The sequence below is a fragment of the Ahaetulla prasina genome, chromosome 7, assembly GCF_028640845.1.
Source record: "Ahaetulla prasina isolate Xishuangbanna chromosome 7, ASM2864084v1, whole genome shotgun sequence".
NCBI lineage: Eukaryota > Metazoa > Chordata > Lepidosauria > Squamata > Colubridae > Ahaetulla > Ahaetulla prasina.
This window is the reverse complement of record NC_080545.1, coordinates 15,997,096-16,277,934: the sequence shown is the minus strand read 5'-3', so window position 1 is coordinate 16,277,934 and position 280,839 is coordinate 15,997,096. Positions and strand designations below refer to the sequence as shown.

Here is a 280,839-nt window from a genome sequence, read left to right as displayed (position 1 = left end):
CTGCCACCCATCTTAACAGAAGCACTTTTGTATATATTTCTGCATTTATTTTGTGTATATTTTTCTTTGGCTTTGTTCATGCAAATTTTGCCATCTGTTTTGGTAAGCATTTTGTCTTTTAGAATTGTTACGGAGGCATACATTTGTGAATGTGCTTTTCTCTTCATTCACCTGAGTGGACAGAGACCCAAAGTCTATTGGAGTGTCTCTGCTTTTTAGAAATGAGTTCCCTTCCAGGCAGAGTGCATAATGTACTCATTCTGCCAAACATATAAAGTAGCAATAATGCTATGGTGTTAACAGAAAATGGCTTTTCAATATATGCTTGTAGTCACTAATAAATGCTTTGCATGAATTGACTTCTCTGTGCCATTAGTAGCTTTTAAGATACACTCAGCCACTAGTTTTAATAATAATGTAAGTGCAAATAAGACACCGGCACCATTGACGATTCCCGCTGATAGAATGACAACCTGTATTTCAAACGATGACAACATGTATTTAGGGAAACACAGCACATCATAAATCACAAAGGCTTCTTAGCCTTTGGCACTCCTGTAGAAGAATGCTTTGGTTGTACCTTCCAGCACACAAATACAAAGTTTCCTTACTTTCAATTTTTTTTTGGACCCCTATGGTATTTTATCCCTATTTTACACATAAGAGATAGAATAGAACAGAATAACAGAGTTGGAAGGGACCTTGGAGGTCTTCTAGTCCAATCCCTTGCTTAGGCTGGAAGCCCTATATCATTTCAGACAAGTGGTTATCCAATCTCTTTTTAAAATCTTCCAGTGTTGGACAGTAGCGGGATTCAAATCCCGTCGCTACTGGTTCGCTCGTGGGCGCGCATGCACGCTTCTGCGCATGCTCAGAGAAATTCAGACGGGTAGGCAGAGCCTCCCGCCGCTACTGGTTCGCCCAATCCGGGACGAACCAGTAGCAACCCACCACTGGTGTCGGTGTATTCACAACTTCTGGAGGCAAATTGTCCCACTGGTTAATTGTTCTAACTGTCAGGAAATTTCTCTTTAGTTCTAAGGTTGCTTCTGTCCTTGATTAGTTTCTATCTAATGCTTCTTGTCTTGCCCTCAGGTGCTTTGGAGAATAGCTTGACTCCCTCTTCTTTGTGGCAACCCTTTAACTATTGGAATACTGCTATCATGTCACTCCGTTTGAGTCAGACAACTTAACAGATGACTGAAAGTCTTTCTTTTCATTAAACTGGACGTACTCAGTTCCAGCAACCATTCTTTAGAATAGAATAGAATAGAATAGAATTTTATTGGCCAAGTGTGATTGGACACACAAGGAATTTGTCTTGGTGCATATGCTCTCAGTGTACATAAAAGAAAAGATACGTTCATCAAGGTACAACATTTACAACACAATTGATGATCAATATATCAATATAAATCATAAGGATTGCCAGCAACAAGTTATAGTCATACAGTCATAAGTGGAAAGAGATTGGTGATGGGAACCATGAAACGATTAATAGTAGTGCAGATTCAGTAAATAGTCTGACAGTGTTGAGGGAATTATTTGTTTAGCAGAGTGATGGCCTTCGGGAAAAAACTGTTCTTGTGTCTAGTTGTTCTGGTGTGCAGTGCTCTATAGCGTCGTTTAGAGGGTAGGAGTTGAAACAGTTTATGTCCAGGATGCGAGGGATCTGCAAATATTTTCACGGCCCTCTTCTTGATTCGTGCAGTATACAGGTCCTCAATGGAAGGCAAGTTGGTAGCAATTATTTTCTGCAGTTCTAATTATCCTCTGAAGTCTGTGTTTTCTTGTTGGGTTGCAGAACCGAACCAGACAGTTATAGAGGTGTAACTGACAGACCCAAACATTCCTCAGTAGAATTGGATCAGCAGCTCCTTGGGCAGTTTGAGCTTACTGAGTTGGCGCAGAAAGAACATTCTTTGTTGTCCTTTTTAATGATGTTTTGATGTTAGCTGTCCATTTGAGATCTTGCGATATGATAGAACCCAGAAATTTGAAGGTTTCTACTGTTGATACTGTGTTGTCAAGTATTGTGAGAGGTGGAAGTATGGAAGGGTTTTCCTAAAGTCTGCCACCATTTCTACGGTTTTGAGTGTGTTCAGTTCCAGATTGTTTTGGTTGCACCACAAGGCTAGTCGTTCGACCTCTCGTCTATATGCGGATTCGTCATTGTCTCGAATGAGACCAATCACTGTTGTGTCATCTGCGAACTTCAGTAGCTTAACAAATGGATCATTGGAGATGCAGTCATTGGTATACAGAGAGAAGAGAAGTGGGGAGAGCACACAGCCTTGGGGGGCCCCTGTGCTAATTGTACAGGTATTTGATGTGATCTTGCTTAGCTTCACCTGCTGCTTCCTGTTTGTTAGGAAGCTTGTGATCCACTTACAAGTCTGTTCCGGTACCTGTAGCTGGTTTAGCTTAGTTAGAAGAATGTCTGGAATGATGGTATTGAATGCTGAACTAAAGTCTACAAAAAGGACCCTTGCATAGGTCTTTGGAGACTCAAGATTTATGTTGTAGATATTCCAAAGATACTTAAAACAAAGGTTCTAAGCACATACATGTGTGTTTGTTAGAAGGCAAAATTGTTTCCTTTCAAAAGATACATACGCTAATGGAATTACCGATATAATAACTAACCTTGCAACCCTATGCTTGCTTACTAAATCAGTTCTACTGTGTTCAGTGGTGGCTTCTTCCCTGGGAGATTGTCATGATCTTGGTGCTTAAATCAATGGTGCAACCAAGCACTGTTGAGGTCTGCCAGCAGCCTGCAGAGCTGGCAGCGGAGTCGGACAGCGATGAGGCTGAAGAAGAACATGGACCAGTCCTGGAGGCTGGGAAGGCTCTCTGTGTCAGACGCAGAGATAGAACCAAGGCTGTCCAACATTTCCCAGCCACTGGAGAGGCAACTGCCTTTGGGAGGCGGAGTGAGGAGGAAGAACAGCTGGGGCCTATTCCAGATGCCCATATGCGCAGAACAGTTAGGAGAGGTAAAGAACGAGAACAAGGAGTCGACTCGGGAAGCAAAGCACATGTGTTCGCTGAATGGCCCCTCCCTGGCTGGGGAATAAATAGAAGGAAAGGGGAGTGGTTGTCGTAGGAGACAACAGTTTGTGTTTCTGGAGATTTTGCTCATTGTGTTTTGTGCATCAAAGACTGCTTGCCAGAACTTAATTTGCAGCCTTTGGGCTAGGAGCTCACAGCCTTGCAATTATCGCAAGAAACTGATAAAGTCTGTTGCTGCAGTTAACTCCTTGCAGGACTCTTGCCTGGACTTTTTGGTGGGTGAATGCAATTAATTCACAAGAGGTAAATAAAGAAGGTTTTTTTGTGACAAGGACTCTGTTCCTTGCTTCTGCTAAGGTTGGGTCAAAACAGCTGGCAGAGAGTTGCAGGAGGCCATTGCAGCTGAAAATGGAGCTCGGGAGAGGCGAGCGCGGCCCTCCTGACCTCTGTTTTGGCTGGCATCACGGGCTAGTCCTTCACTGTTTCCAGGGCAGGCCCACATGCCAGATCTAAGCACCCCATGGGCCGGATCTGGCCCACGGACCTTTAGTTTGACACCCCTGTTCTAGTCCAACATCCTTACCCTGGGCAGGAATCATCAGACTGTCCTGAACCAAAAGTTGTCTAAACTGTGGTTTGAAAATTTTCTAACCATGGAGCCCCAAGACTCAGGGCGTGTACAGGCAAATAAAACAGATAAGACAATATTCTATAAAATGCAAGATTAAAAACTTATTATAATTTGCCTAAAATTTAAAATATATAGAAATTAAAACCCGTTTAAAATTAATAATAAAACTATAAAATCCATAAAATTTAAGCATCAGAAAGTTGCAGTGGTGATCTAAAGATGCTCTGAAAGACATTTCTTCAAGTCACCTGAAGATCTCATTGATTTTTATACCGCCTTCTCCCGAAGGACTCAGGGCGTGTACAGGCAAATAAAACAGATAAGACAATATTCTATAAAATGCAAGATTAAAAACTTATTATAATTTGCCTAAAAATTTAAAATATATAGAAATTAAAACCCCGTTTAAAATTAATAATAAAAACTATAAAATCCATAAAATTTAAGCCAGCCCCGCGCAAATAAAAAGACGTGTCTTCAGTTCGCGGCGAAAGGTCCGTCGGTCAGGTATTTGGCGTAAACCCGGGGGAAGTTCGTTCCAGAGTGGGGGAGCCCCCACAGAGAAGGACCTTCCCCTGGGGGCCGCCAGCCGACATTGCTTGGCGGACGGCACCCTGAGAAGTCCCTCTCTGTGAGAGCGTACGGGTCGGTGGGAGGCATATGGTAACAGTAGGCGGTCCCATAAGTACCCCGGCCCTAAGCCATGGAGCGCTTTAAAGGTCATAACCAAAACCTTAAAGTGCACCCGGAAAGCCACAGGAAGCCAGTGCAGTCTGCGCAGGAGGGGTGTTACATGGGAGGTACGCGACACTCCCTCTATCACCCGCGCAGCTGCATTCTGGACTAGCTGAAGCCCTCGAGTGCACCTCAAGGGGAGCCCCATGTAGAGAGCATTACAATAATCCAAGCGAGAGGTAACGAGTGAGTGACTGTGCACAAGGCATCCCGATCCAGGAAGGCGCAACTGCCGAACCAGGCGGACCTGGTGGAAGGCCCCTGGAGACGGCCGTCAAATGGTCTTCAAACGACAGCTCATCCAGGAGGACACCTAAGTTGCGCACCCTATCCTTTGGGGCCAATAACTGCCTCAACAGTCAGCTGCAGCTGCAGCTGACTGCATCCACAACCACTCCGTCTTGGAGGGATTGAGCTTGAGCCTGTTTCTCCCCATCCAGACCCGTGGCTGTGTGTCACAAAAATAAAGGCAATACGTAGACGAAGCAGATGACGAAGCAGAAGATGCAGCAGAAGACGCAGCTACCAACGTTGTTTTCCAGCAAAGCTCAAATGCCGGTGCTGGTCTGTTTTAAGCCTTATGGGAGGGGCCAATCATCTCTTGGCCCTACTCCCGAGTTGTCCTTTTCGCTTGAGTTGCTCTTCCCTTCTGGCAGCTTTTCTCATGCATGCACTAGGAACAGGCTCTTCCTGTTCCTCTGCCTCACTACTATCAGTCTCTGGAGGCTCTGGAGTCCGCACCTCACTTCCCAATGGCCCTCAGCCTCATCACCGTCTGACTCCGTTGCCAGCTCCGCAGGCTGCTGATGGACCAAAATACCCGTGTATTCCAAAACCCTTTTAGGAGATTGAAGAAAAATGCCATATGTATGGCATAGGGTTGGAAAATACTTTGGAAATCTTCTAGTCCAGGAGTGTCAAACTTGATTTCATTGAGGGTGCATCAGGGTTGTGTTTAACTTCAGGGGAGGGCGGGCATGGCTGGGGGTGTGTGTATGGCCAGCTCGACATCACTCATATCGGGGGCACCTGAGCTCAGGAGGGATGCAAACCACCTTCCCAAACTCCATTTACGCTGGTGTTGTGTCCTGCCAGCTGCCAGTGGAGCTGGTGGCAGACTCCGACAATGAGGAGGTTGGGGAGGAACTTGGGCCAGTTCTGGAGTCTGGGGAAGGCTCTCTGTGTCAGACGCAGAGATAGAGCCAGGGCCGTCCAACATTTCCCAACCACTGGAGAGGCAGCTGCCTTTGGAGGCTGATATGAGTGAGGAGGAAGAACAGCTGGGGCCTGTTCCAGATGCACCTATTCACAGGGCAGTTAGGAGAGGAGAACAACAGAGGACAAGGAGTCGACTTCGGAAGCAAAGCACACATGGATGCTGAAGGGCCCCTCCCTGGCTGGGGAATAAATAGAAGGAAAGGGGACTAGTTGTCGTGGGAGATAACAGTTCGTACTTCTGGAGATTTTGCTCAATGTGTTTCGTGCATCAAAGACTGCTTGCCAGAACTTAATTTGCAGCCTTTCGACTGGGAGCTCACGGCCTTGCAATTATCGCAAGGAACTGATAAGGTCTGATGCTGCCGTTAACTCCTTGCAGGACTCTTGCCTGGATTTTTCAGTGGGTGAATGCAATTAATTCACAAGAGGTAAATAAAGAGGTTTTTTTTTGTGTGTGACAAGGACTCTGTTCCTTGCTTCTGCTAAGGTTGGGTCAAAACAGCTGGCAGAGAGTTGCAGGAGGCCATTGCAGCTGAAAATGGAGCTCGGGAGAGGCGAGCGCGGCCCTCCTGACCTCTGTTTTGGCTGGCATCACGGGCTAGTCCTTCACTGTTTCCAGGGCAGGCCCACATGCCAGATCTAAGCACCCCATGGGCCGGATCTGGCCCACGGACCTTTAGTTTGACACCCCTGTTCTAGTCCAACATCCTTACCCTGGGCAGGAATCATCAGACTGTCCTGCACCAAAAGTTGTCTAAACTGTAGTTTGAAAATTTTCTAACCATGGAGCCCCAAGACTCCAGGTGGAAGGCTGTTTCCCAGCTTCACAGCTCTCCCAGTTGGGAAATTCCTCCTTATTTTGAGCTTGGATCTTCCTCTGAAAAGCTTTCGTGGCTCTTCTGCACAGTCCTGCTATCATTTTAATTTGCTGGAATTCTAACTCATCCTTCCTTCCCCCCAGGATCTCAAGGAGGGCTTAGAATGAATTCTTAAGTGCTGGTAAAACTTTGAACACTGAGATTCTTGCCGGTGTGAACATTCTGTGGTCCCAAAACTGCTTTATCTTTGGGATTTTATTGGACTTTACATGTCCTGTTTGTTTAAATTACAATTTCATATACCAGATGGCATTACACACACACACACACACACACACACACACACACACACACACACACCGATGCTAGTCTTCTTTTCCCTTTGTTTCCCAAGACAAATGGTGGATGTTTCCTCTGGATTCTGAGCAGTGGCTCCAAAGGTGGCCATTTCTTTCTTTTAGTCATATCTCTCAGCTCAGCTGCAGCACCACTGGTTATTTTCTTTGTGCCTGCTATCAATTTTTTTTAGTCCTAGGACACTAAGTCCTGTCACACAGCTGAACTTCTAGCATTATATCCAATTCTCTGAGGGTGACCCTCATGACTCATTGGCTCCTGCAACAAAAAAAGATTCTTCCTCAAAGGATTTGTTCCAAAGCCCCTTTTCTTTCTCCTGATGCATTTCAATACTGCATTTATCTCTTTCCATCAGAGTGATGTGGTGGCCTAGAGGTGGAGCTCTTGCCTTCGTCAGGGTTCTGATGGATGCCCTAATTAAATCATGAGCCTCGAGCCAAGCTTCAAAAGAAATCCAGTTATTTAATAGGAGCTCCATGTCGGCACCTTCCCAAATGAAGCCAACTCTGACCCCACATAATTAATGACCCTAATCACGACCCTGTTTCCCCCCTCCTCCCAGGGTGTGTCATCAATAACATTTGCCAATGGAGCAATTTCGCGGGTTATAGAGACCACTCCCCTCCGGCCGCTGTGGGTAACCCCGGGAGACAGCCTTGAGAAAGATATGTCTGGAATGCACTCCTGTTGTCGTTGGCTGCCGGCTGCTTCATCGGTTTCACATCCCCCTTGCCTATGACAACTCGAGAGCAGGCCAGGGATGCTTTGCGAGTTGACAGCCTCACAATCAAGAGGCTGTGAGTTCAATCCTAGGTAGAGGCAGATATTTCTCTCTCTGGGTACATTTAGAATATATCTGCTGAACAAAATTCTCCATTGGCGACAGGAAGGGCATCCGGCCATTAAAACACGTTGCTAGCTCCATTCAGTTGCCCAGACTCCATCCCGCAAGGGATGATGGGGTCGTTAAATGAGGATGATGATGAATTATCTCTTTTCATCCCGCTAGCCTGATTGATGTCCCCACCCTCCCCCCAAAGCTCACATGGAAGTCATTTCCTATTGCTTAGGGTCAACACACACAGAGGAAGAGTGAAAGAACCACCACTGTGCTTCTTGCAAAGAGTCAAGGGTTGGGAAGCGCTCTCAGGATAGACAGGAAATAAAATGTTTCCAGTTGCAAACCCCTCAAGGCCCATTAGTGGGCTGCAGCTCTCAGGTTCTAAGCCCTCTCATATATTTGCCACTGGAATACTGTCCTTAACATTATAATGACTTAATAAATTCGCTGTCTAAATTGGAGAAATTCTATCTGTGCAGCCAAAGCTCCTGAGATATGGTGTCCAGGCCTCTCAACACTTCCTTAAAAAGTGGCATCTTTTCCTGAGTATATAACCGGGTATGGTATGAGGTCGGGGGGAAAAAAAAGCTGTTTCTTTAAAAAGATGCTCACTCACTCCAAAACACTTTTTGGCTTTGGATCCAAAATATTATATAGTCATAATTTTTTAAAAAAAATATTATTTAGAACAATGGTGGACTTTCTTCTTTTTCGTAAGCTTGAGTTTGATCAGCTTGATACAGAATCATTTCTGCAGCACATCACCTGGCCGAAAGCGAGCCACGCTGCCCATTTTCGGCCTGTTTTTTGGCCCTTTTTCAGCCTGCTTTGGGCCAGTTTCTTGGCCATTATCGGCCCATTTTTGGCCCATTTTCGTCCCAGTTTCAGCCGGCAGAATGCTGAAGAGGCCATGGAGGGTGAAAGCTAGGTGCGGGCCCCCCGCATGCAGCCCATTTTAGCCGCCAGAGGCACCACGGGCCAGTCCCTTGATATTTCCAGGCTAGCCCCACGGCTTGGATTTAAGCACCCCGTGGGCCATATCTGGTCTGCGGGCCTTGAGTTTGACACCCCTGCACTATTGAGACTTAAAATGTATCCCTTAGGGCCATGATGGTGAACCTATGGCACGTGTGCCACAAGTGGCACCCGGAGCCATATCGGTGGGCATGCGAGCTCAGCTCCAGGGCGCATCGTCCAGCTAATTTTCGGGCCTTCTGGGCCCATTGGAAGTTAGCAAACGGGCCATTTCTGGGTGAGGAAGGCCGTTTTCACCCTCCCCAGGCTCCTAGAAAGGCTCTGGAGCCTTGGGAAAGCGAAAAACGTGCCATCACGTGCCAAAAGCAGGGGGAGCGCAGGGGAGTGGCATGCGCATGCACAGTAGGTGGAGCGCATAGAATTATGGGTGTGGGCACATGCTCATGCTCCTCCCACTTTTGGCACATGATGGCAAAAAGGTTAGCCATCACTGCCTTAGGGGATACATACAAAAGGGGAAGTGAGGTGAAATGAAGTGAAGAAAAAAAAAAGATGTGGAGACTCTAGAAAGAGTGCAGAGAAGAGCAACAAAGATGATTCGGGGACTGGAGGCTAAAACATATGAAGAACGGTTGCAGGAACTGGGTATGTCTAGTTTAATAAAAAGAAGGACTAAGGGAGACTAGCAGTCTTCCAACATCTCAGGGGCTGCCCCAAAGAAGAGGGAGTTGGGCTGTTCTCCAAAGCACCTGAGGATAGAACAAGAAGCAATGGGTGTAAACTGATCAAGGAAAGAAGCAACTTAGAACTAAGGAGAAATTTCCTGACAGTTCGAACAATTAATAAGTGGAACGACTTGCCTGCAGAAGTTGTGAATGCTCCAACACTGGAAATTTTTAAGAAAATGTTGGATAACCATCTGACTGAGATGGTGTAGGGTTTCCTGCCTGGGCAGGGGGTTGGACTAGAAGGCCTCCAAGGTCCCTTCCAACTCTGTTGTTGTTTGTTGTTATGTTGTTAAAAGATGAGGCACCACTCGACCTTGCTGGCATCTCGGTTTGTTTCTTTGCTTACCTCTAGGCTGGCTCATTCTGTCATGACAAAATGACAGAAAAACAACAACAAAGGGATTGCTACATAGAGTCGGGAAAAAACCCAACAACTATTCGGAAGCTCCAAACATCACTCAAGAGGTCCATCAGCCACCCTACCCTAATCCAAAACCTGGATGTACAGGTTTAAAGAACAGGGCGGGAGCCCAATGAGTCTTGGAGGAATAGTGTTCCCGAAACCAGGGAAGTGAAGGCCCATTTCCTGGATACACCAGATGACGAAAAAAACGTAATAAAATGTAGTCACACGAGTTCGGAACACAGCCAATAGCTCAACATGTGGTAATGGACCCCAGGGGAGGGGGAAGCATCAGAATAAGAGCTAAGTATCCCCAGGAAGGTCTGTCATAACTTTGAATGGTTGCTAAGTGACAGGTTGTGGGTTGAGGATTACCTGTGGTGTGCTCGGCATTGTGTGATTTCTTTTGGAAAAGCCGTTATAGAAGCAGACAGGAGAGCAGCTAAAGGGTTTTTGTGAGAAAATAGCTTTAAGGAGAGGGGTTGAAACACGGATTACGGTTTCAGAAACAATTCATTGTTTAGAAATAGTACAACAAATTATTTCAGAAAAAGTAACCCAAGCTAGGGTGCATCTGGTAGCTGAATTTTTAATCCACCATTTAAAAATAATAATTATTCAAAATTTAGCATTATTTTAAAAACAGTCTATAAAGACACTCTTTTTCCATCAGAGATTTACTCCTGTGGATTACATTATTTTACAGATTTTCTTACAGATTAACAGAGTTGGAAGGGACCTCGTAGGTTATCTAGCCCACCCCCCCCCCCCCCGAGCAGGAGACCCTACACCATTTCTGACAAATGGCAGTCCAATCTCTTCTTGAAAGCCTCCAGTGATGAAGCTCCCACAACTTCCGAAGGCAACTTCTGTTCCGTTGGTTGATTGCTCTCACTGTCAGAACATTTCTCCTTATTTCCAGCTTGAATCTCTCCTTGATCAGTTTCCATTCATTATTCCTTGTTTAATGGATGCAACCATGTTGTTTTGGCAACCATGCTTTGCCATTGCTTTCTTTCCCTTCCAGCATTTTTGTGTGATATCCAACCAAAGCTGGACTTTGCTTCGTTTTCCAAGTGCCATCCATTTGGGCACGATCTGTAATCCTTTAATTCTAGCTTATCCTAGGAAATGGGAGGCCAATTGAACAGAATGGTTGAAAGGGATCAAACTCATTCCTACAGCTAGAATAGAATAGAATAGAATAGAATAGAATAGAATAGAATAGAATAGAATAGAATAGAATAGAATAATTCTTTATTGGCCAAATGTGATTTGGACACACAAGGAATTTGCCTTGGTTCATACGCTCTCAGTGTACATAAGAAAAGATACATTCGTCAAGAATCATAAGGTACAACACTTAATGATAGTCATAGGGAAACAGTCAATATAAATCTTAAAGATACCAGCAAGAAGGTTACAGTCATACAGTCATAAGTGGGAGGAGATGGGTGATAGGAACGATGAGAAGATTAATAGTAATGTAGACTTAGTAACTAGTTTAGACACTGTTGAGGGAATTATTTGTTTAGCAGAGTGATGGCGTTCGGGAAAAAGTATTCTTGGGTCTAGTTGTTCTGGTGTGCAGTGCTCTATAGTGTCATTTTGAGGGTAGGAGTTGAAACAGTTTATGTCCAGGATGTGACAGTCCTCTTTTTGACTCATGCAGTATATAGGTCCTCAATGGAAGGCAGGTTGGTAGCAATTGTTTTTTCTGCAGTTCTAATTATCCTCTGAAGTCTGTGTCTGTCTTGTTGGGTTGCGAGAGTCGCAGCATCCTGGATCACCTTTTGCAATCTCTCTGACTGAGATGTTTTTTCAGGTTACTTGGGAAAGTAACTTGGGTTCAAGCTTCTCTTATCTGACTGACCCTTGTCTGGGTTGTGCTTCTGTCCTTCAAGGTCGTTCCCTCTACATGTCTCCTTTCAGCCTGTTCCCTAGTACTCCCTGAGAGCCTGACACTCATATCTAGTGTCTCTGCACTGGCAGCTTGATACAGACAATTAATTCTAAATTGCTATCTCTGACATTCTTGTGGGTTTGCTGTGAGAACAAATATGGCATTTAATGATGCTGCATTGGACGTCCTCAGTGACCTTTCTAGAAAGGAGCCATCAGGAGACGAAAGGAAGAATGCTCTGGTTTGTTCAAAGGCCTGGCAGCACCAGATTTTTGTCCAAGTGGGCCTTTGTTTCAATAGTGGCTCCTGTTGGTTCCTATTCACTGCTTCCCTGCCTTTTCATGGAGAGGAAGAAGAATCTTCAGGCCCCATCCCTTCTTTGCTTGTCCTGCTATCATTCTGCAGCCCATTTGATTGGCTTTTGCAGACTTTACAAGGTTGAAGTATGAAAACGATCATCCTAAATTGAAAGGACGTTTCACTGATCGACAGATTCAGATCTCGCCAGTGGTGGGATTCAAATAATTTAACAACCGGTTTTCTGCCCCAATGATTGGCTGGGTGGGCGTGGCCAGGGGGTATGACAGGCAGCACTTGGTCTCCTGCACCCCCTGGAAGCAAAAATGGGCTGTGGGGGGGGGCACTGTACCCCCCTGCCCTGTTTTGGGTCTAGTAGGCCTCCCTGCAGCCTCCTGGGAGCAGAAACGGGCCGCGGGGGGAGGGAGTCATGCTACACAGCACCATACCCTGTTTTGGGCCTAGCAGGCCTTCCTGCACTTACCTGGGAGCCAAAATGAGGCATGTGGGAAGGGACGGGGCAGGGCTAGCCAGCAATTTAACAACTGGTTCACCTGAACCGGCTGAATCCCACCACTGGATCTCACCTTGCAGAGGAATGAGCTGGCTTTCATCCTGTGTGGCCTGTCTTTCCTGCAGTCCCTCTCTTCCACCACTGATAGACATTTACAAAGCAAAGGTGTATTTGTTACTCTCCCTGCTCCCCCCTACTTTGTAATTCCTCATTACCATACCAGGACTGCGACAACCATAACCAGGTGGCGTCAAAGTGATATGGAAAACTATTGTGTTGCTGCCATCTAGTGGCTGTTCAGATTTTGGCAGCCCAGAAGCAGTAGTCCCAGGAGTGAATAATTCTAGGAACTTGGAGAGGGGAATTGTGGGTAAAATCTGGGGCCCAGAAAGCTAAGTAACATCCTTCATGGAGTGTGCAGAGGCATGGGATTTTTAAAAGCATTACTTATAAGGTCTATGCTTGCCTATGACTATAATAAAGATATACATGATTTAAAAGAGTGCTTCCCTCGTTTTTCTTCTCTTTCATTCTTCAAAAATGGTTTTGGGGTGAAGAAATAGCCCCAATCCTTCAGTTCCTTGGGCTTTTGACACAGGATTGCTGCACACAATCATCTTAATTCAAAATTAGTCTATGTTTGCACACAAAAATGGAAGTGGTTTTGTTAATTCATGACCAGAAGGAACTTAGATTTACTGGGGGATGAAATCTGTCGATGGGAATGAAGATACTGGAGCTATTTTGCTGTAGCCTATTGTTTTCCAGCAGAAGACTGATCTGGCATGATTTAACCTGGTGTCTTCTTCTAGTCCTGTGGGCCTGGCAATGAAAAATACTTCAGGATTGCCATCTTATCTCTTTTGTATTGTGGAAACCTCTGCAGTATATTGTCTTTTCTTCAGGGTTCCTTGTCGTACCATAGAGATTCCTTTATGACAGGGGTGTCAAACTCGATTTCATCGAGGGCCTCATCAAGATTGTGTTTGACTGCGCGGGGAGGGGGGGCATGGCCACTTGTGTCAGAGGCGCCTTTGGTGGCCTGAGCACTCTATCAACGAAAATGGACTCCCGAACTCCTTTCTCAGCTGCAATGGCCTCCTGCAACCCTCTGCCAGCAAAAACGGAAGCCAGGAGGGCTGCACGCAGCCCTTACAAACTCTGTTTTTCAGCTGCGATGGCCTTTTGCAACCCTCTGCCAGGAAAATGGAGTTTTGGAGAGCTGCACGTGGCCCTCGTGAGCTCTATTTTCGGCTGTGATCACTTTCTGCAGCCCTCTGCCAGTGAACATGGAGCTTGGGAGGGCCTTGTGCAGTGATCCAAAGCTCCATTTTCCCTGGCAGAGGGTTACAGGAGGCCATCACAGATTAAAACAGAGTTCACGAGGGCTGCGTGAGACCCTCCTGGCCTCCGTTTTCCCTGGCAGAGGCACCATGAGCCGATCCTTTGCTGTTCCCAGGGCGGCCCTGCGGGCCAGATCCAAGCACCCCATGGGCAGGATTCGGCCCCCGGACCTTGAGTTTGACACCCCTGTTTTATGCAATAGGCACATATTCAATAGGCATAGCCTTCCCTATTTTGCTTGGGTTTTTTCCCCAAGTATCATCTCTCAGGCACTTTTGTTTTAGAAGTATTCAATGATATTGTTCAACATAATATGAATGTGAGTTTACTGTAGAATGAGTGTACTGTAGAGCAGGGGCTGGCTGAGGGACTCTGGGAGTTGAAGTCCACAAGTCTTAAAGGGACCAAGGTTGGAGATCCCTGCTGTAGAGTTTTCTCCTTTCTAAAAAGAGAAAACACTTAAGTGTTTCAAATCCCTTTGGATGCATAGTGCACAATTATTTTTCTGCTGATATTTCATTACCTCATCTTTCTTTGTCCTTGTTTACAGTATTTTCCCCTTTTTAAAAATCTTTCTTTCTCATCTTCCCCAATGTCTTTTGTGAAAAAAAGTATAGTAAGAAGGAATCAGGTCCTTGTTGACATCAGCCCAAAGTAGAAGATTCGTTAAGTGAATGAAGTTCATTAACCTGGCTATCTTGGAAATCCGTCTGTGGAATCAAAATGTAATCATTTTCTTGGATGGTAAATAAATCACTTCCCTGACATGGCCTGGATACCCTCTGTGTAAAATTTCTGTTAGGCTTATTTTGCAGAATTATCTCTAATGGAGGTTCTTAGTATTAAATTGTGAGGCACAGGATGATTAAATAATGACATTATCATAGCATTCATCCAGCATAACTATGGCAGTGAGGCATTATTTAAACTAGGGGTCTCCAACCTTGGCACTTTAAGACCTGTGGACTTCAACTCCCAGAATTCCTCAGATAGTGTTACAGTTTTTACATTGTATGTTATAGATGACTCCTCTTTTTTCTTCTGGGGTTCCTGGGTCTTCTGGTTTCCTTAGGATGTTTTGAAGGGCTTTAGTTGGCTTGTGTTCTATACTGAATCCACATGGTTGTAATCAGCGATGGGATTCACTTACCTTTTCTACCGGTTCGCAAATGTGAGTGCACAAGGCCACCTTCCATGCATGCTCAGCCTTCCGTGCATGCTCTTTGCTCACACACCTCCTGCGCATGTGCATAGCCTCCAAAATGTGGCTAAATAGGATGGCATTACGTTCGGGCAGGTGGGTGGGGCTACTGCAGTCAGCGCTACCGGTTCGCCTGAACCGGACAGAAATGGCTGAATTCCACCACTAGTTGTAGTGTCTGAGATATTCTTGATTTGTGGCAATGTAATTCTTTTGGGGGTTTGTGTTGGTTGCGCTGTATAGTGCTGTACTAAACGATGGGCAAAATGAATACATTCCAGGTGACTAGAGAAAAGACATCATTATCAAGATACCCAAAAAGGGCTGTAACAATTGGAGAAGTATCACAATTCCTTCAGTCTCTGGAAAAATGCTATATACCAGTGTCGGCTATATACCAGTGTTGGCAAACTTATGGCACGCATGCCGGAAGCCGCATGTGAAACTATCCCATGAAGAATGTGTGGCCTCGCTGGCTCCTATTCTGTGTTCCTGTGATCACACGCGTGCTGGTCAACTGGCCGTTGCGTGCGCAGGAGCGGCGGAACTCGGAAGAGCGGCGTTCTGTCACGCATGCGCAGGCTGGCACCCAAACTTCTGGGTTGACATCGCACACATAAATGATGGTGAGCTGTTCGTCGGGCGTGCGTCCATGCTGGTATCTGGGTGTTTGGGTGCTGGCTCGTGCATGTGCGATGGACCGCCGCTCTTCTTGGTATCGGTGCTCCTGAGTGCACGAAGACCAGTGGGGCCACGCATACCTCACAGGATGGTTTCGTGTGCCACTTCCAGCACGCAGGCCGGCATGCGGTGACGTCAAAGGTTCGTCATCACTGCTATATACTGTCCTCCTTAAAAGACTCCAAAACAAGATCGAACAACATATGTGTGAAGAACAAGCTGGATTTAGAAAATGTTGCTATGCTGTGAACAGATCTGCTGCAAAATATCATAGAACAGAGCAAGGAATTCAAAAAAGGAGTGGTAATTAATCTTACTGATTTTAAAAAAGCATTTGACTCTAAGTATTTGACTCTGTCAATAGAGAATCATTATGGAACACGCTATAAACATGTGGTATCCCTAAGAGGTGTGTTAACATCTTTTAATAAACTGGACATAAACTGTTTCAACTCCTACCCTCAAAACGACGCTATAGAGCACTGCACACCAGAGCAACTAGACACAAGAACAGTTTTTTCCCGAAGGCCATCACTCTGCTAAACAAATAATTCCATCAACACTATCAAACTATGGACTGAATCTGCACTACTATTAATCTCCTCATAGTTCCCATCACCAATCTCTTTCCACTTATGACTGTATGACTGTAACTTTGTTGCTGGCAATCCTTATGATTTATATTGATATATTGACCATCATTTGTGTTGTAAATGTTGTACCTTGATGAAGGTATCTTTTCTTTTATGTACACTGAGAGTATATGCACCAAGACAAATTCCTTGTGTGTCCAATCACACTTGGCCAATAAAAATTCTATTCTATTCTAAAACATCTTTAAACAATACCAGGTGCTGTGTAAAAATTGAAAATGGCAGTATTGACTTCTTTGCGATTAATACCGGTGTAAGGCAGGATTGTTTTCCTATCTCCGTTTTTATTTCTTTGTCAGGGTTCCAACAGATGCCCTAATTAAATCATGAGCTTCAAGCCAAGCTTCAAAAGAAATCCAGTTATTTATTAGGAGCTTCATGCCGGCAAGGACCAGGTGGAGCCAACTCTGACCTTAGTTAATTTGTGCTTTACCTCTGACCTTGTTTCCCTCTCCCCCCAATATGTGTCATCAGTCACATTCCTCAAACGAAGCAATTTCAGGGGTTGTAAAAGTCACTCCCCTCCGGCCACTGTGGGTTTCCCTGGAGACGACCTCGGGTAATTGGTTGGAATGTGCCTTGTTTTGACTGAGATACCAGCTCCTTGATGCAGCTGTGAAGTTCGTTTCCCCATCCCTCTTGCCTATGACAACTCAAGAGCAGGTCAGGGATGCTTTGCGAGTTGACATTCTGATTATCATGAACTATACCATTTTATTTATTTATTTTATTTATTTTATTTGCATTTATATCCCGCCCTTCTCCGAAGACTCGGGGCGGCTTACATTGTGTTAAGCAACAGTCTTCATCCATTTGTATATTATATACAAGGTCAACTTTTATTGCCCCCAACAATCTGGGTCCTCATTTTACCTACCTTATAAAGGATGGAAGGCTGAGTCAACCCTGGTGACCCTGGTGGGACTTGAACTTGCAGTAATTGCAAGCAGCTGTGTTAATAACAGACTGCTTAGTCTGTTGAGCCACCAGAGGCCCATGAAAAGGTATAGTTAAAGTGGGCGTGCGTAAGTGCACTAACGTGCCTATTGTCCCTGTATTTTTATTCTTTTATTCTTGTTCTCGTTTTTATTTGACCAATTCTAATAAATAAATAAATAAATAATAAATAAATAGGCAATGAATAGTTTGGATTTCGGCATTCTGTGGAATAAACAAGGCAATTGGACTGACCTAGTTTTGTTGATGACATTGCTTTACTTGCAAACACTAAGACAAAATTGAAAGATATGACGCTACCCCTTGAAGCAGAGGCAAGTAACGTGGGCTTAAAAATTAGTGAAGACAAGGCCAAGCTGATGCAACTTGGCAATGTTCAAGACAACACTTCAATAACAGTAGGAGGCCAGGCCTTAAAATTAGTGGAACAATTTAACTACCTTGGTAGCATCATGGATACAGATGGGGGAACAGAAGTGAAATCCTGAATCGGTAAAGCAAGTGTCACACAATCTACCACTGGGGGTTGCAATATTGTGATTGGAGCTACACAACCCTTTTCACACACAGATGTCATGCCTGCTGCCAATGTGCACAACTGGATGTCCCTGCAGGCACTGGTAGTTGGGTTTGCCTGAAGATTTTATTGCTTCTACCAATAAACCATTTTTACATGTCCTCCTTCTTACTCTCAAAAACATTGATTTTTAAATGTCAAGATGGATGCCTTAATTTTAAACTCCTCCAAAGGAAGCAGCTGCTGTTTTCTGTCCACAGGACTCAAAATTACTAGAACCAAAGACTTTGCTGGAGAGCCGTGTTGGTTTATAGTAGTAAATTTTTTTTATATATATATGGTTATATTTGTCAGAATATATATATATATATATTTTCTGACAAATATAACCAAAGACCTACATATATATATATATAGATAGATAGACAGATAGATAGATAAAGAGAGAGAGAGAGAGAGAGAGAGAGAGAATTGAATTCTCTTTCTTCCTTCTCCACATTATCATCATTAGAATAGAATAGAATAGAATAGAATAGAATAGAATAGAATTTTTTATTGGCCAAGTGTGATTGGACACACAAGGAATTTGTCTTGGTGCATATGCTCTCAGTGTACATAAAAGAAAAGATACCTTCATCAAGGTACAACATTTACAACACAATTGATGGTCAATATATCAATATAAATCATAAGGATTGCCAGCAACAAAGTTACAGTCATACAGTCATAAGTGGAAGGAGATTGGTGATGGGAACTATGAGGATATTAATAGTAGTGCAGATTTAGTAAATAGTTTGACAGTGTTGAGGGAATTATTTGTTTAGCAGAGTGATGGCCTTCGGGAAAAAAACTGTTCTTGTGTCTAGTTGTTCTGGTGTGCAGTGCTCTATAGCGTCGTTTTGAGGGTAGGAGTTGAAACAGTTTATGTCCTGGATGTGAGGGATCTGTAAATATTTTCACGGCCCTCTTCTTGATTCGTGCAGTATACAGGTCCCCAAGGGAAGGCAGGTTGGTAGCAATTATTTTTTCTGCAGTTCTAATTATCCTCTGAAGTCTGTGTCTTTCTTGTTGGGTTGCAGAACCAAACCAGACAGTTATAGAGGTGCAAAGGACAGACTCAACAATTCCTCCGTAGAACTGAATCAGCAGCTCCTTGGGCATCCTTAATTAAGATGGTTTACTGATAAAACAAATGGGTGAAGGAGAAGGGGCTGAGAGAAGGAAGAGGGGCCAAGGGAAGATCTTTCCTTTAGGAAAGGAATGTATCAGAAAACCAGAAACTGCCTGAAGAACATGGGTGTGAGAAAAGCTAGTTGGAAGGTTTGCAGTGGTGAAAACTCTCTTGTCTGTCCCTCTAAAGCAGGCGTCTCCAACCTTGGTCCCTTTAAGACTTGTGGACTTCAACTCCCAGAGTTCCTCAGCCAGCAAAGCTGGCTGAGGAACTCTGGGAATTGTAGTTCACAAGTCTTAAAATGACCAAAGTTGGAGACCCCTGCTCTAAAGCACACATATGTGCATGCACAAGGGTGGGCTTCAAAAATTTTAGCAAGGGGTTCTCTGCCCGGTTGCTGGGTAGGCATGGCCATGGTGGGCGTAGCCTAGTTGGCCTCCTGCACCATGGCAGGGGAGGGCATTTTTGCCCTCCCCGGGCACTGGGGATTTTCCTTGAGGCTCCGAAAAGGGCGAAAATGGCCTTCCCAGGCTCTGGAGGCCCTCTGAAGGCCCTCTGGAGGCCGGAAATGGCCCCATTTCCGGCCTTCCCAAACTTCGAGTAGGCCCTGGCAGTTTTTTGCCCCCCTGAGCCTCCACGCACGCCCTGCACTTACCTGCATCCAAAACAGGCTACGTGGGGACTCCTGGGAGGGGAGGGGTGGATGGGGCTAGCCAGGAGTGGGATTTGGGGATACTCCGAATTGCACAGAATCTCAGCTAGAGGTTCTCCCAAACCCCTGCAAACCCCCCAGCAGCCCACCCCTGTGCCTATTTACAGACAGAAAAGAACAGGGAGTTTTTTTTAAAAAATCATAAGCCATGCACAAGAGCTGTGTTACTAGCACTGCTTGAAATGTGTATCAGATGTGAAAAATCATATTCATAATATGACCCACAACCGTTTTAGCTTTGTCATGCGAGTTTAACGCCTGTTTAGCTGTGTTAATTAGGGGCCTAAATGAAAAAAAAATACAGTGGTTTGATAAGTGAGTTAAATGAAGGCTGATAAACCTTGAAAAAAAGTGTTTTTGGAGTGTTTCTTCTCATGTAAGACGATAATCTCAAGAAATCAGCATTTGTGAATAGAAGTGCTTGGCCACTGATTAAAATTATTCTCAATCAAATGCTAAGTAGATTACTTGCAAAACATTTCAAGTACAGAAAGAAATTGTGCGTGGATCAAAACCGTATAACTCACATCTTTGTGGAATCCTTTTATTCCCATTTTTTTAAAAAATTGCACAACTGAAAGCATTTTAGCCTTATCCTTTAAGCCAAACTCCCTCTCTTCCAGAACAGTTTATGGAGGTTAACAATAATACTACGAAAATCCACTTTTGATTTGAGTAGTAGGTCATGATAAAATATAAAATGTCAAAAATATAATTACCGAATGCCGTTTGACTGCTAATTAATGTGTTTTGTTCCTCTGTTTTCCTGAGTCTTGGAGCTTGGAGAGTGCACTCAGTCACTTTTAATTCATCTCTTGTTATTTTATTGCTGCCTTTTTTTCCCCCTGAAATAACAAACTTGAAAGTTCTTTTTAAAAATTACAGCTGATGTGCAGCATGACAGCTCTTGGCGCAGAGTTTGCAGCAATCTGATCCCACTGAGGTCAGCAAGATAGTAGGGAGAAGCCCACCTACCATGCATTAAAGACAAACAGGATTTTCTGAAAATAGTCCAGCTAGAACCAAAGAGGCTTTTCTAACGTGAACACATATTCCTGGAAAAGCCATCACAATACTGCATTTGCCAGCTTCTCAGTTGATTTAGCTGAGCTTTTGGCAAATACTTTCATTTTTGAATCTGTAGAGATTTTCCCCTCATGCGAAGTGCAGATTGGACGTTTCGTTTATGTTTAGTGAAAGAACTGATAAACCTCACCCCTCAGGAATTTTATGTTTTTTCCTTTTAGCCCTGTTTAAAGAGCAAACGCTATTTTAAAAAAAGAACACATGGCTAAGAAAGAGGACTGTTTGGCCAAATTCTTGTTGTGGCCCGCTGGCGGCCAGTGGAGCTGGCAGCAGAGTCAAATAGTGGGGAGGTTGGGGAGGAACATGGGCTAGTCCTGGGGGCTGGGGAAAGCTCAGATGAGGGCTCTGCATTGGAGGCAGAGAGGGAGATAGACAGCAGTGAGGCAGAGGAACAGCTGGAGCCTGTTCCCAGTGTGCACATGCATAGAGCTGCCAGAAAACAAGAAAGCAGGGTTGACTTGGGAGTAAAACTACACCTTGGAGATGATTGGCCCCTCCCATAGGAAACAAAAGAGCAGCGTACGAGGAGGGGGCTTTTGCAGGAAACAATTTGTTCATTCGGTAGTTTCAAGAGTGAAAAGTTCTGTTCGTGACTCTAAGAGACAGTGCTTGACTCTGTGCCAAGTTTTGCCTTTCTCTGCATTTGGAAACAAGTTAGGTGGCAAGCGTGATAAGGTGTGTTGAGAAATATCCCTTTGAAAAACTGTTCGGACAAACCTTGCTGACTGTGAATGATGTAATTCACAGTCGTATAAATAAAAGAGGTTTTTATTCCTCTTCCTGCTTTTTAAGAGAGCCCAATTCTGTTGGGAGAATTGAGACTGGAAAAATCGAGAATTTTACCTCATGTGTCCACAGACCCTTTTCAACAACATCAGATGAACATAAGGAAAGGCGGCTGCTTAAATTACAGCTTCCTTAAGGGTGTTTTGCTTATGTAGCACAGAAGCTTCTGCCAATGTAAGTTTGTAGCAAAATGCCAGGATTTGGGCACATAAATCCAAGGGCCTTCACTCCAGCTCTATGCACATAGTATTGATGGGTATTTATATGGGTTTGTGTAAAATCAGGATTCAAACACTTGATCATGCTTGCCTGTTTGCATGTAAATGCTTAGAATTTTCCCTCCCCCCATCTGAACTGCCCAAGAAGCATTCATTATATTCTGTTGTTGGAAGAATTGGCCATTTGTTTCTGCTTCGGTAATCAGAAATTAGCAATCTATAAAAGGACTTGAAGGCTATTGCACTAAGCAAGGTGTTGGAGTACATGGCAAGATGGGAGAAGAGAGCAAAGAAGTGATTGATAGCAGGGAGAAAGCAGAATACAGAAAAGCAAAGTTGGAAGGGACTCTGGAGGTCTTCTAGTCCAACCCCTGTTCAAGCAAGAGACCCTATACCATTGTGGAGAAACGGCTGTCCATTCTCTACATCTGTCTTCTCACAAAAAGAAAAATATCTATTGACTTATCAAAAGCTGCACCGAAGGAGACAGGATAGGAATGCAAGTCAAAATAGGCAAGAGATTGGTAAGAAATTACTTTAGATAACTTCAAATCACCAGGTCCATATAGATTATATCTTAGGGCTCTGAAGGAACTGGCAGATGTGATCTCAAAATATTTTAGCGCTCTGACGATCAGGCAACTCAGCTGGGATCGCCAGAGCCTTTTAAAAGCATTTTTTTCTACAACCTCTTCTCTGAACCACCTGCTGCCATCACTACCGGATCGGGCGATCTGGTCCAAACTGGGAGCATTTCACAACTGGATCTTACTACTTTATACTGCACTAGTTAAGATCACATTTGAAACAGTACATCCAGCTCTGGTCACCGTGATACAAAAAAAGATGCTGATACCTTAGAAAGAGTACAGAAAATAGCAACAATTTTGATAAGGAGACTAAACCATGCAATGAACGATTGAGGGAACCAGATATGTTTAGCCCAACGAAGAGAAGGACTAGGAGTGAAATAATAGTATTCCAGCACTTAAGGGGCTATCATAGAGGGTTGAATTATTCTCCAAAGCAGGGGTCTCCAACCTTGATCCCTTTAAGACTTGTGGACTTCAATTACCAGAGTTCAACTCTGGGAGTTGAAGATCACAAGTCTTAAAGGGACCAAGGTTGGAGACCCCTGCTCCAAAGCACCTGTGGGCAGGACAAGAAGTAATGGGTAGAAGACAGTGATGAAATCTGAACCAGTTTACTTCCGGTTCGCAGGCTGCGCATGCACGCTGCGACCGCATGCGCAGTGCGCACCATGCACCAAATGCGAGGTGCACATGCATGCAGTGCACACCAAAAGGAGGCATGGGGTAAGTAGAACAGTGCACGTGTGTGTGTGTGTGTGTGTGTGTGTGATCAGCTGTGACACACGATCTTTTTTTTACTTTTAAAAGCATTTTTTTTTTTACAAACTATTCGGCCAACAGGTTGTAAAAAAATTCTTTCAAAAGTGAAAAAAAAAGGCTCTGACGATCGCGCAGCTCAGCTATGATTGTCAAAGCCTTTTTTTTACTTTTAAAAGCATTTTTTTACAACCTATTCGGAATAGGTTGTAAAAAAATGCTTTTAAAAGTAAAAAAAAAGGCTCTGACGATCCGGCAGCTCAGCTATGATCATCAGAGCCTCTTTTTTACCTTTTAAAAGCATTTTTTAAAAGAAGCAGTAAACGGGCAAGCGGGCGACTGAGTGGGCATGGGGGAGGGCAGAGATTTTTGTTACTGGTTCTCCGAAACCTCTGCCGCCATCGCTACTAGATGGGCCAATCCGGTCCGAACCGGGAGCATTTCACCCCGGAAGAAGATCATTAAAGAAAGACCTAACCTAGAACTAAGGAAAAATTTCCTGACAGTGAGAACACTCAATCAGTGGAATGGCTTGCCTCCAGAAATCGTTGGTAAAGGTTTTCAAGGAGAGATTGGACAACCACTTGTCCAGAATGAGATAGGGTCTCCTGCTCAAGTATGGAGCCATTCTCTATTCCCTGCTTTTCAATATTCTATGTTCTAGATCAAGGATCTCCAACCCTGGCAACTTTACGACTTGTGGACTTCAACTCCCAGAATTCCCAGCCAGCATGCACTGGCTGACGAATTCTGGGAGTTGAAGTCCACAAGTCATAAAGTTGCCAAGATTGGAGACCCCTGTTCTAGATGACCTTAAAGGAACCTTACACTCTATGACTATGTGATGATCTTGCTAAAGATCTCGGTCTTTGTTCGTTTTGAGGATGAACAAAGTTATAGTAGCCTAATATTGGTTGAAAGGTGCCATTCTGAGAAAAGATTGGCCTGTCATATCAGCCTATAAGAATTGACTTTGCAGAATACTTTCTCTTGGTTCCCAGAATGGTCTAGGGTGGTGAGGACAGTCATTTCCAGCATGGCCCAGGATATTTTCTAAAGCTGTTTCTTGTCAACCTGTTTTTCTCCAAGCTTCGTAATTCATAGTTCATGTCCCTGGCAGAAAACTGTCCTTATGATTAACAGGTAAAGGATATTTCTGTGAAGCTTTTCATTTTGCTGTGCATGGATAACTCTTGTTTCTTTGCTAGGGTCTGTTGCTGCTATATTGAATGTGTTTCCTAATATTTCTTGAGTTTGGAGGATCAAAATATATTCTGCCTGACTTCTACAATTTCACCTTTCTCCCATTTTCATAGGGATGGTGGTGGAATAATTTGAAAAGGCACTTCCAAATTGTTGGAAGAAATGTCCATCTGGGTTCAGTTCCAAGTGGGAAGAAAGACACTGGAAACATGGAAACTGCTTGGAAAGATGGTTCAATGGTGGACACGACCACATGGGGTTTTTGGGTCCAGGGCAAAAAAAGAGCACATGGAGTAGAGAGATGGATATATTTATACACGCTCTAGGTCATTGCCTTAGAGTTCCCTGTTCCTGTACAAGAAATGTATCCTACTAGCTGTCAGACTTCCAAGGGGTGGGGGTCTTAGCTAACTTTGTAGGCTGTCTGTGTCCCAGGCCTGGTTGAACCTTGATTGCTGGGTGATGATGTAATGAAGGGGCTTAGGGCAATTCCTATTATGGCTTAATGGTTTTGTCCTGGTTTGGATCTTGAATGAGGGCTACTCCTATTATGTCCTGAAGGTGAAGGTCTTTTGTGCTGTAGATAAGCTGACCCAGCCTTTTCTCTTGTAAATATCCAAAGTATCTGCTGGGGGCAGGGAGCTGGGGCTGAGTTTCTGTCTTAAGATTTCTATTTCTTTTTTAGGGGAAATATTTTGCCTTTTTAATATTTCCTAGAACAGTGATGGCTAACCTTTTTGCCATCGTGTGCCAAAAGCGGGGGGGACCCATAATTCAATGCGCCGCACACACACCCTGCACTCTCACTGTTTGGCACATGGTGGCATAGTGGGCCAGCTAGGCCTGTTTTTTGCCCTCCCCAGGCTCTCTAGGAGAGCAAAAGCGGCCTTTCCCAACCCCCCCCAGAGGCCGGAAATAGCTCATTTGCTGACTTCCGGTGGGATGGGTAGGCCCATTTTTCACTCTCCCCAGGCTCCAGAGACTTTCTAGGAGCCTGGGGAGGGCAAAAACGGCCTTCTCCATCTCTTCGGAGGCCGGAAACAGCCTGTTTTGGGACTTCTGGTGGGCCCAGAAGGCCCAAAAATCAGCTGGCCAGCATGCACATGTGTGCTGGAGCTGAGTTAGAGCAATGCTTGTGTGCCTACCGATATGGCTCCGCGTGCCACCTGTGGCACGCGTGCCATAGGTTCGCCATCACATTCCTAGAATATTTCATTCTTCTAGGAGGGGGTGGGTGCTAACTTCCTACAAAACTTAATAATAAATTGTGGAAGAGAGGAGATTCATGTCACAGAGGAATCTGCTGAAGAACCGAAGAGTATTCTTCATTTTAGAGAAAATGGAGAGGATGGAATTCTGGACTTCTACATTCATATAGAAAACATTTTGATGTACAGGATAGTATTTAATTTCATCTGGCTGCCTGCCCAGTAATTATCTTACCTTATCCTCCACTTAATTCATTTCTTCCAAAGGCAGAGGGAGTGCCACATACTCCTGTCGGAGTCACATTTAGCACTAAGGGTGTGCAAACATTTTTTATTCGGAACCATTTGTTGAGAGTGCAAAAGAGCTGTTTCGAATGAAATACTGTAGGTGGTTTTAAACATTCTGGAGGGGTTTCAAGGAAAATTACTGAAGCAACCTGCTGATGTCTTTCAATCTTGCAACAGGGTGCTCTGAATTCGGAACAGTTTCAAGTTGAAATATTCTGCATATCTTTCTTTGGCCCATACAGGTGGTAGGACTGGCTGTTTCTGAAACCTCCCTCTAAATGCAGGTCATCTGTCAGGAATGCCTGCTGGAAACTAAGAAAGTTTTCCTACTTTGTGATTTTCTAGGAATTAATAGGCAGAGGCCGCTTGAACATATTACAAAAAATAAGAGAGATGATTCCAGAGATAATCCTGTAAATTGTGTGTATTGTCTCAGGATTTCTGATGATTTAGAATGAATTTAAACAATTCCACATTCTTTCTCTGCTTCTATTTCATATGTAAATTGCTTGTAACAAGCCAGGTTTTACAATCCTGGCAGTCTTAGATATAAACAGTGGTAGGATTCAAGTAATTTAACAACCGGTTCTTTTGCTGTAATGATTTCTTCCAACAACCAGTTTGCCAAATGCTCAGAAAGTTAACAACCAGTTCTCCCGAAGTGGTGCGAACTGGCTGAATCCCACCACTGGATATAAAGTTCAGACACAATGAGTTTAAATTTCAGAAATAATCTTAGGGGAAAAAATCCAACTGTTATCTGAGATGGAGATGTGTGTTTGCGAACTTAAATGTTTTGCTTAAAGAAAGGTTTTTGTATAATAAGCCCAATTTGAATGGCACCACTGGAGACTTGTGTAAAATCAGGCAATTCCTATTCGGTAAAATACATCGGTCAAATCTGTGCATTCCTAACAACCACAAATGCTGTTTAACATTTTTGTTTGCTCTTATTTGTGCAGGAACGTAGCTAAATATTGACATTCTGTTCCTACTTTTTAATATTTTTTCAAGTGAAAATGATTATTTAAAATTTATTTCTGACACCTGAAAACTTTGTTTCTTAAAATAAATGTTCCAGGAAAGTGAGTTTATAGCCTATGTCCAGGACTGATCCATAAACGGCTTAAACAATGATAACTACAACCTTGTTTGGATTTCCTAGGAGTACCCATTTAAAGGTAGGTTAAATCTCTCTCTTATTTTAAACAGCTCCAGAATACGTTATGCATGCTAAAAGCGAGTCATCCAAGGAAAAAATAAGTGGAAACACTCTTTTGTTTCCGAAGTTGATTTCAACTGCACAGGAAATAAATAATCTGTATCAGCTACATCAGGGATGTTAAACTCAAGGCCCGGGGGCAGGATCCAGCCTGCAGGGTGCTTAGATCTGGCCTGTGGGACCGCCCTGGAAACAGCAAAGGACTGGCCTGCGGTGCTCTGCCAGCAAAAATGGAGCTCGTGAGGGCCACGGGTGGCCCTCCTGACAGTGGTGGGTTGCCTCTGGTTTGGACCAGTTCGCAAGAACCGGTAGTAAAACTGGCAGAAGGCTCCGCCCACTGACCCGGATGTCATCAGGAAACTTCTGCGCATGTGCATAAGTGTGCGCCCCCATTGCAAATCAGTAGTTAAGTTAAGTAGAACTCACCCCTGCCTCCTGAGCTCTAGTCTTGCTGGAAGAGGGCTGCAGGAGGCTATTGCAGGTGAAAACGGAGCTCGGGAGCCCATTCTCACTGGCAGAGCGCTCGGGCCCCCACAGGTGCCCTCGACATGAGTGAGGTTGATCTGGCCATGCCCTCCCCCAGCTCCCTGAGGTCAAACACAACCCTGATGCGGCCCTCAGTGAAATCGAGTTTGACACCCGTGAGCTACAGAGTTGGAGTTTGGAAAGTGAAAGTGCAGGCCAAGAGAGCTGTTGGACCACAGCTTCACCTTGAAAGTTCCCTAGTCTAGGAGACTTCCGGTGGCTCCGCTCTCTTCGAAGGACACCCTAAGGGCGCCCGCACTGGGATTCTGCAAAAAGCCAGCGAAAACAGCGAATATCAGCTGTTCGCCGGCTGAAAGTACTTTCCCCGGTAAAGGGGAAAGGAAAGAGCAGAGGAGGGATAGATAGAATTCTCTAGAGGCCCTGCTTTTTTGACTTGAAAGCGGGGAACTCGAAGGGGAAAGTTCCCTGGAAATCCCTCTGCAGCAGCTCCAGACCCAGCGTGTCTCTGCTTCAGCAGACAGAGAAGAGAGTGACCACATCTGCTTCAAGTGATTGTTATGGATTTTTATAAGCAGACGGAACAAACACAGGAGATCATTTAAATTGCAAGTATTAAATCTGACTTCTATTTTCATCTACAATCAACATAATGAAACAAAATGGTGTTTACTTGCTGAGAAAGTGAAAGTGAATGGAGACTTTATCTTATTATGCTACTGTAAGTAGAACAGAGGCTTTTTTAGGTTGGATTTTTACTTATTTTTAATTTTTATTTTTTTTTCTAACCTGGATTTAGGTGGACTGTTGGATTATTTTAGTTTGTTTAAGTATTTCATGAGGGGACTCTCAGCAAGAACTTTGCCATGAAGGTTCTTTCAGAAGAATGGATTTGTGATTTTATACAGGATTATACAGAAAAAATGTATTTAATTATTCAAAAATACGAATTGATAAAAAATGGGGACGTTTTGGATGAGAGCTTGGAGGAAATTAACCAGTGTAATCAGTACTTGGAAAATGGAATGGAGGAGATGCAAGCAAAAGTGGATAAAAATGAAGATATGATTGTGAATAAACAAGATAATGTAAATAGACTCTTTTTAAAAAGTTTGGATGAAATGCCTGAATCTGTGTTACAAGAGGCTGTCTCCCGAACCGAAAAAATTCACAGGGTTAATGCTTTACAAGAGTTCTCTTCCCGGACTGATGGAATATAGGGCAGTAACTTGTGGATTGTTGGACATCAGGAACTATTAGGAAATATTGTGATTGACTTTTCAAAAGGATGAAGTTCCCTAGTCTTATTCCAGCTGGTGATGGCAGCCTTGCCTACCGAGGTTTTTTTTTTTTTTTTGGTGGCTGGTTGGTGTACCAGATGGTCTCATTTTCTAAGATCAGACTATTTGTTGGAGCCCATCAGATAATCCCAGATATTATGGAATTTTAGGCACTAAGCACATAGCCAGTGGAATGTGAAAGTAGCTAATGATTGCAACAGCTTTGTCGAACAGAGCATGTCATTAGAAAGTTTGAAACGTCAGTGGGCGACTTGATATGTGTAATATCTTGATTTGCAATAGATGAATAGAAAACTGTCAAACCTTATAAAAACCCTATAAAATATGACTCATTTGGGTCCATTTTTTAGGGTTTGTATAGAAGCACCGTACAAGAATCCTTCAAGCTACTGTACAAGAATCCTTCAAGCTACTGTATACAAATAGGGAGCAAACCCCATACTCGTTAGCACTGATGATGTTACCTACTCAGGTAATGAAACATCTGCAACCAAACAGCCAAGCTCAGAGAACACTAGCAACATCAAATAATTAAAAAAAACAAAACTTCTCTGCTTTATTATTGGTTACTTGGACACAGCCATGGCCTATTTCCCTGGGCATTTTCATGATACAACATTGAAAACAAATCCTGGGAAAAAAACAGTAGCAAACCACTTCTGGAAGACTCCCCCCAAATTAGCATGGATACATCCAGGAAACCCTAAAGAGTTGAGCTTAACTTGAAAAAATTGTTAGTATGTTTTTATATCTGAGGCTTTATTTCAGGTGACCAATCTCCTGGCATAATAGAGATTGTGACCATGCCCCAGAAGAAGAATGGGAAGTGGGAGGATGACTTTTGTATTTTTAGAAAGAGATGAGAAGCAATTTCTTGAGCTCTCTTGAATGAGGGTAAATTGACAGCCGTTAAAGAATATTTAACAGACCCCCATTTTCTTGGGAACATCTCAGGGGTGGGATTCAGCCGGTTTGCCCAAACCGGTAGTTCTGACGATCAGCTGGCCCTGCCCACCTGCCCTTGCCCTATCCTGTCCTATATTTCCTTCTTTCTAGCTCAGCTGATTCACGCGCCACAGCTGATTTCCACGCCTCCGCTGTTCTACTTACCGGGGCTGCCTTTAGAAGGTAAGCAGCTGAGCTTCAAATTGCTGTATTTTGAATGCTGAGTGCAAATGCGTGAGGTGTGTGTGGGTGCGCAAAGCGCGTGCTCACTGGACCGTTTGTTAAACCGGTTGCATCCCACCACTAGAACATCTCACCAACTGAACTGCTTTCCTGGGCCTGTAGCTCGCTTGCTTATTTATGTGATTGATTGCCAGACTCCAAACAAAGAGTTGTGTGGAGTGGCTTATCATTTAAAAGCAAGAAACAGTAAAAACAAAACAAAACAGAAGTACAGACACGCACATCCAGAAGAGAACACAATACATAAAAACAAAAGAACAACCTACAGGGGTTGAACCACCATAAGTTTTGGAAGAACGGCTATATTTTTGGAAGTTTTGAAAGAATGGTGATACCCCTTTGAATCTTTTGGGATGATACAATTCTAGAGTGAAGGCATTGAAATAGAATAGAATAGAATTTTATTGGCCAAGTGTGATTGGACACCCAAGGAATTTGTCTTGGTGCATATGCTCTCAGTGTACATAAAAGAAAAGATACCTTCATCAAGGTACAACATTTACCACACAATTGATGGTCAATATATCAATATAAATCATAAGGATTGCCAGCAACAAGTTATAGTCATACAGTCATAAGTGGAAAGAGATTGGTGATGGGAACTATGAAACGATTAATAGTAGTGCTGATTCAGTAAATAGTCTGACAGTTTTTGATGGAATTATTTGTTTAGCAGAGTGATGGCCTTCGGAAAAAACTGTTCTTGTGTCTAGTTGTTCTGGTGTGCAGTGCTCTATAGCGTCGTTTTGAGGGTAGGAGTTGAAACAGTTTATGTCCAGGATGCGAGGGATCTGCAAATATTTTCACCGCCCTCTTCTTGATTCGTGCAGTATACAGGTCCTCAATGGAAGGCAGGTTGGTAGCAATTATTTTTTCTGCAGTTCTAATTAGAGAAGGTATTCTTGATCCCAGCAGATGACATGTTTTAATTGTGGGGACAGGGAGCGGACCAATTCTATCTATTCTTACTGGATAATATGCTCTGGATCCTTCAATGAACTTGTCTTGGATTTGTGTCTACTCTTAACTTCTGTGATCAGACTTCTGAAATATTGACCTTAGAATGGTTTACTAGAAAGGCTTCCTGGTACGGATGTAGGAATCTTGGCATATCAACTCTCTGAGGTTCAGCTCAATCCCTAAACCAAATTACAGGCCTAGCTTTTCTTTTGCCAACTTCCTGTCTTAACTGATGGCAATCTAGCAGCTGGAAGCAGGACGGCTCAACTTTGACTGATTTCTCCTAGCAAAGATAGGGAACCACTTTCATCATGGTGGCCAGATTGGGCTAGGCCTTGGGGCAAGAATGGAGGAGTCCTACTGAAACCCCAAGGCGTTCCTAGCCTCAGAAAACTGGTGCCTCCAATGAGGCAGATGGAGGAACGTGTGCCTTGTAAAAGTTTTAAGGACAATTGTTACTTTCTTCCCGTACTGCAATGGAACAGCAGAAAATGAGTAATTAAAAAGGTCAATTGCTGTGGCTGTTTAATGATGGCTCTGAGATAATTACTTGGTGATGTTAGACTGGCTTTTTAACATCATTAATTTGCAGACTTGTGGCAATAACAGTTTCCAGCTGAATTCTCTGACTTTTCCCAGCTCTTGCTGTCACCTTCATGATTTATCCCAGTTTTGCAGTGTACCTTTTCCTTAATTTAAAATCAGGGGCTCCTTGGTTTTATATATGTATGCACGAAGGGAAAGGAAGACACAACTGCTCTTTATGCTGGTTCCTGTTTTTAAGATTGGAAGTCATTCCGTAGCAAAAGAAAGCAGCTTTTCTTCATTGTGTTTGAAAATGCCTAATTGTGTGTTGTGGTGCTGTGTGCTGTATTTCTTACTTGTGCCAACTTCAGAGGGCCTGTTTTTTGTTCGTCTCCATTTGTGGGTGTGGACCCCCCCCTGCCAAATGCTCCGATTTGTTTGGACTCTGCTAATTCTGTTTTACAGATGCTGTGCTGTTTGGATCTCTGGAAAACGTAAAATAGATCTTGGTTTTTATAATCCAGGAGCAGGCAACCGAGTCAGATTTTTGTGCAAAAGGCGGTCTCTTCTTCCTGGTTCTGCTGGCAAGAGAGATCTGTTATTATTTGACATTTCTGTTGGCCGGGTCTCATCAATGCTATGGATGGAGGCTTCTCCAGGTTACACAGGGCCTGTTTCTGATCAGCAAATCCTGCCCCCCCCGGCCCACAATCTATACTAGATTAGATCTTACTCTAGTATAGAGTACTGCTAAATTGTGCACCAGTTTGTAAAATTTGAGGGACTGCTGATAAAAGATAAATAGATCCAACGAAAGCTCCGCTTATTTAACTATACTATGGTGTTTCTGTATAATCTGTATTTCTGTTTACGTCTTGTTGTTATTGCCTATTGGCACAGTATAATGTTTTATAATAGCACTAGCACTTAGACCTTCTGCTTTCCAGCCTTCTGCAGGAGCCTAGTGCTTTCCAGCCTTCTGCAGTTTACAGAGTCAGCCTATTGCCCCAAAAATCTGGGTCCTCATTCTGCTGACCTCAGAAGGATAGCAATAGCAATTAGACTTATATACCGCTTTACAGTGGTTTCCAGCCCTCTCTAAGTGGTTTACAGAGTCAGCCTATTGCCTTCAACAATTTGAGTCCTCATTTTACCCACCTTGGGAGGATGGAAGGCTGAGTCAACCTTGAGCCTGGTGAGATTTGAACTGCCAAATTGCAGACAGCCGACAGTCAGCAGAAGTAGCCTATAGTACTGCACTCTAACCACTGCACCACTGGGGCTCATATGAAGGTGACTCAACCTTGAACTGGTGAGAATCAAACTGCTGGCAGTCGGCAGAATTAGCCTGCAATACTGCGTTCTAACTACTATAGCACAACAGCTCTATATTATAAGAAGCTTAGAGTAATATTCACCCAATTTTTATATTTATGATAACATGCTTATAGTTCTATATAGTTTTAATATCGATGTCACTCACAATCTATTTGATAGCTTTTAAAATAGATTTAATTTTAAAGGATATTAGAATTTGGTTTTATAAATGCAATCTATTATCTTACTGATCTTTTTCATATGGAGATGGCAATGTTTGGAAGGATTTCCAGTGCTTGAAATAAAATACAGATAGTCCTTAACTTATGACCACAACTGAGCCCAAAATGTTATGTTGCTAAGTGAGAAATTTGTTAAGTGAGTTTTACCCCATTATATGACTTTTCTTGCCACATTTGTTAAGTGAATCACCGCAGTTATTAAATTAGTCACACGGTTTTTGAGTGAATCTGGCTTCCCCATTGACTTTGCTTGTCAGAAGGTCACAAAAGGGGTGTCAGGGTTCCAAGTAACACCCCCCAGGTGATACTGCAACCATCATAAATGTGAATCAGTTGTCAAACATCAGAATGTAAATCACACAACCATGGGGACGGTGCAATGGTCGTAAGTGTGAAAAATGGTCGTAAGTCACTTTTTTTCCAGTGCTGTTGTATCTTCGAATGGACACAAGGTGAACTGTTGTAAGTCGAGAACTACCTGTAAATCTGAATTGGGGAAAGTCTGCATGGATTAACGCTTTCCCAAATATATAAAATAGACCAACATCGAAATATCATTTTAAAAGGCAGTGTGTGAGCTAACAAAAATGATAACATGGTAATATTTTCTCGTCCCTAGCATGAGTTTTAGCAGAGTGTGTTTGTGCACGTGTATGTGGGGGGAATTAGGCCGAAACTCAGCCTTAGCAACTTTTAAGACGTATGAAGAATATATGCCCATAAATCACCTCCTGTTTGATGCGGTGGCTCAGGGGCTAAGATGCTGAGCTTGTCGATCGAAAGGTCGGCAGTTCAGCGGTTCAAATCCCTAGTGCTGCAGTGTAACCAGGTGAGCTCCTGTTACTTGTCCCAGCTTCTGCCAACCTAACAGTTCGAAAGCAGGTAAAAAATGCAAGTAAAAAATAGGGACCACCTTTGGTGGGAAGGTAACAGCGTTCCACGCGCCTTTGGCGTTTAGTCATGTCGGCCACATGACCACGGAGACATCTTCGGACAGTGCTGGCTTTGTAACAGAGATGAGCACCGCCCCCTAGAGTTGGGAACGACTAGCACGTAGGTGTGAGGGGAACCTTTACCTTTTGGGAGCTGGGTAAATTGCAGGTGTTAAACTGAAGTGAATAAAGCTTGCAATGCATTTTAGAAGAGAAGTGCTTCAGCACTGGCTGATGAAAGATTTCAATTTTGAGACATTATACTCATGATTCCCATCTATTTGCTATTTTAGAACCTATCCTCTTGAAGCTTAATGGACTGTCCACCACTGCCCTGCAATTGGAGAACATCCAACAAATGTGTGTAAAACTCCTTGACATTTGGGTTCTGATTCCGACCTTTTAGTGGTGCTTTTGATTGGTTTGGTTGATAATTATATTTGGCAAAAACAGGACAGCAAATGATGTGGAATGAAAATCCATGTTTGAAATGCAACACTAAACGTAAGGCCAACTTTCAGCTTATAAAGAGCAAATTAATTTTATTTTATTATCACCATAGGTAAACTGTTCTAATACAGTATGGGTTTTATTAACATATGCAAATATTGTAGGCAATATGAAAAATTTAGACAGTTATTATCTATCAAATATCAATCTATTCCTTGCAGAGAGTCAAAAAAACAACAACACATCAGTTACGACATACACAAACTAGAAGCATAAAACTGCTCATTAAAAACACACAATTCCCAAAGGGAAATAAACCCTTACAAAGTACAGTGAGTCATACAAACCATGATCTAATACAAATTCCTTCATAAACACAAGCTTTTCACAAAGGTCTCGGACAATGTTCACAATTAAAAGTAGATTGTTGGTTTATTTTAAACCTATAGTTTCTAAAGTGTTAATTTGGAAGAAAACCCAGTGGATATGTACAGAAAACAACTTGTTTCTATGAATATTTGCTAGATAAATTTTATTTGCTGAAAATGTTACTTAAGATTGAATTGTAATATTGTATTGCCCCACAAATCTGTCTCTGTAACATGATTAAACTTAACGGTCAGGTCCCTTATTCCTCACACTAAAATAAATCAAAATATATTCCAGGCAATTTTAATTCTGTGATTTGCACAATTTAAATAAACTCTTTGATTTGTTATTATTGTTTTACCCAATTTATGCTGATATTCCTGGTTGCGGGATATGTCTGTGACCTACACTCTATACATTCCTCTAACACAGGTCTCTTGATGTCATGTGCACCATTGGACATTATATAACTCATGTCATTTGTGTGATATTGTCATAATATGCCCATCCCTCACAATGCCTAGGGGTTCTACTATTTCAGCAGTTGCACTCAAACTACTCATTTCTCACGTTCTTAAATTTCTGCCTCCTGCAAAAACTATCAAGGAAATATAAGGAAACGTCCTATTTATGCCGCTGAATGGGGCAATAGGATTTGCAAGATTTGGCACACGGTATTCAGGCTGTCCCCCTTCCTGGATCACCGCCTTGTTGTGATGAAGGGTCCTGTGTAGCTCAAAGATATGAGGTTGTGCAGGGTCACCCAAGACAGACAAGTCATAGTGGAGATTTCTGTCAAAACCTGGTCCACTGGAGAAAGAAATGGCAACCCACGCCGGTATCCCTCGCCAAGAAAACCCCATGGACGGTATCAAAAGGCTAAAAGATAAGACGCCAGAAGATGAGTCCCTCAGGTTGAAAGGTATCCAATACGCTAGTGGGGAAGAGTAGAGGGCAATTACAAATAATTCCAGAAAGAATGAAGCAGCTGGGCCAATGCCGAAAGGACGTTTATCTATGGATATGTATGGTGGTGAAAAAGTAGTCCAATGCTGTAAAGAGCTATATTGCATAGGAACCTGGAATGTAAGATCTATCAATCAAGGTAAGTTGGATGTGGTCAAACATGAGATGGCCAAGATTGAACATTGACATCTTGGGAATCAGTGAACTTAGCTGGACAAGAATGGGCAAATTTAATTCAGATGACCATTATATCTGCTACTGTGGGCAAGGAACCCTTAGAAGAAATGGGAGGAACCCTCATAGACAGTAAAAGAGTTGGAAAAGTGGGACTGCGATACAATCTAAAAAAAAAAATAAAAAAAAATGAGAGAATGATTTCAGTTTGAATCCAAGGCAAACCGTTCAATATTACAGTAATCCAAATCTGTGCCCCAACCACTGATGTTGAACAGGTGAAGTTGACCTGTTCTATGATGACCTACACTTTCTAAAACTAACACCCCCACGCACAAAAAAAAAGAGATGTCCTTTTCATCATAGGTGATTGGAATGCTAAAGTAGGAATTCAAGAGGTAACCGGAATAGGAATAACTGGCTAGCTTGACCTTGGAGTAGAAAACGAAGCGTTGCAAAGACTAATGAAGTTTTTGTCAAGACACTATGCTGATCATAGCAAATACTCTTTTTCCAACAATCCAAGAGGCAATTCTACACATGAATATCACCAGATGGTCAATACAAAACCAGATTGATTATGTACTTTGCAGCCATATAGCAATGGCACTTAGACTTATAGTATACTACTTCACAGCACTTTACAACTCTCTCTAAGGGGTTTACAGAGTCAGCATATTTGACCCCAACAATCTGGGCCCTTATTTTACCAACCTCGGAAGGATGGAAGGCTGAGTCAACCTTGAGCCGGTTAGAATCGAACTACTGGCAGTGAACAGTGAGTTAGCCTGCAATACTGCATTCTAACCCCCGTACCATCACAGCTTATAGGATGGAGAAGCTCTATTTAATCAGTAAAAACAAGACTTGGAGCTGACTGAGGCTCAGATTATGAGCTTCTTATTGCAAAATTCAGGCTTAAATTGAAGACAGTAGAGAAAACTCACTAGGCCATTCAGATATAACCTAAATCATATCTCTTAGGAATATACAGTGGAGGTGATGGATAGATTTAAGGGATTAGATCTGGTAGACAGAGTGCCTGAACAGCTATGAGCAGAGATTCACAACATTGTACAGGAAGCAGCAAGAAAAACTATCTCCCCTCCCCAAAAAGAAATGCAAGATAGTGAAGTGGCTGTCTGATAAGGCCTTACAAATAGCTGAGGAGAGAAGGAAAGCGAAAGTCAACGGAGAAAGGGAAAGATATACCTAACTGTACGCAGATTTCCAGAGAATAGCAAGGGTGGATAAGAGGGTCTTCTTAAATGAACAAAGCAAAGAAATATAGGAAAACAACAGAATGGGAAAGACTAGAGAGCTCTTCGACAAAATTGGAGATATCAAGGGAATGTTTCATGCAAAGAACAAAAGAACAAAGGACAAAAATGATAGAGACCTAAAAGAAGCAGAAGAGATTAAGAAGAGGTGGCAAAAATACACAGAAGGATTAGACAAGAAAGATCTTAATGTCCCTGATAACCACAATGGTGGGATCACTGACTTCAAGCCAGACATCCTGCTGTGTGAAGTCCAGTGGGCCTTAGGAGCAATAGTGGATTGCAAAACTCATTGCTACTTGTTGTGCGTGCGCGCTCATGTGTGATGCTTCTGCGCATGCACAGAAGCATCCGGTGTGGGTGGGCAGAGCCTCCCACCACTGCTACCAGTTTGCCGATCCTGGTAGAACCGGTAGCAACCCACCACTGCTTAGAAGGCATTAACCAACCACAAAGCTAGCGAAGGTGACAGGATTCCAGCTGAGCTATTTGAAATCCCAGAAGATGATGCTGTTAAAATTCTGGACTCAATATGCCAGAAATTTGGAAAACAATGGTCACAGGATTGAAAAGGTCAGTTTACATTCCAATCCCAAAGAAGGGTAATGCCAAAGAATGTTCAAACTACTGTACAATTGAGTTCATTTCATACCCTAGCAAGGTCATGCTCAAAATCGTAGAAGCTAGGCTTCAGCAATATGTGAACAAGAACTACTAGAAGTACAAGTTGGATTTCGAAGAGGCAGAGGAACTTGAGATCAAATTGCTAACAATTGCCAGATTATGGAGAAAGCAAAGAAGTTTCAGGAAAAATAATAATAATTCTATTTCTGCTTCATGGATCACATTAAAGCCTTTGATTGTGTGGATCACAACAAATTGAGGCAACTTCTTAAAGAAATGAGAGTACCAGATCATCTTACCTGCCTCCTGATAAACCCACATGAGGGTCAGGAAGCAACACTGCACATGGAACAACTGACTGGTTCAAAATTGGGAAAGACAACAACAAGGGTGCATATTGTCTCCCTGTTTATTTAACTTATATGCAAAATGCCAGACTGGATGAATCACAAGTCGGAATTAAGATTGCTGAGAGAAATATCAACAACCTCAGATATGCAAGTGATACCACTCTAATGGGACAAAGCGAAGAGGAACTAAAGAGTCTTTTGATGTTGGTGAAAGAGGAGAGTGCAAAAGTTGGCTTGAAACTCAACATTAAAAAAACTAAGATCATGGCACCTGGTCCCATCACTTCCTGGCAAATAGAAGGGGAAGAAATGGAAGCAGTGACAGTTTTTATTTTCTTGGGCTCCAAGATCACTGTAGATAGTGACTGCAGCCATGAAATTAAGTGACAGTTGCTTCTTGGGAGGAAAGCTATGGCAAACCTAGATAGCATATTAAAAAGCAGAGATGTCACTTGCTAACAAAGGTCCATAAGGTAAAGGTAAAGGTTCCCCTTGCACATGCGTGCTAGTAGTTTCCAGCTCTAGGGGTGGTGATCATCTTTGTTTCTAAGCTGAAGAGCCAGCGCTGTCCGAAGACATCTCTGTGGTCATGTGGCCAGCATGACTGAACGCCACAGGTGCACGTAACACTGTTACCTTCCCACCAAAGGTGGTTCCTATTTTTCTACTTGCGTTTTTCACATGCTTTCGAACTGCTAGCTTGGCAGAAACTGGGACAAGTAATGAGAGCTCACCCCATTACGCAGCACTAGGGATTTGAACCGCTAAACTGCCAACCTTTCGATCGACAAGCTCAACATCTTAGGCACTGAGCCGCTGCATCCTCCTGACAGAGGTTCCATACTGAATGTCAAAGCTATGGTTTCCCCAATAGTAATGTATTGCTGTGAGAGTTGGACCATAAGGAAAGCTGAGCGCCAAAGAATTGATGCTTTTGAACTGTGGTGTTGGAGAAGACTTTTTGAGAGTCCCTTAGACTGCAAGAAGATCAAATCAATCCAAAAGGAAATCAATCCTGACTATTCTTCAGAAGAACAGATACTGAAGCTGAAGCTGAAATGAGAAGAAAGGACTCGTTGTAAAAGATCCTGATGCTGGGGAAAGATTGAAGGGAAAAGAAGAAGGGGACGGTAGAGGATGAGATGATTAGATCAGTGGTGGGTTTCAAATTTTTTTACTACCAGTTCTGTGGGCGTGGCTTAGTGGGCATGGCATGGCTTGGTGGGTGTGGCTTGATGGGCGTGGCAGGGGAAGGTTACTGCAAAATCCCCATCAGGGTGGGGCCAGTCAGAATTTTTACTACCAGTTCTCCGAACTACTCAAAATTTCCGCTACTGGTTCTCCAGAACTGGTCAGAACCTGCTGAAACCCACCTCTGGGCTAGATAGTGTCATTGACACAATGAACATGAATTTGGGCAAACTCCGGAAGACAGTGGAGAACAAAGTGGCCTAGCATGCTATGGTCCATGGGGTTGTGAAGAGTCGTACGTGTCTTAAGAGACTGAACAGCAACAACATTTCAGGCTGTCAACTCTGAAGTGCACGAGCTGGTTTAGAAATCTGTGGTGATATTTCTTCTTACATTCTTAAGTTGCTTAATTTTTAACCCTAAGTCAAATGATGGGAAATATTTGCAACTCCAAGCAAGACAAGTTGTTTAAGGTGATTTGCATCAGCGAAATGAATTCAAGAGGGTCACAAGTACAACTTTAAATCTATTTGAATGCTAAAGAAATGATATTAAGGGATAAATCCTAGTAACACAACCACAACGTGCAGGATCATCAGACTGTATAATCCAGGGGTCTCCAACCTTGGCAACTTTAAGACTTGTGGACTTGAATTCCCACACTTCAACTTGTGGAGTTGAAGTCCACAAGTCTTAAAGTTGCCAAAATTGGAGACCCCTGTTATAATCCATCAACCATATCCAAATCTCCACTTTTAAGTGGGTCTTCACTTGTCTTTCCTTTTGCTGCAAGTCCTTCGTTTCAGGGCATTTCTTTGCACATTTTCTTGAAAATGTGACCCCTGCATTTGGCCAATAAAGCATCCAGTGGCAGAAACCATCTTAGAAACCTGCCAAGTCTCCTTCTGGAGAGATAGAATACGTAGGAACACTGCTCATGCCTTGCTGCTACGAGAATTAAGAAATACGCAGTGCCTTGAGGACAGAAATGATTCTTCTCTAGTTATTTCAGGGTCCTTGCAAGGAACGGAGGACCAAGATAATCCAAACAAGCTGCTTCAGCAGGAAGGCAGGGCTGCTGCACGACAAGGAGCAGCGTAACATTCTAATGTTCACTTTTTGAAGAGGAGTGTGCAAGGCAAGATGTCTCTGTGAAAATAACTTTACATTCTTTTTTTACATTCTTTCTCGGAGCTACCCCAAAGTATACGATGTGTGTATGTGTGTCGTTCTGTTCTGCATTCCTTTTCCATCAGCTATTCTGAGGGAAAATGGTCAACGTTTTCAGCCCAAACGTCGAAGGATAAAAGGCTTATACGGATAGAAAAAAGTATTTCCAGGAAAAAAAACCAAACCTAACAATAATCCGCTAAACGGAACTGCTCTTCCGGTAGTTAAATTGCTCTATAGAAATGGTGGCGCCTAATGGTATTTTGTAACAACAAATCATCAGCTTATGCCAGGGGTCAGCAACCCGCGGCTCTGGAGCCACATGTAGCTCTTTCATCCCTCTGCGGCGGCTCCCTGTCACCGGTCGGCTCCACAATTGATAGGGCTTTCGGTTAGGACAAGTAGAGGAAAAAGGACGCTGCGCTAGGAGGAGACTCTATGGTGCGGGAACTGGATTTCCGGTTGGCAGAGGAAAAAGGATGCCGTGCTAGGAAGAGACTCTATGGTGGTGGTGGTGGTGGTGGGGGCAACAGGACTTCCGGTCGGCTCCAGAATTGAACTTCCGGATAGGACCTTTGTGGCTCTTTGAGTGTTTAAGGTTGCCGACCCCTGAGCTATGCTCTTTCTTCAGGTGATATTCCTGGTCTTGATCGAGTTATTTATTTCAGAATGCACAAAGCTTGCCCCCAATCCTGAACCTTAGCCAAGGAATCCCCATGGTTCTCTTAACAAGAACATCAGCAGGTTCGTGAGGGATGATTAATAAGTATTAAGATTAGCCAATAGGCAAAGGTTAGTTTACATGAACAAATGAGATAATGGCCTGATTGGACAGGTAGCAGCTGTTTTATTGCTTTCACTTATTACAAGTGTTTCCATTTTTCTTTGATTTTTTCCCCCCCCAATTGGGGCCAGGAAAAAGAGATGCTCTTCTCCCAATGCCCCATCTACACAAGTAAGAGAGGCCACTTTGGTGTGCTCAGAAACTGAAATGTGAGGTTGCTACTTTTTCGCCCATTAAAACGATACTTTCCTCATTTCAAATTATAGCTTTTTTTCCCCCTCATCTGTCTCCCAAAGGAGGAAAACCGTGAGGACAAAGAGATTAAGCCAATCCACATCTGGCCTATTGTGACAATATTCACTATTTGAGAGCTTTTCGGGAAAAGTCACATTCTTGTTTTGATCCGTACGTGGTGGCTCAAATGAGGTTTAATGAACAGGGAAGAAAAATAAGTTGGTGTTGTAGTATAGTTTCATCCTAGGTTGGATTTCCATGGGCATGGTCTTCCCTCAAATTCTCTCTTCTTTCAGGACGGATGTCAAAGTTATCATTTATGTACCATTGCCTCACCTTGATCTCTGGATATCATCACTTGCCATGGGGGAGATTCAAATAACCCATCTCCTTGGACTCATTTTCCTAATCGTTCAACAACTTTCCATTGTGCTTGTCAGATAAAGCTGTTGTCTCTGGGCTATAATGTTACCTCTTCCATCTTGAGGCACGTCAAAATGTTCTCTTTTCTGGAAAAAAGAGAACACACTGTAAGTCATCACTTGTGTCCTGGATGCTTAAAGAAATATTCTCTCCTTTTATTTCTAGACTTGTGGTTCCGATTTGCCACTAACAAAATATAACTACAGATGTGAATATTCCATATTTGCTCGTTCCCAATAACACACCACAGTTGCATACAGTGTTTCCCCGAAAATAAGACCCTGTCTTATAGTTTTTTGAACCCTGAAATAAGCACTTGGCCTTATTTTTGGGGAGGTCTGATTATTTTGGGGCACGAGGAGCAAGAAAGGGCTCCTCTTGCCATCTTACCTGATTTACAGCTCTGTCTCCCCAACCAGAAGAAATGGCAGGGTGCATGTGTTTAAATATTTTTGGGGAGGGCTTATTTTTTGGGGGGGCTTATTTTAGCGCATGTGCTCAAAAGCGCAATTGGGCTTATTATCAGGGGATGTCTTATTTTGGGGGAAACTGTATTTATTTACTTCCTTTCTTCACTTGGGAACAAGCCACATTGAATTTCAATTTGTCATTCTTTTTTTTATTAATTTTTAAACAATTTTTTTTATTAATTTTTAAACAAACAAAAAACCCCAAAAACATAAATACAGCAATACAAAAAAGAAAAATTTTGTGCAGAACTGTGACCATTTACATGACATATCACTACAAAATTTTTTATACTCTATACATTTTACTTCATCAAATTTTACTATGTCTTAGTCTGTTTTATTTTTCAATAAAAAGGTATTACGTATCATGGGAGAAATGGTACAAATGGATTGAAAACAGAAAAGGTTTGTTATTCTTCTGAGTGAAATTCTGGCAGAATTTAAATTTGAGCTATTCTTTTTAATCCACTTTAGCCTATTTTATCACTTCTCTCTCCTAGCTTTCTAACAGTATTAAAAACAGCTAGACATAATGCATGGAAGGTACAGCAAAATTAAAACTATTGGCCTACCTGCCTGTTGTTTTATGAACTTACTCTACATGGCTTACAGAATAGATTCAATTGAGGTTAAAATAAAGAGACAAGATTCAGTCAAGCACATGGTACCCAGTAGGGAAGGGTAGCTAACAAACACAGCCCTCACCAGCTACCAGTAAGGGCCAATTGATACTCTAGGCCCCAAGGTCTGTAATCTGTAAACCATGAGGGAAAATCTGGAAGAGGTTAGACTGGAAAATTAAAATCCATCCATCCACCCATCCATCCGGCAAAACGATTTCCATATTATAATTTTCCAAAGCTACATAGATGTATCTTTGAAGTTACCAGAAGTTTTCACTTGATGATTAACCAACCAGTTAACTATTTTATATGTTCTTCTCTGGAAAGTCATCTTAAGTAAAAATATGCAAACTGTAGAAGGATATACCCTGTTTTTTGGACTATAAGACACACCAGAGTATAAGATGCACCTTAGTTTTTGGGGAGGAAAATAAGAAAAAAGCTGATTGGGGGTAGATCGACCTCCTGGAATATCCCCAATCAGCTGTTCCCAGAGGTGGACTTTAACAACAGGTTTGTTGATTGTAAGCTCTGCGCCTTGCTTTTTTTCCAGCCTCTGAAACCTCCATTTGAGAGGCTTTTTTTTCAGCCTCTAAAATCTCCGTTTAAGAGGCTTTTTTTTCAGCCTCTGAAACCTCCGTATGAGAGGCTTTTTTTCCCAGTCTCTGAAACCTCCATTTGAGAGGCTTTTTTTTAGCCTCTGAAACCTCTGTTTCAGAGGCTGGGCGGGGCTACATTCAGTGTATAAGAGGCACCCAAATTTTCACCCTCTTTTAGGGGGGAAAAAGGTGCGTCTTTTACTCCGAAAAACACAGTATCTAATCTAATGAACAGAAGGGCTGGAGGTGACATGATAGCAGTGTTCTGATATTTGAGGAGCTTCCATAAAGAAGAGGGGGGTCAACTTCTTCTCCAAAGCACCTAAAAGCAGGACAAGAAGCAATGGATGAAAACTAATGATGAGAGAACCAACCTGGAAATAAGGAGAAATTTCCTAATGGAACAATTGATCATTGGAGATTTTTAAGAAAAGATTGCACAGCCATTTGTCTGAAATGATACAAGATCTCCTCTTTGACCCGGGAGTTGGACTAGAAGCTCTCCAAGCCTTTCCAACTGTTATTCTTTTAAGTATCTGTTTAGTGACTAAAACTTAACCACCTTTTTTTTCTGCCATAGTTGTTAAGTGAACCGCTCCATTTGTTAAGTGTATCAGGCAGTTGTTAATTGAATCTCCATTGGCTTTACTTGTAGGAAGTCAGCTGGGAAAGTCACAAATGGCCATCACATGACCCCAGGATGCAGCAATCTGTCACAAATACATGCCAGTTGCCAAGTGCCCAAATTTTAATCATGTGATTATGGGGATGCTGTGGCAGTTGTAAGTGTGAGAGCTGGTCATAAATACTTTTTTTCTGTGCTTTTGTAACATTGCATGGACACTAAACGAATGGTTGTAAGTCAAGGACTACTTGTTTTGTTTTTTTTTGTTTTTTTTTTCTCACTCGTTGGCATGTAGCATGCCACTAGATCTTTTTTTTTTTTTTTATTACTTTTTTTACAACAAACAAACAAAAAGAAAATACATTATTACACCCTTGTGCTATACATAAAAGGAAGATTTGGGTCTTCGGATATATCCTCATGATTGCCAAAATCCACGTTCTCGAGGTACAGGTACTGAAGCGTCCAATGTTCCAAGCGCAAAGTCCACAAATGGTTTCCAAGTCTTCCAGAAAATATCTTCTTTATACACACCACTTTTAATTTTAATATCACATGTCATTTTATCATTTAAAGCTAGTTTCCACATTTCAAAATTCCACTCTTCTATTCTAAAAATCACATCTAGTTTCCAATATCTAGCTATTATAATTCTACCTATTATAATCATAATTCTAATCAATTCTTTTTCATATTTTGTTAATTCTATTTCCTTAATTACCAACAATAATATAGTTTCCACTCTCAATGTTATTACTTTCCCATCATTTCAAATATCATTTTCTCCAATTGTTGCCAAAACTTTTTAACCTTATCACAATTATACCACATATGTTCATAAGTCCCCAATTCCATCTCACATCTCCAACATTTTTTACTAATTTTTTTATCCATTTGTGACAATCTTACTGGAGTCAAATACCATTTCCAAACAACTTTATAATTGTGCTCTTTAATCCTTATAGATAAAGTTCTCATAATTCTACTCTTCCAATTCACATTCCAATCTGACTCTGGTATTTCAATATTAAGATCTTTTTCCCAATTTGTCCTCATCACTCTTTGTAATTTTTCATCAGAATTTATAATCTTATAAACCCTACTAACGAGTCCCTTTAGCCCAATTTCATCTTTCATAATCCGAGATACTAAATATTCAAATTCAGTTTCACATCTATTTATCGAATAATTTTCCTTTAGTTTTTTTGTCCATTTTTCTATCTGTATTTTTCAAACCAACTTAACCCTAATTTTTCAATAATTTCTTTATTCCTCCTTTCATTTCCCATAACTTTTATCCAATCTCTAATAATTTCTATATTTTCCTCTTTAATCACTTCATTCGTTTTATATTATTTTAATCGGCCAAATTCCAATTGTCTCCCCCAAAAAGATTATATCCGGAATTAAAATTTTAACAAATTTGTTCCACATTTTACTTAATCCCTTTAACCAATAACTTCTACTTACACATTTTAAATTTGCTTTATCTAAAAACCACCTTGATCCAAATTTCTATATCCCTTAACTCTAAGTCTCTCCAATAGTTATCTTCACCTTTAAATATTTTTACCACTATCCGGATACCATACGCACAGTAATAATTAAATAATTTGGGGATTCCTAATCCACCTTCCTTTTGATTTTGATACCACATTTTCTTCACTAATCTAGGTCTTTACCACCGCTATAAAATTTATCCAGTTTTTCTGATATCCTACAATATCTTTCTCTGTCAAATTTAGTGGTAGCATCTCGAATAAAAAGTTGAACTTGGGAAGCAACATCATCTTACACATTGCAATTCTACCAAACCAAGACAACTTTAAAATTTTATATTTATCTATCTTCTTCTCAATTTCGTTAATCACCACATCATAATTAAGTTTTTTCAATTCTTTAACCTTAAGTGAAAGCACTATACCCAAATATTTCAATGTTTTTAATCCTTATCCCAAATTGCTCTTGCATATTCTCAGACTCATTACCATTACTATCCATCAATAATTCTGACTTTGACCAATTTACTTTCAATCCTGTCATTTCCTCAAATTCTATCAAGTGCTTATATATCTTTTTCAAATCTTTCTCTACATTTTTCAAAATAATTAAAGTATCATCCGCATACAAATTTATCTTATACCCCTTATATCCTTCTAATTCTTCATCTTTTTCTATCATTTTTGTCAATATCTCCATAGCCAATAAAAATAATGTTGGGGACAGGGGACATCCTTGTCTCGTACCAGCTTCTAATTTTATCTCTTCAGTTAATATTCCATTCACCTTCACTCTTGCACTGCTCTTTTGGTACAATTTTGAAATAACATGTATAAGGACTACTTGTAATGCTCCAAGGAATTAGTGGTAACTGCTTTCCTTGAGGGCCACATCATCTGATATTGATATCACAATATCAACGATATACTATAGGCCACCCAACCAAACAGAGGAAGTAGATGAACTTTTTGCTAGTCAGCTAACTAAGGTATGTAGGAAGCACATCACAGTAGTAATGGGGGATTTTAACTACCCTGACATCAACTGGGAAACAAACTCTGCACCAAGTGGAAGATCCAACAGGTTCCTAACAAACCTAGCAGACAACTTTATTTCCCAAAAAATAGAGAAGGCGACAAGGGGATCAGCCATACTGGACTTAATTCTCAGTAACAGAGATGAAATGATAGAAGGTGTTGAAGCTACAGAAACCTTGGGGGCAAGTGACCACACAATATTGGAATTCGACATTAAGCAAATACAAGTAGTAGAACAAAGCCAAACTAGAGTCTTGGACTTTAAGAGAGCTAATTTCAATAAACTTAGAGAGAGCTTGAGAAGGATTCAATGGATGAGAATCCTCAGGGGGAAAACGACTCAAGAAGCTTGGGAAATTTTGAAAAGTGAGATTATAAAAGCGCAGTCTAACACAATACCAATGAAGAAGAAAAATAATAGATCTCAAAAGAAACCAGCATGGATGCATAAAGAACTATCTGACAAATTGAAAGACAAAAGGACAAATATAAAAAGTGGAAAGAGGGGCAAATAACTAAGGCAGAATATCAGCAACAGCCCGAGCCTGTAAAGATGAAGTGAGGAAAGCTAAGGCTCACAATGAACAAAGGCTAGCGACAAAAGCAAAAATAACAAAAAGCTTCTTCCAACATGTTAAAAACAAGAAAAAGTCAAGGAAACAATTGGCCCATTGCTGGGAGAAAGTGGCAAGAAGATGACAAGCAACAGGAGAAAGCAGATCTACTTAACTCATATTTTGCATCTGTCTTTACACAAAAGGAAAAACAATCCAACCTATCAAAAACAGCACTACAAAAACAGATTAGAAAGACAAGTTAAAATAGGGAAGAAAATGGTAAGTGAACCCCTGTCTACCCTAGACGAGTTCAAATCACCAGGACCGGATGGATTACACCCCAAGGTTCTGAAGGAACTGGCAGACGTGATCTCAGAACCACTGAACTATATCTTTCAAAGATCCTGGAGCACAGGGAGCTGCCAGAGGACTGGAAAAGAGCTGATGTAGTTCCCATCTTCAAAAAGGAAAAAACAGATCCAGGAAACTACAGACCTATCAGTCTGACCTCAATACCGGGAAGATTCTGGAAAAGATAATCAAGCAACGAATCACCGAACACCTAGAAGCAAACAAAGTAATAACCAAAAGCCAACATGGGTTTGTCAAAACAGATCATGCCAGACTAATCTTATCGCATTCTTTGACAAAATGACAAAATTAGTAGACCAGAGGAATGCTGTTGATATAATTTACTTGGACTTCAGTAAAGCATTTGATAAAGTAGACCATAACCTACTACTAGATAAAGTAGAAAAATGTGGGTTAGACAGCACCACCACCAGATGGATTCGTAACTGGCTGACCAACCGCACTCAACGTGTAGTCCTCAACGGAACTACATCCACATGGAGGGAAGTATGCAGTGGAGTACCCCAAGGCTCTGTTTTAGGCCCAGTACTCTTCAACATCTTCATCAATGACTTGGACGAGGGGATAGATGGGGAACTCATCAAATTTGCAGATGACACCAAGCTGGCAGGAATAGCCAACACTCCAGAAGATAGGCTCAAGTTACAGAAAGATCTTGACAGACTTGAACATTGGGCGCTATCTAACAAAATGAAATTCAACAGTGAAAAAAGTAAGGTTCTACATTTAGGCCAAAAAAAACAAAATGCACCAGTACCGTATATGTGGTACCTTGCTCAATAGTAGTACCTGTGAGAGGGATCTTGGAGTCCTAGTGGATAACCATTTAGATATGAGCCAGCAGTGCAGCAGCTGAAAAAGCCAACACAGTTCTGGGCTGCATAAACAGAGGGATAGAATCAAGATCACGTGAAGTGTTAGTACCACTTTATAATGCCTTGGTAAGGCCACACTTGGAATATTGCATCCAGTTTTGGTCGCCACGATGTAAAAAAGATGTTGAGACTCTAGAAAGAGTGCAGAGAAGAGCAACAAAGATGATTAGGGGACTGGAGGCTAAAACATATGAAGAACGGTTGCAGGAACTGGGTATGTCTAGTTTAATAGGGGAGACATGATAGCTGTGTTCCAATATCTCAGGGGTTGCCACAAAGAAGAGGGAGTCGGGCTGTTCTCCAAAGCACCTGAGGGTAGAACAAGAAGCAATGGGTGGAAACTGATCAAAGAAAGAAGCAACTTAGAACTAAGGAGAAATTTCCTGACAGTTAGAACAATTAATAAGTGGAACGACTTGCCTGCAGAAGTTGTGAATGCTCCAACACTGGAAATTTTTAAGAAAATGTTGGATAACCATCTGACTGAGATGGTGTAGGGTTTCCTGCCTGGGCAGGGGGTTGGACTAGAAGGCCTCCAAGGTCCCTTCCAACTCTGTTGTTATGTTATGTTATCTGGTAAACATGATACCAATGGGAAAAGGTTCTAGGGCTGTGATGGCAAACCTATGGCACGCATGTCCGAGGTGACACGCAGAGCCATCTTTCCAGGCATGCGAGCTGTCATCCAACTCACCTGCAGCTGCGCATGCATGTGCGCCCCCCAGCTGGTGTTCAAGGCTCCAGTGTGCATGCGCGCAATTCGGGAGACCCAGCTGGTCTTCGGAGCTCTCTTGTGCATGCATGCATGCTTATGCATGCACATGAGTACCTACATGCAGTGTGCGCATGCGCAGATGTCGATCACTGTGTTCACAGCACACGGTGGAGCCGCGTGAAAGCTGCACGCATGCGCAGATGGTGCAGTCGTGAGCACAGTGAATGGGGGAACCGCTCATAAGTGAAGCGCGTACCTGTTTGGCATTCGACGAGTAAAAGGTTTGCCACCACTGCTCTAGGGCGATAAACAAACAAACCTAACTGTACTTTGACTAGACTTTTCCTAAGATGATATTAGTCTTGGGTCTCGAATTTGCAGAACAAAATACATGTTCATCCATAAAAACAGTGACATAGCCCAGAAGTATTTGTTAGATTGAGCTACACCGAGGCTATGGTCCCTTTATGTCACCAAATTATGTCACTCTGCTTAATTAAAAAGGGCATATTACAAAATGAATACCAACTGACCTCAAATTATCTGCTCATCTGAATGCAGAAAGAAGTATTCTTTTAGCATTTTTAGTAATTTTAATATAATTTTAAATATAAAGTGCACTCTGAAAAACTAATTAAACCAGAGCATTTTGGAAAAAGAACAGAGGCTTTAAGACCTAGGTTGTTTTGTGTGAAAAAGATGGATAAGTAAGGAGGTGCTTATTAATATATCAAATTGAGGCTTAAATGTTAATCAAGAGATTTGTTTTGAAGGGAAGGCTGTAACAATTACTTCATCTGTTTCCTTTTCTAACAGTATGGAAAGGGAAGGTCTTTTGTGAACTGCAGCTCAATTTATTGGATACATAGGTAGGTGATGGCGAACCTATGGCACATGTGCCAGAGGTGGCATGCAGCGCCTTCTCTGTGGGCACACAAGCTGTTGCCCCAGTTCAGCTCTGTCATGCATGTGCGCATGCCTTCTACCAGCCAGCTGGTCTTCGGGTCTCTCCTGCGCATGCTCGGGGCATGTGGGACCTGTGGGGGGGTGTACGTGCATGCGTGGGGAGGTGGGGTACTTTGGACACTTGGTCCGGAAAAGGTTAGCCATCACTGACCTATGCCATGCTATTTCTGCTGAAATGCGGGGTCTTCAAAAATTGTGAGAATGCTTGCATGATTTTTGGAGGCTCCAGAGCAGGACTTTGTTACACAACATCCAGAGCATCTGCAGGTTTCTCTGGACCCTCTGAAAGTCATGCAAGAGAGTCGTGCTCTTGCAGACCTCTGGAGCCTCCAAAAATTGCACTAGAACACGGGGCATCTTGTGTGACTTCCAGAGGATCCCAAGAAGAGAGTCTAGAGATGTCTCTTTTGTCTGGTGTTGTGTGTGTGTGTGTGTGTGTGTGTGTGTGTGTGTGTGAGAGAGAGAGAGAGAGTGAGAGAGAGACCAGCAAAGAAAAGATAGGTGTTTTCTGAATTGTTGACATGCTGAGCCCAAAAGGTTCACTATCACTAGTCTAGGCCCTCTCTGCCTATGCAAAATATTTTCAAATGCATTATTTTATTTATAAGTATTTTCAAATGCAAAGTAAATGTAGGGAGCATCCCCAGGGTCAGCCATAAAGATCTTAAATGCAAATACAGTACCAGGCCAGGGTTACTTCGGCGAAGGGTAAGAGCTCAGCCCAGTTGTCCTGCTGGTAATTCATGTAACAGTGGAGGTATTGCTTTACTATGCCATTTGTACATTCACAGCCTCCATTCGTCTTGGGGTGATGGGAGGAGCTTTGGCCCTGGGAGATGCCTAAGATGATCTTCAGAAACTCTTGCCAAAACTTCAATGTAAATTGGACGCCACAATCAGAAATTATGCACTCAAGTGCTACATGCAAATGATATACATTTTGCATGAATAGTTTTGCTAGAAATTATTTTCAAGCAAGGAGAGCCCAGGAAACTGCGTAAGTTTCCTTCTCCCAGATTGCCCAGTGCTCTTCTGCCTTGGAAACTTAGCACAAGGTGTATGCACAGGGTTGTAGCTTCCCTTGCAAGTTTGATTGGAGGAGCAGTGGCCCCACTACCACACTGCCACATCACTGGCGTCTGCCTGGATGACAAACAGTATGACATCACCAAAAGGGACAATTGCACTCAATAATTACAGACAGGTCCTACAGCTCTTTCCTCATCAGCTAATCAGTTGATGTTCTTCAGGTTTTCTGAAGGACTCCCTATGGAAAGTATAGGGCACCACAACCTGAATTTAGCTGCCCCATTGATGCCCAAGCAACTCCAGAATGATAAATCAACAAAAAACAAACAAACAGATTTTTCTCCCACTTGTGTCATTGACCACTTATATCTAAAGGACTGACTTTGGAAAGCAATTATTTTCACAACTTGAAGCAGTAGGAACTTACACCCAAAAGTATATAAAAAATGACCAGGCTGATTTGCACACTTCATTTGCATTTATATATTTAAATTAAGGATGGCCATCACCGGCTGCTTCCTCTTTTCATATGTAAAGTGAAAATGAAATTAACCAGTTCGGCTGTTTCCGAAGAGCTTTTGAAAGGCAAGGACCGAATGACTAATGTTCTCCTTTTGAAATTCAGTGGTTGTTGGGTGTCTCTGAAGATGGCTGGGCTGGTTTCCAGGTTTACTATCAAATTAAAGCGCAACAAAATAGAGCAAAGCAACAGCTTTTAAACAACTCACAGATTTATTATAATAGAACATCAGATGTTTAGGTGCCTCAAAAAATATAATGGAAATTGATGTATCGGCTACAGGGTGCTGAGAGCGCCTTTGAATTCCATGGAAAGGATTCTGCCCATTGGTTTGGCAGAATAGGAAATGATGTTTTAATTAGTCTTCATGAAATTTGTTATTGCCAGAGGCTGTCCTCTTCCCCACCCACAAATGCACATTTGTGCACTAAATCTGTTGTGCCAGAGGGTTTGCAAAAGGCATTTGCTGCGTGGATAATTTTTAGCTGGGAAGCTGCTGGTGTTAAAATGATTCTATTTTTTGGTATGACGGCTTTAGATTTACATGTTTAAACGAAGAGGAGATTCTCAGTTATACAACTTAAAAACGCAAAAAAAGTACTTCTCCAAAGAAATGCAAAGTGTCGCTTTAGAAGCTGTAGGTTTTCTGTCCACTACAGTCGTTGAATAAAACATACCAACTATGTGTTCTGAAATGCTCCTTTCCCAACTAACAAATGTAATTAAAAGGGATTAGCTTTTATTAAAAAGCTGCAAAAATGTACGCAGTTTATATCTAAGTTAGTGCTCCAGACGCCTCATTTTTTTATCACCATAGACACAACTTTCCTACAATAACTTTGACAATCTTTTAAACGCGCACAATCAAAGATGTGTGACTTATTTATTTATTAATTTTTTAAAATATTGCTCCTCTCCTGTACAAGGTGATTCTGGACTTATCCTATTCAACATTCTGAAATAAGTAAGATGGATTTTTCAGAACTTTCTATCTCTAATTAACCTCTAACAATCTGAAAACCTCTGGATGTAGATATGGTAACTCTAACTTCAGGCTGCAGCTTCATCATTATGAATGATGAACTATGCCTGGGCAGGGCAAATCCAGATGAAACTCTGGTGGAGGTCTATAGCGGTGCTCACGTGGAAACCGGTCGTTCGACCTGGGTATAGAGCAGTGGTGAAATCCAATTTTTTTTACTACCGGTTTTGTGGGCGTGGCTTGGTGGGCATGGTGTGGCTTGGTGGGTGTGGCAGGAGAAGGACACTGCAAAATCTCCATTCCCACCCCATTCCAGAGGAAGGATACAGCAAAATCTCCATTCCCATCCCACTCCAGGGGAAGGATACTGCAAAATCCCCATTCCCTCCCTACTCCTGGGGGAAGGAGATTGCAAAATCTCCATTCCCACCTTACTCTGGGGCCAGCCAGAGGTGGTATTTGCCAGTTCTCCGAACTACTCAAAATTTCCGCTACCAGTTCTCCAGAACCTGCTGGATTTCACCCCTGGTATAGGGGTGAAAGACTAATCAAGCCATCTAGTAGCGGGTTCCCTCCGAAGTTTCCCTCAGGATAGCTGGTGCATGTGGGCACAAGGCTACCACAGTTTTATCTGGTCACGTGAATGATTAGAGGTCTTGGGGCCGTAACGATCACCACCTATTCTCAAACTGTAAATGGGTAAGAAGCCCAGCTCGCTAGCATGGAGGCGGATGTGGAATGTAGATGGCTAGTGGGCTACTTTTGGTAAGCAGAACTGGTGCTGCGGGATGAACTGAACGCTGGGTTAAGGTGCCCGATGCCGATGCTCATTCTGAATGTAGGTCTTCTCAGGATAAGGTCTTCTTAAGCCATATTTACCGTAGATACATGGTGAAACGGTTAAGGCTTTTACCATCCACTTTCAAGCTAATAAATGCTTGTTTGATAAGATGAATGCTTTATTCCAGCGTTTCTCGAATTTGACAATTTTAAGATATATGTAGATTTTAACTCCCAGAATTCCTGAACCAGCATTGGCATGGATGGTGAAACTGACAGCTTGATTAAGGGGGGGAAAAATGATCAATTTTATTTCTACTTGGAAACCACTTTTGGATTTTTTGCAAGAAACTGAAAGAAATTAAAGATTTTGAGATTTAATTACTGGAATTATAGAAATAATGTAAACAAAAGTGAACCTTAGAATAAGAGTTTGCATTATTTTTTATTCATATCTGTACCAAAGAAAGCCAAAAGTTGTTCTTTTTTCTACTTCTATAGTTTTTCCTCTTTTTTTTGCACTTGTTCTTTCTTGATTTTTTTTCTTTTTAAAAAACCTTTTCTTATCTAATTTTTAAATTTCTGTTTTGAAAATCAATAGTTATCAAAAAGGAAAAATACTGATTTATACTACTGTCAATACTGATTGAAGTAAAACAAATCTGGGTCTGGATTGTTGAATACAAAGCAGAGGTGGGTTTCAGCAGATTCTGACCAGTTCTGGAGAAGCAGTAGTGGAAATTTTGAGTAGTTCGGAGAACCGGTAGTAAAAATTCTGACTGGCTCTGCCCCATATTTATTCTCTGCCTCCCGAGTACCAGCTGATCAGGAGGAAATGGGGATTTTGCAGTATCCTTCTCCTGCCACACCCACCAAGCCATGCCGTGCCCACTCAGCTGCGCCCACAGAACCAGTAGTAAAAAATTTTGAAACCCGCCACGGATAAAGCTAATCTTTTAGCACTTCTCAACTATGGCATCTATTTTATAAAAACTCTGTTTACATTATAATTAAAACTTACCCAGAGATAGGGAAAGCTATTGGTTGTGGGATCAAGATGGAACCATGAAAACAAAGGCATGACAACCTCAATTCAAACACAATATATGCCTTTGCATCTGGTATCACGCCGTAAATCCATAATTGGGGAATCTGCGAGAGGATGTCATTATCAAGACAAAATTATCTGCAACTATTTTGCATATCACTTAACCATCACAACTGAGCATGCCCCATCCTTTAGCAGGGCATAGGATCCTCGCCCATGGCTGCCAAGTGTTTTGATTGGCAAGAATGAAGAAAGACGCATCTCATATCTTATGCGTTTTGTGGAAGCTGATGATTGACAGCTCCCTTACAGAGAGAGCCAAACTTTTATTGAGTCCAGTGCTAACTCCAGTGTTCCATAACTGGCACTGGAACACGCTGCAATATGACCAACAGTTGGGGGAGAGAGAGGAAAATGTGTCTGGGAGAGATTCGGTGGCAATTCTTTCTCTGGGAAAATGGCTCTGCTAATAGGTGATCATTAATGAATTTTTTTAAAAGTTCTGTAGGAAGTTAGCGCCCACCCCTCTCCTAGAAAAATGAAACATTCTAGGAAATATTAAAAAGGCAGAATATTATATTTCCCTGGATGAGAAACGTGTTTTAAAGACAAGCAGGTCTCTACAGCTCCCTCCCCCGCTTCAGCTCCAGAGTGATGGGATTAAGACATGGCCCTGAGGACCATCCAGCAACAGAACTCACCACATGGCACCTGGGAAGACCCTCTACCCATCCAGCAACAGAACTCACCACATGGCACCTGGGGAGACCGCATCACCCAGCAAGGCTCAACTGAGCCTGGAACTAAAAAGACAACCTACAAAGTTAGCCCCGCATGGCCCCATGGGAGTCTGACAACCAATCAGAATACAACCTCAAATTCAAAGCCCAACAGAGGGTATAAATCTCTCTCTCTCACCCATGTGCTTTTTTTGCCCAGGTTCTCAAACCATGTGGTCCTGCTTCACCATTAAACCAACTTTCCAAGCAACTTTCATATTTCCAGTGTCTGGAATCTACCGTATTTTTCAGAGTATAAGACACACCTTAGTTTTTTGGGAGGAAAATAGAAGGGAAAAAATTCTGCCTACTAGGTATTCATCTGGCTAGCATCCTTAGGCTAGTCAGCTTCAGCACATTAGTTCACTTATTGGTTTTGAGGTTGGGGCTGGTTGGGGCTAAAACACAGCTTCTAAAACACAGCTGATCGTTGGAGGGAGCAGCAATTAGAAAAGCAGGCAAAGCATGGAAGATCGCTTCACTCGTGTTGGGACTGAAAAACAGCTTTGAAAGTACAGCTGATCATCGGAGGGAGCTCAGTGACTAAAGCAGGCGAAGCGCGGAAGGGGTAAGAAAAGGCAGCAGCTGTTCCGGGTAGCCATTTTGGGCACTGCGCATCATGTTTTCAGCCTCCAAACATGTCATGTTTTTGGGCAGTGATCAGCGGCGATGTGCTTTGGCAATCCCCACAGCCTTGAAGGGCTCTCAAATGGAGCATTTGGAGGCTGAAAACATGATGCATAGAACCCCAAAACACAAGCCATTGTCGGTGGCAATCTCTGCAGCCAGGAAGAGGATGCGCGGAGGCCGAAAGGTGGGGACCAGTGGGTAGGCGGGGTTACATACAGAGTATAAGACACACCCACATTTTCAGCCTCTGTTAGGAGGTAAAAAAGTGTGTCTTATACTCCAAAATATAGGGTATGTTCTTGCACAGGAACAAGGAGTTCAAGTGCAAAGCCCAAAGAAGGTATTAATGCCCCCACTCTCAACTCCATTTTTTCAGTTGTCCAGAATCACATGTGGTTCTGCTCCATTATTGAAACATCTTTCCAATCAGCCTCCATATTTGCAGTGTCTTTCTCCCAGCTTGGAACTGAACCAGATGGATATTTCTTCTCACACCAGTAACAAAAGTTGAATCTCCCCCCCCCTCTCTCTCACACACACGCACACCCCTCCATGCAATAATACTGAATGGAAAGTGTAATTAATGTTCTTGCAAGGTATAATGGGTCTATCAACCATGGAACGAGTCAGCAAGGGGTAGTTTGGAAGCTATGCCTGGTTGGATTTGAATAAAGAACATAGGCTGAACTGGCCAGTTCCAAGGATATTTATGCAATGAAGTCACAGCAATCCATAACTCTCGGCTTTGCCAGAAAAACACAGGGGCTTTGGAGTCAAGAGGGGCCCAGTTTGGCTTGAGTGGAGATGCCTGTGCATCTTTCAAGTGGGTAGAAAACAGAGGTGAAATCCTCTCGGTTCTGACCGGGTCGTCCAATCCGGTAGCGATTTTGGCTGGTGGTTCGGAGAACTGGTAGCAATTGCGGTGCAAGGCTCTGCCCACCTGCCCGACTGTCATAACTTCCTGGTTTTAACCAAGAAGTAACATTTTTTGTACCCTTTGCGTATGTGCAGAGGGGTGTGCGTGCACATGTGATGCACATGGGCGAGTGAAGTGATCGCACACGCGCAGCGCGTACACTTCCCAACCAGTAAGGATGGTAAGTAGATTTCACCCCTGGTAGAAAGCAAGAAGAAAGGTGGGATTCATGAAGGGGAAGATCTTCTCGATGTGAGCCACACTTTTGGCTTTAAGAGCACTAGAATGGAACCCATTCCCCCTTCTGAATTCATTTTGGATGTGCATAAATGCTTCCCATACAAGCAGTTCCATGATCAAAAAAGAGGAAGCAGGATTATCGGGTCTGGTGATGGTTCCGCCCACGTTATGCATTTGTAAGTATCACAGGTGTTAACTTAAAAATGCAAAACTCTGCACTGAAGTAGAGCCAATTTTGGAAATAGAAATCGAGACCCAAAATGGGAAATATCAGGTTCAATACCCCACTGATGCAGAAACACTAAGTGCTTGTTCATTTCGAAATCCATATTCCTTTTGGGTGAAGACAAAATAAGCAGTCATTGATATGTTTATGCAGTGATTTTTCTAAGGCTTGGTGTGGTTCTTTTAAATGTGTTTTTCAACCTCTCTTTTTTTCCATAAAGTAGGAAATGTGTTCCTTACGCAGTAGGGAGATGGGGAACACATCCTTTATGAACTCTGGTGCTTTGGAGTAATGTAACGAGAGCAGTGGTGGGCTGCTGCCAGTTCGGACAAACCAGTAGTTGCGACCTGTGGCGCTATGCCGTCCTATTTAGCCACGATTTTTTTAAGCTGCATACAAGCATTTTCAGTGCTGGGAGAACCGGTTGTTAATTTATGTGCCACCAACCTCTGCACTGGAGTAAATGAACCTCAAAAACAGATAGGAAAAAAAAAAGAATAAACTAAAACATATGGAAATTGTAGCAAGTGGACTTTTTTTGTGGGGAGGGCGGTTTGAAGTGTCTCAGTGATTATCCAAGTAGCTTCTTCAGTCTCATTTCTCACCTAATCTGAATAGGCTATTTAGGTGGGGAGGCAGAGTTGTTAAATATAATTGCTTCTAAATCCTTCTCTTAGATGGCTCATTAAGTGTGACCTTTCTGGGGAACCTGTGATGTGGTCTTGATCTTCCTGGGAACTGTTGCAGGAGCAGCACAAAAACTGGGGGAAACCACACTCCTCACTCTAAGGGTACAGATAGTCCTCGACTTACAACAGTTTGTTTAGTGACTGGTCCAAGTTTCAAGGGCACTGAAAAATGTGACTTATGACCGTTTTCCACACTTACGACCGTTGCAGCATCCCTATGATCACGTGACCAAAACTCAGATGCTTGGCAACTGGCTCATATTTAGGGGGGTCATGTGATCACCTAGTGTGATCTTCTCACAAGCAAAATCAATGGGGAAGCCAGGTTCATTTAACAACTGGGTTGCTAATTTATCAACTGCAGTGATTCACTTAACAACAATGGCAAGAAAGGTTGTAAAATGGGGGCAAAACTCACTTAACCAACCAATTCAGATGATGATGATGATGATGATGATTTTATTTACACAAAATGACAGTATACATAGCAAACGAGATAACTATGATGGATTTCGTATCACAAATCACTAGTTGAACACTTCCCAAGCGTTTAGGACTGCGTGATGTATCGGCGAATTATGCGAACAGATCCCAGTAAGGTGGCCTTCTGCAGCTGACCAATGGTGATCTTGTCAGCTCCAATTGCTTTTAAGTGCTTGCCTAGGTCTTTAAGCACAGCTCCCAGTGTGCCGAGTACCACTGGAACCACCTGCACTGGTTTATGCCAGAGTCTCTGCAATTCGATTCTCAAATCTTGATATCTGGTGACTTTTTCAAGTTGTTTCTGGTCGATTCTGCTGTCACCAGGTATAGCAACATCGATTATCCACACTTTTTTCTTTTCCACAATTGTGATATCCAGGGTATTGTGTTGTTGCTGTTTAGGGTTGTTGTTGTTATCATTATTATTATTTACTTTATTCATTAAAGATGAAACTCAGTCAACTGAACATTCAAAAATGCACCACAAATACCATTGACTGGTGCTGATGGTTGATACGGATTGCTGCCAGCATCCTAGGTATCAACCAAATATCTTCTTAAGATGTATGATGTTCCAAGTAGCACAGTTTTTTGCAGTTCTGCTGGTATTATTGTAGGAAGCTGCAATTTGTTTATGTATCTTATAAAATTCTTGGACATGGTACTAAGTGCCCCAATGATAATGGGTATCACTGTTACATGTTTCATCCATAGCCGTGTAGTTTCTATGGTCAGGTTGCGATATTTCATGATTTTTTCCAGTTCTTTTGCTTCAACTCTGGCATCTCCTGGTACCACAATGTCAATAAATTGTACCTTTTGGTTTTTGACAACGGTGATATGTGTTGTGTTGTGTTCCAAGTGACGATCCATCTGTATTCGAAAGTCCCACAAGATCTTCACCTTCTCATTTTCTATAACTTTTTCCACTTTATGTTCCCATGACTTTTTGGGTACAGGTTAAGTCGTACTTTTTACATAATGACCGGTGGATTAATTTAGCAACTCGATCTTGTCTAGCTTTGTAATCAGTTTGTGTGATTTTGCTGCATTCACATATTAAATGTGAAATAGTTTCAACTTTGTTGTTGCAAAGTCGACAGCTTGGATTGTCAGTGGATTTTTGTATCTTTGCTTTCATGGCATTAGTTTGTAGTGCTTGTTCTTGAGCAGCGAGTATTAAACCTTCCGTTTCTTTCTTGATGGTTCCCATCTTAAGCCATGCCCATGCAAAGTTGATTATCATCATCATCACCAGAGACCAGAAAAAATAAAAACATTCAGTAAACATATAATTAAAAATTCTAGTATAAAATAATAAATAGCAATTAAAATCTATGATAAAATCCAGTCTGTCAATTATACATGGTCTAACTATACTAACATTGCAATCCATAAACTATGTGGCCCATTGTCAGTTTAATACTAAAAGGGAATAAGCAATGCAAAGGGTTTGCCACCTTTGTTGTATAAAATAGCGATGGTGGATTAGACACGTGTTTCCAATGTCTCCCCAGTGCTGCTGCGTAGATTCTAACCATCTGTGCTGTACTCTTTTGAGGACAATAATCTTCACATTTTGGACAGGTTTGAGAAAGGAGCTAAGGAATCCATTTATGCTAAAGTAGAAAAACTTTCCCTCAAGTAGAGGTGGAGTATTCAGATACAACCTGTCCCCACACTTAAAAATGACCCTTAACGATTATTTGCCTAGAGACTATTCATATTAGGTGAGAAATGAAGTCACCCTGAAGGCAGTGGTGAAATTAAAAAAAAAAATTCCTACCGGTTCTGTGGCGGTGGCTAGGTGGGTGGGTGGGTAGGGTCATGTGACTGATGGGCGTGGCCAACTTTGTTTTACTAAAAAGTTTTTTAAAAAGTTCCGATGATCAGCTGTGACAATCAGCTGTGCCTGTGATTGTCAGAACCTTTTTTAAAACCTTTTTAAAATCATTTTTTTACTACCGGTTTGGGCGAACTGGCCTGAACCGGTAGCATTTCACCTCTGCCTGAAGGACATATGTGGGGTCCCCCAACCAATTTGGCTCCGTCTGAAGAAGCTGCTTGGATAAGCAGTGAAATGTTTCAAACCAAATAGAAAAGAAATGTCCAGTTGGCATGACTCAACTTCCAGACAACTCTACCTGGATGACTGACAATCTTAATTGAAATAAAGTGAAATGTTGTCATAGAAAATGGGAATCTATCATCAAAACCACAGAAAAGTTTAGCTTAGGGTTAATAACAGGATTTGGTAATGCAATAAACTGAATCTCTTGAGCAAAACCTGGACTGTGAAGATGTTTTGTATTTTATGACAAAGTCAGCTAGCAGGATGGTTTTTATTTTCTGTGTCTTTTCAACAAGCAGGTATCCAAGCTGTGAATTTTCTTATGGTGGGAACACAGCTATAAACTTCTTAGCAGAAAACATACTGTCCTCTTTCTTCCAGGAATAATATGATCAGTTCCCATGATCCCAGGCTGCAAGTTGCTTTATTCGATCCTCTCCTCTCTCAGCACCAAATTTTTAGCTTTCCACTCTGTTGTGGCTTTGAAATAAATCACATTTATATTCGCCCACAATGGAGAGTTACAGCCCTTCAGTCACAACTGTTGAGCATCCAACTCCTGGGTTATAAATGTTTGAAGTGGCTTCACCAGAAGGCTTAATTCACTTAGATTCCTCAAATTCTTGCTAGGCTCCATGACCAGTGGAGGTATTCAAATAATTTAACAACTGGTTCTCTGCCTTAATGACCGGCTGGGTGGGCGTGGCCATGATGGATGTGGCCAGGGGGTGTGATAGGTAGCACTCAGCCTCCTGTATCCCCTGGGAGAAAAAAATGGGTCACGGGGGGGACGCACCGCCCCCGTGCCCCATTTTGGGCCTAGGAGGCCTCCCTGCACTTACCTGGGAGCCAAAGTGCGGTGCATGGGGACTCCTGGAAGGGGCGGGGCAGGGCCCGCCAGCAATTTAGCAACCGGTTCGCTCGAACTGGCCTGAACCAGTTGAATCCCACCACTGTACATGACTAAGGTTAGGTTATCCAGTAGGACAAAGTTATCTAGTGAGATGTAGCGGTGAAAAACTTGAAGGATTGGGGACCCCAGAGTCACATTTACCCTCAGCTGTGGAGATTCACTCAGTGACTAAGCCAGTCACTCTTTCTCTGTCCAACACACCTTAAAGGAATATTGTTGTGGACCTAAAATGGGTCTAGGACTTTTCGCCTCAAACTCTTGGCGGTGCCTGTTTCTCCACCAGGTTTTTGCCTCCATGTTATTACACACCGGCACTTTGGGCCACAACCCCTCCATCCCAGCCCCTTCGCCGCGGCCCATTCACCGCAGTAGAGTTTGCATCGGGCTTTTAGGCACACAGGACAGTTCGAAGCTCCAAACTGACAGAGCCTCCCTCTGAACTGCAGCCCCTGCTCTACTCCCAAAGCCCCTGAGCCCCTGCACCGATTGGCTGGCTTTGAACTGCCCTGTGCGCCCAAAAGTCTGATGTGAACTGCACTGCGACAAATGGGCCACGGCAAAGGGACTGGGACGAAGGGCCATGGCCCAAAGTGCCGAGGATTAATAATGCGGAGGCGAAACCCTGGTGGAGAAACAGGCAGCGCCAAGAGTTTGAGGCGAAAAGTCCCATTCCGACCTAAAACATAGGATGATCCCCATGGGAACCACCTTTAGGTCTAGGAGGAAAGGTAGGCTCAATAAACTGATAAATAACCATTACGGCTCTGCAAATCTTTTGAAGAGCACTCCACTTTGAAGGTCTGAGCAAGCACAACGCTCAAAGCTGCTCGCCATCTCATTTCTAAGAGCAAAGCAGAGACATCATTTTGTTTGGCTCTGCTCCACAGCCCTGAAAACTTCTAGCCAAGCTTTGGCAAATGAGGCCTTAGAAGGCCCTGCTCTCCTCTTCCGGCCAGCCTGCCAAAAGAAGCTGGAAAAGTTGCCCTGCTCACCTCTAAAGTGACTTTAGCATTGAAACAAAGAACATTAAATATTCAACACTATATTTGCCACCTCTCTATAGGCTAAGCTCTGAAATTGTTGCATCTCTTTACAAAATTGACTTCAACCTTCAAACCTTCAAGAGCCACGGTGGCACACTGGTTAGAGTGCAGTACTGCAGGCTACTTCTGCTGCCTACTGGCTGCCTGCAGTTTGGCAGATCGAATCTCACCAGGCTCAAGGTTGACTCAACCTTCCATCCTTCCGAGATGGATAAAATGAGGACCCAAATTGTTGGGGGCAATAGGCTGACTCTTTAAACCGCTTAGAGAGGGCTGTAAAACACTGTAAAGCGGTATATAAGTCTGCTGTTGCTATTGCTTTCTGAAGAGATGATTTCAAGCTGGCTTCTCTATGTACTTAAACTTGATGACTAGCAGATGCCGATGCCAATATCATGTGCTTGGATCTGCGTGTTGGAAAGGGTGAAATGTGAGCAATGAAAGCCTCGGATCCAGAGGTAGGTTTCAGCAGGTTCTGACTAGTTCTGGAGAACCGGTAGCGGAAATTTTGAGTAGTTCGGAGAACTGGTAAATTCCACCTCTTACTGGCCCCACCCCATCTATTCTCTGCCTCCTGAGTCCCGGCTGATCGGGAGGAAATGGGGATTTTGCAGTAGCCTTCCCCTGCCACGCCCACCAAGCCACACCTACCAAGCCATGCCACACCCACTAAGCCACACCCACAGAACCGGTAGTAAAAAAATTTGAAACCCACCACTGTTCGGATCATATGGAAGCTCCTTATCGAAACTGAGGCTGTTAATTAATGAATTAATCTTGTGACTTTCATGATGGTAGCAAAGAACGAAAGAAATGATGGATTACATATGGGCCAATGTGTAACATGGACAAGACAACAACTGACTGAAAAGTATTTATATTGGAAAGTTAAAAAAAGAGACAAAAAATTGACATATTATATAGAAGCAGGGACATCCCAAGGCTGTGTTACAGAAAACTCAATGTGGTGGCAGCCACTACATGATTAAAGATCCATGTCTTTTTTACACGCAGTGCATCTTGACCGTCTTAGAACATAGAATAATAGGTTTGGCAGGGACCTTGGAGGTCTTCTAGTCTTACCCCCTGCCCTTGCAGGAGATCCTATATTGCTTCAGACAATTGGCTGTCCAGTCTTGTCATGAGAACCTCCAGAGATGAAGCAGCCTCCCTTCCAGAGGGAGGCTTCTCTGCTTAATTATTCTGCCAGAAAATTTTCTTTAGATCTCTCTAATGATCTTCCACCTTCTTGTCTTTAGTTGTTTTTAGATTGGAATCATATCAGCTCTTTTCCAGTTCTCTGGTAGTTCCCTTGTGCCCTAGGAACTCTGAAAGATTATGTTTAGTGGTTCTGAGATCGTGTCTGTCAACTCCTTCAGAACTATGGGATGTACTATCTGGTCCTGGCAATTTGCACTCGTCTAGAGTGTATGGATTGCAGGGATGCTATTCAGCAGGTTCTGGAGTGGGGTGGGAATGGCGATTTTGCAATATCCTTCTCCCAGGAGTGGGAGGGAATGGGGATTTTGTAGTATCCTTCCCCTGAGGTGGGGTGGGAATGGGGATTTTGCAGTATCCTTCCCCTGGAGTGGGGTCAGAATGGGGATTTTGCAGTATCCTTCCCCTGGAGAGGGGTGGGAATGGGGATTTTGCAGTATCCTTCCCCTGGAGTGGGGTGGGAATGGGGATTTTGCAGTATCCTTCCCCTGCCACGCCCACCACACCACGCCCACAGAACCGGTAGTGAAAAAAATTGAATTCCACCATTGATGGATTGATGTTCATTTACCATGTTTTTGCCTATTTTGGCTTGCATTTCTATTCTGTCTCCTATGGTACTCGTGTGTGTGTGTGTGTTTGAAGATAGATGCAATGAATGAATGAAGTAGTTCTATTTTCTCCCTGCTACTCATCATCTCTTTACCATCTTCTCCCATTAACGGACCGATTGCTTCCTTGACATTTTTCCTTGTTTCTTATATGTTGAAAGAAACATTTAAAATTATTTTTGGCATTTGTTCATTCAGTTCATTCTGAGGCTTTGCTTTCCTGACTTCACCCTTTTGGTCTATTTGCTGGTATTCTGTTTTGGTTATCTGTCTTTCTTTCTATTTTTTTATATGGAGATTTTTATATATTCCATTTTTTATATTTTTTCTCTCTCAGTTTGCCGGGTTTTTTTAATGCAACCTTGCTGGCTTTGTCAGGGGTCACTTGTTTTTCTTTCTCTGTGGCATTAGGTTAAATTGTGCTTGTATAATCACATTTTTCAGAGTTTCCCAAGCATCTAGAGTGGTTTTCCCCTTTAGGATTTTTATCCATATAATCCTTCCTAAACTCTTTCTTGTTGAAATCAGCTCTCTTAAACCTAAGAAAGTAGTTTGTTCTATTACTTGTGCCTGTATTATGGTGAATTCCAGTGTGACGTGGTCATTCTCCCCAAACTTCAATCCCTTTTATCATTTCATCTCCGTCAGTAAGAATTCAGTCCAGTGTAGCTGACTGTCTAGTTCCCTCCTCTATCTTTTGTATGACAAAGTTGTCACCTAGGTTCATCAGGAACTTGTTGGAGCTCCCATCTGGTACAGTTTGTCTTGCAATTGATATCAGGATACTTAAAAATCCCCCAATACTACTGTGGTGTGTTCCTGGCATTAGCTAACTGATTAGCAAAAATCAGTTCATCTATTTCCTCTGTTTGTTCGGTGTCCTGTAGCATACCGTGTTTCCCCGAAAATAAGACAGGGTTTTATTTTATTTTGACCCCCTGAAATAAGCGTTTGGCCTTATTTTCAGGGAGGTCTTATTACTTTTGAGGTGCAGGAGGCAGCGAACGTGGTCACCTCATGGCTTCTGCTACTCATCAGCTGTTTGCCCCTGAGGCTGTGCACACGCTTCCAGCCATGCTTCCCAGGACTCTGTGCCATGCCATCGGCGCAGCCACACGGCTGCAACCGGATGTCCTGTCGCTGCTGTTGCCTCCCTGTTCTTTGCTAATGGCTTTTGTGGCGGACATTAGTGTGCCAGAAGGGGCGTGGTGGCTAGGGTTGCGGGAGCGGCCGTTAGGTAAGGGCATGTGGGGTGCGTGGGGCTTGTCCCTCCTCCCTATCCCTCTTCCGGCCTTGCCTCCTCACCTTGTGTTGTTTGCGCAGCAAGCAAAAGAGGAAATGGCGGGGATCGGCTGCGCACGCGTTTAAATATTTTTGGGGGAGGGCTTATTTTTGCACATGCGCTCAAAAGCCTGATTGGGCTTATTATCCGGAAAGGTCTTATTTTCAGGGAAACGGGTATATCCATTGGTGGGATTCAGCTGGTTTGCACCTATTCGGGAGAACCAGTTGTTAATTTTCTAAACAGTTCAGAGAACTGGTTGTTGGAAAAAATCTTATTTTGTTTTTTTCCACTTTACAGGGCTAATCCTGTAAGGAAGGCAGGAAGGAAACATTCTGGTGTTGTTTGTAGCCTAATCTTTATTGCCCTGCTTATAGAAACTGCCTCTCTGGTTAATCCTTATTACATTGTAACAGCTAAGGCGGAGCGCCCATTGACGTGAGTGATGTTGAGTTGGCCACACCCACACGGTCACATGACCACTGAGCCATGCCTATCTAGCTGGTCTTTTGGGCAGAGAACCGGTTGTTAAATTATTTGAATCCCACCACTGGGTACATCTATTGCAATGTCATTCTTTTTTCCTTTTATATTAAGGCATATGCATTCAAAGAGGCTTTCCTCCTTGGTTTTACATATTTTTTTCTGTAGAGGTATAATGATTTCTTACTATCCATTAGCAGCCTGGGGAGCTGTCAGCGGAATCGGACTGCGATGAGCCTGTTCCTAATGCCCGCATGTGACGAGCTGCCAGAAGGCAGGAGCAGCTCAAGCAGAGAGGTCACCTCGGGAGTAGGGCCAAGAGATAATTGGCCCCTCCCATAAGGTTTAAAAGGAGATCAGCACCGGTATCTCAGTTTGCCGTTGCAGCTGCGCTCTTTGCTCTGTTCTCTGCTCTTGATGTTTATCAGAAAAGACCTTGGCAGTTATCCAGATTGAACCAGGCTTGAGATAACCAAAGACTGTTTGTGAAGCCTTTGTTTCATTTTGAGTTACCCGGCGCTAGGAATGGATTAATTCCCAGCTGTTTGAATAAAGTGTATTTTTACTAAGGACTGCATTTGTTGCTACCTGCTCGAGTCTGGGTCACAACACTTGCATATAAAGCAGCTTCACCTCCTCTTTCGTTAGGGTGGAGTTTTATTTGAACAATTATATCCTTCCAGGAGTACATTCCAATCATGAGCTTCATCCCATCAAGTTTTGATAATGGCAATTATGTCATGTCTGCCCTCATATACTGTTACTTCAAGTTTGTTCCTCAAACATATAGACATCTTGAGTTCTTTATGGAAGACCCTGGCTTTGTTTCCTAAATCTCCTGTTTTATTCTTGAGACACTCCAAAAGTGTCTCCATACGGGAGCCCAAACTATTACGAAAGAATGTTTCTATTCTGACAACAAATGGTCAGCTGAGGAAAACACACTCTGGAGGCTTATCCTAAAGGTGTATTTTGGTGATCTGCCATTTAATCGCTGCAAGTTGGCATCTGAGAATCTCTTTAAAGTTCATCTTCTACCCCAGTGATTTTATCAGGATTAATGAGACTTCTCCACAAAAGCTGATTTTCATCTTGCAATCTACAAAGAAAGCAAAAATAAAACCTTTCACGTGTCTTGACCGGCCAGGAGAATGCGTACAACATCTACAGATGGCTACTGTGGAAATCTCTCTCTCTCTCTCTCTCTCTCTTTTAGTGGTGGTTTTTAAGCAGATTGTTTCCCTTACAGAATCTATTCCTCTAGAGCTGAGATGGAAGAGGCATAAAAAAAAAAATCTTCCTAAAATAGGAGACCTTGTTACCAGCCCACCTTGTCAACACTTTCCCCTGTGTGGGAACGGACAAATTAAGCGATTGGTGCGATCTCCCTCACATGGGCAGAGGGTTTTAAGCCACCTGAAGTGAATATGGCTTGAAACACCTCTTAGCAAAGAGAAAAGGCAGCCATTAATTCTCTTAATGATAGCCCCCATGTATCAAATGCTTGCTGCCTGCGAGGGTCTCCTCATGGGAATCCTCTTTCCAACAGAAAATTGGCGGCAAAGGTCTCAGGCAAAAGTCCCGTACAGAGTTTCCTGTTACCCAAGTTCTGCCAACTCTAGGTTCTTTTCAGTCAATAAGTGGGTTTCACAATATCACTATATTTATCATATTTTTCGGAGTATAAGACGCACCTTAGTTTTGGGAGAGGAAAATAAGAAAAAAAAAATCTGCCTCTGCCTACCAGCATCCATCGGTATTCATCTGGCTAGCGTCCTTAGCAAACAACCTGGTCAGCTTCAGCACATTAGCCTGATTCAGCGGGAGCAGCTGATTGGCGGGTGGATCGCCTCCTGGAATACCCCCAATCAGCTGTTCCCAGAGGTGAACCTTAGCGACAGGTTTGCTGGTTGTTGGGGCAGATACACAGCTTCAAAAATGCAGCCGATCACTCCTGTGAGTGCAGCAGGGGGAGTGCGGAACCGGTCCGACAAGGCAGCCATTTTGGCCTTTGCGCCTAGCTTTTTCACCCTCCGAAAGCTCTGTTTGAAAGTGTTCTGTTTCCCTCCCCCCAATACTCCCAGCAAAGAGTCAGTCAAAGGCCTTCTTTTCTAATTTATTTACATAGATAAATGTCCTGGCCACGTCTACCCATGGGCCTGCCAAGTTTCTGGAGATAACGAGGAAATTATAGATAAGGTCAGAATTACTCACGAATATATTCTTCCCTCCATTGATACAGTTTGCCTGCGCAAATTCATTGCTTTGTCCAAGACAAAAAACCAGGAAGTCCCGCCTTCTATTTATAGTCTCTGCAGATGTCACTGCATGACAATCATTCCTTGGCTTTATCCCAACGCTGCTTCTGCTGCGCACGCCAGTCACGCCTGCGCAGCCTTGCATCACTCCAAAACTGTTCTTGGGGCGTTGCCAAATCAGAAGAAGGCTCAAGAGAATCAGGCCTTGCCGGCCCCTCCTCCTCCCTTTGAGTGGGTGCCAGGGAGGGAGAGGGCCCAAGAGAAGCAGGGCTTGCCAGGTCTTCTCCCTCACTTTCTGAATCATCCGAGTCCAGGAGTCCGGGTCCAGGAACCTGGGTCACAACAGAGAGGCTGCCTTTGCAGTCTCCAAAAGCTCCGTTTGAGAGTCTGTCTTTGCAGTCTCCAAAAGCTCCGTTTGAGAGGCTGCCTTTGGAAAGGGAAGCTCCTTTGCAAATGGAGCTTTTGGAGGCTGCAAAGGCAACCTCTCAAATGGAGCTTTTGGAGGCTGTTTGAGAGGCTCTCAGTTGAGAGGCTGCTTTTGCAGCCTCCGAAAGCTCCATTTGAGAGGACGCGTGGAGGCCAAAGGGTGGGGGCCGGCGGGTGGGCGGGGCTACATTTGGTGTATAAGACGCACCCAAATTTTCACCCTCTTTTAGGGGGGCAAAAAGTGCATCTTATACTCAGAAAAATACGGTATTTTGTTTATCTTTCATATTTCTAAACTTTCTATCTCCCTCAGAGAGAGACTCTATATGCATCCATGGCATCTATGTACCTGCTAGAAGCCACCCTCCCAATGAGGAAGGAGCCAGGACAACTCCCTCCTTCCACCTCAATTTAAATTATAGTCAATTAAATTACATGTAAATATTCCATTTATAAATTTAATTGATTCATTCGCCTGCCTTTACCGGTCATTCTCTTTTACACGCATGCTACTCTTACCATAGAAACACCTCAATTGCCTAGTGGAGATGACCATATCCCTTTAACAAACAAATAATAAATCAATACCCTCCTTTTAACAACCTCCCCAAAACAAACAAAATGAACAAGATTGAAATGGAGGATGCAAGGCTTGGGTCTCTGAAGATTAGTTTGAAGATGAGCTGCTGGTTGGGGTGGCTGTCTGCCTGGTTGATTTAACCCTTTAGGTAATGCCTTCTCAGGCCACTTAGTTTTTCCCTATTTTTATTCTTTTTCTCCCCTTCTCAGCTGGATAAATTAACCAGGCAAATACATGACATCTGTAGCCTCTAGTATTTTGTGCCAATTCCTTAATTTTTGAGAGCTTCTAAGATGATCCCCAAATTCACAGGGGGTGTGTGGGGGAACAAGTAAGGCCGGTGAATAGCGCAGGCTGGTAAAAGCCTGTTATTAAGAACACAAAGCCTGCAATTACTGCAGGTTCGAGCCCGGCCCAAGGTTGACTCAGCCTTCCATCCTTTATAAGGTAGGTAAAATGAGGACCCAGATTGTTGGGGGGGCAATAAGTTGACTTTGTAAAAAAAAAATATACAAATAGAATGAGACTATTGCCTTATACACTGTAAGCCGCCCTGAGTCTTCGGAGAAGGGCGGGGTATAAATGTAAACCAAAAAAAAAAAAAAAAAAAAAGGATGGTTGCATTACATGCAGCTTGGATAAAAATGATTGCCAGAGACTTGGCATCTATTAGCTCTGGCCTTCATTTGCAGGGCCATTTGCATGTTAGTCTCAGACCTGAAAGCTCCTGGAGAAGCAGATGTTGGGAGAGAACATTAAGACTTCCTCAAAAGAAAGCTGTCCTCAGTTTTGTCTGTGACAATTCTAGTTCTTGGCTCTGCTGGTTTATTATCTACAATGGTACAGAAATTGAACTTAACTTTCAGAAATTTGCTCTCTTTATGCTTCAGCCATTGGTGGGACTGGGTGATTTTAAGGTTTAGCAGATGCTTAGAGGAGAAATCACCATAGAGCAAGACATGGATCAGAGGTGAGATTCACTTACCTTCCCTACTGGTTTGCAAATGTGAGCGGCCGCGTGCTCCAGAGGTGGGTTTCAGCAGGTTCTGACCAGTTCTGGACAACCGGCAGCGAAAATTTTGAGTAGTTCGGAGAACCGGTAGTAAAAATTCTGACTGGCCCCTCCCCCATCAATTCTCTGCCTCCCAAGTCCCAGCTGATTGGGAGGAAATGGGGATTTTGCAGTAACCTTCCCCTGGATTGGGGAGGGAATGGAGATTTTACAGTATCCTTCCCCTGCCACGCCCACGAAGCCATGCCATGCCCACCAAGCCATGCCCACAGAACCGGTAGTAAAAAAAATCGAAACCCACCACTGGTGTGCTCGCTTCTCTCGTACGTGCCTCCCCTGAGCACAACCTTCCGTGCATGCTGTTTTTTTGTGCATTATGTCCGGGTGGGTGGGCAGAGCCTCCCACAGTCATCACTACCGGTTTGTCTGAACCGGACAGAACCGGCCGAATCCCACCTCTGACATGGATGCTTTATTCTGAGACTAGAAGCTAAGTGTATTGATATTTGATTTTACGTTGTGGAAAGTTACCTAACAGAATCTTGTTTCATATCACACGGCTCTCAAATGGTTTCCAAACTGGAGAGAAAGAAATGCTATAATTAGCAACTCTACTTACTGCTGGAATTATGCTACAGCTTCAAAGTCAAAATTATGGTTGTTGAACTTAATTATTCTTCCTTCTTCCACTGTAAAACGTTAGTACCAAGGAACCAGGAACACATGATACATGCCAGAATTCCCAGCTGGAATAATATTTTGATTATAGATATTTTTCCTGCAAATAAATACAATGGCCTGCTCCAAACAAAAATAATCTTAGCAATTCCAGACACCTTTGTTTTTGGAGCTTCTTGGGCAAGAGCAGCCCATAATGTACTTGCAGATGAAATGAAAGATGAAAACTATTTGCAAACATGAACTGCAAAAGACTTCCTGCTTTAAGTGAGTTTCCGCTAGGAATCTAAAACCTACAATGACAGAAATTCAATTACATTTAGATAAGCTTTTCATCTTCATTGCAAAAAAAAGTTAGCAGGCCCAAGCCTCTCAAGGTAATTTCATATCTGCAAAAATAAACTTAAGCTTGGAAGTATTTAGTCTGTAATAGGAAGTAAAATGTGGATATTGTATCGAAAGTCCTTAACTTATGACCACAATTGACCCCAACATTTCTGCTGCTAAATGAATTTTGTCCCATTTCATGATTTTTCTTCTCATATTTGTTAAGGTAACCACCACAGTTAAATTAGTAACACAGTTGTTAAGTGAATCTCCCCATTGACTTTGACTTTGAGATTGAACAGCCAAGAAGCAGATGACAGAGATAAAGATCCAAGAGAGGAATATGGGAGGCAAGCAAAAAAAAAAAAAAAGCATAGCAATTAAAGTATTGATGTGGGCAAGAGATGATGGATAGATGATTTCTTTGTTGTTGTTCTGGCTTGCTTCTCCTTTTCTCCTTCTTTTCTTTCTTTAAGTAGGTGACATGCTTAGAAGTTAGGTAGGATAGAAAGAAAATGTCTTTTAATATAGGGTGACATAATTAAAAGTTAGAATAAGAGATAGAAATAAGAGAAGGAGGAATATTAGCGCATACACTTTTATATAATAAAATAAAACAATAAAAAGAAAGCATGGAATAATTGAATAATGACAGATTGTAACTTAATATGACTGTGTATCCTTATTAGAAATATATAAGTTGATTGAATGTAATAACTATGATTAATTTTATTGGTTTTATTTGTATTAAAATGTGCCACACTGTTCACGCATGTTTGTTAAAAATTAAAAAAAAACTTTAAAAAAAATTCAATTACATTTATATACGCTTTTCATCTTCATTGCAATAAATGTTAGCAGGCTCAGGCCAACAGAATCTCAAAGGTAATTTCATATCTGCAAAAATAAACTTAAGCTTGGAAGTATTTAGTCTGTAATAGGAAGTAAAATGTGGATATGTATGACTGTAACTTTGTTGCTGGCAATCCTTATGATTTATATTGATATATTGACCATCAATTGTGTTGTAAATGTTGTACCTTGATGAACGTATCTTTTCTTTTATGTACACTGAGAGCATGTGCACCAAGACAAATTCCTTGTATGTCCAATCACAATTGTCCAATAAAGAATTCTATTCTATTCTATTCTATTCTATTCTATTCTATTCTATTCTATTCTATTCTATTCTATTCTATTCTATTCTATCATGTAATTTCTGCTTATTTACTCACATTTTCCATGAAAGGGGAATTATGCATAAATGACAGGCAGTGACCACTTAAAAAATACCATGTTTTCCCCAAAATAAGACCCTGTCTTATATTTTCTTGAACTCCGAAATAAGCGCTTCGCCTTATTTTCAGGGAGGTCTTATTATTTTGGGGCGTGTGGAGCAAGATGGGGCTCCTCTTGCCATCTTACTTGATTTCCAGCTCTGTGTTTACATATTTTCGGGGAGGGCTTATTTTCGGGGGGAGGCTTATTTTAGCGCATGCGCTCAAAAGCCTGATTAGGCTTATTATCAGGGGATGTCTTATTTTCGGGGAAACAGGGTAATTATAGGGCAAGTATAGCCACTGGCATTAGATATAGTCAAGCCCTTAGTAGAGATGGGGAAAATGGCCACTTCCTAAGAGATTTCTGTCTAAGCTTGAAAAAAAGATTGCAGAATAAATAGACTTCAAACACATAATCTCCCCTTCACATTCTTTAAATGTATTTAGTAGATAGATGAAAATCCATACTTGCTGTATATTATTTTCATCTAATCCAAAGACAAATGGTCAAGGGAACTGGGAATGTTTTCATTAGGAAGGTTTCTTTCTTTCTTTTTTTATTCAAAAAGTTTTACAAAATTTCCCCCCCCCCTTTCCCCCCAACCCTCCTCCCTTCACTAATACCCTCCCCCCTCCCCCCTGACTTCCCGGAACAAGCACAAGGTATAGTTAAAAATAAAACAAACATATGCTAAGAAAATTTTTCCCCAAAACTATTATACCAATTTTCCTTCTCTAGCTCTGACTTCCTTCTAACATAACCAAAATCCTTAAAAAAAAAGAAAAAAAATTAACAATTAACAGTAATAAAATATATAAATCAATAGAACAAATTAATCCTAAAGTATTTAAAACCAGCTAAAGCATAAAAATCCAATCCAATTCAGAGAATATCTCCCTTATAGCTTCTATAACCATATAATTTCCCCCCAGGTCTTTCTTACATAAGCTCTTTCGAGGAAGGTTTCTTATGAGAGTTATAAATGCTGTTTTTTAAATTAAAAAGTAATTTCCTGACCATTTTTTTCTGTAAATTGGATCGAACAGAATAGAACAGAACAGAACAGAACAGAACAGAACAGAACAGAACAGAACAGAACAGAACAGAACAGAACAACAGAGTTGGAAGGGACCTTGAAAGTCTTGTAGTCCAATCCCCTGCTCAAGCATGAGACCAGTCAGCGTGGATTACCATACCACCTATTATTGTAGCTCAGGATTGGGGAAAAACAAAAAGAATTGAATTCCTATGGCCTGAACTCCCAAGGTAGCTTGACTTTTGTTCTCACTAAATGCAGCCCATTCTGAACATCCAATGAAACATTCTGAGAGGGGCTGCTTTCTTCCAAGTCTCATTTCTTGTGGATCAAAAACACTAGATTTTGCCATTGTGCGGGGATCAATTTAGACTCTCCAGCTAAGCGTGTGGGGCGGGAGGGGGAAATCACACAAGATTCTCCCAAGCACTTTGAGGACCAGCAAACGTGTTTGTGAATACTGCATCCAGTCCTGGCCAACTGGAAAAAGTGCAGAGAAGAGCAACAAGATAGATTAGGGGGCTGGAGGCTAAAACATACGAAGAATGGTTACAGGTATTGGGTATGTCTAGTCTAATGAAAAGAAGGACTAGGGGCTACATGATAGCAGCGTTCCAATATCTCAGGAGCTGCCACAAAGAAGAGGGAGCCAAGCTATTTTCCAAAGCACCAAAAAGCAAGACAGGAAACAAAGAATGGAAAGTAATCAAGGAGAGAAGCAATCTAGAACTAAGGGGAGAATTCGTAACGGTGAGAGCAATCAACCAGTGGAATAGCTTGCCTTCAGAAGTTGTGGGTGATCCATCCCTGGAGGCTTTCAATAACAGACTGGAGCAACCATTTTTCTGAAATGGTATAGAATCTGGAGGTTGGACTAGAAGACCTCCAAAGTCCCTTCCCACTCAATTACTGTATGTTTCTATGAAGTTATTGTCATACAAATTAACCAATGTGTCTCAGGTTGAGGAGCAGCCAAGTTGAAACTAAAAAAAAAAAAAAAGCTTAAAAAAATATTCAGAGCAGTTTCAAAAGCAATTTGGGATACCTTTTGGAAGAAAATATTGACAGAATGCACACATTTTGCAGGCCTACGAAGAGCCTGCAAAACTCATTAAAACTTGGACTTTGTTTAGGCATGTTTTGAAGCCTTTAGGGTGTTCATGCTGGCTTAGAGTCCTTTTATAGTTTCAAGGCTCTTCTCATCAGGCTGTGGAAAAAGTCCATTGCTATGTTGACCACTGAATCCTTGTCTGGCAAGAAGCAGTCCGTTTCTAAAATTTGCATAAACTAATTTAGGATATTTTATTACTGTGGGTAGGGGAAAATCAAGCAAACGAGAATCAGAAACAATGTTATGACATAAGAGAGGGCTGCCAATGAAAATACATTCTACTAGCCTTTGAAATTGAGAGTATAATTTGTTTACTCAAAAAAAAATAAAAATTGGCAATATCTTGATTGAAATATGCATTTTCTGGGCTTCCAGAACATTTTGTATTGGGTTGCAGTTGGTTATGAGTGGCGCATGATTAGAAGCCCCCTAGACTATCTACCTGCAGGGACGTAGTGTGCCTCTGTTCCTAATTAAAGCAACCCCACTTTTTTCAACTGTCTACCACAGGGGTCTCCAACCTTGGCAACTTTAAGACTTGTGGACTTCAACTCTGGGAGTTGAACTCTGGGAGTTGAAGTCCACAAGTCTTAAAGTTGCCATGGTTGGAGACCCTTGGTCCACCAAGTCTGAAAAGAGATCCTGCTGCTTTAAACACTCTTTAAAACAACTCCTCAAGGAGGCTCCAGTGACGTCACCGCTCCTGCTGGGTGCTCTAACAGAGCTGTGTTGCTTGAAATAGATTCGGAAAAGGATTTGGTAAAGGATTGTATGATAAAATGGGCACAGAATATTCAGGAACCAATAATGTTGGAAACATGGGAGAAAATTTGGGTTAGAAATGTTAAGTTTACACAAGCACAGAATTTAAGGGAAAATTTTTATAAGATGTTTTATAGATGGCACTTAGATCCCAAAAAATTATCATGTATGTATCCTAATATCCAAGCGAAATGTTGGAGGTGTGATTGTGATGACGCTACATATTTTCATATTTGGTGGACTTGGAAGAAAATTAAGGTCTTTTGGATAAGAATTTGGTGGATTATTCAAAATGTACTGAAGAAGAAGATAAAGTTCCTGCCACAATTTTTCCTTTTGGGAATTATAACGGATTGTACAGGGATTGAGACTAAATTGATTCTGAATTTAATAACAGCAGCAAGACTGTTGATTGGACAATACTGGAAGAAAGAAGAGATACCTACAATAGAAGAATGGATATTGAAAGTTATTAATTTGGCTGAGATGGCTAAAATCTCAGGGTTTTTAAAAGACAATACGCAGGAAAAATATTTAATTGAATGGAAAAAATGGATTGATTATCTACAAAATAGATATCAGATTAAGAAATATCAGATTGCCTTTGAATAATTAGAAAGTTATTTTATGTAATGGGGAGGGGGTTGGGAGATGAAAAGCTTTGGATGTGGTTATTTGGATTGGAAGGGAAAATTTTATTCTATGTTTGGTTTATGTATAACAATACCTTGTGATTGACCCGGGAAGCCGGGGAGGAGGGGAAGGGGTTTTTGGGAGGAGGGGAAAAAGGGGAAAAATGTTTTGTTTTAAAACTCTTTCAATAATAAAAAAAAAAAAACAACTCCTCAAGCACTGTTGGCTTTCTTCTACTTAGAACAAAGTGCTTGAAGGGAAGAGATGGCCTTTAGGGGAGTTCCGAATGTTTCTTCCAAATCATTTTTGAAGCAGGAGCAGCTCGGTTCTGTGCCAAGCGTGCTAAAAGAGAACTTTGATTCAACAAAAACAACAACAACAAAATAATTTTCTCTTCTTTCCTTACTTCACAGAATCAGCTGTTGAAAAGGCTTTGTAATCAACTTCTTCAATAGCGAGAGCAAACCTCACTTGTCTCCATTCAATACTGGTTCATTCCATTTCATTTGCGGAAATGCATACAATGAAGAACCAACTCCCCTCCAGATCTCCAATCACATTATAGAAATTCGATGTTTAAAGCCATTTAATAGTAAAATTCCATGCTGATGTTTTATATATTAATTAAAAGCCATTTGAAAACTTAACAGCTGACTGGATTTACCTTCACAGATTTCATTACTTCCCCCTGGCCTACGCCAAGTGCCTGATCTTCGGACCTTTCACCGTGAGCTAAAAACATACTTATTTATTCAAGCGGGACTGGCTTAATAGTTTTATTAAATTTTAATTGGGGTTTATCGTTTTAGGGTTTTTAAATTTTTAAATCTTTAAATTTTTAAATTTTTAATGTCGGCCTTTTGCAATATGCTCTGTTTTAAAATTTTGTTTTTAATTGTATATATATTGAGTTTTTATCTTTTTGGCTGTACACTGCCCTGAGTCCTTCGGGAGAAGGGCGGTATAAAAATCTAAATAAATAAATAAATAAATAAATAAATTAGAGTAGGCTTAAATAATATAATTCTACAGTAGTGGCCAAAATTGTGGAAACCTTTTGGAAAAAGTGTGTTTTCTAAAACTAGATCATAACATCACTTTTTTTTTTGAAGTAGTGCCATAAAATTATATATCAATGGAAAAATAATATAATCAAGAATGTAATGCAATAACTTTTATGAAGGATTTGCTATTAGAATAGCAGTTACAGTGTAAAGAAGAAAAGTGAAACACGTAGAAAAAAAATGAGATATACAAAAATTATCACCATAGAAAAAACGAGATATACAAAAATGACCACCATGTCAATTAATACTTAGTTAAGTCTTTTAGTTCGACAGCTGTTATAGTGTGAAACGAAGACTGAATAATTGCTTCTATTAACTGGGTTTTATTGCTGGGTCGCTTCTGACTAACAAGTTTCTTTAGTCGGCTCCATAGATTTTCAATTGGGTTAAGGTCTGGGCTATTTCCTGGCCATTCCAGTAGTGGAATATGATTATCTTGAAACTCCAAAAATGCTATCAAACCTCAAAAATACACTTTTCCCAAAAGGTTTCCACAATTTTGGCCATTACTGTATACCGGCCTATAAATAGATCCCGCTGTATTGCTTCCGGGTCAGGAGTACTTGAATCTCTGTTTCTAAAAAAAAGCAAGGTGGTATTCCCCCGCCATGCAACTGAAACTTTGTCCCTTTTGGTCTGTCGTGTCATAAATCATATCTAGAAGAGGTAAGCAGTTTCAAGGAGTGTGCAAAAAAAGATGTGAAGCTCAAAATGTTCTGACCTTAATTTTGAAAAAAAGAGTTCTCTCCCTGGGTTGTGCTGTCATTTCTACTACTTCAGAAACCCGGAATGGCTGTTTAGAATTTTCTGGAATGATTGCAACATTTCCAGGTAGGTAGGTAGGAACCACCAGAGCCAAATTAAAACAACATATTTATATTTAAAATATTTGCAGAAAATATGACTTCTGTAACAGAGTTATCAGTGCTTGGAACACATTACCTGACTCTGTGGTCTCTTCCCCAAATCCCCAAAGCTTTAACCAAAGACTACCTACTATTGACCTCACCCCATTCCTAAGAGGTCTATAAGGGGCGTGCATAAGAGCACAAACGTGCCTACCGTTCCTGTCCTATTTCTTTTCTTATGTATATATTTTATTTATTTATTTATTTTATTTTATTTATTTATTTTGTCACAACATCATACAAAAAGATTACATAGTATATAAACATATATATGAGTAAATGTTAGGAGGTATAAGCATATATATATATATAGGAAGAAGAAAAGAAAAACAATAGGACAGGAACGGTAGGCACGTTTGTGCGCTTATGCACGCCCCTTATGGTCCTCTTAGGAATGGGGTGAGGTCCATAGTTGAAAGTTTTTGGTTAAAACTTTTAGGATTATGGGAAGAGACCACAGAGTCAGGTAAAGTATTCCAAGCACTGATGATTCTGTTACAGAAGCCATATTTTCTACAATCTAGATTAAAGCGGTTAACATTAAGTTTAAATCTATTGGTTGCTCTTGTATTATTGCAATTAAAGCTGAAGTAGTCTTTGACAGGAAGGACATTACAATAGATGATTCTGTGAGTTAAGCTTAGGTCTTGTCGAAGGCGATGGAGTTCCAAGTTTTCTAAGCCTAGGATTTCAAGTCTGGTGGGATAAGGTATTTTGTTGTTTTCAGAGGAATGGAGAACTCTTCTTGTAAAATATTTCTGGACATATGCTTATACTTCCTTATATCTCCTCATATATATGTTTATATTATAGAATAGAATAGAATAGAATAGAATAGAATAGAATTTATTGGCCAAGTGTGATTGGACACACAAGGAATTTGTCTTGGTGCATATGCTCTCAGTGTATGATTATACATGATTATATAATCATTCTGTGTGATGCTTGTGTATAGTGTTGTGACAAAAATAAATAAATAAATAAAAATAAAACAATGCAACAGAGCTGGAAATCAGGTAGGCAAAGAAATGCTTGGGGGAAACAAAGGCATCTGGGCGGTGGTGGATGGAGCAAGCTCCATGGCACTGCAATGGAGAAATGGGTAACGGAGCGGCTGGCGCGAGAGAAAGAGGAGACCGCTTCCCCTTTTTCTTCTCCCTGCTCCTCCTCCTTCCCTCGTGCTGGCCGCTCCATTTCCCATTTCTCCATTGCAATGCCGCAACCAGGATCTACTTTGATGGGGGGAGGTAATCAAAGTATAGTGGGGTAATTTAACAACTGGTTCGCCCAGGTCAGGTTGGCCATCGCGGGAGGCTTGTCCTGCATGTGTGGCGGAGCTGGAGGACAGGGTTGGGCCACACCTTCCACGATGGCCCACCTGACCCTGGTTGTTTAATTATTTGAATCCCATCGTTGTGTATATTTATGTATGTCATACACACATGCACACACACACACAGAGACACATATACACTAGAACCTCTGGTCACAACCATAATTCGTTCCATAACTTTGGGTGCAACCCGATTTGGTTGGGACCTGAACCTAATTTTTGAAATTTGGCGCTTATGAAAAACTGGTGCAGAAGGGGAAATTGGTGAAAAAAGAAGTTAATTTTTTGTGTGTGTATGTATGTATATATGTGTGTGTGTGTGTGTGTGTGTGTGTGTGTGTGTGTATATAGAGAGAGAGAGAGAGGGAGGGAGAGAGAGGGGGGGAGGGAGGGGGAAGTAAAGGGGAACACAAAGGAAATACATGTACGGAAACTTTTCTTGCACAAAAAAGGAGGGCACCTGGGGAAGGAAACCAGCGGGGTTGAAGGCCCCATCACAGATATAACTGGAAGTATATAATCTGTGTGGGGTATGCTCACCTGATCCTAACATACGTTCCTTGTTTAATACTTCAGAAAGCAAATTAAAAACAAACACAAAAAATAAAGTTAATAACATAATAGTTCTTGACCCTAATCGTAACCGTAACTCAAGAATTACTGGGGTGACCTTCATGCTAACCCTAATCTCAGAAGTAAACCTTAAACCAGGGGTCTCCAACCTTGGCAACTTTAAGCCTGGAGGACTTCAACTCCCAGAATCCCCCAGCCAGCAAAGCTGGCTGGAGAATTCTGGGAGTTGAAGTCCACCAGGCTTAAAGTTGCCAAGGTTGGAGACCCCTGCCTTAGACCAGATGTTAGCTCCAAGGTAATTCCAGAAACTGAAAAGTAAACCTGTATAGATTTCCTTTGCATTACTTATCTTATTCCATGATAGAAAAGCAGAAAATGGAAAACTGCATGGAGATGTATTTTACTGTAAACATTCTGGTTTTGGCATCACCAAGAAACCTTGTTTGACTCTATAAAATCAGACTAGTATTATAGTATTAAGTTAAAATAACTTTCAATACGACGACCACATTCTTTTTCAAATAATAATTCCAGTGGTGGGTTTCAAATTTTTTTACTACCGGTTCTGTGGACGTGGCTTGGTGGGCATGGCATGGTGTGGCGAGCGTGGCTTGGTGGGCCTGGCAGGGGAAGGATACTAAAATCTCCATTCCCACCCCACTCCAGGGGAAGGTTGCTGCAAAATCCCCATTTCCTCCCAATCAGCTGGGACTCGGAAGGCAGAGAATAGATGGGGTGGGGCCGCTCAGAATTTTTACTACCACTTCTCCAAACTACTTAAAATTTCCGCTATCGGTTCTCCAGAACTGGTCAGAACCCGCTGAAACCCACCTCTGAATAATTCCTATTAAACTTTAAAAATACAAAGATACAAAATTAATACAAACTATATAAAAATATAAAAAATAAAACGAGCAAATAGAAAAAAGGTAGGGGAAGGAAAAATATATAAAGATGTATAAAGAAGTGATTTCCCTCTTTATCAAGACAACTACAGAAGTTTCACTAATTTATCACCTTTTCTAACATTTCTACTAAAGTCCTCTTCATTCCACCTCTCTCTCTCTCTCTCTCTCTCTCTCTCTCCCCCCACATACCTATATTAAACAAATAAATCAATTTCATATTTCTTTACAACAAAAAATCTCTTCTTCCCATAATTTATGTCTATAAACAAAAGTATCATCATTGAAACTTAAATCAAGAAAAATCCATTTAAGAACTACCAGAAACAACATATTAAATATCTTGACCTTTAATTTCTTCAAATAATGTCCCGTAAATTATCATTTTTTCTTCATCTCCTCTCATAAACTCCTTAGCAAATTTAACATTCTCCTTCAGTTATAACACCATATCTTACCACTTTCTCTAAAAATGGAACAAAAATATATCTTCTTCCCATACCCTATCTATAAACAAATCTTTAAAGGCTTGTCATTCAGTTCTAGTCAAGAATTTTTCTTTAGTGCTTGCTTCGGCAGCACATATACTAAAATTGGAACGATACAGAGAAGATTAGCATGGCCCCTGCGCAAGGATGACACGCAAATTCGTGAAGCGTTCCATATTTTTGTGTGGATGTAACTTAAATGATTATTTGTTTTAATTGATACGTTTATAGACAGTAAAAGTTACGAAGTTAAGTTGGAAATATTGTATATCTGAGAGACTTTATTTGTAATGATATTTGACTGATGGAGAAATATTGAAAGATCGGACATTAAATGTTATGACAATGGAAGAAATATATAAGTGATGAAAATTTGAGCTCGAGAAGATGGACTGTAATTTAAGAAATGGACTTATGAAATTTGAAGGAATATGCAAGTGGAAAAAATTCGAATTTGAGAAGATGGACTGATTTTAAAAATGGACTGTAAGAAGAAGCAATATGTGAAGGGAAGATTGTATTGGTATTGTTCCTTTTCTTTTTTCTTTTTTCTTATTCTTTCTTATCTCTTTATTTTTATTGTGAGGGGATTTAAAGTTTTATATTGGGATGGGAGTTTATGTATATTTTGTATATTTTAGCTTGTGATTGTTGGTCATAATACCCAGTGTTTGCTCTGGGAAGTCTGGGGGGGGAGGGGGGGAGGGGGGAGGAGGGGGGAAAGGGGGGGAAAATGATACATGGATTGGTTATTAATGTACAGTAATGATTGAAGATATGAAATTAAAATTTGAAATGATATTGGGGCTGCCCGACTGCCATTTCAGAAAGAAAGGGAGAGAGGAGTAGAAGGAGGGAAGAAAGTAGGTAGGAAAGAGTTGAGAAGGAGGAGGGGAATAAGAAGGTTAGAGAGGGTGGAAGAAGAGAGGAGTGGAGAAGGAGGAGAGGAAGTAGTAAAGTGAAGGAGATGAAGGAGGGGAAAGTAGTAGAAGGTAGAGGGAGGTTGTGAAGAAAGGAAGTGGCAGTCAGGCAGGCCTGAATCAGCAATAAATAAAAATTAATGATTAATGATGGATAATAGATTGTACATAAATATGATGTTGGAAAATGGAAATAAAAAAAAAATTATATATATAAAAAGAATTTTTCTTTAAAAGTTACTAGAAAAAAACCCCCACATATATATTTTAATGTTGATTGAATAAACCAACTTTATATTCCTTTTTTTTTTGCTTTTAAAACTCCTTTTAAGTGATGTCCTAAAGGTTTATTTCTTTTCATTTTCTTTGCATGTTTTATTAGGATACTCTTCATAATAAAACAACGCTATTTTGTAAGTCCAAGATAAGAAAGTTGTCCACGGCACTTTTCTGAGCTGATAGCCATACACCCAACTCACTTTTCTGACTTATTATTTGTGTGTTTCTTTTAACTATTAAAACTTCAGCCACTTTCATTTGTATACATCTGTCTTCAGGCAAACAGAAGATGGAAGACAGATTACAACCAAATTTTTATTTTAACTTTTTAGAACTGACCTCTGGAAACCATCATCGTATTTATCAGAAAACAATGAAAGGAAGGCAGCTCAATTTTTTTTAATTTGCATTTATATCCCGCGGCTTATACTATGTTAGCAATAGTCTTCATCCTATTTGTATATTTATATACAAAGTCAACTTATTGCCCCGAACAATCTGGGTCCTCATTTTACCTACCTTATAAAGGATGGAAGGCTGAGTCAACCTTGGGCCTGGTGGGACTAGAACCTGCAGTAATTGCAAGCAGCTGTGTTAATAACAGACTGTCTTAGCAGTCTGAGCCACCAGAGGCCCTTCTGTGAACAGAAGGTGAACTGGTGAATTGGTGAACAGGCATTCATTACACTCAAGAGTAATACACACACACACACACACACACACACACACACACACACACACTAGCTGGATTCCCGTGGTTCCCTACGAAACTATGTGATCGGGCTTGATAAATTGACACTTACAGCTTGAATCCTCCCCTATCCTATCCCTTTCTCTCCCTCAGCCTTGCAAATACAAACACTAAGTACATGCTTGATGGACATTATCTTACAGATGACCCCCACCCTGTCAAAGACCTTGGAGTTTTCATATCTAATGATCTAAGAGCCAAAGCCCACTGCAACTACATAGCAAAAAAGGCTCTTAAGAGTTGTTAACCTAATCTTATTTAGCTTCTTTTCTAAAAACACCACACTACTGACCAGAGCATATAAAACATTTGCTAGGCCAATTCTTGATTACAGCTCGCCTGTCTGGAACCCATACCACATTTCTGACATCAATACAGTTGAGCGTGTCCAGAGGTATTTTACGAGAAGAGTTCTCCACTCCTCTGTAACCAACAAAATACCTTATCCCACCAGACTTGAAATCCTGGGTTTAGAAAACTTGGAACTCCGTCGCCTTCGACAGGACCTGGGTTTAGCTCATAGAATCATCCATTGTAATGTCCTTCCTGTTAATGACTACTTCAGTTTCAACTGCAATAATACAAGAGCTACCAATAGATTTAAACTTAATGTCAACCGCTCCAATTTGGATTGCAGAAAATATGATTTCTGTAACAGAATTGTCTGTGCTTGGAATGCATTACCCGACTCCGTGGTCTCTTCTCATAACCCCAAAAGCTTTAACCAAAATCTATCCACTGTTAACCTCACCCCATTCCTAAGAGGACTTTAAGGGGCATGCATAAGAGCTCAAAAGTGCCTACCGTTCCTGTCCTATTGTTTCTTTCTCTCTCTATATATATATATGCTTATACTTCTTTGTTTCTCATCATATATATGTTTACATATTATATAATCTTTTTGTGTGATGCTTGTATATATTGTTATGACAAAATTAAATAAATAAATAAATAAATAAAAATAAAATAAAATAAAATAAGCAATCAAATCATACTAGGAAACAGTCCGTATAAATCGTAAGGATACCAGCAACAAGGTTACAGTCATACAGTTATAAGTGGGAGGAGATGGGTGATAGGAACAATGAGAAGATTAATAGTAATATATTAATAGTAATATATACATATATATATATCACATAATGATTATTTTTTTTAACTCTATGTATGCAAATATAAATATTCTATTCCCCCATCTTTGTAGGCCTGAAAAAGAGAAGGTGAAAGGAGGTTATGGTTCACTTTTATCAAAATCAAAAGGTTTTATTTCAGAAGCAGTAATTCAGGATGGAAATCTATATCAAATACCGACACACGGATGCACTTTCCAATGCCACTTTTTTCCTTCTGGGTGTGTTTTGAGTGAACAACAGTCAATGTAAGACCTGAAATTTATGTTGCTTCTGGCTAAAGAGGCAAAACACATCCATTCTTGTAAAGCTTCTGCTGTAAAACGTTTTGTTTAATTTGAAGAAAGCTTCACACCAAAACCCGACCGTCTCTTTCCTGACATTATTTCCCCGCTTATGTTTTCCTGTGAGTGTCTACAAGACAGTCAAAACAGCCAAGATGGCATCCATAGCCAGATGATTAAAGCCTTTCTTTTTGTGTGTTATGACTGCCCTCTTGACCTGCCATCTTGGCTTTTCTGATTTCCATCTTGGTTTTTCTAACTACCTCCGTATGTTTCCAATTCGCATTTATATTTCCTCATGCAAATATATTTCCTCTGAATCAAAGTGACTCTCTGCTTGGTTTAGAATAGAATAGAATTTTTTATTGGCCAAGTGTGATTGGACACACAAGGAATTTGTCTTGGTGCATATGCTCTCATGTACATAAAAGAAAAGATACGTTCATCAAGGTACAACATTTACAACGGGTCTGGATGGGGAGAAACAGACTCAAGCTCAATCCCTCCAAGACGGAGTGGCTGTGGATGCCGGCACCCCGGTACAGTCAGCTGCACCCACAGCTGACTGTTGGGGGCGGGTTATTGGCCCCAAGGGAGGTGGTACGCAACTTGGGCATCCTCCTGGATGGACGGCTGTCCTTTGATGAACACCTGGCGGCCGTCTCCAGGAGGGCCTTCTACCAAGTTCGCTTGGTTCGACAGTTGCGTCCATTCCTTGACCGGGATGCCTTATGCACGGTCACTCACGCTCCGGTCACTTCTCGGTTGGATTATTGCAATGCTTTCTACATGGAGCTGCCCTTGAGGTGCACTCAGAGGCTGCAGTTAGTCCAGAATGCGGCTGCGCGAGTAGTAACGGGAGCCACCCGTGGCTCCCACGTAACATCACTGCTACGCAGTCTGCACTGGCTTCCTGTGGTCTTTTGGGTGCGCTTCAAGATTTTGGTTACCACCTTTAAAGCGCTCCATAGCTTAGGACCCGGGTACTTACGAGACCGCCTGCTGTTACCTTATGCCTCCCACCGACCCGTACGCTCTCACAGAGAGGGTCTTCTCAGGGTGCCGTCCGCCAAACAATGTCGGCTGGCGGCCCCCAGGAGCAGGGCCTTCTCTGTCGGAGCTCCGACGCTCTGGAACGAACTTCCCCCTGGCTTACGCCAAGTGCCTGATCTTCGGACCTTTCGCCGTGAGCTAAAAACACACTTATTTATTCAAGCGGGACTGGCTTAATAGTTTTATTAAATTTTAAATTGGGTTTTTATTGTTTTAGGGTTTTAAATTTTCAAATTTTTAATGTCGGCCTTTTTTGTAATTTGCTCTGTTTTAAATTTTGGTTTTAATTGTATATATATTGAGTTTTTATCCTTGGCTGTACACCGCCCTGAGTCCTTCGGGAAAAGGGCGGTATAAAAATCTAATAAATAAATAATAATAATAATAAAAATGATGGTCAATATATCAATATAAATCATAAGGATTGCCAGCAACAAAGTTACAGTCATACAGTCATAAGTGGAAAGAGATTGGTGATGGGAACGATGAGAAGATTAATAGTAGTGCAGATTTAGTAAATAGTTTGACAGTGTTGAGGGAATTATTTGTTTAGCAGAGTGATGGCCTTTGGGAAAAAACTGTTCTTGTGTCTAGTTGTTCTGGTGTGCAGTGCTTTGTAGCATCGTTTTGAGGGTAGGAGTTGAAACAATTTATGTCCTGGATGTGAGGGATCTGTAAATATTTTCACAGCCCTCTTCTTGATTTGTGCAGTATTACAGGTCCTCAATGGAAGGCAGGTTGGTAGCAATTATTTTTTCTGCAGTTCTAATTATCCTCTGAAGTTTGTGTCTTGCTTGTTGGGTTGCAGAACCGAACCAGACAGTTATAGAGGTGCAAATGACAGACTCAATAATTCCTCTGTAGAACTGAATCAGCAGCTCCTTGGGCAGTTTGAGCTTTCTGAGTTGGCGCAGAAAGAACTTTCTTTGTTGTCCTTTTTTGTTTCATTACACAACTTCCTTTAGATTTTTTTCCTAGGGGATTCACATAACTTCAGATTTCAATAGCTCATTAGATCAGGTCCCAACGTGAACTGGAAAACGGTAACACCTTCTGAGTTGAGTTGAGTTCAGCTCAACGTGTGGTGATTTCATGGATACACACAGGTAGTTTCTTAAGAGAATGGAAGAACTTTGTCATGACCTTCAACTGCTAACCAGCTGCTAAAATTGCTGAAGTTGAATCACACTGGGTTAGGTTCTGCTAGCTGCTTGTGTAGCTCATATTTTTGATGGCAATAGTACAGAAATATTGCGTTTGATGTGATAGCTAATGTTGAAAAAAGCTGTCATGCCCCTGTTGGAGTCTGAATCCGAAGGCGAAGAGGAACGGCTGACACAGAGTGAGAGAGTGGATCCACTGGCTGTGGAAAAAACTGGGGAAGAGCAAAGTCAGGCTGGGCAGAGCAGGGGAGAGGGAGAAAGAGGGAGAGGGGGTTCAGATGAAGGCCCACCCCCTCCACATCCTAGGCAGCACAGGGAGGAATGGAGAAGAGAGCAATGTGGGTTGCGTGGCTTTTGAGGGAGGAAAGGGACCCGATCCTCTTTACAAGACACAGGTGCTGCTGGAGTTTAAAAGGAGAGGCAAATGGGAGGGGCAGACGCGGAGTTGATCTGGTGTTTATTTGAATTCTGGCATCCTCCGAACAGGTTTGATTTACTGCCGTGCTACTTTACTTGTGGAATTCCTTATTTTGCTTGCCCTGCCGGATTAATTACCTTGTCTTGCCTTTGGAATTTTTGTTAGACGTTTTCTGCTTACAACGTTTGGGACTGAAGTATGGCTAGCCAAAGACTATTACAGGTTGGTGGAAAAGCTCTCTCTCCAGGCCGGAGAGTTGAAAAGGACATTGGGGGCACAGTTGGTGATAATAAAGGGACTCATATCGGTTCTCTAGCTGTGTTGCCTTTGTGTCACACCCCGGGTCATCACAAAAGCAAGAAGACCGGATTCTAGTCTACCTTTTGTCACAGAAGCTCACATGTCATTTAGGGTCTCTCTCTGTCTCAGTCGAATCTGAGGCCTGTAAGCTACTGGCTCCTCTAGTAGATGAATCAGAGGAGGAGGCATGGGAGTCAGGGTCAACACCAGGGCAACCTGGGAGCTCTGAGGGGGAAGATGGAATGGAGCTGTCAGATAGAGAGACAGAGGCGGAGCCTGGCCCGTCCACCACCCCTCAGACGGAGAGTCAACAGCCTCCAGGTCTGGAGGTGGCTGATGAGGAAGAGGCATAACAGCTGGGTCCAGTACCTGACACATGGATGCGCAGAGGAGAGGAGAACAGTGGAAAGCCATGGGCTGATCCTGTGGAAGGAAGAGCCACCGCTGCTAGTGAAGCCCCACCCTAGCTCTGGGGATAAAAGGCAGGGGGCAGAGATGAATAGATTTGGCAGATGACTATTCGTCTTCCGGCTGGAGGGATTTGTTAGCCTGCAAGAGAAACTTTTTGCTAGGGCTGCCGGCACTCCTAATAAAGAAATATTTTGAGTTCACGTCAGAGGGTTTGTCGTGTTTGGGGAGCTGGGTTAGAACACTATCTCACAGGTGGTTGTGAGGGGAAATAGATCTTCTCCTGCATTTAGAAAGAATGGCACACCAGAAAAAAAATTCTATTTGCTACCATCTTCTTAGCCTAATGGTAACCGTAGCCCTAACCGTAGGTAAAATCCCACTGAGTTACAACGTGGATTTCATTTATGGTTTATTCCTTCTGTTGTCTCCAAGACCTTTTCCAATACATAAAACATCAATGCATAAACAATTTTATTAGAAATAATACACTATAGCCAGGTGGTCACTCATGCACGAAGCACTGTACAGGTACTCCTCGACTTACAACAGTTCATTTAGTGACCATTCAAAGATACAGCGGCACAGAGAAAAGTGACTTAAGACCATTTTTCACACTTACCACTGTTGTGGTATCCCCGTGGTCACGTGATCAAAATTCAGATGCTTGGCAACTGACTCACATTTATGACAGTTGCAGTGTCCCGGGGTCATGTGCTCACTTTTTGTAACTTTCTGACAAGCAAAGTCAATGGGGAAACCAGATTCACTTAACAACCGCTGTTACTAACTTAAGAACTGACGCAATCCCCTTAACAACTGTGACAAGAAAGGTCCTGAAATGGGGCAAAACTCACTTAACAAATGTCTGATTTAGCCACATTATTATTATTTTATTTTATTATTTTATTAAATTTCTATACCGCCCTTCTCCCGAAGGACTCAGGGCGGTGTACAGCCAAAATAAAACACGGAATATATACAATTAAAAGAATTTAAAAAGAACTATTACTATGTGGCCGATTATTAAAACATTTAAAAATTTAAAATATTATTAAAACCCCAATTTAAAACAGCTATTTATGCCAGTCCTGCTTGAATGAATAAATATGTTTTAAGCTCACGACGAAAGGTCCGAAGATCAGGCACTTGACGTAAGCCAGGGGGGAGTTCGTTCCAGAGTGTTGGTGCTCCCACAGAAGGCCCTACTCCTGGGGCCGCCAGCCGACATTGTTTGGCGGACGGCACCCTGAGAAGGCCCTCTCTGTGAGCGTCTGGTCGGTGGGAGGCATAAGGTAGCAGCAGGCGGTCTCGTAAGTACCGGGTCCTAAGCCATGGGCGCTTTAAAGGTGGTAACCAGAATCTTGAGCGCACCGAAAGACCACAGGAAGCCAGTGCAGACTACGGAGCAGTGGTGTTACATGGGAGCCACGAGCGGCTCCCGTTACCACTCGCGCAGCCGCATTCTGGACTAACTGTAGCCTCTGGGTGCACCTCAAGGGCAGCCCCATGTAGAGAGCATTGCAGTAATCCAGCCGAGGCGTAACCAGGCGTGAGTGACCGTGCATAAGGCATCCCGGTCAAGGAAGGGCGCAACTGGCGAACCAAGCGAACTTGGTAAAGGCCCTCCTGGTGACGGCCGCCAGATGTTCATCAAAGGACAGCCGACCATCCAGGAGGACACCCAAGTTGCGAACCACCTCCTTTGGGGCCACTAACTGCGCCCCAACAGTCAGCTGCGGGTGCAGCTGACTGTACCGGGGTGCCGGCATCCACAGCCACTCCGTCTTGGAGGGATTGAGCTTGAGTCTGTTTCTCCCCATCCAGACCCGTACGGCTTCCAGGCACCGGGACAGCACTTCGACCGCTTCGTTGGGGTGGTCCGGGGTGGAAAAGTACAGCTGAGTATCATCAGCGTACAGATGATAACTCACCCCGAAACCACTGATGACCTCACCCAGCGGCTTCATATAGATGTTGAACAGGGTAGGCGAGAGAATCGACCCCTGCGGTACCGCACAAGTGAGGCACCTCGAGGGCGACCTCTGCCCCCTGTCAACACCGTCTGCGACCGGTCGGAGAGATAGGAGGAGAACCACCGATAAGCGGTGCCTCCACTCCCAACCCCTCAACGGCGCAGCAAGATACCATGGTCGATGGTATCAAAAGCCGCTGAGAGGTCTAATAGGACCAAGGCAGAGGAACAACCCCTGTCCCTGGCCCTCCAGAGGTCATCTACCAACGCGACCAAAGCCGTCTCCGTGCTGTAACCGGGTCGGAAGCCGGACTGGAGCAGGTCTAGATAGACAGCTTCCTCCAGGTGCGGGAAGCTGCCATGCAACCACACTCTCTACAACCTTCGCTAAAAGCGAAGGTTGGAACTGGGCGATAATTACCCAAAATAGCTGGGTCCAGGAAGGCTTCTTCAGGAGGTCTCACCACCGCCTCCTTCAAGGCGGTGGGGAAAACCCCTTCAACCAAAGAAGCATTTATAATCCCCTGGAGCCAGCCTCGTGTCACTTCCTGAGCAGCCAGTACTAACCAGGAAGGGCACGGGTCCAGTAAACACGTAGTTGCATTCAACCTCCCCAGCAACCTGTCCACGTCCTCGAGAGCCACAGACTCAAACTCATCCCAAATAACCTCAACAAGACGAGTCTCTGCCGCCTCGGCTGAATCATCGCAATCATGATCCAAACCATCACGAAGCTGAGCGATTTTATCGTATAGATAACCGTTAAACTCCTCAGCTCGTCCCTGCAGGGGTCATCCGTCCCTCCTGTTGAAGGAGGGAACGGTCACCAAACAGGGCGGCGGGCGGTTATCTGCCGATGCAATGAGGGTGGAAACGAGGAACGTTCGCCTCCCTCATTGCCACTAGGTAGGTCCTAGTAAAGGACCTCACTAGTGTCGATCAGCCTCGGGCAGCTGGACCTCCAAACACTCTCTAGGCGTCTTCTCCGGCGTTTCATCTCTCTCAGCTCCCCGGAGAACCAGGGAGCCAATTGAGATCTGCGCCGGGTCAGAGGCCGCAAAGGCGCGACACGGTCCAAAGCCCCAGCCGCGGCCCGTTCCCAAGCCGCAACTAGTTCTTCAGTCGTGCCGTGGGTAAGATCCTCAGGAAACGGCCCAAGCTCCGTCAGGAACCTCTCCGGGTCCATCAGGCGCCTGGGACGGAACCAACGCATCGGCTCCGTCTCCCTGCGGTGGTGAGCAGCGGTTCGAAAGTCTAGGCGAAGGAGAAAATGATCTGACCATGACAACGGTTCTTTCACTATATCTCCTAAATCCAGATCATTTACCCACTGACCAGAGATAAAAATCAAATCTAGCGCGCCTCCCCCGATGTGTGTAGGGCCATCAGTTACTTGAATCAGGTCCAAGGCCGTCATGGAGGCCTGGAACTCCTGAACCACTGTTGATGACAAGCCGGCCGATGGCAAGTTGAAATCTCCCAAGACTGTTACTGGGAATCTCAACCGCCACGCCAGCAAGCACCTCCAGTAGTTTAGGTAGGGCTGTGGCCACGCAGCAAGGAGCCAGGTACGTGATCAACAACCCCATCTGATTTCGATGGCCCCACTTCACAAGGAGGGATTCACAGCCAGCTATCTGAGGAACAGTGGACTCCCTCGGCTCCAGACTTTCCCTAATCACAACCGCCACCCCCCCACCCCTACCCTGGGTCCTCGGCTGATGGAATGCACGGAAACCCGTGGGCACAGTTCAACCAGGGTACACCCCTTCTGTGCCCAGCCAGGTCTCCGTAATGCCCATAAAGTCCGGACTCCCTCTGAATCAGGTCACAAATCAGGGGCCTTATTAACCACGGACCGGGCATTGCAGAGCATCAGCCGTGACCCAGGCTCTGAGGATCCTGACCATCCAGGGAGCAGTAAGGACTGGGGGCGGAGCACGTGATCGCCTTTAAACAACGCCCACGTGCCCCCAACGAACGATACGGCCCCCTGCCTCCGCCATGTCTGCCCCTCCCACTTACCGTACAGATGGAATAATGTTCTTTGCTCTGTTCAGACCCCTCCCCCCTGTCTTCGGACCAGCTAAAATAGTGTCGTGAGCACGCGCTAGGACTGGACATACCCTCCCCGACGGGTTTCCCCCAACACCCGCCCTTGCCCTCCCCCCCTTTAAAAATTCCCTCTCTAAAAATCCCCACAGGCTCTTTCTCTTCGCATGCCACCTCTGTGGGTCCCAAAACCCGTCATGGAGGCCGGCCCTTGGTAACAAAACGGGCCATTCCTGCGAGGCGGGGGCACCTCGCAGGCGCAAGAGTTCATGTGCTGAGTAACGCATAGAAACATAAATTTGCTGTGGTCGTAAGTTGAGGACTACCTGTATTAAACCAGGGATATTGGATATTGATAGTGTGTGTGGTCATAAAATCGAACACAAAAACATGGCTAACTGGAATCCTGCAGATTTACTCAGCATATACTTGAGGTTGCCATTGTGCATATATGCACACAAGCACACACACATAAAAATTCACGAAGAGGCATCAATGAGCTACCCAGAACTTATGCAGATGGAAGAAAAAGGAGAAGACAACAAATAGGGAAATAGGAAAAAGAGGAAGAGGATTGTCAACTGATCGATGTTTCATTATCTCATCTGAGAGTCTGTAGAGATTCTCAATCATCCAGGTCAGAGTTGTCCCAAAGGTGCTTTTTCAGGAGGCAACCGTCCTGTCAGAGCTGAAGAACCTTCTTGAATGAGAAGCAAAACGTCTTCAAACAAACAAACAAAAAAAAAAAAGAAAGTCCAGTTGCCTCCTGAAAAAGCACCTTTGGGATTATCTCATCTGGTTTCTGTCAGAGTTTGTTGCAGAAATCAAATCCAGAAAGCCCACAAAGGTAATGTTGGATGGAGACCCCAGAGGTAGCAGGATATTAATCCCTTATGGGAAGAGCCATGCTGGAGTAAAATATGGACTCCCTCAATGATCTTGCCTCCTGACCTTGGATCTCTGCACACTTTTCCCTTTGGGCCACGCTGCTTGTTTGCTGAGTTTGGGGAAGGAGGGGGGGATTCCCCTGAAACTGTCTCCGGGCCTTTTGTCCTTGGAACAATGATTGGGCTTGTGGGAGCCCTGGAGAGCAGACATGCAACCTTATTTATTCTCTCATGATGTTTGAAGCCAGGTGGCTTGAAATTTCTACACTTATTCTAGCAGTGGTGGGATCCTGCCGGTTTAACAACCGGTTCGCTGATGGCGTGTTTCGCTATATGCACATGCACAATTTTAGCCTTCCACGTTACTTCCGGGGAGCAACACAGCTGAGGCGTGGCAATCCGCTCTTCCGCGCAAATCAGCTGAGAGGTAAGTAAAGCATAGGGGCGAGTGGGCCCACCTGATCGTCGGAGCGAACTGGTTCACTCCCAGCTGATCGTCGGAGCCACTGATTCGTCCGAACCGGCTGAATCCCACCCATTTCTAGTCAATCTACCAGCTCTTTGTTAAAACCTGCTTTGCTGGGGTTTTTTTTGGGAAATGCAGAGAATTATTATCTACTGCTTTCTTCTAGAACAGGGGTCTCCAACCTTGGTCCCTTTAAGACTTGTGGACTTCAACTCCCAGAGTTCCTCAGCTAGCTTTGCTGGCTGAGGGACTCTGGGAGTTGAAGTCCACAAGTCTTAAAGGGACCAAGGTTGGAGACCCCTGTTCTAGAAAGTTGTTTGATTTCCCAGTCTGCCTTGCCATCTTGATATGCCCTGTGGTTGTTCCATCCATCCATCCAAATACAGAGCTTATTTTCTCACACTAAGGAAACAGGCATCAAACGAGCATGGTCATCTCTGGAAGCTTCACTTCCAGAGAGACACGAGAACCATTGAAATAAAATCACATTGCTCTGACAAGGTACCTGATAAGAACTATCTATCAGATAAAAGATTAGGGTATGAAAAAAAAGAGAAGACGCCTTGAAAAACTTACCAGGCAGTTGAGCTTGGGAAAGACATCAGTGGTGGAGTTAAAGCTTCTCCTTTTAAGGTGTGGACAGCCTGGGATGGTTGAGAGGCAGGCTGAGAATGCGTCTGAGTCTCTACTTGCCTTGAGTCCTGAGTTGGTTTAATCCACCGGCTTGTTTCCGGTTTCATCCATTTCCCCTGGATTCCCCATCTTGCCATGTAAACTTTGCAAATGTCGTAGTTCATGGAGGAGTAATATAAAAGGTCCAGAACCAGCAAGACTACAACGAAAAACCCATAGACCCAAACTCCTAACAGTGCACTGTAATTGCTGTAGAAAGAGAAGAGAAAGCTGGAGTTAGGAAGGGACTGTTAACGCATTGCTTCCTGCTCTTCTAATTAGGCACTTAAAGCTATGAAATATACAGTTATTATGATCCGTGTTTCTATCTCTGCTTCTGCTTCTTTTCTTCCCAAAAGTGAAACCAATGTGTTCAAGACTCCTACGTGGCCTCCTGCAACATTGCTCAAACCTTGCCTAGCCCCAACAAGAGGATGGGACATCTGCCTATGAGAGATAGTACATCCTGATGTATTGTGTGATGTGTTGTGGTGGCACAGTGGTTAGAATGCAGTATTGCGGGCTACTTCTGCTGACTGCCTGCAAATTTGGCAGTTCGATTCTCACCGGCTCAAGGTTGACTCAGGCTTCCATCCTTCCAAGGTGAGTAAAATGAGGACCCAGATTGTTGGAGGCAATAGGCTGACTCTGTAAACCACTTACAGAGGGCTGTAAAGCACTGTGAAGTGGCCTCTAAGTCTAAGTGCTATTGCTATTGATGCCCATCAGTAAGGGAATCAAACACCCACTCTCGCAAAATCTTGAATGGATAAACTAGTGATGGCTAACCTTTCTGCCGTCGCGTGCCAAAAGCAGGAGGAGCATGAGGGGTCGCATACGCAGATGCCCACACCCATAATTCAATGCACCCTCCCCTGCGCATGTGCACACGACCCCCTCACGCTCCCTCCACTTTTGGCACACAATGGCCCGATTGGCCCAGTAGGCCCGTTTTTCACTTTCCCCAGGCTCCAGAGGCTTTCTTGGAGCCTGGGGAGGGTGAAAACAGCCTTCCCACCCTCTCCGGAGGCCCTCCGGAGGCCGGAAACAGAGATTAACTCACTGCCGTGACGGGAACAGGGGAAATTTGGACTCTGTGACACCTGAAAACCTTTGAAATGGAATGGTCTAAACCAGGGGTCTCCAACCTTGACAACTTTAAGACTTATGGACTTCAACTCCCAGAGTTCCTCAGCCAGCAAAGCTGGCTGAGGAATTCTGGGAGTTGAAGTCCACAAGTCTTAAAGTTGCCAAGGTTGGAGACCCCTGGTCTAAACTAGTGTTTCTCAATGTCAGCCAATTTAAGATGTGTGGACTTGAGTTCCTAAAATTCTGCAGTCAGCATAGGGAATTCTGGAAGTTGACATTCACAATATCTTCAAGATGCTGAGGTTGAAAAACATGGCATAGATGAAGTTTCTGGAAGTTTTTCTGTCCCATGGCTTCTTTGAAAAGGCAAATAACTGGGAGCAGAGAGCTTCTTTTGCACCACAATGCCTAAAGAATGCAGTTCGGAAATCCTATGCTTCCTTGCCATCCATTGAAAAGAATAATTTGGTGGGGAAAAGACTAAAGAAACTAGTACAAACATTAAAGGAAACTTTCTCCCTTTTCTTTATCCATTTTTTTTTGTTTTGAGACATTCAAGCTGTGACAGTTCAGCCTGAGTAAAAATTACTCAATATGATTTTGCCAATTGCAGAGTTTGGCCTACGAAAAACACAGGATTGCCAAGTGGCTCCCTTAGTTTTGCATTCCAATATGTTCTTTTTTTTTTAAACCCAGCATTCTGCTTCTAGCAATGCTTTTTAAAATGTATTACATTATGCTACTAATTAGATTCACAGCCTCCTTCATTTCTGTCCTACATTTCTTCTGTATACGCTCTCCAGAAAGATATTTACAATCGGATAGGGATGACCCCAAGGGTGGGAGCGAAAGCATTTTTACGTACATAGTATTGGTTCAATGAATAGAGAAATGTAGAAGCGAAAAGCTCTCGGGACAAATCGTTTTTTTAAGAGTTTTCCTCTTTCAACTAGGATCGATTTTCTTTTCAGAAGCTGCCTTATCGCTAACTCAGTTTTAAAAACCCAACACATTTCTATTTACAGGAATCTTTTCACTTCCACCATTGGAGGGCTTTCTATAAAAGTTTTATATTACCCAAGTACCAGGGGTGAAATGCTCCCGGTTCGGACTGGATCGCACGATCTGGTAGTGATGGGGGCGGGTAGTTCGGAGAACCGGTAGCAAAAATCCCTGCCCCACACCACCACCCATACTCGCTGTTCCTCTTCTCTGTCCCTGAAGCTCTCGATGGTGATATAGCTGCAAACGGCTTAAATGACTGGCCGGGAGCTTCAAAGGGCCACAATACAGCTGATCAGCACTGTAGGCGGCTAGTAGACCGGTGCCTCTATTTTTAAAGAAGTTAGACTGGTGCGCTCCCAAAAAAGGGCAATTAATAGACTGGTGCCTCTATTTTTAAAGAAGGTAGATTGGTGTGGCTCCCAAGTTTTGTATATTTTGTTTATTATTTTTATTATTTATTATTATTGGCCATGCCCATTCAGTCACCTGGCCACCAAGCCGTGCCCACCAGGGGTGGTGGTCACCTGACCACCAAGCCACGCCCACCAATTAAGCCACGCCCACAAAACCGGTAGGGAATTTTTTTAGATTTCACCCCTGCCAAGTACAATCAATCAAAGGAAAACATTTTCCAGTTGAATAGTTAACTCTTCTACTAAGTTGAGTTAGAGAGGAGGAACAGAATCAGCTCAAAGATTCCAAGCAGTGGTGCTATTCAGCCAGTTCTATCCGGTTTGGGTAAACCGGTAGCGGCGGCTACAGGAGGCTCTGCCCACCCTCCCGGACGTCATCATGTCCTGTTTTGATGCTCTGCGCATGCACGGAGGTGGCACGTGCGCGCTCACATTTGCGAACTGGTAGCGAAGGTAAGTGAATACCACTCCTGGTTCCAAGTCTACTAAGTTTGTGGTCAAGCAGGAGAAACATCAGTATAACAAAGATGTAGGATTCTCAGAATAACACATGGCATTTTTCCATACGAATTTGAAATATCTGCTGGTTGGTATCAGACTAAAACAATGAAAAGTCCCATGGATCTTAGTGTGAATCTTTAGCAGATAATCAGCATTTAAGAAACCTGGCATGATCTAGATTAAGAAATCTAATTTAATATTTGGAGGGGAGATTTGATCCCTCTATATTTTCTAGCAGGACTACCAGATTCTGCAGCAGCTTTGTTCCCTAGGCCAGGGGTCTCCAACCTTGGCAACTTGAAGCTTGGTGGACTTCAACTCCCAGAATTCCCCAGCCAGCAATTCTGGGAGTTAAAGTCCGCCAGGCTTCAAGTTGCCAAGGTTGCAGACCCTTGCCCTAGGCCATCTGTCTGGTAAACTCGCAAGAGTCATTTTCCTTGCCATGTACATGTATACATCTGAATTAGACTGTGTTGTTTCTCTGTGTCATATATGTGGGTATATGCATTTTATTTATTTATTTGTCATGTTTATGTAGTATATATCGGAAGTGGTGACCCCTTGAGAGCTGTATGCAACAAAATTTCATTTTAATGTATGCCGATTAGTGTACATTTAAAGTGTCAATAAAGTTATTCTAAGTCTTTCTCTGGTGTATTTAAGTTACTGAGGCTTTTAGAATGAGAATAGAATAAAATAGAATAGAATTTTTATTGGCCAAGTGTAATTAGACACCCAAGGAATTTGTCTTGGTGCATATGCTCTCAGTGTACATAAAAGAAAAGATACGTTCATCAAGCTACAATATTTACAACACAAATGATGGTCAATATATCAATATAAATCATAAGGATTGCCAGCAACAAAGTTACAGTCATACAGTCATAAGTGGAAAGACATTGGTGGTGGGAATGATGAGAAGATTAATAGTAGTGCAGATTTAGTAAATAGTTCGACAGTGTTGAGGGAATTATTTGTTTAGCAAAGTGATGGCCTTTGGGGAAAAATTGTTCTTGTGTCTAGTTGTTCTGTTGTGCAGTGCTCTATAGCGTCGTTTTGAGGGTAGGAGTTGAAACAGTTTATGTCCTGGATGTGAGGGATCTGTAAATATTTTCACGGCCCTCTTCTTGATTCGTGCAGTATACAGGTCCTCAATGGAAGGCAGCAATTATTTTTTCTGCTTTTTTAAAATGTTTTTTAACTGACATTTTATGTAACTGAAGCTCCTTTCTTCTTGTTTTACTTATAGCCATAAAACGTTTTGGATATCACAAGCTAATTTCTATATGTCCTTCAATTTTATCCTTCTATCTTTTCCTCCCCTCTTTTCTAATGTTGTTTCATTACACCCTCAGTATTATTGTTTCTCTCCCTTTCCCCTTAAGAATTCAAGCTGGGCATCAACCAAGAGCCACCTTTCTCTGGCCACAAGCTTATATTTTTAAAAATCCTTCCTGTTTCCACCCTTCAAGACTTTTGTTAAGTGCCAGTGGTGGGATTCAAATAAATTAAGAACCGGTTCTCTGCCCTAATGACCGACTGGGTGGGCGTGGCCGTGGTGGGCATGGCCAGGGGATGTGTCAGGCAGCACTCGGCCTCCTCCACCCCCCTGGGAGCAAAAATGGGCCAAGGGGGTGGGGGGGATGGATGCGCCACCCACCCTCTGCGCCCCGTTTTGGGTCTAGGAGGCCTCCCTGAAGCCTCCTGGGAAGCAAAAAAGGGCCTAGGAGCCTCCCTGAAGCCACACACACACACACACAAACACTAAATAAAAGGTTAGATAATACCAGGAAATAGTAGCACAGAAGACAAGGAATTAGAGAAGTTGACAAAATATCAAGATCTAAAAATTGAAATTGAAAGGTTACGGCATAAACCAGTCACGATGATCCCAATCATTATCAGCGCATACCAAAACACTTGGATGACACTTAGAAAATCTGTGCATTGACAAAATTTCCATCTGTCAATTACAAAAGATCAGAACAAAACAAAATAACAAGAGTTGGAAGAGACCTTGGAGGTCTTCTAGTCCAACCCCCTGCTCAGGCAGAAGACCCTACACTATCTCTCTTTTTTTATTTTGTCACAACAGTATATATAAGCATATGCATGAAATAATTATACAATATATAAGCATATATATAAGCATAAGTATGTAATAACTATATTAATTGGATATAATGAAAGGGAGCAATAGGACAGGAACGGTAGGCACGTTTGTGCTCTTATGCACGCCCCTTATAGACCTCTTAGGAATGGGGTGAGGTCAATAGTAGACAGTTTTTGGTTAAAGCTTTTGGGATTTTGGGAAGAGACCACAGAGTCTGGTAGTGTGTTTCAAGCATTAACAACTCTGTTACTGAAGTCATATTTTCTGCAATCAAGATTGGAGCGGTTCACATTAAGTATAAATCTATTGTGTGCTCTTGTATTGTTGTGATTGAAGCTTCAGCAGGAAGGACATTGTAATGGATGATTCTATGAATTAAACTCAGGTCATGTCAAAGGTGGCGGAGTTCTAAGTTTTCTAAACCCAGGATTTCAAGTCTGATGGCATAAGGTATTTTGTTGTATTCAGAGGAGTGGAGAACTCTTCTTGTAAAGTATTTCTGGACACGTTCAATTGTATTGATGTCTGAAATGTGGTATGGGTTCCAGACAGATGAGCTGTATTCAAGAATTGGTCTAGCAAATGTTTTATATGCTCTGGTTAGTAGTGTAGTGTTTCTGGAGAAGAAGCTATGCAAGATTAGGTTTACAACTCTTAAAGCCTTTTTTGCGATGTAGTTGCAGTGGGCTTTGGCACTTAGATCATTTGATATGAAAACTCCAAGGTCTTTAACAGGGTGGGGGTCATCTGTAAGGTAATGTCCATCGAGCTTGTATTTAGTGTTTAGATTCTTTTTTCCAATGTGTAAGACAGAGCATTTGCTGGTTGAGATTTGGAGTTGCCAAGTTTTTGACCATTCTGACACAAAGTCAAGGTCTTTTTGAAGGGTAGCTGTATTATTGGTGGTGTTAAATATTTTGACATCATCAGCAAAGAGAACACAATTACTTATAATATGGTCACAGAGATCATTAATTTATAATATGAAGGGTGTTGGTCCAAGAATGCTGCCTTGGGGAACGCTGCTATTGACAGGAACAGGATTTGATAGAACACTGCCAATTTTGACCATTTGTTGTTTGTTTGACAGGAACACTGTTATCCAATTGTGGAGGGGTCCTGAGATGCCATAGGATTTTAGTTTTAGGAGAAGTTTATCATGTACCACTGAGTCAAAAGCTTTGCAGAAGTCTATGTAAATTGCATCTATTGCTTTGCCTTGATCAAGATTTGTAGTCCATATGTTTTTGCAGTGAAGAAGTTGTAAATTACATGATAAATTTTTTCTGAAACCAAATTGTTTGTTAGAGAGTAGGTTGTTTCTTTCTAGGTAGAGGGTAATGGATTGGTTGATGATAGATTCCATAACTTTACAGGTGACGCAGCATAGAGAGATTGGTCTGTAATTTTCAACTAGGTTGGAATCTCCTTTTTTGAAGACAAGGATGACTGTGGCTAGTGACCAAAGTTTAGGAAGGGAACTGGTCATGAAAGCTTTTTCAAAGATTATGCTAAGGGGTTCTGCTATATTAGTGGAAAGCTTTTTTAAGAAATATGCACATTGTCCATCAGGTCCAATAGATAGGGATGGTTTCAGTTTGCGAAGAGCTTTTTCAATGTTATCTTCTGTGAAATCTATATGTGTTAGGTCGTTGTACTCATTGTTGGTATGATTGGGGAATGTTGGGTATGAGCCGTTACTGTTAACAAAGACAAACTTCTTGGTGGATAAAATCCAGTGTAAACATCTGGCTAGTTGCACGTCAAACCATCATAACAACATATAACAAACAAGAGCAAATATCACCTTTGTGGTAAAGAAGAATGAAACAATATATTTGATTAGTGGTTGCAGCAAAATTTCACAAACTATGAGCAGCTATATGAGTGAGTTGAGAAAGGTTGGGAAACTGAGTGAGTTAAGATCTTATGGGTCTTAAAGATCCAAACAGACAGGCCTTTTGTTCATAACATGCCAGATACAACAGTTATTGAAAAGAAGAAAGTCTGGTTCATTGATTTTGCTATCTTAGGAGGCGCTAGGATTGAGGAAAAACAATTGGTACTGGGGCTTGCAGATTGAAGTTGAGCACTTACAAAAAAATAAATCCTTTCTTATAGTGATCCCGACTGGAGCAATCAGAGATATACTTAAAGGTGGAATGGGACAACTGGCGGGCCAATTCGCCATAGCAAACTTACTACAGGACAGTGCACCATGGCCAAGTCACTGCAGGATAACTCACCCCACGGGACAATTCAACAATTCAACTTCATTATTTAAAATAATTAAATTTTTTTGAAAAATTTTTTCATTTAATTTCATTTTGTCCCTCTTTTTTTGCATCCTTTTTTTAATGATTCTATTCCATTTCTTCGATATTAGTGTAATTCCTGTCCCACAGCAAATTTTCCCATAGCGAGTTGGCCATAGCCAGTTGGCCACAGGAAGTTGACTGTGGTGAGTTGTCCTAGACCTGGGGTGTCAAACTCAAGGCCCGGGGGCTGGATCAGGCCTGCGGGGTGCTTAGATCTGGCCTGCTGGACCGCTATGGAAATAGCGAAGGACCGGCCCACATTGCCAATGAAAACAGAACTTGGGAGGGCTACGTGCAGGTCTCCTGAGCTCCATTTTCAGTGGCAAAGGGTTGTAAGAGGCCATTGCAGCTGACAACAGAGCTCGGGAGCCCGTTTTCTCTGGCAGAGACCCATGGCCTCCACAGGTGCCCCTGACATGAGTGACATCGAGCTGGCCACGCCCGCCCCAGCCCCCCAAGGTCAAACACAACCCTGATGTGCCCCTCAATGAAATTGTGTCCTAGACCCAGTTAAAGGACTTCCTCAATATCTGGAAATATTGAATTTATCAGACCTCAGCACGCTAATTTACAAAACACCACTCTGCTTGGAACTGCCTATATTCTTCGATGCTACCTTAATAATTCTTAGGTCCTTGGTCAGGACATGAATTATTAAGTTTCCACCAGTTTTAGACTGCGAATCCAGCTGTAGATTGCCCACACATAATAATAATGTGATACTTTGCTTCAAACTTTAGCCCCGTTCAAAGCAGTGTAGTTCATGTAGTTCACAATCCTGGTAAACATTTGCTCCTCTGAAGATTTAGCACCGGACACAAATATTTGCAAAATGATAGAAACAAAGATGCTTCTCATGAAAAAAAAAAAAAGAAGAGAACAAAAGTCATAAAAGCAGTGCTTGCAAATGATGAAACCATTATTATTTCTCTGTTGGAGCTCCTACGCTTTGGAATGAACTTCCCCCTGGTTTACGTCAAGTGCCTGATCTTCGGACTTTTCGCCGTGAGCTGAAAACGCACCTATTTATTCAAGCGGGACTGGATTGAAATTTTTTATTGGGGTTATTTATATTTTAAGATTTTAAATTGTTTTAAATTTTCGGCCACACTATAATATGTTTCTTTTTTAATCTCTTTTAATGTTTATATAGTGGATTTTTTACTTGGCTGTACACCGCCCTGAGTCCTTCGGGAGAAGGGTGGTATAAAAATCGAAATAAATAAATAAATAAATATTTCAGCGCTCTTAGAAAAGTAACTTTTCTGGTGGTTTTTCCCCCCCCCAAAATGAGCCAGGAGTATTGTATGTATTGTATGTTGGCTTGCAAACAGTTCAGAGACCCTACAGTGAAAGGGGAGCTGCATTTTGTAGGGCTTCCCAGGATTTATTTACTTTAAAACCCGGAAAGTAAAATGTCTCCGTGAGATAATAAAAAATGATTCTTCCTTTTTCCTGCTAATTCACAGCTCAGTCACTGAAATCCCACAGTACAATATGGTGGACTTCCAACTGCTGCAACAACCATAATCCCCAACATCTTGTGGTGGTTGGTGCAGAGTTTGGATCTGGTTATTTTTCTTCATCTGATTTGTTCGGCGAGTTGTTCTCAATATCCAATTTTATAGTGTCCGTGCAACTTTTCCATCAGTAGGGGCCGGTTTAGCTCACGCTGGTAAAAGCCTGTTATTAAGAACACAATAGCCTGCAATTACTGCAGGTTCGAGCCCGGCCCAAGGTTGACTCAGCCTTCCATCCTTTATAAGGTAGGTAAAATGAGGACCCAGATTGTTGGGGGGGCAATAAGTTGACTTTGTAAAAATATACAAATAGAATGAGACTATTGCCTTATACACTGTAAGCCGCCCTGAGTCTTCGGAGAAGGGCGGGGTATAAATGTAAACAAAAAAAAAAAAAGTTTCACATTCGTTTTCTTGTCCATATACTCTTCTTACAAAAAATTAAATTGCTGGAGATGGTTCCTCTGGAGTCTTATCTTTAGTGGAACAGCCTGGAGGAATGGAGTCCCTGCTCTTCACCTCATTCCAATTTTACATTGGGGGGGGGGAATACTGCAGAACGGCTGTTATCTGAATTGAAATAATGACAATGGGTTATTTACATAAAGAATCTCTTTGGATTTTTACTTGGTGGGCAGAAAAAGACTGGGGGGAAATGATTAAATGCATGACTTGTTTTTGAGCATTTCAGGTGATCGAAAGAGGGCAAATAAACCACAAGAAAGCTGGGGGTTGTTCATGAAATTACCTGTTTTGGCTTACAAGCTACTGTATGACTCTGAAATACACAGAAGGGAATACAAGCAACCCTCGAGTTTGTTGTTGTTAGTTGCGAAGTTGTGTCCGACCCATCGCGACCCCATGAACAACGTTCCTCCAGGCCTTCCTGTCCTCTACCATCCTCTGGAGCAGTGGTGGGTTGCTACCGGTTCGCCCCGCATTGGGCGAACCCGTAGCAGCGGTGGGAGGCTCCGCCCACCCACCCAGATGTCTCTATCGATGTGCAGAAGCTCCTGCGCCCGCAAGCACGCACACACCCACAAGCAATATAGTAGCGATGGGATTTGAATCCCACTGCTGCTCTGGTTGCCGACAGGTTACGGGTGCATGAATTTTTCTTGAAGCAGGAGCAGTGATGCCTCTAAATTTGCAGTGGGACACTGCCCTGGAGAAAGAGGAGCCAACAGCATGCTTTCTTGTAGTAATTCAAGTCCTGAAAGCGGGGATGTGTGTGATTTTAGGGTGGGGTACCTATAGCACAATGGTGAAATGTAAGATTTGTTACTACCGGTTCTGTGGGCATGGCTTGGTGGGGGGTAATGTGACTGGGTGAGTGTGGCAAACTTTTTTTTTTTTTTACTTTTAAAAGCATTTTTTCTACAACCTCTTTGGTCAAATTGCCTGATCGTCAGAACCAGCTGAGTTGCCTGATTGTTAGAACCTTTTAAAAGCATTTTTACAGCCTCTTTGGCCGAAGAGGTTGTAGAAAAAATGCTTTAAAAAGGCTCTGACGATCCCAGCTGAGCTGCGCGATCATCAGAGGTTTTTTTATTTATTTTTAAAAGCATTTTTTTGGCTGAAGAAAAAATGCTTTTAAAAGTAAAAAAAAAAACCCTCTGATGATTGCGTGGCTCAGCTGGGCATGGGCTGAGGGGGCAGGTTTTTTTGCTACCGATTCTCCAAACTACCTGCTGCCATCGGTACTGGATTGGGCGATCCGGTCCAAACCGGGAGCATTTTACCCCGCTATAGCAGATTAAATCTTCAGAGGCTTTTGTTGTTGTTAGTTGCGAAGTCATGTCCGACCCATCGCAGCTTCAGTGACTCCATCCAGCCACCTCGTTCTCTGTCGTCCCCTTCTTCTTTTGCCCTCAATTGTTCCCAGCATTAGGCTCTTCTCCTGTGACTCCTTCCTTCTCATTAGGTGGCCAAAGCATTTGAGTTTCATCTTCAGGAACCTTCTAAAGAGCCTTCTAACTGCCTTCTAAAGAGCAGTCAGGGTTGATCTCCTCTAGGACTGACCGGTTTGATTGCCTTGCAATCCAAGCAAAGTTATGATAGCAGAGGGGGAAAAAAAAACCTACAAATTTGTCTGTCTTTGGGTTTATGACCATCACGCTGTCCCTGCAGTCATACGATAAAAATTTGGTGCCTGGCATTTGCATGTATTTACAACAGATGCAGTATCCTGGGTCTCATTTGCAACCTTCTCAGTTGGCTTCCGCCAAACAAAGTCAATGGAAAAAGCCAGATTCACTTGATGAGCGTGGCAGAATGGTTGTAAAAATGAGGCACAACTTGCTTAATGACCACTCCGCTTAGACATGGAAGTTCTGATCCCAACTGGTGTTGTAAGGACTAGCTGTATTCACTCCTGACTTGTTAGAAGTCACTTGTAGACGCACAAGGGTCCCAAGTGGGAAATCAGCTCTTCTCAGAACTGAACTGTCTCTCTGCTTACCACTTGTCCATAAAGTGCTTTCTTTGGTTCATTAAAAATTATGTACTGAAAAGTGAACACTCAATTTTAAAATAGCAGTTTGTTCAATGAGGCCATTATGTGGGCTCTCCATCTGTTCCTTAAAAACAACATCTGCTTGGGTAAGTTTAAATACAAAAATGTATTTTATTTGAATTTAAATATAACACATTTTTTTGTTAAAAAAAAAGTATTTGATCACAAGACAAAATGTCTGCATTTTAGATGCTGTTAACTCTGATAATGTCTGCCTTTAATCTCTTGAACTAAGCACTTGTGCGGTCAATATCTTGTCTTATCAGTATTAAATGGGTACTGATAAGGCACCATTCCTGTTTATAAAAAGGTAAAGGTTCCCCTCGTACATATGTGCTAGCCGTTCCTGACTCTAGGGGGCGGTGCTCATCTCTGTTTCAAAGCCAAAGAGCCAGCGCTGTCCGAAGACGTCTCCGTGGTCATGTGGCCGGCATGACTAAACGCCAAAGACACAAGGAACGCTGTTACCTTCCCACCAAAGGTGGTCCCTATTTTTCTACTTGCATTTTTTACAGGCTCTCGAACTGTTAGGTTGGCAGAAGCTGGGACAAGTAACGGGAGCTCACCCTGCTATGCAGCACTAAGGATTCAAACCGCTGAACTGCCAACCTTTTCATCGACAAGCTCAGCGTCTTAGCCCCTGAGTCACCGCGTCCCTTTCCTGTTTATATATATAGCAAATAAGTCTTTTGCTTTAAAAGATAGGAGTTTATCCTGAGGAGGGGGTATAAAAGAGTCAAGATGACAGCTGCACCCATGTGACTGAAGCCCTGTGTCTTTTTTATTTGTGTTGCAACCAAGTTTTTTTTTTTATTCTACCTGAAACAGGTCATTTTGGCTACTTGCTGGATTTCAGCTGCTTTCAATTTCTTTGCTGTTTACGAAGAAATGTTCTGCAATCGCTCTGTGAAATATCTGGAGATACTCCACTGATAAACATAATCAATGGGGCAGCCAGATTCTCTTAATAACCTTAATTATTATTCTCTTAATAATAGAATAATTCTATTCTATTCTATTCTATTCTATTCTATTCTATTCTATTCTATTCTATTCTATTCTATTCTATTCTATTTTAACTATTCTATTCTCTATTTCGTTCTCTATTCCTAATTAGAGTTTCTAATTTGATTGCTGTAGTGGTTCACTTAACAACTGTGGCAAGAAAGATCTCAAAATGGGGCAAAACCCACTTAACAAATGTCTCACTTAACCATAGAAATTTTGGGCTCAATTGTTATCCTAAGTTGAACTACCTGTGCTGAATAGATTATAACAATTCATCAGTTTTTATTAATAATAAAACATTCATAATCATTGAACACCTTCATGTTATATTATTAATGATTTAGTATTATTAAATTTCCCCTAATTTCATATAATTAAATCCTTATTTAAGAAGAACTGCATAAAAAGAAAGCTCTTAATATCTTTCCTGAGGGCAACTGTAAGACTAGCTATTTGACAGATTTTGCAAGTCGGAGAATGGCTGAAATATCAGAAATATCAAATAATAAATATTTTTAATTTAATTTTTAATTTATTTATAAATAAATAAATAAATAATAAATTTTAAAAAAAAGAAAAATCAGAGCTCACTGCAACTACATAGCAAAAAAGGCTCTAAGAGTTGTAAACCTAATCTTGTGTATCTTCTTTTCCAAAAACACTACACTACGAACCAGAGCATATAAAACATTTGCTAGGCCAATCCTTGAATACAGCTTGCCTGTCTGGAACCCTCACCACATTTCTGACATCAATACAATTGAACGTGTCCAGAAATATTTTACAAGAAGAGTTCTCCACTCCTCTGAAAACAACAAAATACCTTATGCCACCAGACTTGAAATCCTAGGCTTAGAAAACTTAGAACTCCGTCGCCTTCGACAAGACCTAAGTTTAACTCATAGAATCATCTATTGTAATGTCCTTCCTGTTAAAGACTACTTCAGCTTCAATTACAATAATACAAGAGCAACCAATAGATTTAAACTTAATGTTAACCGCTTCAATCTAGATTGCAGAAAATGTGACTTCTTTTAACAGATTTATCAGTGCTTGGAACACATTACCTGACTCTGTGGTCTCTTCCCATAATCCCAAAAGCTTTAACCAAAAACTTTCTACTATTGACCTCACCCCATTCCTAAAAGGATTATAAGGGACGTGCATAAGAGCACAAATGTGCCTACCGTTCCTGTCCTATTGTTTTTTATTCTTATACATATATGCTTATACTTCCTCATATTTCCTCATGTATATGTTTATATACTATATAACCATTTTGTGTGATGCTTATGTATATTGTTGTGACAAATAAATAAATAAATAAAAATATCTTAAAATTTTGGCAAGTTCATCATGAGTCAGGGAATCCCTCAGTTATGCAAGATATAAACCTTCTTGGGGCTTTAGAGGTTAACTAGCTCCTGCTTTATATATAAAATGTTTGTTGTATTAAGCAAATTACTTCTGGTCCAAATCACTTTTTCCTCTGGTGTACTTTCGCACCATTTAACTCTACTTATAGTATCAAAACAATGAAGCAAGAATTGGGAGGGATTCTTCTCACCCTATCATTAGCTCCTTCACGATCAAGAAATAGCTTAATGCAGTGACCCCAGGGAGCTATCGCCATGGGGCGCCGCGGAATATCTGCGCCCGCTGGGTCTGGCGCTGATGCGCCATTTCTGGGGCGTCTGGTGCGCATGCGCAGTTGCAGGTCGGATTTCCGGGGGAGCCGCGGGCGAAAAAGATTGGGAACCTCTGGCTTAATGCAAGCAAGCTACACAATCAATCTCAGCTGGGGGTGGGTGGGTGGGGGTCAATGAGTTGGAAACAAGATTCAACCAGGTGAACTTCAGGACCAACCTGAAACTGCTCTCTGGTTTCAGTTCAACCATGAAACTACTATTCCTGGCTTTGCTGATGCCCACAGAGGCGGAGAGCAAAGAAGAGACAATAGTGCAGAAAGCCAACTGCCAGTATAGAAAAAATCATCACCTATTTTCCACACAGGGTGGCTTTGTCTTGAAGAATTTTGATCGAGACAGACCTAGCTGAGAAAATAGAGAACATTACAGAATTTCTACGTTCATTCTCAGTCATCCAGGTAATGGTTGTTCCATGGTTGTTTTCAGGAGGCAACTGGACTTTCCTGTTTTTTCTTTTGAAGATTTTATTTTTATTTATTTATTTATTTGTCACAACAGTATATATAAGGATAAGCATGAAATAACTATACGATGTATAAGCATATATATAAGCATAAGTATGTAATAACTATATTAATTGGATATAATGAAAGGAAACAATAGGACAGGAACGGTAGGCACGCCAGTGCTCTTATGCACGCCCCTTACAGACTTCTTAAGAATGGGGTAAGGTCAATAGTAGACAGTTTTTGGTTAAAGCTTTGGGGATTTTGGGAAGAGACCACAGAGTCAGGTGGTGTATTCCAAGCATTAACAACTCTGTTACTGAAGTCATATTTTCTCCAATCAAGATTGGAGCGGTTAACATTAAGCTTAAATCTATTGTGTGCTCTTGTATTATTTATTTATTTATTTTATTTAATCATATTTTTATACCGCCCTATCTCCCAAGGGACTCAGGGCGGTTTACAGCCAAGTAAAACATAAATATAAATACAAGTTAAAACCCCAATTTAAAAAACTTATTCAATACGGCCAAATATTAAAACCACAATAAAATAGTAAAACCCCATTAAAACCAAATTTAAAATTTAAAATTCTAGTCCAGTCCTGCGCAGATAAATAGATTTTGTTGTGATTGAAGCTGAAATAGTCTTCGACAGGAAGGACATTGCAATAGATAATTCTATGAATTAAACTCAGGTCATGTCGAAGGCGGCGGAGTTCTAAGTTCTCTAAACCCAGGATTTCAAGTCTGGTGGCATAAGGTATTTTGTTGTAATCAGAGGGGTGGAGAACTCTTCTTGTAAAAGAAGAGTTTTGCCCTTTTGTTTTGAGAACAAAACATTCTTTTGTTCAAAACAAAAGAATGTTTTGTTCTCATCCAAGAAGCTTCTTCAGCTCTGACAGGATAGTGGGGAGTGGAAGGATTTATATTCCTTGCAGACAACTGGTCATTTGCATCCTTTCTGAGGATTATTGAAGCACTTGGAGGTTTATCTGTGTCCTCAGGGTCCCCTGAGTGGTTCCTATAATCTGCATCCCCACATCCCCAAAAATCTATTTCTACTCTCACACCATTCAAAGGGTGTTCATCCCAAATTGTATAGCTAACAGTCTGTAGAGATTCTCAGTCATCCAGGTCATGGTTGTTCCCAAGGTGCTTTTTTTCCAAGAGACTTTCTGGTTTTTCTTTGAAGACGTTTCGCTTCTCATCCAAGAAGCTTCTTCAGCTCTGAATGAATGGGAGAATCCTTCCATTCCTCATCATCCAGCCAGAGCTGAAGAAGCTTCTTGGATGAGAAGTGAAATGTCTTTAAAAAAAAACCAGACAGTCCAGTTGCCTCTTGAAAAAAGCACCTTTAGGATTACAGAATTTCCTAAACTATTTCTATTCGTCACATACCATATACAGTGAGAATTGGAAAAGACACCTTAATGCAGGGGTCTCTAACCTTGGCAACTTTAAGCCTGGTGGACTTCAACCCCCAGAATCCCCCAGCCAGCAAAAGCTGGCTGGGAGATTCTGGACATCGAAGTCCACCAGGCTTAAAGTTGCTGTCGTGTCCCACTCCTCCTCTGACGGCCGGGTCTGGGAAGTCTGTATCAAGCGTGGCCACGAAGCCTCTGCAGCTTTGCCAAATTCCTGTCAGAGTTCTCAGGGCAGGCAGGAATCCAAGGTGTGACTTCAGCAACCAGATGAGACTTTGCCTGACTCAAGGAATGCCAAGAAGCAGATCCTTTATATAGGCCATGGGGTGTGGCTCCATGACTCAGCACTTATCCAGGCCTGCCCCTCCCTTCCTTTTGCTGACGTCGCCTCTCCATTCTCCGGAAGCGGGGATCTGTCCACCCTCCAGCTGCTGGCAATTCTAGCTCGTGACTGGCTTCGTAGGAGGGAGGTTTGTTTGCACAGTCTGTCCGGGCATGGTGCCAGGGCTGGGGGCTGGAGGCATGCCAGGCCATTCTTCTTCACTATCAGTCTCTGGCTCAGATAGCAGGAGATGGGAGGGACCTGGCTGAGGAGAGGGGGGCGGGCGAGGCACAACAGTTGCCAAGCTTGGAGACCCCTGTCTTGATGGTCATCTGGTCTCACCCTCTGCTTTCTCCCTCTATATTGTTCAGTCACCTTGAACTGCAAGATGGACGGTAAATAAATTTGATAATAAATAACTAAATACATCAATAAATACAAATAGTCCTTAATTTATGACCTCAATGGAGCTCAAAATTTATGTTGCTAAGTGAGAAATTTGTTCTGAGTTTTGCTCCATTTTGCAACTTTTCTTGACGGGTTTGTTAACCGAATCACGGCAGTTGTTAAATTAGTAACACGGTTGTTAAGTGAATCTGGCTTCCCCATTGACTTTGTTTGTCAGAAGGTCGCAAAAGCTGATCACATGACCTGGGACACTGCAACCGTCATAAATGTGAACCAGCTGTCAAGCATCCGAACGTAAATCACGTGACCATGGGGATGCTGCAGCACTTCATACTGTCAAAAAGGGTCATAAGTCACTTTTTTCCAGGGCCGTTGTAACTTTGAATGGTCACTAAATGAGCTGTTGCAAGTCAAGGACTTACCTGTAAAACCCCCTACCGATGGCCATTCAGCCTCTGCTTGAAGACCTGTCATTACTTCAACTGGCAGCTGCTTCACTGGCCAACAATTTGCATAATTGGGAAGTTTTTCCTGAAGTTAAAGTTGAGCCAATTTCTTTGCTTCCTCTTGTATGGTTTTTTTTTGGATCTCCAAGCTTCCCCAAATCATCATCTTCGTTTAACGACCCCATAAACCCTTGCGGGGTGGAGTCTGGGCAACTGAATGGAGCTGAGGGTTTACTGGCCGGATGCCCTTTCTGTTGCCAATGTGGAGTTATATTCAGCAGATACATTCTCATCGTGCCCAGAGAGAGAGAAATATCCCCCTCTACCTAGGATCGAATCCACAGCCTCCTGATTGTGAGGCGAGAGCTCCACCTCTAGGCCACGGTACCACTCATCCAAGCTTCCTCAAGTAACCGAAGAAAACAAAAAAAACCCTCTGTTCCTGGTGCCGATGAGGGAATCTGAGGAAAGCTACATCGCATTTTACCGGCTTCTGGTTTTTAAAATCAATCTCTCTTTCTCTCCACGCACAGACACAGATAGAAAAACCAGGATGGATGTAAGGGGATGCCCTGGCCAACATCGTAACGTATTATCTTTATTTTTAATTGCACGGCTTCCCAAGCAGGAAGTTTTGGCTACTAAACCAAGTAGGGCAAAGGACATGGGATGGAGACAGAGAATGGTGGCCTCTGGTTGGATTCACACATGACCAACCCAGCCACCCAGCTTGAAATCTTTTAAAGCAGGAGTCCCCAACCCTTCGGACCTCAGGGAGCACTAACTTCAAATTTTAAATCCTGCGGACCACTAATATGATCTGCCTAATGACCCACTGGGTGGGTGTGTCTAGGTAGTCATGTGACTGGGTGGTTGTGGTCAACTCAATGTCACTCCCATCAAGGGGTGCCTCGCCGGCCTCTACTCACCCCTCCCCTCCTAGCTACTCCTCGCCTCCCCAGCTGGCCTCCTTAGGGCCCCAACAGGAAACAGTTGCTGGAGCCAAGCAGCCACCATGAGAAAGACTTGGCAAAACAGCTCAGTTCAAATTGGATCTGGCCAGGAAGGAGGCTCAGTAGAAGCACCTCACTGAGGACTAGGAGCATAGGCTTTCCAAGTAGAGGGAAGACCAGTGGAAGTGCAAGGCCAGGTACCAGCGCCTGGAGGCTCAGCGGGCTGAGATGATCAGCCAGTTCCAGGCCATAATGCAGTCCCACTGGAACGAGGCCCTGCGGCTCTTTGCCACTACCAGCTCTTCCCTTCAGCCTTCGCCCAAAGCCCCACACCAGTAGGCTGAAGCAGACCCCAAGTCAGAATTTCTGCCCCCCTCTGACCCACACAAAAAGACCCCGAAGGGGAAGAATCTCCATAGCAACACAAACGTTCATTGCACGTATCCTGCTCAGGGCTGGTAGTTTGAAGACCTCTGGTTTAGTGCAATATAAAAAATGCAAATAATTTTTCTGCGGATCACCAAAATTTTCTCGCAGACCACCAGTGGTCCATGGACCACCAGTTGGTGACCGCTGTTTTAAAGCTCAGTGATGGCATTTGAAGAGTCTGACGTGCACGTGTGTGCACACACTCACACCCATCTCAGTGACAGGGAGGGGAAGACCCGAGGGTCCAACTTTCTCCATTTAGATCTCAGCAATTGGTAGGAGGCAATTTGCAATGGCAATTTGTTTGATAATTAACTGCTCTGGTGCATTTAAATCATCCACCTACCAAGTGGGCACCCTGCTGCTTCTCTGCCCCTCTTAGTGAGCTTCCAACGGTGGGGAGCATTTTGTTAGGAGTAACTCACATTCACATTCTTAAATAAGACTGGAAGAAAGCAATTTTCTGGATGTCTGTATGATTCAGCAGGATTCCAACTTCTTTCTTGCTGGAAGTCATGCTCAGAATAGTAACTCACTCAGAAGTTTCCTAAGGTGGGTTTTACATTATGTTACTACCAGTTCACCACGCGTGTGCGCCTGGTTCGCATGCGCGCCTGCCTTTCGCACATGCACCTGGCCTTCTGCGCATGCGCCCGGCCTCAAAAACATGTCTAAATAGGATGGCATAGAGCAGGGGCGGATGGCCAATGACACCTACGATTTCCGCTACAGGTTTGGGCAAACCAGTCCGAACCAGCTGGATACCACTTCTGGTGTGGGTCTTAACTGTTCCTGCATAACTCTAGCAGGAGGCATAGAAGATGGCAGAAAATCAATCCAGAAGACTTATTTTTGCTACAGTGATTTAACTTGGGTACTAGGACGCGGTGGCTCCGGGGCTAGGACATCGAGCTTGTCGATCGAAAGGTCGGCAGCTCAGCGGTTAGAATCCCTGGTGCTGCCGTGTAACGGGGTGAGCTCCCGTTACTTGTCCCAGCTTCTGGCAACCTAGCAGTTTTGAAAGCACCTAAAAATGCAAGTAGAAATATATGGACCACCTTTGGTGGGAAGGTAACAGCGTTCCGTGCGCCTTTGGCGTTGAGTCATGCCGGCCACATGACTACGGAGACATCTTCGGACAGCGCTGGCTCTTCGGCTTTGAAACGGAGATGAGCACTGCCCCCTAGAGTCAGCAACGACTAGCACGTATGTGCGAGGGGAACCTTTATCTTGACCTTTACTAGAAAGTGACCCCAAGCCCCCAAATGAAGTTCAGCTAGCTTCCTTTCTAGATCAGATGGTAACAAGAACAATACAAAAAAAAACCCCACAACAAAACAAAAAAAAATGTCCTCAAACCCTGGCAACACTATAGTGGCACCAAGAAAATTCCAGGAGTTTCCATGAAGTCACTAAAAGAATTTCCTTCTGATTTCCTCTCAAGATGGCTGCTGTTAAGGTCTTATTTTTTCCCCTTTACCAACGATCTTCTGATTTCGCTGCCAAAGCTGGTTCTTTGGCAGTGCCTGCTCCCTGATTTTGAAGGGGAACATTCAGGAATGACCCAAGACGACTTTTGGAAGTGAATCACATAAATCTTCCTGTCAGCACTTTTGTTATCTTAAGCATGCTGAGTTTTAACTTCCACTTCTGAATGTATTGTTTATTTTGCTTCTGGCTTCGGAAAGTTGACTGTTGGCTGAATGCTGATTTATTTCAACTCCTTGCTGGACTCTAATTGCTTTTTCTTTTTTCTTCTTTTTGATATATGTTGTTCTGGATAATTTCTCCTTTTCCGGTATAGAAGCACACCAGGCATCGGGGTGGGGGTGGGGCAGGGGTAAAATCTACTTACCTTCCCTACCCGTTCGGAAGTGCATGCGTGTCACATGCGCGTCATGTACGCACTTGGACCCTCAGGAAGTAACGTCCGGGTGGGTGGGAGGAGCCTCACGCTGCCGTTGCTACTGGTTCTCCGAACCACCCACTGCCATCACTACTGGTTCGGCCGAACTGGTCTGAACCGGTAGAATTTCACCCCTGGGGTGGGGGGGGTAAAGAGTCTTTTTTTTTTTAGACTGGTACCACTGGATTTCTGTACTTTTTGAATTTGCAAAATGTTTGGAGTTTATTTCTACTTCTATTGATTTTTTAAATATAATTTTGGATTGAAATATAGAAGAAAAAAAATCTTTGTTCCCCAATTACCGTATTTTTTGGAGTATAAGATGCACCTTTTTCCCTCCTAAAAGAGGGTGAAAATTTGAGTGCATCTTATACTCTGAATGTAGCTTTTTCGAAGCTTTTTTCAGCCCTAAGGAGGCGCGAGCGAATGAAGTGATCTCCGTGCTAAGCTTTTTTTGAGGGAAGAGATCTTCTTGCTTTGCCTGCTCCCTCCGACTTTCAGCTGTGAAGTTTTTTTTTTCAGCCCTAAGGAGGCACTAGCTTCTCAAACAGAGGTTTCAGAGACTGAAAAAATCATCAGAAACGAAGCTTCAGAAACGAAGCCCCCAAACAGAGCTTCAGAAAAGAAGCCCCCAAACAGAGCTTCAGAGGCTTTTTTTCTGAAGCTCTGTTTTGGAGGCTTTCAGAGGCAGAAAAAAAAGCAAAAAAAAAAAAAAAAAAAGCAAGGCACAGAGCTCAAATCAAGGAACCTGTTGCTAAAATTCACCTCTTATTTTCCTCCCCAAAAACTAAGGTGCATCTTATACGCCGAAAAATACGGTAGCTTGACTCCCTCTTCTTTGTGGCAGCTTCGAAGATATTGGAAAAAGAACTGCTATCATGTCTCCCCAGTCTTTCTCTTCATCAAACTAGACATACCCAGTTCCTGCAACCGTTCTTCATATGTTTTAGCCTCCAGTCCCCTAATCACCTTTGTTACTATTCTCTGCACTCTTTCTAGAGTCTCAACATCTTTTTTACATCGTGGCGACCAAAACTGAATGAAGTATTTCCAAGTTGTTGAGATTGAATTTATTATATTTAATTAAGGAAGAAACGTGGATTATTTGATCCAGGATGAATTATTTATAATTTTTGAGATGACTTGGAATAGATAAGAGCCCATGATATACTTTCTATGAGTGGATTACAATAACAGTTTGTTAACAGAGAGTTTCTGAAACTTTACTTTGGTTCTGTTTTAGTGCTATTATTTTCCTGTTAACCACATTGTTACTGAAATAATTTATAGAAGACAGGTCGACAATTTGTAAATAGATTTAGTACATTAAAATTTTTGGGAGGGCCTGTTTTGTAAGGGGTAGGAACTAATGTTGTAGTAATTTATTAATCACTATTCAGCTAGAAGGACTATAATGTGTATATGTGGGTTTTTTAATGCACTTTTTTCTTTTTAATTGTTTTGAGGTTTGGTCCCTTCTCTTTCTTTTGAATTCTTTTTTTTTGGGGGGGGGTATTTCTATATTTTGTATTTTAATCTTGTTTCGAATAAAATAAAAATATTTTTTAAAAAGAGATATTTCCTTTTATTTGGGGTGTGTGGGCTTTACACAAACTTTCATGGCCTATTTAAAACATCTCCTCTCAGAATGATCAAAATGCTTGTTAGGCTTAAGTTTTTTTTGGTTTTTTTTTGCATTTATATCCCGCCCTTCTCCGAAGACTCAGGGCGGCTTACACTATGTCAAGCAATAGTCTTCATCCATTTGTATACTATATACAAAGTCAACGTATTGGTGACCAAGTCCAGATTGAGATTTTGCCATGTAGTGACCTTGTAACATCCAATCAGAATTGTTTTTTTATTTTTTATTTTGTCACAACAGTATACACAAGCATCAACATACAAAAAAAACCAACACATCATATAAGCATATTTTTGAGCAAAAGTATGCAATAACTATATTAATTTGATATAATGAAAGGAAACAATAGGACAGGAACGGTAGGCACGTTTGTGCTCTTACACACGCCCCTTATAGTCCTCTTAGGAATGGGGTGAGGTCAATAGTAGAACGTTTTTGGTTAAAGCTTTTGGGATTATGGGAAGAGACCACAGAGTCAGGTAATGTGTTCCAAGCACTGATAACTCTGTTACAGAAGTCGTATTTTCTGCAATCTAGATTGAAGCGGTTAACATTAAGTTTAAATCTATTGGTTGCTCTTGTATTATTGCGATTGAAGCTGAAGTAGTCTTTAACAGGAATTTGTGACCTTTAACAGAAATTGTGACCTTGTTCCATTTTCCTGGGGGTGCTGAAAAATGCCACCTCTTCAGAAACGTTTGTGGGAGGGAGGCTAAAACACCCAAGATAGTGACTGCAACTCTGAGACAGATGCCCTGCCTCCTTTTAAAGTTCTTTGAAGCATATTCTAAAATGCTTCAGTCTTATGGCCATAGCTATAACTAGACTTATATATATATATATATATGTTTTCTGAGGTTTTCGCGGGTGTTTGTATGTAGGTCTTTGGTTATTCGGGCTTTCTCCCGCGTAAAATTGGAAGTGTCTTGGCGACGTTTCGACGAAGTCTCATTCGTCATCTTCAGGCTTCAGCTTCCTGCTTCTGGGAGCAATGTGTGACTGCAATTGTTTCTTCCTTTTTAACTGCTAGTGGGGGTTTGAACTGATTGGGTGGGAGCTTGGCTGTGCTCTGATTGGATGGGGTTTTTTTTGTGCTCTGATTGGCTGGGGGTGTGTCCTGTTTGGGTGGGGGCTTGGTTGTGCTCAGATTAGTCTGAGTTGCAGGGAGATTTGAGCTGGTGAGCTGCATTGCTGTTGTTTGGCTTCGTGGTCGTGGTCGTGCTACATCTTCAAGATGACGAATGAGACTTCATCGAAAAGTTGCCAAGACACTTCCAATTTTACGCGGGAGAAAACCCGAATAACCAAAGACCTACACACACACACACACACACACACACACACACACACACACACATTTAACTATATATATATATAACTATTTATATATATAACTAACTATATAACTATATATATATATGTAGGTCTTTGGTTATTCGGGTTTTCTCCCACGTAAAATTGGAAGTGTCTTGGCAATGTTTCGACGAAGTCTCATTCGTCATCTTCAGGCTTCAGCTTCGTGCTTCTGGGAGCAATGTGTGATTGCAGCTGTTTCTTCCTTTTTAACTGCTTAACTCTTCCTTTTTAACTGCTTTTTAACTGCTAGCAGTTAAAAAGGAAGAAACAGCTGCAATCACACATTGCTCCCAGAAGCACGAAGCCTGAAGATGACGAATGAGACTTCATCGAAAAGTTGCCAAGACACTTCCAATTTTACATGGAGAAAACCGAATAACCAAAGACCTACACACACACACACATTTAACTATATATATATATATATATATATATATGTATATATATATATATATATATATGTTTTCATATATATATATGTTTTCTGAAGTTTTCGCAGTGTTTGTATGTAGGTCTTTGGTTATACGGGTTTTCTCCTGCGTAAAATTGGAAGTGTCTTGGCGACGTTTCGACGAAGTCTCATTCGTCATCTTCAGGTTTCAGCTTCGTGCTTCTGGGAGCAATGTGTGATTGCAGCTGTTTCTTCCTTTTTAACTGTCCAACACATACTTCATCTATAACGGACAAAATACAAACAAATAGAAGGAGCACCCATGGGATCACCCCTCTCACCTGTCATTGCCAACCTCTACATGGAACACTTTGAATCTCAAGTACTAGAAAAATCTGATCACAAACCCAAACTCTGGCTCAGATACGTAGACGACACTTTCATAATCTGGCCACACGGGAAAGAAAAACTTGACAACTTCCTCACACACCTCAATAGCCTACACCCCAAAATACAGTTCACCATGGAAACAGAAGTTAACAACCAACTAGATGTCTTAGTCTACAGGAAACCCAATGGCTCCCTAGGACATACCATCTACCAGAAGAAAACACACACAAACCGCTATCTGCACGCACTCTCACACCACCACCCAGCACAGATCAACTCCGTAGCCAAGACACTCATCTCTAGAACAAAACGCTTAGCTGACGAACAACACCTAAAAACCGAACTACACACTCTCACAAACGTACTAACATCCAATGGATTCCAGAGAAATAAGATTACCAAACTAATCCAAAAAGAACCCCCCACTAAAATCCAAGACAGAGAACAAGAAAACGGCATAGGCCTCCTCCCATATATAAAAATAATAATAATAAAAAAAATAATAATAATAATAATAATAATAATAATAATAATAATAATAATAATAATAATAATAATATTTTAATTTGTATACCGCCCTTCTCCCGAAGGACTCAGGGCGGTGAACAGGCAGATAAAATATAAATACACACAATAATTAAAAACATCCCTTAAAAAACTAATTTAAATGCCCAAAATGTTAAAAAACATACTCCCCCATAAAATCACAAAATTTAAAAAACCCATCCAATAAAAATAAAAATCAGGCTAGTCCAGCCATACAAAATAAATAGGTTTTAAGTTCGCGGCGAAAGGTCCTAAGGTCAGGTAGTTGTCGAAGTCCCAGGGGAAGTTCGTTCCACAGGGTCGGAGCCCCCACAGAGAAGGTCCTCCCCCTGGGGGCCACCAGTTGACACTGTTTGGCTGACGGCACCCTGAGGAGTCCCTCTGTGGGAACGCATCGGACGATGGGAGATAGAAGCCGGCAGTAGGCGGTCCCGTAGATAGCCGGTCCTAAGCCATGGGCGCTTTAAAGGTGGTAACCAATACCTTGAAGCGCACCGGAAAACAACAGGTAGCCAGTGCAGTCTGCGCGGGATAGGTGTTATGTGGGAGCTCGAGCGCTCCCTCAATAACCCGCGCAGCCGCGTTCTGAACTAGCTGAAGTCTCCGGGTGCTCTTCAAGGGAGCCCATGTAGAGAGCATTGCAGTAGTCAGGCGAGAGGTAACGAGAGCATGAGTGACTGTGCATAAGGCATCCCGGTCCAGGAAGGGCGCAACTGGCGGATCAGGCGAACCTGATAAAATGCTCTCCTGGAGACGGTCGCCAAATGGTCTTCAAGGACAACCGACCATCCAGGAGCACGCCCAAGTTGCGTACCTTCTCCATCGGGGCCAATGATTCACCCCGACAGACAGCCGCATCTGCAGCTGACTGTACCGAGTGCCGGCATCCACAGCCACTCCGTCTTGGAGGATTAAGTTTGAGCCTGTTCCTCCCCATCCAGACCCGTATGGCTTCCAGACACCGGGACAGCACTTGACAGCTTCACTGGGGTGGCCGGGGTGGAAAAGTACAGCTGGGTATCATCAGCGTACAGTTGGTATCTCACCCCAAAGCCACTGATGATCTCACCCAGCGGCTTCATATAGATGTTGAACAGGAGGGTGAGAGAATCGACCCCTGCGGCACCCACATGAGGCACCTTGGAGTCGATCTCTGCCCCCTGTCAACACCGTCGTCCGATCAGAGAGGTAGGAGGAGAACCACCGATAAACGGTGCCTCCCACTCCCAACCCTCCAACCGCAGCAGGATACCATGGAAACAGAAGTTAACAACCAACTAGATGTCTTAGTCTACAGGAAACCCAATGGCTCCCTAGGACATACCATCTACCAGAAGAAAACACACACAAACCGCTATCTGCACGCACTCTCACACCACCACCCAGCACAGATCAACTCCGTAGCCAAGACACTCATCTCTAGAACAAAACGCTTAGCTGACGAACAACACCTAAAAACCGAACTACACACTCTCACAAACGTACTAACATCCAATGGATTCCAGAGAAATAAGATTACCAAACTAATCCAAAAAGAACCCCCCACTAAAATCCAAGACAGAGAACAAGAAAACGGCATAGCCCTCCTCCCATATATAATAATAATAATAATAATAATAATAATAATAATAATAATAATAATAATAATAATAATAATAATAATAATAATAATAATATTTTAATTTGTATACCGCCCTTCTCCCGAAGGACTCAGGGCGGTGAACAGGCAGATAAAATATAAATACACACAATAATTAAAAACATCCCTTAAAAAACTAATTTAAATGCCCAAAATGTTAAAAAACATACTCCCCCATAAAATCACAAAATTTAAAAAACCCATCCAATAAAAATAAAAATCAGGCTAGTCCAGCCATACAAAATAAATAAGTTTTAAGTTCGCGGCGAAAGGTCCTAAGGTCAGGTAATTGTCGAAGTCCCAGGGGAAGTTCGTTCCACAGGGTCGGAGCCCCCACAGAGAAGGCCCTCCCCCTGGGGGCCGCCAGTCGACACTGTTTGGCTGACGGCACCCTGAGGAACGTACCGGACGATGGGAGATAGAAGCCGGCAGTAGACGGTCCCGTAGATAGCCCGGTCCTAAGCCATGGAGCGCTTTAAAGGTGGTAACCAATACCTTGAAGCGCACCTGGAAAACAACAGGTAGCCAGTGCAGTCTGCGCAGGATAGGTGTTATGTGGGAGCTCCGAGCTGCTCCCTCAATAACCCGCGCAGCCGCGTTCTGAACTAGCTGAAGTCTCCGGGTGCTCTTCAAGGGGAGCCCCATGTAGAGAGCATTGCAGTAGTCCAGGCGAGAGGTAATGAGAGCATGAGTGACTGTGCATAAGGCATCCCGGTCCAAGAAGGGACACAACTGGCGGATCAGGCGAACCTGATAAAATGCTCTCCTGGAGACGGTCGCCAAATGGTCTTCAAAGGACAACCGACCATCCAGGAGCACGCCCAAGTTGCGTACCTTCTCCATCGGGGCCAATGATTCACCCCCGACAGACAGCCGCATCTGCAGCTGACTGTACCGAGGTGCCGGCATCCACAGCCACTCCGTCTTGGAGGGATTAAGTTTGAGCCTGTTCCTCCCCATCCAGACCCGTATGGCTTCCAGACACCGGGACAGCACTTCGACAGCTTCACTGGGGTGGCCCGGGGTGGAAAAGTACAGCTGGGTATCATCAGCGTACAGTTGGTATCTCACCCCAAAGCCACTGATGATCTCACCCAGCGGCTTCATATAGATGTTGAACAGGAGGGTGAGAGAATCGACCCTGCGGCACCCACATGAGGCACCTTGGGTCGATCTCTGCCCCCTGTCAACACCGTCTGCGTCCGATCAGAGAGGTAGGAGGAGAACCACCGATAAGCGGTGCCTCCACTCCCAACCCTCCAACCGGCGCAGCAGGATACCATGGTCGATGGTATCAAAAGCCGCTGAGAGGTCTAATAGGACCAGGGCAGAGGGTAACCCCTATACCTGGCCCTCCAGAGATCATCCACCAGTGCGACCAAAGCTGTCTCCGTACTGTATCCGGGCCGGAAGCCGGACTGGAACGGGTCTAGATAGACAGCTTCATCCAGGTACTGGGGTAGCTGACATGCCACCACACTCTCTACAACCTTCGCCGTGGGCGAGATTGGAGACTGGCCGGTAGTTCCCTAAAACAGCTGGGTCCAGGGAAGGCTTCTTGAGGAGGGGTCTCACCACCGCCTCTTTCAAGGCTGCGGGAAAGACCCCCTCCCGCAAAGAAGCATTTGTAATCCCCTGGAGCCAGCCTCGTGTCACCTCCTGAGTAGCCAGTACTAACCAGGAGGGGCACGGATCCAGTAAACATGTGGTGGCGTTCAGCCTACCCAGCAACCTGTCCATGTCCTCGGGAGTCACAGGATCAAAGTCATCCCAAACCACCTCAACAAGACGGGCCTCAGAACCCTCGCCTGGATCTACCCAATTTTGATCCAATCCGTCCGAGCTGAATGATTTTGTCGATAGATAACCGTTAAACTCCTCGGCACGCCTGTAGGGGTCCTCCGCCCCTCCTGTTGAAGGAGCGGGTCACCCAAACAGGGCGGCCGGGCGGTTATCTGCCGGCGCAATGAGGAGGAACGAGGAACGCCAAGAACCTCATTGCCACTAGGTAGGTCCTACTATAGGACCTAACTAGTGTCCGGTCAGCCTCAGAGCGGCTGGATCTCCAGGCACTCTCTAAGCGTCTTCTCCGGCGCTTCATCTCCCTCAGCTCCTCGGAGAACCAAGGAGCTGGTTGAGACCGACGCCGGGTCAGAGGCCGCAAAGGCACAACATGGTCCAAAGCTCCAGCCGCGGCCCGTTCCCAGGCCGCAACTAGTTCTTCAGTCGAGTCGTGGGCCAGGTGCTCGGGAAATGGCCCAAGCTCCGTCAGGAACCTCTCCGGGTCCATCAGGCGCCTGGGACGGAACCAGCGCATTGGTTCCGTCTCCCTGCGGTGGTGGGTAGCGGTCAGAAAGTCTAGACGAAGGAGAAAATGATCTGACCATGACAAAGGTTCAACAACTAAATCATTTAAAACCAGATCATTAGACCACTGGCCAGAGATAAAAATCAGGTCTAGGGTGCCTCCCCCGACGTGGGTAGGGCCGTCAATTAACTGAATCAGGTCCATGGCCGTCATGGAAGCCATGAACTCCTGAGCTGCCGAAGATGCTACGCCGGCTGATGGCAAATTGAAATCCCCCATGACCAACAGTCTGGGGGTTTCAACTGCCAACCCGGCCAGCAACTCCAACAGCTCAGGCAGGGCTGTAGTCACGCAGCAAGGAGCCAGGCACGTGATCAACAGGCCCACCTGACAGAATCAGCAAGATCCTCCACAAACACAACATCAAGACAGCATTCTGCACAAACCGAAAAATATCCACCATCCTAAGAAACCCCAAAGACAAAATTGAGTTAGAAAATCAAGGAGTATATGAAATCCCATGCACCGCCTGCCCCACCACATACATTGGACAAACCAACAGAAGAATAAGTGCACGCATTGAAGAACACAAGAACTCATTCAAAAAAGAGGAACCAACTTCTTCCCTGGTCCAAGCCACCTTAAAGCCACAGGACACGATATTGACTTTAAAAAGACCAGAACTATCGCCAAAACTGAACACTTTAACAACAGAATAATCAGAGAAGCCATCGAGATAGAAAAGCACCCACACAGCATAAACAAACGAGATGATACCTCCCGCCTACCAGCCATTTGGAAACCCGCCCTTATTGACAAACGAGTCCCTAACATGAGGAATGACACCAGACCCACACTCACGAGGTCCACACAGGATGTCACCACCACACATCCACCCAGAAAGCAGACCCAAACCCACACTGATCATGAAGCACGACCAAGGACCAGAAGCCAGACCACAGCTGCAACATTAGCCATTTCAAACCCCTCCAATCCATACATGCAGCAGACAGACACCCACTATGAAGATGTAGCACGACCAAAGACACGAAGCCAAACAGCAGCAATGCAGCTCACCAGCTCAAATCTCCCTGCAACTCAGACTAATCTGAGCACAACCAAGCCCCCACTCAAACAGGACACACCCCCAGCCAATCAGAGCACAAAAAAACCCCCATCTAATCAGAGCATAGCCAAGCTCCCACCCAATCAGTTCAAACCCCCACTAGCAGTTAAAAGGAAGAAACAGCTGCGATCACACATTGCTCCCAGAAGCACGAAGCTGAAGCCTGAAGATGACAAATGAGACTTCGTCGAAACGTCGCCAAGACACTTCCAATTTTACGCGGGAGAAAACCCATATAACCAAAGACCTACATATATATATATATATCTCCACTTCGGGAGAACTGGTTGTTAACTTTCTGAGCAGTCTGGCAAACTGGTTGTTGGAAGAAATCATTAGGGTAGAGAACTGGTTGTTAAATTACTTGAATCCCACCACTGTATATCTCCTCTGAGGATGGCCCACAGCTGTTCCAATCAATTAGCACCAATGAAGTGAAACAAGTATTACAAAAGGATGGAAGGTGATAAGTGAAAACAGGACGAGTTTATGTCCTGTGAAAATGAGAAAAAAAGTAGGTATAGGCTCTTCAGTTTGTACTTTAACAGAAACTTTCTCCTTTGCTACTTCCCAAATGCAGAAGCACAGAAAAAGAACATAAAACGTGCAGTTTAAACACTAATCAGAGCATACAAAAGTGGAGATTAAAATGTGAATAAACTGGGCCCCAAAATAAATAAAAATAATGATCCAAAAGATCTATTCGTTCACAACATGTATTGCTATTATTTTTAAATAAATCCAAAGACAGTTGCAATACAATTCAATAAAATGCATTATATTAAGGAAAGGGCACCTGGAAAATGCACACACTCAAATATTAGAAGAAATGATTATGGGAATGCATATAAATCTTCTACAATTCAGCAGCAAAAAAAAGATCAGTTTCACTCAAGGACTTCAATTCACCTCTTGGTGATTTGCTCATCGGTCTTTAATGATGATTTATTGCAGCATTAATACTTGAAATGTACTGACTGAGAGAACATCTGTGACACTTTTCATTATTTCAAAAGGCAATCATTTCACCTGCTCTTATTTGTTTTATTTTTATTTTTATTTTTTTATTTTTGTCACAACACTCTACACAAGCATCACACAAAATGATTATATAGTGTATAAACATATATATGAGGAAATATATATATATATATATATATATATATATATATATATATATATATATATATATATATATATATATATATATATATATATATATATATATATATATATATATATATATATATATATATATATATATATATATATATATATATATATATATTTAGGTCCTTGTCTATTCGGGTTCTCTCCCGCGTAAAATTGGAAGTGTCTTGGCAACGTTTCGACGAAGTCTCATTCATCATCTTCAGGCTTCAGCTTCGTGCTTCTGGGAGCAATGTGTGATTGCAGCTGTTTCTTCCTTTTTAACTGCTAGTGGGGGTTTGAACTGATTGGATGGGAGCTTGGCTGTGCTCTGATTGGATGGGTTTTTTTGGTGCTCTGATTGGCTGGGGGTGTGTCGTGTGGGGGGGGGGGCTTGTTTGTGCTCAGATTAGTGTGAGTTGCAGGGGGATTTGAGCTGGTGAGCTGCATTGCTGTTGTTTGGCTTCGTGTTTGTGGTCGTGCTACATCTTCACAGTGGGTGTCTGTCTGCTGTATGTATGGATTGGAGGGGTTTGAAATGGCTAATGTTGCAGCTGTGGTCTGGCTTCTGGTCCTTGGTCGTGCTTCATGATCAGCGTGGGCCTGGGTCTGCTCTCTGGGTGGATGTGTGGTGGTGACATCCGGTGTGGACCTCGTGAGTGTGGGTCTGGTGTCATTCCTCGTGTTAGGGACTCGTTTGTCAATAAGGGCGGGTTTCCAAATGGCTGGTAGGCGGGAGGCATCATCTCGCTTGTTCATGCTGTGTGGGCGTTTTTCTATCTTTTTCTATTTCTTATATATATAAGAGAAAAAAGAACAATAGGACAGGAACAAAAGACACGTTTGTGCTCTTATGCACGCCCCTTATAGTCCTTTTAGGAATGGGGTGAGGTGAATAGTAGAAAGTTTTTGATTAAAGCTTTTGGGATTATGAAAAGAGACCACAGAGTCAGGTAATGTGTTCCAAGCACTGATAAATCTGTTAGAGAAGTCATATTTTCTGCAATCTAGATTGAAGCGGTTAACATTAAATTTAAATCTATTGGTTGCTCTTGTATTATTGCAATTGAAGCTGAAGTAGTCTTTAACAGGAAGGACATTACAATAGATGAATCTATGAGTTAAACTTAGGTCTTGTCGAAGGCGGCGGAGTTCATTTAAGGTAGGTAGAAGAGCTCATTCCGTAGATAGCATGCGTAATATAAGTAAGTTCAACCCCAATTTGCACGCACAATAATAGTAGGAGGAACTATATCCTTGAGAATTGCATCTCAATTTAAATCATTTTCTTACCGAGGTCTGCAAATAGGCTTTGAAAGCAATTCTTTCCCTACTGTTTTCAAACAGTTTCCTACTGTTTGATGAGAATTTAGCAAGGATTCCTTAAAGAGGGGGAAAGGTTTAATCCAGCGTTTCTCAACTGTGGCAACTTTAAGATGGGTATGGACTGCAACTCCAGACAACAAAACCCATGATTTATTGGTGCCTGTCGTGGTTTTATACATTTTTTCTATTAAGGCAAGTTTCCATAAAATCTATAAAAAGGTAAACACCAATACTGAAAGGAATAAAATGGTAAAATCCCAAGATTAACTAAAAATGGAAGATTCAGCGAAATGCCAAGCCAACCTGATTTTCTAAGAAACAGAGAAGTGAGGAGGAGCTAACAAACAATTCCCCCCTTCACAGATTTAGTAAAGTTCTTTTGCATGTCAGCAATGGCGTAAGGAAGGGTTGTCAAACTCAAGGCCCGAGGGCCGGATCTGGCCTGTGGGAGGCTTAGACCTGGCCCGTTGGGCCACCCTGGAAACAGCGGACTGGCCCACGGTGACTCTGCTAGCAAAACACATGGGCCGCCACAGGTGCCCCTGACATTTATTTATTTATTTATTTATTTATTTATTTATTTATTTATTTATTTATTTATTTGATTTTTATACCGCCCTTCTCCCGAAGGACTCAGGGCGGTGTACAGGCAACAATAAAATACAAAACACCACAATATACAATTTAAAATACGAATTAAAAAACTTATTATAATTAGCCTAGAACCTTAAAATTTATAAAACCAAACCCCATTTAAAATTAATAGAAAATTTAAAATCGATAAAATTTAACATGAGTAAAGTCAAGCTGGCCACGCCCACTGTTGTGTCCCACTCCTCCGCTGATGGCCGGGTCAGGGAAATCCGAATCAGGCGTGCCTCTGCAGCTCTGCCAAAGTCCTAGCAAAGTTCTCAAGGCAGGCAGGAGACCAGAAAGTGACTTCAGCAAGATATGTTAGACTTTGCCTGACTCAGAGAATGCCAGAAAGCAGATCCTTTATATAGGCCATGGGGTGTGGCTCCATGACTCAGCACTTATCCAGGCCTGCCCCTCCCTTCCTTCTGTTGCCGCCACCTATCAATTCTCCTGAAGCGAGGGTCACTCCAGTCTGCAGCTGTTGGTAATTGACCTTCCTCAGGCTCACATGCTGTGGGGGAGGGGTCTAGTTGCTCTGTTTGCCTGGGCATGGAGCCAGAGCTGGGGGCTGGAGGCACTTCTTCCTCCTCGGCCTGTCTGGGCATGGAGCCAGGGCTGGGGCCGGGAGGCATGCTAGGACATTCCTCAGCGTTCGGAAGCAGATAAGATGGGCCCGGCTGCGGGGAAAGCGGACGAGGCACAACACCCACCCCGGTCCCCCAAGGTCAAACACAACCCTGATGCAGCCCTCAATGAAACCAACTTTGACACCCCTGACATAAAGGTAGAACTATTCAAAGAGCTTCTCTTGCAGTTAAAGGGCAGGTTGGAGTCCTGTGTGGTCATGTGGACAGCTGGATCTTCTAAACCAGTGGCCTCCAACCTTTTGCGCACCAGGGACCGTTTCCACAGAGAAAGATTTTTTTCCATGGATCGGAGGAGGCACGGTTTCACGTGGTGCCTGCGTCCCCATACTTCGTTTATAGTTATATTTTTCTCTTTCTGTACTTCTATCCCTATTCTCTTTTTATTCTTTCTCTTTCCTCTTGTTTGTGTGGTTTTATGTTTTGTTCTTTGAAAAATATAATAAAATTATTTGAGAGTAAAAAAAAAGAAAAAAGGAAAGGCTCCACCAGATTCTAATTTTTTGCAACATGGAATCATAGGGCTGGGTGGGGGGGGAACTTGGAGGTCTTTAGTCCAACCCCTGCCCAAGGCAGGAGACCTTATATCACCCAAGACACATAATTGTCCAATCTTTTCTTGAAAACCTCTAGTGATGGAGCACTCACAATTCTGGGAGGCCAGCTGTTCCATTGATTAATCTTTCTCACTGAGATGTTCTGTTGATTAATAGAAAGACGTCTCGACTTTTTAAGTAAGTGTGTGCTTATATGAAAACCTAAAAAGAGATGCATGGATCTTGACAACATACACTTATCCTGACTCCAACATATCCTGAGAGATTAGAGGTTAAATAAAATCTATCATTGGGGTTTTTCCTTCCAGTACTGAAAAAAAGGACAAAGCTTTTTAAGTGCACAGCAATTATCATGGATGCTCAAGTGGACACCAGAAATATAAACTATACATAATTTATATGACATGGAAAATGTTTCTCCTACCTCCTCCTTCAATCCAGTTCAAAAAGATACAAAAGTAAGGTTCTACATTTAGGAAAGAAAAACAAAATGCACAGGCATAGCATATGTGGTACTTTGCTCAATTGTAGTAACTGGGAGAGGGATCTTGGAGTTTTAGTGGACAGTCATTTAAATATGAGCCAGCAGTGTGCTGCAGCTGCCAAAAAAGCCAACACACTTCTAGGCTGCATAAACATAGAATCAAGATCACGTGAAGGGTTAATACCACTTTATAATGCCTTGGTAAGGCCACACTTGGAATTCTGCATTTCAGTTTTGGTCGCCACGATATAAAAAAGATGTGGAGACTCTAGAAAGAGTGCAGAGAAGAGCAACAAAGATGATTAGGGGACTGGAAGTTAAAACATATAAAGAACAGTTGCTGGAATTGGGTATGTCTAGTTTAATGAAAAGAAGGAGTAGAGGAGACATGATAGCAGTGTTCCGCTATTTCAGAGGCTGCCACAAAGAAGCGGGAGTCAAGCTATTCTCCAAAGCACTGGAGGGCAGGACAAGAAGCAATGGGTGGAAACTAATTCAGGAGAGAAGCAACCTAGAAATAAGGAGAAATTTCCTGACAGTTAGAACAATTAATCAGTGGAACAACTTGCCTCCAGAAGTTGTGAATGCTCCAACACTGGAAGTTTTAAAGAAGAGGTTGGATAACCATTTGTCTGAAGTAGTGTAGGGTTTCCTGCCTGTGCAGGGGGTTGGACTAGAAGACCTCCAAGGTCCCTTCCAACTCTGTTATTCTATTCTATTCTATTCTATTCTATTCTATTCTATTCTATTCTATTCTATTTTATTCTAACTACTTTGCTGTTTCTACTGTAGGCACTAAGAAGAAAATTTGGAATCTAGGCTGTGGTGAAAACTGCTTCATGTACAAGCCTGCTGTGAAATTCAATTGCTTTCTTCATCGGCTTTCAATCAGAGTGTTTCAAAGGGATTTCCAAAAATAAAAGGGAATACAAGGAAGGAGGGAAGCAATAAAAAAATAAAAAGGCCACGGGATTTAAAATAAAAATATAAAAAGAAAATTTACGAAGAGGCTACGCTCAAGGGATTGTACAATCAAGTGCACCTCACTGTTTAAGCGCAAATGATTAGAAGTAATTAATATGCAAAGCCTGCACAAGTTTAAAATAGCAATTAGCCAAGTATAACACTTCTGCTCTGCAGAAAAATGGCAATTCCCTCTCCTCTTCGTTTTCCAGCGTTATTTACTTCTTTTATTTTTAGCTGCACACGCAATTAAACACATTTCTGCTACCTGCTTTTATGACTCAGTAAAACTTTGAATAAGGAAAAATCAAATTTTGATTACAGAAAAAAAAAAGAGGTAACTTCAGCGGATGATATGTACTTACTTATGCATGTATCCATCTGCACTGCCCGTTAGGTTCATCTGCATAACAGTCTGAAACTCTGTTTCATTACAGCAATATTTAAACACGGTGTTGTTGTGGTGACAGCAAAAGATGTAAGATTTATTGTCCGACAGTCGAGGACAGTGGAATCCAAAGTGGGAACGACCTTTGTAATCGGTATATGGCTCACAGACTCGAAAATGTGCAGAGAAAGCTGTAAGAGAAGGTGTAAATCTCTCTGTAACTCATTGGCAACCGAAAAGGAGAATAATTACCTTTTATGTAGCACCGCCAAGCATTTTTGTAAGGGCATATATAGCTTATGACCTTGAGGGATGAGGGGAAGCCATGCTACCTAGGAAACTACAGGTAGTCTTCAACTTACAACAGTTCATTTAGTGACCATTCAAAGTTACAATGGCAGCAGTGGTGGATTTTGCTATCGGTTCGCTTCTGCGCATGTGCAGAAGGTATCTTGCTGCCGCTACTGGTTCGGGCAAACCGGTAGTAACCCACCACTGAATGGCACTGAAAAAAAGTGACTTTTGACCATTTTTCACACTTACGGCAGCATCTGCATGGTCATGTGATTTATATTTGGATGCTTGACAACTGACTCACATTTATGACGGTTGCAGTGTCCCGGGGGGGGGGGTCACACGATCCCCTTTTGCGACCTGCTGACAAGCAAAGTCAATGGGGAAACCCAGATTCACTCAACAACTGTGTTACCGATTCGAGAACGGCAACGATTCGCGCAACAAATGTGGTGAGAAAAGTTGTAAAACGGGGCAAAACTCACTTAAGAAATGTCTCATTTAGCGACGTAGGTTTTGGGCTCAATTGTGGCCGTAAGTTGAAGACTACCTGCATTAGAGAAAGTGGCAGGAGTTCCTAGTGGCTTTAGCAGTCAGAAAAAGAAACTTTAGGAAACCTGCAGGATGCATGTCAGCCCTCCCAGATAAACCAGACAGGAAACACAATTAGATGAATTAATTCTACTTAATTGAATTGAACTGAACTGAACTTGGCCAAGTGTGATTCAACACACAAGGAATCTGTCTCCAGTACAGAAGCACTCAGCGTAGTGGTGAAATTCAAAATTTTTACTACTGGTTCTGTGGGCGTGGCTTGATGGACATGGTGTGGCTTGGTGGGTGTGGCTTAGTGGGCATGGCAGGGGAAGGATACTGCAAAATCTCCATTCCCATCCCACTCCAAGGGAAGGATACTGCAAAATCCCTATTCCCTCCACACTCCTGGGGGAAGAACATTGCAAAATCTCCATTCCCACCCCACTCTGGGGTCAGCCAGAGGTGGCATTTGCCGGTTCTCCAAACTACTCAAAATTTCCGCTACCGGTTCTCCACAACTGCTGGATTTCATCCCTGACTACATGCAAATAATCAAAATAATAATAACTGTAAGATTACATTAACTGAATCTGGCAAATCTGCCAAGTATAAACTTCCCGTTGCCTACTTGATCCATTATGGCACATGCTTCCCAAGTTTCTTTCTCTGACTGTTAAAAGTGATTGGGGTGGTGGTCAGCTGCTCTTTTCTAATGATTCCCCAGGCAGCATATTTTCCAAATCTATTCCCTTCATCATATGCACACACACCTCTGTAATCTCAGGTAGATCTTGGGTTTTCTTAATGCCCACAGCTGTGAATGTGGGGGCAAAAAAATAATAATAATCCCCGAACTGTTGCAATAGGATTATAGCTTAGTTTCGATCAAAGAGCTGCCATGTTTTTTTCTTCTCATCAGAACGGACATTGACTGAATTCCATTTTTAACATTTTACAGCACAATCCAGTGCTTTTCAACCTTGGCCACTTTAATACGTGTGGACTTCAGTTCCCAGAATTCCCAGTCAGTATGTTGGGTTCCATACCGCCCACTTCTGCTGGCTGCTTATTGGTTGAAACTTGCCGTCTAGGGAATTCTGGAGGCTGAAAAACCCACACATCTTAAAGTGGTCAAGGTTGAAAAACACGGGTGGAATCCTATATCGCCCTCTCAGCTGGAAGCATCTTAATTTCATAGGTCTGCGGCTTAATGCTTTTCTTCCAACCAAAGACATGGTTTCATTTTTTTTTTCACCAAAGCTCCAGCCTCACGTGTGAAATGAGATTCTCCATTTCACGGACTGATTAGGCTTTAATGGTTAAGTCCCATTGATTTTTCCGGTAAACAAAGCCCTCTAATTTCCCTGTCGAAATCAATACAGTAAAGGAGTAGTCTGAGACCAAGCACCCTGCTGACTGTCTGCAGCTAATGATGCATCAAATACATACAAAAGTGTCCGTGACATTCAAGAGAAGAAAAAGATTATAAAAAACAAAACAAAACCCCAAACATCTATTGCAATCTGCCCTCGATCAATACAGCCTTGTGAGAGTCCTGTAGGAGTCTGTGGTTGTAGAGGCTGCGGTTCATATGAGGGACAATTAAATCAAAATCCACCTTTGTGGAGGTAAAAATGGCGGCTTCTTTTAGCTAAGGTGGGAGACACATCTAGATCAGAGGTCTCCAACCTTAGCAACTTTAAGCCTGGCGGACTTCAACTCCCAGAATCCCCCAGCCAGCAAAGCCGGGGTGAATGCGGCCTGGTCATTGTGGCTGACTGGATGGGTGTGGTCAGACCCAGGGTGGCAGGGGCCAGTCTCTTGCCATCTCCAAGTTGGTCCGTGGACCAACTTCACAGCCTATCGCGGGCCAACTCTGCGGCCTATCACAGGCAGGATCTGGCCTGTGGGCCGCGTGTTTGACACCCCTGTGGTAGACAATTGCTACCGCCATCTTGACCTTTCTGACTCCCCCCCCAATTGTCTCATAGTCCTAGTTCTAATCACAAAGTCCATGTCAACCTGGAAATGCCATTGTTCTTCTATACCACCTTATCTGAGTTGCAGATCAATCCCTTCATAAAAACTCTTATCACTCTTTTTCCCCCTGCTTTTTAAAGATCTTCCTATTGAAGGTATAGAGAGATCTTGAAATACCTAAAGGTAAAGGTAAAGGTTCCCCTCGCACATACGTGCTAGTCGTTGTCGACTCTAGGGGGCTGCGCTCATCTCCGTTTCAAAGCTGAAGAGCCAGTGCTCTCTGAAGACGTCTCCGTGGTCATGTGGCTGGTATGACTCAATGCCAAAGGCGCACAGAATGCTGTTACCTTCCCACCAAAGGTGGTCCCTATTTTTTCTACTTGCATTTTTACGTGCTTTCTAAACTGCTAAGTTGGCAGAAGCTGGGACAAGTAACGGGAGCTCACCCCGTTACACGGCAACACTAGGGATTCGAACCGCTGAGCTGCTGACCTTTCGATCAACAAGCTCAACGTCCTAGCCCCTGAGCCACCGTCCCCTTTACCTACCTATAGGTTATTTTTACTGGTGTTGCTCTATTACAACCAGCGAGCAACAGGAAATAATATGCACATATATGAAATAAATAAACTATTTCTAGGATGGTTGACTTGCCTTTCCCAAGACATATCAGCTCTATTGTTGATTAAAAACAAACAGCAACCAAAAAACCAGATGGCAAAAGGAGCTTTTGTAAGAAAAACCAAATGTCACTTTCTTCTATTGTCTTTTATTAACTCTGGGCTGACCCGTGAAAAGCTCACACAAAAAAAGATGTTATTTTAGTTTTCCTTAGCAACTAGAGCTTAAGCACAACAAATACTTCAGGGATTTGGAATCAAAATAAAAGCCGCCGATAAATTAAAAGGTCAGACTTACCTGCTGACAAGAGCGAACAGAATACAATAATCAGTGTATGTAAGGATTGCCGACCACAACTTGTCATTGTTTTCTTTTCATTGAGCTGTTTGAGAATTACCTAATGAACCAGACAAAATAGTGAAGTTAGAAGAGGGGGACATACGGTATATATACACTGATACAGCAACATGAAATCAGCATAGCACACACATCAACTAAAGCCCGTCACAACATCCTAAGCAGACCAAAACACCCAACAACCCCAGAAATAAAAACAGGAGTCGCCTACAACATACAATTTAAGGACTGCAACAACCTCTATGTAGGACAAACAGGCAGGAGACTGGCAGAATGATTCACAAACATCAACTAGCAGTCAGAAGACATGATGAAAAAAAATGTTTTTAATTTTATTTTGTCACAACAGTATACACAAACATTGATATAAAACAACAACACATCATAAAAACATATATATAAGTAAAAGTATGCAACAACTATATAGAATAGAATAGAATTTTTATTGGCCAAGTGTGATTGGACACACAAGGAATTTGTCTTGGTGCATATGCTCTCAGTGTACATAAAAGAAAAGATACTAATTTGATATAATGAAAGGGAACAATAGGATAGGAACGGTAGGCACTTTTGTGCTCTTATGCACGCCCCTTATAGTCCTCTTAGGAACGGGGTGAGGTCAATAGTAGACAGTTTTTGGTTGAAGTTTTTGGGATTTTGAGAAGAGACCACAGAGTCAGGTAGTGCGTTCCAAGTGTTAACAACTCTGTTACAGAAGTCATATTTTCTGCAATCAAGATTGAAGCGGTTAACATTAAGTTTGAATCTATTGTTTGCTCTTGTATTATTGCGATTGAAGCTGAAGTAGTCTTTAACAGGAAGGACATTGCAATAGATGATTCTGTGTGTTAAACACAGATCTTGTCAGAGTCGGCGGAGTTCTAAATTTTCTAATCCCAGAATTTCAAATCTGATGGCATAAGGTATTTTGTTGTTTACGGAGGAGCGAAGAACTCTTCTTGTAAAATATTTCTGGATGCGTTCAATTGTATTAATGTCAGATATGTGGTATAGGTTCCAGACAGGTGAGACGTATAAATTTTTTAATTTCACAATATTTAACCATAATTGGGAAACTGTGACCATCCTAGACCAGGTCAAGTCCAAAAATGCCAGGGAATATTTTTTTAGAAGCCCGGCACTCTGCCAAATTAGCCACCAATAGACACATAGACATTAACAACAGCTACAGACTGTGCAAAAGAGACAATCATCCAGCCCAAAAAAAGAACAAAGAGCAAGAACTGTTGAAATGCATACTGATCTAAGATGATGAAATGAATGAGGCAATGTAATTAACGTAAAATTTAGAACGTTTTATACGAAATGAGGGAAGAAAACACTTACAGTTGAATAAATGATTAATTGACCAAAATACTTGGATATATATTAGATTGGTAAAATGTAAAATTAGATAAATCATTATGTTATGAATATGGTGAAATTGCACAAAAGATTTGTAATCAACCAATCGACACGCTATTTGTATTTGTGTTGAAGATGTTTTTATGTATGTTTGTCAAAAAAATAAAATAAAAAAAGAACAACAAAAAAAAAAAGAACAAAAAGAGCCAAGCACTTCTCCATCAGCAATCAGCACCCAGATCAGAATAGAATAGGATAGGATAGGATGGGATGGGATGGGATGGGATGGGATGGGATGGGATGGAATAGAATAGAATAGAATAGAATAGAATAGAATAGAATAGAATAGAATAGAATTTTTTATTGGCCAGGTTTGATTGGACACACAAGGAATTTGTCTTTGGTGCATATGCCCTCAGCGTACATAAAAGAAAAGATACCTTCATCAAGAATCATAAGGTACAACACTTAAGGATAGTCATAGGGTACAAATAAGCAATTAGGAAACAATATCAATATAAATCATAAATCATAAATCAGCATAGATTAACTCCAAGGTTAACATCAGATCGACAAGGAAGTAAATAATACCCCAATCAAGAAACTTGACAAACAGCCAACAATAAACAGCCCAACCGAATAATCTCTAAAATCACCCCACCTAACCTCCAGAATATAAACTGACAGCAAACTGCATTCCTTCCTAGCATTGATGATGTTACCTAATAATGTAACATCTGCAAGGAAACAAGTAAGCTCAGAGAGCAGCAAGGACCCCTCATACATTGATCTATTTAACTAACCAAAGTCTTAAAAACTTCGTCTTCAACATGTAATGTTAAGGGGGCGGGGGGGGGGGAATGAAGCTTTAAGGCTCTGCAGCCGGTATGATCCTTCTGGCTTTTCAAGACTGAAGTCTATGCAACCAAAGTACCCAGAACCTCTGACAGTATAACTTTTTTTTGCTTTGCAGTTCATAAACTGGAGCCTCTGGTGGCTCAGCAGACTAAGTCTGTCTGTTATTAACACAGCTGCTTGCAATTACTGCAAGTTCAAGTCCCACCAGGCCCAAGGTTGACTCAGCCTTCCATCCTTTATAAGGTAGGTAAAATGAGGACCCAGATTGTTGGGGGCAATAAAAGTTGACTTTGTATATAATATACAAATGGATGAAGACTATTGTTTAACACAGTGTAAGCCGCCCTGAGTCTTCGGAGAAGGGCAGGATATAAATTCAAATTAAAAAAAAAATACTACGAAGAAGTGGTAAACGAATGTGCAATTTCCACAGAGTTTGTAAGTGCATCAAACCTTTTAGAAAAAAATTCAACTAAAGTTTGCATGTTGCTAGCCAGACTCTCTGTTCCCCCTTGAGCAGGGGTCTCCAACCTTAGCAACTTTAAGACTTGTGGACTTCAACTCCCAGAGTACCTGGCAAAGCTGGCTGAGGTACTCTGGGAGTTGAAGTCCACAAGTCTTAAAGTTGCCAAGGTTGGAGACCCCTGCCCTGGAGGGTCAGCCTCCTCTCTATGATCCTATATGATGTTACTCAAAGCAGGGAGCAGCAAGCAAAGAAGATAGAGAAAATATTTTCTGACAATTTCAATCCAAAAAGGTTTTGCGGGTTAATAAAATACAAATCCAGAATCAGGTGCTGTGTTTCCCTACAGAAAGCAGAAATTCATAAGAGCAGTCAAATAAAAAAATAAAGCAAAGAAGAGAGTAGAAAGAATCCAGCAGGGGTTGAAATAAATCAGCATTCAGCCAGCCAATTAACCTTTAAAGATTAAAAAAAAAAAAAAAGCAAAAGTTCAAAAAGTGAACTTAAAAATCCCAGGCATGCTTACGATAATGTTCTGCCAGAAGATGGAAATGTAACAGTAACAGTGTTGGAAGGGACCTTGGAGGACATCTAGTCCAACCCCTTGCTGACGCAGGAGACCTGTACTAGGGATTCGAACCACCAAACTGCTGACCTTTCTGATCGACAAGCTCAGTGTCTTAGCCACTGAGCCACCTAGTCAAGCCTATTGACTTTTCCACTGCTTCCACAAGAAGCTACAATATTCCCCCTCCCAGCCGGATCCACATCTGTCCAAAAGTTGTCTCGGGTCATTCCTAAGTGCCCCCATTCAAATCCAGGGGGCAAGGCTGGCAAAGAACCAGTTCTGGCAGCAAACACAGCAGAGTGTAAGAGAAAGCAGGCCTCTCACTCCACAGCAGCCCTCTTGTGGAGGCATCCAAACCTTGTCACTTTTTTGCATGTGCTACATGCTACATGTACAGTTGTCACCACCATGTTGACTCTTTGACCCACACTGCAGGCCCACCAACTCAAAGCCAGATCATATCAAATGATCTAAGTGCCAAAGCCCACTATAACTACATCACAAAAAAGGCTTTAAGAGTTGTAAACCTAATCTTGCGTAGCTTCTTCTCCAGAAACACTACTCTACTAACCAGGGCATATAAAACATTTGCTAGACCAATTCTTGAATACAGCTCAACTGCTTGGAACCCATACCACATTTCTGACATCAATACAATTGAATATGTCCAGAAATATTTTACAAGAAGAGTACTCCACTCCTCCGAATACAACAAAATATCTTATGCCACCAGACTTGAAATCCTGGGTTTAGAAAATTTAGAACTCCGCCACCTTCAACATGACCTGAGTTTAACTCATAGAATCATCTATTACAATGTCCTTCCTGTCAAAGACTACTTCAGCTTCGATTGCAACAATACACGAGCACACAATAGATTTAAGCTTAATGTTAACCGCTCCAAACTTGATTGCAGAAAATATGACTTCAGTAACAGAGTTGTTAATGCCTGGAATACACTACCTGACTCTGTGGTCTCTTCCCAAAATCCCCAAAGCTTCAACCAAAAACTATCTACCATTAACCTCACCCCATTCCTAAGAGGTCTGTAAGGGGCGTGCATAAGAGCACAAATGTGCCTACCGTTCCTGTCCTATTGTTTTCCTTCGTTATATCCAATTAATATAGTTATTACATACTCATACTCATATATATGATTATGTGTTGTATAGTTGTTTCATGCTTATGCTTATATATACTGTACGACAAAAATAAATAAATAAATAAATAAATAAATAAATAAAAGGGTATTTGGACAACCCAATCAAACACTAATGAAGGTCATCCTTGCTTAGCTTTTAGGAGTAAGTCAAAGTGAATGAAGTTCTGGGCACAGAGAACAGTAAAGCAAAACTTTGGAAATGAAAATGGCTTAACCAGAAAGTATTAAAACAGAAGCAGTCATGTTCAAAGGCCTTTGGCTGCTATTAGGCACGACAGGTTTTTAAAACATGTAAGAAAATATCAAAGGGAGCTCTTGGCCAGCTCACAAAGCTTCTGATGTAAGGCCTACACTCATTCAGTCACCCCCAAGTCTAATCTATCTATCTATCTATCTATCTATCTATCTATCTATCTATCTATCTATCTATCTATCTGTTTTGTCAAACACCTACTAAACAATATATATAAGTATAAGCATGAAATAAACACACAAAATGAATACAACCAAAGGAAACATTAGGACAGGAACGGTAGGCACGCTGGTGCTCTTATGCACGTCCCTTACAGACCTCCTAGGAATGGGGTGAGGTCAACAGTAGACAGTCTTAGATTAAAGTTTTGGGGATTTTGGGATGAGACCACAGAGTCTAGTAGCTTCATTTTCTATAAACATTGGACAAGAAATCTGCTCTCTTGGGAAATTAATTATCCTTAAAAGCTTACTGGAAAACAGGGGATGGCTCTCCGTTTCTAACATACTCAAATTTTAAAATTACAGAGTAATTGGTTTCCTAATAATCCATAAAATGGACTCATAATTATGTATACAAATAGAAAATAAACATAGTACTAAGCATCTATTTCTAACAATAGAAATAAGTACCTATCGTTAACTCAATAACCCTTGCAGTGGTGCCCCAACTACAGTTGCCATCCTAGTGCCCACAAAATTGGAAATCAAGCCTCTCCAAACTTACATCTCCAAACTGTTGATATTTCAGGATACAATCCAACAAATAATCAAGTGCCACACTGGTGAAGCTGTTACTTTTTGGCAGAGCCGTGTGGGCAGAGCTACGTGGGCAGAGGAAAATTCACAGCTCAAGTCGGCCATGAAAATTCATGGGGAACTTTCAGTCAGTCCATCCTCCCCTTTGCTAGTCTACCTCAGTGGATGAGTAGGTGAATAAAAGAATTATCAAAGAGATAATTGTGCAGAGCCTCTTGAAAACAAGAAGCAAGGAGTAGAATAGAAATATAATCAGTACCAGCTTATGATTATTAGGCTGCTTAACACAGGCTGCTTAATAGAAACCACCACAGTAGAAAGGACAATTTCTACATTACAGAAAATACCCCTTTCCAGAGGTGGGTTTCAGCAGGTTCTGACCAGTTCTGGAGAACCGGTAGGGGAAATTTTGAGTAGTTCAGAGAACTGGTAATAAAATTCTGACTGGCCCTACCCACATCTATTCTCTGCCTCCCGAGTCTCACTGATCGGGAGGAAAAGGGGATTTTGCAGTATCCTTCCCCCAGCAGTGAGGTGGGAAGGGAGATTTTATAGTAACCTTCCCCTGCCACGCCCACCAAGCCACGCCCACCAAACCATGCCACACGCACCAAGCCACACCCACAGATGTGGGTAGTAAAAAAATTTGAAACCCACCACTGTCCCTTTCCCCTTTGTTCTATATGTGCTGGCTGGGGAATTCTTTGGAGTTGAAGTCCACACATCTTAAAAGTTGCCGAGGTTCAGAGGAAAGCAGCAAGGATGATGGAAGGAGGAGCTACAAAAGATTGGAAGGCTAGATATGGTTCATTTTAAGGAAAGCCGGTAGGTAGAGGAACGTGATAGCACTTTGTTTCCCAAAGAAACAAATGAGTTTCTTGAAATAGCACTTTACAGGGATGGGCTTCAAAATTTTTAGCAAGCGGTTCTCCGCCTGGTGGGCGTGGCCATGGTGGGTGTGGCCTAGTCGGCCTCCTGTACCACAGTGGGTGGGGCATTTTTGCCCTCCCCAGGCTCCAGAGGCTTTTCTTAAGCCTCCGGGAGAGCAAAAATGGCCTTCCCAGGCTCCGGAGGCCCTCTGGATGCTTCCAGCCTTCCCGAACTTCTGGCAGGCCCATTTTTCGCCCGCCCTGAGCCTCTGCGCATGCCCTGCACTTACCTGCATCCAAAACAGGCCGCATGGGGACTCCTGGGAGGGTGGGGCATGATGCGCGGGGCCGGAGTGAGATTTGGGGATTCTCCAAACTGCACAGAATCTTAGCTAGAGGTTCTCCCAAACCCCTGTGAACCCCCAGAAGCCCAGCCCTGGCACTTTAAGATGGATTCAAAGAACCCAGAACAGGTCTGGAGAAGAGGAGCCGGGATGATCAGGTTGCTAAGTCTTACACAGAGGCTTAGGCTGTCAACGCGAAAACGCCAGACCTTTTCTTGATCATTTCAGAGCTCTGGATAAGGAATAATGAACCAAAGAGAGAGGAAAGAAGATTCCAATGGAATACTTTAGCTACCAATAACCAGAGAAGTTGTGGGCTCCTTTTCCCTGGAGGTATTCAAGCAGAGGGGTTAACAGCCACCAGTCAGGGATATTTTAATGAGAATGCCTGCATTGATCAGAAGGCTGGATTAGAGACCCACAAGGCTCACAACCAACTCTATGGTTGTAGGAACAAGCTTCCAAATCCTTGGAAAATCAGAAAATCATTGTGGAGATGGTGAGGGAACATGTAGCATTTTTGATGAAAAAACAAAAATGGGGGTGAGCTGTCCCCTATTTTAGGACTGATATGAATGGGGACACTGCAGGAGGAGAGCCATGTTAATTCAGGATCACAAGGGATCCAGTTCAGGGGTGGGCTTCAAAATTTTTAGCAAGAGGTTCTCTGCCTGGTTGCTGGGTGAGTGTCGCCATGATGTGCGTGGCCTACTCTGCCTCCTGTACCACGGTGGGGGAAGGCGTTTTTGCCTTCCCCGGGCTCTAGAGTCTTTCCTCAAGTCTCCAGAAGGGCGAAAACAGCCTACCCAGGTTCTGGAGGCCCTCTGGAGGCCGACTTACAGTAGGCTTATTTTTCTCCTCCCCTGAGCCTCCGTGCGCACCCTGCACTTACCTGCATCCAAAACAGGCCGCATGGGGACTCCTGGGAGGGGTGGGGTGGGGTTGGTGGGGCCAGCCAGGAGTGGGATTTGGGGGGTTCTCTGAACTGCACTGAACCTTAGCTAGAGGTTCTCCTGAACCCCTGCAAACCCCCAGCAGCCCACCCCTGATCTGGTTGCACTTTTTCTGATTAATACGTTTTATGAAAAGGCAGATGCAGAGACTAGACTCAAGTAGGACTTTGATGCATCCAATGAATTGAGCCATAGCTCAAGAAAGTGTATGTCTTTTCATAAAAGCTTTTAAGCCTGAAACGGTGTTGGCTGGATCCTTCTGATAGGAACTGAGAACCTTGGACAGCTTTCACTGCAGCAGTAATTAATGTAACTGCAGATCATTCAACTAAGGTTCTTTGAAGTTTTAAAGGGAGGGATTGAACTGAAAGAGACCCGAGCTTAATAACCCTGAAATGAATCTCCCAATCAAGGTGATTCAAAGTGTTGAATTAAGTCCAATATCTCAAAGATGAAACTTGAGGACTTGTGGACATTGGGATATTTCCATGCTTTTTAAGTGTGAAATACTACTGAAGTTCTCCTTCCAAAGCTGGAATCCCACAAAGAGAAACCAGCCTTTTGATCACTTCTGTAGCAATCACCCTGCCTGTCAAGACTGCTTCTCTCTTGCTTTGGAGAGGGACACAAGTTCTGTGTTTGGGCTTCACCCTCTTTCTTTAATTCTATCCACAAGCCACAACTCCAAGACTTTAATTTTTCAGGAGTTCTGAATTGACCTGCAGAATGTAGTCAATTAATTATTAACAATAATTAATTATTATTATTAATTACTTAATAATTAATTAACACAGCCAAGAAATTAAAAGGCACTTCTTTCTGGGGAGGAAAGCTATGGCCAATCTAGACAGCATACTAACAAGCAGAGACATCACCCTGCCAACAAAAGTGCATATAGTCAATGCTATGGTTTTCCCAGTTGCAATGTATGGCTGTGAAAGTTGGATCATGAGAAAGGCTGAGTGCCAAAGAATTGAGACCTTTGAACTCTGGTGCTGGAGAAGACTCCTGCAAGTCCCTTGGACTGAAGGCGATCAAACTGGTCAGTCCTCGAGGAGACCAACCCTGACTGCTCTTTAGAAGGCCAGATCCTGAAGATGAAACTGAAATACTTTGGCCACCTAATGAAAAGGAAGGACTCACTCACTGGAGAAGAGCCTAATGCTGGGAACGATTGAGGGCAAAAGAAGAAGGGGACGGCAGAGAATGAGGTGACTGGATGGAGTCACTGAAGCAGTAGGCGTGAGCTTAAATGGACTCAAGGATGGTAGAGAACAGGAAGGCCTGGAGGAATGTTGTCCATAGGGTCACGATGGGTCGGACACAATTTCACAACTAACAACAACAAATGTAGGGGGGAAAAAGGTGAAGATGCCCCAGTGGTACAATCAAAGCTTTGCTTGGTTTTTATGTGCACAGATTTCAATCATGATCCAAGACCTTGAGAATGTATATTACACTAGATTTGCAAATAGATGTCCTGCATTATTCCCCTAAGAGGTTGGCTTGCCAAGAAGAAAGAAATCGTGCCAGGCTTGGCTGCCAAGAAAGGAAATGATCAAAGGGATGAAGACTAGACATTTGTATTTAAAGATCTTGATTTTGAAACCCCCCGGAGTTCCAAGATGCAAGAAGTTGTTACTTGGCAGACTTCTGAATCTTCCCCCAAAGAGGAATGGTTGTCAACAAGACTAGAAAATCCAGGGCTCAGAAAGTAATGGTCCCTTTGATCTTTAAACAGAGCTCACTTTTTAACCATTGTTTAAAGAGGGTTTATTTTTAAGTGGGATAGGATGCTTTTTTCAAAGGTTCCGCACAACCTCTCTGAAGTTCCGCTACTGTAAAATAGGGAGCCTGCTGAGTTGTGTTGTGTTGTGCTCACCCCTGCTATTTTTGCCTTTAAAAGAAGCCCAATGGGATTTTTCAAAAATTTCTTGCAGTGAATCCTTTGGCGATTCAGCTGAAAATTTGCAGCCTTCTTCTCTTAACTGCATCCCATTCTGTGCACAACAATGAAGTAACTGCAGACATTTTTGATGTTTCCCCATTAAATCCCAGGATTGAATCTTGATGCTTTTGAATCACCACTTTTAAACTCTGAACCCCCAGCTTTCAATTGCACATTCAAATTGATTGTTCTCTAATTTTCATTCTTCATCGAATCTTGGTTGGTTGATATCAACTTTTTCAGGGAGCAGTGCAGGGGCGAAATGCTACCGGTTCGCACTGGTTTGGGCGAACCGGTAGTTAAAAAAAGCTACAGGTTCATCAGAACCGGTATTTCTGACGATCAGCTATGCCACGTGATTTATATTCACTAAAAAGCAGGAAATCCTGCTTTCTAGCCAATCTAAATTGCGCGGCACAGCTGACACCCCCACTCAGTGTTCTACTTACCTTCTTAAGCCTCCTTTTTCCACATGCAGCGTGCGTTTGCCATGCACCGCACATGTGCAGGCAGCAAACCAGTGGCAAACCCCGGAGGATTTCATCACTGGAGCAGTGCTGTTACCAAATGACAGATATTCACAGTAACAGTTCACATGAATTAGCCAAGGTAGGAACAACGTATGTTCCTCTTGGCTTCTAGGTGCTCGCTAAGAAAGGATTTTCCGAAATGACACCATATTATTAGCATTTCATATACAGAATTATATTCACACACTCTGATGCTAAACGGAGTTCTACTCCCCCTCCCCATCTGAAAGGAACTCTGTCCCAACTGCCAGTTGCCTTATATTAACAAACTCTTCTGCTACCCCTTCACTAAACCGGGTATGGGCATGGCCAGCGCGTGATTCATCCAGGCTGCAGGCTGGGACATTCTACTCCCCCTCCCTCTCCGTTGTAACTGCCAGTTGCATTATATTAACATGCTCTGATGCTATGGAGTTACACATTTTACATTAAGTTTCAGGCTTTAAGTGTCAATTTATCATGCATCACATAGTTTTGCAGTGAAGCATGGACGTCCAGCTAGTTCTTCATAAAGTTGGAACTCTCAGGTCATAGGAACTGCCTTGAGATCTGCCTTGCCCATTAAGTACATGTTTTGCCCCTATTATCTGCTTGCCTTGAAAAACTTTCCGGATGCAGGATTTAGCTTGAAGGAAGAACTATGTAACATTGGGTTTGAAGTTTGAACTTCTACATGCAAAACATTCAGAAGCAAATAGTGAGGCTGATTCGACAACAGGGAGTCACCACCAATGCAGGACACAAAGATGGAAGAAAAATTGAATGTCTTTTTCTGGAACGCTGGCATGTGAAAGGTGAAAAGAGCATATCCTCTCCATTCATGTACAGATATTACGGATACCCATTCATTGCTGAAAATAATGATTGGCACCTGTCCATTAAAATAAAAATAAAAAAAATGTTGCATTCCACAGAAAGGTTCAAACCTGGATTCTGATGTTCATAAATGTGCACCCATAATTTCCACAAAAAGTATACTGGAGAAAACCTAGGGAGGATTATTGAATTTGCTAATTATTCAACATGACAAATTCCAGAAAGCAGAAAACGTATTAGGAGCTGCGACAAAATGCAAACCACTGATGAAAGTTTATTACAGCAGAATGCATGATACTCAGCTACTTAGATCTAAAAATTTCTCAGCCTCACATCCTGAGCATGCTTAAGGTGAATATTTTATACCAGTGGATACTTTTTTTGGACACACCCCTCTGCTCTAGACATCTTCTTCCCTTATCTATGAAAACAGAAAAGATCAGAGCAAATACAAAGTTCCTCAATTAATGTAAAGTCAAGCGACAGACATAGCATGGTAAAATGTAGCTTGGCTGTGAAAAAAAGACATTGGAATGCCAAGTTATTGATTACAAGCCAGGATTGGGATGAAATGCATGCAATTTTGGGCTACATCAAAATGAACCTAGTTTCCTTTTTTTTTAAATTTTATTTTATTGAAAAGACAGTGCCATGTCAGGATAACAATGTAAATGAAGCAAAGCCAGGGAGAACTCAATGATAAATCTTAACATACATGCTAAATACTGTAACTGTATTATGTTAACAGTAATTGCAACAATACAACCAAAAAAAACAAACAAACAAAAGGAAATAAAACTTCAACTAAGTTTCTACTTACATTAGCTTATTTACAGATTTTTCTATATTATATCCATAGTTTTACACATCTTTGTTGTACTGACATTCATAAACTTCCCTCTCATTTCTACCTCTTGTCTCTAACCACATAAAATGTATTCCATGTCCTGTAATATTTTGAGTCTTCTTTAACTTTAATTTTTAAAGTTAATCTGTCCGTTTCTGCACAGTCCCAAATTTTCCTAATTATGTCATCATCCAGTGGGGTATTCACATTTTCCCAATATTTAGCATATGTAATTCTAGCTGCCGTCAATATATGTAACACTAAGAAGACGGTTGCTTTGTCATAACTTTCCGACAATATACCTAAGAGGCACTTTTCTGGTTTGAACTCAATATGTTGCTCAGTTATCATTTCTAGCCATTTATGAATTTTCTCCCAGTAACTCCTTGCTCTCTTACATGTCCACCACATGTGGTAGTATGATCCTGGAGTCTGGTTGCATTTCCAACAATTGGCGGGGGAGTTCTTATATGTTTTGGCCAATCTTGCTGGCGGAAAGGAACCTAGTTTCCAAATCATTCCACTAGGTTCTGCTGTGGTCAACCCTGACTACATAATATACTGGGCTTAATTCTCAAGCATAATCCTCAAAGGTTCCAGAAGACCTTCAGAGAATGGCAGCATGGATGATTGGGGGCAGGTTTCTTTCTCTCTTCATCATTTCTCAGGAATTCCTTCATATTTATAATACATCTCTTAAGAGAAACCCAAAGAATAATGTCCAAGTCACTTTTCTGGGTTAAAACCCACATAATCTAAGTCAGGGGTCTCCAACCTTATTTATTTAATTTATTTATTTATTTATTCAATTTTCATACCGCCCTTCTCCCGAAGGACTCAGGGCGGTTTACAGCCAAATAAAACAACATAAACATAGACAAAAATTAAAAACTGATTATAAAATGGCCTAATAGAATTAAAACTAAGATAAAACCATCATAAAACCCCACTTAAAAATTTCATCAGGCTAGCCCCGCATGGTGGAATAAAAAGGTCTTGAGTTCGCGTTTAAAAGCCCGGAGGTCAGGGAGTTGACGCAACCCCAGAGGCAACTCATTCCAAAGGGCAGGAGCCCCCACAGAGAAGGGGGCCACCAGTTGACATTGTTTGACTGACGGCACCCTGAGGAGGCCCTCCCTATGGGAGTGCATAGGCCGATGGGAGGCTATAGGTGGCAGTAGGCGGTCCCGTAAATAACCCAGTCCTGTACCATGCTTTGCTGGCTGGGGCTTTCTGGGAGTTGAAGTCCGCCAGGCTTAAAGTTGCCAAGGTTGGAGACCCCTGATCTAAGTCACTCTTCAGGTTTATTGGTATTTGTATGTCATTTAAATGTCAGTTCGTTGATTTGTAGTAACTGTATAACAACTTTGCCAGTACCATTCTTGTTTTCTGTCAGTTTTTAAATCTATATCAGAAAAAACCTGACATATTTGTATTCAAAAGCCTGATTTTCAATCGTATCATCTTCTATTTCTTCTTTTAAGCACATTTTTATGATAACATATAGTCTAAAGCAGGTGTGTCAAATTCAAGGCTGGGGGCCAGATCTGATCTGCAGGGTGCTTAGATCTGGCCCGTGGGGCTGCCTTGGAAACAGCAAAGGACCGTCCCGCAGTGCCTCTGCCAGTAAAAACAGAGCTTGGGCGGGCTGCGTGCGGCCCTCCCGAGCTCTATTTTCACTGGCAGAGGGTTGTAGGAGGCCGTCGCAGCCAAAAATGGAGCTTGGGAGCCCATTTTCATTGGCAGAGCACTCAAGCCACTACAGGTGCCCCCAACATGAGTAATGCCGAGCTGGTTGGCCACGCCCACCACAGCCCCCAAGGTCAAACACAACCCCGATGCGGCCCTCAGTGAAATCGAGTTTGACATCCCTAGTCTGAAGAGAAAGTTCTGGGTTTGCTGTTGCCAAAATCCTTGAATCTTTCCAGAATTAAAATAGTTTTCTACATGTATTAGTGGGCCTTTTACTTTAATTATAACCTTTCTTTTTGATTGTCTCTAGCAACAAGCCTTCAAGGTCTCCCTCGATCACATTTTTCTCTCATCCAGAATATTTTCCTAGGACAAACCATTTATATTTAAAATCTTTGTAATAAGATTTTTTTTAAAGTACAGGAAGTATTCATGTAAGAATTTCAAAATCTTATTTCCCGACAGCCTCTGATTGTTTTACCCATTTAAAGGCTTTCTAAAACCAGCATTCTTTTTTTTAAAGTGTTATACTTTTTATTTTTTAAAAAAACAACAAGACATAACAAACACTAACATAAAACATATACTCCTTCTTTACATCAGCTTCGTATCGGTAATCCTCTATTATTTACATTTCCCCCTCTCGTTTTAATTATACTTCTTTTTTGTCCCATTATCCCTTACTTCTATATATATTCCATCATACCTGTCATTATAACAGTACATTATCTTTCGTGCGCTACCTTTTTTTTGGGTAACCTTTTCTCCTTTTTCGTCATTTACCATTTCTAATTTCTATCCAATTATACAATTTATTCCATACTATATAATATTCTGTATCTTCCTTTTCTTTTACCTCCTTTGTTAATTTATCCATCTCAGCACAGTCCAGAATTTTCCTTATCACTTCCTCCTCTGATGGTATGTTCTCATTTTTCCAGTTCTGTGCATAAGATATTCTTGCGGCTGTTATTATGTGTAGAATTAGATACCTTATTTTCTTTACTATATTTCCTATTGAGTATTCTCAGCAAAAAGGTCTCTGGTTTCCATTCTAATCACAATTTTACTGCTTATTTCCAAAATAAATTAAAAAAAAAAAGTTTTAAACTTATATAAAACGTCTTCACGGTGGAGTGAACAAAAATCATCCGGTATAATAAAACTTGTCCTTCTGAAGGTTCTTAATATCCAAAAAGCAAATATACAAAGCCATTTCCAGTAAAAGTAATTAAGAAAGGAAGTGGATCAACCCAATGTCCCATGGTTTTGGCAAAGCTAACGCTCCTCTCTTCCAAAGCTCTGAAACTCAGCAAAAATTGCTGCTTTGCAATCTTGTCATGGGGAACATCTGTATGGAGCCCTGTGGATGATCCCAAGTCCTTTCCTTCACCCAGAGAGGAGTTCAGGTACCGATTCGTTCTCTACCCTCTTTGCCACTGTCATTCGCTCCCCTTCTCGTGAAGTTATCTTTAGTTTGCCATGGCTTCCTTGGAAGTCAAGAAACACTGCTTTAAAGCCTTCCATGGCGAAGGGACATAATAATAATAATAATAATAATAATAATAATAATAATAATAATAATAATAATAATAATAATAATAATAATAATAATAATAATAGAATAGGTAGAATTAGTGGGACATAATAGTAGAGTCAGAATTGGTTTGACTTGCTGTTTTGCCTCTGCAAAGAATTGCTTTGCTAAGAATTGGAATTGCCTCTGCCATTTGCTTCTACCAGTGATCTAACTCCTGTTATCTTGTTTTTGTGTACGACTCAGTGCCTGGTGTGCGGTATGTTATGGTTTGGCAGGGTTACATCAGGCAAATACCTGTGTTGCTAAGCACCCAGCCCCTCTGTTGCTAAGCACTCAGTCCCCCTGTTCCTTGCTGCACTGCCAAAGGAAGACATGGGCCAGAGGGCCAGAATTGAGTACTAAGCTGATGTCTCTGAAGGTATAAAAGGACGCTATACCTTCCCCAAGATGTGGCCTTTCACTGCACGCTCTTTGTCTGTATGTTGTGGTATGTTCTACCCCAGAGGTCTCCAACCTTGGCAACTTTAAGACTTGTGGACTTCAATTCCCAATTGTGGAATTGAAGTCCACAAGTCTTAAAGTTGCCAAGGTTGGAGACCCCTGGTCTACCCAGTTCTTCTTTATACAAAAAATTAAAGCTGATATTTTTTCCAAGCCTCTTCTTGGGTCTCCCTCTTTGGCATTCTGGTGACTCAAGTATGTTTGGGGACCTTACAATGGTTAGCAGTAGGTCAGATTGAGAACTGGAATCAGCTCAAGTCACATGATCTTTCCTGGGGATACAGCTTATGACAAGGGCTGGTTTTTTTCCGATCTTCTGTAATTCGGTTGGCTTGCTTTCTCCCTGTCTTCCTCAAACAGCTTAAAACTGTTTGAGATTTGCTCCTGTTTATTCTTATTTTATAATTCTATTCTTAAATTTTCCATTTTTTAAAAAACAAAAACAAAAACTATGGAGGTTTACATTGCCATGTAACCGCTGAGACTCCTTAATTGAATTACAGCAGGATATAAATGTAATAAACAAATAATAAAACTCAAAGGATGAACCCATGAAATTACCAGATGTTAAGTCGATTCAACCTTTTAAAAAAAACCCCAACCAATATGGTTTATCCTTGGGGACAATAAACCCTATAAGAAATGCATCCAAAAACTAAACTTAATTTGGATTTAACCTTCTGGCAGTTGTATTTCAGTTGCAATCCACCCCTTCAATTTGATTTAAATTAAACCTATTTTGCAAATAATGTGGCCTTGATGTTCTTAGGCATAAACTGCTATCATAATAGTTTTTGACAGAAAATAAATCGGGGTGGGGGCACAGAAATACCTGAGCTTCTCTTTTGGCTGAAGCTTTCTTGCCTTGATGGCTACAGGCTGTCCATTGGGGCAGCAGCTATTATTAAGTTACAGCCAAAAAAAGACCCGGACATTTTAGTCTTGAAAACTGTGTAATCCTGAGCTGAACATTTAAATGGAAGCGTTTCATGTTCAATACTGAACTTCCCATCATAAAATGTGCCTCATAAAGCCCAGATAAAGAGAAGCTGAGAGGAATTGAAATGGAACAACAAACTAATGAATTGCAAATGTCATGGTGAAAATTACCCTTGAACTGACAACATCAGTTTATGTTGCAAAAAAGAAAAAAAAACATTCTTTAGAATTAAAGACCTTTTTTCCCCCCTCCTTATATCCTGAATCCTATTACATTTCCCTATATTCATCTCGGCTGACAGTAAGCATCTTAGGACTTGCAAATGGGAGCATGGGATGAATCACCCGTCACTCATAAAGTAAATATGACCCAGGCATGAATTTTATTCTCTTCAATTATTGTGCACGGTGAACTGCTGCTTCAAAGAGAAAGAAAGCCTATGGATGGGTATATCTTGTTTTATTTTGGGGGTGCTTTCGGGTCGGTGTTGACTCATAGAAACAGACAGTCTTGGGCAAGTTGTTGCAGTTTTCTTGGCAAGATTTTTTTTTAGAAATTGTCTGCCACTGCCTCCTTTCAGGGCTAAGAGACTGGCCCAAGGTCATCCAACTGACTTCATGTGAGACTAGAATTCACTGTCTCCCAGTTTCTAGCCTGATACCACAACACCAGGGGTGTCAAATTCAAGGCCTGCGGGCGGGATGTGGCCTGAGGAGTGCTTAGACCTGGCCTGCGGGGCCGTCCTGGAAACAGTGAAGGAATGGTTGTGGTGCCTCTGTCAGTGAAAATGGAGCTCGGGGAGGTCGCGCGTGGTCCCCGAGCTCCATTTTCACTGGCAGAGGGCTGCAGGAGGCTGTTGCAGGAGAAAACAGAGCTCGGGAGCCCGTTTTCGCTGGCAAAGTGTTCGGGCCACCACAGGGCTTCTCCAACACGAGTGACTTCAAGCTGCCCATGCCCACCCTGGCCACACACACAGTGGCCCCCGAGGTCAAACACAACCCTGATGCGGCCCTCAATCAAATCGAGTTTGAAACCTCTGCACTACACCAGACTAGCTTTGGGTGAACTAGTTAATAAAAGAAATGTAATTTCAGAATTTTCAGAAATGTAAGAAGAGACCACCAGGGGCCCCTGTAAGGGCCCTTCTTCTTGTCTATCTTGCCAGAAATGTTGAAAAAGCAAACATTGCCTAATGGTTAAAGTGCTGGACAAGTACCCTATTTCAGTTCCCTATTTAATTCCAGAGTTCCCTATTTAATACCCAGAACTTTAGGTCGGTTATATGCTCTACCTTGCAGGATTGTTGTGAGTAGAGGCACTCATATGTGAGTGCCTTTTTTCTCCGAATATAGCAAAATATTGTTTTGGTAAAATACATTTTAAGAAGTAGCCTTGACAAGGAAAAAAAGCCCCCATCTCATTAAGCTTCTAACCTCACGCACAAATAAATAAATACAATTATAAAAGGCTGGAGCATTTTAGGGGAGGATTAGAGAATCATAGTCTAGCCAATTTGCATCTATAGCGTGATTTATTTATACCACAAACCAGGGGTGAAATGCTACCGGTTAGGACCAGTTCGCCTGAACCGGTAGTAATAAAAGCTACCAGTTTGGGCGAACTAGTAGTAAAAAAATGCTACCATTTTGGCCGAACCGATATTTCTGATGATCAGCTGTACTGCGCGATTTATATTTGCTAGAAAGCAGGAAATCCTGATTCTGACTGGTTCAAGGTTGACTCAGCCTTCCATCTTTCCAAGGTCAGTAAAATGAGGACCCAGATTGTTGGGGGCAATATGCTGACTCCGTAAACTGCTTAGAGAGGGTTGTAAAGTATTGTGAAGCGGTGTATAAGTGCTACCCTTATGACTGTAATGGAGGCTGTCCATTATGGTTGTAAGCTGTGATGGTCTTAAAGTGGGTCACCCATGTGGCTGATCCGATTTTGTTGCAGAAGTTGTTAAGTGAACACTTCAGTTGTTAAGCAAACCCGTTGTTCCTTATGGATTCTTTCTGCCCAAAACCAGAAGTAAATGCCATCAAAAGAAATTTATCTCTGGGATACACAAGACTTTAAATCTGGTGATTTGCATTTCTTTGCCTCAAATTTTTTTAAAAAATAAATAAATTAAATCATCTGGTGTGGACATAGCACAGAGCATGGTAAAAATCCCTAAAGCGTCACTAAGGATGAAACAAGATCAGGAGAGAAAGCCTTTGAAAAGCTACACCAAGGGGTAAAGTTATGCCTTGAGTTAAACGTGAAGTTTCCAATCTGGCTTATTTTATTTTTTTCCCGTTCTGACTTCAGAACCAAGAAAAAGGAAAAGGGAAAAAAAAAAAGTACTGCATGCCATTGGAAAAGCAGATACCATGAATTGAAACTTGTGTTTCTCTGTCAAACAAGACAAAGCAGAACTTCTGTGTAATGACAGATGGGAAGTTTGTAAATGAACCTAAAACTATAAGGGGGGCGAAAATCATAGGAAAGAAAAAAAAAAGAACATTCTGTCAAGACAAGTCTGAAGAACAGAAGCGGTGGTGAAATCCATTTTTTTTTACTACTGGTTAGAATAGAATAGAATAGAATAGAATAGAATAGAATAGAATAGAATAGAATAGAATAGAATTTTTTATTGGCCAAGTGTGATTGGACACACAAGGAATTTGTCTTGGTGCATACGCTCTCAGTGCACATAAAAGAAAAGATACCTTCATCAAGGTACAACATTTATTTATTTATTTATTTATTTATTTATTTATTTATTTATTTATTTATTTATTTATTTATTTATTTATTTATTAATCGTATTTATATACCGCCCTATCTCCCGAAGGACTCAGGGCGGTTCACAGGCAAATAAAAACACATAAATACAGATTAAAATAACAATTAAAAAACTTATTCTAAAAGGCCGAATGTTTAAAAACAATATAAAAAATAAAACCCATTTAAAACCAATAAATTTAAAATCTAATCCAGTCCTGCGCAGATGAATAAGTGTGTTTTAAGCTCGCGACGGAAGGTTCGCGTTTACAACACTGGTCAATATATCAATATAAATCATAAGGATTGCCAGCAACAAAGTTACAGTCATACAGTCATAAGTGGAAAGAGATTGGTGAGGGGAACGATGAGAAGATTAAAAGTAGTGCAGATTTAATAAATAGTTTGACAGTGTTGAGGGAATTAATTGTTTAGCAGAGTGATGGCCTTCGGGAAAAAAACTGTTCTTGTGTCTAGTTGTTCTGGTGTGCAGTGCTCTATAGTGTCTTTTTGAGGGTAGGAGTTGAAACAGTTTATGTCCAGGATGCGAGGGATCTGTAAATATTTTCACGGCCTTCTTCTTGATTCGTGCAGTATACAGGTCCTCAATGGAAGGCAAGTTGGTAGCAATTATTTTTTCTGCAGTTCTAATTATCCTCTGAAGTCTGTGTCTGTCTTGTTGGGTTGCAGAACCGAACCAGACAGTTATAGAGGTGCAAATGGTTCTGTGGGCGTGGCTTGGTGGGCGTGGCAGGGGAAGGATACTACAAAATCCCCATTCCCACCCCACTCCAGGGGAAGGATACTGCAAAATCCCCATTCCCTCCCCACTCCTGGGTGAAGGATATTGCAAAATCTCCATTCCCAACCCACTCCAGGAGAAGGATACTGCAAAATCTCCATTCCCACCCACTCCAGGGGAAGGATACTGCAAAATCTCCATTCCCTCCCCACTCCTGGCTGAAGGATATTACAAAATCTCCATTCCCACCCCACACTGGGGCCAGCCAGAGGTTGTATTTGCAGGTTCTCCGAACTACTCAAAATTTCTGCTACTGGTTCTCCAGAACCTGTCAGGACCTGCTGGATTTCACCCCTGAACAGAAGTAATGTAGCATCACAAAGGACTGGCAAGGGATATACAGAAAATGGAATGATTCTTTATGAGGACCTGTCTCAAAATCCGCAAAATAGTAGGGACAGCATTGTAAACTCTCATGCCACAATCCAAAGCAAAAAAACCCAGTGTTTCCCAACCTCATCAACTTTTAAGACATGTGGACTTCAAGTCCCAGAATCCCCAGCTTGACAATGAATCATGTCCTTTACCCTCACAATGAAGTTGACACTCTACATCAATGTAGCTGATTTGTTGCTAAAAGCCTATGCATAGGAATCTTTTCAACTAAGAGTTAGCACCAGGGTGGGTATGATTTAAATTATAATTTTTGAAGAGCAACTGCCATCTCTGACCCGCTGTTGGCTCACCGACAGACCCAGTATTGTAGAATATACAGCCTCATGCTATACACCCAAGCTCCAGTTCATGCTGAATAAACTAAATTATTAATGTATCTTAAATAGAAAACTACCTTTAGATAGATTTTTTTACTCCAAAAGCGTTTTATTAAAATAAATTTGATAAAAATAAAAAAAATCCGATTTAAATTTAAAAAATTCCTATTTTTTAAACTTTTTTTAAAAATTGATTTTTATCCACCTTGGTTAACACCTGGTTATACAGGTAGTCCTTGACGTAACAGTTAATTTAGTGTCGTTCAAAGTTACAACACACTGAAAAAAGTAACTTATAACTGTTCTGTCTCCTTCCCCACTTCGGAGTAACGAGCTGGCCTTCAGCCAGTGGATTCACGGCTCTTATCAGTCCTGGCAGAGAAATTGCAGCTGCCTGCCAAAGTTCAAACAAATGACTCATGTAGCAAGACTTTCAGCTCTTTTCGAAACGGTTCAGCTAAACTTGCTTCCCATGGAGTGAGAGCAGTCCCAGAGCTCCTTATATATCCTGTGGTGTGGGGCTCCTGCCCCACCCTTCCTTTTGATGACGCTGCCTCTCTAATCTTCCGAAGCGCGGGTCAAGCCAAGCTTGATTATTATCATCAGCTGGGTCTGAAGGCGTAAACCTAGGGAAGGGAGGAATCAGGGGATGACGGCCTCATTACGTCCTCTGACTGGTCTGGTTCTGGCTCCTGGAGCCGAGCCAAAGGCATCGGTGCTCCCGGGGTAAGCCTTACCGGCCCTTCCCCCTCACTCTCTAGAGTCACTTTTGGGCATGGGGCCAGGTTCGGGGGCTGGAGTCACAACAATAACCGCTTTTCTAAGTTACCACCTTTTGCAGCATCCCCATGCTCATGTGATCAAAATTCAGATGCTTGGCAACTGCTTCACACTTACGACCGTTGCTGTGTCCCAAGGTCATGCGATCACCTTCTGACAAGCAAAATCAATGGGGGAACCAGATTCATTTAACAACTGCATTACTAACTCATCAACTGCAGTGATTCACTTAACAAGTACAGCAAGAAAGGACGTAAAATGGGGCAAAACTCACGTAACAAATGTCTCACAGAAACGTTGGGCTCAATTGTGGTCATAAGTGGAGGACTATCTGTAGTCAGATAAGAGTCAATTGGTAATCAAGGGAGATTGGACTTAGTTCACTTGTAGTTACTTAATTCTAGGATGCTGTCTCTTTTTACTCCTGCCTAGCTCTGTCAGGCCTTCTCCTACATGACCGCAGTTATGGCTTCAAGAGGTCAGTCCTACAGTTAAAATAAAAATTGCTTGTAATCTATCTCGGACCACAATCCGTTTGAGTTTCTTGCAATCAGCACTGAATTGCTCTCTGATTTAAATGATTATTTTTAGGCTCATAAGAGAGCACCATATGGGGGACTCGCATGAATGCTGGAGAATCCAGTTATATTGGAAGGGGGGGGGCATGTTCCCATTTACAAGCTTGGGAAGAGTCTCAGGAAGCGGTGATCAATTGGGATGGGGGGTGTGCAGGAATAAAATATGCCCCTTGCTGAAAGCAATGGAACTGAGTTCTGGGTACTGTGCAGTGGTAAATATTTGGCCGGTTCTACCCAGTTCGGGCAAACCAGTAGCGGCGGCTGTGGGTAGCTCCGACCACCCGCCCAGACATACTCACATCCCATTTATCCACATTTTCGATGCTCTGTGCATGCGAATTGGTAGCGAAGGTGAGTGAATACCACCCCTAGCAGGGATGGGCTTCAAAAATTTTAGCAAGGGGTTCTCTGCCCAGTTGCTGGGTGGGCGTGGCCAAGTCAGCCTCCTGCACCACGGTGGGGACGGGGGCAATTTTGCCCTCACTGGGCTCCAGAGGCTTTCTTCGCGCCTCCGGGAGGGCAAAAATGGCCTCCCCAGGCTCCAGAAGCCCTATGGAGGCCGGAAACGGTCCACATTTCCGGCCTTCCAAAACTTCTGGTAGGCTTGTTTTTTGTCTTCCCCAAGCCTCTGCATGCGCCCTGCACTTACTTACCTGCATCCAAAATGGGCCACGTGGGGACTCCTTGGAGGGGCGGGGTGGGATGGGAGGGGCCAGCCAGGAGTGGGATTTTGGGGTTCTCAAAATGTCTCAAATCTTAGCTAGAGGTTCTCCCGAACCCTTGCGAACCCCCAGCAGCCCACCCCTGACTCCTAGTACTATGTTAGAAGCAAAGACAGGAGACCTTTCTGAAACAAAGAAAAGACCTTTCCTATATTAACACAGCAAGATGTCTGCTCATCTTCACTATCTAGACTGCCTTGTTCATCCACAAGCAAGATAAGGAATTCCTATTTGCACAAAAGTTGTTTTTCCTCCATTCTGTGCTGATCAGGTTGCTCGCCAATCAGTCTTTCTAAGTACCCTTCGGCTGGGAATCTGCTCGGTGGGCTACCAACCTGTCTTCCATTGAGGACCTGTATACTGCACGAATCAAGAAGAGAGCCGTGAAAATATTTACAGATCCCTCACATCCTGGACATAAACTGTTTCAACTCCTACCCTCAAAATGATTCTATAGAGCACTGCACATCAGAACAACTAGACACAAGAACAGTTTTTTCCCGAAGGCCATCACTCTGCTAAACAAATAATTCCATCAACACTGTCAAACTATTTACTGAATCTGCACTACTATTAATCGTCTCATAGTTCCCATCACCAATCTCTTTCCACTTATGACTGTATGACTGTAACTTGTTGCTGGCAATCCTTATGATTTATATTGATATATTGACCATCAATTGTGTTGTAAATGTTGTACCTTGATGAACGTATCTTTTTCTTTTATGTACACTGAGAGCATATGCACCAAGACAAATTCCTTGTGTGTCCAATCACACTTGGCCAATAAAAAATTCTATTCTATTCTATTCTATTCTATTCTATTCTATTCTATTCTATTCTATTCTATTCTATTCTATTCTATTCTTAAAAAACTGAAGCCTGAAGCTTTTGACTCCCCCTTCCCATCCCAATGTGGTCGGTGACTCAGGTTTAAAAGGGCAAGTTGGAGAGGAAATTAAGAAATCAAGAGTTCGTGAAAAAGAATTTGGAAAGAGAGACAGCTTGGCCTGTTTCGTTAAGCTGATCCAGGGGCTCTGGAGAAATTGTCCCCACTTTCCATAAGCTTCTTTTTAGTTCTCCTGCCAATTCTATTGCAAATCAAAACACAAACCCTTGATATGAAAAGCTTGCCAGGTTAGCCTCTGCCTTAGAGCCATAAATCAGTCTTGAGGGCCATTGGTCTCAATAGAAACTCGCAACACAAAGAATTCTGAATCTGGGGTGATTCTGAAGCAGAGACTGGAGTCTACAGGTGTCTTCCCAGGAAAGAAACAAGTCTTGTTTTCTACTGTTAAAATTGCAGATTAACAATAGGAGATGCAACCTGTGGAAGAAGATTCCTTTATGCTGCTAGCCCCGTGATGGCGAACCTATGGCGTGTGTGCCACAGCTGGCCCGCAGAGCCCTCTCTGTAGCCCAGCTCAGCTCCACCACACATGTGCACACACCTCCCGCCAGGCAGCTGATATTTGGGATTGCGGGGGCGGAGTGCACGCGGGAGACGCGCATACATGTGCAAGGAGGTTGCATGCATGTGTGGGGGTGGAGCGCAGGGGGCGTGCAGCGTGCCCCCCCCCACAGCTAGTTTTTGGGTCTAGGAGGCTGCAGGGAGGCCTGCTAGGCCCAAAACAGGACGTGTGTGTGTGGGGGATGCAGCCTGCCCGCCCATGGCCTGTTTTTGGGCCCAGGCGGCTGCAGGGAGGCAGGCCAAAAATGGGGGCGGGGGGGCTCGCATGCGCATACATGGGGGGCCAGGGGAGCTTCGCTGGCTGAGGAATTCTAGGAGTTGAAGTCCACAAGTCTTAAAGTTGCCAAGGTTGGAGACCCCTGCTCTAGACAACACGTCAAGAAACAATGACTTAGAAGATAGGTAACAGTTGGGATAACAAGAGTTTCTTAATGTTCAACTATGGGAAGTGGTGAGTTTGATGGCCATCCAGCTGTAATCATAGAGTGGGTAGGGAGTTGGATTAGGTGAGCTCCAAATGCATCTCTGATTCTTGAACGATCTCTCAAGAGAAGGCAATAGCGAAATTACTTGAGAGACTATATTAGTATTGTGTTTCTCAAACTTAGCCACTTCAAGATGTATGGACAACCAAGGCTGGCTGGGGAATTCTAGGAGTTGAAGTCCACATATCTTGGTTTTTATATTCTGACATGTAAGGGGCCCAGCCTGGGCGTATAATCATTTCCATCACTAGATAAAAAAAAAATGTGTATTTGCCAATGGCTCTGACTCAGGGGGGAAATCCGGCAGGTTCTGGAGAACCGATAGCGGAAACGTTTGAGTAGTTCAGAGAACTGGCAAATACCACTTCTGGCTGGCCCCAGAGTGGGATGGGAATGGAGATTTTGCAATATCCTTCCCTCAGGAGTGGGGAGGGAATGGAGAGTTTGCAGTATCCTTCCCCTGCCACACCCACTAAGCCACATCACGCCCACCAAGCCACGCCCACAGAACCAGTAATAAAAAAAATTGAATTTCACCACTGCTCTTGGTGAAATTCAATTTTTTGTATACCCTGTTTTGTCTGCACACATGCTCAGCCACCAGAAAATCGTTCGTTGGTTTGCAAGAAGTAAAAAAACCAATGCTTTTTTTTTTTTGCAAACCATTCAACTTTCAAACTTGAAAGACAGCCAACTGAAGAAGCCGTCACATATTTTGGCACTATGAGGGGGAGCCTAGCCCTAAAGCCGTCAAGGGAGCCACAAGTAAGTTACTACCCTTGGCCAGTGATGTTATTAGTGTTGTTCTTGCCTTTGTGAAAAGGATTGGCACGTCTCCAAACAACGGTTCAGTTGTAAAATATTATCAGAGGAAGCCCTTCAAATGAAAACAAGTAGGAGTTGTGTTCTGACAGACAGACAAGCCTGGATGATTTCTGAGCTTCAACTGACTTCAGGAAGGAAACATCTCCCATTTGTACCTTCCTAGTCATATTCCCTGGACGATTGTAGTACATGATTCTCATTCCACAGTGCCCCAAAAACCAAGCTGGAAACTTTTCAGAGACCATTTTGATGTGCAATGCAGAGACAGCAGACGAGGGTGTATTGTCTGTTGCTGATGAAAACAAACAGATCCCACAGCTGCAATAGACTCCGAGGCAACAGACATCCACAGGAGGATAAAATGTGCAAGACATCAAAGCAGCAACTTTTAAACTCTTCCTACGACATGCAATTGGTCAGAAAAATAAAATTCCCGTTGTTATTGTTGTTTCCCCCCCTCTAAGGATCTCCTGAAAGGCTCAACTTCTCAGGCTCAAATTGTCAGCTTAATGGAAAGTCTGAAAGACTCCAGGGATGGCATTGCAATAAAAACCTTGCTCCTTTTGCAGATGTGTACGATGCACATCTTGCAGGACACACTGTGTCCGCCATCTTGCAGTTTCTGACTTTCCCGAATGTCACGTGACGTTTCGCAATGTTTTTCCCCATTCACGAAGCTGGGGTGGGCGTGGCCTGCGCAGGACACATCCGGCCCGCAGACCACCAGTTTGACACCCCCTGCAGGTTAAGCAGACTGATCAAGCCCAGACATCTACATCAGCCTCCATCTACATCAGGGCTCTCCAACCTTGGCAACTTTAAGACTCATGAACTTCAACTCCCAGAATTCCTCAGCCAGCATACCTGGTTGGAGACCCCTGATCTACATTGTTATTAACTCGTCAGTTGATTGCAGAGAGAGGGAAATTCATGTGAAAGCGAACCTTTAATCAAGTGTTTAATTCTTCCCGCTTTAAAATTAAGAAAAAAGACCATCAAGGATGCCTTTTTCAAAGAAAGACATTCGTTACTGGCTGAGTGTTATTGCATTTCTAGTCACTTCTCTTAGTGGCCATTTCAGCAGGGGGAGTTTTTTATGGCCTACTAACTGGAGGGTGGTTATTATCTGGAAGGGAGACCACCAGGAAATACCACAGTCATTGGCTAGACTGGGCATCAGAGGTGCTATTCAGCAAGTTCTGACCAGTTCTGGAGAACCGGTAGCAGAAATTTTGAGTAGTTTGGAGAACCGGTAAATACCACATCTGACTGGTTCTGCCCCCATCTATTCTCTGCCTCCTGAGTCCCAGCTGATCGGGAGGAAATGGGGATTTTGCAGTAACCTTCCCCTGCCACGCCCACCAAGCCACGCCCACAGAACCGGTAGTAAAAGATTTTGAATCCCACCACTGCTGGGCATTGTAACAGACATAAAATCCCAGAGGAAGACAAGAGCAAAGTCGTAGTGCCTTAGTTGATCTCAAAAAGCTAAAGCGGGGTTGGGCTTAATTGATACTTGGATGGGAGACCATCAAGAAATTTGACAGCTCAGATTGAGAAGTAAAAAAAAAAAAAAAATCCTGAAAAATTCAGCAGCAATCTACTTTGCCATGAAATATCTATTGCCAGGAAAACTCTATTATGGGGACAGAAGGCTATCAGGGGCCATGAAGAAAGCTTTACTTCTGTACCTTTTACTTCCCAACATCCTCTGCAGGATTTTACCGATGCATTTCCCGTGTGAAAAGGTAGCTTCCATAAACTTATTATTTGAGGAATGCACTAAGGATTTATGCCCAAAAAATTCCAAGCCGTATGATCTATTTGAACATTCAACAAGCTACAATTTTAAATAAGGATCGAATACAGTTTTGAAGTAAAGTACATTTTAAAATAAAGTACATTTTAAGTGACAAAAACATATAAAGAAAATTGCCAGTAGCTTGAAGCACATATTTGACAGCGCCTGGGCTCAGCTGTATGTCCCTGACCTTTTTTTTAAAATGTTAGTTTCTTATTGGCAAGATTCTGCAAGACAAATGCATCTGACCAAATAAATCTTCCTTTTGTGGTAAACAGAATTTTCTAGCTTTGTAGGAAAAAGGCTTGCCTTGTAAAATGGCTCTCTAACAGAAACAAGGAAAGCTAATCTGGAGCTAAAAGCAATATAGAACATCATGTTATTAGAAATCCATGCTTGCAATTAAAAGTATTTAGTTAAGATTTAAGATATCAAAATTATCGGGACAGAATTGCAAACCATTCTTCTAAAAAACTTAGGAAATAAACAACTCCCATTAAATAGTGTCCTTCTGCAATAGAATAGAATAGAATAGAATAGAACTTTTATTGGCCAAGTGTGATTGGACACACAAGGAATTTGTCTTGGTGCATATGCTCTCAGTGTACATAAAAGAAAAGATACGTTCATCAAGGTACAACATTTACAACACAATTGATGGTCAATATGTCAATATAAATCATAAGGATTGCCAGCAATAAGTTATAGTCATACAGTCATAAATGGAAAGAGATTGGTGATGGGAAGTATGAGAAGATTAATAGTAGTGCAGATTCAGTAAATAGCCAAGACATATAATGGGATTAAACACAACACTGTGTTTCTTACGGAATTTATGCTAAATAACCACAGACACTTCATATAACTATCCATAACATTGCAAATAAAGACATGAAAACACATGCAAAGTTGGAGTCTTTTCCACCACAAAATTTGGATTAATAAGGAGCCTGAAAAAAAGAAGCAATAGCTTGTATGCCATTATCTCTGCTGGACTCCACAAAAATAGTCAATTATGAACACAAACAGAACAAATTATGAAATCTCCGTCTCTTCCATTTTCTCTTACAAAAGAAACTCTAAGCAAAACTTGGTCTCGTAGCCTGTTTATGGTTCATTAAATCCAACTGATGAGCTACTGCCTGTCTTTTTCAAGAAACTACCTGTATTTCAAAGACTGAAATACAGGTAGTCCTTGATTTATGACCAGTTGCTTAGAGACCATCCCAACTTCCAACTGACTTCCCAGAAAGATAAGCTTGGATTCGACGTTCCCACAGAACTTCAAATCCACCACCACTGCAGTTGGTAATTGGTCCATGCTTACAGTCATTTTTCAGCATCCCACAGTCATGTGACTGCAATTTATGATGTGCTTTTTTGCCGGAAACTAGCGTTTACTTACGGTTTCTGGCAAAAAAATAAATCCTGTTATAGACAATGGGTTTGCTTAACAAGTACAGCATTCACTTAATGACCATGGTAGTAATAATAATAATAATAATAATAATAATAATAACAACAACAACAACAACAACAAAGTTGGAAGGGACCTTTGAGGTCTTCTAGTCCAACCCCCTGCCCAGACAGGAAACCCTATATCACTTCAGACAAATGGCTATCCAACATTTTCTTAAAAATTTCCAGTGTTGGAGCATTCACAACTTCTGCAGGCAAGTCGTTCCACTTATTAATTGTTCTAACAGTCAGGAAATTTCTCCTTAGTTCTAAGTTGCTTCTCTCCTTGATTAGTTTCCACCCGTTGCTTCCTGTTCTACCATCAGGTGCTTTGGAGAATAGTTTGACTCCCTCTTCTTTGTGGCAGCCCCTGAGATGATGATGATGGTGATTTATTTAACAACCGCTGCAAAAGAAAAGTCATACGATTAGAACTAACAATCTAATCGTATGACTTTTCTTTTGCAGCGGTTGTTAGTTTTGATACCCTGCATTTTGTTCTGGGAAGTTGGGGGGGGGGTAAGGGGGAGGGGAACTGTGGGGGGGATGAGGGTAGAGGATGGAGCAATGGTTAGTGTACAGGGATTATTGAAGATGTATAAATATAATTAATGTAGGGTCAGGTCTGCCCAGCTACCATTTTAGAATGGTGGGGAGGGAGAAAGGAGGAGAGAGTAGGAGGTAGGAAAGAGGAGAAGAGGGGTAGAAGAGGGAGGAGGAAGGTGTAGAGTGGAGGGAGGAGAGGATGTAGATAAGAGAAGGGGAGGAAGGTCTGGAAAGTAGAAGAAGGTAGAAGAGGGAAGAGAGTTAAAAGGAGGGAGTAGTGACCGGGCAAGCCCAACTAATTGTATATTTTATTTATTTTATTTTTATTTTATTTGCATTTATATCCTGCCCTTCTCCGAAGACTCAGGGCGGCTTACACTATGTTAAGCAATAGTCTTCATCCTATTTGTACATTTATATACAAAGTCAACTTATTGCCCCCCCAACAATCTGGGTCCTCATTTTACCTACCTTATAAAGGATGGAAGGCTGAGTCAACCTTGGGCCTGGTGGGACTTGAAATTGCAGTAATTGCAAGCAGCTGTGTTAATAACAGACTGTCTTAGCAGTATGAGCCACCAGAAGCCCATATAGGTATATGTCTGTACATTGGATGAGTTGTTGGATATGAATGTAAAAATAAAACTTTTTTATAAAAAAAAAAAAAAGTCATACGATTAGGTCAGTTACATGACTTGCTTAATAACTGGCATGACTCACAACTTATAACGCCTTGAAGTAATCGGAGAAAAGCTGAAAAACTAAGTACAACCTGATTAGGAAAATGGGCAAGAACAGGCTGGGGAGCAGAAGCAATCATAGTATACTCCAGCGGTTCTCAACCTGTGGGTTGCGACCCTGTTGGGGGTTGAATGACGATTTTCCAGGGGTCGCCTAAAACCATCGGAAATGTGGGAAGTATACTTGCGAGTCGAAGACTCGCGCTCCAATGGTTGACTCCATAAGCCAGCTGCAGGCTCTTCAAATCGCTAGCCGAATTCGGCTTCAGGCAGGATGAATTAAAAAAAGAGAGAAATCTTTGCTCTGATGTCTCCCTCTCAAGCCAGCTGCAATCACTCCCAATAGCTAGCCTAATCTTCAGGCTTCAGGCGCGATAAACTTAATAGGGGAGGAGTCTCCGCTTTAATGCCTCCGTCCTCAAGGCAATCGCAAGCAGTTCAGTTCGCTAGCCAGTACGGCTTCAGGTGCGATAAATTCAAAAAAAGAGTTTGCCGCGTTTTTCCCCCTTCTGCGGTTGGGGTCGCCACATCGTAGGGAATTGTATTAAAGGGGTCGCAGCACTATAAAGGTTGAGAACCACTGGTATACTCTGTTGCCGAATACTTTGCACCTGTATAGTGAAGAAGTTGTCATACCAGCAAGATTGATGTTCACCTTAATGTCACAATAAGACTAGTATTTGAAACCCTTAAATGCACACTGCTCACACAGTTTCATGTTCTTTCTAACATTGCCCTTCCTGATCTCAGGCAACAACTGATAGTCCGAAACATGCCATTAACTTCTAGAGAACTTTCTTTTCTTCTTTTTTTAAAAATATATATTTTTGTTATTTTTTTTTTGATACACAATCTGACAAACACACAACATATAACCTATAAATATTTCCTATTTCTAAACAGCGTTTCTTAGTGGTCTTCTTTCACTTTTATACCTTTTCCCCCGATATCACATTTGCTATTTTATTTTCTTTCTTGTCTCCTTTTCTTTATTTACATTAAATTATCTAATACTAATAGCTTTACTTTTCTAGATTCTTATATATTTATTATTTACATGTTGTACATTTCTAATACATTCTGTTGATTCTAATTTCTCCCTTTTATTTTTTCCTTTATTTCTAGACTCAAGCCATTCATACCATTTATTCCAGATTATATAATAATGTGTCTCTTCTTTCTCTTTTCTTTTCTTTTGTTAACTTGTCCATTTCGGCACACTCTAAAACTTCCCCTATCACTTCTTCATCTGTTGGTATCCTTTCCTGTTTCCAATTTTGTGCATATGTTATTTTAGAGATCTTTCAATACATAAATTATTAGACTCTCTTCCTCTCACCAGGTTTAAATGTAGGAAACCAATTCCTAGTATTGGAATTGGTAAAATACTGTAAAATAGTATTTTACAGCCCTCTCTAAGCACAGAGTCAGCCTATGGCCCCCAACAATCTGGGTCCTCATTTTACCCACCTCGGAAGGATGGAAGGCTGAGTCAACCTTGAGCCGGTCACGAACGAACTGCTGACAGTCGGCAGAATTAGCCTGCAATACTGCATTCTAACCCACTACCACAGTCTTATGATCTAGATGGAGAATGGCTAATAAAATGGGCGATTTTTAATAACCACAACCAAACTGATGAGGCAGATCCACAAAACCACTTCCAGGAATGGAGTTGCCCTGTAAAATATGGAGCCACCTGAATAAAATCAGGACAAGGCATGCCAGAACTAAGGCAAAGTTCTTTAAGTAGGGAGTGGCTGAGAGTCCACAATGTGAGTGTGGTGCTCCGGAACAAACTATAACATATATAATTCAAAAATGTCTCAAGAAATTTCAAGGCACCTGGGATGATCTAATTGCAGCCACATCAGATGCAGTTAGATGGTTAGCTTTTTTAGCTACTGAATTATAACATCCATCCCATTGCACTTCTATGGCTCGATATTATCGTGATTTTATTATAGTTTCACCTATGATATTGATATATAGATAGATAGATGGATGGATGGATGGATCAATCGATCGATCGACAGGCAGGCAGGCAGACAGTCAGACAGACAGACAGATAGATAAAGGTAAAAGTTCCCCTCGCACATATGTGCTAGTCGTTCCCAACTCTAGGGGGCAATGCTCATCTCCATTTCAAAGCTGAAGAGCCAGCGCTGTCCGAAGACATCTTGGTGGTCATGTGGCCAGCATGACTAAATGCCAAAGGTGCATGGACCACTTTTACCTTCCCACCAAAGGTGATCCCTATTTTTCTACTTGCATTTTTTACGTGCTTTCAAACTGCTCGGTTGGCAGAAGCTGGGACAAGTAACGGGAGCTCAACCCGTTACGCAGCACTAGGGATTCGAACTGCTGAACTGCCGACCTTTTGATCGGCAAGCTCAGTGTCTTAGCCACTGAGCCACTGCATCCCTAGATAGATAGATAGATAGATAGATACATAGATACATAGATAGATAGATGGTACATCAGTGATTGCATAATCTCTGTAGATGCCACACGCTGAATCAAAAAAATTAAACTTGCAACTGTAATTTCAGGTTCAATTATAGTTATAAGTTGAGGACTATCTTTAATGATTGAAACAGTGCCTATGCACCCATGTGTGGATATAGGCAGAGTGGCCGGCGTTGCTACCAAATACTTCTCCAATCTGGGAACAAGATTTATTTGCCATAGATCTATTGCACACTGTGTTACAATTTTTTTGTTTTTTGGTTACTGGAATGTAGATGGTATTGATAGAGAACCAGAGAAATTATGGAATGACCTTCAAAGGGTCATTAAAGATAAATATGAAAAGAAACGAAATCCAATGGCCACTGTAACTGTATGTCATTTTCCAGATTCACTGGCATAGCTTGGTTGGAACCTTGACGGAGTTTTATTTTGTTGCTTGCCACACTTCTGTGGGCGCTCCATCAGTCCCTGTAGCCTTCCAGCTTGATGATGACCAGAATGCTGATGAAACCTTATCTTCTAGTCCTAGAGACTTTTATAAGTAAAAAAAAAAATCTTCTAAAGGTATCTTGGATGTTGACATCTCTACATCTCTATTTTCAAAATACTCCTTCTATCTTCCTTAGATCTCTTTTGAATTGTTTATAATCCGCCTGTTGATGTCCTTGAACATAACAATTCAAGATTGGAATCTCATTTTGAGTTTAGAGATCTTTTGAAAGACTTCCCTTGGTTTTTCATTTCATCTGTTTCCATCCTCGATGTCTTTACAGAAGTTGTAGTACCGCTTCTTGTCTCTTCTAACAGCTCTTTGAAACTCTTTGTTAAGTTATTTTCTGAGATTTTTGTCTTTAGTGCAATTGGCTTCTTTTAAGTTCTTGGCAGTATCCAGTGACGTCCACTTTGTTTTCTTCTCTTTCTTCATTTTTGGCAGTTCCTTTCCATATTGATGAACCCTTTAAGTTCATTCCACAATTTCTCTGGTTCCCTTATCAATAGGGTTTGAAGCAATTCTTGATGCTCCCCTTAAAACAGGTGGGTACGTGTTCAAGATCATAGCTGTCTGGCTTTCTTCTTCTGCTTAATTTGGAACTTGGATGTGAGCAGTTCTTGATCTGTTCCACAATCATCACTATGTCTTTGATGCTGTAATTACAGAGTAACAGAATTGGAAGGGACCTTGGAGGTCTTCTAGTCCAGGGTTCTCCAACCTTGGTCCCTTTAAGACTTGTGGACTTCAACTCCCAGAGTACCTCAGCCAGCAAAGCTTGGAGACCTCTATTCTAGTCCAACCCACTGCTCAGGCAGGAAACCCTATACCTATGGCACGCGTGCCCAAAGTGGCATGCGGAGCCATGTCACCTGGCAGACGCAGCGTTGCCTGTTCCTCTTCCAGGTTTCTGGCATGCATGTGCACGCAATGATCAGCTGGCCTTTTTGCGTGTGGCAGTGCTGGAAACTGGAAGAGCTGGTCTTCTGTTTTCCTGTGTGAGCATGCGCGCCGACCAAATGATTGTTGAGCATGCATGAGAGCCAGAAACTCAGAAGAGTAGCTGGCTGAAACCGGAAGTTCAGTAGCTGAAACCACAAGTTCATTTTCAGACGCACACATGCGCCCTGGGCAGCTCCTCTTCTGGGTTGCGGCCCAGATGTGTGCACGTTCCCTTTTCAGCACTCGGTCCCGAAAAGGTTCGCCATCATTGCCCTATACCAGGGATCTGCAAACTTGGGTCCTTTAAGACATGTGGACTTCAACTCCCAGAGTTCTTCAATTCTCAGAGTTGAAGTCCACAAGTCTTAAAGGAGCCAAGTTTGCAGACCCCTGCCCTATATCATTTCAGACAAATGGCTGTCCAACCTCTTTTTAATTTTAATTTATTTTATTTGTCACAACAGTATATATAAGCATAAGCATGAAATAACTATACGATATATAAGCATAAATATAATCATAAGTATGTAATAACTATATGAAATTGGATACAATCAAAGGGAACATTAGGACAGGAACGGTAGGCACGCTGGTGCTCTTATGCACGCCCCTTACAGACCTCTTAGGAATGGGGTGAGGTCAATAGTGGATAGTTTTTGGTTAAAGCTTTGGGGATTTTGGGAAGAGGCCACAGAGTCTGGTAGTGCATTCCAGGTATTAACAACTCTGTTACGGAAGTCATATTTTCTGCAATCAAGATTGGAGCAGTTCACATTAAGCTTAAATCTATTGTCTTCTTAAAATCTTAAAATCTATCTTCTTAAAAACTTCTAGTGTTGGAGAATTCACAACTTCTGGAGGCCAGTTGTTCCACTGGTTAATTGTTCTCACTGTCAGGAAATTTCTTCTTAGTTGAGATCTCTAATTGAGCCCCTCCCACCTCATCTTAGCAAATAACATAGCCCATCTGGTGATGTTCATGTGTGCAGGCACATTTTTGTTTGTATGAGGACTGTGTTAGCTATGAAGAAATCACAGGAGTGGCAGTGACTGACAAGCCAGTCTACTGTGTCATTTGGCTTTCTTAAGCCAGACAATCCAACTTCGTTTTCCTCTCGGTGGCACTGCAGCCTACAATGACAAGCAATACTTCAGGTTTCCATATTCTGCCGATTTCTAATTGGAACTGATCGTAAAATTCATCTTCTTTTGCATTAGTAGTTGCTTCTTAGGTTCCTTGCTCTTACTGTAATTTTGCCTTTGCATTTTCTTTCCCGTAGGATAAATCATTCTTGTATATATATTTTTTACCAAGAAAACTCCCGGTCCTGCCTTTTGTACCTTATAGGATGAAATGGACACATGGTTATAGTGGTGGATGATGGGCTACTGACGAAGAACTGAGAAGCTTTTGGAGTTCTAATAGTTTTTATACCATGGGTAGAATAAAGCCATGGGGACATCAAATTGCTGATCTTGCCATAGACACTAAGAATAAAGGTAAAGGTTCCTCTCGCATATATGTGCTAGTCGTTTCCGACTCTAGGGGGCAGTGCTCATCTCCGTTACAAAGCCAAAGAGCCAGCGCTGTCCGAAGACGTCTCCGTGGTCATGTGGCCAGCATGACTAAATGCCAAAGGCGCACGGAACGCTGATACCTTCCCACCAAAGGTGGTCCCTATTTTTCTACTTGCATTTTTTATGTACTTTTGAACTGCTAGGTTGGTAGAAGCTGGGATAAGTAACAGGAGCTCACCCCCATTACATGGGGTCGAAAGGTCGGCAGTTCAGCGGTTCGAATCCCTAGTGCTGCGTAACGGGGTGAACTCCTGTTACTTGTCTTAGATTTTGCCAACCTAGCAGTTCGAAAGCATTGGTGTTTAGTCATGCCGGCCACATTACCATGGAGACGTCTTCAGACAGCACTGGCTCTTTGGCTTTGAAACAGAGATGAGCACCGTCCCCTAGAGTCGAGAACGACTGGCACATATGTGCGAAGGGAACCTTTACCTTTACACTAAGCATAGGGAGTCCATAAATCCATTTCCTAAATGGAAGCAAAACTATCCACAAACCATTAAAACCACACAGGTTACTTATTCACATGCTTCATTACTTGCTCTCACAATGATTTATTCCTGCAATTTGGTCAGTTTGCTGAAATAAATGCTACTGGTTTTGCAAGCTAGATTGAATTCCATTTTCTGATTATCTGACCGGAGCAAAATAAATAAATCTTACCATCTATTAATCATAAGCTTCAGACAACCTATAATATTTATCTAGTCTTATAGAATCTTTTGGCTAAGAATCCTTTCAGGAGGAAAATTATCTCTTTTTCATCCATAGACAGCTATGAACAAACAGTTCTTACAAATTAATTAAAATGAATATATATATATATATATATAGCTATGAATTATTTGGTTCAGGAAAGAGTATCTAAAGGATGGCATTAGCAAGTAGGCATAACATTGACTGGACTTGGAAATCTAGCAAGGTCAGGTCTGGCCATAACATGGAAGGGAGACCACTAGGAAATTCCATCATGGTAAGTCAAAACAACACGCTAGAAGGCAGCGGTAAACTGCTCTCTAATGCTGCTAAGAAAAGAACAGGATGTGTTCAATCCCAAATAGCCTTGTAATAGGGGACGGTGCAGAAAATGAAACTTCAGAGTTAGTCTCGCCTATCCTGGACAGTGACAGAGATACGGACTTCAACTCCCAGAAATCCCTTCCTCATGTGGCCACTGCTGAGAATTCTGGGAGTTTAAACTGCACACAGCTTGGAAGGACTGAGTTAAGGAGGGCTGCTGTGAATCCACAAAGATGTTTTAAAAAGTGAAGTTGAAGATCATTCCAGTCAGCTCATACACTTAACAAGCATTGTGCCCTTTATTCTTTTGTGATTCCCCCCCCCCCAAATTCTTTCGCTTGATGGTTTCTTTCACTCTCTTTTGATATTTCAAATCTCACATCAGTATTTTATTTTTAAACGAAGGAAAAGAGTTGCCAGTTTTAGCCTTTCTACAAAAAAAGTCTCCCTATAATATTTGGTGTGCATGTGGTGTGTTATTCTTTAATTATCAACCGCAGCTTTTTTTTCCCCCCCTGCACTATCGGAACATAATCTAACACAAAGCTATTTCAGAAATATCAGCACACACTTGAAAAACACCGAATCTCTAGAGGCTGCCTGATTGGTTTGGTTTTTTTTAACAAAAAAACTGGGTGGTTGTTTTTTCTTTCTTTCTTTAATAAGACAAAAGAAAACCAATGGTATTGTAGTGGGAAATGAACTACTTGTAGGCATGAAAATTATGGGCAATTTGATCAGATTAAAAAGGGTTGGATGTCTGATGGCATCAGGATGAGTAGATTCAAGTGAGCCTGAAGTCGGGAACACTATCCTAGCAGTTTTAAAACTGCAGTTTGCAATCAGGGAATATTGCGGGATGAAAGAGATGATTTTGATTTAGAAGCTTAAAAGTTCTGGAGAGATGACGATCCTTCAAAACAGTCCCATTGTGCTGTTTGACATGATGCAGGTAGTCCTTGACTTACAACAGTTTGCTTAGTTACCGTTTGAAGCAGTGGTGGGTTTCAAAATTTTTCACTACCAGTTCTGTGGGTGTGGCTTGGTGGGCGTGGCATGGCTTGGTGGGTGTGGCTTGGTGGGCGTGGCTTGGTGGGCATGGCTTGGTGGGTGTGGCTTGGTGGGCATGGCATGGCTTGGTGAGTGTGGCTTGGTGGGCATGGCTTGGTGGGTGTGGCTTGGTGGGCATGGCATGGCTTGGTGGGTGTGGCTTGGTGGGCATGGCTTGGTGAGTGTGGCTTGGTGGGCATGGCATGGCTTGGTGGGTGTGGCTTGGTGGGCATGGCTTGGTGGGTGTGGCTTGGTGGGCAGGGCATGGCTTGGTGGGTGTGGCTTGGTGGACGTGGCATGGCTTGGTGGGCATGGCTTGATGGACATGGCTTGGTGGGCGTGGCAGGGGAAGGATACGGTAAAATCTCCATTCCCTCCCGATTAATAAGACTCGGGAGGCAGAGAATAGATGGGGGCGGGGCCAGTCAGAATTTTTACTACCGGTTCTATTTTTTAACTACTCAAAATTTCTGCTATCGGTTCTCCAGAACAGGTCAGAACGGGTCAGTACCTGCTGAAACCCACCTCTGGTTTGAAGTTACAACGGCACTGAAAAAAGTGACTTATGACCATTTTTCATACTTATGACCATTGCAGCATCCCCAGGGCCATGGGATTTATATTCAGATGCTCAACAACTGATTCATATTTATGACGGTTGCCGTGTCCCGGGGTCATGCGATCACCTTTTTGTGACCTTCTGACAAGCAAAGTCAATGGGGAAACGAGATTCGCTTAACCACCATGTTGCTAATTTAACAACTGCAGTGATTCACTTAACAAAAGGGGCAAGGCAAGTCGTAAAGTGGGGATCAATTAGCCACATAAATTTTGGGCTCAATTGTGGCCATATGTTTAGGACTACCTGTATGCCATTATGAAGCAACACAAGGATGATGCAGGCAGCAAGTATCACACGTAGGGGTCAAGAGGGCCTAAAAGGTCAAGGTTATGGCCAAACTATACCCCTGAAGCCTCATCCTTTGATTTCAGAATCATCCTGATATTTTTATTCCCCTGCCAATGTTCCTGACTATGCATCCTGACCAAATTTTTTTACTAAGGGTTCTGTGGGCGTGGCTTGGTAGGCAGGGTGTGGCTTGGTGGGCGTGGTAGGGGAAGGATACTGCAAAATCTCCATTCCCACCCCACTCCAGGGGAAGAATATTGAAAGATATCCAATCCCACCCCACTCTGGGGCCAACCAGAGGTGGTATTTGCCGGTTCTCCAAACTATTCAAAATTTCTGCCACCAGTTCTCCAAACTGCTCAAAATTTCCACTACTGGTTCTCCGAACTGGTCAAAATTTCTGCTACTGGTTCTCCAAAATGCTCAAAATTTCCTCTACTGGTTCTCCAGAATCTGTCAGAACCTGCTGGATTTCATCCCTGATCTTGACTGACCAATGGTTCTAGTTTTGTCAGCCCGCAGATTTGACATTTGGAATGGTCCATTCAACATATGAATGGAATCTTTCTGGACAAATTCTCCAGTTCAGGGGTCTCCAACCTTGGCAACTTTAAGATTTGTGGACTTCAATTCCCAGAAGCTTTGCTGGCTGAGGAATTCTGGGAGTTGAAGTCCAAAACTCTTAAAGGTTGCCAAGGTTGGAGACCCCCTGCTCTAGTTGACATGTGTTTGAGTATTAGTTCGGGTTGGTAGTTAAGCCATTGGTTCAAGCTCCCAGTTTGGCAATTTGGTTACGTTTCGTCACCATTCGAGGAGACATCGTCAGTGCGTTTTGAGTTGTGCTCGTCTGTCAGAACACAGGTCTTTAAATACCTTTTTATGAAATGCAAATTAGTCTAAATGTTGTTTGTTCAGGTATTTCTGAGTCGTGGTCTGATTTCAGTCTGTTTGATTGGCTGACTGTTGTTGCTGGGCTATAGTAAAGTATCATCTGTGTGATGCAGATTAGGATTAGAGTTGTTAATCTGGGTGCCTCTGGATCATGGTCTTGTTTGATAGTTTGAGTGGCTGGCTATTGTTACTTGAGACGTGGTCGGGTGCTTGTTTGTTCTTTTTAAATGCTACCTTCGGGATCGTGGTTGATGCAGTTCTTTCGTTCTCAGCAATTGGTAGACTGGGTCAATGTCAGTGTGTCTGTTTATTGACTTATTGGTGGAAAACAAGTTCTCTAGTAACAGGACTTGCCAACCTCCTTAAACATGAACATGCTGGATTACAGCTCCCAGAATTCTAAGCCAGCAATGGGTGGGGGGAAAACGCAACAGAATGGGAAGGAAAGAGAATGTCCTATTTATTGCTTGGCTGTCATAACTGAGACCTGCTTGTTGGTTGAAGCTGGAGTTAATATAAATTAACTCGTAAATATTTTTATTTGTACCTCACCAAAATTATGAAGTGGCTGAAAAGAAAACGTCTATCGTGAGATTTCATGAGTGTATTGGTTTGGAGGCCTGTGCAAATATTTCTCCTAAATCGATTAGACAACTTAAAACTTCGCCATCTTCGGTCTGACCTAAGCATAGTATATAAAATCATCTGCTACAATGTCCTACCAGCCAATGAATACTTCAGCTTCAACCAAAACAATACAAGAGCACACAATAGATACAAACTCATGGTAAACCGATCCAAACAAGACTGCAGAAAATACGACTTCAGTAATAGAGCTGTCAATGCCTGGAATGCACTATCTGACTCTGTGGTTTCTTCCCCAAATCCCCAAAACTTTTACCTTAGACCAGGGGTGTCCAAACTTGGCCCTTTGGAGAGTTGTGGACTTCAACTCCCAGAATTCTCCAACTAGCAACTTGCTTAAATTTATAGCTCATGCTGGCTGGGGAATTCTGGGAGTTGAAGTCCACCACTCTCCAAAGGGCCAAGTTTGGACACCCCTGCCTTAGACTGTCTACTGTAGATCTCACCCCATTCCTAAGAGGTCTGGTAGGGGTGTGCATAAGCGTGCTAGCATGCCTACCATCCCTGTCCTAATGTTTTCTTTTATTCATACAATTTAAAAAGGTAAAGGTTCCCCTCGTACATACATGCTAGTCTTTGCTGACTCTAGGGGGTGGTGCTCATCTCTGTTTCAAAGCCGAAGAGCCAGCGCTGTCCGAAGACGTCCCCGTGGTCATGTGGCCGGCATGACTCAACGCCAAAGGGGCACGGAACACTGTTACCTTCCCACGAAAGGTGGTCCCTATTTTTTCTACTTGCATTTTTACGTGCTTTCGAAACTGCTAGGTTGGCAGAAGCTGGGACAAGTAACGGGAGCTCACCCCTTTACATGGCAGCACTAGGGATTCTAACCGCCGAGCTGTCGACCTTTCGATCGACAAGCTCAACGTCCTAGCCCCTGAGCCACCGCGTCCCTTTCATACATGTATTTACATGTCTTTATAATTATGTTTACACTTGTATCTGTCATAAAATACATGCTTGATGAAAATAAATAAATAAATAAATAAATAAATAAATAAATAAATAAATAAATAAATTTTAAAAAATGGATTTAACCATTTTTGCTGTTTTCCAACAGGGTTGCTGAATAGGGAATGCAAAATCCTGTAATTAAACCCTGTATTTGCTATTGTTACCGATAGCGGCACGACATTTTAGGTTAAAAACATCCACGTTTTAAGCTGTACAGTAGAAATGGATTACTGCAAATCACACATACATACACACAGATAACTTCAATGAGTTTGCTTTCATTCTAATACCTAACCTAAATCTCCATTAACCCAGCTCTTCTTTCATACAATAGAATCACTGAAGAAAGTAAGTCACTGAATTGAGGGAGTCCTTGGCGCTCTCTAAGCTTGGTTGTTTTCTTGCAGAAGTGCAGTGACTAGCATTGATGACGTTCCCTGGTTTGGTTAACGAAACGTCCACAACAGGGTGGGCTGCTGGGGATTCGGGAGAACCTCTAGCTAAGATTCGGTGCAGTTCGGAGAACCCCCAAATCCCACTCCTGATTGGCCCTGCCCCACCCCTCCCAGGAGTCTCCACATGGCCTGTTTTGGATGCAGGTAAGTGCAGAGCGTGCAAGGAGACTTAGGGAGGGCGAAAAATGGTCCTACCAGAAGTTCGGGAAGGCCAGAAACAGGCCAGAGGGCCTCCTGAGCCTGGGGAGGCCATTTTTGCCCTCCCAGAGGCTTGAGGAAAGCCTCTGGAGCCTGTGGAGGGCAAAAATGTCCCCCCCCCATTGCAGTGCAGGTGAACTAGGCCATGCCCATCAGGGCCATACCCACCCAGCAACCGCGCACTAAAATTTTTGAAGCCCACCCGGTCCACAAGAAAACAACCAAATTCAGAAAGCAACAAGGAACGGTCATTTCAACCCTGAGTTACAAATATTCTCCTTTTGGGGGGGGGGGTTGTACCACACACTGTATGGGCTTCAAATTAAGGATTTATATATATATATATATTTATTTATTTATTTATTTATTTACCTGTTCTTATCAAGATGGTTGAACCTTTTGATTCATGGTACATGGAAAACCCATGATGCAACTTACAAACCAAACAAACCCAACTTTACAAGATGGAAAGCACATGTCTTCTTAGAGGAAGGTAATCCTGACTCACAGAGCTGGGCAATTTCTGCCAATGAATATCTGTAGAAACAAAGATGGCTGTATGGTTTATAATGGAGTTCTTCTCCCTGCAAAGAGCTCTTCCAGTATGGTGGAACAACTTGTTCTGAGCAGCAACTGGCAAATAAATATATAGGTCCTTTTTCTTCTGTTCTCCAGATCCCACTTTTGTCTAAAATGGCTACTTCAAAACTATACTTTGGATCAGGGGTCTCCAACCTTGTCAACTTTAAGACTTGTGGTCTTCAACTCGCAGAGTTCCTCAGCCATGAATTCTGCTTTGCTGGCTGAGGTACTCTGCGAGTTGAAGTCCACAAGTCTTAAAGTTGACAAGGTTGGAGAACCCTGCTTTGGATGATGTAAAAATCACATGCACATATATCTCGAGTGGTCCAGAAATCTACAACAGCTTTTGCCTAACATTTGGGTACAATCTTAGGCATGAAGAATTTCATTAAGACAAAACACCAGAAAAGCAAGACACGGTTTACAGTTCCCCAATTACAGCTGTTGTCAAAGTCATTTAAATAAAGATAATTACTCTTCAGTGACGAGAGTTTTCAACTTGCACTGAACGCAGCTGGATTCACTTCTCAATACGTAGGTTCATCTTGCAAGGAAATTTTGTACATGCCATAGAATTAGCATAGACCAGGGTTTCTCAACAGCTCTGCAACTGTAAAGATGTGTGGGCTTCAACTTCTAAAAATTTCCCAGCCATTTTGGATTACAATATGAACATGTTCATAATATTATTTATTATTTCATTATTTATTTGCAGATCCCTCGCATCCTGGACATAAACTGTTTCAACTCCTACCCTCAAAACGACGCTATAGAGCACTGCACACCAGAACAACTAGACACAAGAACAGTTTTTTCCCGAAGGCCATCACTCTGCTAAACAAATAATTCCATCAACACTGTCAAACTATTTACTGAATCTGCACTACTATTAATCGTCTCATCGTTCCCATCACCAATCTCTTTCCACTTATGACTGTATGACTATAACTTGTTGATGGCAATCCTTATGATTTATATTGATATATTGACCATCATTTGTGTTGTAAATGTTGTACCTTGATGAACGTATCTTTTCTTTTATGTACACTGAGAGCATATGCACCAAGACAAATTCCTTGTGTGTCCAATCACACTTGGCCAATAAAAAATTCTATTCTATTCTATTCTATTAAGAAGGCTTGTCCTTGCTTCACTGATTACAGCAAGGCCTTTGTGTAGATCATGTTTCAATGTGGCTTATATTAAGACTAACATTCATTCAGACCCAGCCATCATTCTTCGGGAGAATCTTTAGTGTAAAACAGGTACCCCAAGAATGGAATTGAAAAAAACAGAATAAAAGAATGAGGAAGATAGGCACATGGGTGCCAATGGTGGAATTCAATTTTTTTTACTACCGGTTCTGTGGGCATAGCAGGGGAAGGAAACTGCAAAATCTCCATTCCCTCCTCACTCCAGGTAAAGGATACTGCAAAATCTCCATTCCCACCCCAGTCCAGGCAAAGGGTACTGCAAAATCCCCATTCCCACCCCACTGCTGGGGGAAGTATACTGCAAAATCCCCATTCCCACCATATTCCAGGGGAAGGATACTGCAAAATCTCCATTTCCTCCCCACTCCAGGGAAAGGATACTGCAAAATCTCCATTCCCATCCCACTCCTGGGGGAAGGATACTGCAAAATCTCCATTCCCATCCCACTCCAGGGAAAGGATACTGCAAAATCTCCATTCCCTCCCCACTGCAGGGGAAGGATACTGCAAAATCTCCATTCCCACCCCAGTCCAGGAGAAGGATACTGCAAAATCTCCATTCCCACTCCACTCCAGGGAAAGGATACTGCTAAATCTCCATTCCCACCCCACTCCTGGGGGAAGTATTGCAAAATCTACATTCCCACTCCACTCTGGGGCCAGCCTGAGGTGGTATTTGCCGGTTCTCTGTACTCAAAATTTGCGCTACCGGTTGTCCAGAACCTGTCAGAACCTGCTGAATAGCACCCATGATGGGTTCCCACTGGAAACCACAACAACGTGATGTCATCATAGTAGCCTAATATGCGGCAAATGCTGCGTTTATGGAATCCGCATAACGTTCCGATTTTACAACATCGTAATTGCTTCCCTCTGTCCAGAGATCCCCAATAATGGATCTTTTTCGGTGTTAATTTATAGCTATTGTATTGTCAGGATGGAGGAGATGACACTTGGAACCAGAACTGGAGTTCAAAACAATTTATTTCATTAGCTGAAAATAAATTATAGAAGATTTAGAAGATCTCATTATAAAATAAAAATGGAAAAAAAAGAACAAAAAACACCAGGATTAATGTTAGAAGACAAAGGTGATGCCAATCAACATGCTTAGTGAATTTGAAGCTGACAATGAATAAGTGAAAAGAATGTACTTTTCTGGGGCTCAAGAATACATACAGATAAAGAGCACGATGGAGATTAATTCTAAGGAGGGAGGTACTGACAAAATGAGACCAGAGCATAAGGGATAATATATTTTTTTTGACAAGAAGGATCAGGCCAGATAAAAGTAATGTTGTTTTCTAGCAATAATGTACAGCTGTAAAAAAAAAAAAAGAACCTAAAGAAGATAAGTGTACTGAAATGATAGATTGGCACCATAAATTCAAAGAAGAAGTGATCAATCAATCCACAAGTCACCCTGAAGGCTAGCAACTCCCTGGTGGAGACGATCAGGAAACAGAAATACTCTTTTTTCCATTAAAATGGTCTGAACAGAGAGATGGGATCAAATGACCGCTAAATTATTCATGATTAAAGTGAAAAGAAACCATGGGCAAATGAAAATCCAAAAGCTTTCCCCAAAAGCAGGGCCCGTTGTTTATTTATTTTTATTATTTATTTATTTATTTGTCACAACAGTATATATAAGCATAAGCATGAAATATCTATACGATATATAAGCATAAATATAATCATAAGTATGTAATAACTATATGAAATTGGATACAACCAAAGGGAACATTAGGACTGGAACGTTGGTGCTCTTATGCACGCCCCTTACAGACCTCTTAGGAATGGGGTGAGGTCAAGAGTAGATCGTTTTTGGTTAAAGCTTTGGGGGTTTTGGGAAGAGACCACAGAGTCTGGTAGTGCATTCCAGGCATTAACAACTTTCTGCTGTTCATCTTCCTCTTTAACAGTTAATTTTACCTAGAGGTTGATAGAGGCAGGAAAAAGGAAGGTAAGTTGTCAAAGGAGTAAAAAAAATAAATAAGCAGACATAAACAGCTCAGCTGTCTCCAGGGAAACTTTCAAAATTTTCAAATGCTCACAGTGGAGGCTTCGGATTTTTCCATGCTTACAGGAGGCTAATGAGCTCCAAAGGTCTAATGCCTCCTGAGCAGGAAGTATCCTGTTGATCAAATGCTTAGGAGAACTAAAAGTCAGACCGGAAATCGCACCAATTGATTGTATAGAGGTGTTTAAAGGGAAGAGTCAAAACGCTGATTGCAATCACACAGTGACAGCCTTGGTCCTTTTTGTGATATGCATAGAACAGGGTTTGTTTGCGATTGTGGCTACCATCCAGGGGTGAGCTGCTGGGGGTTCGCAAGGGTTCGGGTCAGTGCCTTTTAAAAGCATTTTTTCTACAACCTCTTTGGCCGAAGAGGTTGTAGAAAAAAAGTTTTTAAAAGGCTCTGACGATCCCAGCTGAGCCGTGTGATCATCAGAGGCTTTTTTAAACTTTTAAAAGCATTTTTTTGGCTAAAGAAAAAATGCTTTTAAAAGTTAAAAAAACCACCTTTGATGATTGTCTGACTCAGCTGGACATGGGTGGGGGCAGGGATTTTTGCTACTGGTTCTCCGAACCACCCGCAGCCATCGCTACTGGATCGGGTGATTCGGTCTGAACCGGGAGTGTTTCACCCCTGGTTTGGGAGAACCTCAAGCTAAGATTCTGTGCAGTTCAGAGAACCCCCAAATCCCACTCCTGGCTGGCCCCGCCCCACCCACTCTGCCCCTCCCCAGGAGTCCCAATGCAACCTGTTTTGGATGCAGGTAAGTACAGAGCACGCGCAGAAGGTCAGGGAGGGCGAAAAACAGGCCTATCGGAAGTTCAAGAAAGCCGGAAACGGGCCTGTTTCTAGACTCCAGGAGGCCTCCAGAGCCTGGGGAGAGCAAAAACGCCCCCCCCCAAACTGTGGTGCAGGAGGCCGAGTAGGCCACGCCCATCATGGCCACGCCCACCCAGCAACCAGGCAGAGAACCCCTTGCTAAAATTTTTGAAGCCCACCCCTGCTCCCATCTTGACGTTTTTGAAGGGACAAATTTCTTTTGCAATATAGAAAAAGAGGCGGGTCTCCCAGAGCATCTGCCATCTTGCAGATGTGCTTTAAAATCACTTTTGTTTGGTTACCAAAAAAATAACCCAGATGTGTCTACAACCCCTTCATGAGTCAAGTTTAACAAATAACAACAACACTACTACTAACAACAACAACAACAACAGACAGGCGCCTGCCACGTAACGCCCAGACTTAACAATTGTCGATAAGAAAGACAGAAAAAGTCCGGATAGTGGATGTGGCATTGCCTGGACACAGTAGAAGAGAAGAGAAAGAACTGGAGAAGATAACAAAATACAAAGATCTACAAACAGAAATAGAATGACTGTGGCAAAGGCAAGCAAGGGTAGTACCAATAGTAATAGGCATCTTGGGTGCAATCCGAAAACAACTGGAGCACCATTTGGATACCATAGGCATTGACAAATTTGCCATCGGTCAATTGCAGAACAGCTTCCATGCTTCGCCGATATCTGTAACACTATCAAACATCCACATCTGCCTATCTCGGTTCCCTGATAAGGACTCGATAAGAAGACAAATATGCCAAATCCAGTCTGAACATCTGGCTGACTATGTGATGAAAATAAAAGAGTAGAGTAGAGTACAATAGAATAGAATAGAATAGAATAGAATAGAATAGAATAGAATAGAATAGAATAGAACAATAGGGCCGGGCTATTTACGGGACCGCCTACTGCTACCAAATACTTCTCACCGACCCGTGCGCTCTCACAGAGAGGGACTCCTCAGGGTGCCGTCAGCTAGGCAGTGCCGTCTGGCGACACCCAGGGGAAGGGCCTTCTCTGTGGGGGCTCCCACCCTCTGGAACGAACTCCCTCCAGGACTTCAACTTCCGGACCTCAGAACCTTGTCATGAGCTTAAAACACACTTATTTATCTGCGCGGGACTGGATTAGATTTTAAAGTTATGGGTTTTAAGGGGTTTTTATTATTTATACTATTTTAAATTTGGGCAATAGAATAAGTTTTTTAATTGTTGTTTTTTAATCTGTATTTATATGTATTTTAACTGCCTGTGAACCGCCCTGAGTCCTTAGGGAGATAGGGCGGTATATAAATTTGAAAAATAAATAAAATAAATAAAATAATCATTGCATCTTCACTTGGATTCTCATGCTACACCACAACACATAGGTCATTTGCTAATTTTGGGTTGAGCACAAAAACATCATTAAAAAAACAAACCCAATATTTAGGAGTAACAAAATAGCCTCTGCAATCAAGACTTCTTGTTGACCTACTGCCTGCTTCAGTAGCTTAGCAAGACCTGTACAGCAAAAATGGGGAAAATAACCCTAGAGTGTAAACTAAATAACTTGTAGTGAACCTGACCAAGGATAATTAGTGATATGGAATAGAATAGAATAGAACAATAATCATTGAATCTTTACTTGGATTCTCATGCTACACTACAACACATAGGTCATTTGCTAATTTTGGGTTGAGCACAAAGACAACATTAAAAAAAAACACCAATATTTAGGAGCAACTAAATAGTCTCTGCAATCAATATTTGTTGTTGACCTATTACCTGCTGCAGTAGCTTAGCAAGACATGTACAGCAAAAATGGGGAAAATAACCCCAGTGCTGAAGAGTTTTAGTTTTAGTGTAAACTAAATAACCTGTAGTGAACCTGACCAAGGATAATTACTCATATAGAATAGAATATTCTATTATTAATATTCTAATTATATTCTAATAGAATATAAATATAAAATAATATTCTAATTAATATTCTAATAGAATATTCTAAGGGGCGTGCATAAGAGCACAAGCGTGCCTACCATTCCTGTCCTATTGTTTCCTTTCATTATATCCAATTAATATAGTTATTACATACTCATACTTATATATATGCTTATATATTGTATAGTTATTACATGTTTATGCTTATATATACTGTGTGACAAAAATAAATAAATAAAAGAAATAAAAGAATAGAAGAGAATAGAAGAGAATAGAATAGAATTCTTTATTGGCCAAGTGTGATTGGACACACAAGGAATTTGTCTTGGTGCATATGCTTTCAGTGTACATAAAAGAAAAGATACCTTCATCAAGAATCATAAGGTACAACATTTAATGATAGTCATAGGGTACAAATAAGCAATCTTTGGTTTAATGTCAGAAAAGGAAATCCTAGGACAGTGATGACGAAACTTTTCAGCACCCAGTGCACGCACACTCGTCAGCGCCATGAACAGGAAGAGGAGCTGCCCAGGGGGCATGTGCGCGACAGGTGAGGTATTTCTGGTTTCTGGTGCATGCATGCATGCCCGCCAGAAGATTTTCCAGTTGCTATCATGCATGCACACACGCCGATCAGCTGTCTGGTGTGATGCTCACAGTGGAAAACGGAAGACCAGCTCTTCCCGTTTCCGGCACTGCCGCACGCACAAAGGCCAGCTGATTGTCACGTGCGCATGCGCTTCAGAAACCCAGAAGAGGAACGGGTGACACCACGCGTGCCAGGCGACATGGCTCCGTGTGCCACTTCGGGCACGTGTGCCCTTGGTTCGCCATCACGGTCCTAGGACATCCAGGGATTTCCAATGCCTCTTTCACTCTTCTAATTTAAAGCCAACCCTAACCTCTCTCTCCTGATTACAGGTAGTCCTCAATGACTACAATTGGGACCAGTTTCTGTTCCTAACCAAGGTGGCTAAATGAGTTGTGCCCACTTTTATGACCTTTTCTGTCACGTTTAAGCAAACCACTGCAGTTAAGTGAATGATGGCTTGCCTCATTGACTTTGCTTGTCAGAAGCCACCTGGGAACATTGTAAATGGCAATCACATTACCCTGGATGCTACAATTAGCGGTGGGATTCAGCCAGTTCGCACCTATTCGAGAGAACCGGTTGTTAACTTTCTAAGCAGTTCAGAGAACTGGTTGTTGGAAGAAATCTTTTGTTTTTCCCCACTTTACAGGGCTAATCCTGTAAGGAAGGCAGGAAGGAAACATTCTGGCAGTGTTTCTAGCCTAATCTTTATTGCCCTGCTTACAGAAACTGCCTCTCTGGTTAACCCTTATTACATTGTAACAGCTAAGACGAAGCGCCCATTGATGTGAGTGACGTTGAGTTGGCCACACCCACACAGTCACATGACCACCGAGCCACACCTACCCAGCTGGTCATTAGGGCAGAGAACCGGTTGTTAAATTATTTGAATCCCACCACTGGCTACAACCATTATAAATACATGCCATGTGCCCAAATTTTGATCATGTGATTGTGGGGATGCTACAACGGTCTCAAGTGTGAAGATCAATTGTAAGTCATTTTTCCCAGTGCTGTCATTAACTTCAAGCATTTACTAAACGAATAGTTTATAAGTCAAGGACTCCCTGTATTTTATTTTAAATTATGGGCTCTGAACAGTGGTGGAATTCAAATAATTTAACAACCGGTTCTCTGTCCTAATGACTGGCTGGGTGGGCGTGGCCATGGTAGGCGTGGCCAGGGGGTGTGACAGGCAGACCTCAGCTTCCTGCACCCCATTTTGGGCCTAGTAGGCCTCCTTGCAGCCTCCTGGGAGCAAAAACGGGCCATGGGTGGGCCCGCTGCACCCCCCCCATGCCCTGTTTTGGCCCTAGTACACCTCCTGCACTTACCTAGGAGCCAAAACGAGGTGCGTGGGGCTCCTGGAAGGGGCGGGTCGGAGCCAGACAGCAATTTAACAACCGGTTCACCCAAACCGGCTGAATCCCACCGCTGGCTCTGAACCGATGGTTTCATTCTAACTTTTCCTCACTAACCAAAGAAACCAAAGCTCCAGTGTTTTGGGTGGTATGGTCATCAAGGATTCATTTCAGAAGCTGAATTTTTGGAGCGCTTCCTGAGAAAAAAAGGAGAGTGGCACAGCTTTATCTAGACACATGAAATAGAATCATGGCTTCTCGTTACAACTGATCCTGGCCTGTATGAGAAGCGAGTGCTGGAAATACTATCATTTGAGAGTAAAGGTTCATTCTCTGAACTTGTAGCTTGGTTTCCAAATGTTTTGTTACCAGGCTAAGTAACCTCTTCAGCTGAAAAAAGGATGAAGAAGTTACCTAGCCCGATAATGAAATGTTCAGAAACCAACCTACAAGCTCAGAGAACGAACCTTCACCCTCCTCATCCTACAGATATTTGTCAGGATTGCAAATACGATCATTTATTTGGCTGAAACCTCTGAAAATCCTGGTTGAAATCAATTGATTTGAGATTTCTTTTTAAAAAATGGGGAATGCCTGAGAGAGAAGAGCAAAATGGCCCTGAAGCATTTTCAAGTACTTTCTGTCATGTATTCTATTTGTTGCATTGGCAGTTTTGGTTCAGCCGGACAAATGGGATTACTTCTCAAAACTAACCCTGCTGGCTGTTTTCACAGCAAGATCTCAAGGTTAAAGAACAGCCATCATGAGATTTACACAGAACAGGACATTGAAAAATACGTTCATTTCATGAACTCAGCCAATGCCTAATAATGCTCTTCCACAGAAAGCATTGATGAAATATATTGTCTATGTGCATATCTTTACAACTGTATTTATGAACAATACAATAAATATTTGCTATTTGTCTCAATCCTTCCGTGTCAGTCTAATCTGTCAACAGAAATCAATAAAGCCGAATTTAGCTTTTCTTTTGGCACTTTCAATTCTGGTTTCTGTTATTGAATATCTCTCTTCATAATAAATAAGTCAGATCTTCTTTTTCGTGGTAAGATATGATCATTTCTTCCTAGCGCTAATTCAGAAAGGCACTGATAGCTGGATGTTGTTACTCCGAAATGTAATTTGAAAAGGTGGTTAAATCATTATTTACTGCGTTGCCTACACTAATCTGCACATGAAGTTCAAGGAGTTATAATAAAGTAAATTACTGAGGCATATTATTCCGCAACTTTCTTATTAGAAATAGCCTTGGAAGAATTACATTTGTCTTGCTAATGGGATGACTTCCAAAAAATGTCACCAGGGAAATAATAAAATGTCACATCCTTTTAAATAACTGCATCACAAAGAGCTTTGATAAGTACCCCCCCACACTCATTTACATTAAGAATTAGGGAGTATTTTATCAATAGGTTACAAGGAAGACACAACTAAAATATGTTTACGAAGCAAGGGGACCTGCAGAGGGTGCCTATGCTAGTGCAATCATATGTGCCAGGGGTAGTCAACCTTTTTATACCTACTGCCCACTTTTGTATCTCTGTTAGTAGTAAAATTTTCTAACCGCCCACCAGTTCCAAAGTAATACGCCCTGTATCGTCGTCTGCGCATGCCTCTCGCACATCGTGGATTAGGGTGGGGCGCTGACTACCAGCTCTACTTGTCTGTTACAGCTGGGTGGTATGGGGGAAGATGCGCGAGCTATTCTGGGATGAGGCTCTTTTGTTTGCGGTCGCACTATAGCGCCATTTCGTTTCACTTGCGTAACGTGAACTAAACTTATGCGCGGGCGATACAAATAGCATATCTTCAGAAATTTAAATTGTCACGGGGAATTTTATGAAAACCTAATAAAAATGTTTTTAAATAATGCTATGAATTATTTTAAAAAAGTCAATTAAATTTTAAAAAAGGAAAGTGCTTCAGTATCGGATAAAACCCCTACCGCCCACCATGGAAGCTGGAACATCCACTAGTGGGCGTTAGGGAGCAGGTTGACTACCACTGATATGTGTCATATAGGAGTGAAACACTCACATATGAATAAACTGCAGCTTTGATTACACCATCTTGATTTTCTTCAACATTTTTTAAACACACCCTGCAGAAACTCCTGTGAAGTATACCCTTTAAATGGAAAAACTCCCCTCTTTAGTTATCAATATTTATTATACCATGATTCTCGGACAATTAAGGATTAAATGCATTCATATGATCAGATTACTAAAACGCACATGTTGCAGTATAAAGTCTGCAATCTTCTTGTTGCTTTTTCATTCCCTCCAGGATGCAAGCAGCCATACAACTGAGGACACCATGACTAGCCCTGCCAACTACTATAAATGAGATCCCAAGCAGCTCTTTATTAACTTCTATATACAGTTGCATACAAGGAGATTGTTGTGTCTGCGCCCCCCGAGCCGGGCCTCCTGCCAGAAAGTGACTTGGAAAGTGAGGGGGAAGGGCCGTCAGGACTTACCTTGGGAGGACCGGCTTCCCTGGCTCAGCTCCAGGAGCCAGAGGCAGGCCAGGTAGAAGACTCTTCCCCCCCCCAGGCCATGCCTCCAGACCCAGCTGATGACAATCAGGCCTGGCTGGACCCTAGGTTTCGTAGGCAGGAGAGGCGGGAACAACAGAAGCAGGGGTGGGGAAGGCCTAGGAAGTGCTGAGTCATGGAGCCACACCCCACAGGATATAAGGGCAGCAAGAGCTGCTGTGCCTCTTTGTAGCAGGCAAATCAACTGATTAACTAAGAGCTGAAATTTACTGCTTAACTAAGAGCTGAAGTACTGTTTGTTCCTGGGTGACTTATTGGCGTCGAGGGAGATAACAGAGACACTTGGCAGACACTCGCTAGTTTGCTGCCAGAGCTGATTGTGCCGGCTAATTAAGCCATCGCCCGGACAGAGGCGAAGGGGGACAGAACAGAGATGCTATGTTTAATTGTGGTTTCTTGAAATCTTCATCTTTTCGGACAAGACACTGGGGGTGTTTTAACAGGAGTCTTGGAACACAACTTCCTGCAGGGTCTAAAATGTGAATCACCACCAAACTGAAGCGACGAGCCAGTATTTTTCTTTCAAGTTGTCTACATCTCTACATGCCCTAAGCCCATGATGGTGAACCTATGGCATGTGTGCCACAGGTGACATGGAGAGCCCTCTCTGTGGACATGTGAGCTGTCAACCCCAGTTCAGCGTGCCTCCCACTGGCCAGCTAGTCATTGGGTCTCTACTGCACATGCGCGGGGGGCGGTGTGTGTGCAGGGATCAGTATATTCATGGGAAGCAGGGTGCATACAGGGGGTCTGAGTGCGCATGTGTGTGGGGCATGCGTGGGGCCGTGTGTGCATGCATGGGGATGGGGTGTGTGTGTGTGCATTGCATTTTGGGGTTTAGGGGCACTCGGTGAACTTTGGGCACTCGGTCCGGAAAAGGTTTGCCATTACGGCCGTAAGCCATGTGTGGTAACTGTCATTTTTGACACAAGTCACAAATGATTAATTCTAGACCAGGGATGTCAAACTCAAGGGCCATGGACCAGATATGGCCCACGGGATGCTTAGATCTGGCCCGCAGGGCTGCCCTGGAGACAGTGAAGGACCAGCCTGCAGCGCCTCTGCCAGAGAAAACAGAGCTCGGGAGGGTGGCACATGGCCCTCCCAGGCTCCGTTTTCGGCCACGACGACCTCCTACAGCCCTTGGGGGGGGGCACACAGAGCTGAAAATGGGGTCCAGGAGACTGTTTTTCCTGGCAGAGCGTTTGGGCCACCACAGGCGCCCCGATATGAGTGATGTCAAGCTGACCACACCCACCCCGACCACCCAAGATCCGACACAACCCTGATGTGGCCCTCAATGAAATCGAGTTTGACACCCCTGTTCTAGACAATTCAATACAGATTAGATATAAACAAGCCAAATGGCTCACAAATCACCACAGCCTCAACATTTCTTTCCTTGACTATCTGAATCTAACTTGAAAATTACTTAGCATCACAATGCCTCTTCTTGCGGTCCTCTATGCAACATATTAAATTATGCTGATAGTACAAATGTCAGATTTTCAAACTTTTTTTTGGGGGTGGGAGTAGAACCACCTGGTTAAAAGGACGCACGTATCTATTTCAGAACATACAGGTAGTCCTCGACTTATGACCACAATTGAGCCCAAAATTTATGTTGTTAAGAAGTTTGTTAAGTGAGTTTCACCCCAGTTTATGACCTTTCTTGCCACAGCTGTTAAGTGAATCACTGCAATTTTTCAATTAGTAACACAGTTGTTAAGTGAATCTGGTTTCCCCATTGACTTTACTTGTCGGAAAGTTGCATGAAGGGAATCACATAATCCCCAGGATGCTACAACGGTCATAAAGGTGAGTCAGTTGTCGAGCATCCAAATGTAAACCATATGACCAACGGTCATAAGTGTGAAAAAAGGTCCTAAGTCACTTTTTTCAATGCCACTGTAAGTTTGAATGGTCACTAAATGAACTGTGTAAATTGAGGACTACCTCTTTATTCCAGTGCCCCACAATCAGGACGCAAAGCTCTTGTCGTGTCCCACTCCTCCACTGACGGCCGGGTCAGGGAAATCCGAATCAGGCTTGCCTCTGCAGCTCTGCCAAAGTCCTAGCAAAGTTCTCAAGGCGGACAGGAGACCAGAAAGTGACTTCAGCAAGATAAGGTAGACTTTGCCTGACTCAGAGAATGCCAGAAAGCAGATCCTTTATATAGGCCATGCGGTGTGGCTCCATGATTCAGCACTTATCCAGGCCTGCCCCTCCCTTCCTTCTGTTGACGCCGCCTATCAATTCTCCTGAAGCGAGGGTCACTCCAGTCTGCAGCTGTTGGTAATTGACCTTCCTCACATGCTGTGGGGGAGGGGGAGGGGTCTAGTTGCTTCGTTTGCCTGGGCATGGAGCCAGGGCTGGGGGCTGGAGGCACTTCTTCTTCTTCGGCCTGTCTGGGCATGGAGCCAGGGCTGGGGCCGGGAGGCATGGTAGGACATTCCTCAGTTCGGAAGCAGATAAGACAGGCCCGGATGCGGGGAAAGCGGACGAGGCACAACAGCTCTAGTGATACAAACTTGGTAATAAAATAGAATAAAATTAAAACTTGACATTGACAAACCACTGTTCAATGACCAAGATGTGATGGCTTTTTCTTAGGAAAATTGTTATGGACACCCCTTGATTTTTTTCCCAAAGAATTTTTCTTTAAAAACTTGTTTTTTGCTCTTAGTTTCTCACAAAGTCTCATCCAGTTCTCTGTGGAAACAGAGTTAGAAATCAGAGACAATTAAGAAACGTAATATTGGACAGAGTTAGTTAGTCCTAAGATACTTCAGGTAAAACTCTTCATCATCTATTATTAAAACACAGACTCTATCTATCTTTCTGTACCATTTCATCAAGGATAGTTAAATATGAACAAACCCACGCATTGAGGAAATCTAACATAGATTTAACAGCATAATAACCCTGTATGTGTTTACAGAGAAGTAATTCCTACCATGTCCGACGGAGTCTGCTCCTAACTGTGCATGAAATTGTTCTTGAAACAACAAAAATGGAATTTGAGGAGGAGGGCTATGAAACAACAAGCCACATAGTCATGTAGGAAGTTAGCACCCACCTCTCTCCTAGAAGAATGAAATATTCTAGGAAATATTAAAAAGGCAGGATATTATATTTCCCTGGATGAGAAATGGAGAAACATGTTTTTTTAGGCAGGAAACAGACTCAATCTTAGCCCCCACCCTCTTCAATAGCCCACAGCAGATGTCAGCACTTAAGAGATAAAGAGATAGCTAGGTCTATTCATAAGCAAATGCCCTCACTCAAGGTCCTACAAGGATAGGATTAGCCCTCTACCCATCTAGCAACAGAACTCACACATGGCACCTGGGGAGATTGCATCACCCAGCAAGATTCAACCAATCTTGGGACTCAAAAGACAACCTACAAAGTTACCCCTGCATGGCCTCATGGGAGTCTGACAACCAATCAGAAAACAAGCTCAAATTCAAAGCCCAACGGAGGGTATAAATCTCTCTCTCTTTGTCTCACCCATGTGCCTTTTTTTGCCCAGGACCCCAAAACCATGTGGTCCTGTCCACCATTAAACCAGAGGTGGGTTTCAGCAGGTTCTGACCAGTTCTGGAAAACCGGTAGCAGAAATTTTGAGTAGTTCGGAGAACCAGTAAATACCACTCTGACTGGCCCCTCCCCCATCTATTCTCTGCCTCCCGAGTCCCGGCTGATCGGAAGGAAATGGGGATTTTGCAGTAACCTTCCCCTGGAGTGGGGAGGGAATGGAGCTTTTACAGTATCCTTCCCCTGCCATGCCACCAAGCCATGCCATGCCATGCCCACCAAGCTACACACAGAGAACTGGTAGTAAAAAAAATTGAATCCCACCACTGCATTAAACTGCAGTTAGAACAATTAATCAGTGGAACAACTTGCCTGCAGAAGTTGTGAATGCTCCAACACTGGAAATTTTTAAGAAAATGTTGGATAACCATCTGTCTGAGATGGCGTAGGGTTTCCTGCATGGGCAGGGGGTTGGACTATAAGGCCTCCAAGGTCCCTTCCAACTCTGTTGTTGTTGTTGTTGTTGTTGTTGTTATAAACCATCTTTTTAAGCAGTCTCCGTATTTCCAGTGGCTTTCTCCCCACTTGAAACTGAACCCAGATGGACATTTCTTCCAATAGCCAAAGTGGACTTTGTGTTATGGATGTTATGAGAGTTTGGGATCAAGAAGATTTCAATCACCTCAAAGACAGGTCCCCCCAATTTACTTCCTGTGCAATTAGATAAAAGCACTGTTGAAAACATTTAAACCATTTTGTATGGAAGTTAGCTTTAAAAAAAAGCTTGATTGTAGATTATAAATAAATCTTTCCACCATTAGGATCTCTCTTCCTAGGAAAAGCTGGGTTAGACGGTCCTAGATTCCAAAAGGAGGTTTATTAGCCAGCACTCAAGACTTTTCTGCAAGGAGAAGATGCACGTGCTACTTAATGAGCTAATGAAATTTCCCGGCCAGCTGACCACAGCACAGCTGGGGTTTAATGCTGGTCAGATTAGACTGGCTACAAATAAGCTTAGGCTCTGAAGGAAAGCAGTAGGGTAGAAAGGAAATGCAAACTGATTTTCTAAAACATTTTTTTCATCTAGTCAGAAGATCCTTTCCTTGTATCTGAAAGGCAATAATCTTTTGTAATGCAAATTAACACTTTAATTGGTTTTATATTTGAATGCAGCTATGTTCTAAAAAGTAGTTCTTTGCAAACTCATCTAATGAATTCATTAGCAAAATTTGTTCTGTTTAGAAATTTGGAATACATTCTTTCTTTTAGCACTGTTGAAGTTGATACTGGAATAGCACCTCGGGATTGAGTAATTTTGACTGTTTGGGAACTATTTTCAAGATGTCAACTAATCAGACAAACTGTAAGCATTGCATTTGCGGCAAAGGGGCTGTCTAAAAACATTTCTACAGATGATAATGCCAGTTGCTTTTGAACCTCTTTAATACATGCATAGAAATTCATGAATGTTGCATGATGTACAAAAAACTAAAAGATAAACTGCTTTTCAAATTATTCATTGTAGTTGGTATAGAACTTCAATCAGACTTGTAAATAGCTATTCAGACCTTTTATAGGTTGGAAGACAAGATGAGAAGATTTCAGGCCCATGATAAATCATAAAAGATATACGTGTGGGGTGAAGCTATGAAGATGATTATCAACATTTGCAAACGTTGGTATTTGGCTTTATAGAGACATCTGCCTTCCAATTACTTCAACTGTAGGGACACAACTAAATGCCAAAGCAGTTCTAAATATTAATTAATTAGCATATACTATGCAAATTATTCCCTATGCAAATTACTTTCATTTGGACAGTGTATAATGGCACAGTAAATTTAGATCATCAAGACTTGCTGGTTCAGTCTGTAAACTATCTTAGCAAAATTGAATTGTTGCATCAACACATGTTGCTACTACTCAGCTAAGATACAGCATGCCAATCAACAAACTGAATTATTACTTAATAATATCATCACTGACATTTTGATTCTTAAAATGCAAGATGAGTCTGCAACAGATCCGTTTTCCTCCCTGAGGTCAAAAACAAATTAGAGTTTTCCTGACAAAGCTGGGTTGGCAAAAAAAAAATTCCTGCTGTTAGCATTGTTTTAAAATCCCAGCCACAAAAAAAACAACCAAAAGATAAGCAGAATTTCTGTCTCCTTCAACATTTACTTGCCAAAGTGATTGGTCATATTCCGTAGAGTGAGGAATATGGAGACGAATTCTACCACAGTCACAATCAGCTAAATGAATCTCTGTTCCCAGAGATTGTTGGTCTCAAAGTGTGTGTGTGGAGTTTCCGAAAGATGCCAGTATGTTTTGTGTGTGTGAATGAAATATACTACTCGCAGTTCATGCCTTACTAATAACATTCCAAGTCTATCTCGCTGACCATTGAGTCGTGTCAACTTTGAACACTAAGCTTCTACAGGACCATTAAGAATAAATAATATGTAAGATTTTTTTATTGCCTGAGGGCTCATCCTAACAAGCACACGACAGCTTGTTATCACAGAGAAAATGCGTATTACCCTTAAAAGCAAGTTCACAGGGAATAAAAACAGAGCTCAAAATGTTCTCCCAACCTTGAAAAAGCTAACAGAGGCCTGACCCCTACAGTAGGAAGTTAAAAATAAAAATAAAAATGAAATTCCTGGTAGAAGGCAGTGATGAGCCAATTCAGTTCTGCTGCCAAGAAAACTGCCCGAATGGCTCCTTTCTAACCACTAGGATAGAAGCTTGACTCAAGGGAGACCAGCTTTTGATAAGCCCTTGTCCCTCTGGTCTGGATTAATGCCATCTACAAGTTTTGTTTTACCTACTTTTATTGTCCTCTTTCCCAGTTAAAGCAGAAGAGGCTTTTTTATCAGTTAGGGCTGCACAGTCACCTGTATTCAAAAGGCCAAATGTAATGGATATCATGGACCACTGTTGAGAACATCCTGAGGGAACGCGTAGGTGTTCCTGGGATCAGGTGCATCAGCTACAGAAGGAGGCACAGGAGCCCAGAGAAAAACACAGCTACTCCAAGGTTTTCCAACAGATGTTAAGATGCCCCTTCAAATCCACATGTCTGTTCAGTCTTGTTACTCTGTCTTCATTCTACAACTTCCTCTTTTGTAACTGCTCAACAGCTGCACTTGGATGTCAGAACCAATCTGCCCTGCTCACTGCAATTGACAGAGAATCTACAAGGCAGCAAGAAAGCAGAAAAATTAAAAACCAAGGCAGGGAAAGCAATCGGCGCCGTTATTCTTCCGAACCCATTTACTAAAGCACAAGAAACCCGAACTTTCATTTTAAGTCACTCTTTCTGCACAGTGATTTAGCAGTTTAAAACTTGCTAGAAGCAGATTCAGAATTAAATTTCCTTTTTACAAAATGCAAAGCAACGAGAAATGAGTGAGGGGCAGTATGTCAGTCCACAGTAACACTTTGCTTCTAGTTCCATGCCTGGCTTGTATTGTACAACACAAACCAGATGGAATGATAGAACTACATCTTTATGAAAGATCCAGTTAAATACGTCACATAAATTAACGTTCCCCAACATCTGTCATCCAGATGTGATCAACCCCATAACTCCCATCCTGAAAAAGCATTTACAAAAAGTTGAAATATGATTGCCTGTATGCCAAAGATTAGGCAGTTAACTGATATATATATATATATATATATATATATATATATGTTTTCTGAGGTTTTCGCAGGTGTTTGTATGTAGGTCTTTGGTTATTCGGGTTTTCTCCCGCGTAAAATTGGAAGTGTCTTGGCGACGTTTCGACGAAGTCTCATTTGTCATCTTCAGGCTTCAGCTTCGTGCTTCTGGGAGCAATGTGTGATTGCAGCTGTTTCTTCCTTTTTAACTGCTAGTGGGGGTTTGAACTGAACTATATATATATATATATATATATATATATATATCTATATCTATATATATATATCTATATCTATATATCTATATCTATATCTATATAACTATATATATAACTATATATATATATCTATATATATATAACTATATTTGTTTTCTGAGGTTTTCACGGGTGTTTGTATATACGTCTTTGGTTGTTCGGGTTTTCTCCCGTGTAAAATTGGAAGTGTCTTGGCGACGTTTCGTGAAGTCTCATTCGTCATCTTCAGGCTTCAGCTTCGTGCTTCTGGGAGCAATGTGTGATCGCAGCTGTTTCTTCCTTTTAACTGCTAGTGGGGTTTGAACTGATTGGGTGGGAGCTTGGCTGTGCTCTGATTGGATGGGGGTTTTCTGTGCTCTGATTGGCTGGGGTGTGTCCTGTGTTGGTGGGGGCTTGGTTGTGCTCAGTCTAATCTGTGCTGCAGGGGATTTGAGCTGGTGAGCTGCACTGCTGCTGTTTGGCTTGTGGTCGTGCTACATCTTCATAGTGGGTGTCAGTCTGCTGCATGTATGGATTGGAGGGGTTTGAAATGGCTAATGTTGCAGCTGCGGTCTGGCTTCTGGTCCTTGGTCGTGCTTCCTGATCAGTGTGGGTTTGGGTCTGCTTTCTGGGTGGATGTGTGGTGGTGACATCCTGTGTGGACCTCGTGAGTGTGGGTCTGGTGTCATTCCTCGTGTTAGGGACACGTTTGTCAATAAGGGCAGGTTTCAAATGGCTGGTAGGCGGAGGTATCATCTCGTTTGTTCATGCTGTGTGGGCGTTTTTCTATCTCGATGGCTTCTCTGATTATTCTGTTGTTAAAGTGTTCAGTTTTGGCGATAGTTCTGGTCTTTTTAAAGTCAATATCATGTCCTGTGACTTTAAAGTGTTGGACCAGGGAAGAAGTTGGTTCCTCTTTTTTGAATGAGTTCTTGTGTTCTTCAATGCGTGCACTTATTCTTCTGTTGGTTTGTCCAATGTATGTGGTGGGGCAGGCGGTGCATGGGATTTCATATACTCCTTGATTTTCTAACTCAATTTTGTCTACCACCAAAAATAAAAATACAGGCAGTGTTTCTCAGCCTTGGTAAGTGTAAGACTTCAATTGCCTGAAATTCCCCAGAGAGCAGAAGAAACACTAATGTAGACCACAGTCAGTGGCAGATGGAATCTCGCTTTAACATATTAGATACTGTAAAGAAATCAGGGCAGGGGAGGAAGTAAGGGCTCCTCAGCTAGATAATCATGGCACCCCATTCATCGGTGTGGCTATAAATATCAAGCCCAGGCAGAATGATAACCAGAACAATCTTAGGGTCACATTGTCATGGAAACACTAATGAGCTCTCCAAGAAATACACCAATGATTAAGAATGGCAAACATTGACTCATAAGTCAATTGTACGCAGAGCAGTCAAGAAGACAAGAGGTTTCGAGGTAGCAAATAATTTTGCTAACCTTGCCTTCTGGAAGGTAGAAAATAACAGACATTGGCTCGCTTCCATCCTTTTTCAGGTTTTGGAGCTACCTATTTTCCTCTCTCCTTCAAGTCTGCTTGGAAGATTTTCTTAGCAGGAACCAGAATCACTTTGTGTGTGTGTGTGATGGGTGGCCTTATAAATCTACCAAATTAAAAAGAAAAAGAGCTCTTTAAGCTCTCGTTAAGCTTTTTTTTTTAAAAAGGGACACGGTGGCGCAGTGGCTTAAGACGCTGAGCTTGTCGATCAAAAGGCTGGCAGTTTAGCGGTTCGAATCCCTACTGCCATGTAACGGGGTGAGCTCCCGTTACTTTTCCCAGCTTCTGCCAACCTAGCAGTTCGAAAGCATGTAAAAAAAATGCAAGTAGAAAAATAGGGACCACCTATGGTGGGAAGGTAACAGCGTTCCGTGCGCCTTTGGCATTGAGTCATGCTGGCCACATGACCATGCACACGTCTTTGGACAGCGCTGGCTCTTCGGCTTTGAAATGGAGATGAGCACCGCCCCCTAGAGTCAGGAACGACTAGCACATATGTGCGAGGGGAATATTACCTTAAGCTTTTTAAGCTCAGGAGAAGGGAGTAAACCTTCACTAATTTCTTTCCCACATCTTTTCTTCTTTCCACTAGAGAACAGGCTCCATATTGCCCAATCTCTTGGTCGGAAGAAGCTACCCTGCCCAGGACATCTTCCAATGTTGTTCTTCTAAACTACTAGGATGCAACTTCAAAGGAAAAGACCCTTTCAGAAGGCTGGAGTTGGAACCTGATAGAACACTGGTTAGGAACACAGTTGTCAGCTGTATCTTTTCCTATAAATTGCCCAGATGGTTCTGCAGTTGGGGTCCAACCCTAAGGAAAGATGGGCTTGGTATCAGGAGTTGCCGACAGGTTACACGTGCATGAATTTCTCTTGAAGCAGGAGCAGTGATGCCTCTAAGTTTGCAATGGGACACTGCCCTGGAGAAAGAGGAGCCAACAGCATGCTTTCTTGTAGTAACTCAAGTCCTGAAAGCGGGGATGTGTGTGGTTTTAGGATAGGGTACCTATAGGTAGATGAATCAAAAGTTGGAATTTAGATTGCCGGGAGAAATATCAACAACCTCAGATATGCAGATGATACCACTCTAATGGCAGAAAGCAAAGAGGAACTAAAGAGCCTCTTGATGTGGGTGAAGGAGGAGAGTGCAAAAGTTGGCTTGAAACTCAATGTTCAGAAAACTAAGATCATGGCATCTGGCCCGCTCAGTTCCTGGCAAATAGATGGGGAAGAAATGGAGGTAGTGACAGATTTTATTTTCCTGGGCTCCAAGATCACCGCAGATGGGGACTGCAGTTAAGAAATTAAAAGACGCTTGCTCCTGGGGAGGAAAGCAATGGCAAATCTAGACAGCATACTAAAAAGCAGAGACATCATCACCCTGCCAACAAAAGTGCATATAGTCAAGGCTATGGTTTTCCCAGTTGCAATGTATGGCTGTGGAAGTTGGATCATGAGAAAGGCTGAGCGCCAAAGAATTGAGGCCTTTGAACTCTGGTGCTGAAGAAGACTCCCGTGAGTCCCTTGGACTGCAAGGCAATCAAACCGGTCAGTCCTAGAAGAGATCAACCCTGACTGCTCTTTAGAAGGCCAGATCCTGAAGATGAAATTCAAATACTTTGGCCACCTAATGAGAAGGAAGGATTCACTGGAGAAGAGCCTAATGCTGGAAACAATTGAGGGAAAAAGAAGGGAATGGCAGAGAATGAGGTGCCTGGATGGAGTCACCAAAGCAGTAGGTGTGAGCTTAAATGGACTCCAGAGGATGGTAGAGGACAGAAAGCCCTGGAGGAACGTTGACCATGGGGTCGCGAATCGCGATGGGTCAAACACGACTTCACAACTAACAACAACCTATAGCAGATTAAATGTTCAGAGGCTTACTCGCATGTGATTCCAAAGATCTGCTTCAGTGGGCAAGCTCTTCTTAGCTGTCTAATGGCTACTTCTAGCTGCTACTGAATCTGGCGCTTGAGCTGGACTTCTTAGTTCTAAGCATTTGATTGTTTCATGATTGCTTCTTTGTACCCTATAACTATCATTAAATGTTGTACCTTAGAATTCTTGATGAAGGTATCTTTTCTTTTATGTACACTGAGAGCATATGCACTAAGACAAATTCCTTGCGTTTCCAATCACACTTGGCCAATAAAAAAATTCTATTCTATTCTATTCTATTCTATTCTATTCTATTCTATTCTATTCTATTCTATTCTATTCTATTCCATTCAGAGCATTTGGCTAAACTTGGTTTAAGGAGCAGGACTGGTATTTATTTTTGCCATGGGGAGGCAATATTGGGTGGGAGTGGAAACCATCCCCACAACTCCCTCTCCTCCTTAGAGCACAATGCCTCTAAGAAGTCCTACTGAGAGGAGTAAATATTTGTGTTGGCTTGGGGCTACCAAGTTCAAATTCATCTGCCTAGTTACAGAGATTGGTGGAAGCTCAATCCTCTTCCCAATTTATTTGGAAGCACATGCAAAGGAATTCCTGTCCTAATACATGCATTTTGGAGAACAGCCTGGGTGGTCCAGATTGGCCAGACTTCTGAATTCTTAGGCCGAGGAGATGGACGGACTCTAATTGCAGCAACTCTCGTTCTCTCTCACTTTGAGAAAGGGCAAACAACAACAACAACAACTGCAGAGACATTCCAAAAATCCACCCCTTAACCCCACACAAGAATTGCTCTCTTCCCAAAGGGTGAAGTGGAGAATTCATGTATTTGTATGAGCCACGGTGGCACAGTGGTTAGAATGTGGTACTGCAGGCTACTTCTGCTGCCAGCTGGCTTTCTGCATTTGGCAGTTCGATTCTCACCGGCTCAAGTTGGACTCGGCCTTCCATCCTTCTGAGGTCAGTAAAACGAGGACCCAGATTGTTGGGGGCAATATGCTGACTCTGTAAACTGCTTAGAGAGGGCTGTAAAAGCACTGTAAAGCAGTATATAAGTCTAAATGCTATTGTTATTTAGTGCAGGACCTCTGAAGCATAATAACACAGTTGAACGGGACCTTGGAGGTCTTCTAGTTCAATCCCCTGCTCAAGCAGGAGACCAATACCATTCCAGGCAAATGGCTGTCTAATCTCAAAAACCCTATTGATGGAGCACCCACAACTTCGGAAAGCAACTTGTTCCACTGATTAATTGTCCTCAACGACAGGAAATTTCTCATTATTTCTAGGTTGGAGTCTCCTTGATAAGTTTCCATCTATTACCTCTTGCCCTGCCCAAGGTTGTTTCTCTACTGTGGCAACATTGATAGGTGAACTTCAACTCCCAGAATTCCCCAGCCAGATTTTGAAAGTTGAAGTTCATCATCTTAAAGTTTCCAAGATTGAGCAAAAAAAAAAAAAAGGATTTAAAACAGCAATAATAAATGATTCAGGGCAACTGAATAAAATGGACCCCCTTATTTTCATTGGGGACAGACTATTATAGGGGCCTGCTCTATTTCTGCATCTTGCCTGTGGCAAATCGAATCGAGCAATTCATGTTGTTCTTAGCGATAGTGACAGGTTATGTACCATTGAAAAAACTTTTCTACTTGATTTTCCCCCCCAGATTTCTTCTTAGCCCAGATTTTATCTCTTAGAGCAAGGATGATCTTATATGGTCAAAAAAGTCAAGATGCTGGAAATGGTATAGTCAAAATTCTGCCTAATGTACATAAAAAAACAGATGGTTAGATAACAGGTGCAGAGATTAGTAACTTAATAACGAAAGAAGATCAACAAAACAGAAATAGATACAGTTATATAGATAGATAGATATATAAGAATATATACCGTAAGGAATAGTACTATCGGACTGTACGTGACTATAGAGTAAAACATATAGAGTGATAAATGTATAGAGTGTTATGGTACAACTATGAAAATAATGGTTATAACTATGACGTACAACATTATGTATTTAAAAGAGACTATATTGTATGACTACAAGAATAATGGTTATACTCAGGGTGTATAACACTATATTTAAAAATGACTTGATACATTGTCGTTGCAAAACTGGAAATGTATAATAAAGGAAAATGTATAATAAAATATTATTTTAAAAAACAAAACAGAGAGCTTCAGCTGCATAGTCATGGCCATCATGACTTTTCTGGCCATAACCTGTGGATATCCATGAACTTTGGGATTTCCTAATAACATAGTTATAATATTAATAACATAGGGCACCATTTACATTTTGATCCTAGAAATCATCTATCATTTGCTGCCTCATTACTTCTCTTTTCTCCTCCAGCCCTCATCTTTCTTATATCTTTGAAATAAAAGAAACGTAGTTTGTCTGCAAAGAACATTCCTACGTAATTATTGCTCAGGTTTTTAAATTGTATTTTCAAGTCTTTTTAGATTCGTGACTAGTGAAGTAGTAAACTGAAACCCCCCCAGCCTGGCTGTCAGTTTACCATCCTGCTGGGAAAATTTATCCTTGTTGACTGCATGGATGTTCTGGGGACTAAGAAGGGACTAAAGAAAAGTGCAAGTAGTCCATCTTTGAGAGAAACATATATTAAGGACTTCAGAACTAACTTTCCTTTGGACAATAGGATGGGGCCAAATTTGGTACAGGAAAGAGTTACCAAATGAATCAAGATCAAACATAGACTAGATCTGGCCAGGACTGCAAAGAAAAACAATCCAGAAAAATGTAACACAAGGTTTATGCAGAATCACAAAGACTTCTGCAAAACCCATTACAAGTACTTGGCGATGTAGAAGAAATTAGAGGCTTCCTGTGGCCACCCTTGCTAAAGAGGCTGTAAGAAAAAAAAAATCAAGGAACCAGGCTCTGCATGCTAGTGCTGATTTAGCAGAAGTAACAGAATAACAGAGTTGGAAGGGACCATGGAGGACTTCTAGTCCACCCTACTGCTTGGAACTTCAATCATCCCAGATATGGAGCAACAGCATGCAAACTTGTCAAGCTCCAGAAAAGTCTGTTGCCAAAATCCCCTATCCTATGTAATATTCATATTCATTCTCTCATTCAATTGCTCACTCCCACACTTACTCAAACACAAACATACACAAATATAGAGGGTGCTGGTTACAATTTCTCTTCTCCATTCGTGGCCGGGGAATTCTGGGAGCTGCCTTGCAATTGCCAAGGTTGAGAAAGGTTAGGAAGGGCAACAAATTAAGGGATGGAAACTTCAAGGAAAAATTCAGTTGAGAACTAAGGAAAAATTTCCTGACTATGACAACAATTAATCCGTTGGAACATCTTACTTATGGAAATTGTGGGTGCTCCATCCCACAGGGTTTTCAAAAAGAGATTGAACAACCATTTGTCCAGAACAGTTTAGGGCAGGGGGTTGGAATAGAAGACCTCCGAAGTCCCTTCCAACTCTTGTTGTTTGGCTATACTGTTATTTTTGAGTTGACAACTTTGTAAGGTACCCGTGATAGAAATGCTGTATTATGTACTGTAGTCAGAGGCCATCTGGTCACACCTTTTCAGACTAAACCACGTGAGCTTAAGTGAACTAGTCCTTGACGTATAACACTTCAGTCAGTGACCATTCAGTTACTGAAAAAAGTGAGTTATGACTGTTTTTCACACTTGTAACCATTGCAGCATCCATATAGTCATGTGATCAAAATTCAGATCAAATTCAAAACCAGAAAGTGGTTCATATTTATGACGGTTGCAGTGTCCCGGGGGGTCATTTTGCAACCTTTTGACAAGCAAAGTCAATGGGGAATTCAGATCCACTTAACAGCCATATTGCTAATTTAATAAATGCAACGATTCATTTAACAACTTGAGCAAGAAAAGTCGTAAAATAGGGCAAGCAACCTAAATTTCAGGCTCCACTGTAGCCATATAAGTCGAGGACTACCTGTACCAAAGTCCTAATTTTTTTTTAAGCCACCCGGAGCCACTAACTGGCCCTGACACAAGTGTTTGCAACGAAAACATCCATTGGAGGATCTCCATATACAGGTAGTTCTCACTTTGGCAACCACAACTGAGCCCAACATGTATATTAAAGTGAGAAATCTGTGAAGTCGCGTTTGCTCCGTTTTACCACTTTTCTCGCCACAGTTGTTAAGCGAACCAGTGATGATCTTAAATTAGTAACAGGGCGGTTAAGTGAATACTGGTTTCGCCATGGACTTTGCTTGTCAGAAGGTCGCAAAAAGGAGGTCATGTGACCCAGGGACACACCCCGCCTCCCAACCGTCATAAATGCGAGTCAGTTGTCAAGCATCCAAATGTTAGTCACCGCTGACCATGGGGACGGACGCTGCAACTGTAAGTGAGAAAAAAAGGGTCCCAAGTCAGGTTTCTTTTTCAGTGCCCTTGTGACTTTGAACCGTCACAGACTGAATTGTTGCAAGTCAAGGACTTCCGACAGGGGTCGAAGCTAAGCAGCACCCATCACCCAGTTCACCTTCTAGCCCAGGCCTCTCCAACCTTGGCAACTTTAAGCCTGGCGGACTTCAACTCCCAGAATTCCCCAGCCAGCAAAAGCTGGCTGGGGAATTCTGGGAGTTGAAGTCCGCCAGGCTTAAAGTTGCCAAGGTTGGAGACCTCTGTTCTAGCCAGTTTCTAAACTGGAGGGTGAGTGGGGCGGTCGCCACCCCAACTTTCCCCGCAGGCAACGGGAGAGCCAGGGGAGGCTCCGCGAAACTACTCCGTCCAACTCTCATTGTCTCTCGAAGGCGGCGCCGGGCTCCGGTTTCCAGGGCGCGGGGCTGCAGCCACCGGCTGTGGTGGGTGGGTGGAGTTTCCATGCCGGCTCCGCAGCCGCCTGCCCGGGGAGCCTCTTCCCAAGCTGGAGCCGCGGCGAGCTCGAGCCGCGGCATCCGGGCGGGGCAAAGGAGAAGGCAGGACGGGGCAGCGCCCCCCACCACCCCACCCCCTCTCCCCCGCTCGGCGGCGCCCCCTCCCTCGCAGCCCCGTCCCGCCGATTCCCGAGGCGTCTCCGGGCAGCGCGAGACCTCCTCAGGTGGGGGAGCGCCTCTCGAGGGAAGCGGGGCTGGTGGGGGGGTGTAGAAAGGAAGAAAGCGGCGAAAAAAGTCCGACTGGTTGCCCGAAGCGTTGAAAAACTGAGGCGCCACATCCCGCCTTCTCTTTGGGGGGCGAATGTGAAGGGCGCCCCAAGACGGTTCAGCGAAGACTTTTTATTCCTTTCGCGAATGAAAGGCGCTCCTTGGTTTTGTTTTGTTTTTGCCATCTCGGGAGTGCCTCAGTCCCCCTCTCGCGGACGTGATTTCCCTTCCCCGCCCCACATAGACACACAACACCCCTGCGAGGTAGGCTGAGCCGGGAAGGAAAAAAAAAGAGAGAGAGAGAGAGGGTGGCTCTGGGAAGCCGCCCTTTCTCCGCTGTCTCGGGAGTGACTCCGTCCCCCTCTCGCGGATATGATTTCCCTCACCCACATATACATACACAACACCCCTGCGAGGTAGGCTGAGCCGGGAAGGAAAAAAAAAGAGAGAGAGAGAGAGGGTGGCTCTGGGAAGCCGCCCTTTCCCCGCTGTCTCGGGAGTGACTCCGTCCCTCCCCCCTCGTGGATATGATTTCCCTCCCCCCACATATACACACACAACAGCCCTGCGAGGTAGGCTGAGCCGGGAAGGAAAAAGAGAGAGAGAGAGAAAGAGAGAGGGTGGCTCTGGGAAGCCGCCCTTTCCCCGCTGTCTCGGGAGTGACTCCGTCCCCCTCTCGCGGATATGATTTCCCTCACCCACATATACACACACAACAGCCCTGCGAGGTAGGCTGAGGCGGGGAGGGGGGGGAAAGAGAGAGAGAGAGAGAGAGAGAGAAAAGGTGCTCTGGGAAGCCGCCCTTTCCCCGCTGTCTTTCTCCGGCGGACGTAGAGGCCCGTCTTTCCCCACCCTCGAAAGGGGGAAGACAGCGGAAAGCAAGCAGCCCCCAACCGCGAGATGGCGGGAGGGAGGGAGGGAGGAGGGGGGGCGTCCTCCCTAACTCGGCGCGCGCCAGAAGCCCCGCCCGGCGGAGGGAGGGAAGGAAGAGGAAGGGGCAGCTGAGAGGAGGAGGAGGAGGAGGCGGCGGGGAGAAGGGAGTTAGGGACCCGCGGAGGCTCACCCACCTGAACGGCAACCTGATCCCCCTGCGGGAAGCGCCGGAGCCAGCGAGCAGCGACATCACCGCCGGCGAAGGAGAGCGCGACTGACTTGCGCCCGCGCCCGCGCCCGCCTGCTTTTCAGCCAGCTCTTTGCCGAGGGCGGATCGGGGGCGCCTCCCCGCGCGGGCACACAGCGACACCCCCTGCCCCTCCCTTCGCGCCCGAGCAAGCCGGAGGGGTGGAGAGAAGAGAGAAGCGGGAGGAGGAGGAGGAGGAAGAGGAGGAGGAGGAGGAGCGGCGCGGCAGCCAGGAGGAAGCGTGCGGGTCTACACGCCGCCGCCCGAAAGAGGTTTAGCCGGCGGCGGAGAGGGGCCGCTCGGTCCAGCCCCTCCCCGCCCCACCCGCCCCTCTTGCGAGGAAGACAATGGATGGAAACTGATCAAGGGGGAGATTCGATCTAGAAAATCAGGAGAGATTTTTTTTTTCTTCTGACGATCGACCCATGGAACGGCTTCCCTTCAGAAGTTGTGGGTGCCCCCATCCGCCACCGGAATCTTTCCAGGAGAGACTTGTCAGAAATGGTATTAGGGTCCCCCCTGCTTGAGCGGGGTTGGGGGGTTCGGGTTGGGCTAGATGACCTCCCAGGTCCCTTCCACCTCTCATCATTCTGTTATTCTCCTCCCATCAGCTCTGGGGAATCGGACCTCAGCGGGACTTACTTTCCGAAGCGGCGTCCTTCCCCCCCTCCCCCCCTCCCGGTAGCGGACGATTTTTGCAAAGGCTGCGCCGGAGAAGGAAACTCTTTCGAAGTCCCGAGTGGGTTTGGCGATTAGCCTGCGGGAAAAGCCCTACCCGGCTTCCTCTGGCTGCCAGATGTGCTTACTCCGAAGCAAAGTCCCGCCGGTCTCTTGCCTCTGGCTCCCGGCGCGGGAACGGTCGGATCCGCTTTAGTCTGAATAGCAAAGCAGCCCGCTCAATCCCGCGGCAGAAAGAGACGGTTCGACGCTTATGCAGCCTCCCGTATCCGTTCCGTAGGAGGCCATGCGGTGTGCAGGGACCTCTAATCTCTGGGATTGTGGTCTGGACACGGCTTTCAAAAACCCCGACACGCTTGAGAATCGGGTGCCCGGTGGCCAGTCCAAGTTTACTTACCGACAGTTTTGTGCAAGCTCTGTTGAATAGAATAGAATAGAATAGAATAGAATAGAATAGAATTTTTATTGGCCAAGTGTAATTGAACACACAAAGAATTTGTCTTTGGTGCATAGGCTCACAGTGTACATAAAAGAAAAGATACCTTCATCAAGGTACAACACTTACAACACTTAATGATAGTCATAGGGTACAAATTTAACACTTAATGATACAAAACTTAATAGAATAGAATAGAATTTTTTATTGGCCAAGTGTGATTGGACGTACAAGGAATTTGTCTTTGGTGCATATGCTCTCAGTGTACATAAAACAAAAGATACCTTCATCAAGGTACAACACTTAACGATAGTCATAGGCTACAAATAAGCAATCAGGAAACAATATCAGTATAAATCGTAAGGATACAAGCAACAAAGTTACAGTCATAAGTGGAAGGAGATGGGTGATGGGAACGATGAGAAGATTAATAGTAGTGCAGGTTTAGTAAATAGTTTGACAGTGTTGAGGGAATTATTTGAAAGTTTGAGATTTCGTAGGAGGGGAACATTGGGTGAGGATTAAAGGATCGGAAAAGGCCCCTGAACTCCCAATTGGCTTTTTTTTTTTTTATCAGAGCATTTCTTTTCAAGGGCCTTTAGGGTTAGGGTGCATCCAGATTCTTCTGAATTGGCTCCTTAGAAGCAGCTAGGATTCTCTACAAACATATATACATACATGTGCCTGCTCTCAGACAGCCCATCCAACCCTATTTTTTGCATATATTTTATGCAAATAAATTTTATGCGTATCTTTTATGTACACCAAGAGTGTATGCACCAAAACAAATTCCTTGTGTGTCCAATCACGCTTGGCCAATAAAGAATTATATTCTATTCTATATATTAAATGCCATATTGGAGTATGTAAAAATATAAGTGATTAAATTATGATTACATTTGGCCAAGAAACAACACAATACCTGCCAAAACTGGCTGGCAGCTCAAATTCTTCAATGTCAAATATTAACAGCTAAATGTAATCATCATTAAAAAAAATGGCCATGAGAAATAATTATTTACTTTTTGCTTTGCCTTCTAAATGGTCAATGCTTTTTTTTTTAACAATAACTTCGGAGAATTCTAACCAGCATTCCAACTTGACTTCCTTTGGAGAAGTTTTTTTTATTATTATTATTTGCATTTATATCCCGCCCTTCTCCAAAGACTCAGGGTGGCTTACACTATGTCAAGCAATAGTCTTCATCCATTTGTATATTATATACAAAGTCAACTTATTGCCCCCAACAATCTGGGTCCTCATTTTACCTACCTTATAAAGGATGGAAGGCTGAGTCAACCTTGGGCCTGGTGGGGCTTGAATCTGCAGTAATTGCAAGCAGCTGCTGTTAATAACAGACTGTCTTGCCAGTCTGAGCCACAGAGGCCCTTAAGTTTAAGAAGCAATGATGCTTTTATATAAAAGCAAATCCCATGGAGAAATTCTTACATCACTATCTTTCTAAACACCCCCTTTGCTGCTTTTCTTTCCATTCATTTATTACACTGCAAGAGGATCAAAGGAAGCCTGGAACCCTAATTTTATTTCCACCACAAGCATTTTGACTGTGTTTGTATTCAGCTAAAATACTTAGAATTGGCTGTTTAGGTCAGCCCTTACCCTTCGGGGCAGGAAATTAAAGAATCCCCCAAAGATGCTTGTTTTGCCTCCTTGAAATGGTCTACACTGTACAGCCTGTACAGTCTCCTTTTTATACTGGGTGTTTATGGAGGCAGCGCTGTCAAGACCTGCAAGATGGCACATGTAGCAATGCAGTCAAAGCCCCACCCCTTTTATACCTGCATGTAGAGATGGATCTTTGGTCCCAGCACCACATTCTCCATCCTGCAAATTTCCACTAGACATCCCTAGCCCTATCTTTGACTGCTCTGTGTAGAACATCTGCCATTTGGGGTTCCCTACTCCAAAAATCGTAAATTGTGAAGTGTCTATCCCAGGGGTAGTCAACCTTTTTTTATACCTACCGCCCACTTTTGTATCTCTGTTAGTAGTAAAATTTTCTAACCGCCCACCGGTTCCACAGTAATGGTGATTTATAAAGTGTATCGTCATCTGCGCATGCCTCTTGCGCATCGTGGATTGGGTTTGGGGGAGGGGGTGCCAGCTTCCAGCTCTGCTTATCTGTTACAGCTGAGTGGTGTGGGGGGAGATGCGCGAGCTATTCTGGGATGAGGCCCTTTTGTTTGCAATCGCACTATAGCGCCAATTAGTTTCACTTACGTAACGTGAACTAAACTTATGCGCGGGCGATACAAATAGTATATTTTCAGAAATTTAAATTGTCACGGGGAATTTTATGAAAACCTAATGAAAATGTTTTTAAATAATGCTATGAATTTTTTTTAAAAAAGTCAATTAAATTAAAAAAAAAAAGGAAAGTGCTTCAGTATCGGACAAAACCCCTACCGCCCACCATGAAAGCCGGAACGCCCACTAGTGGGCTGTAGGGACCAGGTTGACTACCACTGGTCTATCCATATTCGTACATATGAAACATGGAGACTCTTTGACGCTTATGAAGAAAGGACCAGACTCGGAACTTATTAAAACTCTGATCCTGGTAGTAGTTACACAATAGTGTTTACATTTCTCAAATCGCACAGCCAGGTAGCTGATTAGACTGAAAGGGTGCCAAGCTATTGATTGTCTAGTGATTGTATTCCCAAGACATACAGAATTACAAACTAGTCAACCCCACTTGAGCTTAGTATTTTAGGTAAATTCAGTTTGTAATTTGATGTGAAATGAGGATGCTGCAAAGTGATACGATGAACAGTCCTAGACTGTTGATTCAAACTCATCTTGCCTTGAAAGAAGTGAAAGCATTGAAAACGCAATCAATCAATCAGAATAGAGCTGGAAGGCACCTTGGAGGTCTTCTAGCCCAACCCCCTGCTCAAGCAGGAGGTCCTATATCATTTCAGACAAGTGGCTGTCCAGTCTTTTCTTAAAAGCCTCCAGTGATGAAGCACCTACAACTTCTCGAGGTTAGTTGTTCCACTGGTTAATTGTTCTCACTGTTAGAAAGTTTCTCCTTAATTGCAGGTTGCTTCTCTCCTTGATGAGTTTCCATGCATTGTTTCTTGTCCTGCCCTCTGATGCTTTGGAAAATAAGTTGACCCTCTCCTCTTTGTGGCAACCCTTCAAATACTGGAATACTGCTATCATGTCATCCCTAGTCCTTTTCTCTAGACTAGCTGTACCCAATTCCTGCAACCATTTTTCATATGTTTTTGTTTGAAGGCCTTTAATAATCTTAGTTGCACTTGTTTGCACTTTTTCCAGAGTCTCAAGATCATTTTTCTAATGTGGTGACCAAAACTGGATACAGTACTCCAGGTTTAGTCCTACCATGGTTTTATAAAGTGGTACTAAAACTTCACACAACCCAACTCTATGCCTCTGTTTATACAACCAAGGATTGTATTAGCTTTTTTTGGCTGCTGCCACACACTGCTGGCTCATGTTTAAGTGATCGTCCACTAGGACTCCAAGGTCCCTCAAACAGTTACTGTTTTTGAGCCAGGTTTCGCCTAATCCAGGGCTCAGCAATGTTAAACACTCAAAGAGCCACAAAGGTCCTAATTAGAAGCCTCCCCCACCTCCCGTTCAATTCTGGAGCCGACCGGAAGTCCAGTTCCCCCACCATAGAGTTTCCTCCTAGCTCGGCGTCCTTTTTCCTCTAACCAAAAGCCCTATCAATTCTGGAGCTGACCAGAAAACACGCCCCTTGCCATAGAGTCTCCTCCTGGCATGCCCTGTCCCCCCCCCCCCACAACCAGACGCTCCTCTCAAAATTGTGATGCCGACTGGGGACAGGGAGCCGCAGCAGAGGGATAAATGAGCCATATTCAGCTCCAGAGCCGCAGGTTGCTGACCCCTGCCCTAATCTGTACTTGTACCTTTGGTTTTTCCTGCCTAGGTATAAAACCTTGGGTTTTCTCCACATTGAATTTCGCGTTGTTGGATCCATATAGTAAATTCAGTAAGCTACTTTCCATAGCTGTGTGTACATGTAAAGAAACAGCATAACTTGTAGGATTAATTTTGGATATAAACTGACAGTTTAATATAGTGAAGAGTTCAGAAAGCCCACAACTTTTGAAAGTTTCACACACACTCTGTGGGGGAAAGAATGGGAGAAATATGCAGACAGATAGAGAAGACATCCAGGGTGCTTTTTAATTACTGAGTAGGGAACCTGCCCTAGGCGTTGAGGTTCTTTCATAAACCCCTGGAAAATTGGGATTTCTCAGTCAAAAGGGAACACATGCATGTGTCCTCCTTCTCCACTGGATTTTGATTAATTACAGGAAAAAAGGCAATGAGATTAGCTTTTTTTTTTAAAGGTGCTAAAAGTCATTCTGAGGATTTGACTCAGGTTGGCCTCACACGTCTAAGTCAAATCCTCAGACTGACTTCTAGCATTTAAAAAAAATAGCTAATGGCATTCATTGGCATTAATAAATAGCTCTTGGCATTAATGATGCAAGATGGCATTAATTGCACTTGTGGATGACTAGAGGTTTAAGGATGGGGGTAGGTAATACACCTGTCCTGGGTCTCAGCAGTTTTTAATAACTTCAGTCATGGTATTTGGTGGTGCAGTGGTTAGAGTGCAGTACTGCAGGCTACTTCTGCTGCCTGCTGGCTGCCTGCAATTTGGCAGTTCAAATCTCACCAGGCTCAAGGTTGACTCAGGCTTCCCTCCTCGGAAATGAGGACCCAGATTGTTGGGGGCTCTGTAAACCGCTTAGAGAGGGCTGTAAAGCACTGTATATAAATCTAAAGTGGTATATAAGTCTAAATGCTATTGCTATTCTTCTACACTGGTTTCAAGAGTTTGGACACAATTTTACATTGATTTTCCTCCTTCCTATGAAGATGGGCCCAGTTGGTGGTGGTGAGGAAAGATCTAAACCTCTGATGTGTGGAGGCACCTCAGGTCTCAAATGTCTCTCCACTCATCATTTACTTGAAATTGGTAGGTGAGGTCTATCACTGATGCCCAGTGAAGTATTTTCAGTGTGTTATTGATTACTCTTGAAATGTACTGTAACCATACATTTCAACCTTGAGACCTCCAAGTAGTACCATTGAGGATCTGGATGCAGCAGAAAAGGCTACAACTTGGCAACTTAGTGACTATGGATTTCACACACACACACACACACACACACACACACACATATCTGGACATTTTTCATCTTGGATCTCTAAATGGGGTAATGGAGTTCCCTGGGCAGAGTTGATGTGCAGTGCAGGGCTCCTTCTGGATCCACATCTCCTTCTTGGGGAGCTGATGCATAAAGCCTCTTGTGTACCAGTTCCTGAATCGGGGGACTGCTTACAGTTAACTGACACCTAAGTCATTTCCTGGTTGGATTACACTCTTCGTGGGGCCACCCTTGAAAAGCACACAAACGCTTCAGCCAGGAAAAAAGCATCTTATGTAATATTGTGAACAGCAAGGTTTGCTTATGTGATATTGCTATTGCACGTGCTGCACTGGTTCCCAGTAAATATCATCCCCATTAAGTAGACCAGAACAGGAGATCTATTTTACAGGAAGGAATTGTGGTGCACCTTGTCCTCCTCCATCTCCTTATTCTTCTCCTTCTCCTCCTTATTTTCCTCCTTCTCCTTATTCTCTTTCTCCTTAATCTTTTCCTCCTCCTCCTCCTCCTCCTCCTCCTCCTCCTCCTCCTCCTCCTCCTCCTCCTCCTCCTTCTCCTTCTCCTTATTCTCTTTCTCCTTAATCTTTTCCTCCTCCTCCTCCTCTTCCTCCTCTTCCTCCTCCTCCTCCTCCTTATTCTTCTCCTTCTCCTCTTTCTCCTCCTCCTCCTTATTCTTCTCCTTCTCCTTCTTCTCTTTCTCCTCCTCCTCCTCCTCCTCCTCCTCCTCCTCCTCCTCCTCCTCCTCCTCCTCCTCCTCCTCCTCCTCCTCTTCCTGTTTGGTAAGTGAGGGAAGTATTCAAGCTGTTTCTGAATATTATCCCTCTTTTGTGGACTTAAAATATATTTTGCCTCATGCTAACTTGGCAGCTGACCTAGCATAACACTATCAAGCTCTTCTCTCTTACACTCTAGAATCCTCCAATGATTTCTGCCTCTTCCACCAATTCTGGCAAAAATCATTCGCTCCAGGTCCCTTCTGTAAAACAATTTCCCTCCACCAGAACCCAGGAAAAATGCTTTATCTGCCACAGGACCTGCCCTGGAGCAGCTTTACCCCTCAAATTTGGAATTGTCCCAAACCTCTTGGTCTTCTGGAAAGCTATGAAGACCTGGGTTCCCCCTAAGCATTAGGAGAATTGTGAGTTGGTTTCCAAAGGTCCTCTGTTACTGTACTTTGGGCAGGGTTGGGCTGCTGGAGGCTCTCAGGAGTTCGGGAAAACCTTTAGCTAAGATTCTGTGCAGTTTGGAGAACCCCCAAATCCACTCCTGGCTGGCCCCGCCCACCCAGCCCCTCCCAGGAGTCCCCACACGGCCTGTTTTGGATGCAGGTAAGTGCAGGGTGTGTGTGGAGGCTCAGGGAGGGTGAAAAATGGGCCTACTGGAAGTTCAGGAGCCTGGGGAGGCCATTTTCGCCCTCCTGAAGCAGGGGTGAAATCCAGCAGGTTCTGACAGGTTCTGGAGAACCGGTAGCGGAAATTTTGAGTAGTTCAGAGAAATGGCAAATACCATCTCTGGCTGGCCCCGGGGTGGGGTGGGAATGAGGATTTTGCAATATCTTTCCCCTGGAGCGGGATGGAAATGGAGATTTTGCAGTATCCTTCCCCTGCCACGCCCACCAAGCCACGCCCACCAGTGGTGGGATTCAAATGATTTAACAACCGGTTCTCTGTCCTAATGATTTCTTCCAACAACCAGTTCAGCAAACTGCTCAGAAAGTTAACAACCGGTTCTCCCAAAATGGTGCGAACTGGCTGAATCCCACCACTGATGCCCACCAAGCCACACCCACAGAACCGGTAGTAAAAAAATTTAGATTTCACCACTGTCCTGAAGGCTCAAGGAAAGCCTCCGGAGCCCAGGGAAGGCAAGAACAACCCCCCACCATGGTGCAAGAGGCCAACTAGGCCACGCCCACCATGGCCACGCCCACCCAGCAACCGGGCAGAGAACCCCTTGCTAAAATTTTTGAAGCTCATCCCTGACTTTGGGTATCTCTTTAATTGTAATTTTTGGTTTAGTTTTATATTGGTTTTCATAATATGGTTTCTGGTGTGTGTTGTTTGTAAGCTGCCGGTGTTAACTTGTTTCAGATGGTAGTCATATATATTTTATAAACCAAGAAATTAATATGGTGCAGAGCTTCTTCAGGTGGAAAGTAATGCAAGATGGAGGAATGGAGACCAAGCAGCAATCACACAACTATCGGTAGAATGCTCTTAAGTGTTCACATTTAACTTTTTGTGTGTGTAATTTTTTTGTTATTTTTTTAGACATACATAAAAGCATCTTGAACACAAATACAAACAGTGTGTCAGTTGGTTACAAATCTTTTGTGCATTTTCACCATATTCATAATTTTTAATTTATCTAATTTCACATTTTACCAATCTAATATCTATCCAAATGTTTTGATCCATTAGTCATTTATTTAACTGTGAGTATTTCTTCCCTCACTCTGTACAAAATGTTCTAAATTTTAGGTTGACTTATATTGTATCATTCATTTCATCATCCTGAATCAAACCAATAATAATACATTATATTTTGTATATGTCGACAATTCTTGTATTATAGAAACCTCTATCAAACTTGGTAGATGGTGAAAAAATGGAGGTAGTGACAGATTTTATTTTCCTGGGCTCCAAGATTACCGCAGATGGGGACTGCAGCCAAGAAATTAAAAGACGCTTGCTCCTGGGGAGGAAAGCTATGGCAAATCTAGACAGCGTACTAAAAAGCAGAGACATCACCCTGTCAACCAAAGTGCGTATAGTCAAAGCTATGGTTTTCCCAGTTGCAATGTATGGCTGTGAAGGTTGGACCATGAGAAAGGCTGAGCGCCAAAGAATTGAGGCCTTTGAACTCTGGTGCTGGAGAAGACTCCTGCGAGTCCCTTGGACTGCAAGGCGATCAAACAAGTCAGTTCTAGAGGAGATCAACCCTGACTGCTCTTTAGAAGGCCAGATCCTGAAGATGAAACTCAAATACTTTGGCCACCTAATGAGAAGGAAGGACTCACTGGAAAAGAGCCTAATGCTGGGGAAGATTGAGGGCAAAAGAAGAAGAGGACCGCAGAGAATGAGGTGGCTGGATGGAGTCACTGAAGCAGTAGGCGTGAGCTTAAATGGACTCCAGAGGATGGTAGAGGACAGGAAGGCCTGGAGGAACGTTGTCCATGGGGTCGCGATGGGTCGGACACGACTTCACAACTAACAACAACAACAAATCAAACTTCATTACCATATTTTTTAAATCTAATTTTTATCATAAATTTTTTCACATTTAACTTTTATCCTAACGTAAATTTTACTTTTGACATTACAAGTAGTCCTTGATTTAAAGCACTTCTTTTAGTGATCGTTTGAAGTTACAGTAGCACTGAAAAAAAGTGACTTATGACCGTTGTAGCATCCCCGTGGTCATGTGGTTTACATTCAGATGCTTGACAACTGACTCACATTTATGACGGTTACAGGTTCCTGGAGTTACGTGATCCCCTTTTGTGACCTTCTGACCAAACAATCTCAATGGGGAAACCAGATTCACTTAACGATCCTATTACGAATTTAGCAATTGCAACGATTCACTTAACAAATGTGGCAAGAAAAGTCGTAAAACTCAGTTACCAAATTTCTCACATAAATTTTGGGCTCCGTTGTGGCCGTAAGTTGAGGACTACCTGTACTGTGGATTTTAATTGATTCCTCCATTATCTGCCACTGAATCTACAATGTTGCACAGTTAGAACAATCAATAAGTGGAACAACTTGCCTGCAGAAGTTGTGAATGCTCCAACACTGGAAATTTTTAAGAAAATGTTGGATAGCCATCTGACTGAGATGGTGTAGGGTTTCCTGCCTGGGCAGGGGGTTGGACTAGAAGACCTCCAAGGTCCCTTCCAACTCTGTTATTATGTTAAAGGACAATTAATGCCCAAGTAGTTAATTGGAGCTTTAGCTTCATCTCAGTCTATGGAGCCTCACCATAAAACAGCATAAATTGAGAATATAGTGTATCCAGGATTCTCTGCATTTGGATTAAAAACGGCAGAGAAATCAGGATCCTGAAAAGCTTTTGTTCCTGAACTCAGTAAAGGCTTCTGAAAGATTGTTAGCCTTCCTATTAGAAGTTAAAAAAAGAACAGTTTTAATGGAGGGGAAAAACACTTTACACAAGCAACAGCATGCTTCGACTTGTCTAACAAAAAATATATATCCATTTCTGATTTTCTCGTTTTGCATTACTGCATATTCAAGCAGGCCTCAATTAGTGCTATAGGCAAACCTAGCAAGCGCAGATACAATTTGTGCTGAAAATATGTTAAAGACACTTCCTCTGAATAGCATCTCCTAGGAAAAGAATGACGCAAGCAGTTGTTTGCCGGTATCAGCACTGCCAAACAGCACCCTTGGCTTAGAAAGAGGTTAATCTAAAATGAAATGGAAGGAAATTGCAGAAAGCTACTCTAAGCCATTGGGGGTGGGGGGTGGGTGTAAGTATGAGAATAGCTTTATTCTGCATACATGCACGCATGGAGAGAGGGAGGGAGGGAGGAGGAGAGAGAGAGAGAGAGAGACTGACTGCTGTTCCATTTTTAAGACAAAAAGCTATAGGGCAGAAGGCAATAAATGCCAACCTTGCTTACAACCTTGGTTTGCAAACATACAAAGAGTATTTTGGAAGTGGTAAATATTCCACAGCATTATGTGGATCTGCCACAGGTCCTGTATTTACTAGCATTTAACCACAATAATGCCTGGAAAGCATCTTTGCCAATAATCTCATCCTCAACCTTGAGTTAGCATTAGCTGTATCGGTCCAAAGGTGTTTTTTTTCCCCTTCTCTTTGTATTGATATACTCTAACGGCAGCTGGGCAAAACTACAGCATGCTTTGAAACCCTTTATCTCGGAGGCAAGGTTAAGTGGCCAACATCAGGTGTAATCAAAGATGTGTTTGGATTTCCAAAAACAAAAGGCCCCTTTCAGACACAACCAGTCTCTCTTCAGATTTGCCTCCTGCTCAATTCTTTGTTTCCCGAGTGAAATGCCTTCCATCACGGATCCTTAGACCCCTTGCAATTTTTTCAAGGGACAGGTGGTGCCATCCCTTTCAAGTAGGCCAGACCAAGAAACAGACATTGCAATGATTCCGTGAACATCACTGTACTGTAGAGCAGAATGAACAATTAGATCAGTGAAGACCTGGACTGAGGAGGCAAAGTTAAAGCTACAGGCTTGCTTTGACTGCACTGATTGGAATATTTTTGAAGATACCTCTGCAGACATGAATGAACTCACAGATACTGTAACATCATATGTCAGCTTCTGTGAAGACCTATGTGTACCGACCAGGAACTTGCGAATATACAGTAACAACAAACTTTGGTTCACAGCTAAACTTAAGCAGCTATGTCGTTCCAAAGAGGAAGCCTACAGGAAAGGCAATAAAATGCTGTACAATCAGGCCAGAAATGTATTAACAAGGGAGATCAGAGAAGCAAAAAGAAGCTACTCTGAAAAGCTAAAGAATCAGTTCTCAACAAATGAACCAGCAAACATGTGGAAAACTCTTGCTATGACAAACCTCCTTCCCAGGCTGAAGGAAATCAACAAGTGGTAGATGACCTGAACGTGTTTTACTGCAGGTTTGAAAGGAAACTACAGCCACCTATCTCCACAACCCCCATCTCAAACACACCAACAACAGCCAAGCCTCCTACAACTGACCCTATCCCATTGGGTTCATAACCTCTGGTGATCACAGAAATAGAAGTGCAAAATCTATGTCACAGACAAAAGCCAGGAAAAGCTCCAGGCCCAGGCAAGATAACTCCTTCTTGCTTAAAAGTCTGTGCTGACTAATTGTCCCCCATCTTCACCCATATCTTCAATAAATCACTAGAGATGTGCTATGTTCCTTCTTGCTTCAAATGCTCTACTATCATCCCAGTGCCAAAGAAGCCCACCATCAAGGAACTGAATGACTACAGACCAATTGCTCTAACATCTGTAGTCATGAAAACCTTTGAAAGGCTAGTGCTGTCCCACTTGAAAACCATCAGGGATCCGCTGTTAGACCCCTTGCAATTTGCATACCGAGCAAATAGATCAACAGCTGATGCTGTTAATATGGCTCTGCACTACATCCTACAACATCTTGAATCTCCAAAGACCTACACAAGAGTCCTCTTTGTAGACTTTAGTTCAGCATTCAATACCATCATTCCAGACACTCTTCTAACTAAGCTAAACCAGCTACAGGTACCTGAACATACTTGTAAGTGGATCATAAGCTTCTTAACAAACAGGAAGCAGCAGGTGAAACCATCGCTATCTATTGGACCAGATGGACTATGTGCATACTTCTTAAAAAAACTTTCCACTAATATAGCAGAACCCCTAAGCATAATCTTTGCTAAAGCTTTCACTACCAGTTCCCTTCCCAAACTTTGGTCACTAGCCACAGTCATCCCAATCTTCAAAAAAGGAGACCCCAGCATAGTCGAAAATTACAGACCAATCTCTCTGTGCTGCATCACCTGCAAAGTCATGGAATCAATCATCAACCAATCCATTACCTCACACTTAGAAACTAACAACCTACTCTCCAATAAACAATTTGGTTTCAGGAAAAAATTATCATGCAACTTACAACTTCTCCACTGTAAAAACATATGGACTACAAATCTTGATCAAGGCAAAACAATAGATGCAATCTATATTGACTTCTGCAAAACTTTCGACTCAGTAGTACACGATAAACTTCTCCTAAAACTAAAATCCTATGGCATTTCAGGACCCCTTCACAAATGGATATCTGCTTTTCTGTCTAACAGACAACAAGTGGTCAAAATTGGCAATGCTCTATCAAATCCTGTTCCTGTCAAGAGTGGCGTTCCTCAAGGCAGCGTCCTTGGACCAACACTCTTCATACTATACATTAATGATCTTTGTGACCATATCTCAAGTAATTGTGTTTTCTTTGCTGACGATGTCAAACTATTTAACACCACAGACAATACATCTATCATTCAAAAAGACCTTGATCATCTAACTGCTTGGTCTAAAACTTGGCAACTCCAAATCTCAACCAGCAAATGCTCAGTCTTACATATTGGAAAAAAGAACCCAAACACTAAGTACATACTTGATGGACATTACCTTACAGATGACCCCCATCCCGTTAAAGACCTTGGAGTTTTCATGTCAAATGATCTAAGTGCCAAAGCCCACTGCAACTACATAGCAAAAAAGGCTCTAAGAGTTGTTAACCTAATCTTGCGTAGCTTCTTTTCCAAAAACACTACACTACTAACCAGAGCATATAAAACATTTGCTAGACCAATTCTAGAATACAGCTCGCCTGTTTGGAATCCTCACCACATCTCTGACATCAATACAATTGAACGTGTCCAGAAATATTTTACAAGAAGAGTTCTCCATTCCTCTGAAAACAACAAAATACCTTATCCCACCAGACTTGAAATCCTAGGCTTAGAAAACTTGGAACTCCGTCGCCTTCGACAAGACCTAAGTTTAACTCATAGAATCATCTATTGTAATGTCCTTCCTGTTAAAGACTACTTCAGCTTTAATTGCAATAATACAAGAGCAACCAATAGATTTAAACTTAATGTTAACCGCTTTAATCTAGATTGCAGAAAATATGACTTCTGTAACAGAATCATCAGTGCTTGGAACACTTTACCTGATTCTGTGGTCTCTTCCCATAATCCTAAAAACTTTAACCAAAAACTTTCTACTATTGACCTCACCCCATTCCTAAGAGGACCATAAGGGGCGTGCATAAGAGCACAAACGTGCCTACCGTTCCTGTCCTATTGTTTTTCTTTTCTTCATATATATATATATATATATATATATATATATATATATATATATATATATATATATATATATATATATATATATATATATATATATATATATATATGTTTATATATTATATAACCTTTTGTATGATGCTTATATATATTGTTGTGACAAAATAAATAAATAAATAAATAAATAAATAAATAAATAAATAAATAAATAAAGCTAAGCAGAATCACATCAGATACCTTTACAATTAGCACAGCCCCCCCCCCACAAGGCTGTGTGCTCTCCCCACTTCTCTTCTCTCTGTATATCAATGACTGCATCTCTAATGATCCATCTGTTAAACTACTGAAGTTGGCAGATGACACAACAGTGATCAGTCTCATTCGAGACGATGAATCCGCATACAGACGGGAGGTTGAACAAGTAGCCTCGTGGTGTGACTGGAACAATCTGGAATTGAACACACTCAAAACCATAGAAATGGTGGTAGACTTTAGGAGAAACCCTTCCATACTTCCACCTCTCACAATACTGGACAAAACAGTGTCAACAGTAGAAACCTTCAAATTTCTAGGTTCTACCATATTGCAAGATCGAAAATGGACAGCTAACATCAAAAACGTCATCAAAAAAGCACAACAAAGAATGTTCTTTCTGCGCCAACTCAGAAAACTCGAACTGCCCAAGGAGCTGCTGATACAGAGGAATTATTGAGTCTGTCATCTGCACCTCTATAACTGTCTGGTTTGGTTTTGCAACCCAACAAGACAGACACAGACTTCAGACGATAATTAGAACTGCAGAAAAAAGAATTGCTACCAACCTGCCTTCCATTGAGGACCTGTATACTGCACGAGTCAAAAAGAGGGCTGTGAAAATATTTACAGATCCCTCACATCCTGGACATAAATTGTTTCAACTCCTATCCTCAAAATGACGCTATAGAGCACTGCACACCAGAATTTTATTTATTTATTTTATTTATTTATTCAAATTTAGTTATTCAAATAGAATAACTATTCCTTTATTAGGAATGCCAGCAGCCCCGGCAAAACATTTCTTTCTCAATGCAAGCTAATAAGTCTGTCCAGAAGGGAGATGAAAAGTTGTCTGCCACATCTATTCATTTCCACCTCTGCCTTTTATCCCCAGAGCTACAGTAGGGCTTCGCTAGCAGCAGTGGCTCTTCTGTCCCGAGGACCAGCCCATAGATTCCCACTGCTCTCCTCTTCTCTGCCTTCTGTGCATCCATGTGTCAGGCACTGGACCCAGCTGTTCCTCCTCTTCCTCATCAGCCATATCCAGACTTGGGAGCTGTTGGCTCTCCATCTGAGGATTGATGAATGTCCCAGGCTCTGCCTCCCCTCCCTCTCTCTGTGCCAACTCCATTCCATCTTCTCTCTCGGAGCTCTCAGGTTGCCTTGATGCTGATCCTGACTCCCACACCTCCTCCTTCTCTGATTTGACTGCTGGAGGAGCCAGCGGCCGACAGGAAGCTTAGAGCATTTTTATGAAATCGTGCAAATTTCATAGTCTCCACCTCAATCTTCCCAAATAGAATCTGCATCCCATCCCTATGCATGCTCTACCCTAGTGCTGATCAAACTATGGGAGGTCTGGAATGTGATATTGACCTGGAATTAGGCTTGCTATAGCTGAGCTGGAAAAAAAACTGGATAATCATGGTTTGAAAGGAGAAAATTAGCTTTCTGAATCACTTTGCTATCTGAAAATTGTGTGGATCTTTGCAGCAAGCAGGTGATGAGAATGTCCTGGTGCAAGTTTGGGAGCGTGGAGAATGAAATGAAGCAATGCTTTAAGGCTACTGTGCCCATAGATTCTGGTAGTTCCGGAAAAGTATCTATGAGAAATTCTGTTTATATATAGCACTACAGAGCAAACAAAGAGTACAGTCACTATGTGCTTTACTGCTCAACTGTTTAACTGTAACAGGAAACAGGAAACTCTGCTTAGACCATAGAGTATATACCATAGATCCAAACTTGTAAATACTGCCAACTACTGGCTGAATACAAGTGTAGCTGTTGCATAGAAATACAACAATGAATTCCAATAATATCCCTTCTGAATATCTCTATCCAAAACCAGCACAGAAGTATAAATTCTGTGTATAAATTTATAAATATATAAATTCAAATTTTAAAAAAAGTAGAATCATACATTTTCATGTTTTACCTTTCATAATCTGCTACAATGCTTCCGAGAACAGCTTCATGAATTTGTAGAACTAGGAGTGCCTACAAGGAGGTCAAAGATAGAAGCTGTAACTGGTGATCAAAACTGATCCCCCTTTACACAAAGGGTTTCACTTGTGCAGCTACAACTGCCTCCTTGATTTTTTTGACCTGACTCTGCTTTCAGAACATCAGTCTGGATCCCCAAATTATATTTTGCACGCTGTACTTTACTTTCTACTTCTAAGGCAAATGGGTTGAGATCCATCTGGAAATATTTCCCCCCCTAGAGAAGCGAGTCACAATTTCGTGCTAGGCCATAAATCCTGCGCTGCAAGAGACACAAACAAGAAGTGAACACGGGGTAGTCCTTGACTTACAACAGTTCATTTGGTGACAGTTTAAAGTTATAACGGCACTTATGACCATTTTTCACACTTTTTTTTTTTGCATTTATATCCCGCCCTTCTCCGAAGACTCAGGGAGGCTTACACTATGTCAAGCAATAGTCTTCATCCATTTGTATACTATATACAAAGTCAACTTATTGCCCCACAACAATCTGGGTCCTCATTTTACCTACCTTATAAAGGATGGAAGGCTGAGTCAACCTTGGGCCTGGTGGGACTTGAACCTGCAATATTGCAAGCAGTTGCTGTTAATAACAGGCTGCATTAGCCTGTTGCGCCACCAGAGGCCCTCATAACTGTTGCAGCATCCCCATGGTCACATGATTTATATCCAGATGTTTGACAACTGGTTCATATTTATGATGGTTGCAATGTCCCTTCTGATTTTTGAGACCTTCTGAAAAGCAAAATCAACGGGAAAGCCAGATCCACTTAACGACTGTGTTACTAATTTAACAACTGCATTGATTCCCTTAACCAATGTGACCAGAAAAGACGTAAAGTGGGGCAAAACTCACTTAACAAATTTCTCACTTAGCAACATAAATCCTGGGCTCAGTTGTGGTCGTAAGTCAAGGATCACCTGTATACTGGAACCTTTAGCATTCAAGATAAAGAGGCAATTTTATGATACTGATTTCATTGCCCGCTGCATTTTTTTAACAAGTTGGCTTCTGGTGTATTTTCCATGATTAGAAAAAGAGAAATCAAATAACCCCAATCATTTGGGAAAGGCCCCCCCCCACAATAACCTTATCGTAGAAAAAGGGCAACACTTAGATTTCGCCAGCATACTATGGCATCCAGAAAATGACAGGAAAGAGAACCGAGAAAACACTGATTTACATTAAATTCTGCAGGTGTTAAACTACGTATACAGGATCTGTACAGCTGCCATCTTGAAAGTGCTGAATACAATTAGGAAGAAGAAAAGCTGTTCTCCAATTCTGAATGGGCAACGTCACATTCCCGTCACCGTTTAATGCTAAATTAGATATAAACCGAAGAGCCCTTTTCAAAACAAAGGCTTCAAAAGAGAAGACTTCTCTCTTTGAAATAGCTCTTCCTTCTTTTAGTGTGAGGGAGGATGAGCTGGCAGAACATCAGAACAAGGCACTCCACATTAGAGGAACGTGTGTGTGTGTGTGTGTGTGTGAAAAAGTAAGGATGGTGGCTGCAAATACTATATTTTTTGGAGTATAAAATTTTCCAGACTCTAAGACGCGCCTATCTTTTTTGGCAAGGAAAACAAGAAAAAAAATCTGTCTCTGCCTCCCAGCAATTTTCCTCCTTGCAGCAAACAGGCTGCTTTAGTTTCATTTTCATTTTCAGCACAGCCTGATTAGCACAAGAAAAAAAAATCTGCTCCCAGCAATTTATCTCCTTGCAGCAAACAGCGGAGGCCCATGCGGCAATAGGCAATGGCAATCCCTGCAGCCTGAAGCAGCTGAGGGTCAGGAGGCCGATCCAACTGACAATCAACAGCTTGTGCTAATCAGGCTGTGCTGAAGCTGAAATGGGCTGTTTGCTGTTTGCTGCAAGGAGGTAAATTGCTGGGAGGCAGAGGCCAAAGAGTGGGGGCCTACATTCGGTGTACAAGGTGCAGCCAAATTTTCACCCTCTTTTAGGGGGGAAAAAGTGCGTATTATACTCTGAAAAATATGGTACATCAGGGGTGAAATCCAGCAGGTTCTGATAGGTCCTGGAGAACCGGTAATGGAAATTTCGAGTAGTTCGGAGAACTGGTAAATACCATCTCTGGCTGGCTCCAGAGTGGGGTGGGAATGGAGATTTTGCAATACCCTTCCCCTGCAATGCCCACCAAGTCACACCACACCCACCAAGCCACGCCCACAGAACTCGGGTAAAAAAAATTGAATTTCATCACTCTGGTACATGATCTCTTTTTGACATGACTTGTGATTTGACTGTGATTTGACACCAGCTTTGTTTCACCCTTTAGAACAGAGGTCTCCAATCTTGGCAACTTTAATTCTGGGAGTTGAAGTCCTCCAGGCTTAAAGTTGCCAAGGTTGGAGACCCCTGCTTTAGAAGACAAGGCCATCTTATTTGGCAATAGGGCTTTACAAGTGAGCTTGCCTTCAAGTTAAAGGTTTCTTGGCAGGAAATTTCAGTGCTAGTATGACCTTGACTGCTTTCCAAAAACCAAGGGCACATCCCCTCTGAGAAGGTAATCCCATGGCAAGTGCTGTAACTCCAGCCCCCAAACCTGGCCCCATGCCCAAAAGTGACTCAGAGAGTGAGGGGGAAGGGCCGGTAAGGCTTACCTCGGGAGCACCGATTCCTTTGGCTCGGCTCCAGGAGCCAGAACCAGACCAGTTGGAGGACGTAATGAGGCTGTCATCCCCTGATTCCTCCCTTCCCCAGGCTACGCCTTCAGATCCAGCTGATAATAATAATCAAGCTTGGCTTGACCCGCGCTTCAGAAGATTAGAAATGCGGCGTCATAAAAAGGAAGGGTGGGGCTCCACAGGATATATAAGGAGCTTTGGGACTGCTCTCACTCCACAGGAAGCAAAAATTTAGCTGAACTATTTAAAAAAGAGCTGAAAGTCTTGCTACGTGAGTCATTTGTTTGAACTTTGGCAGGCAGCTGCGATTTCTCTGCCAGGATTGATAAGAGCCGTAAATCCACTGGATGAAGGCCAGCTCGTGGGTCTGAAGTAGGGAAGGAGACAGAACAGCAAGTATGGCCCACCTGGCATATCTGCAGGACAGGCATGGAAGTCGTCTTCCAGCCAATTTTGAATGCAACTTCTACTCATGTTTTCCTCCATTTAAAATAGCTTCTTCTGGTTTTACCTAGCTACCTTGGTATTTCAGACAAATGTTACACCACCACACTGCCGGGTTGGCATGGCCGTGGCTGGTTGTGCCAGAGATGAGGGAGCCAAGCTTGGGGGAAAGTGCAGGAAAGGAACTTTTCTTTTAAAAGAGGTTTAAAATAAACCTCTTTTAAATGTGCGTACTGCGTATGTTGCCTTAACTTAGCGAACAGTGTTACATTTTTAAAAAAGTTTATGTGTCCAATAAGAAACGATTGGCAATCTCTTTCAGGGCACAGAAAGTTGGCAAAAAAGAGCAGCAGCAGGAGAATCTCTGATGACTCCCCCAGATCAGGGGTGATCTGCTGGGGGGTTCGCAGGGGTTCGGGAGAACCTCTAGCTAAGATTCTGTGCAGTTCGGAGAACCCCCAAATCCCACTCTTGGCTGGTCCTGCCCACTCCATCCCTCCCCTCCCAGGAGTCCCCATACAGCCCGTTTTGGATGCAGGTAAGTGCAGGGCATGCACAGAGGCTTGGGGAGGGTGAAAAATGGGTCTACTGGAAGTTCAGGAAGGCCAGAAACAGACCCGTTTCCAGCCTCCAGAGGGCCTCCAGAGCCTCGAGGACAACCTCTGGAGCCTGGGGAGGATAGAAATACCCTCCCGCCGTGGTGCAGGAGGCCAACTAGCCATGCCAACCATGGCCATGCCCACACAGCAACTGGGCAGAGAACCCCTTGCTAAAATTTTTGAAGCCCACCTCTGCCCCAGATGCCTCCTCAGATACTTCTCCAAATGTCAGCTCAGAGGAAGATGAACCAATTCCAGGCACGTCAGGAAGGCAGTTGGTCAATGGCTCCAAGCAGCCACCTGAGAGTGATTTGGATCATGCGCAGCTGCAGCAGGACAGGCCTGTGGCTTCAGGTGGGGAAAGCGATGAGGAAGAGGAACTGCCTTCTCACCTGATCCAAGAACACGTAGGGCAGAGAAAAGGCAGGAGTAGTGATGGTCAGCCAGATTACTCACGTGGAGGCAGCCTCGCCCTTCTTGATGGGCTGGGAACACCATGTTTGTTTTCTTGCTGGGTGTTCTTGCCTTGAACTTTGGATCATGACTCTTCAGCTATTTCTTTTGCCTTGCCTTGCCTTGCCTTTGCATGTGGAGATAATTGCCTTTGCCTTGGAACTTGCCTTTGCCTTGGGAACTTGCTTTGAATAGAATAGAATAGAATAGAATAGAATAGAATAGAATAGAATAGAATAGAATAGAATAGAATTTTTTATTGGCCAAGTGTGACTGGACACACAAGGAATTTGTCTTGGTGCATATGCTCTCAGTGTACATAAAAGAAAAGATACGTTCATTAAGAATTCTAAGGTACAACACTTAATGATAGTCATAGGGTACAAATAAACAATCAGGAAACAATATCAATATAAATCGTAAGGATACAAGCAAGAAAATTACAGTCATACAGTCATAAGTGGAAGGAGATGGGTGATGGGAACAATGAGAAGATTAATAGTAGTGCAGATTTAGTAAATAGTTTGATGGTGTTGAGGGAATTATTTGTTTAGCAGAGTGATGGCATTTGGGAAAAAACTGTCCTTGTGTCTAGTTGTTCTGGTGTGCAGTGCTCTATAGTGTCGTTTTGAGGGTAGGAGTTGAAACAGTTTATGTCCAGGATGCGAGGGGTCTGTAAATATTTTCACAGCCCTCTTTTTGACTCGTGCAGTATTACAGGTCCTCAATGGAAGGCAGGTTGATAGCCACTGTTTTTTCTGCAGTTCTAATGATCCTCTGAAGTCTGTGTCTTTCTTGTTGGGTTGCAAAACCGAACCAGACAATTATAGAGGTGCAGATGACAGACTCAATAATTCCTCTGTAGTGGCCTAGTGGATTGGACTTGCCTTTGCCCTGAGGGCTATTGTAGGCTTCATTTGAGTAGCCTGTTGAACTAACTGGTGCTGAGCTGGTGCCAGCACAGGAAATTATTGGGGAATAAACCTTAATAAAGACTCCTTACACTCATGCTGTGTGTGTGTACGTGCATGAATAAGTGAGCGAGACAGCACAGATTCATCTCCCAGGATGATGTGGTCCAGACTGAACCCCTGCCAAGCCACTGCCCTAATGTCCTGATCTGAAGAGAGATTTCTGTCAGCGCTGTGCTATCTTCAGCCGCTTTGCTATGCTTCACTGGCATCTTGCCATAAATGAAGGGAAGGGGGTAAAGGAATTTGGGGAAGTTGAGCAGAATGAAGAAAGAAAGAAAGATATAAGGGGTGGGGGAGGGAAATGCGCTGACAGAAACCAGAGGTGTCAAATTGGAATAATCCAGCTGCCCCAAGGACGCCTGGCCAGGGAAAAAGAATAGAATAGAATAGAATAGAATAGAATAGAATAGAATAGAATAGAATAGAATAGAATAGAATAGAATAGAATAGAGTAGAGTAGAATTTTTATTGGCCAAGTGTGATTGGACACACAAGGAATTTGTCTTGGTGCATATGCTCTCAGTGTACATAAAAGAAAAGATACCTTCATCAAGGTACAACATTTACAACACAAATGATGGTCAATATATCAATATAAATCATAAGGATTGCCAACAACATCATATAGTCATAAGTGGAAGGAGATGGGTGATGGGAACGATGAGAAGGTTAATAGTAGTGTAGATTTAGTAAATAGTTTAACAGTGTTGAGGGAATTATTTGTTTAGCAGAGTGATGGTCTTCAGGAAGAGACTGTTCTTGTGTCTAGTTGTTCTGGTGCGCAGTGCTCTATAGCGTCGTTTTGAAGGTAGGAGTTGAAACAGTTTATGTCCAGGATGTGAGGGATCTGTAAATATTTTCACAGCCCTCTTCTTGTGAATGTGAAACTATTTCAAGATGCACCTGATATCAAAGCAGTTCCCAAAATCAAACTGGAATGGCACTGAACACTGCCAATCTAATCAAGAGGGGCGGGGCAGGGAAAGAAAAAATTAGTAATGTGTGTGAGAATACTCAGGTCTAGCCTTGCGTTTGCTGCAACCACTAATCCTTAATAAAAGAACCTATCACTTCCAACAAATGGAGTCGAGGGTCTTTCTTGAGCCGCGGTGGTGCAGTGGTTAGAGTGCAGTACTGCGGGCTACTTCTGCTGATCGCCGGCTGCCAGCAGTTTGGCAGATCGAATCTCACCAGGCTGAAGGTTGACTCAGCCTTCCATCCTTCTGAGGAGGAGCCAGATTGTTGGGGGCAATAGGCTGACTTTGTAAACCGCTTAAAGAGGGCTGTAAAGCACTATGAAGCGGTATATAAGTCTAAGTGCTATTGCTATTCTTTCCTAGGGACTTAGCTGGGGCAGATCTGACAATTTCTGAAGCTGGTTTACTCTAACCTGCATCAGCAGCAACATCAGACAGAGAATCTTTTTATCCGCTCGGGGCTGGCTTAAATTGGGATTTTAATGTTAAATTTATTAATTTTAAACGGGGTTTTAGTATGGTAAATTTTAATTACTGGGCTAATTTAATAAGTTTTTTAAATCGTATTTTAAACCTGTATATTGTATTGTCGGTTTTATTATGCCTGTACACCGCCCTGAGTCCTTCGGGAGAAGGGCGGTATAAAAATCAAATAAAATAAATAAATAAATAAATAAATAAACGTCAGTGAGCAGGTGGAACGTCCCTAAGCAAGGTCGGACTTAGCAGTGCTTAGAAAGCATCAGGGCTGAGGAACAAACGGGCATTTTAAACATTTTCTTTAAACTTCACAGCGAGGCAGCGACAAGCAGCTTCCATCCTCTTGCAAGAAAATAGTACGACTGTGTTCTTTGCAAGATGGAAGTCACCAGGAATTAAGTTCAACGAGAGGGAGAATTGATTAGTAAGCTGTGATGCTAGATTCTCGCCATGGCAGGCAGGCGCGTGGCCATCTGGTTCTAACTACAAGAACGCTAAAATGATGGAACAGATGTGAAGATGTCATGATGTAAATTCCACAACATCATTAGGCAGGTATAGAAGGGAGGGCTGATGCAGAACTGTTAAGAGTCCACAGCGAGTGTGCATGTTTGTCGAAACCCAAACAAACTACAATATGGGAGATGAAATAAAAGAGATTGATCCCTTCCTACCCTAGCAGATGCCTGTGTGCAGAACCAAGCATCAATTTCATTATTTTCGAAAAAAAAGAAACGTGTGGCTCCCTTCTTAATCACAAGTTTTATTTTAATGCTACTGCAAACGAGATCTTCCTTAATCCGGTGTGTAATTCATTCAAATAATCTCTTCAGATATCACTCTAATCCCTTTTATTGAGGTTGGCTGGGGGTATGTGAGGAGATGAAAGGAAAAGGAGGAAAAGGAGAGAGATGAAAGGAGAGAGTTGAACAAATCAAAATTCTCATTCCAGTTAAAATGCCACAATATTTTCATCTGCAGATTCTAATAAAGAGAAATGTTTCTTTTCCCCTTAAAATTTAATTGGAAGGATTCTTTGCAGCTGATGCCTGAGAAGAAACAGCTTTTTATAGAAGAAATATGCAAAAAGGAAAAAGAAAGAAAGAAAGAAAGAAAGAAAGAAAGAAAGAAAGAAAGAAAGAAAGAAAGAAGAAAACTGTCACTGAAATATTTTTGTGTGGTGGAGCAATAAACTTCGCTAAGCCAGGTCAAATGCTTTTTGAACCAAAGTTTCCAGCCAAGATCAGTTTTCCCTCATGTTTGTTCTGTTTCCATGGATCTCATCTACACAACGGAGGAGAAGGAAGAGGAAGAGGAGGAAGAAGAGCCAAGTAAACAGATTTCCCACAAATGTTTCATTCCTAGAGAATTTTTTTCCTTGTAATAGGATGTTATGCACAATAACCAAATCATGAATGTATGAGACTAATGCAATTCCCTTGTGAATATAAAAACATAAAAAAGATGGATCGGATCAAAGGCCTATCTATTTCAGTCATCATTCCCACAAGGCCGAAGGGAAAACCAGGATGAGAATGTGAGCTCAAAATACTCACATTCCTCCTTCAGTGGAAGACAGAAGTAGCCACCAAGACTCATAAGCTATGGAAGGTTTTATCTTACATAACATAACAACAGAGTTGGAAGGGACCTTGGAGGTCTTCTAGTCCAACCCCCTGCCCAGGCAGGAAACCCTACACCATTTCAGACAAATGGCTAACCAACATTTTCTTTAAAATTTCCAATGTTGGAGCATTCACAACTTCTGCAGGCAAGTTGTTCCACTTATTGATTGTTCTAACTGTCAGGAAATTTCTCCTTCGTTCTAAGTTGCTTCTCTCCTTGATTAGTTTCCACCCATTGCTTCTTGTCCTGCCTTCAGGACACTTCTTTCTCAACCTTGGCAACATTGAGATGTGTGGACTTCAACCGCCCAATTAGTGAACCCAAAGCAAGAAAACACTCTTGAAAGAATTGAATTCCCAAAAGTAAAACTTTATTGGATACACCATGTTGGTACTGAAGAAACAAAACCAGCTCTGGCTTTCCCACGCAATTGCTTGCCCAGTTAAACAATACTTTTGCCTTCTCCCCATCCTTGGATGATTATGTTGTCCAATTATTCTTTTGTTATGGGAACAATCCATCTCTTTCTCAAGCACCTGCAGCGGTGACCTTGATGGCTTCCATGTTCTCACGATCTCTGCATATGTTCTCCACATTCCATTTCCCCATTCCCTCCCCCCAGTTCACTGGCAAGCTTGAAAAGGATTAAGGTTTGAAAGAAGCCAAGCGATTCAATCTTGACAACAAGTCTCAGAATTCCTCAGCCAGCATACTGTCCACACATTTTAATGTTACTAAGGTTGAGAAACACTATTCTGTAAACTTGTTGAATGTCCTACCCAAAGTGGCAGTTCATAAAGAGCTGTTAGAAGTTAAGGCCATAGCTGAACAATGGGCTGTATAAAGTCATGTTTCCTTGGCTATTTACCACTATTTACTTGCATTGGTTGGGCCTGGATACAAGAAATATGAGAGTGAGGGTTTTTGATGTGTCCTTTATCTTGCAAAGCACCCCATTTCAGTCACTGAGTTTATATTTATTTTCAAAAAGCCATTAAGCTGGGCGGGGTGGGGGGGAATACCAGTATTTTTTTTCAATAGATACTGTAAACCAAAAGAATGATAAGGGAATATGGATGAAGGGGCTTCGGAAAGTACCAAGCTGCAAGAGGAAACAGCTAGCTTGACTGCAGAAGTAAATAATTAGAGTAACAGGAAAGTACCTACAACTCCAAGGATCCATAGCATAACCAGCAGAAGAGGCTTCAGAGTGAGGAATGGAAAGAGTTAAGCTGTGAAATAGCCGCAAGAGGAAATTGTTAGCCTAGCCCAGTGGCAGTCAACCTGGTCCCTACCGCCCACTAGTGGGTGTTCCAGCTTTCATGATGGGCGGTAGGGGTTTTGTCCGATACTGAAGCACTTTCCTTTTTTAAAAAAAATTAATTGACTTAAAAAAAAATTCATTGCATTATTTAAAAACATTTTCATTAGGTTTTCATTAATTCCCCGTGACAATTTAAATTTCTGAAAATATACTATTTGTATCGCCCGCACATAAGTTTAGTTCGCGTTATGTAAGTGAAACTAAATGGTGCTATGGTGCGACCGCAAACAAAAGAGCCTTGTCCCAGAATAGCTTGCGCATCTCCCCGCACCCCACTCAGCTGTAACAGACAAGCAGAGCTGGTAGCCGGCGCCCCCTCCCAAATCCAATCCATGAGGTGTGAGAGGCATGCGCAGACGACGATACATGGTGCATTACTGCGAACCAATGGGCGATTAGAAAATTTTACTACTAACAGAGATACAAAAGTGGGCGGTAGGTATAAAAAGGTTGACTACCCCTGGCCTATCCATAAAAAATGGAAATATGAATTGTGAAAAAGCATCTGATACTCAGAAGTAAGTAAGTGGGTTACAATAGTAAGCAAAGCGCATGCTTAATAGAATACTACATATTAATTGACACACCTTGCATATATTATCTGCTAATTACAATACAACCTGCGATGTATGATTTAGTATGTTTGGGGAGGTTCTGAGGAAATATTTAAGAGGTGGGCCGAAAGAATGTCACCTCATAGTGAATTTTTATTTATTTATTTATTTCCTCAAGCATGTATTTTATGACAGATACAAGTGTAAACGTAATTATAAATACATGCAAAGGATATGAATAAAAGAAAACATTAGGACAGGGACGGTAGGTACACTGGTGTGCTTATGCACGCCCCTTACAGACCTCTTAGGAATGGGGTGAGGTCTACAGTAGGCAGCCTAAGGTTAAAGTTTTGGGGAAGAAACCATAGAATCAGGTAGTGCATTCCAGGCATTGACAACTCTGTTACTGAAGTCGTATTTTCTGCAGTCTAGTTTGGATCGGTTTACCATGAGTTTGTATCTATTGTGTGCTCTTGTATTGTTTTGGTTGAAGCTGAAGTATTCATTGGCTGGTAGGACATTGTAGCAGATGATTTTATGTACTATGTTTAGGTCAGACCGAAGATGGCAAAGTTCTAAGTTGTCTAAGTCCAAAATTTTGAGTCTGGTGGCAAGCAGAGGAATGGAGGACTCTTCTTGTGAAATATCTCTGGACTCTTTCAATTGTATCAATGTCCAATATGCAGTGCAGGTTCCAGACAGATGAGCTGTATTCAAGAATTGGTCTGGCAAAAGTTTTGTATGCCCTAGTTTGCAGTTCAATATTACCGGAGAAGAAGCTATGCAAGAATGGGGAACGAAGAGGGATGTGGCGGCCGGGACAGGGGCGTATTAAGAAGGGAATGATATGAGTTGAAATTTTGAAGAGAACCAAAGTTTGAAAGCTTGTCTTCTGCTTATTACAATAAACGAAAGAAAAGGCCTTCGAAGAGTTTTGGCTGTTATTGGTCAGGCAAGCTTGCCTCTGGTCATGAAGGAAAGTAGCCAGGAGCACATAACAAGAGTGTGCGAAGCATTGATTCCACTGAATCTCTGGATGGAAATGATGTTCCAGATTGAATCAGGAAGCCAAGCTGCGCTGCTGAGTTAGATTGGAAACCCCAGTATGAAGCCATGAGTTCCATATGCCATCTGATTCATAGAAACGTGAATTAATCTGACAAGGTTCTTTAACTCAGTGTTTCTCAACCATGGCAACTTACAGATGGGAACTTCAGCTCCCAGAATTCCTGATGCCGGTTGGGGGATTGTGGGAGTTGAAATCCATATGTCTTAAAGCTACCAAGCTTGAGAAACATTGCTTAAACTGGGGTGTGGAATCCAACTGGTTTTCTGAATTGATTCGAACAGCCCAAATCAAATGAAACCAGTTATCCAGATGGGATCATCTTAGAGAGAGTAAACTGCACACTGCAGGATTCCCCTTTTTTCCACTCAATTGTGCAATTTTCGTATCTTTCCCATTTCTAAGACTTCGCAATTTGCTTCAGGTAGAAGTTGAATGTTCAGAGCAATATTCTCCCGGAGTCTCTTTAAACAAAGTTTACTATATGAAAATGATAAGTTACAAGAACTTCAGCAAATGGACAGTTTCCAAACTATCTTCCAGTGTACCAGTACATAGATTATTTAGTTTATTTTAATGGCTTCCCTATGAGTTTGTAAAGAGACTAATTTTGGTGGAGAATTTTGCAGGTAGCTGTTTAGGAAATTGCCTTTTTTGTCCTGATTACCATTTTATACCCTTTGAACTGGCTGAGGCTGTAGGGCAGATAATCACACAGAGCAAAAAAATGTTTGTTTTTGAATAAACAATTATAGATGTACACTTACAACTATTTAATTTAATTGACTTTTTTAAAGAATGCACTTGCACGTCACACCTGCTTTGGTTTATTAAGAATGAAATAAAAAACACAGCATTTTAGACTGCATTTTATTGCAATTTCATTTTAAATCGTATTATATCCAATTCCATTTTAAATTGCTTTTATCAAATTTTAGTAATAATTTGTTTCTGGAACTTTACACTTTGATATGGCCCAAGGGCTAATCAATAAATAAAGTGGAAAAATAAAGCAAAACTCATAAAACTTGTCTCTTCCAATTGCCAGTTGCCTAGCAAACACTCAAAGTTACAATAGAACTACCATATTTTTTGGAGTATAAGACACACCTTTTCCCCCCAAAAAAGAGGGTGAAAATCTGGGTGCGTGTTATACTCCGAATGTAGCCCCGCCCACCTTCTCAAATGGAGGTTTCAGAGGCTGAAAGAAGCTTCAGAAAAGAAGCCCCCAAGCAGAGCTTCAGAAGCTTTTTTTCTGAAGTTCTGTTTTGGAGGCTTTCAGAGGCAGAAAAAAGTTTTTTCTGAAATGGGAGTTTCAGAGGCAGGAAAAAAAAGCAAAAAAAAAAAGCAAGGCACAGAGCTCACAACCAAGGAACCTGTTGCTAAAATTCACCTCTGGGAACAGCTCATTGGGGGTATTCCGGGAAGCCAATCCACCTGCCAAATTATTTTCCTCCCCAAAAACTAAGGTGCGTCTTATACTACAAAAAATACGGTACCTGGAGGCTACTTACAACCTGGATTGGAAGTTCTGATGATCACAAACCCCTTTCCCATGGCCATGTGTCCTATCTCAGGTGTTTGGCAACTGGACTGCATTTATGGCCAATTGTGGCATCTTGCAGTCACATGACCACTTTTTATGACCATTTTGCCCAAACCCAACATTTACTTCGGACCAGTGGTGTCAAATTGGCAGCCCATGGGCCAGATGCATCACACACAGGCCATGGCCACCCAGCTCTGCAAAGGCAAAAAAAGATCACGTGATGTCACATGACACGATCGAGTTTGACACCCCTGTCCTAGACCCATGAAAAGATTCAGTGAAATAGAGAAAAGGCAACTTTTGGCTGCCATCAGGTAGTTTAGAGCAGGGGTCTCCAACCTTGGCAAATTTTAAGACTTGTGGACTTCAACTCCCAGAATTCCTCAGCTTTTCTGAGGAACTCTGGGAGTTGAAGTCCACAAGTCTTAAAAGTTGCCAAGGTTGGAGACCCCTGGTTTAGAGCACCTTTGATAGTCATCCTATTCCTGGTAATAGCAATAGCACTTAGACTTATATACCACTTCATAGTGCCGTGATGGCGAACCTATGGCACACGTGCCACAGGTGGCACGTGGAGCCATATTGGTGGGCATGCAAGCTCAGCTCTGTTTTCAGGCCTTCTGGGCCGATCAGAAGTAGGGAAACAGGCTGTTTCTGGCCTCCAGAGGGCCTCCAACCGGGGGTTGGAGAAGGCCATGTTTGCCCTCCCCAGGCTCCTAGAAAGGCTCTGGAGCCTGGGGAGGGTGAAAAATGGGCCCACCGTGCCATAGCATGCCAAAAGCGGGGGGGGGGAGTCATGTACAAATGCATGGGAGGGGAGGATGCATAGAATTATGGGTATGGGCACACGTGTGCGTGACCCTTCCCTCCATGCTCCCCTCACTTTTGGCACACGATGGCAAAAAGTTTAGCCATCATTGTCATAGTGCTTTTACAGCCCTCTCTAAGTGGTTTACAGAGTCAGCCTATTGCCCCCAACAATCTGGGTCCTCATTTTACCCACCTCAGAAGGATGGAAGGCTGAGTCAACCTTGAGCCTGGTGAGATTTGAACTGCTGAACTGCAACTAGCTGATGTAGCCTGCAGTATTGCACTCTAACCACTGCGCTACCTCAGCTCATTCCTACCTAGGTCTTCTACTGGAAGCTGTTGGTGGGCCAGTCTATCTACAGAAAGGGAGGCCCAGGAGTCAACCTGTTGTGCCTCGCTCGCTCCCCTCGCCGCAGCCAGGCCCCTCTTATCTCCTGCCGGACGCTGATAGTACAGGAGAATGTCCTGGCATGCCTCCAGCCCCCAGCCCTGGCACCATGCCCGGACAGGCCGAGCAAGACGAATGGCCTGACGTGCCTCCAGCCCCCAGTCCTGGCACCATGCCCAGACAAACGGAGCAACTAGACCCCTCCCTCACAGCATCTGAGCCTGAAGAATGTGAAGCCAGTCATGAGCTAAGATTACCAACAGCTGGAGGCTGGAGAGATCCTCGCTTCCAGAGAACAGAGAGGCGACGTCAGCAAAAGGAAGGGAGGGGCAGGCCTGGATAAGTGCTGAGTCATGGAGCCACACCCCATGGCCTATATAAAGGATCTGCTTTCTGGCATTCTCTGAGTCAGGCAAAGTCTAACTTGGATTGCTGAAGTCACATCCTGGTCTCCTGCCTGCCCTGAGGACTCTGATAGGACTTTGGCAAAGCTGCAGAGGCTTTGCAGCCACGCTTGATATGGACTTCCCCGACCCGGCCGTCAGAGGAGGAGTGGGACATGACACAACCCATTTCAAGGGATCAAGGGATCTATAGTTTGCTCAAGAAATAAAGAAATAATATTATTCTGTTGTTTGAAAATAGGGACACCTTGCGATCTTTACGACCATAATGTGCAGACTCCATTCCAGTACAAATCACCTGTACTACTGCTTAAAAAGTGATATACAGTATTAGTGATTCACCTTGCCTGAACGACAGCTTCATGGGCACTGACCCATTGCACCGTCAGTCAAAGATGAGAAACGGGTTTGCAGGAAGAACTGTTGAGCTGAAGAACTCAGGATGAGTTAAGTTAACAGTCAGGATGTCCAGCACACATGTAAAAAAAACCAAAACTTTGATTGCAGCATTATGGCAGGCATCTTGACTTTTGGCCGTGTACCATAGACCCCTGGCTAGCGACACTGACAATAGGCATGCATCACAGGTGGGATTCACATACTGTAGCAACCGGCTCACCCAGCACCAGAAATGTGAGCACATGTATGCACCATCCACACATGTGTGCAGAGTCAAAAAACACAGCAATTTGCTTGTGCGCACCGTCCGCACACACGTACGACATCAAACAACACAGCAATTCACTCACATGCGCCATCCGCGTATGCATGTGGTGTCAAAAACATAGCAATATAGGATGGGAGTGCGCCTGGGCAGGTGGGTGGGTGGGACGGGCCCGACCGCAGATCACCACTACCGGTTCGCCTGAACCGGTCTGAACCAGCTGAATGCCACCTCTGGCTCACATGTTTTCTTGCATTTGTTTAAATTTTGCATTATGATCCAGAACTTTTTCAGAAACAAAAATAAACTCCGGATCGCTGACCCCAAAAAAGACTTCCAATCAGCATAGAATTAGAATGTAGAATATACAGAACGAATAAAACGGCCGTAAAAATGGACAGAATTAAATATTCATTCGTGTATTTAAAAGATCGTACAAAAATGGCCAGCAAAGCACGCAGCCTTATCTTTCCCCGGAATGAGCATCAATGAACCTTGAAACTGTAAATTTATCAACATAAGCCAGGCCATTAAAACCATCTGATGTTAATTGTGAAATTAGAAACTGATTCAGCCTCACTAGCTAAGAAGCCTTTAATGGAGAATTGGTTTAATTTAAGGAGAATAGTTGCATCCATCACTATTAGAGGTTTAAAATATTTATGAAATGAGAAGGCGGCATGGAATGTTTGAACGGGAAGGGCTGTATTTCTAAATAACATCCGTTGGGAAGCAACAGGGAGGCTGACTCTGTTCTTCCGTGAACTCTTTCCTAGGAGCCTCTGCTTGGCAAATGCGAAAAGCAGAATAGTGAACGTAATGGGGCGCGATGCAGTTGAGCTTGCCTTCTTTTATCTGCTTAATGGACGATGTTTACATTTTGATCTGCATCCAATTCTGCCTTTGGTTGTGACGGCGCATTCAGTTGAAAGAAATTGACACGTCACCATTTGCGTTTAAACCTGATGAGGATCTAATTTGGGAGAGAAAACCCCCTCCCCTCCCCTTCCCTTCCCTCCCCTCCCCTTTCCTCCCCTCCCCTCCTGTCCCATCCCCTCCCATCCCCTACAGTGGTGGGTTGCTACCAGTTCGCACCGGATCCAGTGAGAACCAGTTGTGGGGGCGGTGGGAGGCTCCGCCCACCCGCCCAGACACTTCTGCGCATGCGCAGAAGCATTATGCCTGCGCACAAGCGCACCCGCACCCACGAGCGCACCCATGCCCACGAGCAAAATGGTAATGACGGGTTTTGAAATCCACCTCTGGTCCCCTCCAGTCCCCTGCCCTGCCCTGCCTTCTCCTTCCCTTCCCTTCCCTTCCCTGTTGTAGTAGCTCTTTGGGCTTCTAAAATCTGAAGAGTGACATGGTGTTTAAGTCTTGTGGACAGCTATAACTAAACTAGTTTATTGTCACATTTGAGCATCCTCTGAAATGGGCGATCTAGACGATATTCCAAGCATTCTACATTTCTGACGTGTATCCTATTTATTCCCAATTGATTTCCAATGTTTCTAATGATGATACTATCCAATATGATGATGTTATTAGGGAAAACAGAGAAAGCGAGGGGGATTCTTCCAGCTCTGTTCTTCGTTATTTTTGCTATTTGCTTAGCTTCTGTTGGAAGAAATGTCCTTCTGGGTTCAGTTCCAAGTGGGGGAAAAAACACTGGATTCATGAAAGTTGCTTGGAAAGAATTTTTATGGATGAACAGGATCACATGCCTTGGAAATCTTGGGCGAAAAAAGGGAAGAGAGGGTTTTATACCCTCTCTGGCTTTGAACTTCCTGGGGCACAGGAAGAGTATCCTGACTGGTTGCTGTTGAGGTTATAGCTAGCTTTTTAGGTTGTCTCTGTGTTAAGTTTGGTTGAATCTTGCTGGGTGATGCAATGACAGGCAATTAAATGGCTCTGCCTGAAGGAGGTAGATCTTTGTTAGATAGAACGGACTGGCCCATTGACAAAAGTGGAGAAGCTGAGTTTCTGCATCCGTTTTAGGGGAAATATTCTTCCCTTTTAATATTTCCTAAAATATTTCATTATTCTAGGAGAGGGGTGGGTTTTAACTATCTACACTTCCATTGAAGGAAAAAAAGGAAGTATGTCACCCTCCCATCTCTCCCCCCCCCCCCCGTTTGCACAGTAAGGTTTTTGGGTCCTGGTGAGTTGTCTGAAGGTGTTCAGTTAATTAAAGACCATAGCATTACCGTCAGAGATGGGTTTCAGCAGGTTCTGACCAGTTCTGGAAAACCGGAAGAGGAAATTTTGAGTAGTTCGGAGAACCGGTAGTAAAAATTCTGACTGGCTCCGCCCCCATCTATTCTCTGCCTCCGGAGTCCCAGATGATCGGGAGGAAATGGGGATTTGCATTATGATCCAGAATTTTTTCAGAAACTAAAATAAACTCCGGATCGCTGACCCCCAAAAAGACTTCCAATCGGCATAGAATTAGAATGTAGAATATACAGAACGAATAAAATGGCCGTAAAAATGGACAGAATTAAATATTCATTCGTGTATTTAAAAGATCGTACAAAAATGGCCAGCAAAGCACGCAGCCTTATCTTTCCCCGGAATGAGCATCAATGAACCTTGAAACTGTAAATTTATCAACATAAGCCAGGCCATTAAAACCATCTGATGTTAATTGTGAAATTAGAAACTGATTCAGCCTCACTAGCTAAGAAGCCTTTAATGGAGAATTGGTTTAATTTAAGGAGAATAGTTGCATCCATCACTATTAGAGGTTTAAAATATTTATGAAATGAGAAGGCGGCATGGAATGTTTGAACGGGAAGGGCTGTATTTCTAAATAACATCCGTTGGGAAGCAACAGGGAGGCTGACTCTGTTCTTCCGTGAACTCTTTCCTAGGAGCCTCTGCTTGGCAAATGCGAAAAGCAGAATAGTGAACGTAATGGGGCGCGATGCAGTTGAGCTTGCCTTCTTTTATCTGCTTAATGGACGATGTTTACATTTTGATCTGCATCCAATTCTGCCTTTGGTTGTGACGCATTCAGTTGAAAGAAATTGACACGTCACCATTTGCGTTTAAACCTGATGAGGATCTAATTTGGGAGAGAAAACCCCCTCCCCTCCCCTTCCCTTCCCTCCCCTCCCCTTTCCTCCCCTCCCCTCCTGTCCCATCCCCTCCCATCCCCTACAGTGGTGGGTTGCTACCAGTTCGCACCGGATCCAGTGAGAACCAGTTGTGGGGGCGGTGGGAGGCTCCGCCCACCCGCCCAGACACTTCTGCGCATGCGCAGAAGCATTATGCCTGCGCACAAGCGCACCCGCACCCACGAGCGCACCCATGCCCACGAGCAAAATGGTAGTGACGGGTTTTGAAATCCACCTCTGGTCCCCTCCAGTCCCCTGCCCTGCCCTGCCTTCTCCTTCCCTTCCCTTCCCTTCCCTGTTGTAGTAGCTCTTTGGGCTTCTAAAATCTGAAGAGTGACATGGTGTTTAAGTCTTGTGGACAGCTATAACTAAACTAGTTTATTGTCACATTTGAGCATCCTCTGAAATGGGCGATCTAGACGATATTCCAAGCATTCTACATTTCTGACGTGTATCCTATTTATTCCCAATTGATTTCCAATGTTTCTAATGATGATACTATCCAATATGATGATGTTATTAGGGAAAACAGAGAAAGCGAGGGGGATCCTTCCAGCTCTGTTCTTCGTTATTTTTGCTATTTGCTTAGCTTCTGTTGGAAGAAATGTCCTTCTGGGTTCAGTTCCAAGTGGGGGGAAAAACACTGGATTCATGGAAGTTGCTTGGAAAGAATTTTTATGGATGAACAGGATCACATGCTTTGGAAATCTTGGGCGAAAAAAGGGAAGAGAGGGTTTTATACCCTCTCTGGCTTTGAACTTCCTGGGGCACAGGAAGAGTATCCTGATTGGTTGCTGTTGAGGTTATAGCTACCTTTTTAGGTTGTCTCTGTGTTAAGTTTGGTTGAATCTTGCTGGGTGATGCAATGACGGGCAATTAAATGGCTCTGCCTGAAGGAGGTAGATCTTTGTTAGATAGAACGGACTGGCCCATTGACAAAAGTGGAGAAGCTGAGTTTCTGCATCCCTTTTAGGGGAAATATTCTTCCCTTTTAATATTTCCTAAAATATTTCATTATTCTAGGAGAGGGGTGGGTTTTAACTATCTACACTTCCATTGAAGGGAAAAAAGGAAGTATGTCACCCTCCCATCTCTTCCCCCCCCTCCCCCAGTTTGCACAGTAAGGTTTTTGGGTCCTGATGAGTTGTCTGAAGGTGTTCAGTTAATTAAAGAGCATAGCATTACCGTCAGAGATGGGTTTCAGCAGGTTCTGACCAGTTCTGGAAAACCGGAAGAGGAAATTTTGAGTAGTTCAGAGAACCGGTAGTAAAAATTCTGACTGGCTCCGCCTCCATCTATTCTCTGCCTCCGGAGTCCCAGATGATCGGGAGGAAATGGGGATTTTGCATTAACCTTCCCCTAGAGTGGGGTGGGAATGGAGATTTTACAGTATCCTTCCTCTGCCACACCCACCAATCCATGCCACGCCCACCAAGCCACGCCACACCCACCAAGCCACATCCACAGAACCGGTAGTAAAAAATTTTGGAACCCACCACTGATTACCTTGTCAAACACAGAATCTTCGATAGAGACTTCCTTAGAATGCCCTTTCGGAGTTTGTAGCAATAGCCAGGCACAATGCCTCTTGGCTTCTGATAAAATAAATGCAAAGAATCTGCTGCTTATGACACATTCTGACCATCTTTCAGACCTGGAAGTGCGATGTCAGAAATTATAAATGCATTGGTTCAGAAATATTTAAGCAATGTGTTATTACGACAAACGTTGGAGAAAGCCGAGAGGCTTCAATTGCCTGTTAAGGCTTTTCTCAGCTGGTTACATCATCCTCTGACTGCTTCTTAAGTTGGAGCCAACACGTTAAAGCAGTGTTTTTCAAACTTGGCAATATTAAGATGCGGAGACTTCAATTCCCAGAATTCCCCAGCAAGAGTTGGCTGGGGAATTCTGGCAGTTGAAGTCCACACATCGTAAAGTTCCCATGGCTGAGAAACACCGTGTTAAAGGTAGATATTTGTCAACTTGAATAGCAGTGGCTATTAATTATGGTTCATCATATTACTATAGTATTATATTAATATTAATTAATACTATAATGGTTTGTTGCACCATTAACTGCCAGATGTTCAGTCTGGATTTTGCACGCGGGAAACTCCACCTATTGAGTTGGTCCCAAAGACATAAAATAGACAGATGTGACTGTTTGATGGTGTTAGAGTATTGTCGTAAGATATAAGCTGGTCTGAGCAAAATTGATGGCAATTTTGTCAATGCCGGTGGTGCTCCAGTTGTTTTGGGATTACTACTGGTGCTACCTTTGCTTTCTTTTGCCCCAGTTCTATTTCTATTTGCAGGTAAAAGAAAAACAGAATAACAAAGTCAGGCTGTTTCCTTTCTATTTAGGTGGAAAGAGCTTGTTTTCAACTAGATGCTGTTGGATTGCATCAACTACCACACCAATAAGCAATCTGAAACTTGTTGGTAACCAGATAATTGGCCAGTAGCAGGAACTTTCATTATCAGGAAGAGTTTGCCAGATGTTAGCCACTCTTCAATTTTACCTCCTTTTAGTACAGTGGTTCTCAACCTTTATAGAGCTGCGATCCCTTTAATACAATTCCTCACGATGTGGCGACCCCAACCGCAGAAGGGGGAAAAAAGCGGCAAACTGTTTTTTTGAATCTATCGCGCCTGAAGCCGTCTTGGCTAGCGATCTGAACTGCTTGCGATTGCCTTGAGGACGGAGGCATTAAAGTGGAGACTCCTCCCCTATTAAGTTTATCCCGCCTGAAGCCAGATTAGGCTAGCGATTGGGAGTGATTGCAGCTGGCTTGAGAGGGAGACATCAGAGCAAAGATTTCTCTCTTTTTTTAATTTATCGCGCCTGAAGCCGAATTCGGCTAGTGATTTGAAGAGCCTGCAGCTGGCTTGTGGAGTCAACCATTGGAGCGCGATTCTTCGACTCGCAAGTATACTTCCCATATTTCCGATGGTCTTAGGCAACCCCTGGCAAATCGTCATTCGACCCCCAACGGGGTCGCGACCCACAGGTTGAGAACCACTGTGTTAGTAGGTTGTTAAACTGCTTTGCAATTAGTGTGTATAGACCAGCCAGATATTTCCAACCAAAAACTGTGCAATTCATCTTCATCTGGTGCTGACCAATTTTGATCTTCCTTGCCCCTTTTCTCCATCATTTCTGTTGTTATTACAAGTTCTTTCAGATTCATTATTATTATTATTATTATTATTATTATTATTATTATTATTATTATTCACCTCCTTTAGCCAAACTGTGTTCTTGTTATATTCCTTTGGATTATCTCCAGAGATGGGATTTACTTACCTTCCCTACTGGTTCGCAAATGTGAGAGTGTGGGCCTTCCACGCATGCTCAGCCTTCCGCGCATGTTCTTTGCTCTCTCATGGGCCTTCCACGCATGCGCACGTCCTCCAAAATGTGGCTAAATAGGATGGCATTATGTCCGGGCAGGCGGGTGTGGCCTACCGCAGTCGCCGCTACTGGTTCGCCCGAACCAGACAGAACCGGCTGAATCGCACCACTGGTTATCTCATATCTGTGCCCAGAACTGTCTAGCCACTGTGTTCTTTGAGGGCCTGGTTTCCTTTTACTGCTAAGGCTTCCAAACATCCTTGTCTTCTCCAGTGAATTCCCTCACATGACATGGCCAAAGTGAATGAGACGCAGTTTCATGATTTTTGCCTTTCAGGGGATATGTCTGGGGATATCATAATCTGCTTTCTTGATTGAATCTTGACGTGTCTTGTGTGGGATGCCTTGTGAGGGGAAATCTCTCAAAAGAGATTTGCTAAATTACTTAAGCCTATGACAAATTATTAATAAATATTGGATACATTGCAGTGAGGAGGTGTGTAAATGGTAGATACAGGAGATTCATTCATATCCAGCCAGGCAGCAGAAAATAAAGAAAACTGCCATCTGTAAATGCTGTGCAGTGTTTGTGGACTGTAACGCCTTCAGACTGACAACCAATTTCATAATATCCTAAGAGTGGGGGGGAAAAAACTTTGATGCTTGTATGGATACAGAACAAAATTAGATATTCCAACCTTCCATTAGTCATCTAATGATACCTCTGGGGAAAGTGCATGCGCAGCCGGTCCCGCCATTTCTTCTGCTTGCTTGTCTCGCAACCAAAATGAGTTGAGGAGGTGAGGCCAGAGGGGAGGGAAGGGGGGGACATGCCCCCTCCTCCCTGTTTTTTGCACTGGCCAAGTGGCCCAACCTGTCCCACCCCAATGGCCACAGCAGCCTGGCTGCTTCCCTTCCCCACCGTCTCTTTATCGAGAGGGGTGGCGGGTGGGGCGGGGGAGAAGCAAGATGCCTGGAGTGAGACGTGGCTTCCCCTTGCTTTCTCTTCTCCTCCCCCTCCCCAGGCATGGCAGGGCTCCTACCCCTTACTTAGCCACCCGCCCCCCTTTATGGATGCAATTTGGGGCTGGCAGGTGAGGTGGGCGAGAAGCGGGAAGCAGGTCTTACCTTCCAAGCTCCACCGCTTTCCTTGCCATTGTATCCAGGGAAACACTTTGTATAAGAAGACCTTCTCACGAGTTCGAGATTGATTGAACTTTAACCTTAGACTGTCTACTGTTGACCTCACCCCATTCCTAAGAGGTCTGTAAGGGGCGTGCATAAGCGCACCAATGTGCCTACCGTCCCTGTCCTAATGTCCCTTTTTATTCGTACCTATTTCATGTATTCATAATCACGTTTATACTTTTATCTGTTATCTCGTACATGTTTGACAAACTAAATAAATAAAATAAACATGGAACTAATGGGATGCCAATTCTTCACCATCTATGGGCAGAGGGCACCTATGCAAACACATCCCAGTAATGGAATCAAATGGGAAATCTATCATCTACTCCAGTCATTTGGAAAACAGTCATTTGAAGAAAAAAAAAGATTTTTGTCTCACGATCTTCCTTACATGCCTCGAAGTCAGAAATAAGTCTGGCTGAATCTCATTAATGGTTGCAACCCATCCCTGGGTCCCAAAAAGACTTTGGGACAGTTTATAATACATTAAAAGGCTTTATGAAAACAAACCCACAATAAAACGCAACAGCTCGAAGAATTCTTTGTTAGTTTTTTTTAAGATTATAAAGCCACCTGACTCCAAAATGAATCTGAGCCACTTTACAATTGTTAAAAGACTTCACAATTTAAAAAAAAAAAAGGAAGATGATTGCTCTTAACAAAACCCTTATGCCCTTAAATAACATCTAGGGGAAAAAATAACCATGAGCTCCACCAACATTCCAATTCCAGTACCAGGGACAGAGCCAGGCCTTTAAGAAACAATTGAAGGGTGTTTTTGGTATCTATACAGAAATGCCCTTTTTTCTTAAGTTTTTTTTGTTTTGGTTCAAGTTCTCAATCTAGTCTGCAGACCTAGGCTTTCTGATTGCCTTTCATCCAGATTTGGTCCTATATCAGTGGCGGGATTCAAATAATTTAACAACCGGTTCTGTGCCCTAATAACCAGCTGGATGGGCGGGGTCACGGTGGGCGGGGCCAGGGGGTGTGACAGGCAAAAATGGCTCCTTGAAAGCAAAAATGGCTGGGTCCACCCCCAACCCCCATGCTCCATTTTGGACCTAGTAGGCCTCCCTGCAGCCCCCTGGGAGCAAAAATGGGCCCCAGGGGTGGCCGTGCCCCGTTTTGGGCTTAGTAGGCCTCCCTGCAGTCTCCTGGCAGCAAAAATGGCCGTGTGGGGACTCCTAGAAGGGGAGGGGTGGGGACGGGAGGGGCCAGCCAGCAATTTAACAACCGGTTTGCCCGAACCGTCCCGAACCGTCTGAATCCCATCACTGGTTCTACTGATTTTCTATCCAGCTGCTGCTAATTCAAGATTATCAAGTGATCTTCAGAGTTTAAGAACTCTACAGTGAAAGAGCCACCACTGAGAAGGCTCTGCTTCTTCTCGCTGACTTGTCTTCAAGAAATCTCCCAGGTTTCATGCCATTTTTCACATATTATGGATACTGATTCCCATATTTAAAATGCAAGTCTATAAAAATAAGCTGTGGCATTCATATAAATCCTTGCCTCTTAGGTGGGTGGAGAAATATTCAAAACCATATGTAGCTGCATAATTCCCTGTTGAAGGTCTTCTCAGAGTCATCAAAAGCAGCTTCTCATTTCTTTTTCTACTTGAAGAGCTAAGAGAGAGAATATTAAAGTGGAACAATACTTTTAATATTAGATCTGCTTCAAATCATCTTTCCTTTTATGTATTAAGCATAGCATTCTCAAAACACTGCCTCAGGGGGAATCTAGTTTTAACCTACTGCTTAAAAATTTCAGGACTCAGTCAAAACAGTTTCATTTGTGCACTGTAGTTATTTTCTTTCTGATATAACTCCCATACAAAATTTTGAAAGACCAGTTGATCTCTCAGCAAACATTAATAATGTTATTTAGTATAATAATACATAAAGTAATACAACTATAAATAAAAGGCAGAGCATAACTGCAGACAGCCAGTTTCATTCACAAAGGGTAGCTTTGCAAAGCTCTGGGATTTTTAAATATGAAAGGGTTTGCAACCAAGACAATATAACATTAATAATGTTTCAAGAAAAGAAGACAACCTCAGAAACAGCAGAATTAGTGCTTTCTCATAGGTTATTGATTGTTGTTTAATATTATCTCTGAAAATATATTTGACATTATTGTCAATGCTGCTTTTAGAATATTTATCTGCTTCAGCGTGGGTCCTAGTAGAAGCTGCAATACACAATCTCCATAAAGGGATGCAAACTAGGAAAAATAGAATAGAATAGAATTTTTATTGGCCAAGTGTGATTGGACACACAAGGAATTTGTCTTGGTGCATATGCTCTCAGTGTACATAAAAGAAAAGATACCTTCATCAAGGTACAACATTTACAACACAATTGATGGTCAATATATCAATATAAATCATAAGGATTGCCAGCAACAAGTTATAGTCATACAGTCATAAATGGAAAGAGATTGGTGATGGGAACTATGAGAAGATTAATAGTAGTGCAGATTCAGTAAATAGTTTGACAGTGTTGAGGGAATTATTTGTTTAGCAGAGTGATGGCCTTCGGGAAAAAACTGTTCTTGTGTCTAGTTGTTCTGGTGTGCAGTGCTCTATAGCGTCGTTTTGAGGGTAGTAGTTGAAACAGTTTATGTCCAGGATGCGAGGGGTTTATATATTGTTGCTTTGGAATTGGGTTGTTTTATTTGGGGACTATTTCTGTAACTTTTGTGAATCTGATACAAGTTTAAAAGGGTGGATTTCTCCAGAGGCAGCAGGATCTTATCTACCTATCTTTTGTTTTGTGATCTGTCTTGCCTGAATTGCAATAATGGCAGCAGTTCTCCCTGGTCTTAGCCAAGCAGGAAAGGGGCCCTTTCCTTCCATTGCAAACTCTCTTTAATACAACTGGGGAACCCACTAAGAGAAGGTAATCTGTGTGGTCACTTTCGACAGCCATGAATAGTCCAAGATGGCAGCCATGATGATGCAATCAAAACCCTGAATTTTATATGCCTCACATCATCTCAGCTGCCATCTTGACTTTCTTACACATCCTCTGAAGACCCTGACTCAGGGGTGAAATGCTACTGGTTCGCACCAATTTGGATGAACCGGTAGTGGTGACGGTTGGTTTGGAGAATCGGTAGCGGTGGCAGCGCGAGACTCCACCCACCCGCCTAAACATCATGACTTCCTGGTTTTAACCAGGAAGTAATTTGTTTTTTACCCTCTGCGCATGTGCAAAGGGCCCAAAATCGCACATGTGCGGCGCACTTCCGAACCGGTAGGGAAGGTAAATAGATTTCACCCCTGCCCTGAATAGATGGCCATAGTTCCAGATTCACCACAAATTTCAATCATATAACTTGGTAACCTGGTACAGATAGTCCTTGACATACAATAGTTCATTTATTGGCTGTTTGAAGTTAAAACGGCATGGAAAATGAGTGCCTTATGACCATTTTTCACACTTATGGCCGTTGTAGCATCTGCATGGTCACCTGATCAAAATTCAGACGCTTGGCAACCAGTTCATACTTATGATGGTTGCAGGGTCCTGTATCGTCTTTTGTGACCTTCTGACAAGCAAAGTCAATGGGAAAGCCAGATTCACTTAACAATGCCGTCACTAATTTAATAACTGCAGTGATTCACTCAACAAACGGGGCAAGAAAAGTCGTAAAATGGGGCAAAACTCATTTAACAAATGTCTGATTTAGCAACATGCATTTTGGGTTCAATTGTGGTCATAAGTCGAGGACTACCTGTTTCCCATCATCTCCCTCTTTAAGCTGATCCAAGAGATTTGAAAAGCAACTTTGGTTTTCTGTATTCCTTTGGCCTCTTTTGTCTCAGCATTGTGGCAGCCAAGCATCATGGGACAGGTAAATATAATGGGAAGCTATTACCAGGTGAGCAATTACCATATTTTTCGGAGTATAAGACGCACCAGAGTATAAGACGCGCCTTAGTTTTTGGGGAGGAAAATAAGAAAAAAGCTGATTGGCAGGTGGATCGGCCTCCCGGAATACCCCCAATCAGCTGTTCCCAGAGGTGAATTTTAGCAACAGGTTCCTTGGTTGTGAGCTCTGTGCCTTGCTTTCTTTTTTGCTTTTTTTTCTGCCTCTGAAATTCTGTTTCAGAAAAAACTTTTTTCTGCCTCTGAAAGCCTCCAAAACAGAACTTCAGAAAAAAAGCCTCTGAAGCTCTGTTTGGGGCCTTTTTTCTGAAGCTCCATTTGGGGCTTTTTATTGAAGCTCCATTTGGGGCTTTTTTTCCCTGAAGCTCTGTTTGGGAGCTTCTTTTCCGAAGCTTAGTTTCTGATGTTTTTTTCAGCATCTGAAACCTCTGTTTGAGAAGCTGGGTGGGGCTACATTCAGAGTATAAGACGCACCCAGATTTTCACCCTCTTTTTTGGGGGAAAAAGGTGCGTCATATACTCCGAAAAATACGGTATGTTTAGATAGTACCAGGGGGTGAGTAGGTGGCATACCGATTGTGGTTATGGCAAGAGTCCTGATTCATTTGAATATTCAGGTTCACTTTTTCTGCCTGTCACCAGTCTCCCTCTGCAGTTGTCACAACATGCCATTCCCCATTAGTAAATAAACAATAATAGACCTGTGCAGGAGGCTCACATCTGCTTGTGATAGTAGCAGGGAAAGAAAGAGACGAATGAATATTTCTTTTTTAAAATCTGTGCCCCAACTCAGTTGAAAGATTGTCAGCGAGTGATTGCATTGATGGGAAACAGTCCATTCATTAAAAGGGCCACAGTCTACAAAGACATTGTTATTTCTGAAGCAGGATGTTCCACTGATGGATTGCCCGAAATTGTTTTCAAAAAAATAAGCCAAAAATATATGAAACGCTCATAAAAAGTAATTCGGCGATTCAACGGAAATTATTTGCTTAACTGATTCACAATTCTTGGCTAATTCTGCTAGCTAACTCTGCCCGCAGTCTAGAGTTCAATCCTAACAGTGCTCGAGGTCGACTCAGCCTTCCATCCTTCCGAGATTGGTAAAATGAGGATCCAAATTGTTGAGGGAAATATGCTGACTTTGTAAACTGCTTAGAGAGGGCTGTAAAGGACTATGGAGTGGTATATAACTGCTATTGCTGTTGGTACTTCTGAACTGCAAAAGCAGTGCCAACCAATTTCCAAAACTAAAGACACTTTAGAAAATCTGCACAATCTAATATACAATTGCTACCAACCTGCCTTCCGTTGAGGACTTGTACATTGCACGAGTCAAAAAGAGGGGTGCGAAAATATTTACAGATCCTTCACATCCTGGACATAAACTGTTTCAACTCCTACCCTCAAAACGAGGTTACAGAGCACTGCACACCAGAACAACTAGACACAAGAACAGTTTCTTCCTGAACGCCATCACTCTGCTAAACAAATAATTCCCTCAACACTCTCAAACTATTTACTAAATCTGCACTACTATTAATCTTTTCATTCTCATCATCCACCTCCTTCCCCTTATGACTATATAACTGTAACTTTGTTGCTTGTATCCTTACGATTTATATTGATATTGATTGTTTCCTGATTACTTATTTGTACCCTATCACTATCATTAAGTGTTGTACCTTAGAATTCTTGATGAATGTATCTTTTCTTTTATGTACACTGAGAGCATATGCACCAAGACAAATTTCTTGTGTGTCCAATCACACTTGGCCAATAAAAAATTCTATTCTATTCTATTCTATTCTATTCTATTCTATTCTATTCTATTCTGTTCTGTTCTGTTCTGTTCTGTTCTGTTCTGTTCTGTTCTGTTCTGTTTTATTCTGTTCTATTTTATATACCTGTGTGTAGAAAGGTATGATGATGAGCTATACGTAGTCTGCATTCCTTAATATCTGGAAATTTTGTGCCTCCACATTGCTTTCTTAAGTTTCAATTCAAGAGGTGAGATTGTCACACCAAAGAGTGTTGCCCCAATCATGAAAATGGTTGTTTGGATTAAAGTTATCGCTTCTCTTCTAGAGGTTTCCCATTAATGAATGGATACAAGTGGTTTGCAATGCAAGTCAAGGCTTACTGAATACAGAATAACAAGGTTGGTAGGGACCATAGCTGTCGAATCTATTCTTAAGAACCTCCAATGATGCAGTACTCACAACTTCTGAAGGCAAGCCATTCTACTGATTGCAGGGATATCTATGGTGTATGTATCAGGGGTGGTCTGCTGGGGATTCACAGGGGTTCAAGAGAACCTCTAGCTCAGATTCTTTTTTTTTTTGTAAAAAGTTTTTTTAATTATTTTTTAACACACACCCCAACATACAATACATTTTTTCTGACTAGAATATTGGCCAGGTTTCAAATTTATACAACTTTTAGTTCTCTTCCAACATATTTTGTATGCTTACATTAATATATTTTGCTTTTTTTCCTCTCTCATTTTTATTTTCTTTCTTTTATATGTGTTGTATATCTAATCTTACTCTTCGCCCTGAATTCTAATCATTTATCAACTTTCCTCTTTTCCCCCCTCTCCTTACTCCCTCTAAATTAAACCCTTTATTTCCCAATTATAAAATTTTATATATACTACTTATGAAACATTAGAGTCATTCATATATTTGCAATTCAAAAACAATTCATGTAATGTTAAACACAGTCAAAAAAGAAAAGAAAAAGAACTCAGTTAATCTTCATAATATCATTTCTAATGCTTTAAGTAAATTCCATAATTACATTTAAAGACTTTTTACAGTTTCAAATTCCATTATTCATATTTAAACCATTTCATATATTGTCAGCTATATTTTATGCTTTCAAATTCCATTATTAATATTCGGGGGTTCAGAGGGGTTCGGGAGAACTTCTAGCTCAGATTCTGTGCAGTTCAGAGAACCCCCCAAATCCCACTCCTAGCTGGCCCCGCCCACCCCATCCCTCCCCTCCCAGGAGTCCCCACCTGGGCTGTTTTGGATGCAGGTAAATCCAAGGCGTGTACGGAGGCTTGGGGAGGGTGAAAAATGGGCCTACTGAAAATTTGGAAAGGGCCTCCGGAGCCTGGGGAAGCCATTTTTGCTCTCCCGGAGGCGCAAGGAAAGCCTCCAGAGCTCAGGGAGGGCAAAAACGCCCCCCCCTGTGGTGCAGGAGGCTGACTAGGCCACACCCACCATGGCGGCGCCCACCCAGCAACCGGACAGAGAACCCCATGCTAAAATTTTTGAAGCCCACCTCTGACTGATTGATATTTTTAATTGTCAGGAAGTTACTCCTTATTCCAATGGATGGAACCTTATCTCTTCTTGATTAATTCCCATTCATTGCTTCTTGTGCTGCCTTTAGGTGCTTTGGAGAATAGGGTGACCCCCTCTTCTTTGAAATATTTGGAAGACTGCCATCATGTCACCCCCAGTCCTTCTTTTCATTAGACTAGACAGAACCAATTCCCGCAAATGTTCTTCATATGCTCCTAATCATCTTTGATGCTCTTCTCTATACTCTTTCTAGAGGCTTGATAACTTTTTAATATTGTGGTGACTAAAAGTGGAAGCAATATTCCAAGTGTCATCTTACTAAGGTATTATAAAGCAGTACTAACACTTCATGTGATCTTGATGCTATTCTTTTGTTGATACAGCCTAGGGCTGCATTGGTGTTTTTTTTTTTTTTTGGTATTTTTTTTGCAGCTACAGCATATTGGTGTCTCATACTTAAGTGGCTGTAACTACGACTCCTAGAAAAAACAATTACTACCAGCCTGCCTTCCATTGGGGACCTGTATACTGCATGAGTCAAAACGAGGGCTGTGAAAATATTTACAGACCCCTCACATCCTGCACATAAATTGTTTCAACTCCTACCCTCAAAACTATGCTATAGAGCACTGCACAACAACTAGACACAAGAACAGTTTTTTCCCAAACGCCATCACACTGCTAAACAAATAATTCCCTCAACACTGTCAAACTATTTACTAAGTCTGCATTACTATTAATCTTCTCATCGTTCCTATCACCCTCCTCCCACTTATGACTGCATGAATGTAACTTTGTTGCTTGTATCCTTACAATTTACATTGTTTCCTAGTATGATTTGATTGCTTATTTGTACCCTATGACTAAGTGTTGTACCTTATGATTCTTGATGAATACATCTTTTCTTTTTATGTACACTGAGAGCATATGCACCAAAGACAAATTCCTTATGTGTCCAATCACACTTGGCCAATAAAGAATGCTATTCTATTCTATTCAAGAGAGTCCAGAGATATTTCACAAGAAGAGTCCTCCACTCCTCTGCTCGCAATAAAATACCTTATGCCACCAGACTTCAAATTTTGGGCTTAGACAATTTAGAACTACGCAGACTTCAATCTGACCTAAGCATAGTATATAGAATTATCTACCACAATATCCTACCTGTCAATGACTACTTCAGCTTCAACCACAACAATACACGAGCAAATAATAGATACAAACTCAAGGTAAACCACTCCAAACTTGATTGCAGAAAATATGACTTAAGCAACAGAGTGGTCAATGCCTGGAATGTACTACCTGACTCTGTAGTTTTTTCCCCAAACCCCCAAACTTTAAGCTTAAACTGTCCATTGTTGACCTCACCCCATTCCTAAGAGGTCTGTAAGGGGCGTGCATAAGTACACCTGCGTGCCTACCGTCCCTGTCCTAATATTCCTTTTTTACTTACTCTTTTCATGTATCCAAATTATGTTTATACTTTTACCAGTTATCTTATATATGATTGACAAATAAATAAATAAATAAAATTCTATTCTATTCTATTCTATTCTATTCTATTCTATTCTATTCTATTCTATTCTATTCTATTCTATTCTATTCTATATCCCTCTCACAGTTATTGCTGTTGAGCTGGGTACCACCTATTCTATATCTGTGTATTTGGTTTTTCTTGCTTACAATTACATTTGGTAACAGCATCTTCGTAGTAGGCATGAAGATATAATTGTCATCACCGCTGTAAAAGAAACATTAGATGTTCAGAAAGAAAGCAGTTACCTCACTTTGTTCTATTTGTATGGAGATGTTTTTTTCTGTGGAACCGGATAGGAATGGTAGGTTTGACATTCCACATTTTTCTGTTTTTCAGGCTTAATTTGTGTAGAAAGAAACAGTTTGAAAATAATGCAAGCTATGGTATGTGCCGTACATTGTTAACAGTGAATTTGAGTTTAAGTCTCCTTGTATTATCTCAGCATTGGCTCAATGAGATAAGCTTTTGGGGGTCACTGGGCAAGGACCCCAGGTTCTTCCTTTGTATTGCCATCAACTTCCCCATGCTTTTGTGACTCTTATATTATTTCATCCTCTTATTGCGGTAGGGAGATTTGCAGAGATTAGAAGTGTGTGTGTGTGTGTCTATTTATAACAGAGGTCTTCAAACTTGGCAGTTTTAAGACTTGTGGACTTCAACTCCCAGAATTCTCCAGCCAGCATAGCTGGCTAGAGAATTCTGGGAGTTAATATAATATAACAACAGAGTTGGAAGGGACCTTGGAGACCTTCTAGTCCAACCCCCTGCCCAGGCAGGAAACCCTACACCATCTCAGTCAGATGGCTATCCAACATTTTCTTAAAAATTTCCAGTGTTGGAGCATTCACAACTTCTGCAGGCAAGTCGTTCCACTTATTAATTGTTCTAATTGTCAGGAAATTTCTCCTTAGTTCTAAGTTGCTTCTTTCTTTGATCAATTTCTACCCATTGCTTCTTGTTCTACCCTCAGGTGCTTTGGAGAACAGCCCGACTCCCTCTTCTTTGTGGCAGCCCCTGAGATATTGGAACACAGCTATCATGTCTCCCCTAGTCCTTCTTTTTATTAAACTAGACATACCCAGTTCCTGCAACCGTTCTTCATATGTTTTAGCCTCCAGTCCCCTAATCATCTTTGTTGCTCTTCTCTGCACTCTTTCTAGAGTCTCAACATTTTTTTACATCGTGGCGACCAAAACTGGATGCAATATTCCAAGTGTGGCCTTACCAAGGCATTATAAAGTGGCACTAACACTTCACGTGATCTTGATTCTATCCCTCTGTTTATGCAGCCCAGAACTGTGTTGGCTTTTTTAGCAGCTGCTGCACACTGCTGGCTCATATCTAAATGGTTATCCACTAGGACTCCAAGATCCCTCTCACAGGTACTACTATTGAGCAAGGTACCACATATATGGTACCGGTGCATTTTGTTTTTTTGGCCTAAATGTAGAACCTTACTTTTTTCACTGTTGAATTTCATTTTGTTAGATAGCGCCCAATGTTCAAGTCTGTCAAGATCTTTCTGTAACTTGAGCCTATCTTCTGGAGTGTTGGCTATTCCTGCCAGCTTGGTGTCATCTGCAAATTTGATGAGTTCCCCATCTATCCCCTCGTCCAAGTCATTGATGAAGATGTTGAAGAGTACTGGGCCTAAAACAGAGCCTTGGGGTACTCCGCTGCATACTTCCCTCCATGTGGATGTAGTTCCATTGAGGACTACATGTTGAGTGCAATTGGTCAGCCAGTTACGAATCCATCTGGTGGTGGTGCTGTCTAACCCACATTTTTCTACTTTATCTAGTAGTAGGTTATGGTCTACTTTAACAAATGCTTTACTGAAGTCCAAGTAAATTATATCAACAGCATTCCTCTGGTCTACTAATTTTGTCATTTTGTCAAAGAATGCGATAAGATTAGTCTGGCAGTTGAAGTCCACAAGTCTTAAAGCTGCCAAGTTTGGGGACCTCTGATCTATAGCAATAGCAATAGCACTTAGACTTATATACCACTTCACAATGCACTCTCTGAGCGGTTTACAGAGTCATCATATTGCCCCCCACAATCTGGGTCCTCCTTTTCCCGACCTCGGAAGGATGGAAGGCTGAACCAATCTTGAGCCAGTGAGAACTGAACTGCTGACAGTGGGTAGGGTTAGCCTGCAATACTGCATTCTACTGTGCCACCATGGCTGTCATATATCTATATATCTATCTACATCTTCTATCTAACTACATTATCTATATCATCTTGACAGTGGTGAAATCCAATTTTTTTTACTACCAGTTCTGTGGGCGCAGTTTGGCTTGGTGGGCATGACAGGGGAAGGATACTGCAAAATCTCCATTCCCATCCCACTCCAGCGGAAGGATACTGCAAAATCCCCATTGCCTCCCCATTCCTGGGGGAAGGATGTTGCAAAATCTCCATTCCCACCCAACTCTGGGGCCAGCCAGAGGTCGTGTTTGCCGGTTCTCCGAACTACTCAAAATTTCCCCTACCGGGTTCTCCAGAACCTGTCAGAACCTGCTGGATTTCACCCCTTTATTTCTAGCCATCTAAACACGTATCTCGTAACATAATACATGTGAAAGGTGGGAAGTTCTGATGTTCAGTGATATTTCACAAGGAATATTGTTTGAGAGGGATTCAACTCTAACCACCGGTAATAGGGGCCTCTGGTGGCTCAGACTGCTAAGACAGTCTGTTATTAACACAGCTGCTTGCAATTACTGCAGGTTCAAGTCCCACCAGGCCCAAGGTTGACTCAGCCTTCCATCCTTTATAAGGTAGGTAAAATGAGGACCCAGATTGTTGGGGGCAATAAGTTGACTTTGTATATAATATACAAATAGGATGGAGACTATTGCTAACATAGTGTAAGCCGCCCTGAGTCTTCGGAGAAGGGTGGGATATAAATGCAAATAAAAAAATTATAATAATACAAAAAAGCAACATCACAAAAATTCGGGCGACCAGAGCCAAATGTTTCCCTCCTTCTTGGTCTGGTTTTCCTTGCAATTCAACATCTATCAATTTTGGCAGCCAACAATAAGTGCAGGAGGTGACATGTTCTGATATTGTCAAATGACCCAGAGGATGAGAAGCACTTCCCTAAAACCTGTAATTCAGATTGTTCTTTCCTTTGAACTCTTCTCTCCAACTATCCTCTTTGCTCTTCGCTTTGCTTTGTCTTATCTCTCCTTGTGGATCTAGCGATGCTTTTAATCTCCCATCCGGCAAGTTTGTCTCAATTCACCATTCACCATTACAATCAGCTTTTCTTGTGATTTACCCTGCCGCTGTTGGAAGCTACATGCCCATTTTGAAAAACGATTTGCTTAGTGATGCAGGCTTCCTGCATGTACAACCAGCATTGCCGAGTACTTTAGTGCAGACATGTGGGTGCAGCTCAGGGGTGGGCTGCTGGGGGTTCGCAGGGGTTCTGGAGAACCTCTAGCTAAGATTCTGTGCAGTTCGGAGAACCCCCAAATCCCACTCAGCCTGGTCCCTCCCACCCATCCCCACCCCTCCCAGGAGTCCCCACACGGCCCCTTTTGGATGCAGGTAAGTGCAGAACACATGCGGAGGCTCAGGGAGGGTGAAAAACGGGCCTACTGGAAGTTCGGGAAGGCCAGAAATGGGCCCGTTTCTGGCCTCCAGGGGACCTCCGGATCCTGGGGAAGCCTGCTTTGCCATCCCAGAGGCTCAAGGAAAGCCTCCGGAGTCTGGGGAGGGCAAAAACTGCCCTGTGTCATGATGCAGGAGGCCGACTAGGCCACGCCCACCATGGCCACGCCCACCCAGCAACCAGGCAGAGAACTCCTTGCTAAAATTTTTGAAGCCCACCCCTAGTGCAAGCTACCTGTTACAATCACATAAATAGAAGCCTGGGTCTTTTTTTTAAATGTGTGTGGCGTGTGTATGAAGCACTCAAAGAAGGGTGTGGCTTCCGTGGTCTTGCTGTGGCCACTGCCTTGATTTTTTTCCCGCACACCTTAACGTCATTGTCTTCAGTTGTGTTCTCTGACTGGATTTCACTTCTAGGATATACAGTATCAAGACTGACACACACGGAGGCGACTTGCTGTCAACGTTCATCGGTGCCCACATAATAGCAGGAAAAGTGGAAAAGTTGTACTTGACCCACATATTACCTCCTGCAAAGTCCAAACTCTTCAAAGGCACATTTTCCTGCTAAATGAAACCACTTGTCCTTGTGAAACGCCATCATCAGAAACTCTTCAGAAAAGCACCCGACCTTTTCTGATGGCTTTCAAACAAGGGTGCTCATCTCTGAGCTAATGTTGCTTCACTATAGTCAAGATGTTCAGTGAGATTTTCATGGGAAAGAAGAACATTAGTCCTGGTGTAGCATATAACTACACCGCAAGGGACGTGGTGGTTTAGTGGGTAAGACACTGAGCTTGTCAATCGAAAGGTTGTGTTCTGTTTCCCTCCCCCCAATACTCCCAGCAAAGAGTCAGTCAGAGGCCTTCTTTTCTCCTTTTATTTACATAGATACATGTCCTGGCCACGTCTACCCACGGGCCTGCCAAGTTTCTGGAGATAACGAAGAAATTATAGATAAAGCCAGAATTACTCACGAATATATTCTTCCCTCCATTGAGACAGTTAGCTCGCGCCAATTCATTGCTTTGTCCAAGACAAAAAACCAGGAAGTCCCGCCTCCTATTTATAGTCTCTGCAGATGTCACTGCATGACAATTATGACTTGGCTTTGTCCCAACTCTTCCGCTGCTGCGCACGCCGGTCACACCTGCGTAGTCTTGCATCACTCCAAAACTGTTCTTGGGGCGTTGCCAAATCAGAAGAAGGCTCCAGGGAATCAGGCTTTGCCGGCCCCTCCTCCTCCCTTTGAGTGGGTGCCAGGGAGGGAAAGGGCTCAAGAGAAGCAGGGCTGGCCAGGTCTTCTCCCTCACTTTCTGAATCATCCGAGTCCAGGAGTCCGGGTCCAGGAACCTGGGTCACAACAGGTTGGCAGTTCGAACCCCTAGTGCCACGTAACAGGGTGAGCTCCCGTTACTTGTCCCAGCTTCTGCCAACTTAGCAGTTCGAAAGCACGTAAAAAATGCGAGTAGAAAAATAGGGACCACCTTTGGTGGGAAGGTAACAGTGTTCCGTATGCCTTTGGCATTGAGTCATGCCGGCCACATGACCACAGAGACGTCTTTGGACAGCACTGGCTCTTCGGCTTTGAAACAGAGATGAGCACCGCCCCCTAGAGTCGGGAACGACTGGCACGTACGGGGGAGGGGAACCTTTACCTTTACCTTTAGCATATAAAGACTTAAATGGCTGTTTTAAAAATCAGCTTTCTGAAACACAGTCTGTATACAGATCTGACGTGTGTTAGCGGGCGCTTTAACAAAACAGAACTGCTCAACTTACCAACAAAGTACGAGACCCAAACAATGTAGAGTGACAATTTATTTAGATTGAACAATAATGAATGAATATCAATATTTTTCTTTGTTCGGTCCGTCAGATAAAGTACTTAGCTTTGGAGCTAAATTTGAGGTAGGGGAGGGAGTCTATCTTATTAGATGGTGCTAATTAAAACTAGCCAAGGTAGATTTCCATAGAACTCCACCCACACATTTCTTCAGCAGAGCTGTTAAGGTGGCAGGATTTCATCAGCAGAATAAATCACCATTGGTTGTAAAGGTTCCAGAGGGCAGTTCACTGTTGCTTAGCAACTCTCTGGTGCTGATTTTTTTACTATTAACCCTATCCCGGCTTCCCATAACCCGTTTGTTCACATAAGATGAAATGAGCATGGATTAACTACCCTGTTTCCTTGGTAGGTGATCAGCAATGGCTTGCTTTGGCTTCTTTATCAGAGTAAATTATTTATTTGCATTACAGTATATGATGGATTCTTGATTTTAGTGATCCATGGTGGCGCGGTGGTTAGAACGCAGTACTGCAGGCTAATTCTGCTGACTGCCAATTGCCAGCAGCTCGAATCTCACCGGCTCATGTTTGACTCAGCCTTCCATCCTTCTGTTGTGTCTGCGCACCCCGAGCCGGGCCTGCTGCCAGAAAGTGACCTGGAGCCGGGCCTGCTGCCAGAAAGTGTCTTGGAAAGTGAGGGGGAAGGGCCATCAGGACTTACCTCGGGAGCACCGGCTTCCCTGGCTCAGCTCCAGAAGCCAGAGGCAGGCCAAGTGGATGAGATAATGAGGCCTCCGTCCCCTGACTCTTTCCTCCTCCAGGCCACTCCTTCAGACCCAGCTGATGGCAATCAGGCTTGGTTGGACTCTAGGTTTCGTAGGCAGAAGAGGAGGGAACAACAGAAGCAGGGGTGGGGCAGGCCTAGGAAGTGCTGAGTCATGGAGCCACACCCCACAGAATATAAAGGCAGTGAGCACTGCTGTGTCTCTTCATAGCAGGCAAATCAACTGATTAGCTAAGAGCTGAAGTTTGTTCCTGAGTGACTGACCAGCATTGAGGGAGATATCAGAGAACTTGGCAGACGTTCGCTATTCTGCTGCCAGAGCTGATAGTGCCGGCTAATTAAGCCATCACTCGGACGGAGGCGAAGGAGGACAGAACACCTTCCGAGGTCAGTAAAATGAGGACTCAGATTGTTGGGGGCAATATGCTGACTCTATAAACCGCTTAGAGAAGGTTGTAAAGCACTGTGAAGCGGTATATAAGTCTAAGTGCTATTGCTATTGCTATTAATGACTCATTCCTGGTCTATTGTTTCTGGAACTGGGATTCAACTTGGGCTAGAATGGACTTCATTTTTCTGGACGGATCATGTTCACTGCCTTGGGGTTCTCCCAGTCTTTTGCTATCAATGGACTTCTAGGCAGCAATTGTGACAAGGAGCAAGTTTTCAGCATTGTATCTGATGCACAACTCCCGAGATGATAAAATCCGACACCATTGTGCATTTCTGTGAGGCTGCCCTTAAAAATGTCTCGAAATGTCACTTGGTGAAAAATACAGCAGGTCAACTAACAATTCGACAAATCTGTGGTTGTATTTCATCTACACTGGTTGCAGATTGTTTTCCCATTCAAAATATCGATTCTTGAAAACCCTGCATTGCTTAGGCTCAAGAGTCCCACTCAGTGGTGGGTTTCAAAAATTTTTACTACCGTTTCTGCCGGTGTGGCTTGGTGGTCGTGGTGTTGTTTTTTTGTTTGTTTGTTTGTTTGTTTTACATTTATACCCTCCGAAGACCCAGGGCGGCTTACAATGTATAAGGCAATAGTCTCATTCTATTTGTATATTTTTTTACAAAGTCAACTTATTGCCCCCCCAACAATCTGGGTCCTCATTTTACCTACCTTATAAAGGGTGGAAGGCTGAGTCAACCTTGGGCCGGGCTCGAACCTGCAGTAATTGCAGGCTCTGTGTTCTAATAACAGGCTTCTCTACTGCCTGAGCTATCCCGGCCCCGGTGGTGTGGCTTGGTGAGCGTGGCTTGGTGGGCGTGATAGGGGAAGGATACTGCAAAATCCCAGTGGTGGGATTCAAATAATTTAACAACCGGTTCTCTGCCCTAATGATTTCATCCAACAACCAGTTCACCAAACTGCTCAGAAAGTTAACAACCGGTTCTCCCGAAGTGGTGCGAACTGGCTGAATCCCACCACTGCAAAATCCCCATTCCCTTCCCACTCCAGGGGAAGGTTACTTCAAATCTCCATTCCCTCCCCACCCTACTAACCTGCTCTGGGAAGGAATCAAACTCCCCCCTCTTCATTTCCCCAAATAAAATATTACTCATAAGAAAAGGCTCCCAGAAAAGCAAGGGAAAATCAAGCTGCTAACAAAGGGGCCTGCCTGAGACTCATTCCACATTCCTGCCAGCTGCATACAGGAAACTTTGTAAGAAGAAAATAGCTACCGGTGCTTAGAGATAATAGAAAGTGGAAGCCAGAAGTTCAGCTCTATTTACAAGCAGGCAGAAAACTAATTCAAGATAGGATATTTCACTATGGAAATCACCCAAACCTTTTTAGAAACACAAAGCCCATGTTGCACAAACCCCAAAACTTCAAAAACATCGAACCATATAAAAATCTTATCCTCTTATCCAGTTTGTTGTTCAGCTGACCCAGAAACAAACTGCTGAATGTCACTTCGCTTCTGCAAGTAAAAACCTCCTTCCAGCAGCTGCTTCTTGGCTTGTCAATTTAAAGCGACGGCATCTTGTTTTTTTCTTCTTTTTCTTCTTCTTGTTTGTCAAGTGATTTCCTGGCTGAAAAGCGAGCCCTGATTTTTTCCTTCTAGCCGATCAGCTGGGAGACTAGGAGGCAGCGAATAGTTTGGGGGCAGAGCTAGGCAGAGGTGGTGTTAACTGGTTTTCTGAACTACTCAAAATTTTCATTACCAGTTTGCAAGAACTGGTCAGAACCAGCTGAAACCCACCTCTGGTCCCACTAAGGCAGAGTCCAAAAGCAAGCAATTCAGCTTGAAACAAAATGAAATTCATTGTGGGGAGCTGTGGATGTGTTCTAGTCCAGATTCACATGATATAATATTCTTTAGAAACCAAGATGCAAGAACAAGATGATGTAGCTATATGCCATGGGGAAAAATTAAGATTGGCTGAACAAGTTATATTCCAGTTAGCAATTACACTTGGATCTACAAAGTGAGAGACTCCAAACAGTTGACTAGCTAGGCAATTTCTCATGTGGATTTGACTTCAGACATCTAAAGCGATCAGCAGATTTGGTATCTTATTAATTTACTCTCAACATTTAGAACGTTGAAATCTTCTTCCCCTAGAGATAAACAAAAGCAAAGAGGACTTTCAAAAACCAAAGAATTATTACTGTATATAAATAGCTGCGGAATAAAGAGGATTTGCAGGATCTATCTTGAGCAACTAGATATCTCAGAGGCAACTGGACTTTCTGGTTTTCTTTGAAGACTTTTCGTTTCTCATCCAAGAATGAAGCTTCTTGGATGAGAAGCGAAACGTCTTCAAAGAAAACCAGAAAGTCCAGTTGCCTCTTGACATAGCAGCTTTGGGACAACCATGACCTGGATGACTGAGAATCTCCATAGACATGGCTATCTCAGATCTTCCCATCAACCTGTATTTCATCTGGATAGCTTAAAAGTAGGACTTATAGTAATATATAATATAATAATATAACAACAGAGTTGGAAGGGACCTTGGAGGCCTTCTAGTCCAACCCCCTGCACAGGCAGGAAACCCTACACCATCTCAGTCAGATGGTTATCCAACATTTTCTTAAAAATTTCCAGTGTTGGAGCATTCACAACTTCTGAAGGCAAGTCGTTCCACTTATTAATTGTTCTAACTGTCAGGAAATTTCTCCTTAGTTCTAAGTTGCTTCTTTCCTTGATCAGTTTCCACCCATTGCTTCTTGTCCTGCCCTCAGGTGCTTTGGAGAACAGCCCGACTCCCTCTTCTTTGTGGCAGCCCCTGAGATATTGGAACACTGCTATCATGTCTCCCCGAGTCCTTCTTTTCATTAAACTAGACATACACAGTTCCTGCAACTTCATATGTTTTAGCCTCCAGTCCCCTTGGTGAATGTGTGTGGATAATGAATTCAATACTTAATAAATCAAAACTTGAATAGCGCAGGCTGGTAAAGCCTGTTATTAAGAACACAAAGCCTGCAATTACTGCAGGTTCGAGCCCGGCCCAAGGTTGACTCAGCCTTCCATCCTTTATAAGGTAGGTAAAATGAGGACCCAGATTGTTGGGGGGGCAATAAGTTGACTTTGTAAAAATATACAAATAGAATGAGACTATTGCCTTATACATTGTAAGCCGCCCTGAGTCTTCGGAGAAGGGCGGGGTATAAATGTAAACAAAAAAAACCCAAAAAACTGATCACTTCAAAATCTGAAGTTTGTGACTATGTGATAGATCATCATAGATTTGGGGGAGGTTTAAGTCCAAATTATGGCAAACACAGTTAGAATGGTCAGTTCCAGTCAGTGACTGAGGTTTTTCAACAGGTCTGAAGGCACAAACTTCCTGCCCCCAGTTTTAACCATCTGATCAATTAGAGTTGGTCCTTCTTAAATTTCTTTCTTTGATCCATTGACATCCTCCCCACACACACACTGTTTCCTAGGCAGCATCTCTTCCCCTCTTATACCAAAATCATTCATACATTCAGTGGCGGGATTCAACCGGTGTAACAACCAGTTCGCTGAGTGCGCACTTTTCTCACACATGTTCACTTCGCTCACATGCACGTCAAACACACACTCTGCCCACGCGGAGTGCATTTGAAAACAGCTTTAAAACTTACCAGTGCAACAACCGGTTTGCTGCGCATGTGTGTCAAACACGTGCTCCATGCGCACATAGTACATTTGAAAACAGCTCTAAAATGTACTTTTTACTGCAGCCCTGGTGAATAAAACCGCTGAAGTGAGGCAATCTGCTCTGCCACGCCTATCAACTGGGTGTCGTGTCCCACTCCTCCGCTGACGGCCGGGTCAGGGAAATCCGAATCAGGCGCGCCTCTGCAGCTCTGCCAAACTCCTAGCAAAGTCCTCAAGGCAGGCAGGAGACCAGAAAGTGACTTCAGCAAGATATGTTCGACTTTGCCTGACTCAGAGACTGCCAGAAAACAGATCCTTTATATAGGCCATGGGGTGTGGCTCCATGACTCAGCACTTATCCAGGCCTGCCCCTCCCTTCCTTCTGACGCCGCCGCCTATCAATTCTTCTGAAGCAAGGTCACTCCAGTTGGCAGCTGTTGGTAATAAACCTCCCTCAGGCTCACATGCTGTGGGGGAGGGGGAGGGGTTTAGTTGCTCCGTTTGCCTGGGCGTGGAGCCAGGGCTGGGGCCGGGAGGTGCTCCCTCCTCCGCAGCCTGTCTGGGCATGGAGCCAGGGCTGGGGCCGGGAGGCATACTAGGACATTCCTCAGCGTTTGGAAGCAGATAAGAAGTCCCCGGCTGCAGTGAGAGCGGGCAAGACACAACACTGGGCTTCAAACAAAGAAAATATAGGTCGGTATAGTGCAGGGGCAGGTGGGGCCAGCTGATAATTGGAGTGAACCGGTTTGCTCTCAGCTGATCATCGGAGCTTACGGTTCGCCCGAACCAGTCCAAACCGGTTGACTTCCACCTCGGTATACATTCCATTACAGGTTAGTTCTTAATCCCAAATTCTATCTCAGCAATCAACTCTCTGATTCAGAGCTAGGCTACTCAAAATACTGCTCCATTCCTAGGAGATTAGCAAAGGATAAGGAACTGTTTTGGACATTGAGCTTGTCGATCGAAAGGTCGGCAGCTCAGCGTTTTGAATCCCTAGTGCTGCCATGTAATGGGGTGAGCTCCCGTTATTTGTCCCAGCTTTTGCCAACCTAGCAGTTTCAAAAGCACGTAAAAATGCAAGTAGAAAAAACAGGGACCACCTTTGGTGGGAAGGTAACAGCGTTCTGTGCGCCTTTGGCGTTGAGTCATGCCAGCCACATGACCACGGAGACGTCTTTGGACAGCGCTGGCTCTTCAGCTTTGAAACAGAGATGAGCACCGCCCCCCAGAGTCGGGAACGACTAGCACGTATGTGCCAGGGGAACCTTTACCTTTTAAGCATCAGGAGGCCTCAAGCTTTTGGCTGTACCAATGAAGTTCTGGACTAAATCGAAGATTTCCTATTCTCAGTAGGGATGTAGATTTTTCATCCAGCTGCTATTCACCAAGCTTTTAACAACAATTAAAGCAGCTGAATGTGATTCCATTCTTATGGAAATCCCAGAAAAAGAACAAGAATATTATTCAACTGGTTCATGTATTATACATAATTTTTATTAAAGTTTTTAAAAAGGAAGATAAAAACCTAATGCCATCTTCCTTTTTTTTAAAAAAAAAACCCAATTAATGAAATTATATATAATAAAACAGCTGCTTCTACATAGAATGAGAAAGAAAGAGAGAAAGAAAAATTAATTCTGTGTCTGTCAAATATAAAAAGAATACTACTGCTCTTTAAAACTTTCAAAAACAGTAATTTCTTTCCTGCTATTGCGTTTATTACTTTATCAGTGTTTCTTAATTTTAAGCCAGGTATGCTGGTTGGGGAATTCTGGGAGTTGATCCACACATCTTAAAAAGTTGCTAAGGTTGAGAAACATTGCTTTTAGCTTGTTGGAAGAACTGTCCTTCTGGGTTCAGTTCCAAGTGGGGAAAAAGACAGTGGATTCATGGAAGTTGCTTGGAAAGAAGATTTATTGATGAACAGGGTAGAGTTCCTGAGCAGAAAAACGGGCAGAGATGCCTAGAGTCCCTTGGCTTTATGCCCTCTGTTGGGCTTTGAATTTGAGCTTGTATTCTGATTGGTTGTCAGACTCCCATGGGGCCATGCAGGAGCAACTCTGTAGGCTACGTTTTGAATCCAAGTTTGGTTGAGCCTTGCTGGGTGATGCAATCTCCCCAGGTGCCATGTGGTGAGTTCTGTTGCTGGATGGGTTGAGAGCTAATCCTATCTTTGTTATGTAGAATGGACTGGCTCAAGCCTTAATGGTCCATTAACAAAGTGGGGGGGAGGAGGCTGAGTGTCTGCCTCCCTTTTTGGAGAAATATTCTGCCTTTTTAATAGTTCCTAAAATACTTCATTTTTCTAGGAGAAGGATGGGTGCCAACTTCCTACAATATATAAGAATCTGATAATGGTAGTGTTTGAAGAAATATCCATCTGGGTTCAGTTCCAAGTGGAAAAAAAGACACTGGAAACATGGAGACTGCTTGGAAAAATGGTTTAATGGTGGACAGGATCACATGGTTTGAGTTCCTGAACAGAAAAGGACCGAAATGCTGAGCGCGCCTTGGTTTTATGCCCTCTCTGAGCTTTGAACTTCCTGGGGCACAGGAAGAGTTACCCTGATTGGTTGTCAGACTCCCAGTGGGTGGGGGTCTTAGCTAGCCTTGCTGGCTGATATAATCTTCGCAGGTGCCATGTAATGAGTTTCTGTTGCTAGATGGGTCCTATTGTGTTGCAGATGATGGTCTATTGACAAAGGTGGTGGGGGGATTGGGTTTCTGCCTCTGGCCCATTGACAAAGGCGGGGGTGGGGGGTGGGGGGGTGGAGGCAGGAAGGTGGGAGCTCCTTTGTCTTTAAAACATCTTTCTCCATTTCTCATCCAGGGAAATATATTCTGCCTTTTTAATATTTCCTAAAATATTTCATTCTTCTAGGAGAGGGGTGGGTGCTAACTTGCTACAGTAGGTTGCAAACCATTTTTTGGAGAGAGGACTTCATAAATCCATCATTTTAAAGTAGGATTGTGGGAATGCACAAATTTTCATGAGTACAGTAATGGCACAGTTCTAATAGGAAGAACCTGAGCTAAGCATACTGAGACATCCATATTGTCTTTTGGCCTAAGCCGCTTTATACATAGAGCAGAAAAGAATTAGTAAGCCAACAACATTAAATACATAATACTTCTTTTTTCTTTCTTTCTAGCTTTATGCTTACTAAATTATTGAAAATCCATGAACAATGTCAAATAGATTAGCAAGATTTAAAGAGATTCCAGGCAAGATTAGCATTTGCTATTTTCCTACTGCTGGCTGGAAGTTTTAAGAGGAGACCCATATCTACGGTAGCTACATTCAGGAGTAAATTCCTTGCTCTTGAAAAAAAGAAACGACCTCCTTTTCCATGCAGCATGTTTGTTGTCCTTTGTTGAAATGCCCAGCTTGGATCCAGACTCCAAATTCTCTTGACATGCTTTTCATCAGATCATACAGTGACTGGAGTACGGGTCTGGATGGGGAGAAACAGACTCAATCTCAATCCCTCCAAGACGGAGTGGCTGTGGATGCCGGCACCCCGGTACAGTCAGCTGCAACCGCGGCTGACTGTTGGGGCCGAGTTATTGGCCCCAAGGGAGTGGGTACGCAACTTGGGCGTCCTCCTGGATGGACGGCTGTCTTTTGATGATCACCTGGCAGCCGTCTCCAGGAGGGCCTTTTACCAAGTACGCTTGGTTCGCCAGTTGCGTCCCTTCCTTGACCGGGATGCCTTATGCATGGTCACTCACGCTCTGGTCACTTCTCGTTTGGATTATTGCAATGCTCTCTACATGGGGCTGCCCTTGAAGTGCACCCGGAGGCTGCAGCTAGTCCAGAATGCAGCTGCGCGAGTAGTAACGGGAACCACTCGTTGCTCCCACATAACACCACTACTACGCAGTCTGCACTGGCTTCCTGTGGTCTTTCGGGTGCGCTTTAAGATTTTGGTTACCACCTTTAAAGCGCTCCATGGCTTAGGACCCGGGTACTTACGGGACCGCCTGCTGTTACCTCATGCCTCCCACCGACCCGTACGCTCACACAGAGGGGGTCTTCTCAAGGTGCCGTCCGCCAAACAATGTCGGCTGGCGGCCCCCAGGGGCAGGGCCTTCTCTGTTGGAGCTCCTACGCTCTGGAACGAACTTCCCCCTGGCCTACGCCAAGTGCCTGACCTTCGGACTTTTCGCCGTGAGCTGAAAACACACTTATTTATTCAAGCAGGACTGGCTTAACAGTTTTATTAAATTTTAATTGGGGTTTTATTATTTTAGGGTTTTAAATTTTAAATTTTTAATGTCGGCCACTTTGTAATATGCTCTGTTTTAAATTTTTTGTTTTAATTGTATATATATTGGGTTTTTTATCTTTTGGCTGTACACCGCCCTGAGTCCTTCGGGAGAAGGGCGGTATAAAAATCTAATAATAAAAAAAAAGAGTGAGATTGTCAGCCATCCCAACTTGGTCAGTTAGAAAAGAAAGAAAAGATTCTTTATTGTTTTTTGAAAATGTTTAATAAAAATTATTTTTAAAGAAAAGAAAAGAGAAGAAAGACTTTCGAATCCATTGTTAGGGAAAGTACACTTTGCTAAAGCCAAGTGGTTACAGACTAGCAAAGCCGGATCTGAAGTTTCCCGCCCAAAGCATCTGATTAACTTTTCCCTTCTCCCCACCTTTTCCCTGGTTATCTCTAACTGTCCAATTACATTCAAACAAATTGTTTTGGTAACAGTCCCTCACTTGGTGGACTGGATGACATTCCAAGGTCATTTCATCCCATGACCTTGGAATGGCCAATGGCTCTCACAGGATGGTACGAAGAGTACAGTAGTTTTGATTCTGTTTATCCCAGCCTCTCCTTTACCTCCCCACAGCTCCCTTCCCCACTTGTCTATGGCAAACTGGCATCTGGCGAAACATGGCTGTTGTAGCAGGATAGCAGTCCTGCCAGAGATAGGATTTAATTTCAGTGAAGTGTGGAAAAAGGAAATAGAAAAGTGTTGGTTATGCAGAGGCAGGCTGTCAGTGAAACAATTTACAAGTATCTCATCAATCAACAATAGTTGTGTGTTAAGAACCTGTTGGGTGTGTTGAGACTTTCTGGGAAACCTTTTGATGTATGTGAAGCCAATAATTTCTCGCTTGGTGGTACTATTAGAGTCCTACTTTACCATTTTTTTTGAAATGCTCTGATTTTGCTTTGTCTTTATCTGAGTTCTAGTGTCAAATTTGCATCCATTATTTTTGTGTGTGCGATGTTTCAGCCGTTTGTCTGATGGCTCTCTGGATAGAATCCAGAGAGGCATTCTAAAATATTAGAGGAAGAACCTATGAAGTGTTCTGTGCGCCTTTGGCGTTTAGTCATGCTGGCCACATGACCACGGAGACGTCTTCGGACAGTGCTGGCTCTTCAACTTTGAAACGAGATGAGCACCGCCCCCTTCAGTTGGGAATGACTAGCACATATGTGTGAGGGGAACCTTTACCTTTAATGAGAATTGACTTGGGGCAAGGTTACATACTATATACATATGGGGCAAGGATAACATCATGATGGAACGTTATTTTGACCCAGAGGTTGGAACTGTTACTTGAATCTTCCAAAAATGAAAGAGATGGCCAATAGAATGAAGGGGCCTCCTAGGAATGAACATCTATAGCAAAGTCTGGAGATACTAAAAAAAACACACCGTTCCCATAACGCCTCATAACAATGGCTGAAGGAGATTTCACATCTTTCTAGTCGGCATAAAAAAGTCACCTAAGATGGGTTTATCTACTGAATAAAGGTAAAGGTAAAGGTAAAGGTTCCCCTTGCACATATGTGCTAGTCGTTCCCGACTCTAGGGGGCGGTGCTCATCTCCATTTCAAAGCCGAACAGCCAGCGCTGTCCGAAGACGTCTCCGTGGTCATGTGGCCGGCATGATTCAACGCCACAGGCGCACGGAACGCTGTTACCTTCCCACCAAAGGTGGTCCCTATTTTTTCTACTTGCATTTTTATGTGCTTTCGAAACTGCTAGGTTGGCAGAAGTTGGGACAAGTAACGGGAGCTCACCCCATTACATGGCAGCACCAGGGATTCGAACTGCTGAGCTGCCAACCTTTCGATCGACAAGCTCAACATCCTATCCCCTGAGCCACCACGTCCCTTATCTACTGAATAGTCAAAAGCAAATTAGCTATACGTATTGCTGGACTATTAAATTATGTTTTGCGGTGAAACCCATGCATTCTACTTACCCCTAATTTGAGTCTGCTTGTTATTGCTTATTATTCAGTGCCTTGCATCTGCTAAAATTTAATCACACCTTCTTGTCAAGAGTACTTGTCAAGCAGAATAGGCACTGTGGTATTAGATATATTTCACACGTGCATGCGTGCCCGCACACATGCGCACATACACACACACTGACTGACGGACCAGCTTGACATAACACCTAATGTTAAGAATGACTTCTTTGATCGTGTTTCTGCAAACGGGAGAAATGTGGAAGGTTCTGCTGCCACACCAGCTGAAGATTGAATCAAAACCTGTCCAATTAAACCAGCGAAAATCACCTCTCCTTGAGGGAAGGCATCGGATGACTGAGAATTGCAAACCAGAAGTTCTACTACACAAGCTGTCTCAGGTGGCATTGATATGAGTTGACTTTGGGGTCTGATAGACCTGTGGGGAGGACTCTGACAAGTTTGCACTACACGGGCAACATGATTTTGCTCACCAAATGAGAAGATACTGTGGGACATCCCTATCACGGATAAGTCTGAGGAAAACACACTTCACAACACTATGAAGACCAACACAGTGTTGAAGAGCAAGAGGATGGGGACACTGTACAGATATATACATGCACCCGATTGTTGTGTCCCCCTCCCCACTTCACAGAGAAGACACAGAGATACGCGTCCCACAGTCCTTTATATTAGCAACAGACCTGATTTTCTGTAGTGAATGGAAGACTTGGCAGCTATAGTGCAAAGGCCTGCCAAGTTCTGAGTTCTTTATCTCTTATGGAGACAGAAGCCCACGTGTCCAAGATCCGTTGCCAAGAGCTCACAGAAAAAAGCCTTTGCACAGTCCAGGCCTTTAACTCCCAAACGACCGATCTGCCGTTCGCACTTGGTAGCTTTTGTCTGTCTCAAGGGCCAAATGGCAATCCCACCTGCTTTTATCTCCTGTGGGGTGTGGCTCAGTGACTCATCAATCTCTGAGCCTGCCATACCTCTTCCTTTGCTGTGCACGCTTATCTTTTCGTCGCTGCCTTGCATCAATCCAAGATTGAACCTCAGCAGCTGGAGCCTGAGGTATAGCCAGGGAGGAGGAAGGTCCGGAGGGGGCCTTGTCAGCTCCTCCTCCTGACCTGCAGCTGGAACCAGGGGCAGTGCCAAAGAGGAGGGTCCAGGCGAGGGAGGCCTTGTCGACTCCTCCCCATCAGTCTCAGAGTCAACCTCCTCCATGAGGACAGGTTCGGGGGCCGGAGTCACAACACCGATGTTCTATTTATTTCAGCGAATACAGTTTGAGAATTAACAAACACAAAGCAATGATAAGCGCCGGTTGTTGACTGTTGCAACCAACAAATTGGAGATAGCCGCCATCCTTGAAGGAGCTTGGTTAGGTTAGGTGGGGTTATGCAGAGGTGGTATTCAGACAGTTCGGACCGATTCAGATGAACCATTAGTGGAAATCATGAGTGGGCAAACTGGTAGTGGAAATCATGGGTGGGCCCACCAGCCCGTGCCCTGGCTCTATGCTATCCTATTTAAGCATGTTTTTGAGGCTGGGTGCATGCGTGGAAAGTGCAGGTGCAAGCAAAGCGCATGCACAGAAGGTTGTGCGCATGCACGGAAGTGACTCTAACATTTACAAACTGGTAGGGAAAGTCAGTGAATACCAGCTCTGCACATATTCCCTATTCACGGTTACTCACGCCCTCGTCACTTCCCGCCTGGACTACTGCAACGCTCTCTACATGGGGCTCCCCTTGAAGAGCACTCGGAGGCTCCAACTGGTCCAGAATGCGGCTGTGCGGGTAATAGAGGGAGCAACCCGAGGCTCCCACGTAACACCCCTCCTGCGCAAGCTGCACTGGCTTCCGGTGGTCTTCCGGGTGCAATTCAAGGTGTTGGTTACCACCTTTAAAGCGCTCCATGGCATAGGGCCGGGTTATTTACGGGACCGCCTGCTGCTACCGATTGCCTCCCATCGACCTGTGCACTCCCATAGGGAGGGTCTCCTCAGGGTGCTGTCGGACAGACAATGTCGACTGGTGACCCCCAGCGGAAGGGCCTTCTCTGTGGGGACTCCTGCCCTCTGGAACGAGCTGCCTCCAGGGATACGTCAACTTCCTGACTTCCGGACCTTCCGATGCGAGTTGAAAACATTTTTATTTCATCGCGCAGGGCTGGCTTTATATAGTTTTAATGGGGGTTTTTTATTAAAAGTTTTAGTTTCTTAGCCAAATTGAATTAGTTTTTTAAAAAATGTTTTTAATTTTTGTATTCTTTGTTTTACTTGGTTGTAAACCGCCCTGAGTCCTTCGGGAGAAGGGCGGTATATAAATTAAAATAATAAATAAATAAATAAATAAATATTCATACATAATGCATTTGCAATTCAGTTACAAGAATGGATTATGTGTGGGACTGAGTATTAAAATGGTCTGGAAACTTCAGCTGGTTCAGTCTGCAACATGATTTTTTTTCAAGTCAGACAAGTACGGTGCATTACAACATAGAGATTAATTTCAGAATATTTCTATATAGTAGTTGGCCAATTGATTTCTGAGTGACTATATAACAACTTTCATCCATTTGGGGTAGAGAAGCCTCTTCTGGGTGTCAGCTGTGGTGTATCATGATTGATAGGAATGAGAAAAAAGGATTACCTCTGCAGCTGGTGGATTGGTGGATCCCTTGTCGCATGAAGCAAATATATCTTACAGATCAAACATTTTGACATCAATCCCATGAAAAACCCTAGAAAAGATAATCAAGCAGCAGGCTTGCAAATATTTAGAAGTGAACAAGATGATTACCAGAAGGCAGGAGGTTTTCATTACAAATAGGTTGTGCTAAACAAATCTCATTCCTTTCTTTGAGAATGTGGCTAGATTAGTGGACCAAAGGAATGCTGTGAACGTAGCATACTTAGGCTTCAGTAAGGCATTTGATAAAGTAGGGCATAGCCCCCTTCTTGATATCCTCGCACAATGTGGGATTGATCACAAAAATGTTCTTTCTGCGCCAACTCAGAAAGCTCAAACTGCCCAAAGAGCTGCTGATCCAGTTCTACAGAGGAATTATTGAGTCTGTCATCTGCACCTCTATAACTGTCTGGTTCGGTTCTGCAACCCAACAAGACAGACACAGACTTCAGAGGATCATTAGAACTGCAGAAAAAACAATGGCTACCAACCTGCCTTCCATTGAGGACCTGTATACTGCACGAGTCAAAAAGAGAGCTGGGAAAATATTTACAGACCCCTCGCATCCTGGACATAAACTGTTTCATCTCCTACCCTCAAAACGATGCTATAGAGTACTGTACACCAGAGCAACTAGACACAAGAACAGTTTTTTCCCCGAACGTCATCACTCTGATAAACAAATAATTCCCTCAACACTGTCAAACTATTTACTAAATCTGCAATATTAATCATCTCATCGTTCCCATCACCCATCTCCTCCCACTTATGACTGTATGACTGTAACTTTGTTGCTTGTATCCTTACAATTTATACTGATATTGATTGTTTCCTGATTGCTTATTTGTACCCTATGACTATCATTAAGTGTTGTAAGTGTTGTACCTTGATGAAGGTATCTTTTCTTTTATGTACACTGAGAGCATATGCCCCAAGACAAATTCCTTGTGTGTCCAATCACACTTGGCCAATAAAAAATTCTATTCTATTCTATTCTATTCTATTCTATTCTATTCTATTCTATTCTAGTCTAGTCTAGTCTAGTCTAGTCTAGTCTAGTCTAGTCTAGTCTAGTCTATGTATTTGCAGTTGGCTGAACAATGGTCGCCAAGATGTGATCCTTGATGAATAAATGTCCCCATGGAGGGAGGTACCTAATGGAGTATTAGAAGGTTCTCTACTGAGCTTCAACAACATCTTAGATGAGGAATAGAGTAGAGTAGAGTAGAGTAGAGTAGAGTAGAGTAGAGTAGAGTAGAGTAGAGTAGAACAGAACAGAACAGAACAGAACAGAACAGAACAAAACAGAACAGAACAGAACAGAATAACAGAGTTGGAGGGGACCTTGAAGGTCTTCTAGTCCAACCCCCTGTTTAGGCAGGAAACCCTACACCAGTTCAGACAATCGGTTATTCAATCTCCTTAAAAACTTCCAGTGTTGGAGCATCCAACTTCTGAGTTGTTCCACCGATTAATTGTTTTAATTGTCAGGAAATTTCTCCTTAGTTCTAGGTTGTTTCTCTCCTTGATTAGTTTCCACCCATTAAATTTTGTTGGACTGAACCAAAAGTGGGGGATTGTAATACCTGAGATGACTTGCTGAAGATTCAAAAGGATCTTTTGAACTTTGAAAAGTTTCCTTTCCAGGGAAACATTCTTCAATAGTGAGAAATGTAAGGTGCTAAACTTAGGTGCAGAAAAAAACTCAGATGCCCAGGTACAAAATAGAATAAAATACTAGACACAGTATTCCAGCTGTGGTCCACAGTTGAAACATGAGTGTGTTGCACCTTCCAAAAGGACCAATAAAGTTTTGGTTTCCATCAACAGAAGCATAGTGTCAAGATCATAGGAAGTGATAGCACTATTTTCTTCTGCGCTGGTCAGACCACAGCTGGAAAACTGTGTCTAGTTGCAATCACCACAATTCAAGAACAATGCTGAGGAACTGGAAGTTGTCCACAAAAGAGTAACAAAAATGGTAGGTGACTTAAAAGTTAAACTCTAAAGGGACTGGTGATGTTTGCCCTAAGAAGAAAAGGCTGGAGAGAAAGAATGATAACAATTTCCCCAATATATATTATAGAATAGAAACAAAATATTTCTGATGGAAGAGAATAATGGTTGCCTGGACTTTGCATAATCTCAGCATTTTTGTGGAGAATGAAATTCTTTGCTTCTAATGCAAATAATCCTGGGCAAAATTTAAAATTCATAGCTTTATGTTTTTGGCTCAGTTTTTAACTAGATGTCAAGCGAACTTTCCTGCCTTATAAAAACCACCCTAATTTAGAAGAATTCAAAATAATCCTTCTCCGCTCTCTTTACAAGCTTTGTTATTGATTTTAGGCTATTAAATATGAGGCTTCATCTTTCACATTTTGGTAACAGAATCCTCTGAGCAGCAATTTTTTTTTCTTGTTTGGAAAGCGAAAGAATATAAAACGAATATGGGAAGTTACAGTAAATCTAGGCATTCAACTTTTGGTGCAGTAGAAAATACACTTTTTTCTTTTCTTTTCTAGTAGTAATAATAAAGAGAATAATAAGGAAAATTCACTGCTTCTGAGCTAGCTGGAAGCCCCTGATGATTTTAAGAGCAAAGCAGTCTGCCTGAAATTATAGTGTAAATCAAACTTTGCTTTTCTGTCTTTCTATGAATTTAAGTGTCTTTGGCTTGGTTGTGTTGTTTTTTTAACTGGAGTGATAAATCTGTATCTGAGTTGCATCATATCAGATTACAGATCAGGCATATATTTTTTAATGCTCTTTTCCCTCCCAAAACAAAAGCAAACTTCTTTCAGCAGGAAAAAGTTACATGCCAAGGGGATAACTTCTCATACAGTTTAAAGAGACCTCCAAAAGTTGTTACAAATTGGAATTTTTAATATGATAGACGATAATTATGTGGCATCAAGTCATTTCTGACTCCCAGGGATTACACAGATAGATTTTTCTCTATGAAATGTAACAGGAGGGGGATAAGAATTAAATATCTAGCAGGAGAGCACTCACAGTAACTGTGTTTGATTTTAATTATATTTAAATATAAATCAAGTGTTCCTTTGGTTCTCACACCCTTTATTACTTATTAGATTTTGTACTTTTCCCTATGGAAGAGATGGCAACCATTATTTTTGTGTGTGTGTGTTTCGTTCTTCCTGATATGATATAAAAACCCTGGATCTACATTCTTCTACCATACTATATTTGCTCTGGGGACCATAAAAAGAACAATTCCCTTTCTGAAACTTTCATCTTTCTACAAAGGGCCTCTGGTGACTCAGCAGACTAAGTCTGTCTGTTATTAACACAGCTGCTTGCAATTACTGCATGTTCAAGTCCCACCAGGCCCAAGGTTGACTCAGCCTTCCATCCTTTATAAGGTAGGTAAAATGAGGACCCAGATTGTTGGGGGCAATAAAGTTGACTTTGTATATAATATACAAATGGATGAAGACTATTTCTTAACACTGTGTAAGCTGCCCTGAGTCTTCGGAGAAGGGCGGGATATAAATTCAAATAAAAAAAAATATTCATGTTGTAGGAATAGAATTGGGGGTTTTCAAATCATTCGCTAATAAATATCTCTCTTGTTTCAGCAGTTAACAAAATCCACATGAAAACTCCCTAGGGGAAAAGTCTGACTTGTTCTACTTGGGCTTCAGAATACAAGATGTGAGAGGGATCTTGGAGTCCTAGTGGACAACCATTTACATATGAGCCAGCAGTGTGCAGCAGCTGCCAAAAAAGCCAACACAGTTCTAGGCTGCATAAACAGAGGGATAGAATCAAGATCACGTGAAGGGTTAACACCACTTTATAATGCCTTGGTAAGGCCACACTTGGAATATTGGATTCAGTTTTGGTCTCCACAATGTAAAAAAGATGCTGAGACTCTAGAAAGAGTGCAGAGAAGAGCAACAGAGATGATTAGGGGACTGGAGGTTAAAACATATGAAGAACAGTTGCAGGAACTGGGTATGTCTAGTTTAATGAAAAGAAGGACTAGGGGTGACAAGATAGCAGTGTTCCAATATCTCAGGGGCTGCCACAAAGAAGAGGGAGTCAAGATATTCTCCAAAGCACCTGAGGGCAGGACAAGAAGCAATGGGTGGAAACTAATCAAGGAGAGAAGCAACTTAGTAAGGAGAAATTTCCTGACAGTTAGAACAATTAATCAGCGGAACAACTTGCCTCCAGTTGTGACTGCTCCAACACTGGAAGTTTTTAAGAAGAGATTGGATAACCATTGTGGTGTAGGGTTTCCTGCCTAAGCAGGGGGTTGGACTAGAGGATCTCCAAGGTCCCTTCCAACTCTGTTATTCTATTCTATTCTATTCTATTCTATTCTATTCTATTCTATTCTATTCTATTCTATTCTATTCTATTCTATTCTATTCTATTCCAAAATTAGTAACTGATAAACTCAGTATTAAAATAGCCCCTCAACATGCACACACACACTCCACTGTAACTTCTGCTCCACCATCTCCCATTACGATGGCTGTTCTGCTCCAAATATTCTAGTTTCATCTGTTTCCTTTGAGAGAACTGCCCTGGGTCTCTGAAAGCAGTCAAGGTTGTCACAGCAAAACTTGATAATGTATCAGCTATAAAAAGCTTGTGATGATTGGAGACCCTTAAGGAAACATTCCAAGGAGGGAAACAGCTGTGCTCCCTGCTCAGAGACAGAACATTTGGCATTATTCCCAGGGAAGGAAGCAATTGAATCAAACATGGCTTCTCAGTTTGGCCAACCTGGTTAAAAAGGTAAAGTTAAAGGTTCCCCTCGCACACACGTGCTAGTCGTTCCCGACTCTAGGGGGCGGTGCTCATCTCTGTTTCAAAGCCGAAGAGCCAGTGCTGTCCGAAGGCATCTCCGTGGTCATGTGGCCGGCATGACTCAACACCAAAGGCGCAAGGAACGCTGTTACCTTCCCACCAAAGGTGGTCCCTATTTTTCTACTTGCATTTTTTACGTGCTTTCGAACTGCTAGGTTGGCAGAAGCTGGGATAAGTAACGAGAGCTCAGCCCATTACACGGCAACACTAGGGATTCATTCATTCATTCATTCATTCATTTATCAACAAATATAAGAAAACATGTAACAGTATAGACATAGATATGGACATATGAAAAAAAATTGGCACCAAAAAAAAGAGGATATAAATAGGCAAAACATAGCCATAAACACATAGAATGCGTACATAATAATGGGGACAGTAGGACAGGGACGGTAGGCACACTGGTGCGCTTATGCATGCCCCCTTAGGGACCTCTTAAGAAACATGAAAGATCCATGGTAGATAGTTTAAGGTAAAAGGTATGGGGATTAGAGAGACTAACAACAGGATCAGGTAGATTGTTCCAGACATTTACTACTCTGTTGCAGAAGTCATATTTTCTACAATCAAGATTAGAGCGATTTACATTGAGTTTGAATCTATTGATAGCCCTTGTATTATTACGGTTGAAATTAAAGTACTCATTTACAGGTAGAACGTTTTGGTAAATAATCTTATGAACTAAGCATAGGTCCGAACGTAGACGGCGTAGCAGGCAGATGTATAAATCGAACTAAGAAAATTTCTTGGGGAAAGAATGCGTGAATCTCAACCCTGACATTATTTCATTCTTTATTATTCATTCATCTCAATTTATGTTTGTTAAAATAAGCAAAAGAATCCACCTCTGTTTTTATGCACCTTGCACGCCAAAAAAAACCCAACCCAAAACACTATTTTGTATGGAACTGCTCCTAAAGTGTGGTTTTAATACATGCTTTTTTTATTTATAACTGTTAAAGGTAAAGGTAAAGGTTCCCCTCACACATACGTGCTAGTCGTTCCCGACTCTAGGGAGTGGTGCTCATCTCCGTTTCAAAGCCGAAGAGCCAGCGCTGTCTGAAGATGTCTCCGTGGTCATGTGGCCGGCATGACTCAACGCCAAAGGCGCACGGAACGCTGTTACCTTCCCACCAAAGGTGGTCCCTATTTTTTCTACTTGCATTTTTACATGCTTTCAAAACTGCTAGGTTGGCAGAAACTGGAACAAGTAACAGGAGCTCACCCCGTTACACGGCAGCACTAGGGATTCGAACCGTTGAGCTGCTGACCTTTCGATCGACAAGCTCAACATCCTAGCCCCTGAGCTACTGCGTCCCCTTATAACTGTTACTTCTGAATAAATAGATCAATGACAAATAGATCCAGCACATTTGTAACTGAGAAGACCTGACTGTTTCAGAGCTATCTCTGTGAGAACAAAATTCATATGGGTGGATTCCTTGTCACTCCCTTCAAAAAGAGACTGAGATGGATTTCTTTGCCTCTCTAAACTCACATATGCAGTTCATTGACCGCAGAAGGTGTAGCTATTTTTGGAGAACAGCCTTATCAGTCTAGACATGCCTTCCCAGCATTGTTCAATGAAATCCACTTAGCATTTCCCAAACATGATCACACTGTCTTTACCCACTTTTCACCTGCACATCTTATGCTCATCATTTCTTGGACTGTTGGGGTGCAAATTAAAAAAAGAAAGAAAGAAAAAAGAATGGGGCATGCCCTGCCATGTGGCAGGCACATTGGCTCTTAAATTAGGGAACCTGCTGAAAGTCACAGTGGAACAGCCAAAAAGAGGACCGCCGATCAAGGTTTGCTAGCAGGCAAGTTGTCCACCATCCGTGTTTATTCTTAACAATTCAGTATTGGAATATAGCCCAATAGGAATCTAGAAACAGGCCATTTGAACATTATTTTGGTGGTGAGAACGGGGGATGAGTGAATCTGTATTAGTGATAATGTTTTGAATTTTGATGGGGATGCGGTGGCTTAGCAGCTTAGCGGCTAAGACGCTGAGCTTGTCGATCGAAAGGTCAGCAGTTCAGCGGTTCGAATCCCTAGTGCTGTGTTACAGGGTGAGCTCCCGTTACTTTTCCCAGCTTCTGCCAACTTAGCAATTCGAAAGCACATGAAAAATGCAAGTAGAAAAATAGGGACCACCTTTGGTGGGAAGGTAATAGCGTTCTGTGCGCCTTTGGCATTTAGTCATGCCGGCCACATGACCACGGAGACGTCTTCAGACAGCGCTGGCTCTTCGGCTTTGAAACGGAGATGAGCACCGTCCCCTAGAGTCGGGAATGACTGGCACGTATGTGCGAGGGGAACCTTTACCTTTACCTTTGAATTTTGTGGGATATCACCAATGCATTTACCATCTTGAGGTGATAATAGCGCTCTTTCTAAAAAGAGAATGTTTATTTGTTTTGCAATAACTCATATCTCATCTGCTCAACAAATTCTAGGAGGCTCACATAATGATTATATACTGTGTCAAAACCATTAATCAGTCCTGCAATTACAAGATTGAAAAACAGTTTAAAATGGCCTTGAAACCAGAGCCCTCAAACCACAAGTGTTGATCAAACATCTGGGTTGTCAATTAAGGGGTGGCCAATTTAATCTCACTGGGTCAGTGGCTCATGCACTCTATGCGCTAATCTAGAAGTGCATTTCTCCCAAATTGTGAGATTTCAATAGTCAAAATAGATTAGATTAGGAAACCAAAGTTAGGAATACTAATAGCATGTTTCCTTGAAAATAAGACCCTGTCTTATATTTTTTTGAACCCGGAAATAAGCGCTTGGCCTTATTGCCATGAGCTCAAAAGCCTGATTGGGCTTATTATCAGGGGATGTCTTATTTTGGAGAAAACAGGGTGTACCGTATTTTTTGGAGTATAAAACGCATCTTTCCCCCCCCAAAAAAGAGGGTGAAAATCTGGGTGCATCTTATACTCCGAATGTAGTCCCGCCCAGTTTCTCAAATGGAGGTTTCAGAGGCTGAAAAAAGCATCAGAAACGAAGCTTCAGAAAAAAAGCCCCCAGACAGAGCTTCAGAAAAGAAGCCCCCAAACAGAGCTTCAGAGGCTTTTTTTCTGAATTTGTTTCAGAGGTTTTCAGAGGCAGAAAAAAGTTTTTTCTGAAACAGTTTCAGAAGTTTCAGAGGCAGAAAAAAAAAGCAAAAAACCCCATCAATCAGCTTTTTTCTTATTTTCCTCCCTAAAAACTAAGGTGCGCCTTATATTCTGGTGTGTCTTATACTCCGAAAATTATGGTAACATTTGTTATACTTACCAGGTTTAATGAACCTTCCCCTGCCTTTATCCTAAAGAGAACTAGGGAGTTTTCTTTAGGATAAACTAGGGAGAGTTTAGTCAAAGATGCTTACTTAAATTGCACTTCTACTTTAGGCTAAGTTTTCTTTTATTTGACCACTGCCTTGCTTCTTCCTCTTGTTCCTCAAAATTATTCGCAGTCCATTACATACAGCTTTTCCATGTAATGGGGTGGAGGTGCGGGAATCATTGTCAGAAAACCAAATCATTTCTACATGAATAAGCCTCTCGTCTGGTAAGAGTCCACTTCAACTTTGGTTTGCCCGACTGAGTCCCTTCCTACTTCCAGTCATGAAACAAGGACATCCACCATATCTTCCTAGGACAGAAATATCCTGATGTCTTCTGACTCTGAAGCAACAGATGACTTCCCCAATAGTTAAATAGAGTTCTGACGTAGGCTTCCCAAGAGCATGAAGCAGACTCCTTGTCCTGACAAAAAACCCTTTTTATTAAGTTATTGTGAATTCCTCTCATTCACATCCAGCAAAGTCTTTCAAGGGAGAATTTACAGTCACAGACCTTATCTGGCTTGGAGAGCTGCCAGGCCCATGTCTTCAAAACGTGGTAAGAAATCTCTGAGAGTCATGAACCAATTAAGTGAACTAATTGTTTCCTGCAAACTCCCCTCCCCTTTCACTCCTCTTTATTCCCTATAGGAGGGGCCATTCATCATCCACCTGTGGCTTTACTCCTGAGTCGACCCTTGTTCCTTAGCTGTTCCCTTCTCCTGGCAGCTCTGCACATGTGCACACTGGGGAAAGACTCCAGCTGTTCTTCTGCCCCACTGATGTCCGATTCCGAAGGCAGCTGACAACTATCAGATGGCCTTGGCTCCATCTCTGCCACTGACGCAGAGCACTCATCAGAGCCTTCCCCAGATTCCAGGACTGGCCCATGTTCCTCCCCAATCTCCTCACTGTCTGAATCTGCCACCAGCTCTGCTGGTGGGCCACAACAAATTGCATGGGGAAAAGAAGGCTCAGATGCCCTTCCTCTTCCTAGTGACCAGAAAGCCCCATTTAGAAGGACTGGAACCACTGTAATAGAGTGTCCCCAGCACTCATCCCTGTAGTCCAAATGGATGCCGTGGTTGACAGCAGTTTCTGGAGCACGTTCCTGGTGGCCCCATGGTTAAAGTGCGGTATTGCAGGCAAACTCTGTCCACAGCCTGGAGTTCGATGCTGATAGGGCTCAAGGTTGACTCAGCCTTCCATCCTTCCGAAGTCGGGAAAATGAAGACCAAGATTGTTGGCAGCAATATGCAAATAATGATTTGACATTGTAACCAGCCCAAAGAGTTCTGTAAAGTGCTGTGGGGCGGTATATAAGTCTAAATACTATTTGCTATTCCAGAAAGAGGGGCAAGACAAGAGGCAGCACAAGAGGCAGACAAGAGGAAAACAGAGGAAGAGCGAAGGATAGCCACTCCCAAGAATCTCCCAGGGTATGTCCA

The 280,839-nt window shown here is 42.7% G+C and overlaps 1 protein-coding gene and 1 non-coding gene across 3 annotated transcripts; one reads left to right on the top strand and one right to left on the bottom strand.

The window, feature by feature from the left end:
- Window positions 1-41,614: 41,614 nt before the first annotated feature.
- Window positions 41,615-204,312, bottom strand: SHISAL1 (shisa like 1). 2 transcript variants are annotated; one of them, XM_058191373.1, is made up of 5 exons: window positions 204,135-204,312; window positions 134,217-134,316; window positions 130,465-130,678; window positions 94,317-94,622; window positions 41,615-42,080 (listed from the first exon to the last, which is right to left on the bottom strand). In XM_058191373.1, coding segments are annotated over exons 2-5 (588 nt in total). In that variant the 5' UTR covers window positions 134,284-134,316; window positions 204,135-204,312; the 3' UTR covers window positions 41,615-42,079. The 2 variants fall into 2 exon arrangements, with proteins under 2 accessions (XP_058047356.1, XP_058047357.1); XM_058191374.1 differs by lacking the exon at window positions 41,615-42,080 and adding an exon at window positions 66,940-67,375.
- LOC131202726 (U6 spliceosomal RNA) lies at window positions 81,730-81,836 on the top strand. The gene has a single exon (XR_009156208.1). It is a non-coding gene; the product is annotated as a U6 spliceosomal RNA (small nuclear RNA).
- Window positions 204,313-280,839: the final 76,527 nt, after the last annotated feature.

Coding starts and splice junctions, on each gene's coding strand:
- SHISAL1 (XM_058191373.1), bottom strand. CDS start 134,283: ATGACAAGTTGTGGTCGGCAATCCTTACATACACTGATTATTGTATTC. Junction 130,679..134,216: donor CTGTTCGCTCTTGTCAGCAG/GTAAGTCTGACC, acceptor CTTCTCTTACAG/CTTTCTCTGCACATTTTCGA. Junction 94,623..130,464: donor GCAGATGGATACATGCATAA/GTAAGTACATAT, acceptor CTCTTTCTACAG/CAATTACAGTGCACTGTTAG.